A 277,726-nucleotide genomic window follows, 5' to 3' on the forward strand; every position below is an offset into this window, starting at 1 on the left:
AAGCGAACACAAGATTAATCCCATGCAAGCCCCCTAACCCCGGCTGCTTAAATGGTGATTAAAATCCAGTGATAATTCAGGGTCTGAATTATCAGACCTTTCGAAAGGGCACGCAGTCGGTGGGCCACTGCCTTTCAACTTAAACTTGGTCTGGTCCCTCGCTTGTGCTGAATTAAGAGTCATGTTTGGAATACTATAAATATCATCAGGGCTGCCACTCCTGATCACTGTGCAATGATGCCAGTACAGGCGTCCAGTGAGGGCACAATTAGGCTTGACTGGAACACACTCCGTGATCTATTTGTCTGCCACACTCACTAACTAGACTTATACACAACTAGCTAACTGGACATAATACTGGAGCATGAAATCATTCCAACAAGTCAGTGCTTTCAGGAGAGAGGAGAGAAAATTGGAGAGCAGAAACACAAGGTACCTGATTTTTAACAGAGCAGTGTGTGTGTGTGTGTGTGTGTGTGTGAGAGAGAGGGAGGGGGGGTGGGGCAGGTGACAGATACATACCATGACACAAGGCCCAGCTATCCTGAGACTGTTGAGTAGAACTCAAAATATTTTTCAGAATTTGTACTTCTTTGTTACATTTTGGATTTAAGGATGTCAGAGCTGGGAAATGGAGAGCCTTTCCAACATTTCACAATTAATCATCTCATCAAACACTCCCAGCATAGGTACAGCACAGTGTAAGAGACAGAGTAAAGCTCCCTCTACACAGTCCCCATCAAACACTTCCAGGACAGGTACAGGACAGGTACAGCACAGGGTTAGATACAGAGTAAAGCTCCCTCTACACTGTCCCCATCAAACACTCCCAGGACAGGTACAGCACAGGGTTAGATACAGAGTAAAGCTCCCTCTACACTGTCCCCATCAAACACTCCCAGAACAGGCACAGCACAGGGTTAGATACAGAGTAAAGCTCCATCTACACTGTCCCCATCAAACACTCCCAGGACAGGTACAGCACGAGGTTAGATACAGAGTGAAACCCATATTTCAGGACATCACTCCTCACTTTGTGTCCTTGGCCCCTACACATTCTCTTAGTTTTCTCATTCTCAGCGTTTCCCAATTTCTGTCAATTCCTAAAATATTTGCATCCTCATTTGCCCTTTCATCTTCAGGATTCCCACTCAGCCTCTCATTATTTTCAGTCTCTATTTTCCAGATTCTCTTCCTCAATTTTGACTCACCAGTATCACCAGTCACTTTCCCCACAATCACAATCTCTCTCACTCTAACAATCTCCAATCTCTTGTCACTATTCCCAATCACTTCCACAGTATTCCCTGTTAGTTCCCCCCACTCCGATATTTTTATTATCTTCCTTACAATTCCTGGTATCTCCCATCAGCATTCCCAGCTTCTCCATTCACTATTCTGGGTGTCAGGTCTCACACTTCCCATTCTCTCCCCATATCCCATGGATATTCCAATCTCTTTCCCAGTTATTGCTGGTTCCTTCCCCCACTAATGGACGCTTCCTTCCCCCATCCAAGTTTTTGGTGGTTCACTATGTTTCTCCCCTCAATATTCTTTCTCTCCACTAGTGTTGTTCCCACTCTCCTCAGTTTTCCCAGTTTATTGCTTCTTAATATTCTGAGACACTGGTAAGCTTGCTCTGTAACCACTGCTGCACCATCTCTCCCCCTGTATTCCCAGTTGCCTCTCCTGTACTCTCACTATCCAGAAATTACATACATTCCCCTCCTATCCGTCCTCTTTTGTCAACATGCCAGTATTCCTGTACTCCCCCTCATTATAGCAGTATTCCATTATTATCCTAGTATTCCCTAAATCCTGGTGTCTACCAGGATCCTCAGTCTCTTACTAACAGTATTCCTAGCATTTCCTCATTTTCTCCCCCCCCGATATTCCTCCATAATCCTGGTAGCCCCACCCTTTGCTGTATTCCCTATCTCTCCCTTCTTATTTCCTCACTATCCTAGTAATTCCCTTTCCTGATACTCCCTCATCTCTCAGTTTTTCCCACTATTACAGTATTCACACCCTTTCCTGGTATTTCCTCATTATCCCGGTATCTCCCATCCTGAAGTAGCCTCCCTCACCAGGTATTCCCTCATTATCTTATTCCCTCCCTCTCCCAATATTGCCTCACTAACCTGGTCTGTGATTCTCTCTCCTGATGTTCCCTCATTATCCTGGCACTACCTCCCTCTCCTGCTTTTCCTTCATTATACTGCTATCCCCTTGATTTAGCAGTATTCCATCCCTCTCCCTATATACCCATTATCGTGGTATTCCCTCATTATCTCAAAATTCCCTCTCTCCCAGTAATAATTCATTATCCTGGTATTCCCTCTCTCCCTATTCTCGCTCATTATCCCAGTATTCCTCCCTCTCTCTGCATTCCCTCATCATCCCAGTATTCTTCCCTCTCTCCCAGTATTCCCTCCCTCTCCTGGTATTCCTTCATTATTCCAGTATTCCCTCTCTCCCAATAATTATTCATTATCCTGTATTCCCTCATTATCCTGGTATTCCTCACTCCCTATATTCCCTCATTATCCAAGTATTCCCTCATTATCCCGGTAATCCCTCATTATCCTGGTCATCCCTCGCTCCCAGTATCCCCTCATTATCCTGGTATTCCCTCAATACCCCAGTATTCCCTCATTACCCCAGTAATCCCTCACTCTCAGTATTCCCTCATTATCCTGGTATTCCCTCATTATCCCGGTAATCCCTCACTGCCAATATTCCCTCATTATCCGCGTATTCCCTCATTATCCTGGTATTCCCTCATTACCCCGGTAATCCTTCACTCTCAGTATTCCCTCATTATCCTGGTATTCTCTCATTATCTCGGTAATCCCTCACTGCCAATATTCCCTCATTATCCCGGTATTCCCTCATTACCCCGGTAATCCCTCACTCTCAGTATTCCCTCATTAACCTGGTATTCTCTCATTATCCCGGTAATCCCTCACTGCCAATATTCCCTCATTATCCCAGTATTCTCTCACTCCCGGTATTCCCTCATTATCCTGGTATTCCCACACTCCCGGTATTCCCTCAGTATCCTGGTATTCCCTCACTCCCGATCCCGGTATTCCCTCAGTATCCTGGTATTCCCTCACTCCCGGTATTCCCTCAGTATCCTGGTATTCCCTCACTCCCGATCCCGGTATTCCCTCAGTATCCTGGTATTCCCTCACTCCCGATCCCGGTATTCCCTCACTCTCGATCCCGGTATTCCCTCATTATCCCGGTATTCCCTCATTATCCCGGTATTCCCGGCCGCCTTTACCTGCGCCGGTGGCCGTGCTCAGCGCCGCCAGGAACAGTATGAACCGCAATCGGGGCTCCGCCATCCTCCCGGCCTCGGCCCGGGGCCGCTCGCTGCTCCCGCGTCCCGAGTCGCCGCCTCCTCCTCCTCCTCCTCCGCCGCCCGTGCCCGGGGAAAGAGCTGGGAGCGCGGAGCGCGGAGCGGGAGTTGGGATCGGCCGGGACCGACGGACAATACCCAGCATGGAGGGGATCGGCCGCAAAGCCCGGTCCGGAGCCCAGTGTTCTCCACGGGAACGGAGCGGGATCACCGCTGCGAGAACCCGGACTGGGATTCCAACAGGAGCGGAGCGGGATCACCCACCACCCCCCCCCTCTCGCCCCGCCCCCTCAACCCAACCCCCTGCAAAAACCCGGACTGGAGCCAGGACAAACCACTGGACTGGAGCAGCTCATCAGCAGCAAAGCCCAGGCTGGATTCCCAGTCACCACAGCAACAAACCAGACCCGCTGCAGCAAATCCTGGACCGGAGCACTGAAGGCAACAGATAGATTACATTCAGGACAACATGACAGCTCAACCCAGCCCAGCCTCCTGGACGGACACAGGCTCCTGGAAACTGCCTGTGATGAAAAGTTTCCACTGTTCACAGAAGGAAGCCATTCGGCCCATCGTGTCCACACCTGCTCTCCGAACGAGCATTTCACCCAGTGCCATTCCCCCACCTTCTCCCCATAACCCTGCGCATTGTTTCCTTTCAAATAATCATCAAATTCCCTCTTGAATGCCTCGATTGAACCTGCCTCCACCACACTCTCAGATAGTGAGTGCATGGCAGACCCTAACCTCTCACTGAAATATTTTTTCTCATATTGCTTCTGCTTCTTTTACCAGTTACCTTAAATCTGTGCCTTCTGGTTCTCAATCCTTCTGCCCAATGCAACAGTTTCTTCCTATCTATTCTGTCCAGGCCCCTCAAATTTCCCCTCAGCCTTCTTTCCTCCAAGGAAAAGTTCCAACCTCTCCAATCTATTTTCATAACTGAAGTTTCTCATCCCTGGAATCATTCTCGTAAACCTCTTCTGCACTCTCTCCAATGCCTTCACATCTTTCCTAAAATGCAGCACCCAGAACTATATGCAGTACTCCAGCTGATGTCTAACTAGTGTCTTACACAAGCTCAACATAATTTCCTTGCCCTTGTACTCTATACCCATATTAATAAAGCCTAGGATACTGTATACTTTATTAACTGCTCTCTCTCAACCTATCTTGCCACCTTTAAAGACCCATGCGCATAAATACCCAGGTCCCTCTGCTCCTGCTTTAAAGTTGTACCGCTTATTTTATATCCTCTATGTTCTTCCTATCAAAATGAATCACCTCACATTTCTCCACATTGAACTTCATCTGCCACCTATCTGCCCATTCCACCTATGTTACTTGCCTATGTTACTTTGAAGTTCTAAACTGTCCTCCTCACAGGTTACAATGCTTCCAAGTTTGGTATTATCTGCAAATTTTGAAATCATTCCCTGCACGCCAAGGTATAGATCATTCATATATCAGGGAAAGCAAAGGTCCCAATACGCACCCCTGGGGAACTCCACTACAAACCTTCCTCCAGCCCGAAAAATATCCATTAACCATTACTCTCTGTTTCCTGTCAGTCAGCCAATTCTGTATCCATGTTGCTACAATTCCTTTTATTCCATGAGCTATAACTTTTCTCACAAATCTGTTGTGTGGCACAGTATCAAATGCCTTTTAAAGTCCAGGTACAGCATTGTACATCAACAGCATTGCCCTCTCTGTTACCTCTCCAAAAAACTCTAGCAAGTTAGTTAAACATGATTTTCCCTTTAAAAATCCAAACTGGCTCTCCTTAATTAACCCACGTTTGTCCATGTGACTATTAATTCTATCCCAAATTATAGTTCCTACAAGTTTCCCCACCACCAAAGTTAAACTGACTGGTCTGGAGTTGCTCAGCTTATCCTTACTTACCCTCTTTTTTTGAACAATGGCATAATATTTGTAATTTTCCAGTCCTCTGGCACCACCAAGTCTAAGGAAGACTGAAAAATTATGCCTCTGCAATTTCCACTCCCACTTCTCTCTGTATCCTTGGATGCATCTCATCCAGTCCTGATGCCTTATCAACTTCAGGTACAGGCAGCCTATCCAATACTTCCTCCTTTTCAATTTTAAACCCTTCTAGTGACTGGATTTCCTCCTCTGTCACCACAGCCTGGGTAGCATCTTCCTTGGTAAAGACAAATTATTCATTTAATACCTCAGCTATGCCCTCTGCCTCCATGTGTAAATCCCCTTTTTGGTCCCTAATCAGCCCCACTCACCTTTTACCAGCCTTTTACTATTTATATGCCTATAGAAGACTTTGGGATTCCCTTTTATGTATTATTAATGTAGACTTGAACTCTTCACCTCCAAAGAAACAGATTAACTAGATAGCCAAGCTGGGCTCATCCCAGAGCATTTCACAACGCTGAGGATATCTCAAGCACTTTACAGCCAATGAGGTACAGTCACTGTTGTAATGTAGGAAATACAGCAGCAAGTTTGTGCACAGCAAGGTCCCACAAACATCAATGTGATAATGCCTAGCTGATCTATTTTAATGATGTTGGTTGAGTCATAAATATTGGTCAGGACACTGCAGAGGACCACCCCTGCTCCTTGGATAGTGCTGTGGGAATTTTTTTATACCCACAACGTCTCATCTGAAAGCTGGCTGTCCAACAGTACAGCACTCTCTGAGTGTAGCACCAGAACGTATTGCCAGATTGTGCGCTCTAGCTGGGGTAACATGCAGCAGGGGGCTCACGCCCAAAGGGTGTTTAGTAATGATGGCTCAGGGGTGGTATCCCTGGCTTCAGCTCCCATTCAAGGCAGCCCTTCTAAGCAGATCCTGAAGTGCTGACTCAGAATTCTGGATTAGCAACCTGGATCTGATGAGCATAGGGAGCCCACCCCTTCATTGTAAAGGGCAGGTGGGTTGCTTTCATCGATTGCACTGAGAAGGTAACCTGAAGATGAAAACCAGGAGGAAGGCAACAGGCAACCACCTCAGCTATTCCTCCCTCGTAAGTGGCACAAGAACCTCGTGTGAGACTTGAGTTTAGGACCTGCCCTGGGGGCAGAACACAAGACAAACAGACACACTCTGATAAAATCAATGCAATATTGCATACGACTAAAGCATGTTTGCTTTCATTGCCACTGAACAAATAGGACATTTCACAAATAGAAAACAGCTTTCACCTGCTCTGTTTTTTAGAAAAACAATTTATTGCAAATCTTGCTTTAAAAAAAGTAAAATATTCACTAGATCGATACAGTACCACTGAAAATTAACCGAAAAAAAACTCAGATTTTCAAGTAATGTTTGACAACAGCATTTTGCATCAGAGATAGAGGGCAGGAATTCTGCTAACAGAAATGCCCATGAGGCATCTCCAGGCTTCTTTACATAAATGTGATAAATAACATACAGCAACCACAGCGTTAACAAACATGGCTAGAATCAACAGAAACTGTGTCAAACATTGTTCTGCAAAATCTGCAACTTAAATCATAAAAGTTATGTTCATGCTGGTATCTCCAAAGTACATATTATAGAGAAAACTAAAAGTTGGTCCTTGCAAATGAACTGAAGATCAAAAAGCCACATGGTCAAATCCTAGCCTAACAATGAGCCTGCCTCAAGTCTTCTGCACTGCGTGGATAAACTCAGGTTGTCCTCAGCAGAGCCACTAGAGGGGGCAGAAGGACATGAAAATGGCAGCACCAGGACAATACCAGCTCAGATATCTTGTTCAGCTGTCGATGAAGTTGTCTCTGACAGCAAACTCATCATTAAAGGCAGTCCTGGAGTATAAACAATGCAGTGACTGAAAGACCAAGACCAGTTAACTCTGTCCCTCCAAACAACATGGGGGGTCTGCTGTTTTGCTCATGGCCAGGCTATGCTGCAGGGTACACTTCATTGGGCTTTATGAAGCTTCCCACAACTTTGGGGAATATCTACGATAAGAACAACAGGCTTACTGACACAATTTTGTATTACAATGCAGTTCCATAATTATAACCAGCTATTGGACACTTCATTGCAGCACCACGATTAATGTTATAGGAATCCTATCCTTCTCATTTGGATTTACATTAATACTCAGCATTGCACATCACTTCACCATCTGCTACAGTGCACTGAAGCAATTACATTACTGTGCATTAGTGAAAACAGTTTGATAAGCTTGGAAATTCAGCTCATTTAAAAACTTTGTATTAAGCACAGAATTTAATTTGAATTGCATTTCATCACGTACATATTCTATAAGGTGATTTCTCAGTTAGAGACACGTCTCTGGTACTAAGGGCCTGTGAATATCAGAGGTTTTAACACAGCCAACAACACATCCACCACCACCTCCTCCTGTAAGAAACCCCTCTATCTGTAAAATGTAACACCACAGCCAAAACCAAGGTGCTTTTTAATTGGAAAAAGAAATAGGAGAAAGGGAGAGCAAAGAATTTAACCCATTCCTTAAGACAAAAAGCAGAAAACGAATGTAAAATACCCAAATGCACATTTCCAACAAACGTGGAACTGATTTCCTGCGAGAATCCATCACAGAATAAAGAATTATACAGTTTAAACCTCGGTTCATCACAGCCATTGATTCAGCAATATTCCATCAGAAGGCAGAGATAGTGAGGCTACCTGCACATGTCACTTGTTCTGCTGTTTGCCTCTGGTTCAAGCTTTCCCGTCAAAAGGGGTGGCCTGTAATTCGAAGTGAACGGTGGGGGGAAGACAAGCTGATTTTCTGGTTCTCACATTTATTTTTAATGTCTCTTTATGGTGCAGATGTAAACTTATACACCCTGTATTCTACAAACCCAAATGCCCTTTCTTCAAGTGCAGGTCTGCAAAGTGCGTTCAGGAAGCTATTCAACTGTGGAGCATCACAGCCGAGTCTAATTCAGACCCTCAACCAACAATCTGGCTGTGCGCCAGGGATATCTGGATGAGGAGCAGGATCACCAGCTTCTTCTTCCCTCCTGGCCCAAAATCAACTGCAGAACAGAGCTGCTGCCCTAGCGACAACCACCTGAGCCAGCAGAGACTGTAAACCAAACCTGCTCGGTCAGCAGATTCAGCACCACACAAGATGATGTCTCGGACTACCGGGGGGACTTAGGGCTCTGCGTTTTACGTTGTTGCTTGGCAGAATTACATTTTCTCACATTCAGCCAGGTCAGGCATAGCTAAATCAGAATCATGATCAAAATCAGTCTAACACTTTCTAAAGATGGGGAAAAATCAGCAGTGTTTCCCCCACCCCTGCAGGTGCTCTTTATTTCACCAGATCCTCCTGACATAAATGGAAATTCAGGAATCGTGCTTTGAAATGGAATTGCCTTTTCCCTGAATTAATGGTATTAGCCAGTAGCTCTTAAATTAAGCACAAAAATATATTCTGAATAGAAGCTATTAACCCCACTTAATAGAATATAGAAGACATAAAACCCTAGCCATTCAGAAGAACTGTCAGTTAAAAAAGGTCACAGTTGAATTACTGTCACTAGGGATAAGTAAAACGTAACAGAGATTGTGAGGTCACTTAAACTCCTGCACAACTCTACATTCTGATCTTCCAAATCTGGGGTATATCTATGGAGAGAACATTTTGAATCGTGTAACACAAGGAGGAAGTACTGATTGATACCTGTCTCTCACAGCTAATGAATGAAATGAAAGTCAGACAATTAATTGCTACTCCTCTTGTATTCTATCCATACTAAATCTGGACTGGAATGTAGAATGTAAACAAAGTGCTCTTCTCCCAGCTCTGGAAAACTCCCATCACATCATGATCTTTCCCTTTGTTCACACACCTTTATAGGCTTGTTCACGCTGCTCTGATATTGCAGAATAAAGCACTTCCAGATCATCAACAGCAGTGAAGATGCCTCTGCAATGCCCCAATAAGATACGGCAACCCCCAACTCAGCAAAGCACGTCCCACTGCACCACTGAGTCAGATTCACACTTCTCATACTGACTGCCTTGTGATTTCTGAATGAGATTCTTCACTAGCATCAAATTTGGGGAAGTGTCGTGTTGTAAACTTATGCACACTGAATTGAAACCACCAATATAAGACCCACACCACTAGCAGATGGAGAAGACTTCCACCAAAGCAAGCTGGGCTGAATTAGAAATCAGGTCCTCAAGACGAAAGATCAGTACTTAACGCCTGCCTCAAGCACCCCACAACACTAAAAATATCCCATCAAAGCCAGCACTCTACACCTAGATTTCCAAAGTTCATTTTAACATAACAGAAACAAAATAGAACTTGTAGGTTTTTTTTGACGGAAAGGATTTGAAACTTGTATGGAATCCAGTAAACTCCAAGGGGCATTGATTGTTGTAGCAATGGAAACAGCAAAAGGGAGGGGGTGTGACTAGATCATTTATTGGTCAACTTTTATATATTGGGCTGTGGAGCAAAAGCCACAGTTGTACTTGCTGCCCCTTCTTCCTTGCTATAAGCATATCTGACACGCCCCCATTTCTACACACTAAACACAGAGAATTTGCCATAAATACAAACTCAATTTTGTTTCTGTCTTGTTGAACAGTGAAGTTCCAGTCACTTCCGCTCAGAATACAAAAGCCCTTCTGCGGAGATGGTGTCTCCCAATCCCACTGTCCTGACCGGGTTGACACATATCAGAACAGGAGTGATGAAAAATGAGATGTTTTCTCTCTGCCACACACGCACAGGGTTGGTTGGGCTCAACGTCATTTTCTTATTCTTCAGCAATTTGTCTGTTTGTGACAGAACAAATTCCATAGGAGAATTGAGAACAACTTTTGTGGGGTCGATGGTGTCAGTGCCACACGCTTGACTCCCAGCAACTCTCGCTCCAGCTGCAACAGAGGATATTTGGTTGTTCCAGTATCCATCTACAGTTGCTAGTATGTGATAGGCCAGAGTGTGGAAATGAACACGAGTTAAATCCGAATCCTTACGCGAATCAGTTCGTCCATATTCTTTGAGGAGCCAGAAGATGATATCGCTGACCATTCCAATATCAGGAGCACCATCCCAGTGCCCTTGTGAGGAGTGAGGTCCTGAGGCAGCCTGACTGATAAACAACAGTTCTTGCTCATTCAGGCCAATCGAGTTGACAATAGTAAGAACCTGCTAAGAAAAAGAGAAGCTGATCAGCAGAGTGATGAATCAAGAGAATGCCCAAAACACTCAGGGGGTAATTTTGACATTGGAAATGAGGATTAAGATGGATGATGGACCTTGGCAGCAGCTGGAATAAGGAAAGGGCAGAGACAGGCAATGCCAGAGAGGTGGAAGTCAGCATTCTTTGCAATAGAGAAGATATGGTTTGCAAACTTAGCTCAGGTTCAAGCAAGTTGCTGAGGTTGCATAGACTGATTCAACCTAAGTCAGCGCCTAGAGAGGGGGATGGAATTTGCTGAGGGAGCCGAAGACAATGGCTTCCCAAAGTTTAATTGAAGAAAATTGTGATTCTTGCCGTATTGGATGTCAGACATTCAATCTGATCACACGGAGGCAGTGAAGAGATTGAGAAAGGTGGTGGTGAAACAGAGTTGGGTGTGGTCAGTGTATATGTGGAACCTGACACCATGACTGAGGATGATTTTGTCAAGAGGCAGCATGTAAATAAGGAATAGGAGGGAGCCAAGGATAAATCCTTTGGGGGGGGCACAAGAGATACCGGTGCAGTAGCAGGAAGTGGGGCCACTGCTGGAGAAGCTCTAGTTATGGTAGGGTAGGTCAGTCCTGATGAGAACAGTCCCAATCCGCCTGACCATGGGCAGGCTTGGAAAATGGATGGTGTGGTTGACCATGTCAATTGCTTCACACAGATACTCAAAAAGAATGAGGAGTTCACCATGGTTACTTGTGGATGCCATTTATGACTTTAATTAAGGCTGTTTCAATGTTGTGTCAGGAATGGAAATCTGATTAGAGAGGTTCACGTTCAAGGTTTTGAGAGTGAAAGGGGGTTGGAAATAAACCAACAATCCACCACATTTCTAAAATACGCTCTCAGTGAACACCAAGGGGGGAGGGGGGCAGAAATGGAAAGGGTTTGTGTGGCATGGCCAAGAGCAGAGCACGGCAGAAGCCTTAGAAGCAGTAATAGGGGTGGAAAAGTGAAGGGAACCTAGCAGGGAGAACCAATCACCTGTGATGGATCACTGTTAGGGAGCAGAGGGTTGCTGCAGGAATCAAAGGTTACTCAAGGTCACTAGTTAACAAAGTGGGGTTGAGCAATGCAGGCGGGGTTGATAATTCCAATTATTGAGGAATAATGAGTCTGAAACTAGCCTGTACCTTAAAACAGATTTATTTCCAAGACAGCAAAGCAAAGTCACAGAGTCTCCCAGTTCCTCCCCTCAGTGTTCCAGCTGACCCCATTAATATTCTTTGAATACAAATTAACAGAAGATAAAACAAATTAACAAACCAGGGACAAATTAAAAAATTAAAGGTGCAGCCCCTTAAAGGGATACTGCAGGTGTGCCAACACCCATCACCTGTTTAACAATATAATTGCCATTAAAGCTTTACAATGTAATTTAAAGTGATTGCCATTGGACTGTAATGTAATGAATAAAACATTTACAGGGGTTGGGTTGGTGAGGTGGTTGAAACAGATTTAAAAATGTAAAAGTTAACTCGTTAAGACATAGGTACAGTCACTTATCAAAACCCATTTGATGCAGTGTGATGTTATATAAGATGGCTATAACATCTTATATAAGAATTCCACAGATTCACTACCCTCAGAAGAAATTCCTCATTTCTGCAGATGACACAAAGATAAGTGGGAAGGCAAGTGATGAGGATGGCACAGAGTTATAAAGAGAAAAAAGGAGGCTTATGGCAGATACCGAGGACTCAAAACAGTGGAAGCCCTAGAATGTGTAGGGGGAACTTAAACAGGAAATTAGGAGAACAAAAAGAGGGCATGAAAAAACATTGGCAGGTAAAATAAAGGAAAATCCAAAGTTATTTTACAAGTAACATTAAGAATAAGAGGATAACTAGGGAAAGAGTAGGGCCCATCAAGGACCATAGTGGTAATTTGTGTGGAGCCGGAAGACGTAGGTAGGGATCAAAATGAATACTTTGTGTTGGTGTTCACAAGTGAGAGGGACGACGTGGGTATGGGAATCAGGCAGAAGGGCTGTGATATAATTAAAGAAATTAGCATAGAAAGGGAGGAGGTTCTAAGTGGTCTGGCAGGCTTAAAAGTAGATAAATCTCCAGGCCCGGATGAATTGTATCCCAGGCTGTTGAGTGAGGCAAGGGAGGAGATAGCAGGGGCGCTGGCAACAATTTTCAATACCTCTCTGGCCACAGGAGAGATGCCAGAGGACTAGAGGACAGCCAATATGGTATCGTTATTCAAGGAGGGAGGAAGGGGTAAACCATAGAACTACAGGCCAGTCAGTCTAACCTCAGTGGTGGGGAAACTATTGGAAGAAATTCTGATAGGCAGAATTAATCTACACTTGGCAGGGATTAATTAAGGACAGTCAGCATAGTTTTGTTAAGGGGAGGTTATGTCTAACCAATTTGAATTTTTCGAAGAGGTGACCAGGTGTGTAGATGAGGGCAATGTATTTGACACAGTCTACTTGTAGTTCAGATAGGCTTTTGATAAGGTCCCGCATGGGAGACTGATAACGAAGGTAAGAGCCCATGGGGCCCAAGGCAATTTGGCAAATTGGATCCAGAATTGGCTGAATGGCAGGAAGCAGAGGGTGATGGTTGAGGGGTGTTTTTGTGACTGGATGCCTGTGTCCAGTGGGGTTCCACAGGGATCAGTGTTGGGCCCCTTGCTGTTTGTGGTATGTATAAATGATTTAGACTTGAATGTAGGAGGGTTGAACAGTAAGTTTGCAGATGACACAAAAATTGGTGGGGTGGTGAATAGTGAGGAGGATAGCCTTAGATTACAGGAGAATATAGACAGGCTGGTCAGATGGGCTGATCAGTGGCAAATGGAACTTAATCCGGATAAACGTGAAGTGATGCACTTGGGCAGGACAAACAAGTTACGGGAACATGTTGAATGGTAGGACCCCGGGAAGTACCGAGGATCAGAGGGACCTTGGTGTGCATGTCCACCGGTCCCTTAAGTTAGCGGGACAGGTAGGCAAGGTGGTTAAGAAGGTATATGGGATACTTGCCTTTATTAGCTGAGGTATAAAATTTAAGAGCAGGGAGGTTATGCTGGAGGTGTATAAAACACTGGTTAGGCCACAGCTAGAGTACTGCGTGCAGTTATGGAATCCACATTATCGGAAGGATGTGATTGCACTCGAGAGAGTGCAGAGGAGATTTACCAGGATGTTGCCTGGGCTGGAGAGTTTTAGTTATGAGGAGAGATTGGATAGACTGTGTTATTTTCCTTGGAGCAGAGGAGATTGAGGGGGGACATGATTGAGGTGTATAAAATTATGAGGGGCATAGATAGGGTAGGTAGGAAGGAACTTTGCCTGTTGGTGGAGAGATCAATAACTAGGGGGCATGGATTTAAGGTAAGGGGCAGGAGGTTTAGAGGGGATGTGAGGAAGAATTTTTTCACCCAGGGGGTGGCGGGAATGTGGAACTCACTACCTGAAAGGGTGATAGAGGCAGAAACCTCAAAACATTTAAGAAGTATTTGGATGTGCACTTGCAATGCCGTGGCATACAAGGCTATGGGCCTAGTGCTGGAAAATGGGATTAGAATAGTTAGGTATTTGTTTGACTGGCGCAGACTCAATGGGCCGAAAGGCCTTTTTCTGTGCTGTAGACTTCTATGACTTTGAGTCTACAGAGGGATATTGACAGGGTAAGTGAGTGGACAAAAACTTGGCAGATAATGTGGGGAAAATGTGAGATTATGCACTTTGGCAGGAAGAATACAGGAGCTGAATATTTTTTAAATGAAGAAAGACTGCAGAAAGCTGCAGCACAGAAGGATTTGGGGGTCCTCATGCATGAATCACAAAGCTAGCATACAAGCAGTAGGTAATAGAGAAGGCAAAGGGAATGTTGGCCTTTATTTCAAAGGGAATGGAGTATAAAAATTGGGAAGTCTTGCTAAAAATGATACAAGGCACTAGTTAGACCACACCTAGAATACTGTGAACAGTTTTGGTCCCCTTATCTAAGAAAAGATATACTGGCATTGGAGGCAGTCCAGGGAAGGTTCACTAGGTTGATCCTGGGTATGGAGGGATTTTCTTATGAGAGGTTGTGCCTGTGCTTATTGGAGTTTAGAAGAATGAGAGGTGACCTTATTGAAACATACAAGATTCTTAGGGGGCTTGACAGGGTAGATGTTGAGAGGTTGTTTCCCCTTGTTGGAGAGTTTAGGATCAGAGGGCATAATCTCAGTAAGGGGGTGCCCATTTAAAACAGAGATGAGGAATTTCTTCTTTCGGGGGTAGTGAATCTGTGGAATTCTTTACCACAGCAGGCTGTAGATCTCCAGCATCCGCAATATTTATGTCAGCATGGCTGCACTGTCTAGCTGGGTAAAACATGCAACACACTGCAGACAGCAGTTCTTGAACTCCTGACTGGAACAATTTATAGGCAATGGAAGGTGTGTATATGGTTCACTAATGTGCTTCAAGAGAGGAAATTTGTCATCGATACCCAGTCTGACCCACACGACTCTGGAATCACAGCAATGATCTTAACTGGCCTCTGAAATGGTTGGGAAAACCACTTGCATCAAACTTACAGATAGCATCAAGGATAATATCCATGCTGTTTATAAGTAGACAGGGAAAGGATAAGGGCCCTTGCCCTGAGGTTCCCTTCTCTCCGGCACTGTAGCCCTTGCCCCGAGGCTGGTTCGTTAAGTATATTCAAGGCTGAGATAGAATCAAGGGTTATGGGGAACGGGCAGGAAAGTAGAGTTGAGAATTATCAGATCAGCCATGATCTCATTGAATGGTGGAGCAGACTCGATAGGCCAAATGGCCTACTTCTGCTCCTACATCTTATGGTCTAACCCCACAGATTTTGGTTAATTATTTTGCAATAAAACACACTATCACAAAATCACAAGCTTATCGCAAAAATGATTTCTACAACTTACCACATTCAACAAAAACAATATTCTCATTTTTTTTCTGCAATTTTTATCCCTGTTGCTCCCCAAAAACCTGTTCCTCAAACCTCATCGTTCTTCATCTCTCCCTCGATGGTGAGTGCCTGCAGCATATTCATTACACTCAAGTCACACGGAGAAACCTGACCCTCTGTCTAGCCAACATTAACATGGCCAGTTCCGAAGAGGCATAGTGGAGTCAAAACATTAACTCCGTTTCCCTCTCCACAGATGCTGCCAGACCTGCGGAGTTTTTTTCAGCATTTTCTGTTTTTGTTTCAGATCTGCAGCATCCGCAGTATTCATGTCAGCGTGGCTGCACTGTGCAGCTGGGTAAACGCACAGCAAAGAGCAACAAGCATTCCAGCTGATTTAGCCCCGAGGATTTGCGGCCAATTTTTATTTTCCCAACTGCTGAACCAGCCGAGATCAGCCAACTCAGCAGACCAATACCTTCCTGATGTGACCAGCTCAGTGCTACATCAATTCCTCATGCAGAGCCCTGCGCCCACCACCACCAAAAATAATGGTTACCTGTTCCACGATGGTATTCATATATGTCGTGTCTGTCATACTGGCCAGCTCCAGGTGCACTGAAATTTCATTAGGGATCTCCGAGATTAACACACTAACCTATTGTTTTTCAGTATAGGAGAAAACAGAAGTCGTTATGTTAGAACTGAAACAGGCAAGGGTTGGAGTTCATCAGTGGAGTAACATTCTGCTGTAACAAAATCATTGCAAATTCTGTGACAAGTCTGAACGCTAACCCTTCCACAAGCAGCAGTGAAACCTGTGTCCTCGAGTATTGAAACAAGTGTTTATACAATGCTCAGGTTTCCAACATCTCCCCACATGGCCAGTTTTCAATGGGGTACTGCAACCAAGCTCAATTCTGGAACCACCTGATGCCCAAACACAGGCACTTTCCAGCAGCAATTGCTGAATAGCACAGCAGGTATGATCGCTATAGGTAGACTGAAGGAACAGGAAAGCATGCAACATACTGCAGACAGCAGTTCTTGGAACTCCTGACTGGAACAATTTATAGGCAATGTGTATATGGCTCACTAATGTCCTTCAAGAGAGGAAATCTGTCATCCATACCCAATCTGACTCACACAACTCCAGAATCACAGCATTGATCTTAACTGGCCTCTGAAATGGCTGGGAAAACCACTCAGTTGCATCAAACTTACAGATAGTATCAAGGATAATATCCATGCTGTTTATAAGTAAACAGGGAAAGGAAAAAAGGTGTGCTAATTAAAAACATTCTAGTGTGACAAAGGCAGGAGAAAAAGGATACAATCACAGAGAGGGAGGGGAGAGTGGAGATCAGTGAATGAAATTAATGCGAACAGGAAAATTAGAATGGGAAAAATAATGGGGCTGAGTATCTTCTTGTTTTAGGCCCCTTGTACTTTAACACGTACATCCTTTAAGCCAACCCTCTACATTTTGTACATGATGTTAGTTTGTCTCGTTAGTTGCAAATTTCTATTTATTTCAACACTAGATCTTATCTTCAGGACTAGGCTGGGAATTGATTAACCCTCACTGAGCTATAACCTGAGAAAAGGTTTTTCTTAACATTATCATTATTCAACACATTCCCCAACTCTGTAGACTCTTACAGCAACAACAGCTTGAATTTATGTAGTGCCTGTAACACTGTAAAAACATCTCAGTTTATCAAAGAAGGAAGCAATGGGCATACAGCAGTAGAAGAATTAGGAGAGAAAGAACAATAGTAGCTTACACTATAGGAGGAGGATAATCTTTACAATCCAAAATTACTTTGGCTCTTTTGATGACTGAAAAGTCGGAAAGGTTGTGAAGATTGTTAATGACAGAAGTTTCGGGAGGGTTTTCCAGGAACAAAGATTGATGGCTCTACCACAGCACCATCTTGGGGTTTGATGCTGAGAGAGGTAGTCCTTACCCAATAATAGTGTGCTTATTATGTATTTCTGCCTTACCTCCTGGAGTCTCTTGTTTCGTTCTTCTTTACCCTGTCCATCCATCATGTGTAGACCCGAAAGGACAATCAGCTCAGGTTCAAATTCCTCCAGGCTTGCTATGAATGTCTCCATCATGTTCATCTCTCCATTTGACACGTCATGGGAGAAGATGAAGCGGTTGGCATGAGGTGCCTTAATCTCCCCCAACACATCCCCTACACAACATACAACAGCCAGCACTTAGCTTCATTCTTCGCAAAGATAGACTGTGGTGTGTTATATAATCCAGAGCATTCAACATCAGTTTTCACTGTACTCCCGTCACTGGTTGCATGTCAGATATCTGACTGGGGTACAGGCTACATGTAGTAACGCCTTGACTTACAGTGTGAGCTGAAGGCTAAAGCCTTATACTTATACAACAGAAGTGCGCTTCTTCAAACAGAGATGAGGACTTTTTAATATACACTGGAAGAGGCAGATTGCAGACTAGCATATTACCTAGAAAGCAGCACTCCCTTCGATTATGTGCTCAATACACCGGGAGAGGGGCTCAAACACACAGCACCTTCTGGCCCAAAGGGAGGATTGATACAATTGAACACTAAGATAAAAGCAAAAAACTGCAGATGCTGGAAATCTAAAACAAAAATAAAAATACCTGGAAGAATTCAGCAGGTCCGACAGCATCTGCAGAGAGGAACACAGTTAACATTTCGAGTCCGTATGACTCTTGAAGAGTCATACAGACTCGAAACGTTAACTGTGTTCCTCTCCGCAGATGCTGTCAGACCTGCTGAGTTTTTCCGGGTATTTTTATTTTTGATACAATTGAGTCAGGCAGGCACAGTACAATGAAACTGCTCAAACAATGTGGCCATCTCAGATTTCACAGAATCGCAGTGCAAAGGAGGTCCTTCGGCCCATCGAGTCTGCACCAACACGTGAGAAACACCTGACCTACCTACCTAATCCCATTTACCAGCACTTGGCCCATAGCCTTGAACGTTATGACATGCCAAGTGCTCATCCAGGTACTTTTTGAAGGATGTGAGGCAACCCGCCTCCACCACCCTCCCAGGCAGTGCATTCCAGACCGTCACCACCCTCTGGGTGAAAAAGTTTTTTCTCACATCCCCCCTAAACCTCCTGCCCCTCACCATGAACTTGTGTCCCCTTGTGACTGACCCTTCGACTAAGGGGAACAGCAGCTCCCTATCCACCCTGTTCATGCCCCTCATAACCTTGTACACCTCGATCAGGTCGCCCCTCAGTCTTCTCTGCTCCAACGAAAACAACCCAAGACTATCCAACCTCTCTTCATAACTTAAATGTTTCATCCCAGGCAACATCCTGGTGAATCTCCTCTGCACCCCCTCCAGTGCAATCACATCCTTCCTATAATGTGGCAACCAGAACTGCATACAGTACTCCAGCTGTGGCCTCACCAAGGTTCTATACAATTCCAACATGACCTCCCTACTTTTGTAATCTATGCTTCGATTGATAAAGGCAGGTGTCCCACATGCCTTTTTCACCATCCCACTAACATGCCCCTCCGACTTCAGAGACCTATGGACACACACACACCAAGGTCCCTTTGTTCCTCAGAACTTCCTAGTGTCATGCCGTTTATTGAATAATTCCTTGTCAAATTACTTCTCCCAAAGTGTATCACCTCACACTTTTCAGGGTTAAATTCCATCTGCCACTTATCTGCCCGTTTGACCATCCCATCTACATCTTCCTATAGCCCAGTCATTTCAGTCATTTCCTCACAAGTGTCTTTTGCAGAAACTGAAAACTTTGGAACTCATCCCATCCTCTTGATCTTTTCTTTCACCTCTTCAAAACTCTGGCATGACCATCACATCACCAATATTTGATTCACTTTTTCTGTCCTACTCTTTCAATCTTTCAGCATTTCAAAGCAAAATCCATGAAAATGGTATTTACTGGAAAGTAGAAAGATTTCCTATCTCGTTATTGACACATTATAGTTTCTGGGATCTCTCGGTGCAAGATCTGGCTGCAGCATTTTCTACCTTACAACAGTGACTACATTTCACAAGTGCTTGATTGGCTGTAAAATGCTTTGGGACACCTGGGGGTCATTGAGACCAATGGAAGCAAATGGTGGAGTTGCGATTGGCTTTACATTAAAAATGTCCCCTCTCCCTGATGCTACGAACACTGTTCACTCCAAACTCACCAGCCTGATACTCCAGAATGAGATGATACTCATCCACCTCCTGCAACGATTTGGGCGGGACAATAATTTGATCGCCCAAGAGTTCATGAAGTTTCGGACCAACTGGGCCACACAGCAGCACCTGCAGCCAAATCAAGCATTAATACTCATCCCAATAACTGAACATACATGCACAGAACAATAGGCATTACAATGCATTTAGGGGATGTTGCAGAGATCAGCAGACACAGGACTGTGCCAATATAGTCTTACAGATGGTCAACTGTTTGTCACAGCCTCGAGCTGTGGTGAGGTGCTCAGAGGAGGAGTTTGGGAACTATACCTGCTGCGCCATCCAAGTGATACCAGCAGTGTTACTGCTGCTGCCCGCTGCTGGGCCAAACTGATTCATCATCAATAGGCCCTTCCAATAGTGCTGCTGATTAAAGCACAAAGCAGCTCAGTCAAACAGATCCTCCAGGACCAATCCACACCAAGCTGAGTCAACAGGTCTTTGACAGGAGATGATGGGAGTGAGAACAAATGGCCTCACAAATCAGAAAAGATGAAAATCACCTCAGATTCCCACTCCTCACTCCTGCAGGAGAGCATATGTAGACATTGGATGAGGGAAGGATTGGGCTTCACTGTGATGCCTCATGGTCAAAGAGTCCTGACTGTCGAGGTTTATAATTTGAGCAGTCAGCACACACAGAATTGTCCCCCAGTGAGAATCAGCACCTTCAGGAACTGTCCCCCAGTGAGAATCAGCACCTTCAGGAACTGTCCCCTAGGGAGAGTCAGCACCTTCAGGAACTGTCCCCCAGTGAGAGTCAGCACCTTCAGGAACTGTCCCCGCAGTGAGAGTCAACATCTTTAGGAAATGTTCCCCCCAGTGTGAATCAGCACCTTCAGGAAATGTTCCCCCCAGCGTGAGTCACCACCTTCAGGAGCATATGAATTAGGAGGAGTGAGCCACTCGGCCCCTCGAGCCTGCTCTGCCATTCAATAGGATCATGGCTGATCTGATTGTAACCTCAACTTCACATTCCCACCTATCCCATTAACATTTCACCCCCTTACTTAATAAGAATCTATCTAGCTCTGCCATAAAAATATTCAAAGACCGCTTCCACCACCTTCTGAGGAAGTTCCAAAGATCCACGGCCTTCAGAGAAAAAAATTTCTCATCTCCGTCTTACATGGGTAACTCCTTATTTTTAAACAGTGACCCCTAGTTCTAGATTCTTCCACAAAATGAAACATCCTCTCCACATCCACCTTGACAAGACCCCTCAGGATCTTACATGTTTCAATCAAGTCACTCCTTGCTCCTCTAAATTTCAGCAGATACAAACCTAGTCTGTCCAACCTTTCCTCATAAGACAACCCTCTCATTCCAGGTATTAGACTAGTAAACCTCTTCTGAACTGCTTCTAATGCATTTACATACTTCCTTAAATAAGGTGACCAATACTGTACACAGTACTACAGATGCGGTTTCACCAGTGCCCTGTACAACTGAAGCATATAACCTCCCTACTTTTGTATTTAATTCCCCTCACAATAAACGATAACATTCTATTAGCTTTCCTAATTGCTGCTGTACCTACATACTAAGCTTTTGCGACTCATGCACTAAGACACCCAGATCCCTCTGTATTTCAGAGCTCTGCAATCCCTCATCATTTAGATAATATGCTTCTTTTTTATTTTTCCTGCCAAAGTGGACAATTTCACATTTTCCCACATTATACTCCATTTGCCAGATCTTTGCCCACTCACTTAATCTATCTATATCCTTTGTAACCTCCTTATGCCCTCTACACATCTTACTTTCTTACCTAGCTTTGTGTCATCAGCAAATTTAGCAACCATACCTTCGGTCCCTTCATCGAAGTCATTTATATAAATTGTAAAAAGTCAAGGCCTCAGCACTGTGGCACACCACTCATTACATTTCACCAATCAAAAAAAGACTCATTTATGTCTACTCTCTGTTTCCTGTTAGCGAGCCAACCTTCTGTCCATGCAAATATTTTACTCCCTATACCATGAGCTTTTATTTCCATAATAACTTTCAATGTGCAACTTATCAAATGCCTTCTGGAAATTTAAGTACAGTACATCCACCGGTTCCCCTTTATCCACACCACATTTTACTTTTACAAAGAACTCCAATAAATTGGTTAAACATTATTTTCCTTTCACAAAACCGTGTTGACTCTGCCTGATTAGCTTGAATTTTTCCAAGTGCCCTGCTACAACATCTTTAATAATAGCTTCTAACGTTTTCCCTATGAGATGTTAAGCTAACTGGCCTGTAGTCTCCTGCTTTCTGTCTCCCCCCTGACATCCCAGTGAGAGTCAGACTTTCAGCAACCACCCCCAGTGAGAACCAGCACCCCTAGATCTGTACCCACGGGGGAAATCTCTAGGTTAGAGACACAAATACAAAGCTGACAAAAAAAATATAGATCACTCATCCAGAAAAGCAAGAGGGACCAGCTGCAGTTTTTGAGGGCTAGAAATAATGAGAATTCAATTCCCCCCCCCACTGTTCTGAGACCACTCTATTCATGCTCTATAACACAGGGATAACAAGACTAACCGACAGATTTGGATTTGTGCTCAGCTTCTGGCCAATCAGGGCAGCGTTTCCTCCGACAAAGTGCTGAAAGAAAGACCAAAAGGAAAAAGTCAACAACCAGGACTGACGTTAATTTATCAGCTCTATTTCTTCTGCACCATTCCCATTGTGGCTTCCAAAGGTCTTACTGGGATAACTCGATGTATTAGCCCAATGCTATATGAGAACATTTAGTGAAATCAATACACTTTCATGTTGTTTTACTCATAATTCATCCCCTCAACTTATTCCCACCCACAATGCTAGTTAACTCCTGCACTTCGCCTTCGCTAGAGTGATCAGTCTCCACACCTTCAGGAACTGTCCCCCAGAGAGAGTCAGCACCTTCAGGAACTATCCCCCAGTGAGAGTCAGCACCTTCAGGAACTGTCCCCCTCCCCCCAGTGAGAGTCAGCACCTTCAGGAACTGTCCCCCAGTGAGAGTCAGCACCTTCAGGAACTGTCCCCCAGTGGGAGTCAGCACCTTCAGGAACTATCCGCCAGTGAGAGTCAGCACCTTCAGGAACTATCCCCCAGTGAGAGTCAGCACCTTCAGGAACTGTCCCCCCACCAGTGAGAGTCAGCACCTTCAGGAACTGTCCCCCAGTGAGAGTCAGCACCTTCAGGAACTGTCCCCCAGTGAGAGTCAGCACCTTCAGGAACTATCCCCCAGTGAGAGTCAGCACCTTCAGAGGTGCAAGGGGAAAGCAAATAAAAAGCGAAATAAAACAAATCACAAACCAATAATTGGAATAATTTCTGTCAAAATGTTGTAGATAATTTTTCTAAATGCAAGGCTATTATCATTCCAAATTAGAGACAGGGTCTGGATTTAATGACAAAGGCCCTTTGTGAGAAAGTTGGCTTTCAACTATTGAAGGCATTTCACGACATGGTTTCTGGCTGATTTCCAGAATACCATGAGCTGTTTCTGCTTTACGAGTTGAAATAGAGGCTTATTTGACACATCATTTCACTGGATACTAATCAAACGATGCCTGTTTTTCATTGGGAGTTAAGTATATCTTTAGGGACCATCAGAATATAAAACAATAGTTGTCCTTTTTATGATCATGAATGTAGGAAATCATAGCCAGGCTCACATCTGGGTACAGTGGAGTCACAGAACCCTAGTTGCAGAAGCTAACTTCTTTTGCAACTTTACAGGAATAAGCAATAAGACTTTATTCATCAGTAAGCAGTGCATCCCACTCTCACAAACTGTTTTGTTACACTCAGTGTTATGGTGAATAAAATTCGTAAGTTTGTCTAAATATCACAGGGGCATGAGTTCCCGAACCACTCGGTAAAATACTGGTTTCTGAGAGATTGGAATTAGAGAAAATCTCTTGCCCTCCTTTGTCAGTTTTCCTCTGAATTTTTCTCTCGTCTCTCCCAAAGCTTAAAGATGTCATCCTTCAATGAGATGTTAAACAGAGGCCCTGCCTACCTCTTTCATATTCATGTGCTAATCAAATAATCTGGCCATCTATCTCATTCCATTTGCAGGAGCTCTGTCATGTATACCTATGCAATGAAAAGTATTTCATTGGCTGTGAAGCACTTGAGGATATCCTCCGGACATGGATGGCACTGTGTAAATACAAACTCTTATCACATTCCTTCCCACTCTGTGCACCAGTCCGGATAGAATTCATTCTTCCCATAATCTCAAGACTGTGCGACTCCTAACCAGCTCCAACAACTTGCACCTTCAATGCCTACCCTTCCTCTGACCTTCGTGCTGTCATCTAAACAATCCTTCTTGATTTATCTTGTTTTCTCTCCCACTTTGTTCAAGCTGGGCATTGGCCCATACTGTGGATGTTGGCCTGTCAGCTGGGTTGTTGCTCAATAAACAAAAGCTGCACCTTAGCTCCTGGGAACTGGGACGCAGTCTGTGCAATTTTCTGGAAGACTTCTTTGTCAGTGAAGAATCGTTCAGCTGCAACTCCTTTCTCCATGAAGTAGGAGAAGGTTTCCTTCAGGTCTTCTCTTGATTGAAGAGTGTCATGATCCACTTTATTTCCAGGATCCAACGCCAGCGCTTCCAAGAGTCCAATTCCACACACCACCACATCCACACAGGCGTTCACTCTGGCCAAGAGAAGGGAGAAGCAGTCAGGAACATAGAGCACTACCCAGTGACAGTGTAATAAAAGCTAAACATTGCAGATGCTGGAAATCTGAAATAAAAACAGAAAATGCTGGAAATACTCAGGAGGTCGGGAGTGTGTGTGGAGAGGTAAACAGAGTTGACGTTTCAAGTCAAATATAACGTTTCTTCGGGATTGGAGGAATGAGGGGTTTGGTGCCTTTAAAAAAGAGGAACAACAAAAGGATATGGCAGGAGATGGGAGAAGTTAAAATGACAAAGTTGTCATGGAACAAAAGGCAAAGGGGGTGGTAAGGGTTGTAGTAAACAATCAAAGCATTCATCCAGACTGAGTGTGAATGGCAGAATGAGTATTTGCAGCATTTTCTGTTGTGATTAACCCAGCGACAGCCTGGCTGTTCAGGGCGGGCCTGGGCTTCCAGCGCCTGAGGATAAAATCCCAAACCAAACTGGCGAGAGGCTCAACGTCAGTGACTTTCGTGCCAGGCTAGACAATAGCAACAAGCCCCCCCGGTCACAGAGCAACAAAGAGCAGCGGCAGTGACCTCTTGCTCACTCACCCTACGGCCACCCGTGTCCAGCTGCTGCCGGGGGCTCTGATCAGCGAGTCCCAGGCCTCGGCCACCACCTCCTCAGGCGCCCGCATCACCGACAGCCTGAACAGGTAATCGGACAGGAACTGCACGGCGTCCACAGGGGCCTGTATCGGGTAATAGCAGACGAGGAGATGGAGAACGACGGCCACCAGCGCCACCGCGGCAGTGGTTCGCCACATCCTGCAACAGAGGGTGGGGGGGCGCCGAGCGCAGCAACCCAACTGGAAACCGGCGCCCGACCGGAAACTAGGCCGCGTGCCGCGTCCCAACCCCGTCCGGGGCTGTCTGCGCCTGCGCGCTGCCGACCGCCAGTTCCCATGGTGACCGGGCCTAGCCGCTGCAGGAGGCCTGGCTTCCCCCGCTGAACGCTGGCCACTTCCAGCACCCTCAGGACCTGGACTCAGAAGAGAACTCAAGCCGGAAATGAAAGTAGAAAGTGTTGCACCGACCAGGAGCCCTTTGGTCAGAGCCCCTAACCAGTGGTCTTCCAGCATTTTCCCTTCCAGCGGATTGAACTGTCCATGGGTCAGCCTGATTGTTCTGCTGAAAAGAGCTGACTGGCGCCAGAATACAACAAAACTTCAAAGCAAAAACCTGACACAGGCCCTGCAAAAGCTGACAAAACCCCAGAATAACCCTGATTACAAGCTTACCATAAAAACAAACAAGTTAGGTGAGTTAGTGATGTTACCCCCCGGCTGTCAGCTCAACATTCCTACAGGTGTAATTGGTATTATTGACCCAGAGATTGTGGATTTAAATACTGACAGGGTAAATTGGGACGTTAAACGAAATGAATATGATAATTTGACAGACAGCACCAGGGGGAAATGCTTAAAAGTTGCCATGCTGTCATTTTTTTAAAAAAGCAAATACATTAATATGCTTCAGAATTGGGCAGAAACATAGAAAATATATGGCACCTGCCACCCTGAGCCAATTTCACCTACAAATGACACCAGTCCCATTGTATTTATCCAATTCTCTTTTGAACCATGATTTAATCTGCTTCCACCCTTTCAGGCAGTGTGTTCCAGATCACCAGAAGGAAAATCAGTGAAAACTAGGAAATAAGAATGCTGGTCCAAACTGGTCTTATACACTTTAAAACTGAACACCAGTAAAACTGGGAAATAAGAATACTGGTCCAAACTGGTCTTATACACTTTAAAATTGAACACCAGTAAAACTGGGAAATAAGAGTACTGGTCCAAAATGTTTTTTCCTCCTGGGTCACAAGAACTCACAGCGTAATAAAGCTTCTCCTCATCTTCCCCATCAGGTCTGTTGCCAATAAATCTGTGCAGTCAAATAAAGTTTTCTGTAACTGGACTTTGTGATGTTATAGGAACACAGGAGAAGGCCATTCTGCCTCTCAAGCCTGCTCTGTCATTCAACTAGATCATGGCTGATCTTCTATCTCAACACCATTTTTCCACACTATCCCCACATCTCTTGATATCTTAAACATATAGAAATCTATTGAAATAAAAGCAAAAAACTGCGGATGCTGGAAATCAAAAACAAAAATACCTGGAAAAACTCAGCAGGTCTGGCAGCATCTGTGGAAGGGAGCACAGTTAACGATTCGAGTCCGCATGACTCTTCAACAGAACTAAGGAAAAATAGAAAAGGGGTGAAATATAAGTTGGTTTGGGGGGGGGGGTTGGGACAAGAGAGCTGGATAGAGGGCCAGTGATAGGTGGAGATAACTAAAAGATGTCACAGACAAAAGGACAAAGAGGTGTTGAAGGTGGTGATATTATCTAAAGGAATGTGCTAATTAAGGGTAGAAAGCAGGACAAGCAAGGTAGCCCTAGTGGGGTGGGGAGAAGGAATCGAAAAAGGCTAAAAGGTAGAGATAAAACAATGCTTTGCAGGACACCTTCGTTACATTACCCAGACCTCCCTGTCGCTTGCCATTTCAACACTCCACCCTGCTCTCATGCCCACATGTCCGTCCTTGGCTTGCTGCATTGTTCCAGTGAAGCTCAACGCAAACTGGAGGAACAGCACCTCATCTTCCGACTCGGCACTTTACAGCCTTTCGGCCTTAATATTGAGTTCAACAATTTTAGATCATGAACTGTTTCCTCCATCCCCACCCCCTTTCTGATTTTTTCCCCCTCCCTTTTGTTTTTTCCAATAATTTATATAGATTTTTCTTTTCCCACCTATTTCCATTATTTTTAAATGTATTTCCATCCATTGTTTTATCTCTAACTTTTAGCCTTTTTCGATTCCTTCTCCCCACCCTCACCCCCACTAGGGCTATCTTTACCTTGCTTGTCCCGCTTTCTACCCTTAATTAGCACATTCCTTTAGATAATATCACCACCTTCAACACCTCTTTGTCCTTTTGTCTGTGACATCTTTTAGTTATCTCCGCCTATCACTGGCCCTCTATCCAGCTCTCTTGTCCCAACCCCCCCACCTTAAACCAGCTGATATTTCACCCCTTTTCTATTTTTCCTTAGTTCTGTTGAAGAGTCATGCGGACTTGAAACGTTAACTGTGCTCCCTTCCACAGATGCTGCCAGACCTGCTGAGTTTTTCCAGGTATTTTTGTTTTTGTTTTAGAAATCTATTGATCTCTACCTTGAATATACTCAATGACTGAGTCTTCACAGCCCTAACTCTGGGATACAGAATTCATCCTTTGAGTGAAGAAATTCCTCCTCAGCTCAGTCCTAAATGTTCTATCTGTTATTCTGAGACTGTGTCCATGGTTCTAGACTTCTCCACCCCCAACACACCCCAGCCAGGGAAACATCCCTCTGCATCTATCTTGTTGAGCCCTGTACGAATTTTGTATGCTTCAAGGAGATCACCTCTCATTCTTCTAAATTCTAGACAGTATAGGCACAGTCTGCTCAATCTTTCCTCTTAGGACAATAGAATAGAATTGCTTTAGCACAAAGGGAAGCCATTCGGCCCATCGAGTCCATGCCGGCTCTCTGCAAGCTTGGCAATTTAACTAATCCAACTCCTACAGCCTTTCCTCGAATCCCTGTCTTCAGGTGTTATAACATACATAAGAACATATGAATCAGGAGCAGTAGTAGGCAGATTAGAAACGGAAAATGCTAGAAAAACTCGGCAGGTCTGGCAGCATCTGTGGAGAGAGAAACAGAGTTAAAGTTTTGAGACCGTATGATTCTTGTTCATCTCTGTTGAAATGCTTCCTTTTCTATTTTTATTTCAGATTTCCAGCATCTGCAGTATTTTGCTTTTATCTTACCAGGAGTAGGCCATGTGACCCCTCAAGTGTGCTCTGTTTATGCCTAACAGTTCAAGTGCCGTTTTGGCTGTATGGTTGATCTGATTATGGCCTCAACTCCACATTCCGCCTATCCCCGATAATCCCTTGTTAGTCAAGAATCTATCTACCTCTGCCTTAAAAATATTCAATGACCCTGTTTCCACCACTCTCTGAGTTCCAAAAATTTGCAGCCCTCAGAAAGAAAAAAAATTCTCCTCATCTCCATCTTAAATAGGAGACCCCTTATTTTTAAACTGTGTCCCCTAGTTTAGTCTCTCCCGCAAGGGGAAACATCCTCTCGGCATCCACCCTGTCAAGTTCCCTCAGGATCTTGTAGGTTTCAGTAAGATCACCTCTCAACTCTTCTAAACTGCAATGGATACATGCCAAACCTGTCCAACCTTTCCTCATAAGATAAATGACCCAACACCCCACCCCCCTCACCCCTGCTGGAACTCATTGATGATTTGTTGAAAATAGGCAAAAACCTCAGCCTCCTCGATTAACACAGCTCACTTTCTCTTTAAACAGAAGTACATTTAAAAAGATCTTTTCAGGTGCTATGAATGTTGTTTTATAAAATAAATTGGATACATTGGACAGTACCACTCAAAGGATTTGCACTACTGCTGAAAAAGAGTTTAGGCATAGCCAGTAAGTTTTTAAATTGGAGTAGTACAATTTCAAAAGTGATAGCTATCTGAGGCTTAAAATATATATATATAGTTCATGCACAAGTGAACATGCAGACAAATCAAGAGCAAAGCTAAATCAAAAGAGGAACTAAATTGAAAAGGGGGTGATTCTATACAGCCAAAAGAGCACTCGCACTGTTAGTGATTAAACAGTGCAACCCAAATAAAGGGCACCCACGAGGAGTTAAAATGAGGTGAACTATGGTAAAAAGAAAATTGGGCATGTGGGAGCGATGCTGCCTCTCCATTGAGGGTAAGAACCTGGTCATCAGGTGTGAGGCACTCTCAGTGTTGCTGTACATGGCACAGGTCTGGCGCATTCCTCACTCCTGCGCGGTGGCAATCGCCCGAGCCATCTTTCACTTTATCTGGAGGTCAAAAATGGATCGTGTCCGCAGCGACACGATGTACAAACCTCTAGATAAAGGGAGAAAAAATGTGCCCAACGTCACCTTCATCCTGATGGCCACCTTTGTGTGTGGCTGTATCAAGCTGTGCATAGACCCTCAATACCAAGTGTCACTATGTGCTGAGGTTCTACCTGTTCCCAATGTTGCGAAGGATGGGTTTGGCCACGCTGCCGCAGAACACGCCAAGTAGTTGGACCATGCCGTACCACCTGCCTTCGTGGAAACATTTATGAGAGAAACATCTTTGACCACAAGTCCATCAGGCAGTGATCGGCATGTAACATCCTAGAAGCCCTGCAGGAAAAGGATATGGTGGATCCTGTCAGATGGTTCCCCGAGCAGACTGTCAAAGTCATTTGGCAAAATGCCTCATTGCCAGAACTTTCCAACTAGCACCAAGAAGTAGATTGGCTGGTGGTGAGAAAGGCCCTCCCTGTCAGATCCTTCCTACACGCCAGGAGTCTCACCCCCCTCGGCACGTTGCCCTTGAGGTGTCTGTGGTGGGGAAGAGACCATTGTTCACCTCCTTGTGGAATGTGCCTTTGTAAAGAAGGTCTGGAGAGAGATGCAGCGGTTTCTGTCGAGGTTCATTCCGAGCAGTACTGTGACACAGGACTCTGTGCCCTACGGGCTGTTCCCAGGGACACACACTGAGACAAACATCAACTGCAGTTAGAGGATCATCAACTCGGTGAAAGACACTCTTTGGTCTGCCCGAAACTTGTTGGTCTTCCAGTGCAAAGAGTTGTCCCCGACCGAGTATTGCAGACTGGCACATTCCAAGGTCCAGGACTACGTGCTGAGGGACGCACTAAAGCTTGGAGCAACCGCTGCAAAGGCGCAATGGGGAAAGGTCACTGTCTAAGACCTTTAAGCCATACTGCACCGAGGGGCTGGGAACTGTATAGACCCCACGGGCTGTATGACTCATGCAGCGAATACTACCTGTATCATAATTGTATTGAAGCACCTCAGGGTGCAACATGATCTATGCAGACACTGTCTGTCTGTAATGACCATGTTGAAATGTCTATAATGTTCATTGATTGTATTGAAGCACCTCTATGTGGGAAACTGGAATATGATTGCACTTTTTGTGATGGCCATTTTTAAATGTTTTGTAATGTTCTTTCAGGTATTTTGTGAATAAAGTATATTTTTTCCAAAATAGAATGAGGTGAACTGGAGAAGTAAGGTTTGAAAGGTGAACAGAAGTATACATGTTATGAAGTCATAAGATGCATTTCCTGTAAGATATTCATGAAGGAGACAGCTAGGTTTAACAAGTATGAAGTGATGTAATCATCTCCTGATGTATAAACTAAAAAATATGCTATAGCTTCAGAGAGGAGGCTTTAAGGGCAGATACCTGTGAAATGGCCAGGATTGACTCTTAAGGGATTGGAGCTGGGAACCAGCCTGATCAGATTCTGGGTTGGTACACATAAGGCCAGTATTGAGGGGCTAGTGGATGGATTAGGGTTGTTTAGAAACGGTCTGTGAAACTACTCAAGACACCACATTAGCTGTTAGCCAATACAGCAGAAAACAAAGCTTTACAAATTTGATTGCAATTTCACCATCCCAGAGGTTTGTGTACAGGAGTAAAAATATCTTGCTGCAATTGTATAGAGCCTTGATGAGTATAGTTTTGGTCTCCCTGTCTAAGAAAGGATATACTTGCCAGGGAGGGAGTTCAACAGAGGCTCACCAGACTAATCCCTGAGATGGCAGGAATGTCTTATGATGAGAGACTGAGGAAACTGGGCCTGTATTCTCTAGAGTTTTGAAGAATGAGAGGTAATCTCATTGAAACCTACAAAATTCTTACAGGATGTGACAGGGTAGATGAAGATTAGATGTTTCCCCTGACCGGTGAGAATAGAACAAGAGGACAGAGTCTCAGAATAAGGGGCAGGCCATTTAAGACTGAAATGAGGAGGAATTTCTTCACTCAGAGGGTGGTGAATCTTTGGAATTCTCTACCCCAGAGGGCTGTAGAAGCTCAATTATTGAGCATGTTCAAGACAGAAATTGATAGATTTCTGGTACTATATGGGGATAGCATGGGAAAGTGATGGGTAGATGATCAGCCATGATGTAATGGCCTACTCCTGCAACTATATTCCTATGAATCAGTCTGGTGAACCTTCATTGCACTCCCTCTATGGCAAGATCAGACAGCATTGTCATATAAGGCTCCAAATTTCATTCCTTTTACATGAGGGACCTCTGTTGGAAAAGCATTTACATTACACTTTAAGATCAGGAGTTTATCTTCATAAATTATGCAACTTTAATTTAAAGACACTAACACTCAGAATACATTTCCTCCCTCCACTCCTTTTTTCCCACAAATACACTTCATTCATAAAATTTATCAAAGTACATTATGTGACTCTTCAAAATTGAAATTACATAAAGTGCAAAACAAATCCGTTTCTTTCAACACATAATGCAGTATGCTGAGCTGCTTAATAACATTTACAATTAATGCTTATAATATTAATTTTTGTGCCAAACATACAGCCTGAGGTATATTTTATAGTTTCCAGCTTCTCAGTGTACATCAGTGACCCATCCTTCACAACACCTGAGGACCTTACACAGTGGCCTCTCCCCATTGAGCCCTTGCAGCAGCTGATCCAAGCTTCAGTGTGTCCCTCAGCACGTATTTCTGGACCTTGGAAATGTGCCAGTCTGCAATATTTGGTTGACCTTCAAGTTTCAGGCAGACCAAAGAGCGTCTTTCACCGACTTTGACGGTCCCCCAGTAGCAGCTGATGACCATCTCAGTGTCTATCCCGGGGAACAGCCCATTGTACAGTGAATCCCGTGTCATGGAGCTCCTCAGGGTGAACCTCAACAAAAATCACTGCATCTTTATCCAGACCTGCTTCGCAAAGATACATTCCAGAAGAAGGTGGCCAAGTGTCTCTTCCCCACCGCAGCCTCCTCAAGGGCATCATGACAGGATGGGGGGGAGTGACACTCTGGGTGTGCAGGAAGAATCTGACAGGATCTGACATTTCCCACCACCAGCCAAGCTACCTCTTGGTGTTTGTTTGAAAGTTCTGGCAATGAAGCATTCTACAAATGACTTTGACAATCTGCTCAGGGAACTATCCAACAGGACCCACCATCTCCTTTTCCACTGGGTCTTGAGGATGTTACGTGCAGACCACTGCATGATGGACTTGTGGTCAAAGGTGTTTATCTGTATAAACTTTTCCATGAGGGACAGGTGACCCAACTGAATGGAGCATTCCGCGGCAGCATGGCCAGACCCATCCTTCACAACATGGCCAGACCCATCCTTCACAACACCGGGGACAGGTAGAACCTCAGCACATAGTGACACTTGATGTTTGCATACCGAGGATCTACACACAGCTTAATGCAGCCACATACAGAGGTGGCCATCAATAGAGGTTGACAGCAGGTATGTTTTCCCCCACTTTATCTAAAAATTGCTATGTCGTGTCCCTGCAGACATGATCTGTTTTCAATCTCCAGATAAAGTGGAAGATGACTCAGGTGACCACCATAGCGCAAGAGTGAGGGATGGGCCAGACCTGTGCCACGTAGAGCAACACCAAGAGTGCCTCGCACTTGATGACCATGTCTTTATCTGCAATGGAGAGGGAGTGTTGTTCTCACATGCCCAGTTTTTGTTTCGCCATGGCCACACTCTTCTTGCAGGTCTTGGCGCATGCCCCAGACCCGCTGAACCATATCCCCGGCACCTCGTGGTAGTCTGACCCTCCACTCCTTACAGTCCGCACCTGTTGAACAGAACTCTTTTCACAAAGGTGAGATCCACGGTGTACTTCTTTTTCCCACGTTCTTTACCAGCACCTCACAGCGCTCTGCACCACTGGCTTGATGTTTAGATGTTCTTCTCCACTCTTCACCTGCCATTGTCGTTGGGCCACAGTGAAGATTGCATGTCACAAGGGTTTTAGGCCAAAATAAGCATTGAGATCCACCTAACTAACAAAACATCAAGACTCATCATTCAAAATTAAATGATGCTTCACCAAAAGGCCAAGAAATGATGCTTACTGATGAGTTAAAAACAGAGAGAGAGCATGGCAGTGGGGGAGAGGCAACAGATGGCAGTGTCAGGTTGGCTGAGGTCAAAAGCCCTTTGCACACTCGTGTCATGAAAGTATAATAATTTTCATAATGTTTTCCTGGTTTATTGTGAAGTAGGTTGGGTCTGTCTGTGCGTGATTTAATTACATTTGTAGTCAAGCAGACTGCAGGTTCAAATCATCAAAATAAGATAGGCACTTTACATGCTAATGAGTAAACATGGATGCTGGCTTAGCATGTAAGGTGTGAAGGGGATTTGCATTTTTAGATAAATGAAGGGATGTTTGGATTTCAAAGAGATCTTAGTCTGTTTACCAGATAAGCGAGGCTAAGCAATGTGTTTATTTTTCCCAAAGGTTACTGACAATATGTAGTGACAACATGAAAGTTTTATTGTTATGAAGGAGATACAGTTTCAAAGACGTATGGAACAATAGAATTTACATATTAAAAGGGTGAAACATATATAAAAGAAAATGAAAGGCCATGTGTCTGGAGAAGGCCATGCAAGGTCTAACATGGATGTGTGAAAAGCCTTCATGAAGCCTCCAGCATTTGTGCCTAAGTCTGCTGTCTAACGGAACTGAAGCTAGATAAAGCCTTTTGGAATTCCACTGTCCAGGGTATTGTGTAAACTTGCTGAGTCTGTTTTAAATCTAAAATCTATTTTGGACCATTGCCTTAAAGGGATTGTAACTGGGGTCAGGTTAATTGGGAATTTTAGGAGTTATTATAGTAGTAATTGTAGTCTTATGTGTGTGCTTGACATCTTTTATTTTGTTAATAAATATTTTAATTTAATTTTTTAAAATCTCTAAAGGTGGACTTATTACCTCTGAATTCAGTGCACGCATCTCATAATAAATACAAATTGCAAAACTGTTGTGATAGTGCAACCAAGTTTCCCTCGTGCATTTGGTCCACCTGGCACACATCATAACACTAGATAGAAACAATGGTGAAATTAATAGTGCTAATTATTTTGTATATTGGACAGCAACTTCCAGCGACCACAAGAATGCAGTTAGATGCCTAAATCAGGATGTTGCTGTCCAAGACGTCCTGCTCCTCGAAATGCTGCTCAAGAATGGTATCTCTCAGAGACTCGGCATTCAAAAACATCGAAAGGCCTTTTCTTTAGTCAAAATGTTATTGCTACCTGACATATTCTGACCAGAAGAAGTTAGGGCTTATCTATTCCATTCTACATAAATTGTTAATGGTATGATAAGTATTAATTAATGCCAAACAACCTTTATTTATATGCATATATATATAAAATAAAAACAGAAAATGCTGGAAAAACTCAGCAGGTCTGGCAGCATCTGTGGGGAGAGAAACAGAGTCAATGTTTCAAGCACGCGTGCCCCTCCTTCAGGGCTCTGATCTGTTAATGTTGCCAGACCTGCTGAGTTTTTCCAGCATTTTCTGTTTTTATTTCAGATTTCCAGCATCCACAGTATTTCACTTTTACTTTTTTTAAATTCATTCACAGGACGTGGGCATCACTTGCCAGGCCAGCATTTATTGCCCATCCCTAATTGCTCTTGGGAAACTGAGTGTCTTGCTAGGCCATTTCAGAGTCAGCCACACTGCTGTGGATCTGGAGTCACATATAGGCAGATTTCCTTCTTTAAGGGGCATTAGTGACCTAAATGGGTTTTTCTGATAACCAGCAATGGTTCCAAATTCATTAGACTCTTACTGAATTCAAATTTCACCATCTGCTGTGGTTAGATTCAAATCTGGGTTCCCAGAGCACTACCTCCACATCTCTGGATTACTAGTCAAGTGACCAAAACCATGATACCACTGCCTCGCCTCTGGCACTGAAAATTAACTTTAACAGATGTGAAACCTCATTCCTCCAAATTTTAATTACTGTTACAAACAACTTTTGGCTCTCCAATTTGTTTCAACTTTAAGTTGCTTCTTGCACCTAACTATGTAATATTAACTATGTAATATTAAACGTTCTGCTTCATAGACCAGCCTATGTAAATAACATAGGGAACATTAGGGGGAACTTCTTCACACAGAGAATGGTGAGAGTGTGGAACGAGCTACCATCTGACGTGGTAAATGCGGGCTCACTCTTAAATTTTAAGAATAAATTAGATACATGGATGGGCGAGGTCTGGAGGGTTATGGACTAGGTGCAGGTCAATGGGACTAGTGGAATAACATTTCGGCACAAGCTAGAAGGGCCGAATGGCCTGTTTTCTATGCTGCCGTGTTTTATAATTCTAACCAAAAATTCTTTCTATTTTTTAAACATATAAAGCTAACCACTCAGAATGCATTTCCTTCCTCCGCTTCCCTCGCAATAAGGAAAGAGAACGATCATCAATGGTTAAAAGCTTTTGCAAAAAGCAATACTTCTAACCCGCTTCACGCTCAGAAGGAAATGCTATAACTCCTCCTCGTGGTTAGTGAGACCGACCTTTTTAGAACACATTTCTCGAGTGAAAAACTATAGAAATGATTCCTAAAAGTATAGTCTTAACCAAAATTTGTCGCCATTGCGCTCTCCATTCTCAGCAAACCACCTTTAAAAGAGCCTGATCAGAAACCCATTTCTGGCCCATTCTTGTCTCCAGTCTAAAATGGAATCTTAAAACATTTGATCTACTTTTCACCTTTCTAAAAGCTATAATTGTTTGAAAAAGCTATAGATTCTGAGGTTTGCCATTACCCAGCATGCAGATAATTTGCATATATTAGCATTCACTCTCCAGTAATTGATCTGCTCATTGTGATAATCGTTATGCTGAATTTCTAGATCTAATCTAGTTGTGAAAGTTACTGAGACCAACAGGCACATTATTCTATCGATTTCCCTCATTTCAAAGATATTTAAGGAAAATAAAGAGCAGCAGCGTCCAGCTGTATGGTAAAACACTGGTAATTCCGTCTGGAGATCTCTGTTGGTTTGTTGTGGTATTACAGTTAGAGAATTACAAGAGCCTGTCAAAAACCAGTGTGTCTGGGACAGAAGCATGGATTCGTTACAGCACAGAAGAAGGCCATTCGTGCTAGCCCTCCTAAGGAGCAATTCACGTACAACCACTCCCCCACCCTCTCACCATATCTCTGCACATTCTTCCATTTCAGATATTTAGAAAATGTAGAAAAATTTACTGCACAGAAGGAGGCCACTCTGTCCATCGCGCCTCTGCTGGCTGAAAAACGGGATGTTGCAGGAAAATTGCATTGGGGTAGAAGATCAGCTATGGTCTAGTGGAAAGGCAGTGCAGGTTTGAGGGGCCGAATGGCCTACTCCTGCTCCTGCTTCTACTCCCCATGTTCCTATGTCCCACATTAAGTACTTTAGTTGGAACGTAGGCAATGTGGCAGTTAACTTACCCCCAGCAAACTGTCACAAATATCAATGTGACAATGACCAGATAATGGCCCGGATCTTCTGAGCAGCAGCAATGATGGTCAGATTGCCGCTGCACTTGAAGATTCCCCTGCGCATTTCTTCCAAGATCTTCCGATCCCAGCTGTCTGGGAAATGAGCAGTGCCTCATAGGGAACTCCAACAGAGGGGAGTTCTTGGGGAAGACACCCCGTCCTTTACAGCACCAGCTGCCATACGGTAAGTTTAAGGGTCCAGTCTGAACGTTAGTGAATAGGTGAGTGGATGAATGGGTAGGTGGCTGAGGTCGGTAGTTAGGTAGGTGGGTTGGTGGGTGAGGTGGGTGAGGTGGGTAGGTGGGTGAGATGGGTGAGGTGGGTAGGTGGTTGTGGATAGGTAGGTGAGGTGGGGAGGTGGGTGAGGATGGTGAAATGGGTAGGTGGGTGCAGTGGGTGAGGAGGGTGAGTGGGTAGGTGAATGAGGTGGGTAAGTGGGTAGGTGGGTGAGGAGGGTGAGGTGGGCAGGTGGGTGACCAGGGTGAGATAGCTAGGTGGGTGAGGTGGCTAGGTGGGTGAGTTTATTTCATGCTTCAAAATGATATCGTTGAGCCTAGTTGCAGTAATTGGAATTCACCTATTGTACTGGTACCTAAACCAGATGGAACACAAATACTGTGTGTGGACTGCTGAAAGGTGAATGCAGTGACAAAAGTGGATTCATATCCCATACCACGGTTGGGGGATTGCATTGAGAAAGTGGGACAATCGAAATTTATCACAAAGATTGAAAGGATATTGGCATGTACAGTTGTCGGAGAGAGCAAAGGAGATATCAGCTTTTGTATCGTCAAGTGGGCTATATTAGTTTAAAGTCATGCCATTTGGTATGAAGAATGCACCTGCGACATTTCAAAGACTGACAAACAAAGTAATTGCAGGTCTAAGCAATTGTGCCATTTATATTGATGATCTAATCGTTTTCAGTCAGACGTGGGAGGAGCATTTACAGCATCTGGAAGAATTATTTACTCAATACAAGAGGCTAATTTGGTGAAGAACTTGACTAAAGGTGAACTTGCAAAAATGTTAGCTACATATCTAGGCCATACCATTGGACATGGTAAGGTGGCTCTGGGAGATGTGAAAGACAAGGTTATCATGGATTTCCCAGTGCCTACAACAAAATGAGAAGTTTTTAGATTTCTGGGCATGAGTGGGTTTTACTGGAAATTTGTACGAAATTTTAGCCAAGTGGTTGCTCCACTGACTGAACTATTAAAAAAGAACAAGAAGTTTCAATGGACACAGGAGTGTCAGAAGTCATTTGACAGTTTGAAAACTGTATTAACTATGACACCAGTTTTGGCAGTATTCAATTATGCCAAGCAATTCAAGTTGGCCATTGATGCAAGTGATATAAGTATTGGGGCTGCACTGTTACAAGAATATGACACTGGAATTGAAAAACTGATAGGGTATTTTTCACGGAAGCTGAATGTAAAACAGAGAAGATATTCAAATATCAAAGAAGAGACTTTGAGTTTGGTGTTAGCATTGCAGCATTTTGAAATTTATGTTGCAAACCATTCATCAGAAACAATTGTTTATACAGATCATAATCCTTTGAAGTTTTTGGACAAATTTCAAGACACAAGTGCAAGGCTTTTCAGATGGAGTCTATTATTACAACCATTTAATCTATGGATTATACATATTGCTGGAAGAGAAAATCTGTTCGCAGATGCGGTATCAAGAGTTTGAAGCTTAAAGGAAGATGGGACATTTTTTAAAAAACCTAGACACTGAACTGGAGTAATTTCTGTTGATACCAAGGACTTGTGTATATATATTGTTATGTTAACACATGCATCTAGTAATGTAATAGTGTAATCAGTATGGGAGATAGTGTGAGATGGGTTATTAAAATGAAGCCATCTTTTAGAATTACGACGGTTTATTTTATGTTGGGAGGGGGATGTCATGAAGCTATTAATGTATATAATATTATTGGAAAATATTTTTCTTTTAAAATAGAGGTTTAGTCTGTGGGTGTGTCTTAATTGGATTAAAGCCAGCTAGTCTGGGTGCTTTGATGTGTACTAATTTTGAGATGTAACTGCATTTTTTGAATAGAGCATTCAAGGTGAGTGAAATCTGGCACCTAGCTAGCAGAGACCAAGCAATATGTTTATATCACTAATAAAATTGGTACCATGAAAGGGGTTTTATTGTTAGAAGTTGTGGGTTCAAAGAGGGTGGTGATACAATGAGAATTGACATTCATTGAGCTGTGCTAGGTATAACTTCAGCAGTTTTGTGCGTGCAGGGCAGAGGCAATGTAAGTTCAAAGCAGCTGTAAGCCTACACCTGTCTCCACAGGAACTAAAGTGAGAGGAACCTTGTTTTGAATTTGTAAGATGAAAATGCTTTGCCTAGTGTCTGGTTAAGCCTATGGGCTGCTGTTGCCTTAATGGAGATCAGTTTGGGAATTTGTTAAATGTTATGATAGTAGTAATTTGTAGCCATGTGCATATATATTTTAACTTGTATAAATTAATAAAATGTTTCATTTAGTTTAATATAAAACCTCTCGAGGACTGGTGGTCTGATTCTTGAATTTAGAGTTGCATCTCAAACATACCACTTAAAGTATAGGTTATGACAGTTGTTTAAAGTTTCCCTCTGGGATTTTTAAATAACTCAGCTTTACCAACTGCTGTCTTAAAACAATTGACCTACCAGCAACACCTCCAGAACACTGGAGCCAAACAAGACAAGAATGAATCTCATATGGAAGCTAGCAGATACCGCCCAAAGCAGCAGAGCCACTACGCACTGCTTCACTCACCCTGTCTACCTAACAGCAGCGACTGACTGCTGGTCAGTCTGGCTCAGGAGCCACCACAAAAGTGTGGTAGATATCCACCTGCAGGAAATCATGAGGATTATTCCTGGGATATTGAGACCAACACGGCTCGAGTGGCTTCCTGTGCTAGCACACATTGAACCTTCTGATGTCTGCAGGGATAACATCCTCCTCAAAGAACAACACGGGCTGACAGCTAATGAAGCACTCCCACTGACACAGGATCTCAAAGCAAAACCAAGCACTGGTCTGAAATCCTGTTGCCCCGCCTCTCGATTGCGCAGCTCCTGGTTGACTGCAATCATTGCCAGCCACAAACTGCATGGTCAAGTCCCAGATTCCAACTTTCCGTGGAAAATGTGGACAACCTTCAACCACTTGAAGACCGGCCAGGGAAGATGTGGCCACTCACTCCACAATTGGAGCATGAGGAACAGCTCAAATTGTGGCTACAACCATCCAGGTCAGACCATGGCCCACACACTGGGCTTCAGCCCTGAGAGATCCATTGCTGGTGGCATCACATCCATTCGTCCTGTGCCCCACTGAGGCCTGGACATCAAACTGCTTCCCCAGCCATACAATCCCTGGGTGAAAAAGGATTTTTCCTCGTGTCCACTTCGGTTCTTTCACCACCTAAATCAAATTAATTCTCCTGAAACCTAAACTAAAAAAGAGTTAGAGTGAAATTTTAAAATTGGAAAAAAGGAGAAGCTCCCAATGCCGTGTCATTGCCATCCCGCAATGCCGTGACTCGGATTCGAACCGAGGTTGCTGCGGCCACAACGCAGAGTACTAACCACTATACGATCACGGCGAGCTACTCAGGAGCCGACAGCACAAGCTGGAGCTCAGCTACAAGAGGCTAAACGTCACGCGTCACTGTGTGTGTCATCGTTTAGCGTCTTGACGTATGGGTCACGTAAAAACGCTCCGCGGTGCTTCAACTTGCCGGGGGGGCGGGGAGGCGGAATCGGGAATAAAGTTACCGCGCCGGCGGCTCAGACTGAGTGGGATCGTTGTTTTTGGAATTTCGGCCGGTAAACAATCGCAAACTACAAATATCGCCATCCGCATACTCGATGCTTGTGCGCAGTCGCAAAGACCACAGCTCCTGAAGTGCAATTGGGCAAAAGCGCATGCGCATTGTTGTCTCCGCGGGAGGGGGAATATACCTGACAGCTCAGCATGGCCGTTATTACCCCTCCCCCACCCTCCCTTAAACCTCTCCCCCCCACCCTCCACCTTCCCCAAATCCCTCCCCCATCCTCACCCTGCCCCAAACCCCTCCCCCACCCTCCACCTTCCCCAAACCCCTCCCCCATTCTCACCCTGCCCCAAACCCCTCCCCCACCCTCCACCTTCCCCAAATCCCTCCCCCATCCTCACCCTGCCCCAAACCCCTCCCCTACCCTCCACCTTCCCCCAACCCTTACCCACTCTCCATCAAACCCCTCCCCATCCTCACCGTCCCTCAAACCCCTCCTCCACCTTCCCCCAAACCCCTCCCCATCCTCACCCTCCCCCAAACCCCTCCCCACCCCCTCCCAATCCTCACCCTCCCTCAAACCCTTCCCCACCCCCTCCCCAAACCCCTCCCCATCCTCACCCAAACCCCTCCTCCACCTTCCCCAAACCCCTCCCCCACCCTCCACCTACCCCAAACCCCTCCCCCACCCTCCACCTTCCCCAAACCCCTCCCCCATCCTCACCCTGCCCCAAACCCCTCCCCCACCCTCCACCTTCCCCAACCCTTACCCACTCTCCATCAAACCCCTCCCCCACCCTCACCGTCCCTCAAATCCCTCCCCCACCCTCCACCTTCCCCCAAACCCCTCCCCCACCCTCCACCTTCCCCAACCCTTACCCACTCTCCATCAAACCCCTCCCCCATCCTCACCGTCCCTCAAACCCCTCCCCCACCCCCCACCTTCCCCCAAACCCCTCCCCCATCCTCACCCTCCCCCAAACCCCTCCCCATCCTCACCCTCCCTCAAACCCTTCCCCACCCCCTCTGCCAAACCCCTCCCCCAAACCCCTCCCCACCCCCTCCCCCAAACCTCTCCCCCAAACCCCTCCCCCATCCTCACCCTCCCCCAAACCCCTCCCCCATCCTCACCCTCCCTCAAACCCTTCCCCACCCCCTCCCCCAAACCCCTCCCCCAACCTCACCCTCCCCCAAACCCCTCCCCCACCCCCCACCCACCCCCTGGCAGTGGTGTTCCCATCCATCTGCTGCCCTTATCCTTCTGGATGGTAATAGTCGTGGGTTTGGAAGGTGCTGTCGAAGCTTGGTTAATTCCTGCAGTGCAGCTTGTAGATGGTACACACTGCTGTCACAGTGCGTCGGAAGTGGAGGGGGTGAATGTTTGTGGATATGGTGCCAATCAAGCGGGCTGCTTTGTCCAGGACGGTGTCCAGCTTCTTGAGTGTTGTGGGAGCTGTATTCATCCAGGCAAGTGGAGAATATTCCATCACACTCCTGACTTGTGCCTTGTAGATGGCGGACAGGCTTTGTGGAGTCAGGAGGTGAGTTACTCCTAGCCTCTGACCTGCTCTTGTAGCCACAGTATTTATGTGGCTAGTCCACTTCAGTTTCTGGTCAATGGTAATCCCCAGGATGTTGATAGTGGGGGATTCAGTGATGGTAATGCCATTGAACATCAAGGGACAATGGTTAGATTCTGTCTTGTTGGAGATGGTCATTGCCTGGCATTTGTGTGTCATTTGTCAGCCCTGGAATTTGTCCAGATCCTGCTGCATTCGGACATGGACTGCTTCAGTATCTGAGGAGTTGCAAATGGTGCTGAACATTGTGCAATTATCAATGAGCATGCCCACTTCTGACCTTATGATCAAAGGAAGGTCATTGATGAAGCAGCTGAAGATGGTTGGGCCAAGGACACTACTCTGAGGAACTCCTGCAGTGATGTCCTGGAGCTGAGATGACTGACCTCCAACAACCACAACCAACTTCCTTTGTCCCAGGTATGACTCCAACCAGTGGAGAGTTTTCCCCCTGATTGCTATTGACTCCAGTTTTGCCAGGGCTCCTTGATGCCACACTCAGTCAAATGCGGCCTTGATGTCAAGAGCAGTCACCCTCACCTCACCTCACCTCGGGAGTTCAGCTCTTTTGTCCATGTTTGAACCAAGGTTGTAATGAGGTCAGGAGCTGAGTGGCTCTGGCGGAACTCACTGGTGTCAGTGAGCAGGTTATTGCTAAGCAAGTACCACTTGATAACACTGTTCATGACCCCTTCCATTACTTTACTGATGATGGAGAGTAGATTGATGGGCGGTAATTGGCCGGGTTGGATTTGTCCTAATTTTTGTGTACAGGAGGTACCTGGGTAATTTTCTGCATAGCTGGGTAGATGCCAGCTATACGGGAACAGCTTGGCTAGGTGTGCTGCAAGCTCTGGTGTACATCTTCAGTACTATTGACAGAATAACGTCAGGGCCCATAGCCTTTGCAGTATCCAGTGCATTCAGCCATTTCTTGATATCACATGGAATCGAATTGGCTGAAGACTGGCATCTGTGATGCTGGGGACCTCCGGAGGAGGTCGAGATGGATCATCCACTCAGCACTCCTGGCTCAAGATTGTAGCATATGCTTCAGCCTTATCTTTTGCACTGATGTTCTGGGCTCCCCCATCATTGAGGATGGGGATATTTGTGGAGCCACCTCCTCCAGTGAGTTATTTAATTGTCCACCACCATCCACGACTGGATGTGGCAGGACTGCAGAACTTAGATTTGATCCATTGGTTATAAGATCGCTTAGCTCTGTCTATTACTTGCATGCCAAACAGCATAAGCAGCAAATAGCCCTGTGTTATAGCTTCACCAGGTTGCCATCTCAAAGAACAAAGAACAAAGAAAAGTACAGCACAGGAACAGGCCATTCAGACCTCCAAGCCTGCGCCGATCATATTGCCCGTCAACTAAAACATTTTGCACTTCCGGGGTCCGTATCCCTCTATTCCCATCCTATTCATGTATTTGTCAAGCTGCCTCTTAAACACCACTATCGTACCTGCTTCCACCACCTCCTCTGGCAGCAAATTCCAGACACTCACTACCCTCTGCGTAAAAAACTTGCCCCGCACATCACCTTTATAGTTTTCTCCTCTCACCTTAAATCTATGTCCCCTAGTAATTGACTCTTCCACCCTGGGAAAAAGCTTCTGACTATCTACTCTGTACATGCCACTCATAATTTTGTAAACTTCTATCAAGTCGCCCTTCAATCTCCGTCGCTCTAGTGAGAACAATCCAAGTTTCTCCAACCTCTCCTCATAGCTAATAACCTCCAGACCAGGCAGCATCCTGGTAAACCTCCTCTGTACCCTCTCCAACGCCTCCATATCCTTCTGGTAATGTGGTGACCAGAATTGCATGCAATATTCCAAGTATGGCCTAACCAAGGTTCTATACAGCTGCAGCATGACTTCCCAGCTTTTATACTCAATACTCCTGCCAATGAAGGCAAGCATGCCTTATGCCTTCCTGACTACCTTATCCACCTGCGTTGCCATTTTCAGTGACCTGTGGACCTGTACACTCAGATCCCTCTGCCCGTCGATGCACTTAAAGGTTCTGCCATTTACCGTGTAATTCCTGCCTGTATTAGACCTTCCAAAATATATTACCTCGCATTTGTCCGAATTAAACTCCATCTGCCATTTCTCCGCCCATGTCTCCAACCGATCTATATCCCGTTGTATCCTTTGACAATCCTCTTCACTATCTGCAACTCCTCCAACCTTGGTGTCGTCTGCAAACTTATTAATTAGCCCAGTTACATTTTCCTCCAAATCATTTATGTATACCACAAACAGCAAAGGTCCCAGCACTGATCCCTGCAGAACTCCACTAGTCACAGCTCTCCGTTCAGAAAAGCACCCTTCCACTGCTACCCTCTGTCTTCTATGACCAAGCCAATTCTGTATCCATCCTGCCAGCTCACCTCTGATCCCGTGCGACTTTACTTTCTGTACCAGTCTGCCATGAGGGACCTTGTCAAAGGCCTTACTGAAATCCATGTATATAACATCCACTGCCCTTCCATCGTCGATCATCTTTGTCACTTCCTTGAAAAACTCGATCAAGTTAGTGAGACACGACCTCCCCTTCACAAAACCATGCTGCCTCTCACTAACACGCCCATTTGCTTCCAAATGGTAGTAAATCCTGTCACGAAGAATCTTCTCCAATAATTTCCCTACCACTGACGTAAGGCTCACCAGCCTGTAATTTCCTGGATTATCCCTGCTACCCTTCTTAAACAATGGAACAACATTGGCCATTCTCCAGTCCTCTGGGACCTCACCCATAGCCAGTGAGGATACAAAGATCTCTGTCAAGGCCCCAGCAATCTCCTCCCTTGCCTCCCTCAGTACTCTGGGGTAGATCCCATCTGGCCCTGGGAACTTATCCACCTTAATATTCTTCAAGACGCCTAACACCTCTTTTTTGACCTCAACATGATCCAGGCTATCTACACACTCTTCCCTAGACAAATCGACCGCTAAGTCCTTCTCTTTGGTGAATACTGATGAGAAGTATTCATTCAGTATCTCCCCCATTTCTTCTGGCTCCACACACAGATTCCCACCTCTGTCCCTGAGTGGGCCATCCTTTCCCTGGCTACCCTTTTGCCCTTTACATATGTACAAAAGGCCTTGGGATTTTCCATAATCCTGGTTGCCAGTGACTTTTCATGACCCCTTTTAGCCCTCCTGACTCCTTGCTTAAGTTTCTTCCTACTTTCTTTGTATTCTCCACGGGCTTCATCTGTACCCAGCCTTCTAGCCCTTACGAATGCTTCCCTTTTTGACTAAATCTCATTTTTAGGTATGCCTGATTCTGGTCCTGGCATGCCCTCCTGCACTCTTCATTGAACTAGGGTTGACCCCCTGACTTTATGGTAATGGTAGAGTGAGGGATATGCCCACAGCGTCTCATGGATGCCCAGTCTTGAGTTGCTAGATCTGTTCGAAATCTATCCCATTTAGCACGGTGCTGGTGCCACAGAACACGATGGAAGGCATCCTCAATGTGAAGGCAGGACTTCGTCTCCACAATGACTGTGCGGTGGTCATTCCTACCAATACTGTCATGGACAAATGCATCTGCAGCAGGCAGGTTGGTGAGGATGAGGTCAAGTATGTTTTTCCCTCTTGTTGGTTCTCTCACCACCTGCCGCAGACCTAGTCTAGCAGCTATGCCTTTTAGGTCTCGGCCAGCTCGTCGGGAGTGGTGCTACCGAGCCAGGGTGTTAGACATTCTGCACCCTTGCCACTCTCATTGCTACCTCCAAGTGGTGTTCAACATGGGGGAAGCACTGATTCATCAGCCAAGGGAGGGTGGTACGTGGTAATCAGCAAGAAGTTTCCTTATCCATGTTGAACCTGATTCCATGAGACTTCATGGGGTCCAGAGTGGGTGTCGAGGACTCCCAGAGAAACTCCCTCCACTATACCGCCACCTCTGCTGGGCCTGCCCTGCCCGTGGGGTAGGATGGTGATGTCTGGGACATTATCTGTAAGATATGATTCTCTGAGGGTGACTATGTCTGTGAGACAGCTCTCCCAATTTTGGCACTACCCCCCAGAAAGGAGCACTTTGCAGGGTCAACAGGACTGAGTTTGCCATTGTCGTTTCTGGTGCCGAGGTCGATGCCTGTTGGTCCATCCAGTGTCATTCCTTTTTTGAGGCTTTGGAGTGGTTTGATACAACTGAGTGGCTTGCTAGGCCATTTCAGAGAGCATTTAAGAGTCAACCACATTGCTGGGGTCTGGAGTTACATGTAGGTGGTAGATGGGTTTTTTATGACAATTGACAATGGTTTCATAGTCATCAGTAGACTTTTAATTCCAGATTTTTATTGAATTCAAATTCCAACATCTGCTGAATCTGGGACCCCAGAGTATTACCCTAGGTTTCTAGATTACCAACAACAATACCCCTAAGCTATCCCCTAGCACATGACCAATGTGTTAGCACAGTGAATCTCTAGAGAGAGTTCTTCTTTAGTTATAGAGTTTGATGCACACGTGTAGTTGCTGCTGCTGCCTTCTAAATAAAGTCAAATGTGTCCACTAAGAAACGTTGTCCCCTTTCACTCTTCTCAACTCCAGTGAATACAGGCCTAGTTGACCCAATCTCTCCTCATACGACAGTCTTGCCATCCCAGGAATTAATCCATTGAACCTTCGCTGATTCTATGATTCTACTTTATGGTTCTATATAAGACCATAAGACATAGGAGCAGAAATTAGGCCCTTCGGCCCATCGAGTCTGCTCTGCCATTCAATCATGGCTGATAAGTTTCTCAATCCCATTCTCCCGCCTTCTCCCCGTAACCTTTGATCCCCTTACCAGTCAAGAACCTATCTATCTCGGTCCTAAATACACTCAATGACCTGACCTCCACAGCCTTCTGTGGCAATGAATTCCATAGATTCACCACTCTCTGGCTAAAGAAGTTTCTCCTCATCTCTGTTCTAAAAGGTCTTCCCTTTACTCTGAGGCTGTGCCCTCGGGTCCTAGTCTCTCCTACTAATGGAAACATCTTCCCCACGTCCACTCTATCCAGGCCTTTCAGTATTCTGTAAGTTTCAATCAGATCCCCCCTCATCCTTCTAAACTCCATCGAGTATAGACCCAGAGTCCTCAAACGTTCCTCATATGTTAAGCCTTTCATTTCTGGGATCATTCTCGTGAACCTCCTCTGGACCCTCTCCAGGGCCACCACATCCTTCCTGAGATATGGGGCCGAAAATTGCTCACAATATTCTAAATGTGGTCTGACCAGAGCCTTATAAAGCCTCAGCAGCACATCCCTGCTTTTATATTCTAGTCCTCTCGAAATAAATGCCAACATTGCATTTGCCTTCCTAACTACTGACTCAACCTGCAAGTTAACCCTAAGAGAATCCTGAACTAGGACTCCCAACTCCCTTTGCACTCCAGATTTCTGAATTCTCTCCCCATTTAGAAAATAGTCTATGCCTCTGTTCTTCCTACCAAAGTTGTATTCCATCTGCCACTTCTTTGCCCATTCTCCTAACCTGTCTAAATCCTTCTACAGCCTCCCCGCCTCCTCAATACTACCTGTCCCTCCACCTATCTTTGTATCATCAGCAAACTTAGCCATGATGCCCTCAGTTCCTTCATGTGGATCATTAATGTATAAAGTGAAAAGTTGTGGTCCCAACACTGACCCTTGCGGAACTCCACTAGTCACCGGCCGCCATCCTGAGAATGACCCCCTTATCCCCACTCTCTGCCTCCTGCCAGACAGCCAATCTTCTATCCATGCTAGTACCTTGCCTCTAACACTATGGTGGGAGAGCAGATCCTTACTTAACATGTGCAGCGATAACAAGATTTTTAAAAGTTCTTTGTGTTGTGAGTATCCACTTCATATATTTTCATGTATAATTTTTAATTTAGGGATTGAAGTTTAACTGTAGAAAATGGAATAAATGCAATTAAAACAGTTTGGAGCCTATTACACTTAAAAGATTGGGGCCATGTTGCCTGAAGAGGTTAACGGGTAGGAAGGTATGGTAATTAAAATGCTGAGCTTTAGAGGTTGCCAGAACACAAAGAAATGATACTTCAAAAGGTGATCCATGTTTCTCTAATAAAATCAGAATAGAAAAGCTGGAGTTTATAAAGGAAGTCTTGTGGTGCAGTGGATAGTATTCTTACCTCTGGACCAGAAACTTTGGGTTCAAGTCCACTTCAGGATTTAATGGTCACGGAAAGGGTGTTCATAATGTAACCAAACAAATTCATTATCGGCTATGTTTTTCTCACAGAACACAAACTTTATTTTATCGTTATGATCCCAGCTGATGTCACTACTGGATGAGCTAGATTCTATGTGGAACCTGGCTTGATAGGTCCTAACTTTTATTTTTTGTTTAGAAATGTAGAGGGCAGCTACTGAACAGAGTCACAGGAGTCAGCTGATGAACTTTTAACAAAAGAATAAAACATTATTAAACAAGAAACGATTAACTACATTACAATACTCCTTCACCCACAACTATACCTTTACAGATATATGCAGATTCATAAGGCTAACACAAGCTACAAAAGCTATCTCTCAAGTTCACAGTGAGTACACAGTCCATATAAACCAATAGGCAACCTGTAGTCAACCACATCACATTCTGAAACCAAGTGACAGATGCCACCCCAGACAGATGTTATGGATCCCTCATCAACTCCCCCCAGACGTTTGTCACACTGTGAGCCAACCAGTCTCACTGAACTCAGTCTTTCACATGAAGGTTTCCAATCTCCACTCTCAAAGAACCCGTTTTGGAATCTTCTCCCGAATAATGCTTTCTCTCAGATGCCTTCCACAAGGGTCCAGCTCCAAGGTTTTGAACTCTCCTTCCTAAGCTGCTCTCCCTTGGATTGCCACGTGCATTCCAGCTTTCTTCCATGCACTCTGTCTCAGATACTCAGTCATGCCAACAGAACACCACTGCTTCACATGCCGATAGTAAGGAGTCACCAACCTTTGGCTATCTCCTTGAATTTGGTTTCTCACAAGCCTATTTTTGCTTCAAGTCTGCATCCTGCAGCTTTCTCTCTCCAAGCTTGGAGCCTTCCTCTGCTTCTCACTCTTAACTTCACTTAACAGGACATTTCCAGATTCCTATTCTTTCCCTTTAACCAGAAGGTCTTCTTGGGACCTTTCTCCTGCTCCACTCCCTGGTTTTGGCTCCTTCTTTAGCTTGGGACTTGCTATCTGTCCCTCTCCTATGCTGCTTCTCCTGGTAACTCCTTTCAACTGAACTGAAACTACTTTCTGTGGGTCCCTCTCTCTGGACCCCAACAGCACAGCTTTTTTCTACCTTGAGTTTATTTTCCCTTCAAAAGTCATAAAACCTCATTAGAATGCTGTATCTTTTAAAGTGAAACCAAAACTCAAGTTCCCCTCTTTCTTAACACACAAATATAGAAATACAAATTAAACTGAAATATATAGCTTATTCCTAACACACACAAATACACATATAACTTAGTTAAACTATCTCTAGTTCCTAACATTATTTATAACAAATTAAACAAAGCAAATATAAGTAAGTTAACACCTGATAGTAGGCAGTAAGAACAGGAGAGTTCCCTGGTCAGCCATATTGTAGAAGGGAATGGCAAACCACTTGCAGTATTTTGCCAAGCATAATCATGGACCAATCCAATCAAAGTCCATGGTTTCCAATGCCATTTTAGGACAGGTTACCTAAAGGAGAAGGAGGAGAGCTATAAACAGCAGGTGGGCTTACTCAGCTGAAGAACTGGAGATGTAATGTCTGTAATGCTTGCAAGAAGTGCAGTCCAGAGAGAGATTTTTGTTTCAGGAGGTAGAGCTAAATTAGTTTAAAAGCATTTAGTGAAGCCCGAAATGTTGTAAATCCCACTTGCTTTCTCAGACCAAAGAAGAAATTGTAAATGAGGGATAATTAAGTTTGCTTTGAGGACAGCCCCAAGCAGGCTACTTCATTATGGAGTTGGTTGGAGCTCAGGGAAGTTCTCTGGTTTCAACTTCTCTAGGTGTTTGCTGGAAAAGGTAGTTGCAATTTGGACCTTGTGTGGTTTGCAGCTCACTGAGAGAAGATAGCCAAAGTAAACAATAGTCAAATTGACTTGCACCAGAGGCAGAGCAAAAACCTAACTTCATTGACCATCTGGAATGTGGATGAGGCTTCATTTCAGTTTGAATATTGTGAGGAGGAAAGAGAATCTGGAACATTGCCAAGTTTGAAGCTAGTGGGAGAATCTACAGTGGGCCTCAGTGTCTTATCGCAAAATAAATGAATCAGCCAAGTTAGCTTGGAAATATTTTTTTAAAAAACCAGAACCAGGGACTGAGATATCCCTAGTCAAGACGGGGTAAATGAATGTTTTTTTTTTGAAAAATATACTTTATTCATAAAATATCTGGAAGAACATTACAAAACATTTCTAAATCACTATCACAAAAAGTACAATCAGATTCAACTTTTACACATGGATCACGAGGTACATCAATACAATCAATGAATATTATAATCATTTCAATATAGTCCTTACAGACAATCAGACAATGGTATTGGAGTTATCAACATACATCATGTTGCACTCTGAGGTGCTTCAATACAATTATAGTACAACTAGTATTCAATGCATACATTCATTGTGAGCTGCACAGCCCGAGGGGCTCTAAACAATTCCCAGCCCCTCGGTGACAGGGTAAATTAATGTTTTTTTTCCCTTTTTTGAAAAATATACTTAATTCATAAAATATCTGGAAGAACATTCCAAACTCACCATCACAAAAGTACAATTAGGTTCAACTTTTACATATGTATCAAAAGGTGCATCAATACAATCAATGAATATTACAATCATTTCAATATGGTCAATGCAGACAATCAGACAAAGGCATTGAAGTTATCAACGTACATCATGTTGCACTCTGAGGTGCTTCATTACAATTATAATACACTTAGTATTCACTGCATACATTCATTTTGAGCTGATGTTTTAACTCTGGAAATAGCTGGAGCTGCATAGAATTCTCCAGAGGACTGTGGCATACTTATGAGTGGTCCCTCCAGAAGTAAATAACTTTAAGGTTGATGTGTCTTATAATAGAATTCTTGGGGAAAGTAAGAAGTAAACCTGAGTGCATAACATATGTTAAAGTGTTAATTTACTCATATTTGCGTTGTTTAATTTGCTAAGTATACTATAAAGTTTGCGTTTTGTTAAAAAAAGTGAAATCTTGTGGCATAGTTCTATTGATTAAAATGAGGTGTTCGGATTTCTCTTTAAATGTAAATGGTCCCTCACCGCATCATCACTTTTGTAAAACATTTTCAGATATTTTTTAGAAAGAGCTCTGACCTGTTAAGTATGAAATAGGCATAAATGAGGTTTATAAACCAACTCAAAAACAGAATTGCCTGGAAAAACTCAGCAGGTCTGGCAGCATCGGCGGAGAAGAAAAGAGTTGACGTTTCAAGTCCTCATGACCCTTCAACAGAACTGAGTAATGTTAGGAGAGGGATGAAATGAAGCTGGTTTAAGGTGGCGGTGGCGGGGGGGTTGGGGGGAGAGAAGTTGAGGGTGGGGGTAAACCAACTGTCAATCTAAATTGGTTTACGTTTGGGAAAAATAGCAACACATGACTGTTATTCAAAATAATTGATTTTTAGGAATTTGTCTTTTTTTTTCCAAAAATGTACTTTATTCATAACATTTGGAAGAGTGCATTACATAATAGTTCAAATTTGACATTGCAAAAAGTGCAATACAGTTCAATTTCTTTCAGTACAGTATGAAGCCCTCTGTGGTGTCTCCCTACACTTGCAATTACAGGTCATTTTTATAATATATGTTTACATTACATGCCAAACACTCTCAGGTGCATATAGCCTGAGGGGTTTTAAACTGATTCCAGTCTCTCAGTATACCATGGCGGGAGGAACTTAGACAACAGCCTTTCCCCATTGAGGAGGTTGCCCGAAGATTTAATGCATTCCTCAGCACATATTCCTGGACCTTGGAATGTGCCAATATGCAACACTAGGCCATGGAAGGCTCTTCACGCTGGAAGACCAATAAGTTTCAGGCAACCCAAAGAGTATCTTTCACCAAGTCAATGGTCCTCCAGCAGCAGACATTTATTTTGGTGTGCAACCCAGGCAACAGAGCACAGAGTCTTGCATTTCTCGGGATGAACCTCAACAAAAACCGCTATATCTCTTTCCAGACTTTCTTTGCAAAGGCAGATTTCAGAAGGAACTGCACAACAGTCTCTCCTCTACCGCAGCAGAGTATGCGGCGCTTAGACTCAGTGTGCTTGAATGATCTGACAGGGAGACTTTTCTCACAACCAGCCAAGCTACATCTTGGTGCTTGTTTGAAAGTTCTGGCAATGAAGCATTATGCCAAATGACTTTGACAGTTTGCTCTGGGAACCAGAATCCATCTCCTTTTCCCACACAACCTTGAGGATGTTATATGCAGACCATTGCTTGATGGACTTGTGGCCAAAGGTGTTTTCCGGCCAAAGTTTTCCACAAGGGCAGGTGGTACGGCACGGTCCAACTGACTGGATTTTTAAGAGTTTCTCTCTTAATTTGAGATGGTGGCATTGGCATTACTTATTTTTTGAGGTTATTTAAATAGATTTCCACAAGTCATTTGACAAGATTCAATTAAGAGACTGAGAAAAGGGGAGAGCACATGGAATTGGAGGCATCCTGTTCAATTGGATAGGAAATTGGCTAGGTGTTAAGAGACAGACTAGAGGTAATGGGAATGTACTGTGATTAAAGGATATGAAGAGTGGTGTCTCCCAGGATCTGTCCCAGGGCCTCAGCTTTTCAATAGTTTTATAAATAACTTAGATGAAATATTATAGAGCCTTATATCCAAGTTTACTGATGACACTATTTTAGGTGGCAGTTAGTGTAGATAGGAGCAGAAAGTGACAAAGATAAGGTAAGTGGGCAAAACTGTGGAAGATGGAGTTACAGAATGTAAGAGATTTGAAGGAAACCAAGAATGTGTTGTATAACAAGTATATTTTATTAATAGCAGATACAAAAGAACAAACAACAGCTACGGAGTTAGCAAACTGACTCATTCACAAAACATAATCCCTGTGCTCAAGAACTGCCCAGTAACAATTATTGTTTAATACCTGCCACTTATCAGCCCAAGCCTGTTGCATGTGGACACAGACTGCTTCAGTATCTGAGGATTCACTAATGGTTCTGAGCACTGTGCATTCATCAGTGAACATCCCCACTTCTGACCTTATGCTGAGGGGTAGGTCACTGATAAAGCAGCTGAAGATGGTTGTGCCTAGGACACTACCCTGACAACTGACTCCTGTGGTGACGTCCTGATGCTGAGATGATCGACCTTCAATAACCACAACCATCTTCGTTGGAATGGAATATTTCATAAAAATATTCATCTTCTCTCAGAGATTATGTTGATTTGGGTAGCGAGAAGGAAGTTATTCTATGAAAAGATTTTGGAAAAGATCCAGGTTCTGTTGAGTGCTTTGGGGAACTCAGATGTTTTGTTGGGTAGGTGTGGTGCAAATATTTTGTTGGACTGGTTTTCAATTGTATATACACCAGCTTTGCAACAATTGTTCAAAACAAAAAAATAATGATTAGGCAGCAAAAGCTTAATTAAAATCACAAATTTCCTATCTGAGCAGAATGTCTGCTGTATGAATCAAACTTGACAGTGATGCCTACAGTGGGGCTATTGGTGTGGAATGATAACCTACTAGATCTTATCATGGATGTCTTGACAAGTTGAAAAATCATGCTGGGATACCTAGCAAATTTGGGTAAAGATAATCTAGGCTACATCTAATGGATTCAAGACAAATCTTACGGAAGCCAAGACAGATGTGGAATTAAGAAACAGATCTGCCATGAAACAAGGATATGCCAATCAGTCGGTTGAACCTGTTGAAACTATTTAAGATCATCGTTGGGAAAGGATTGGACATTGTACTGACAAAGCCTCGTGACAGGATTATTTCTCAACATGCTCCAGGAAATACCACTCTAATTATTTTTTACACTTTATCCAAGTAAGTCAACAAATTCTTTAGCTGCATTTAAATTTAATCATTCAGCGATTGTAGGCATCACTGTCAAGTTTGACTCATACAGCAGACATTCTGCTCATATAGGAACTTTGTGATTTTAATTAAGCTTTTGCTGCCCAATCATTATTTTTTTGTTTTGAACAATTGTTGCAAAGCTGGTGTATATGCAAGTGAGAACTAGTCCAACAAAATATTTGCACCACACCTACCCAACAAACATCTGAGTCCTCAAAGCACTCAACAGAACCTGGATCTTTTCCAAAATCTTTTCATAGAATATCTTCCTCCTTCCTACACAAAATCCAGGCTCAGTCTTTCATAAGTGTTTATTGATGTCAGACCAGGCAAATATCAGCCTCACTAAATTCTGTGCCTGTTATGATTTTCAGATATTTTCCCTGAGTTCAGCATAACTGGACCTAATTTCCTTACAGACCAGTTTGAGCCTTTATGTGCCCATTATCAAGGTCGTGATACCCAGAGATTGAACAGAGCACGTGTCACTGCATTCCAATTTATGGGAATATACCACAAATTATCTTCATTAGCAGCAAGAATATCAAGAAGTGGTTCAGATAATAAAACATTGAGCTGGTGTATAATAAAACATTGAGCAGGCGGATTGAACATAAAATGAACAGAACTAAATAAACATTGACAGAAAATGCTTGAAATATTCAGAAGATCAAATAGCATTTGTGAAGAAAAGAAGATAGAGAGTTATCCTTGCAGGCTGATTACCCTTTGGGCACTGCACCTCTGGAAGCATAGGTTGACCTCAGAAGTGGTACAGAGCAGTTTCACCAGAATGATATTCATGCTTCAACTGTTAAGTTATAATGATATGTTACATAAACTTTGTTTGCATTCCCTTGAGTATAGACAGTTGAGAAGTGATCTAATTTTTTAAATTATCATTCATGGGATGTGGGCTTCGCTGGCTGGGCCAGCATTTATTGCCCATCCCTAGTTGCCCTTGAGAAGGTGGCGGTGAGTAACCTTCTTGAGCTGCTGCAGTCCATGTGGTGTAGGTACAACACAATCCTGTGAGGAAGGGAGTTCTAGGATTTTAACCCAGCAACAGTGAAGGAAGGGCGATATATTTCCAAGTCAGGATGGTGAGTTACTTGGGGGGAAACCTCCAGGTGGTGGCGTTCCCATCTGTCTGCTGCCATAAGACCATAAGACATAGGAGTAGAAATTAGGCCCTTCGGCCCATCGAGTCTGCTCCACCATTCAATCATGGCTGATAAGTTTCTCAACCCCATTCTCCCGCCTTCTCCCCGTAACCTTTGATCCCCTTACCAATCAAGAACCTATCTATCTCAGTCTTAAATACACACAATGACCTGGCCTCCACAGCCTTCTGTGGCAATGAATTCCATAGATTCACCACTCTCTGGCTAAAGAAGTTTCTCCTCATCTCTGTTCTAAAAGGTCTTCCCTTTACTCTGAGGCTGTGTCCTCGTCTCACCTACTAATGGAAACATCTTCCCCACGTCCACTCTATCCAGGCCTTTCAGTATTCTGTAAGTTTCAATCAGATCCCCCCTCATCCTTCTAAACTCCATCGAGTATAGACCCAGAGTCCTCAAACGTTCCTCATATGTTAAGCCTTTCATTCCTGGGATCATTCTCGTGAACCTCCTCTGGACCCTCTCCAGGGCCAGCACATCCTTCCTGAGATACGGGGCCCAAAATTGCTCACAATATTCTAAATGTGGTCTGCCCTTGTCCTTCGGTCATGGGTTTGGAAAGTGCTGTCGAAGGAACGTTGGTGAATTCTTGCAGTGCATCTTGTAGGTGGTACACACTGCTGCTACTGTGTGTCGGTGGTGGAGGGAGTGAATGTTTGTGGATGTGGTGCCAATCAAGCAGGCTGTTTTGTCCTGGACAGTGTCAAGCTTCTTGAACGTTGTTGGAGCTGCACTCATCCAGGCAAGTGGCGGGTATTCCATCACACTCCTGACTTGTGCCTTGTAGATGGTGGACAGGCTCTGGGGAGTTAGGAGGTGAGTTACTCGTCACAGGATTCCTAGCCTCTGACTTGCTCTTGTAGCCACAGTATTTGTATGGCTAATCTAGTTCAGTTTCTGGTCAATGGTAACTCCCAGGATGTTGATAGCGGGGGATTCAGTGATGGGAATGTCATTGAACGTCAAGGGACAATGGTTCGATTCTCTCTTGTTGGAGATGGTCATTGTGTGGTGCGAATGTTACTTGCCACTTGTCCGCCCAAGCCTGTATAATTGTCCAGGTCTTGCTGCATTTGGACATGGACTGCTTCAGTATCTGAGGAGTTGCGAATGCTGCTGAACATTGTGCAATCATCAGTGAACATCCCCACTTCTGACCTTGTGATGGAAGGAAGGTCATTGATGAAGCAGCTGAAGATGGTTTGACTGAGGACACTACCCTGAGGAACTCCTGCAGTGATGTCCTGGAGCTGAGATGACTGACCTCCAACAACCACAACCATCTTCCTTTGTGCTAGGTATGACTTGAACCAGCAGAGAGTTTTCACTCTGATTGACGTTGACTCCAGTTTTGCTTGGGCTCCTTGATGCCACACTCGGTCAAATGCTGCCTTGATGTCAATGGCAGTTACTCTCACCTCACCTCTGGACTTCAGCTCTTTTGTCCATATTTGAACCAAGGCTGTAATGAGGTCAGGAGCTGAGTGGCCCTGGCAGAACCCAAACTGGGCATCAGTGAACAGGTTATTGCTAAGTATGTGCCGCTTGATAGCACTGTTGATGACCCCTTCCATTACTTTACTGATGATCAAGAGTAGACTGATGGGGTGGTAATTGGCTGGGTTGGATTTATCTTGCTTTCTGTCTACAGGACACACCTGGGCAATTTTCCACATAGCCAGGTAGATGCCAGTATTGTAGCTGTATTGGAACAGCTTGGCTAGGAGTACAGCAAGTTCTGGGGCACAAGTCTTTAGTACTATTGCCGGAATGTTGTCAAGGCCCATTGCCTTTGCAGTGTCCAGTGCCTTCAGTTGTTTCTTGATATCACGTGGAGTGAATCGAATTGGCTGGAGACTGGCATCTGTGATGCTGGGCACCTCTAGATGAGGCCGAGTTGGATCATCCATTCGGCACTTCTGGTAGAAGGTTGTAGCAAATGCTTCAGCTTATCTTTTGCACTGATGTGCTGGGCTCCTCCATCATTGAGGATGGGGATATTTGAGGAGCCTCCTCCTCCAGTGAATTGTTTAATTGTCCATCACCATTCACAACTGGATGCGGCAGGACTGCAGAGCTTAGATCTATTCCATTGGTTGTGAGATTGCTTGGCTCTATCGATCACTTTCTGCTTCTGCTGTTTGACACACAAGTAATCCTGTGTTATAGCTTCACCAGGTTGACACCTCATTTTTAGGTGCTGCACCTGACATGCTTTCTTGCACCATCATTGAACCAGGGTTGTTGCCCTGGCTTGATGGTAATGGTAGAGTGGGGGTATGCTGGGCCATGAGGTTACAGATTGTGTTCGAGTACAATTCTGCTGCTGCTGATGGCCCACAGCGCTTCATGGATGCCCAGTCTTGAGTTTATAGATCTGTTCGAAATCTATCCCGTTTAGAACAGTGGTAACTGTTTGAGGGGCAAATATGTGCACAATTTGTGGAGGTGTGTAAAAACAATAACAATAGGGTAATTCTATTAGGTGATTTCAACTTTCCCAACATTAATTGGGATGGACATAGTGTTAAGGGCTTGGATGGAGTGGATTTCTTGAAATGTGTATAGGAGAACTTTTTAGGTCAATATGTAGAGGGTCCAACAAGGGACGGTGCGTTGCTGGACCTAATTCTGGGGAATGAAGCCGGACAGGTGGCTGAGGTGGTGGTGGGCAAGCATTTTAGTGATAGCAACCACAACATGGTAGAGTTTAAGTTTGTTGTGGACAAAGAAATCGACAAGTTGCGAAAAAAATGTTTTGGATTGGGGGAGAGTGGATTTTAGTAAAATAAGGCAGGATCTGGCCAAGGTAGACTGGGAACAGTTACTTGTGGGGAAATCTACAGAGGAACAATGGGGGATGTTCAAAAAGGAAATGGGGAGGGTACAGGCTTAAAATGTTCCCTTTAGGGTGATAGGAAGGAGTAACAAGCCCAGAGAACCGTGGATGACCAGAGATATTCGGGTTACGATGAGAAGGAAAAGAGAGGCTTTTAGCAGGTACAAGGGAAGCAAATCAGCAGAGGCATTAGTGAGGTACAGACAGTGCAGGGTGGAGCTTAAGAAAGCAATTAGGAGAGCACAGAGGGGATATGAGAAAGCTGTGGCTGGTAAAAGTAGGGAAAATCCCAAGATATTCTATAAGTATATCAATGGGAAGAGGATAACCAGGGAAAGAGTAGGGCCCATAAGGGACCAAGGGGGCAATCTATGGGTGAAGCCAGAGGACATTGCTAGAGTGTTGAATGAATACTTCACGTCCGTCTTCACCCAAGAGAATGAGGATGAAGGTATCGAACTAGGGGAGAGAGACTGTTAGGTTCTTAAGCAAATTGATATAGGGAGTGACAAGGTATTGGAGGTGTTGACAGGCTTAAAAGTGGACAAATCTCCAGGTCTGGATGATTTGTGTCCCAGACTGCTGAGGGAGGCAAGGGAGGAGATCGCAGGGGCTGTGACCCGAATTTTTAATTCCTCTCTAGCCACGGGGGAGGTATCAGAGGACTGGAGAACAGCTAATGTGGTTCCTCTATTTAAGAAGGGTTGTAGAGATAAGCCAGGGAACTACAGGTCAGTGAGTCTCACGTTAGTGGTAGGGAAACTATTGGAGAAATTTCTGAAGGAGAGTATCTATCTCCACTTGGAGAGGCAAGGTTTGATCAGGAATAGTCAGCATGGCTTTGTCAAAGGGAGGTCATGCCTAACAAATTTGACTGAATTTTTTGAGGAGGTGACCAGGTGTGTAGATGAGGGTAGTGTAGTTGATGTAGTTTATATGGATTTCAGCAAAGCCTTTGACAAGGTCCTACATGGGAAACTTATAAAGAAGGCAAAGGCACATGGGATAAAGGGTAATTTGATAAGGAGGATTCAAAATTGGCTTTGTTGTAGGAGGCAGAGGGTGATGACAGAAGGATGCTTTAGTGACTAGAAGCCAGTGTCCAGTGGCGTACCACAGGGATCTGTGCTGGGTCCCCTATTATTTGTCATTTATATAAACGACATAGATGACTATGTGGGGGGTAGGATTAGTAAGTTTGCGGATGACACAAAGATTGGCCGGGTGGTTAACAGTGAGGTTGAGTGTCTTGGGCTACAGGAAGATATAGATGGGATGGTCAAATGGGCAGATAAGTGGCAGATGGAATTTAACCCTGAAAAGTGTGAGGTGATACACTTTGGAAGGAGTAATTTGACAAGGAAGTATTCAATGAACGGCATGGCACTAGGAAGTTCTGAGGAACAAAGGGACCTTGGCGTGTGCGTCCATAGATCTCTGAAGGCGGAGGGGCATGTTAGTGGGGTGGTGAAAAAGGCATATGGGACACTTGTCTTTATCAATCGAGGCGTAGATTACAAAAGTAGGGAGGTCATGTTGGAGTTGTACAGAACCTTGGTGAGGCCACAGCTGGAGTACTGTGTGCAGTTCTGGTCGCCACATTATAGGAAGGATGTGATTGCACTGGAGGGGGTGCAGAGGAGATTCACCAGGATGTTGCCTGGGATGAAACATTTAAGTTATGAAGAGAGGTTGGATAGACTTGGGTTGTTTTCGTTGGAGCAGAGAAGACTGAGGGGCGACCTGATCGAGGTGTACAAGATTATGAGGGGCATGGACAGGGTGGATAGGGAGCAGCTGTTCCCCTTAGTTGAAGGGTCAGTCACAAGGGGGCATAAGTTCAAGGTGAGGGGCAGGAGGTTTAGGGGGGATGTGAGGAAAACCTTTTCTACCCAGAAGGTGGTGACGGTCTGGAATGCACTACCTGGTTGAGGCGGGTTGCTTCACATCCTTTAAAAAGCACCTGGATGAGCACGTCGCACGTCATAACATTCAAGGCTATGGGCCAAGTGCTGGTAAATGGGGTTAAGTAGATAGGTCAGGTGTTTCTCACGTGTCGGTGCAGACTCGATGGGCCGAAGGGCCTCTTCTGCACTGTGATTCTGATAGTGCCACACAACACAATGGAAGGTATCCTCCATTTGAAGGCTGGACTTCGTATCCACAACGACTGTGTGGTGGTCATTCCTACCGATACTGTCATAGACAGATGCATCTTCGACAGGCAGGTTGGTGAGGATGAGGTCAAGTATGTTTTTCACTCTTGTTGGTCCCCTCACCACCTGCCACAGGCCCAGTCTAGCAGCTATGTCATTTAGGACGCGGCCAATTCGGTCAGTAGTGGTGCTACCGAGCTACTTTTGGTGATGGACATTGAAGTCCCCCACCCAGAGTACATACCGCCCCCTTGCCACCCTCAGTGCTTCCTCCAAGTGGTGTTCAACATGAATTAGTACTAATTAATCAGCTGAGGGAGGGCGGTACGTGGTAACCAGCAGGAGGTTTCCTTGTCCATGTTTGACCTGTGACTTTATGGGGTCCGGAGTCTATGTTGGGTCTGCCCTGTCTGTGGGACAGGACATATGCAGGGACGGTGATGGTGGGACATTATCTGTCAGGTAGATTCCGTGAGGATGCCTATGTTTGTGAGACAGATGTTAGCAAGGAGGACTTTGCAGGGTTAACAGGGCTGAGATTGTCGTTGTCATTTCCGGTGCCTAGGCCAATGCCAGGTGGTCCATCCGGTTTCATTCCTTTTTTGTGGCTTGACTCAACCACATTGCTGTGGGCCTGGAGACCGGTGTAGGCCAGACCAGGTAAGGACATTAGTGAACCAGATGGGTTTTTACAACAAAATGGTTCCATGATCAAATTCCACCATCTGCCATGGCAGGATTCAAGCCTGGGTCCCCAGAGCATTACCCTGGGTCTCTGGATGACTAGTCCAACGACAATACCACTACGCCATCACTTCCCCCTGTGAGGTGTTTCTAAAGGTTAATGGATCAGATAGACAGAATCCATTTCGTCTGGTGGAGAAATCCGGAACAAGGGGGAATAACCATAAAATTAGAGCTAGGTTGCTCAGGTATGAAACCTGGAAACACTTTTTCACAAAAAGGGTAGTGAAAATGTGCAGTTGTCTCACCCAAAAGGCTGGGGATGATGGGGAACAATTTAAATTTTCAAGACTCAGATCATTAGGTGCTTGTTGGGTATGTGTGTTAAGGGATATGGATCAAAGGCAGGTGAATGGAATTGAGATACAGATCAACTATGATCTAATTGAATGGTGGTACAGGCTTGAGGGACTGGATGGATGACTCCTGTTCAGTGGTCGTCAAAACCCAGTTTCCGTAAATAACTTGAAAATAGTTTACATTGTCAAAACTTGACATAATACCCAACACGGAAAAGTTAAACCTGGAACATTATTTTACATTGAATTAGGACACGGGTTCAACTATTAAAAGGTAATTTTGGGATTGATATTGAGATTCTCCTTCATGCAGAGAGTGATCAGCACTTGGAATGAGCTCTGAATAAAATAATGAAAGAAAATATTGGAGACTTTAAAGAAACAATGGAATACTGCGATGTTGGAGGGATTGGTGCAGTGCATTGTGTTTTTGGATGGTTGAAATATTTCAGAAGTCGTCATCTGTCAGGCAATGGTATCATTAATCAAAAATTCTTAGATTACTCTCCTGATGGATGAAGGAGGCTAAACGGGATTACACAACTATGTGAACAACAAATAAACATGGAAAAGTTGGGATGGAATAAAATATAGCCTTACATCAAACCTTTTCTATAAATTGCTTTATATCTCAGATGTTCCTCCAAGCACTGAAGGGCTGTGTTATCTACTTCAGAATGAAATTTGTTGGCGAAGAGATGATGTTGTTGCAGGATCCAGTGAAGGTCACCAGAACCATAGATGCACACTGAACGACGATGAGCTCCTGTACACTTGGGATAAGGTGCACCTTTGGTTATGTCTCCTTCCAGGTAGGACCACTTCACCAAGCGAGCAATGGCTGCCATATCTGACATCTGGTACTTGCTATTGGAGGGGTTGGAGCCTGGTACAGTTGGCATTCTCTGCAGAGTAGCCCAAACAAGCTCGTCAGGACTATAGGTATCTTCTGCCCACTTTAGAAATTTCTGAACTTCAGGACTCACAAACAAATGGTTCACAAATTCCCTTGCAGCCACAAAGTATGCATTCCCAGTGAACATAGGTGTACTTATTGGAGGTAAGCTCTTCTTCTCCTCAGTTCTGCTTAATTCGTTTTTAACTTCATGATGAAAAAGCCACCGCTCCTGAGTTTAAGAAAAGTACACTCAACATTGGAATTGCGATTACTATAGAAAGGCCATTAAACGAATAAACAGGGGTAAGGGAATAAAATAATAATCTAAATTTATAAAGCCTAATTAACGGATGAGAAAAAATTTGCGGGGCTACGGGGAACAGGCAAGGCTCTTGCAGAGAGCTGCATGGACATGATGGGCTGATTGGCCTCTTTTTTGCTGTAACTATTTTATGATTCTATGATTATAAAGGCTAAAAAAGGACAACATTTTCCCAAATATAAAATCAGATGAGATGTAAAATGGGCTGCCCACTGCTGTCACCTGTTTTACAAAGTAATACAATGGCAAAATCTAACCCCCTTATCTGGTATCTTGTCTTAGATGAGCAACAATTATCCTCATTTAAACACCGTGTCCCTGTGTCTCATTGGTCCCTGCCACAAACTGCATACTCTTGCCTCCAGTCCCATTCCTCTCCCCAGTCACTGGCTGTGGCTGACCCAAACTGTTTGTAATCTTGCTGTTCTATTTGACCCAGAGCTGAGCTTCTGGCATCACATACCAAAACAAAGACCACCTACTTCTGCCTCTGTATCATGGCCAATCCCCACCCTTCCTTTAACTCATAGGATCATAGAAAGTTTATGGCAGAGAAGGAGGCCACTTGGCCCATTGTGTTTGTGCTGTAGCCCTGCAGGTTATGGCACTTGAGGTGCATATCCAGACACCTTTTAAATGAGTTGAGGGTTTCCGTCTCTACTACCCTTTCAGGTAGTGAGTTCTAGATCCTTACAGCCCTCTGGGTGAAAAAAAATTTCCTCATCTCCCCTCTAATCTTTCTACCTATCACTTTACATTTATGTCCCCTAGACACTGCCCTCTCTACTGAGGTAGATAGGCCCTTCCCATCCACTCTATCCAGGCCCCTCACAATGTTGTACCTCTCATTCAATTCTCCCCTCAGTCTCCTCTGTTCCAAGGAGAACAACCCCAGTCTTCCCAATCTTTCCTCATAGCTGCAATTTTCCAGTCCTGGCAACATCTCGTAAATCTTGTCTGTACCCTCTCTTGTGCAATTACATCTTTTCTGTGATAAGGTGACCAGAACTGCACTCAGTGCTCAGGCTGTGGTCTAACTAATGATATATACAGTTCAAGCTTAACCTCCCTGCTCTTATATTCAATACATCGGCTAATAAAGGAAAGGATTCCGTATGCCTTCTTAACCACCTTATTGACCTGTCCTGCTACCTTCAGGGATCTGTGGACATTCACTCCAAGGTCCCTCACTTCTACACCTCTCAGTATTCTCCCATTTATTGTGTGTTCCATTGCCTTGCTTGACCTCCCCAAATGCTTCTCTGGGTTGAATTCCCTTCGCCATTTTTCTGCCCACCTGAGCAGTCTGTTGATATCTTCCTGCAGTTTACAGCTGGTTACAAAATTGGCTCAGTGGCAGGAAACTCCTCACTATCAACCACACGGCCAATTTTTGTGTCTCTGCAAACTTCTTGAGCATGCCCCTATACTTGCACCCAAATTATTAATATATACCACAAACAGCGGTGGACCTAGCACTGAGCCCTGCAGAACCCCACTGCAAACAGCCTTCCAGTCACAAAAACACCCTTTGTTTTCTGCCACTGAGTCAATTTTGTATCCAGCTTGCTACATTCCCTGGATCCATGGGTTTTTATTTTTTTAACCAATGTGGAACCTTGTCAAAAGCCTTGCTAAGATTCATGCAGACTGCATCAACTACACTATCCTCATCAATCCTCCTTGTTGCTCCCTCAAAAAATTCAATCAAGTTAGTCAGACATGACCTTCCCTTAACAAATACAGGCTGACTGTCCTTGATTAATCTGTGCCTTTCTAAGTGACCACTTGTCTGTTCTCTCAGAATTGATTCCAATAATTTGCCCACTACCAAAGTCAGACTGACTGACCTGTAATTATTTGGTCTATCCCTCACTCCCTTTTTAAACAATGGTACAATATTAGCAGTCCTCCAATCCTCCAGCAGCACACCTGCATCCGGTGAGGATTGGAAAATGATGGTCAGAGCATCAGCTATTTCCTCCCTGGCTTCTTTTAACAGCCTGGACCATCATCTGGACCTGGTGATTTATCCACGTTCAAGGATGCTAATTCCCTTAATACTTACTTTCTCCCTATGTTTGTCACATTGAATACTTGATACTCCTCCTTAACTACAATATCTGCATCGACTCCTCTTTTGTGATGAAAGACTCAAAGTTTGCATTAAGAACCATCCCATCATCCTATGCCTCTACACATAGGTTACCTTTTTGGACTTTACGGGCCCTACTCTTTCCTTACTGTAACGGGGCTAAGAACTCACACGGTATATTTTTATAAAATATGTAGATATCCTCAAATCTTCATGGCTAACTTCTAAAATTTTTAAAACTGGATGAACACTTTAAAATGGCTGGCTGTGACTTTCAAACAAAAGGAACTTTCTGGCAGTATCAGAGAAGTGACACCTTGTTATCTCTGAAGAGATGCTAATGACCCTGTGGGCTGCAGGGACCAAATTCAAAGGAAGTTATACAAAGGCCATCTGCATTTCATAAGCCAGGCCTGGTCAAGGAGACTACCAGTTTGCTAAGACAAAGGACCCCACAACCTCCTTTCAAATTCTTAATGGTTGGAACATTTACAGCCTCTGGAAACCAGATAAAGGAAAGTATACCCTTTGACAAAGCCAAAGTGGGAGCCATGTGACATGACCCCTTCCCCCCCCCAAGCTAGGAGAACCAGTTATACTGTCTTGCTTTACTGCAAAGCTCAGTCTGCCATCTTCCATCTACCAAGAAGCAGCTCAGGAAAAGGGCTCTGTCCAGGTTTGGATGCCTGGCCCCCATTCATACTGTTTCTACTGGAGCTTCTGAACTTCTATACCATCACCTACAAGACTAATTCATCTCTGCATGCCTATCTCATCGTGAAAGTCATCCCTACTGGAAAAGTGAACTATCCAGCATCATTTTCCATCCTGCTGACTTCTGTGAAGGAATACACCATTGGACTTTGATTCTGGGCTCATGTGAAACAAAAATTCTTTACTCTGTGGTCTTTGCCCTGTAAATTTTCCTTTCTCCATCCCCCTCTTTTATTATATGAGTGACAAGGTAGCTACATCACAATCCTGCTTTCGCGTTTGAGTGTGTGCTCACGCTCCTGACTTGTGCCTTGTAGATGGTGGACAGGCTTTAGCTGAGTTACTCGTTGCACGATTCCTAGTCTCTGACCTGCTCTTGCAGCCACAGCATACTCTGCAGCTGCTCAGTGATATCCTTAACCCTGGCACCAGGAAGGCACACACCATCCTTGAATCATATTTGTGGCCTTAGAAAGACCTATCTGCTGCCCCAACTATTGAATCACCTACCACTATGGCTCTTCAGTCTTCCTTGTACCACCCTGTGCAGCTGAGCCACCCTTGGTGCCAGGAATTTGGCTCTGGCTGCACTCTCCAAATGAACCATTACTGTCATCAGTATTCAGAACTGAATATTGGTTGGAGAGCAGAATGCATTTGGGGGACTCTTGTACTACCTGCCTGGTCCTTTTTGACTGCCTGGTTGTCACCCATTCTCTCTTTCCCTGCACACTCTTAATCTGCAGAGTGACCACATATATAAACGTGCTATCCACATGGCTCTCAGCCTCACAGATGCACCACAGTGATGCCAACTGTTGCTGAAGTTCCAAAACCCAGAGCTCAAGTTGATGCAATTTACGACACTTCCTGCACAAGTGATTATCTAGGACACCAGAAGCGTCCTGGAGTTCCCACATTGCACAGGACATGCATTCTCAGGGTTGGAGCAGCATGGCAATTCCTTTATTAGTTGACTTTGCTACTGCTAAAAAAAACCTTACCAATACTAATTCACCTTACTAGTACTAATACACCCTACCAAATTTAATTAGTGAATTAGTTAAAAATTTACACAGGTAAAGTATATAACAGAAACTTGAACTTTCCTAGCTTAGAGCCAAGGAAAGAAAAATTTCACCAACTCCTGGAGACCGATTAAATAAGATATAAGATGGAGCACCTCATTTTCCTCATGCATCGAATTCCCACCTGAACCAAATTCCCAAATCTTTACTCGATCCACGACTCACTCAGGATAGTCTTGTGTCCACTGCCCCTTTCTCATCTGCTGATTCATGTCTTTGTCACCTCTAGACTTGCCTACTCCAATGTTCTGCTGGTCAGTCTCCCATCTTTCACCCTCCATAAGCTTCATTCAACTCACCCAAAACTGTGTTGTTTGTGTTCGGTACCACACCAAGTCCTTCCCACGATCACTGCTGTTTTCACTGAACTACATTTGCTCCCGGTCCCCCAATGCCTCGATGTTAAAATCTTCATGTTTAAATCTCTTCATGATCTGGTTTATCTTTATCTTTGTAATCTCTTCATCTCTATCACTACCCTCCCTTGTCCTCCACCCAACTCTACCCTGTGTTTTTGCATCTCGCTCTCTTCTTTTTTTTTATTGTAAAAATATACTTTATTCATAAAAATCTTCAATCACATTCAAAACCATTTCAAAAACAACATTACAAGGGTACAATCCAGGTTAAACTTTTACAAAATGTATCACCAGGTGCATCAGTACAAACAATATTACAGTCATTTACAGCCTTTCATTTTGATCTGTACAGCCCGAGGGGCTCTAAACAGTTCCCAGTCTCTCGGTGCGCTGTGGTAGAAAGGTCTTAGACAGCGACCCTTCCCCATTGCGCCTTTGCGGCAGCTGCCCCAAGCTTTAGTGCGTCCCTCAGCACGTAGTCCTGGACTTTGGATTGTGCCAGTCCGCAACAATCGGTCGGGGACAACTCTTTGTGCTGGAAGACCAACAAGTTTCGGGCAGACCAAAGCGCCTCTTTCACCGAGTTGATGATCCTCCAGCTGCAGTTGATGTTTGTCTCGGTGTGTGTCCCTGGGAACAGCCCGTAGAGCACAGAGTCCTGTGTCACAGAACTGCTCGGGATGAACCTCGACAGCAACCACTGCATCTCTCTCCAGACTTTCTTTGCAAAGGCACAATCCACAAGGAGGTGAACAACGGTCTCTTCCCCACCACAGCCACCTCGAGGGCATCGTGCAGAGGGGGTGAGACTCCTGGCGTGTAGGAAGGATCTGACGGGGAGGGCCTTTCTCACCACCAGCCAAGCTACGTCTTGGTGCTTGTTGGAAAGTTCTGGCGATGAGGCATTCTGCCAAATGACTTTAACAGTCTGCTCGGGGAACCATCCCACAGGGTCCACCCTCTCCTTATCCCTCAGGGCCTCTAGGACGTTACGTGCTGACCACTGCCTGATGGACTTGTGGTCAAAGGTGTTTTTCTGCATAAATTTTTCCACCAGGGACAGGTGGTACGGCACGGTCCAACTACTTGGAGCGTTCCGCGGCAGCGTGGCCAGACCCATCCTTCGCAACACCGGGGACAGGTAGAACCTCAGCACGTAGTGACACTTGGTGTTTGCGTACTGAGGGTCTACGCACCGCTTGATGCAGCCGCACACAAAGGTGGCCATCAGTATGAGGGCGATGTTGGGCACGTTTTTTCCCCCTTTATCTAGAGGCTTGTACATCGCGTCCCTGCAGACACGATCCATTTTCGACCTCCAGATAAAGCGGAAGATGGCTCGAGTGATCGCCATCGCGCAGGAGTGTGGAATGGGCCAGACCTGCGCCACGTACAGCAACAGCGAGAGTACCTCACACCTGATGACCAGGTTCTTACCCGCAATGGAGAGGGAGCGTCGCTCCCACATGCCCAGTTTCCTTTTCACCATAGCCACTCGCTCCTTCCAGTTTCTAACGCATGCCCCGGTCCCTGAGTAGCTCGCCGTGATCGTATAGTGGTTAGTACTCTGCGTTGTGGCCGCAGCAACCTCGGTTCGAATCCGAGTCACGGCATTGCGGGATGGCAATGACACGGCATCTCGCTCTCTTCGCTCGACCATTGGCCGCTGTGTCTTTAGCCGACCGTCTGGAATTCCCTCATTAACCTCCTTCCATCTATTCCTTTGAGACCCTTCTAAACAAATGTTTAGAGTGAACTCATGTTCCCTCGCTGCCAAATCATGTTGGCATTGTAGCAACTGGCCCCTAACACTTGCTCAAACCTCACACCGACTCTGTACATATATGAGTCCATATCTTTGTAATCCTTTGAGGTTGAACCATGTAACCTTGCACTTTGCTATAAAAGAGGCGACACCGCTGATTGGTGTCGATCCTCAGTATCCAATAGGTTGGGCACCAGCGGTCTAGCTTCGCAGATCCAGGTGGCAATGTAGAAGAAATTGCCAACCTACCTTTTTGGATGGTGAGGGCACCTCGGACTCCATGCTATTTTTGCCATTCAAGACAATCAGATTTCTGACAATCTCAGCATTTGTTTTAATGGGGAAGTCCAACCCGCACAGGTTAATGAAATATTTCCACTGGACCGGGCTCTGCAGCAGGTCCTCCATACAATTCAGATCAGCCTGTACCCGGGACCACGACGCGTAGATCACATTCTCCAACTTGCTGGCAACGAAAACATTGTGGAAACAAGCAACAATGGCCCTGACAGCAAGATGAAAACTGTCCGCAGCTTTCCTATCCACGTGGATACAATAAACATTCTGAGGGACGTAAATGGTCCTCAGGAGCCTTTCAAACATTTCTATGTTGTCATGAATCACGATGGAATAGGAGATGGGAAAATTCCTCTCCTCCTTGCTGAGTGAGAAGGTTAGATATTTACGCTCTTTTATATATGCAGCACAGTCCTTCGTCATATTCAAGTAATGATTTTCTGTCAAAGGGTTTTTTTTACGTGACACGTCAAGAGTGTTTGAAAGAGCTTCTTGAACGGCTGTGTGATCTCCTTTAATAATCCGGGGACAGATTGGCTGTTCAGCAGACAGGTTTAGGGTCCTATAAAACAAATCCGAGCACCTTCTGTTACTTTCATCTTCTGAGTTTTCCCAAATTCCCGGCATATCCTCCACACAGGATTGAAACTTTTCAACAATAGAAACAAATAGAAATACAAGCCCAGTCAGAGCAGTCACAGTGGCCAAGGCACACTTAAAGCGATATTTGACAATTCTCATATTCACCTTTGTACAAGAATTTTCGAAGATCAATCTTTTTAATCCCTGTCCTTCTCCACCAAATAACTATACACTCCTGTACTTTCCTATACACCCAATACTGTAATTGACACATCATCAATCATATTAGCCACACCTTAGTTACAACATTCATTCAACAACAACATTCCATTTGCCTTCCTATTCACTTTTTGTACCTGAATACTAACTTTTTATGATTCATGTACCAGGACAACCAGATCCTCCTGTATCGCAATGTTCTGCAATCTCTCTCCATTTAAATAGTATGCTGCTTTTCTATTCTTCAAGCAAATTTAGCAACAATACATTCAGTCCCTTCATCCAAATCATTGATATAGATTGTAAATATTTGAAGTTCCAGCACTCATCCCTGAGGCACTCACCTGGTCACCTCTTGCCAAGCTGAAAATTACCCATTTCAATTCAATTCAATTCAATTCTCAGTATTATCATCCATAGAGAAATTTGTTTTGGGTACATTGCTCATTTGTTCAGAAAAATTATACATATAAATTAATAATAACAATAAAAGAAAGGAATTACCCTATCACAAAGATCTAACTTTAATTAAATATGTATTAAAAACTATTCCAAAGCATTGAAATAATCAGAGTCCCACCCTAAGTGCATATCCTCATCCATATATCAAACTCTTGTTGAAAGTTCTTACAGAGAAGGGCACAATTGAGTTCAGGAACAGGCTTGTCCTGCATTTGAGGGATTGTTCCCTTTTCCCTGAACACATTCAAAAGTGATACTGAGACAAGGAGTGATTCTCATTGTTCATGATACTCTTTACTTTTGTCAAAATTCTTTGAGAACAAATTTCGCTAAGAGAGATCTGCTCACCAAATACACTTCCTGCCTGGTTCAATAATCTCTGTACCTTTAAAGAGTCTGCTTTCCAAAAACAACAGTGTCAGGCGAGACATCCAAACAGAATAGCACTCTCAACTACAGACGTATAGAAGAGTTTTATGATTGTAGGATCTACACAAAAGGATTTTGATTTTCTGAGCTGGAATAATTGTCAAAATTTATCCCTACTGCTACTTCCTGTTAGCTAACCAATTCTCTATCCATGGTAATATGTTACCCCCTATAACATGAGCTCTTATTTTGTTTAGTAATCTGTGATGTGGACCCTATCAAATGTCTTTTGGAAATCCAAGTTCACCATGTCTAGGTTTCCCTTCATCCATATTGCTTGTTACTTCCTCACATGAACACAAGAAATAGGAGCAGGAGTAAACCATATGGCCCATCAAGCCTGCTCTGCCTTTCAATACCATCATGGCTGATCTTCGACTTCAACTCCACTTCCTTGCCTATTCCCCATATTCCTCGATTCCCTGAGGGACCAAAAATCTGTCAATCCCAGCCTTAAATGTATTAATGATGGAGCATCCACAGCCCTCTGGGGCAGAGAATTCCAAAGATTCACAACCCTCTGAGTGAAATAATTTCCTCTCATCTCAAATGATTGGTCCCTTATCCTGAGACCATGCCTTGGTATTTTTGATTCCCCAACCAATGGAAACAAGCTTTCAGTGTCTACCCTATCAAGCCCCCTCAGACTCTTGTACCTTTCAACGACATTGCCTCTCATTCTTCTAAACTCTAGAGAAAATAGACCCAATTGGCTCAGCTTCTCATCACAGGACAACCTCCTCATCCCAGGGAGCAATTTAGTGAACCTTCACTTTACCACCTCCAATGCAAGTATATCTTCTCTTAAATGTGGAAACTTAAACTGCGCACATTATTCCAGGTCTCACCAAAACCCTGTACAACTGTACTAAGACTTGCTTATTCCTGCACTCCAATCCCCTTGTAATAAAGGCAAAAAATGTTGACATGCAGATACAGCAAGCAATTAGGAAAGCAAATAGCATATTCTAATGCCTTTCTAGTTGCTTGCTGTACCTGCATGTCAACATTTTGTGTGCCTTGTATGAGCACACCCAAGCCTCTTTGAACATCAACACTTACAGTTTCTCACCTTTTAAAAAATATTCAACTCTTCTGTTCTTTTGATCAAAGGTAATAACTTTACACTTCCACACATTATAATCCATCTGCCATCTTGTTGCTTTCTGCTTTGTCTGAACTGGAGTGCTGTGTTCGGCTGCAGTAGAGAGCTTCAGTTGAACATTGGTGACTGAGGGAGTTTAAGAGTTAAATTAAGGGTTAAATTCTATCTAAAGTCTAGTGTTTCTTTAAATTAGCAAATAACTAAAAGTTGCTGTTAGGCTGTGAAGAAGGTGAGTTTTAGACCGGAGAGGAGAGGCGTACCCTCAGGACCTTCAGGTGGTGGAGTTTGAAGTGACGTCACGATTCAAAAAGTGATGAGATGCAGGGGAGGCAGCTGATTGGTAAGTGGGGTCAGGTGAGTACTTATATTTCTACTGTTTCTACTAATTAAACTGCTGCAGTCCATTAGCTTAAACAAAATAAGATGAGGACTTTGGACTGTAGTGGGAGTGTTTGGAGTGGAAATAAGGCCCCTGGCGTAGTTAGTATTCTTTAAAGGGAGTAACTAACAAGCTTAATCTAAAGGGAAATCATGGCAGCAGAGCTTGCACCCGTGATATGCTCCTCATTCACTATGTGGGAAGTCATGGACACTGCCAGTGTCCTTGGCAACCATGTATGCAGGCAGTGTGTCCAGCTGCAGCTACTGGCTAACTGCATTTTGGAGGTAGAGCTACGGGTGGATTCACTGTGGAGCATCCGCAATGCTGAGATTGTCGTGGATAGCATGTTCAGTGGGGTGGTCACACCGCACGTAAAGACTGAACAAGCAGAAAGGGGATGGGTGACCACCAGGCAGAGTAGAGGAAGGCAGGTAGTGCAGGGGTCCCCTGTGGCTGTCCCCCTCTCTAACAGATATACAGTTTTGGATACTGCTGGGGAGATGACTTCTCTGGAAAGCAGCAGGAGCCGAGTCCATGGCACCACAGGTGGCTCTGCTGCACAAGACGGGAGGAAGAAGAGTGGCAGGGCTATAGCGATAGGGGATTCAATAGTAAGGGGAACAGGCAGGCATTTCTGCGGCTGCAAAAGAGACTCCAGGATGGTATGTTGCCTCCTTGGTGCCAGGGTCAAGGATGTCTCGGAGAGGCTGTAGGGCATTCTGAAGGGGGAGGATGAACAGCCAGTGGTCGTGGTACATATTGGTACCAATGACATAGGTAAAAAAAGGATGTCCTACAAGCTGAATATAGGGAGTTAGGATGTAAATTAAAAAGTAGGACCTCAAATGTAGTAATCTCAGGATTACTACCAGTGCCACGTGCTAGCGAGAGTAGAAATAACAGGATATATTGGATGAATACGTGGCTGAAGCTGTTGGGGGGAGGGATTCAGATTCCTGGGACATTGGGACCGGTTCTGGGGAAGGTGGGACCAGTACAAACAGGACTGGTTGCATCTGGGCATGACTGGGACCAATGTCTTTGGGGGGAGTGTTTGCTAATGCGGTTGAGGAGGGTTTAAACTAGAATGGCAGGGGGATGGGAATCTGAGCAGCGAGACAGAGGAGGGAGAAACAAGGATGGAAACTAAAGGCAGAAAAGTAAGAAGCAAAAGTGGAAGGCAGAAAAAACAAGGGCGAAAAACAAATGGGGTCAAAGTGCAAAATAAAGCTAAGATGACTAACAAGGCTAAAAAGACAAGTCTAAGGGCATTGTATCTTAATGCACGGAGCATTTCAAATAAGGTAGATGAATTAACAGCGCAAATAGATATAAACAGTTATGATATAGTTGCAATTATGGAGACATGGCTGCTGGGTGACCAAGGATGGGAACTGAACAATCAGGGGTATTCAATATTTAGGAAGGAGGTGGGGTAGCACTGTTAGTAAAGAAGGAAATCAATACAATAGTGAGGAAGGATATTGGCTCGGAAAATCATGATGTGGAATCTGTTTAGGTGGAGATAAGAAACACCAAGGGGCAGAAAACATTGGTGGGGGTTGTCTATAGGCCCCCAAACAGTAACGGAGATGTAAAGGAAGGCATTAAGCAGGAAATTAGAGATGCATGCAATAAGGGTACAGCTGTATTCATGGGTGACTTTAATCTATGTATAGATTGGACAAACCAAACTAGCAATAATACTGGAGAAGGATTTCCTGGACTGTGTACGTGATGGTTTTTTAGACCAATACGTTGAGGAACCAACTAGAGAACAGGCTATCCTAGACTGGGTATTGTGCAATGAGAAAGGATTAATTAAAAATCTCGTTGTGCGGGGTCCCTTCAGGAAGAGTGACCATAAAATGATAGAATTGTTCATTAAGATGGAGAGTGAAGACGTATTAGGTGTGAGTTGGCAATGATGGATTGGGGACCCTTACTGAATGGGTTGACAGTGGATAGGCAATGGCTAATATTTAAGGAATGTATGCATGAATTACAACAACTATTCATTCCTGTCTGGTGGCTCAACCATGGATTACCAAAGAAATTAGGGATAGTATTAGATTCAAAGAGGAGACATATAAAATTGCCAGAAAAAGCAGCAAGCCTGAGGATTGGGAGCAGTTTAGAATTCAGCAAAAGTGGACAAAAAGATTGATCAAGAAGGGGAAACTGTTGTAAGAGAGTAAAATTGCAGGGAACATAATAACTGACTGTAAAAGCTTCTATAAATATGCAAAGAGAAAAAGATTAGCAAAGATAAATGTAGATCCCTTACAGTCAGAAACAGGGGAAATTATAATGGGGAACAAAGAAATGGCAGAAGATTTTGGTTCTGTTTTCACAAAAGGGGACACAAATAATTTCACAGAAATGTTAGGGAACCAAGGGTCTAGTGAGAAGGGGGAATTGAAGAAATTCAGTATTAGTAAAGAAAATGGTGCTAGAGAAATTAATGGGGTTAAAGGCTGAAAAATCCCCAGGGCCTGATAATCTACATCCCACAGTACTAAAGGAAGTGGCCTTGGAAATATTGAATGTATTGATGGTCATCTTCCAAAATTCTTTAGACTCTGGAGCATTCCCTACAGATTGGAGGGTGGCAAATGTAACCCCACAATTTAAAAAAGGAAGAGAAAAAACAGAGAATTACAGACCAGTTAGCCTAACATCAGTAGTGGGGAAAATGCTAGTGTCTATTATAAAAGATATGAGGTGGAATTTTCTGAGTCTGCTGGTGGCAGGCATGGTAGGTGGCATGCGCAGAAAATATGGCGGCATTCACTTCATGATGCCGTGAAGGCAGGTTGTGATCGTCCGCTCAGCCCTCTGACGATGGGTTGCGTTTCCCACCATCAGTCAGCAGGGAACTAATTGTAATACATTAGCATATAATTAAAAGGCCATTCCGCCAGGCTCTCGGAACCCCACCGTTTCATCTGTCCACGTCAGCGGGAAAGCACACCAACGTGTCTCACAATAGCATGCAGGCGACATGCACTTGGTGGCCTTCCCTTTGGGGGATCTGAGGTGAGTGAGCAGCAGCGTTCTCCACAGCTCGTCCATTATTTACAGGCCTCAGGGGCGGCAGGGGGCGGGGGAAACTGATGCCTCGCCCCGCAGGCGACTGCTGAGGGGTGGGGGGTGTCTGAGGGCAAGTGCTGGCCAACCTCGGAGGCAACTGCTGACAGTGGGGGTGGGTCAAGTGCTGCCCTCGCGCTGCATCCCACTCACAGGCTATTGAGGTGGGCGGCAGGGTAAGCGAGGGAAGTGGCCATGCATTAGGAACACCTGTATAAACTGACCATGCCTCTGCAACTAAGACAGATCAGGCACAGCCACAGTGATATGATTGGGGTCAGGCTCCTAGCTTGCACGCACATGCAAGTATTGCGGAGGCATCAAAGGGCCACCAAGCGCTCCATACCTTACCCTGCCCCCAACACCCCCCACCCCCGGCATAGACTTCAAGTCCGCCACCACTTTATTGGACACCGCAGAGAAGTTGGACTGTACACGTTGCACAATCTCCTCACCAATCTCCTCGCTGGCCATGCAGCAATTATTGCTGGAGGCGCTCACAGCCCCTTGCAATCTCAGCATCCTGGTTTGGACCAGTGTCCCCCATGTCACAGGTTGACAGCGCAGCCATGCAGCGCACTCATCTCTGGCCATCTGAGGGGTGAACAACACTCAGCATTAAGGGGCGGTCACACAGGGCCAGGAAAGGTGCTAAGTACGGCCATGATAACCACATCTCTCTCTCTTTCATGCTGCAGGAGGACCACGTCAGGATCATGGATCCTGGTGACCTAGCTGTATGCCTGATGGCCTACAGAGACCGTAGAAGATGGAGGAGAGAGAGACTGAGGCACCTGGCTGTGCAAAGTCAGGAGCAGCAACCTCAGGAAGAAGGGGCTGCTGGGACTCCTGCACATGCTGCCCAGAAGCGACAGCGAGAAGTAGCTGGTCGGCGCCTAGCGACACCCAAGGTCTATAGACGCTGCCTGCCATTCCTGCAGATGACTGAGAACCAGTGTCGCTGACGACTGCGTATGTCTCAGGACCTGATGGCTCACATCTGCCACTTACTGCAGGACTTGGCGTCAAGGAGACATGGGGGGCATCCACTGCCAGTGGCTGTGAAAGTGGCTGCGGCGCTCAATTTCTATGCCAGTGGCTCCTTTCAGGGCTCCACAGGTGACCTCTGTGAGATTTCACAATCTGCCACCCACAAATGCATCCATGAGGTCACAAATGCCATCTTCGCCATGGCACATAACTTTGCGCATCTCGCCCGGGACCGGGACAGCCAGGATGCAAGGACTATTGGATTCGCCCTGTCTCGGGATTCCCACAGTTGCAGGGTGAGATTGACTGCACTCATGTGGTGCTCAGGTCTCTATCACTACACTCCGTGGACTTCATCAACCGCAAGGGCTTCCACTCACTGATGCAACCACCAGAACCGCATCCTGCATGGTTTCCAGGGAGTGTGCACAACGTCTACATCCTAAGTCGCTCGCAGATACCTGTAGTCTTCCAGGGTCCACAGAGGCTGCAAGGTTGACTCCTTGGGGTCAAGGGCTACCCACAGAGGTCGTGGTGATGACACCCGTGCGGCAACTACCTTGACTACAGCTCCTCACACCCCACTTCCTGTAAGGACTCCATCCCATTCTCTCAGTTCCTTCGCCTCCGTCGAATCTATTCTGATGATGCCACTTTCAAAAACAGTTCCTCTGACATGTCTTCCTTCTTCCTTAACTAAGGTTTTCCACCCACGGTGGTTGACAGGGCCCTCAACCGTGTTCAGCCCATCTCCCGCGCATTCACCCTCACACCTTCCTCTCCCTCCCAGAACCATGATAGGGTCCCCCTTGTCCTCACTTATCACCCCACCAGCCTCTGCATTCGAAGGATCATCCTCCGCCATTTCCGCCAACTCCAGCATGATGCCACCATCAAACACATCTTCCCTTCACCCCCCCCAGCGGCATTTCGCAGGGATCGTTCCCTCCGGGACACCCTGGTCCACTCCTCCATCGCCCCCTACACCTCAATCCCCTCCCACGGCACCTTCCCACGCAACCGCAGAAGGTGCAATACCTGCCCCTTTACTTCCTCCCTCCTCACCATCCAAGGGCCCAAACACTCCTTTCAAGTGAAGCAGCATTTAACTTGCACTTCCCTCAATTTAGTCTACTGCATTTGCTGCTCCCAATGCAGTTTCCTCTACATTGGATAGACCAAATGCAGACTGGGTGACCGCTTTGCGGAACACCTTCGGTCTGTCCGCAAGCATGATCCAGACCTCCCTGTCGCTTGCCATTTCAACACACCACCCTGCTCTCATGCCCACATGTCCGTCCTTGGCCTGCTGCAATGTTCCAGTGAAGCTCAACGCAAACTGGAGGAACAGCACCTCATCTTCCGACTAGGCACTTTACAGCCTTCCGGACTGAATATTGAGTTCAACAACTTTAGATCATGAACTCTCTCCTCCATCCCCACCCCCTTTTTCCAATAATTTAAATATACTTTTCTTTTCCCACCTATTTCCATTATATTTAAAAAATATTTTAAAATGTATTTCCATCCATTGTTTTATCTCTACCTTTCAGCCTATTTCGATCCCCCCACCCCCACCCCACCCCCACTAGGGCTATCTGTCCCTTGCTCGTCCTGCTTTCTACCCTTAATATCCCCATTAGCACATTTCTTAGCTAATATCACCACTGTCAACACCTCTTTGTCCTTTTGTCTATGACAGCTTTTGGCAATCCCCACCTATCACTGGCCCTCTATCCAGCTCTACCTGTCCCATCCCCCCTTAAACCAGCTTATATTTCACCTCTTTTCTATTTTTCCTTAGTTCTGATGAAGAGTCGTTCGGACTCGAAACGTTAACTGTATTCCTCTCCGCAGATGCTGTCAGACCTGCTGAGTTTCTCCAGGTATTTTTGTTCTTTAATTGGACTGTCTGATGGCACCTGTTTTGTGTCTTTGAGATGATCATGTCCCAGTATCTTTACACAGTATCGATTTGGTTTCAGTATTGACATATTTGAAAATTAACCCTTTGCGGTACAGCCTGCCTCTGTGTTGAGGTTTGGCCTGTTTTTGTTTGGCATTGTTTATGTCCATGAAACGAAGTCTTTGGGGTTTTTTAATTTAACAAAGTCCAGTTTGAGGGGATTCTAATCTTACATTCCCCCTTTATACTTCATTCATGGGCGGGATGATGTTTCCAACATCAAATAAAAATAAAATAAAAATTTTAAAATTTCATTTATAACATGTCCCTTCTCATGTGACAGAGTCACATGAGGGGACATGTTTTATAACATTTTTAAAATGTTTATTTGTAATGTTTTAAACGCTTCATCTCCCTGAGGCAGCTCTGTGCCTTAGGGAGCTTTACCAGTGTGCACTTGCACGCATGCGCAAACTTGCGCTCTCGCGCACCCCCCCCCCCCCACCCCCGACTCCCCCTCCCGCCAACACAGGCAGCGCTGCTGCACATGACTCACGCTGGGTGGGCCTTTATTGGCTGGCCAGCATGAAATCACGTTCCGGCCCCGCCGCCTGCCCCCACCGAGCCCGCCTGACGAGGGAACTATCCTCCCCTATGTGATTCATGTACCAGGACACCTAGAATCTTCTGTACCACCGAGTTCTGCATTTAAATAGTATAATGCTTTTCTATTCTTCCTGCCAAAGTGAACAAGTTCACATTTACCCATGTTATACTCCATCTGCCAAATGTTTGCCCACTCAACTTGTCTATATCCCTTTGCAAACTCCCCAGCTCTTTTTGACAACTTACTTTCCTACCTATCTTGGTGTCATCGGAAAATTTAGCTACCATACATTTGGCCCCTTCATCCAAGTCATTGATATAGATATAGATATAGATAATGGCCTCTAACTTCCTCATTACTTACCAGCGCTCTGGTAGCGTAGCCTAGAAATTGTGCATTGGGACCCTGCGGAAGTCCTGACACATGCACATGCACTCTAAAAGCATGCTGCATTCCAACTTCCAACTCAGGATTTTTAACTGCACAGCTGAGTATGTTACGCTGAAAGGTTTCTATTAAGTTGATGTCACAATGCTAAATTCGCCTAGATGCCGCAATGATAGGCAAGTATTTACGTGGATTTCTTTACATACTTTCATTCTTGGTCTAACTACAGCGAAAAGAGGCAGCAAACATTTCGGAGAGATTCTTTAGGTGGGTGAATTTCTTAATATATGTTTAAAAGATATTGAAAGCATGGGTAATGTGCAGAAAGTATAAGAAAGATAGAAATTTTATTCTTTTCACAACCTTTTCATGCAATTCTGCTGTTTATTTCATTAAAAGGCCCTTTCATATTTAACAATGTAGGTTTGACTCATAAAAATGTCTGTAATAAGTTTCAACTAAAGTTATTTTGTAAACTGTGTTTACAATGCATTTTAGTGCAGCATGATATATTCCAGTTTTAAGATCCCTTTAATGCAATGTTGCTCCTTAGAAGCCTCTTAAATAGTTGATATACGTGAAAAGGATTCTGCGCTCACTGTTACAAGTATGTCATTTGGCTATTTCAAATGCTTTATAAAAGTGTAATGCTTAAAAGTTCAAATGCAAGCCTTTTGTAAGCTGATGTGAACTATCTCTCTGACAGGTATTCCAGAATCCATGCAGATTTCAAACTTGATCTGGAGTCATGTTCAACACCTGGTACATCACAATTGTTGCTCTGCTTATTGGAACCACTCTACTTTTGTTAAGAGCTCAACTTGGGGCAGGGACCATGAGAGGTGAGTCAGGCACAATGTCCTGAGCAAGTGGACCAATTACCCACTCCAGAGAGTGTACAGGCAAAGGACGTCATATGAAATGATGTCAGAGGAACTGTGTGTCAGGAGACTATGCTTCAGCAAGGAAGTGAAGGTACACCTCTGTGAAATGTTGAAGGAAGACCTGAAGCCCAAATCGAAATGCCAGACTTCCTCGACAGTGGAGATGAAACTCATGATAGCTCTGAATTTCTTCGTGTCTGGGTCTTTTCAGCATGGAATTCATGACATGTGCAACATATTGCAGAATGCTGCAAGGGCCTGCATTCACCAGGTAACTGAGGTAATTTTTCATTGGACTTCAGAGTTTATTAATTTTGACATATCTCCTGCAAGGATGAGGGAGAGGTCCCTGCATTTCACAGGATTGCTGGTTTCCTGAATGTGATTGGGGCTGTAGATGGAACACATAGATAAAAACAAAAAGCTAAAAGCTACTGCGGATGCTGGAAATCCAAAACAAAATAAAAACAGAATTACCTGGAAAAACTCAGCAAGTCTGGCAGCATCGGCGGAGAAGAAATCAGTCAACGTTTCGAGCCCTCATGGCCCTTCAGCAGAACTGAAGCATAGTTTCAACAAGGGAGAAATATAAATTGGTTTAAGGTGGGTGGGGGGGAAGAGACACATTGAGGGTGTGGTGTGAGCAGATAATCAAAAGATGTCAGAGACAAAAGGGTCAAAGAGGTGTTGAAGGTGGTGGTCTTTGTCTGAGAAAAGTGCTAATTAAGAATGCAAGACAGGATATTCAAAGTACAGCTCTAGTGGGGGTGGGGTGGAAAGACTAAAGGTTTTAGTTTTAGATTTAAAAATAATGGAAATAGGTGGGGAAAGAAGAATCTATATAAATTATTGAAAAAAAAGGCGGGTGGGGGGGGAAAAGAAACGGGGTGGGGATGGGGGGAGGGGGGTTTAAGATCTAAAGTTGTTGAATTCAATATTCAGCCCAGAAGGCTGTAAAGTGCCTAGTCGGAAGATGAGGTGCTGTTCCTCCAGTTTGCGTTGGGCTTCACTGGAACAATGCAGCAAGCCAAGGACAGACATGTGGGCAAGAGAACAGGGTGGAGTGTTAAAATGGCAAGCGACAGGGAGGTTTGGGTCTTTCTTGCGGACAGACCGCAGGTGTTCCGCAAAACGGTCGCCCAGTTTGCGTTTGGTCTCTCCAATGTAGAGGAGACCGCATTGGGAGCAACGAATGCAGTAGACTAAGTTAGGGGAAATGCAAATGAAATGCTGCTTCACTTGAAAGGAGTGTTTGGGCCCTTGGACGGGCCAAGGGCCCAAACACTCCTTTCAAGTGAAGCAGCATTTCACTTGCATTTCCCCTAACTTAGTCTACTGCATTCGTTGCTCCCAATGCGGTCTCCTCTACATTGGAGAGACCAAACGCAAACTGGGCGACCGTTTTGCGGAACACCTGCGGTCTGTCCGCAAGAAAGACCCAAACCTCCCTGTCGCTTGCCATTTTAACACTCCACCCTGTTCTCTTGCCCACATGTCTGTCCTTGGCTTGCTGCATTGTTCCAGTGAAGCCCAACGCAAACTGGAGGAACAGCACCTCATCTTCCGACTAGGCACTTTACAGCCTTCTGGGCTGAATATTGAATTCAACAACTTTAGATCTTAAACCCCCCTCCCCCCATCCCCACCCCGTTTCTTTTCCCCCCCCACCCGCCTTTTTTTTCAATAATTTATATAGATTCTTCTTTCCCCACCTATTTCCATTATTTTTAAATCTAAAACTAAAACCTTTAGTCTTTCCACCCCACCCCCACTAGAGCTGTACTTTGAATATCCTGTCTTGCATTCTTAATTAGCACTTTTCTCAGACAAAGACCACCACCTTCAACACCTCTTTGACCCTTTTGTCTCTGACATCTTTTGATTATCTGCTCACACCACACCCTCAATGTGTCTCTTCCCCCCCCACCCACCTTAAACCAATTTATATTTCTCCCTTGTTGAAACTATGCTTCAGTTCTGCTGAAGGGCCATGAGGGCTCGAAACGTTGACTGATTTCTTCTCCGCCGATGCTGCCAGACTTGCTGAGTTTTTCCAGGTAATTCTGTTTTTATTTTGAGATGGAACACATACTCCATTGAAGGCACCAATAGAAAAAGCTGTTTCATCCATCATCAAGAAGGGGTTCCATTCTTTCAATGTGATGATAGTGTGTGATACCCAAATGAGGATCCTCACCTCAATGTGAATGCAAACAACCAGGGAAGTGCCCATGACTCATTCGTCCTGGCAAACTTAATGTTGCAGCAGGCCATGACAACATCACCAGTAATTACAGGATGGCTACTGGTGATAAAAACATAAGAACATAAGAAATGGGAGCAGGAGTAGCCCATTCAGCTCCTCAAGCCTGCCCTGCCATTCAATAAGATCTTGGCTGATCTGTCCCAGGCCTCAACTCTTTCATGCCAGCTCCTCATATCCCTCAACTCCCTGATATTTCAAAAAGCTATCTACCTCCTCTTTAAATAGTTTCAGTGATCTAACCTCCACAAGTCTCTGGGGTAGAGAATTCCAGACATTCACTACCCTCTGAGAGAAGAAATTCCTTCGCATCTCAGTTTTAAATGAGTGTCCCCTTATTTTGTAACTATGCCCCCTAGTTTGAGATTACCCCACTAGTGGAAACATCTTCTCAACATCTACCCTGTCAAGCCCCCTCAGAATCTTATATGTTTCAATAAGATCACCCCTCATTCTTCTAAACTGTAATGAATAAAGGCCTAACCTGTTTAGCTGTTCTTGATAAGTCAACCCCTTCATCCCAGGAATCAGCCAAGTGAATCTCTTTTGAACTGCCGCCAATGCCATATGGGGACCGATACTATACACAGTACTCCAGGTGCAATCTCACCAACACCCTGTACAGTTGTAACTAGACTTCCTTATTTTTAAACTCCAACCCCCTAACAAACAGGCCAAAATTCCATTTGCCTTCTTAATTACTTGCTACACCTGCATACTAACCTTTTGTGTTTCATGCTCAAGAACACCCAGATCCCTCTGTGCTGTACTTTTTTGGAGTCTCTCTCCATTTAAATAATAGTCTGCCTTTTGGTTCTTCCTACCAAAGTGCATGACCTCATATTTTTCTACATTAAACTCCATCTGCCAAGTTTTTGCCCACTCACTCAACCTATCTATATCCCCATGCAGATTTCTTATGTCCTCATCACAATGCCCTCCAGCCTATTTTTATATCGTCAGCAAATTTGGATACATTACACTCTGCCCCGTCCTCCAAGTCTTTAATATGGATAGTAAATAATTGAGGCCCTAGGACTGATCCTTGTGGTACTCCACTAGTTACATCTTTCCAACCTGAAAAAGACCCATTAATCCCAACTCTCTGTTATGTGTGTTAACCAATCCTCAATCCATGCTAATACATTACCCCCAATACTGTGAGCTCCTATCTTGTGCAATAACCTTTTATGTGGCATCCTATCGAGTGCCTTCTGGAAATCCAAATACACTACATCTACTGGTTCCCCTTTATAAACTCTGCTTGTTATGTAAGGGATACCCACTGAGAATGTGGCTTATGACACCATTTCGGAGGACCACCAATGAAGCACAGGAGTGATACAACCATACAAATGTAGCAACATATCACGTGGTGGAGAAGACAACTGGACTTTTAAAGTCACATTTTTGATGTCTGGACAGGTCAGGTGGCACGTTACAGTACGCACCTGTGATAGTCGCAAAGATTGTTGTAGTATGTTGTGCATTGCACATCTTTGCCCTCCAGGAAGAACTGAACCTTCATCCTGAAAATGATTGCAGCCAGAAATGGAGGAGCTGGAGGAGGCAATATGGATCCTGATGCAGACATCCTTCTGGAGCATGTGAGGAGGCCCAGGCTCCAGCTGCTGCCAGGGAAGCTTGAGATCACCTGGTTGCTTCTGCTTTTGGATATTGAGCTTTGAAATTGACAAGGTGTCCCTCCCACCCTTCCTCCTTCCCTCTGTTCCAAAATAAGACAAGAAAACTGTCATGGTAAAGTTTAAAAAAAGTTTCATTTTATTTGTGAAAATGTAAAAATGTTGAGGTAGTTATTATTCAAATGTCATGGTGCAGCTGCTTAAGTTAAAGTTTACTGTGTTGTCAAAAATTTAAGATTTTGTATCTCTTACGTTATTTTTGTGAATATATGTTTTTCATAAAACTTTACTGACTGCTGCATATGCATTTTAAAAATAACCCAGGGAGCAAGGGAAGTTCATTTTAAAAAGAGTGCGGAGAGCAAATGGAGTTCATTTTTTAAAAAGTGCAGAGAGCGAGGGGAGTTCATTTTAAAAAGAGTGCGGAGAGCAGCCGATTGGTGAGTAGGAATGCAGAGTATTTCTAGTCTTTAAAGTAAAATTAAAGGTGTTTAGTTTTGTGTTTAGTTCTCTAGTCTTTACTTTTTCTTTCCTAAAGATAACGTGTTAAGTATAAGATTGATACTGGTGTAAAAATTAATTACAATAAATTGTAAAGGGTGGGGAATTCTTCAAGTGTAAAGAACAGGGATACGAGAGTAACTAATTAAGAAATTAAATAAAATACAATAGTGATGGCAGGACGGGTGATGTGTTGCTACTGCAACATGTGGAAGCTGCTGGACACCAAGGTGACCCAGAGCAAACACATCTGAAGTGTTTGCAGCTCGAGGAGCTTCAGATCCGAGTTGAGGAGCTGGAGTCCGAGCTGCAGATATTGCGCCACATCAGGGAGGGGGAATGTTACCTGGACACTTTGCTCCAGGAGGTGGTCACACCCCTCAAACTTGGACTGTGATCAGGGACAGGAGGGTGTGGCTGCAGGTGAAGCAGGTATGGGGACCCGGGGGTAGGGTTCGAGGAGCCTTGGCCCCTGCAAATGTCCAACGGTTATGAAGTTCTTGCAAGCCATGTGGACGAGAGAGGGGACTGCAGGGAGGATGAGCGAACTGACCACGGCACTGTGGTGCAGGGAGCCATTCAAGTGGGGGGAGGAAGTAGGAATGTAGCAGTCGTAGGGTACGGTATAATTAGGAGGATAGATATTGTTCTCTGCAGCCATGAACGTGAGTCCCAAAGGAGTGTGGCCTGCCTGGTGAGAGGGTTAAGGACATATCCTCAGGGCTGGAGAGGAACTTGGAGTGGGAGGGGAGGGATCCAGTTGTCATCATCCAAGATGGTACCAACGACATTGATAGGACTAGAAAGGAGGTTCTGCTGAAAGCATTTGAACAGTTAGAAGCTAAGTTAAAAAGCAGAACCTCCAAGGTAATAATCTCCAGTCCAGGCAACATCCTCGTAAATCTCCTCTGTACCATCCCTAGTACAATCATATATTTACTGTATTGAAGTGACCAGAACAGTGTGCTATATTCCAGCTGTGGCCCAACTAGTGCTTTATACATTTCCAGCTCTTATATTCTATGCCTTAGTCTAACAAAGGCAAGTATCCCATGTATCCCTTCTTCTTGAAAACATACAATGTTTTGGCCTCACTACTTTCTATGGTAGCGAATTCCACAGGCTCACCACTCTCTGGGTGAAGAAATTTCTCCTCATCTCAGTCCTAAATGGTCTACCCCGTATCCTCAGACTGTGATCTCTGGTTCTGGACTCCCCCACCATCGGGAACATCCTTCCTTCATCTACCCTGTTTAGTCCTGTTAGAATTGTGTAGGTTTCTATGAGATCCCCCCTCATTCTTCTGAACTTGTGAATATAATCCTAACTGATTCAATCTCTCCTCATATGTCAGTCCTGCCATCCCAGGAATCAGTCTGGTAAACCTTTGCTGCTCTCCCTCTATAGCAAGAATATCCTTCCTCAGATAAGGAAACCAAAACTGCACCCAATATTCCAAGTGTGGTCTCACCAAGCCCCTGCATAATTGCAGCAAGACATCCCTGCTCCTGTACTCGAATCCTCTCACTATGAAGGCCAACATACCATTTGCCTTCTTTACCGCCTGCTGCACCTGTATGCTTACCTTCAATGACTGGTGTATGAGGACACCCAGGTCTCGTTGCACGTTCCCCTCTCTCAATTTACAGCCATTCAGATAATAATCTGCCTTCCTGTTTTTGCTACCAAAGTGGATAACCTCACATTTATCCATATTATACTGCATCTGCCATGCATTTGCCCACTCACTCAGCTTGTCCAAATCACACTGAAGCATCTCTGCATCCTCCTCACAGCTCACCCACCCACCCAGCTTTATGTCATTTGGAGATATTACATTTAGTTCCCTCATCTAAATCATTAATATATATTGTGAATAGCTGGGCCCATTGATATCTTCCTGCAGTTTACACTTTCTTTTTTACTATCAACCACACAGCCAAGTTTTATATCATCTATAAATTCCTTAACCATACCCACTATATTAAAGTCTAAATCATTGATACATGCAACAAAGTGCAAGGAACCTAGTACTGAGTCATGTGGAACCTCAGTGGGAGCCCACTAGAAACAGCTTTCCAATCAAAATAACACCCACCAGCAATTACCCTCTGCTTCCTGCCTCTGAGGCAATTTTTGTTCAACATGCCACTTTGCCTTGGCTCCCATGGGTTGCTGCTTTCATGACCAATCTGCCATGTGGAATCTTCTCAAAAGTCTTACTAAAATCTATATAGACTGCATCAAATGTACTAGCCTTTGTACTTCATCACTCCAACACCCATGACTTGTTCAGCAAGGAGGTTAAGGACTTGGATGGAATTTAGAGGACAAAACTTACCACTAAAGCCAACTGCCACCCTTTGTTGTTCACTTACTTAATCTGTATCGCTTTGCAGTCTCTTTATTTCCTCCTCACAATTTACACTCACGCCTAGCTTTGTGTCATTAACAAACTTAGATATATTACTCTCAGTCTGTTCATTTAAGTAATTAACATAGATTGTAAAAATCTGAGGCCCCAGCATTGATCCTTGTGGCACTCCACTAGTCACAGCCTGCCAACTTGAAAATACCCATTTAACCAGAATCTCTGCTTCCTGTCCATTAACCAATCCTTTAAAACATGCTGTATTGAATGCCTTTTGGAAGTCCACGTACACCACATCAACAGCATTACCCTCATCAACCTTCTCTGTTACCTCTTCAAAAAGCTCCAACAAGTTAGTTAAACACGATTTCCCCCTTATAAATCCATGATGGCTCCTCTTAATCAACCCACATTTTTCCATGTGACTACTAATTCTATCCCAAAGAATTGTTTCTAGAAGCTTTCCCACCACTGAGGTTAATCTGACAGGTCTGTAATTGATGGGCTTATCCTTACAACCTTTTTTAAATAAGGGCATAATTTTTGCAATTTTCCAGTCCTCTGGCACCTCCCCTGAGTCTAGGGAAGACTGAAAGATTATGGCCAGTGCCCCTGCAATTTCTACTCTCACTTCCTTCAATATTGTTGGATGCATCTCATCTGGTCCTGGTGCCTCATCAACTTTAAGTACCGACAGCTAATCCAACACTTCCTCCTTATCAATTTTGAACCCTTCTAGTGACAGAGTTTCCTCCTCTGTCACTGTGGCCTCGGTAGCATCTGCTTCCTTGATAAAAACAGATGCAAAGTATTCATTTAACACCTCAGCCATGCTCTCTGCCTCCCTGTGTAAATCCCCTGTTTGGTCCCTAATCGATCCTACTCCGCCTTTTACCACCCTTTTACTATTTGTGTGCTGATAGAAGACCTTGGGATTCCCCTTTATGTTGGCTGCCAGTCTTTTCTCATACTCCCTCTATGCTTCGCTTATTTGCTTTTTCACCTCTTCTCTGAACCTTCTGTATTCCATTTCTCAATTGTATTTTCTACCTGACACCTGTCATAAACACACCTTTTTTTCTTTATCTTAATTTCTATCTCCTTCTTCATCCATGGAGCTCTGGATTTGTTTGTTCTACTTTTCCCTTTTGAGGGAATATATCTTGACTGTGCCTGAACCATTTCTTGTTTGAAGGTAGCCCATTGTTCAGCTGCAGTTTTCCCACCAACCTTTGGTTCCAGTCTATCTGGTCCAGCTCTGTTCTTGCCCCATTGAAGTTAGCTCTCCCCCATTTAATTATTCTTACTCTGTATTGCACATTGTCCATCATCCTAAACCTTACAATACAATGCTCACTGTCTCCTAAATGTTCCCCCATTGACATTTGATCTGCATGGCCCACCTTATTTCCAAGAACCAGACCCAACAGTGCACAAGTGAACAACAACACATACCCACCGCAATCACCAAGTGAATGCACTGGGGAAGCACTTATTTATGCAGAGAATAGCTGTTATCTACTTTAATTTTTACAGTCCAGCCAGAAACAGCAAGCAACTTCAGGAGTTGTGAACAGATGTGCTATGAGGGGCACAATTTGGCTTAAAATCTCAAATGTATCCATATTGTTGAGACTTTTCTTATTTGAATGCTAATTCAAAGAAGAAAAGCTGTTGGCTAATAACTGGTGTGTTACGAGGAAACCTTGCAGGCAACTTCCTTGACAAATTTTATGAATTTTTTTAGCATGTAAACAAAATAACAATAGTGACATCACATTGTTTTGTCTGAATTTGAAAGAAAAAGCATATAATTCTGCAAAGATGTGGCAGGTCAGAAGATTGGACAGAATATAAAGAATGGCAAAGAATGACTAAAAGATTAATGAGAAGGGAAAAATTAGTGTACGAGAGAAAGTTAGTTGGAAATATAAAAACATGTAGTAAGTGTTTCTACGTGTATTTAAAAAGGAAAAGAGTAAGTGAAGTGAGAATTGGTCCTCTAGGCAGTGAGAATGGGAAATTAATAATGGAAAAGAGAGAAATGATGGATGAATTGAGTAGATATTTTGTATCTTCTATAGTGTAGAGGATACAAATAACATCCCAGAAATAATTGTGGATCAGGAGGTGAAAGAGAGGGAGGAACAGAAAACAATTATAATCACCAGGGAAAGGCTACTGAGAAAATTATTGGAACTAAAAGCTGACAAATCCCCAGGTCCTGATGGACTTCAACCTAGGGTCTTAAAAGAAATGGCTGCTGAGATAGTAGATGCATTAGTTTTAATTTTCCAAAATTCCCTAGATTCTGAAAAGGTCCCATCAGATTGGAAAATAGCAACTGTGACTCCTCTATTTAAGAAAGGAGGGAGATAGAAAGCAGGAAACTACAGGCCAGTTAGCTTAACATCTGTCATAGAGAAAATACTGAAATCTATTATTAAGGAGATTATAGCAGGACATTTAGAACATCTAAATGCATTGTCATGAAAATATAATAATTCTTATAATATTATTGTGATTTATTGTAAAAGTAGGTGAATGGAGGGGTTTGGATAATTTCTGTGTGTGTGTGTGTGTGCGCGTGTGGGATTTAATTGAATTGGGTACAGCTGGTCTGGAGGCTTTGACTCATCAAAAGAAGCTAGGCTTGAAATGCTAAATACATAAACATGTCTGAAGTTTTAGAATGTGAGGGAGGAGAATTTGCAATTTTAGATAAATCAGGGTAGTTTGAATTTCAAAGAGATGGTAAGATGTCACACCTAGTTAGGGAAGCTAGGCCAAGTAGTGCGTTTATTTTTCCCAATACTGATAGTATTAGCACCATGAAAAGATTTATATTATGAGAAAGGTAAAGTTCCAAAGACATATGGGAAAATGGAATTTGCATTAAAAGGGAGAAACATATATAAAGGGAAATGAAGCTGTGTGTCAGGGAATGCATTGTAAGATCTACCAGAAGTGTGAAAAGCCTCCAGTGTTTGTGCATTAAGCTGCTATCTACAGAAACCAAAGCTAGGAAAGCCACTTTGAATTCTACTGTCCAGGGTATTGTGTTAACTGGCTGGAATCTATTTAAAATCTTGTTTTTTTTGTTGTTTACTGTTGCCTCAATGGGGGTGTAATGGGAATCCAGATTAATTAGAAGTTTTAGGAGTTATTATAGTAATAATTTATAGACTTATGTATGTACTTAAAATCTTTTCTTTTGTTAGTAAATGTTTAATTTAGTTTTGTAAAAAATCTTGAGAGTCTTGGTGGACTTATTACTACTGAATTCAGGACACGCATCTCGAAATAAAATACAAATTGCAAAATCGTTGTGACCGTGTGATCAAGTTTCCCTTGAGGATTTGATCCACCTGGCATCTGCCACGTCATAACAGCATCCAGGTGGAGTCAACATGATTTTCTGAAAGGGAAATCATATTTGACTAATTTATTGGAATTCTTTAAGGAAGTAACAAACAAACGCAGATAAATGGCATAAAAGCAAAATACTGCAGATGCTAGAAATTTGAAATAAAAGCAGAAATTGCTGGGAAAACTCAGCAGATCTGGCAGCATCAGTGGGGGGAGAAACAGAGTTAACGTGTCGAGTCCGTATGACTCCTCTTCAGAGCAGGATAAATGGGAACCTATAGATGTGCTGTACCTAGATTCCCAGGAGGCGACATCAAAGGTTACTACACAAAATAAGTGTTCATGGTGTAGGGGGTAACATATTAGCATGGACAGAGGATTGGTTAGCTAACAGGAAACAGAGAGTACTGATAAATGGATCATTTTCGGGTTGGAAAGATGGACAGGTGGAGTGCAACAGGAATCAGCGCTGAGGCTTCAGTTATTTACAATTTATATCAACGATTTGGATGAAGGGGCTGAATGTATGGTTGCTAATTTTGCTGATGATAGAAAAATAGGTCAGAAAGTAAGTTCTGAAGAGGACATATGGAGTCTGCAAAGGGATATAGATAGGTCAAGTGAGTGGGTAAAAATTTGGCAGATGGAATATAATGTGGGGAAATGTGAACTTGTTCACTTTGGCAGGAAGAATAGAAAAGTAGCATATTATTTAAATGTAGAGAGATTGCAGAACTCTGAGGTACAGAGGGATGTGTGTGTCCTGGTACATGAATCAGGAAAAGTTAGTATGCAGGTGCTGGGCATCAACTATTTACAATTTATATCAATGACTTGGATGAAGGGACTGAATGTATGGTTGTGAATTTGGCAATATTCTGGCAATAGCACTGAAGACTTGTGCTCCAGAACCTGCCACACCCCCAGCCAAGCTGTTCCAGTACAGCTACAACACTGGCATCTACCTGGTAATGTGGAAAATTGCCCAGGTATGTGAAAAGCGGGACAAATCTAACCTGGCCAATTACTGCCCCATCAATCTACTCTCGATCATCAGTGAAGTGATGGAAGGGGTCATCATCAGTGCTATCAAGCAGCACTTGCTTAGCAATAACTGCTCACTGACGCTCAGCCAGGGTCACTCAACTTCTGACCTCACTACAGCCTTGGTTCAAACATGGACAAAAGAGCTGAATTCCAGAAGTGAGGTGAGAGTGACTTCCCTTGACACCAAGGCATCATTTGACCGACTATGGCATCAAGGAGCCCTAGCAAAACTGGAGTCAATGGGAATGAGGGGGGAAAAACTCCACTGGTTGGACTCATACCTAGTACAAAGGAAGATGGTTGTGGTTGTTGGAAGTCAGTCATCTCAGTTCCAGGACATCACTGCAGGAGTTCCTCAGGGTAATGTCCTCGGCTCAACCATTTCAGCTGCTTCATCAATGACCTTCCTTCTATCATAAGGTCAGAGGTGGGGATGTTCGCTGATGATTGCACTATGTTCAGCACCATTCACAACTCCTCAGATACTGAAGCAGTCCATGTCCAAATGCAGCAAGGCTAGACAATATCCAGGCTTGGGCTGACAAATGGCAAGTAACATTCACGCCACACAAGTGCCAGGCAATGACCATCTCCAACAAGGGAGAATCTAACCATCACCCCATGACATTCAATGGCATTACCATCACTGAATCCACCACTATCAACATCCTGGGTTACCATTGATCAGAAACTGAACTGGACTAGGCATATAAATGCTGTGACTACAAGAGCAGGTCAGAGGCTAGGAATCCAGCAGTGATTAACTCACACCCTGACTCCCCAGAGCTTGTCCACTATCTTCAAGGCACAAGCCAGGACTGTGATGGAATATTCCCCACTTGCCTGGATGAGTGCAACTCCCACAACACTCAAGAAGCTTGACACCATCCAGGACAAAGTTTGATTGGCGCCCTATTTACAAATATTCACTCCCTCCACCACTGACGCTCAATGGCAGCAGTGTGTACCATCTACAAGATGCACTGCAGGAACTCACCAAAGCTCCTTAGATAGCATCTTGCAAACCTGAAACTGCTACCATCTAGAAGGGCAAGGGCAGTAGGTGCGTGGGAACACCACCACCTGGAAGTTCCCCTCCAAGCCACTCACCATCCTGACTTGGAAATATATCACCGTTCCTTCACTGTCGCTGGGTCAAAATCCTGGAACTCCCTCCCTAACAGCACTGTGGTTGTATCTACACCACATGCACTGCAAAGGTTCAAGAAGGCAGCTCACCACCACCTTCACAAGGGCAATAAATGCTGGCCAAACAGTGATGCTCACATCCCATGAATGAAAAAAAAGTAGAGCAAGTGAATGGAATGTTGTCGTTTATTGCAAGGAGAATGGAATATAAAAGCAGGGATGTTTTGCTACAGTTGTACCGGCTGTTAGTGCGACCACATCTGAAATACTGTGTACAGTTTTGGTCTCCTTATTTAAGAAAGGACATAGATGCATTAGAAGCAGTTCAGAGAAAGCTCACTTGACCGGGGGTTACCTTTTGAGGAAATGTTGGCTAGAGTGGGCCTGTATCCATTTGAGTTTAGAAGAATGAGAGGTGATCATATTGAAATATCTAAGATTCTGAGGGGATTGCCAGGGTGGATGCTGAAAGGATGTTTCCCTTCTGGGAGAGACTAGAACTAGGGGACACAGTTTAAAAATAAGACAGCGATAAGGAGATATTTTCCCTCTCAGAGGGTCATGAGTCTTCGGAACTCTCTTTCCCAGAGAATGGTCGAGGTAGGGGCATTGAATATTTTTAAGGCAGAGGTACATAGATTCCTGATTAACAAGGGGGTTCATGGTTATCGAGGGTAGGCGGAATGTTGACTTGGGGCCACGATCAGATCAGCCATGATCTTATCGAATGGCAGAGCAGGCTTGAGGGGCCGAGTCGCCTACTCCTGCTCCTAATTCGTATGTTTGTATCACTTATATGAAAATATGTTTGCACTTACATAGCTGTCACAATACCAACTGTGTTTGAACAGTTTCTACGTGTTAATCCAAATGGATTATAATCGTAAAAAGCAAAATGCAACAAATGCTTGGGAATCTAAAATATAAAACACAGGAAATATTGGATATACTCAGCATGTCAGGCAGCATGGAGTGAGAAAGAAAGAGACATAGCGTTAGTGGACCAGAATTTTCTGGAGTGGGGCATCTCACAATGCATGCCGTTAAGTCTTTTTCCAGCACCCTTCAGTTCAGAACTTTTGCATTCGAACTTACTGGAAATGTGGATGAATAGCCACAAAGGCAGTGGGGCAACTGTCTACTTCTCTAACTCAAGAGATTTAACTGGCCAACTCCCGAACTAACAAGAAAGTGAAATAAAGAGCAGGAAAGAAAGATTGGATGAAGAGAGAGAGGAAGAAAGAGACAGAGGGGAACAATGAGTCCAATGAGAGTGAGGGGCGAAAATTAATTAATATTGGTAAAGAAAAAGTACTGGATAAATTAGAGACCAAAAGATGACAAATGCCTGGATCTGATGGTCTACATCCTAGAATTTTAAAAGATGTGGCTGCAGAGATAGTGGATGCATTGTCTGTGATCTTCCAGAATTTTTTAGATTCTAAAACAATCATTATGGATTGGAAAGTAGAAAATGTAACCATGCCGTTCAATAAAAGAGGGAGAAAGAAGAGGGAGCCACTTGGAAAATCATAATATGATTAGACAAAGTCTGCATGGTTTTATGAAAGGGAAATCATGTTCGACAAGGCTATGAGAGATTTTTGTTGATGTAACTATCAGAATAGATGGGGGGAAACAGTGGATTTAGTCTAGTTGGGTTTTCAAAAAGCATTTGATAAGGTACCACACATGGGGTTATTGCACAAGATTAAGGCTCATGGGACTGGGGATAATATATTAGCATGGATTGAGGATTGGTTAAAGGACAGAAAAACGACGGGAGGAATAAACGGGTCATTTTCAGGATGGCAGGTGTACCAAAGGAGTACTATAAGGATTATTGCTGGGGCCTCAGCTACTTACAATCTATATGAATGATTTAGATGACAGATCCGAATGTATGACCCAAATTTGCTGATGATATAAAGCTTGGTGGGAATGTAAATTGTGAGAAGAGTGCAAAGAAGCTTCAGTGATTAGACAAGAAGGTGACAGATGAAGTATAATGTGGGAAACTGATGAATTGTCCACTTTGGTAGGAAGAATGGAAAAGCAGAATATTTTTTAAAAGATTAGTAAATGTTGGTATTCAGAAGAATTTGGGTGTCTTTGTTAACATGCAGGAACAGCAAGTAATTGGAAGGGAAAATAGTATGCTAGTCTTCATTACATTTTGAAATGTTTCTTTGAATGTTTCCCCCTATTTATTTATCACCACATCCTTTAGTCTTTGATCACCTTACCTAAGGATATACTTGCCTTAGAGAGAGTACAACAAAGATTCAACAGATTGATTCCTGAGAAGAGGACTGCCCTATTAGGAGGGAGAATTGAATAGGCCTATCTCTGGATTTTAGAAGAAGTATCAAGGAAGGGTTTTAGAGAATTAGTTAAGTTATATGTAACTGATAGTGTAGCTCAGAGTTGTAACCATTGAAGTGTGATCAATCAGACTCACGGTGGGCAGCAGTTGCTTTCATGAAAGGGATGAATCTCCCAATTACTGCTGTATGTTTAACGAAGGACCTGCAGAAACTCTGTGGAAACGGTGTGACTGGCATTCCTGGGATTTTTCCAGATTGCCCAGTGAAGTTTATGATGGGGGAACAGGAGATCTTGGAAATCAACCCCAAAGTGTTTTATTAGATGAATAAAGCTCCTCTTGACTGGAGCAAAATACAATTGACAGCACATAAACAGGCCATTTGGTTAATACCCCCTAGTTCAGGTGTCGTCCTCTCTCCAGAGCTTCCATATCCTTTTTGTAATATGGAAACCAGAACTGTGCCCTGTGAACTGGAAACAGATGATAGAAGAGGTGAGAGTAAGTAGTCTTTGGGATGAATAGGATATGGGGTCAAAAGATTAATGGGTGCAGGTAGGATGCCAAGGTTGTGAACAATCTGGTTCAGCCTGACACAGTGATAAAGGAGGGTGTTGGAATTGGTGGCTAAGAAACAGAGATTATATTGGGGGTTGAAGATAATGGTTTTGATCAGGTAGGTAAGAGTGAAACTAAGGGAAGGCCAACTCAGATGCACAACGGAACAGATGTGTGATGAATCATGTTAAACACTGGAGAGAGGAGGAGGGGCACAAAGCCAGATAATGATCCACAACCATCATCGCAGATGTCATTTATGACTTCGGGTAGGGCCATTTCAGTGCTGTGGTAGCTGTGGAAATCTGATTGGATGAATACAAACAGGGAATTGCTGGAAAGAAGGTAATGGATTTGGGATATGTTTCCTATTTACAATGGGTTAAACAAAACAGTTTAAAAACATGATGTGTAGGTTTTGACACTTTTAGGGCCACTTTATCTATCATACTTGCTCCTTTAGGTGGGGTTACTAGCTATGCCAATTCTGTATTTGGTCAACAGATGGCAGTCAACCTTCCACAAGGCTGCATTGATCAACTAACATGGCCCTCTTGTGGCTGGTCCAAGGATGAATGAAACTTATCTCAAAAGAAAGTACAGGTACAGTAAGTTCAACTGTGAATCAGTAAAGGGATTCAGATATCATTCCATGTCACTGAAGCCACAGGGCTGGAAAATTCGTTAGCCACAGTGAAATCAGTGGCCAGCTGGTGAGGGTGTCAGGCAGTGGGAGGGTCATCAACCATCAAAATATTGAGATTGAACAACAACCTTGTTTCTTTTCCAGGAAGCTCTGTCATCTGCATTCAACCTGCAATCTGATGGAGAGGGTATGGTTTCCGGATTGGTCAATGGGTGAGGTAAGTTGGCATTCCCCAACTCAATCCTCTTCCTGCCATGTCAGCAAAATTGGGTGTACCACCCTTTCCCTTCCTGTCCTCTCAACATCCAATCAGCCGATTCTGACTCCAGTGAGTGAACCACAGATGTTTACTGCAGACATTCTGCTATTCACCTGTGCCCATGCTAATTCTTCACTAGAACAATCTAAAATTAGTCCTACTATCCCTGCTCTCCCCTTAACTCTGGTATGTTCTTCTGCTTCACATGTTGATTTATTTATCTTAACATATTCAATGAACACTGCCTCGACTATTCATGTGATAAAGCATCCCACCTTTCTGCAGAAAGAAAAAGTAGTGACATTTCAAAACTGCAATCTCATGACTGGTGTTAGTCAAGTTTATTTTCAGGTGCCTATTAACATTGCAGTCGTTATGCAGGCCACAATGACTACCAAAATGCACAAAACAAGATCCCACAAACAGCAAAGATATACTTTACCAGATAATATGTTTTAGTGATGTTGGTAGAGGTCCTGACACCATGGAGAACATCACTGCCTGTCTCCAAACATCGTGTGAAATCTTTTATGACCACCTGAGGGAGCAGACAAAATCTGTTTGTCTCATCTGAAAGATGGCATCTATGGATGTTTAGTGCACCCTAAGCACTGCCCTTCTGACAGTACAGCACTCCCTCAGTACTGCCCCTCGGACAGTGCAGCACTCCCTCAGTACTGCCCCTCGGAAAGCGCAGCACTTCCTCAGTACTGACCTCCGACAGAGCTGCACTTTCTCAGTACTGACCTGCTGACAGTACAGCACTCCCTCAGTACTGCCCCTCTGACAGTGTGGCACTCCCTCAGTACTGACCCTCCAACAGTGCAGCTCACCCTCAGTACTGACCTTCGACAACGTAGCACTTCCTCAGTATTGACCCTCCGACAGTGTGATACTCCCTGATTATTGACCCTCCAACAGTGCAGCACTCTCAGTAATGACCCTCTGACAGTGCTGCGCTCCCTCAGTACTGACCCTGTGACAGTGCGGTTCCCCCCTCAGTACTGACCCTCCAGAAGTGTGGCGCTCCCTCAATACTGACCCTCCAACAGTGCGGCACTCCCTCCGACAATGCAGCACTTACTGAGCAATGACACCCCGATAGTGCAGCGCTCCCTCAAAACTGACACTCCAACAGTGCAGTGCTCCCCAAGTACTGACCCTCTGACAGTATGGCACTCCCTGACTATTGACCATCCAATAGTGCAGCACTGCCTCAGTAATGACCCTCCGACAGTGTGGCACTCCCTCAGTACTGAATTGGGAAGTGTTAGTCTGGATCATGGTCCCTCGAGGGGGTCTTGAACCCAGAATAGCGAGTGTTACCCACTGAGCAAGGTTAATACCAGAAATTGGGACAGAGTTTATGTGGGATTCACAGGAGGGGACAGGGTCGGCTCTCCCCCAACCACCCCCTCCAGCCAGGAATTAGCCCGCAATCATTGAGCTCAGTTCACCAAACCCCTTAGTTTTATTCGTTAAATTGATTTTAAGCTAATACAATTATGACAATGGCGATATTTTAAAAGGTTGACCATGCATCCCCATGTTGCTTGGCTGGCGCCCGCTGCCTTCTTGAAACTAGGGAGCGCGCACGGCGGCCGTTGTGCGATTTGAATGTCGGCTGAGGCGCGCGCGCCCTGAGCGGAGTCGACTGCAGGATGGGCGGGGCTAACTGCGAATGGGGGGGCGGGGCCTTACGGTGCGGGGTGGGCGGGGTAACGGCGGCGGGGGACTGGCTGTGCGGAGTGGGCGGTGTTAGCTGCGCGCGGAGTGACAGGCCGAAATGGGCGGCTGAGTCAGAGTGCGCGCGCAGCTAGAGTGCGTCCGTGTGTGGGAGATAGCGGCTGAGGTAAAGTGTGGAAGGAACAGCATTAATCAGTCGCCCCCATTAAACAAACCTATACCTGCAAAGCAATAGATATAGGTAAGACACAAATACCCGAAAAAAATCAGATCATTTAAATCCCAGTCTACGTCACTTTTATTTTTTTGGTTCTGCTCTCATGGTCAGGTGCAGTGAAGTGGAGTCATTTTATTTGATAGTCATGTTTTCCCTGATGATCTCCTGTCTTCATGGAAACAGGTCAGTGATTTTTTTTTGGCTATTTAGTTTTTGTCTCTCGGGAATGTGCAGACTACACCGTCAGGCAATGCTGTAGATTTTATGTTTATACCTTTTCAACTAAATATTTTTGGTATAAATATCACACTTGGATAAAATGGCATCAGAAAGTGGGGTGGGGGTTAATTAAAGGATAGTTAATCATCACTGAAATCTAAAGCTTGGTGTCTTATTGTGTATATTAATTCAGAGGACGAGAGGCTTTTTTATTACTGTTTTTTATTCATGTTCTATTACAGTATTTCACTCATTGTCTTCTCTTGATTGTTAACCATTTAATTACTTAATATAAATGAATTTTACTTAAATTGCCAGTTACCATTGGCAATTAATTTAATTCTGGTACTAAAAGCATTAAAATAACTGAGATTTTTATCTAGGCTTAAGTTAGAGATTTTGCTGCAACACTGACTAAAGACAGTATTCAATGATCTTGGTATTAAACTATTGAATGTTTCCTTGATGTCAACTTTACAATTAATTGCATTTTATGATCTCTTAAGAATTAACGCTGTTGTGAATTTTACGAGATAATAGCCTCTATCTGAAATAAATTCAGAGCAAAACATACACAATTTGGTTTAATCTAAATAAGATGATCATGGTTTTTGTTTCAATCGAGAAATTATGCAACAATGTATGGGAATTAATGTTGGTAGTTTGGTGAAATGCTATGCCCCAGGTCTTCAACAATGAATATAATCTTGTGTGTAAAAATATCACTGTGCCAAATCAGATAGAAGCATTCAACCAGACAAAGTTTACGGCCTTGCTGCTGTAACAGTATGTTATGTATCAGCCACTTGCAGACCACTGTATTTCCTGAATCACAATATCTAATCTCTTTTTAAACTGGTAACATCTTCCATTGGATTATATAATTATGACTACACATATTATTGGTGTGTATTTTCTACACTGGAATATTTTGTAGCTTGTAGTATTGGGAAAATAGCTTCCAGGCGAAGGGTTTGTTCGGACTGCAAGGGCAGCAAAACATTGCCATCTGGGTTGCAGATAAGGTACTGTGATCAAACTAGTTCATACTGTGTGCGTTGCTTATATTTGGCTTGTATTACACTTGCAATTCTAAAATTGTTTGCAGTGTTTAGTCATTTTGTCCCTTTATTTTGTTAAAATAAGCTATTCAGTATAATGGAAGACATATAAAATGGAGGAGATTTTGAGCAGAACAGCTCTCACTGAATAGCTTTAATGGTCTAGTATCGATGATATATACGGAGTTTCGTGGATTCTATTTATTAGAAATAGATGCGTGCATTAGCACATACATGGTATTAATTGTACAGATTAAAATCTGTTTTTACCATTGGTGAATATAACCACTCAATTTGCATCACTCAATTTACAATAACATTATTTTTAAAGGGCAAAAATATCATTTAGCTATGTGGTTAATAGGTTAGTATTGGAGTATATTCTTCTAAGATTCGAATTTGTGTATATATATCAATATAGTGTGTATGTAAAGGTTACATATGTAATAAGATGACATTGAATATCAATAACAGCTAGAAAAACTGGAGGATTTTTTGTGGAGCTCATGCTTGTCTCTGTAGGCCTGTATCTCAGTAACCATTTGGGAAATGATGGTGCTTGGTGGGGGATAACTAATTTTTGAACTAGTTAACTAAATGCAAGGGTGAGGAATGGTTTGTGAAAATGGAGAATTAAATGATTTGATTAATCTTGTTCAAAAAATACTAGAATTGCTTGTGACATGTTTTACAATAATTCTGTCATTAGCAATTAAAATATTTTTTGTAAATGGCAAAAATTAAAAATGGCTACAATTTAATTGATATGAAAGTAAAGAATTATGTAGCAGTAAGATTTTGTGCTGCCTCTTCACCTTTCATTCTTGTGCTTCTATCATATATTTTATGGTTCTGATTTTTATGTCAGACACTTGTGGTTCTATGGGAATTTTAGCCTGTGCAATTTAAAATAGTGATTTTATAACAATACTTTAATTTGAGAATAGAACTTGGAAAAAACAATGCACAATAACATTGGTAAACTGGTGCTGAACAATAATGGGGGAACATTTAAAATGGTGTTCAATAGAGTTCAGGAAAATCTTTATTCTACTTTTTTTTTTAAAAAAGAAGAAAAAAACTACACATTAAAGAGACACCATAGATAAATAAAGACATAAGGAAAAAATGTTGATGGTAGGAAAAGAGGTATACATCATGTACATGGATAGTATGAGAAGGGAGAATATGAAGAAATTAGGAAAGAAGTAAAAAAAAATTAGGAAGGCGAAGTGGAATCATGAAATTAAGTTATCAAGGAGCATAAAGTAGTAAAATACTCTACAGGCACATTACTCTAAGGGATGGATAAGGTAAAATTGCAGGCAGCAATAGCGAAATGGCAGAATTATTAAATCATTTTGCTTTAGTATTTACCAGGGATATAGACCAAGTAGGCGTGACTCAGAAGATGAGAATAGAAACAATATAATGTAATTTAAAATAAAGAGAAATAATAAACTAATCAAACTCAAGGGGATAAAATTATTTGTCCAGATAGATTACATCTGCACATTTTAAAAGAATCTAGGGAAGCAATAAAAGAGGCACTATTACACATAATGAATAACTTGTTAAAAAGGAAAGGGCCGCAGTGGAGAATGAGCAGACGGCTTGCATAATACCATTTCTATATTTAAGGAGGGAGATAGATATGTCCAGAGAACTATAGGCCAGTCAGCTTAATATTGTGTAAGAAAAATAATGCAATTCCTATTGAAAGAGAAAACGGAAAAACAATTTAGAAATTAAAAATATAAGAATGAATAGTTAGCATGGATTTTAAAAGGTCAAGTCTTTCTTGACACCTCTTCATAGAATTCAATGAAGTTAAAGAGAGAGAGAGTAGACCAGGGTAATGAAGTAGACAGAGTTTATCTAGATTTCCAAAAGGCCTTCAGTAAGATGCACACATCAATAAAGTCAGAGTATGTGGGACAAGTAGCAGAAAGCATAGGTTCAAGGTAAAGGGTAGCTATTCAAAGTAGGACAGTGCGGAAGGTGGAGTCCCACAAGGATCAGTGCTGGGAGGACCACTGATTTGCAATATATGTTAATGATATGGATTTTGAAATCAACTAAATTTTTACATTTGTGAATGACACCAACTTGGGGGGATAGTTAATACTGAGGAGGGATGCAACAAGTTACAAGAAGACATTAACAAACTTTCAGAATGTGCATATAATTGGAAAATTAATTTCCACACAAGTGAGGTATTACATTTTGTAAGGAAAATAAGGTTACATAATGCGTGAAAATAAAAGTCTGAATGGGATTGAGGTACAAAGGGACCTGGAGAACAAATACACAAATCACTAAAAGTAGTGACACAGATTAACAAAGCCATAAAAAAGCAAACCAAGCATTAGGGTTTATTTCTAGAGGGAATGAATTGAAAAGAAGAGAAGTTATGCTAAACCTGTGTATAAACTTGAGTAGATCACGGTTGGAGCCCTCTGTCTACTCTGGTTGCCGTATAAAGAGATGGAGACATTGGAGAGAGTGGAAAAAAGATTTATGATGGCACCAGAAATGTGAGGTTATACCTAACAGGAAAGGATGAGCAGGCATTGTATAAGAATCTATCATTGGGCCCTCCCTCTTTCTAATCTACACACTGTATCTGGCAACATGATCGAAAGAAGCTTAATTTCCCTTCCATAATCAATAACCGTTGAAGCCAACTATTGCTACTTGTGATATAAATCTTATGATTAGATTCAAGATAAGTAGAAATGAAGGGTAAAAGCAAAATAGAAATTCAAATAGAAATGAAGGGTATTTAATACATCTTTGGTACTAAAATTCCCCACACTGAAACATCTAATTGGTTTTGAAATGATTTCATGGTTTTTGCATCCACTGTTCTATCTGGGCGACCATCCCATTTATTGATCACTGTTTATGACAAGAATTCTCTCTCTCTCTGTCTTGGCTTATCCAGTGACGTGGAGTTACAATATAGGTTGATCATCCTTCTCCATCTCCGTTCATGTAAACCACCACTTGTTTTTGGGATTTAGCAGGTGGTCTTACAGCCAGATGCCCTTCCTGCCGCTACCCTCACTATTTATTCAGGCTGAGCACTGTCTGCACCAGTGCCTGGGTTCTTCCATGGCTAACAAGCCATTGAATGTCAAAAGGCGATGGTTAGATTCTCTGTTGGTGGAAATGGTCATTGTCTGATGCTTGTGTAGCATGAATGTTACTTTCGATGGTGCAGTAATGCTATAGGTATAGGTTTAAATTGGCAAATTTGAGAATGCGAAGAAAGCACAAGGATAAGCAAATGTTTAAAGTCAAAATGCTTCCTTTCTTGTATCAGGAAATGGTGGAAACACTCTGCTTGCCAGGCAGCATCTGTGGGGAAATCAATCAGTCCCTTGTTCAGTCCTAAGTTCCTGCCTCGACCTGCTGAGTTGTCCTAGATTTTTCTGTTTTACTTCTCAGATTTATAGTATAGCATATGCAGTATTTTCTTTTTGATCCTTCTTGTATTTTTAAAAATTCCCAATATAAATAAGATTTAAACATTTTTTGCCCAGTTTACAAATGTTGATATCTCTTCCCTACAGGAGCTGCCTGTCTAAGCAACTTCTGAAGATAAGTAAGCTCATATAATAGTCATTAAGTGACGTGTACACTGTAAAAATTGAAGAATTTAATTCAATACCATGTATATTTATGCGTAACATGCAGTGATTTCATAGACACATTGTATTCTGAGTGAAGGCACAGAATGGCTTTATATCTCACCAGTGCATGGTTTCATGGACTTTTTTTTGGTTTTTATTTCATTGCCAAGGCACTTGGTCAATTTAAAAGGCAGGAATTTAAGACTTCACTAATTAGTGCTTTCTAGACTGAGAAAATTATTGTGTCAAGTTTGTCAAATGTCTGTTGCTCTCTTTTTGTAAAATGGTGTCTCAGGATCCTTCCTCCACCGGGGAAAATGTATTCTTTCTTACCATATCACTTCTTCAAGTTATCACTATACCTAGTTAACCTTGAGTTTTGTTGCAATATCTGTATTGCACCTAAAAATTTTGACTGCATTGTAAATGCCTTGAAATGTTTTACTACATTGTAAACTATATAGAAGCAAGTTGTAATTGTGCTTACTGTTTTGCAAGTTGATGAACAGTGATCGATAACCGACATTTCTTTAGTTAAGCGCTTAATACAATAAAATCTACAATTTATTAAATTTGCTTTGAATGTCAAGCCTTGATTCTGGGTTTTTGGAGTGAGGTATATTTGAGAGGCTGAGTTTTGTGGATATCTTCTTTCTAGAGGTGGTCACCCCACAGCTTAAGAGTTTGCAAGCAGAGAAGGAATGCTGACTGCCTGACATTTGTGTGTCATCCTTGCGTAGGGGCCATGCTAATCTTCTCCGTACAGTCAAACAGGGCCGGGCAAGTAGTGAAGGATTCTCCTCCTGAGTGCATCTCACTCCCCAAACGCTAGTGGTGAGAGCGATGGTTCACAGCCAGAGTCCAGTTCATGACACCACGGGTGGCTCTGCTCTGCAGGGAGGCAGGAAGAACGAAGGGAAAGCAATGGTGATAAGGGGTTGTATGGGACCAGACGAGTGTTTCTGCGGCCGCAGGTGTGATTCCACGATGGTATGTTGCCTCCCTGGTGCTAGGATCAAGGATGTCACTGAACAGCTGCAGAACACTGAGGAGGAAAGGTGAACAGCCAGATGTCATGGCCCATATTGATACCAATAACATAGGCAGGAATAAGGGTGAGGTCCTGCAAGCAGAGTTTTTGTAAATTAAGAAATAGATTGGCAAACAGGACTTCAAAGGTGATAATCTCTGGATTACTCCTGATGCCACGTACTACTGCGTGGAAAAATAAGATACAGCAGATGAATGCTTGGCTATAGAGTTGGTGGAGGAAAGAGGGATTTAGGTTCCTGTGGAATTGGGATTGCTTCTGGGAGAAGTGGGCCTTATACAGGCTGAATAGATTGATCCCAATGCTGTTTAGGTGCAATGTCCTCACAATGTATGACAATGCTGTTGGGGAGGGTTTAAACTAACTTGACTGGGGGATGGGAACAAGAATGTAGCAGGTTGACTCTAAAGTATAATACACTTCTCATTAAAGCACAGAAACATAAATGTCCATAGCAATGGTAAAATGTATTTGAATTAAATATCTTTATAGTGTAAAAGTTCTGAATGTTTGGCAGAGGATTGGAGACATTTATCTAATCATGAGATTAATCTGATAAGCAAACTATTCAAGTTTCACTCTTGTGGTTTGTGACATCATCTAGAAACATAGGAAACATAGAAATGTAGAAACTCTAGGGCTCAGGAGAAGGAATAATGATTACTACCTTTTGAGATCCTGCTTTTTCAGTTTCTTTACAGTCCCCTAAAATCTGCCTGTAGGACCACCTCCCTCTTTCTACCTTGTTATGATCCCCAGCTGAGGTTACCCTTGGACAATCCTGATCCCAGAGTGGAACCCAGCTTGACAGATCCTAACTTTTATTTGTTTGTTTAGATACGTGGAAACTAGCTACTGAACAGAGTCACAGGAGTCAGTTGATGAACTCTTAACAAATGAATAAGACATTTATTCAACGAGAAAAGATGAACTATATTACAATACTCCTTCACCCACACTATACCTTTACAGATATATACAGATTTGTAAGGATAACACAAGCTACAAAAGTTATCTTATACTCTAATGTCTACAGTAAGTACACAGTCCATGTACCAATAGGCGCCCTGTTGACAGACACCACACTCTGAAACCAAGTGACAGGTGCCACCTCAAGCAGCTGCTGTGGATCTCTCCTCAACTTCCCCCAGATGCTTGTCACACCGTGAGCTAACTGGTCTCACTGCACTCCAATCTTTCACATGAGGGTTTCCGATCTCCACTTTCCAAGACCTCGCCTTGGAATCTTCTCCCAAACTGACGCTTACCCTCAGACGCCTTCTGAAAGGGTTCACCTCCAGGGTTTTGAACTCTCCTTATGATGTTTCTCTTCCCTGGGTCACCACATGCATTCAAGCTGACTTCCACACACTCACTCTCTCAACAACTCAGCCGTCAACAGTACCACTGCTTCACAAGCCCATAGCAGAATTATAGACCTACAGTTGTCTCTTTGGACCTTCTTGCCTCTTGTAAGCTGTTCTCGCTTTAAATCTGCTTTCTGTAGCTTGCAGCTTTAAACTTGAAGCTTGGAGCCTTTCTCTGCCCTTCACTCTTAACTTCACTTAACAGGACCTTTTCCAGGTCCTATCCTTCCTTTGACTGGAAGGTCTGCTTGGGACTTTCTCTTGTACCACTTCCCTGGATTTTTAGGGTCTTTTCCTTAGCCTGGGACAGGCTATCTCCTGGCATTTACTTTTAAAAATCAACTGCACTCAAACAGCTTCCAAAACAATCTGCTGTCTGTCTTCTGCATATGTCTGTGGGAGGGACCTGCCTCTCTGGCCCCCTGTTGCTCGGCAACAGTCCAATTCTTCTACCTTTTTTGTTTATCTTAAGTCGTAAAATTCTCATTAGAAATGCAAGCACCTTTTTAAAGTGAAACTCAAACTCAATTTGACCTTTCTTAACACATAGAAATACAAATCAAACTTAAACTTTAAAGGTAAAACTCATTTCTAACACCCATAAATACCAATATAGCTTACTTAAACTACCTCTGTTTGCTGTGTCATTTGTGCTGATGTGAATCATGACCTCTGGATCGCCCCCCCCTCAGAATGTTTTGTAGCAGGTCAGTGATAACCCTGACACCAGGATGATAACATACAATCCTGGAGTTATGGCTGCGGCCACAGAAACACCTCTTTGTTTCCCTAACCTCTGTTCTCTATCGGTATTGGTTTCCTAATCACCCTTTTTCCACCCTGTACAGATGAGCATTCGATAATGCTGGCTGTAACTGTACTGTTCAGGGAAATCATTGCCCTAAACCGAATACCCGTTTGAGAACAAGATGCAGTCAGGGGACTCTTGCACTATCTGCCTGGTCCTCCTTGTCTGTCTGGCAGTCACCCCTTTTTGCAAAAACATACTTAATTCATAAAGAACCTGAAAGAACATTACAAAGCATTTCAAAATGGCCATCACAATAAGTGCAATAATATTCAAGTTTTCCACATAAATCATGTCGCATCCTGAGGTGCTTCAGTACAATCAAGGAACATGACAGACATTTCAAAATGGTCGTAACAGACAGTCAGAGTGCAATGGTATTTAAGTTGTCTACATAAATCATGTTGCACTCTTTGGTGCTTCAATACAATTGTGATAAATGTAATATTCACTGAAATGTTAAATATAAGTCATACAGCCCGAGGGGTTTACTCAATTCCCAGCCCCTCGGTGCCCTATGGCTGAAAGGTCTTAAACAGCGACCTTTCCCCGTTGTGCCTCTTGAGGCGGCTGCCCCAAACTCTAGTACGTCCCTCAGCACATGGCCCTGGACCTTAGAATGTGCCAGCCTGCAACACCCAATCGGGGACAACTCTTTGCACGAGAAGACCAATAGTTTTGGGCAGACAAAAGAGCGCCTTTCACTGAGTTGTTGATCCTCCAGCTGATGATCCTCCAACTGCAGTTGATGTTTGTCTCGGTTCTCTCTCAAAGCTTCTCTTTCCAGACCTTCTTTGCAAAGGCACACTTCACAAGGAGGTGGACAACAGTCTCTTCCCTACCACAGCCACCTCAAGGGCAACATGCAGAGGGGGTGAGACTCCTGGCATGTGGGAAGGATCTGACTAGGAGGGTCTTTCTCACCACCAGGCAAGCTACGTCTTGGTGCTTGTTGGAAAGTTCTGGTGATGAGGCATTCTGTGAAATGACTTTGACAGTCTACTTGGAGAACTGTCTGACAGGATTCACCATCTCTTTTTCCCGCAGGGCCTCTAGGATGTTATGTGATGACCATTGCTTGATGGACTTGTGGTCAAAGGTGAATCTCTGTATAACTTTTTCCACGAGGCACAGGTGGTACGACACGGACCAGTTACTTAGAGTGTTCTGTAGCAGCGTGGCCAGACCCATCCTTCGCAACACCGGGGACAGGTAGAACCTCAGCACGTAGTGACACTTGGTGTTTGGGTACCGAGGGTTTATGCACGGCTTGATGCAGCCACACAGAAAGATGGCCATCAGGGTGAAGGTGATGTTGGGCACATTTTTCCCCCCCTTTAACTAAAGGTTTGTACATCGTGTCCCTGCAAACACGGTCCATTTTTGTCCTCTAGATAAAGCAGAAGATGGCTCGGGTGATCGCCACAGCGCAGGAGTGAGGAATGGGCCAGACCTGTGCCATGTACAGCAACACCAAGAGTGCCTCACACCTGATGACCAGGTTCTTATCTGTTGCTCCCACATGTCCATTTTTTTTTCACCATGGCTACTCACTCCTTCTAGTTTCTGCCCTGGTTGGTCCAAACCATATCCCCAGCACCTTCAGGCAGTCTGCTCTGATAATCATGGGGACAAAGGATCAGTAACCCAGTTCCCAAAGAACATGGCCTCATTCTTGCCACAGTTTACCTTGGCACCTGAGACCAGTTCGAACTGGTCGCAGATGTTGATCAACCTCAGTGCCGACAAAGGATCCCAGCAGAAGACGGTGATGTCATCCATCTTGAGTGCCTCCACTGCCTGGGATCGTCACTCCTCTTGTGCCTGGATCCTTCCTGATGGACTCAGCAAAGGGTTCAATACAACACATGAATGGGACAGGAGAGGGAAGGCAGCCCTGCCTGACTCTAGATTTGAACAGAAAGCTTTCTGATTCCCACCCATTGATTGAAACTGCGGTTCGTGTAGTAGAGCAGTTGGATCCAATTGCAGATTTCCTCCCCAAACCCGATTTTTGGAGAGCAAATCCACCATGTAGGTGTGTGATACTCTATCAAAGGCTGTCCTCTGGTCCAGTCTGATGAGGCAGGCGTCCACACCCTTGTCCTGTTCATAGGTAATCATATGCCTAAGTAGTGCGAGGCTGTCAGAGACCTTACTGCCAGGTACAGCACAGCTCTGGTCAGGGTGGATCACCAACTCCAGAGCATACTTGACCCGATTAGCGATGACCTTAGACAGAATTTTATGGTCCACATTCAACAGTGAAATGGGTTGCCAATTTCTAACTTCCTCCCTTCCCCCTGACGCTTGTAGATGAGGGTGATGATGCCTTTCGTCGTGGATTCTGACATGCTGCTGGCCAGAAGCATACTCTCGTACACTTCTAGCAGTGGGCTTAGCCCAATCCAGTGCCACAGAGCCAGCAGCACCGCTAGTAAGCCACCTCTGGGAGTTTTACTCTTCTCAAAGGACTCGAGGGCCTAAGTCGGTTCATCCAGAATTAGCAGTATGTCCAGATTCTCCCGTGTACTGTCGCCTAAGACCTTCATGATAGAAGACAGGAAGGACTGGGAGGCCATGCTGTCCGTCGGCTTCACGTCATCCAATCTGGCATAAAAGGATTTGCTGATCCCCAAAATGTTGGACTGCGATGACTTTACTGAGCCGCCGTCTTCCTTCAGGCTGCTGATCACAGAGCTCTCTGTGTGTACCTTTTGGAAGAAGAAAAATGAGCAGTGTCATCCTGCTATACGGTACGACTCTGGACCGGAAGATGATCTTGGAGGCCTCCAAGGCAAAGAGTGAGTCTTGCTGGCTCTTCACCTCTTGAAGGTCCTCCTTCACATCAAACCCCCCACTCCGCGCTGCTGTCGACCGCAGCCGGAGCAGATTCTGCATGTTTTTCTGGAGTCGGGACATTTCCCTCTGTTCCTTTCCAGCCTCCTGAATGCCTTTGAGGATGAAAATCTTATTGATGTTCACCAGTGTAACAGGGACTCAGGGGTTTCACGGTTGTCCAACCTTTGTAATCCCTAACAAAAACAGAATTACCTGCAAAAACTCAGCAGGTCTGGCAGCATCGGCGGAGAAGAAAAGAGTTGACGTTTCGAGTCCTCATGTCCCTTCAACAGAACTAAGTAAAAATAGGAGAGGGGTGAAATATAAGCTGGGTTAAGGTGGGGGTGGGGGTTGTGGGGAGAGAAGTTGGTGGGGGTGGTTGTAGGGACAAGCAAGCAGTGATAGGAGCAGATAATCAAAAGATGTCACAGATAAAGGAACAAAGAGGTGTTGAAGGTGGTGATATTATCTAAGAGAATGTGTTAATTAAGAATGGATGGCAGGACACTCAAGGTACAGCTCTAGTGGGGGTGGAGTGGAAAGACTGACAGGGCATTATAGGTATAGGTTAAAAAATAATGGAAATAGGTGGGAAAAGAAAAATCTAGATAAATTATTGGAAAAAAACAAATGGGAGGGGGAAGAAACGGAAAGGGGGTGGGGATGGACGAGGGAGTTCAAGATCTAAAGTTGTTGAATTCAATATTCAGTCGGGAAGGCTGTAAAGTGCTTAGTCGGAAGATGAGGTGCTGTTCCTCCAGTTTGCGTTGGGCTTCACTGGAACAATGCAGCAAGCCAAGGACAGATATGTGGGCAAGAGAGCAGGGTGGAGTGTTAAAATGGCAAGCGACAGGGAGGTTTGGGTCTTTCTTGCGGACAGACTGCAGGTGTTCTGCAAAGCGGTCGCCCAGTTTACGTTTGGTCTCTCCAATGTAGAGGAGACCGCATTGGGAGCAACGAATGCAGTAGACTAAGTTAGGGGAAATACAAGTGAAATGCTGCTTCACTTGAAAGGAGTGTTTGGGCCCTTGGACGGTGAGGAGAGAGGAAGTGAAGGGGCAGGTGTTGCATCTTCTGCGTGGGCATGGGGAGGTGCCATAGGTGGGGGTTGAGGAGTAGGGGGTGATGGAGGAGTGGACCAGGGTGTCCCAGAGGGAACGATCCCTACGGAATGCCACCGGGGGGGTGAAGGGAAGATGTGTTTGGTGGTGGCATCATGCTGGAGTTGGCGGAAATGGCGGAGGATGATCCTTTGAATGCGGAGGCTGGTGGGGTGATAAGTGAGGACAAGGGGGACCCTATCATGTTTCTGGGAGGGAGGAGAAGGCGTGTGGGTGGATGCGCGGGAGATGGGCCGGACACGGTTGAGGGCCCTGTCAACGACCGTGGGTGGAAAACCTCGGTTAAGGAAGAAGGAGGACATGTCAGAGGAACTGTTTTTGAAGGTAGCATCATCAGAACAGAAGCAACGGAGGCGAAGGAACTGAGAGAATGGGATGGAGTCCTTACAGGAAGCGGGGTGTGAGGAGCTGTAGTTGAGGTAGCTGTGGGAGTCGGTAGGCTTGTAATGGATATTGGTGGACAGTCTATCAACCAGAAATTGAGACAGAGAGGTCAAGGAAGGGAAGGGAAGTGTCAAAGATGGACCATGTGACAATGATGGAAGGGTGGAGATTGGAAGCAAAATTAATAAATTTTTCCAGGTCCCGATGAGAGCATGAAGCAGCACCGAAGTAATCATCGATGTACCGGAGAAAGAGTTGTGGGAGGGGGGCCGGAGTAGGACTGGAACAAGGAATGTTCCACATACCCCATAAAGAGACAGGCGTAGCTGGGGCCCATGCGGGTACCCATAGCCACACCTTTTATTTGGAGGAAGTGAGAGGAGTTAAAGGAGAAATTGTTCAGTGTGAGAACAAGTTCAGCCAGACGGAGGAGAGTAGTGGTAGATGGGGATTGTTCGGGTCTCTGTTCAAGGAAGAAGCTAAGGGCCCTCAGACCATCCTGGTGGGGGATGGAGGTGTAGAGGGATTGGACGTCCATGGTGAAGAGGAAGCGGTTGGGGCCAGGGAACTGGAAATTGTTGATGTGACGTAAGGTGTCAGAGGAATCACGGATGTAGGTGGGAAGGGACTGGACAAGGGGAGAGAGAAGGGAGTCAAGATAACGAGAAATGAGTTCCGTGGGGCAGGAACAGGCTGACACGATCGGTCTGCCGGGACAGTCCTGTTTGTGGATTTTGGGTAGGAGGTAGATGCGGGCCGTCCGAGGTTGGGCGACTATCAGGTTGGAAGCTGTGGGAGGAAGATCTCCAGAGGAGATGAGGTCAGTGACAGTCCTGGAAATAATGGCTTGATGTTCAGTGGTGGGGTCATGGTCCAGGGAGAGGTAGGAGGAAGTGTCTGCGAGTTGACGCTCAGCCTCCGTGAGGTAGAGGTCAGTGCGCCAGACAACAACAGCACCACCCTTGTCAGCGGGTTTGATGACACTGTTGGGGTTGGACCTGAGAGAACGGAGTGCAGTAAGTTCAGAGAGAGACAGATTAGAATGGGTGAGAGGAGCAGAGAAATTGAGACGACTATGATTACTTTGGTGCTGCTTCATGCTCTCGTCGGGACCTGGAAAAATTTATTAATTTTGCTTCCAATCTCCACCCCTCCATCATTTTCACATGATCCATCTCAGATACTTCCCTTCCCTTCCTTGACCTCTCTGTCTCAATTTCTGGTGATAGACTGTCCACCAATATCCATTACAAGCCTACCGACTCCCACAGCTACCTCGACTACAGCTCCTCACACCCAGCTTCCTGTAAGGACTCCATTCCATTCTCTCAGTTCCTTCGCCTCCATTGCTTCTGTTCTGATGATGCTACCTTCAAAAACAGTTCCTCTGACATGTCCTCCTTCTTCCTTAACCGAGGTTTTCCACCCACGGTCGTTGACAGGGCCCTCAACCGTGTCCGGCCCTTCTCCCGCGCATCCACCCACACGCCTTCTCCTCCCTCCCAGAAACATGATAGGGTCCCCCTTGTCCTCACTTATCACCCCACCAGCCTCCGCATTCAAAGGATCATCCTCCGCCATTTCCGCCAACTCCAGCATGATGCCACCACCAAACACATCTTCCCTTCACCCCCCCGGTGGCATTCCGTAGGGATCGTTCCCTCTGGGACACCCTGGTCCACTCCTCCATCACCCCCTACTCCTCAACCCCCACCTATGGCACCTCCCCATGCCCACGCAGAAGATGCAACACCTGCCCCTTCACTTCCTCTCTCCTCACCGTCCAAGGGCCCAAACACTCCTTTCAAGTGAAGCAGCATTTCACTTGTATTTCCCCTAACTTAGTCTACTGCATTCGTTGCTCCCAATGCGGTCTCCTCTACATTGGAGAGACCAAACGTAAACTGGGCGACCGCTTTGCAGAACACCTGCAGTCTGTCCGCAAGAAAGACCCAAACCTCCCTGTCGCTTGCCATTTTAACACTCCACCCTGCTCTCTTGCCCACATATCTGTCCTTGGCTTGCTGCATTGTTCCAGTGAAGCCCAACGCAAACTGGAGGAACAGCACCTCATCTTCCGACTAAGCACTTTACAGCCTTCCCGACTGAATATTGAATTCAACAACTTTAGATCTTGAACTCCCTCGTCCATCCCAACCCCTTTTCCGTTTCTTCCCCCTCCCATTTGTTTTTTTCCAATAATTTATCTAGATTTTTCTTTTCCCACCTATTTCCATTATTTTTTAATCTATACCTGTAATGCCCTGTCAGTCTTTCCACTCCACCCCCACTAGAGCTGTACCTTGAGTGTCCTGCCATCCATTCTTAATTAACACATTCTCTTAGATAATATCACCACCTTCAACACCTCTTTGTTCCTTTATCTGTGACATCTTTTGATTATCTGCTCCTATCACTGCTTGCTTGTCCCTACAACCACCCCCACCCCCCCACCCCAACCAACTTCTCTCACCCCATCTTAACCCAGCTTATATTTCACCCCTCTCCTATTTTTACTTAGTTCTGTTGAAGGGTCATGAAGACTCGAAACGTCAACTCTTTTCTTCTCCGCCGATGCTGCCAGACCTGCTGAGTTTTTGCAGGTAATTCTGTTTTTGTTTTGGATTTCCAGCATCCGCAGTAGTTTTTTGTTTTTATCTTTGTAATCCCTCTTTAGTTCCTCAATGTTCTTTGGGGTCATCTTCCATATCCCTCCTACCAATCCTCTGGCATTCCTGTAAGGGATAGTCAGCCAGTAGGAGGCAATGGTCAGAGAAGAACACCGGCTTGACATCGGTGGATCTGACCATGAACACTCAGGACCAAACAGGAAGTCCATCCTGGAATGGATGGACCCTTCTGGCCAACACCAGGTGTATCTAGGCTGCGCTCCATTTGCAGGGTTGTTGAAGACATTGTGCAGCTTGGCATCTTTCACTGTTTCATCAGGGAGTCTGGATGTGTCAGTCTGCTGTCGGCCCTGCCGGATCGTCCAGCTGCATCGGTGATGCAGTTAAACACACTGCCCAGAATGACTGGCCTGGAAGTTGCCAGCAGCAGTGGGAACTGCTGAAGGACAACCAGCCACTCGCTGTTTTGAGCTGGGGCGTACACATTAAATAACCAGGGTGGAACATTCTTGTACAATACGTCTGCTATGAGGAGGTGCCCACCCATCACCACCTTAACCTCGAAGATGGTGAAGTTGCCTCCCCGCAGCAGAATACCCAGGCAGGAGGAACATGAGTTGTTTCCTTCTGACCAGATCGATGGCCCTTGGGACCACCCTTGTGATCACTGCCTGTAGGAGCTGAGGTATGTTATCGCACACACCTGCAGAAAAAGCAGGTCAGCTTTGACCTTGGCAAGGTAATCCAAGGTTGCAACACATCGCGTAGTAGATTTAACACTACACAGGTTGATGGACGCAATCTTCATCCCCATTTTAAAGCATTTTGTCACTTACCAGACCTGTTGTCTTTGACAGTTCCAGTCCTTTGGTCTGCTCCTGCTTACTCGGTGTTCGCAAATTGCCTCACTTTGGGTAGGCTGAGGAAACCGTCCTGAACCGCCCCATTGGAAATTTTCTGCTCAGGTGACATTGGGTATTTGTGCAAGGAGCAAGGTTTCGATTGTTTTCTGCTGGGGAAGTCTGTCTGATCTATTCCCCTTTGGGGGTGTTGCTCTCTCGGATTCCTGGAGCTGGGATGTGCTGTGCGCTTCACTGCTCCCAGCTTCCTGAGGCTGGGCTGCGCTGGTCTCTTCGTTGTCTCACATGTTCTGGAACTTGGATGTCGTCTCCTCTAGTTCCCTAGAGCTTTGCTGCTGCTTCAGTAGGTGCTACCCTTGCTCTTTTTCATCCAAAGAGCAGCAGCCCTTGTCATCTGTGTCAGATGGGAGTCGCCTCTTGCCACTCGCCTGGGAAGTGGCTTGGTCCCTTCTTCTTTTTGGTCGTCTTCACCAGCTGCCACTGCCCCAGTTGATCGTCTGCTGGTTCCTCCTCAATTGATTTCCTCTGCTGAGGAGTGGGAGGTTCGGAAAACGGTGCTGTTGTTTAGCCGTCTGCTGCCTTAATCTTTTCTCCCCTCTTGTCTCTCTCTGTGTGTCCTCCTTTGTCCCATTGTGATCGCTGGCGGCTTTGGTGGGCGGAGGTTTGCAAGTCTCCGTGGTGTAGTCACACTCGTGGTTTCATCTGCTTGCCCCTCCTTGGTGTTTGCTGCTTGTGCATAAGTGAGGCAGCATTTGGGACAGGTCTTGTAGAGGCAGCTTGCCCCGCCACACAGGTTGCAGCACTTAGTCTGCTTTCAGATCTTTGCCTGGTGCCCTACCTGCCTGCAGTTATTGCAGATGATGGTGCTGCAGTTGGCCGCCACACGACCAGATTTTCTGCAGAAGCGACAAACTTTGGGCTGCCCGGCGTAGATAAGGTTCCCCAATAGCGAAGCTGGAAGGAGGGTGGAGGATTGCTCCCTTACCTTGACCTGCCCAAATCCCAAAGGCGTCCTTTACCTCGGTGCAGTTCCCAATCTTGTCAACGTACCTTGCAAAGAAGGTGAGCACATCAACAACAGGAACATGGGGGTTGTGGAGGTGCATAGACACAAAGCGATCCAGTTGTGATGGCAGAGTAAAGAATGGCTCTGCCGTGAGGATTCTCAGCTATGCTGCTCTCTCTCCTCCTCAAAAACGTTCAAGAACTTCATGCACATAGCAACATTCTTGAAGGTCATGTCAAAGTATCCAGCGCTGGGAAGTCCCACAGATGGTGGATGCTTTGAATCCACAGGATTCCAAAAGGATTCTCTTAATGAAGAAGACACGGTCAATGGGTGTACCTCCTTTCCTGCCTTTCACCACCATCCTAATGGTGTTACGTACCCCCTGGTTTGGGGCTCGACTGGTTGCAGCCATCACCTCTCTAAGTTCGTGATGTTGGGCACTGAAGCCCCTTCAAGGAGAACAAACAACCACAGAAGAACTTCCAATACCAAAGGGCAAAAGGCCCAAGGCTTTGCTGAAACCCCCCTGGTAAAATAAATTAAAGCCACAAAAAACAACACTTCAATGCAGAGGCAACCATGATCATGGTCTCTCCTCTGTCAGGTAAGTCTGTTTGGCAGTCACCCATTCCCTTTCTGCCTGCATACTCTCAAGCTGCAGGGCAACTACCTCCTTGAATGTGTTATGTATCTATCTGCCTCGCAAATGCATTACAGTGATACCAAGTACTGTTCATGCTTAACTTGCAGCAAGCCCTGTCCCCTATCAGCCCTGTGCTGCTGACCTATATTGGCTCCTGATCAAGCAATGCCTAGGCTGTAAAAATGTATAGGCAGAGGCTGCTATTGTATTTGTATATTTGAGTCAGATGATTACCATCTTGCAAAATCAGAATATAAAAGTAAGCAAAATTTGGAAAGGATCCCCTAAGCAGTGTTCCCTCTAAGTTCCCTTTGCAGTGCATGGTAGTTTCTTGCAATACGTGGTCCCTTTAAGATTGCTGCATATGTGTCCTCCTTAAACTGCTGCTTGTTCATGGCCTAATTGTCCCCTGCACGGTGAAATTGCAATTTGTTGCCTATGTCTGGCTTTGTTGAGAGGGGGCATCCAAGATATGGAAAATGGTCCACATTTTCCAGAATCTCACCTTGAATGTTAAATGATGGGGAGAGGTGTTCTGGTGTGGAAGCTGGTTGGAAGAGGATCTTAATTTTCTGGGTGTTAAATGAATAGCCTATTTCCTCATATGCTTTGGAGGAGGAGTCAAGAATGATAGGGAGCTCAGTTTCTGAATGAGCGCACATGCAAACATCATCCGTATACTGAAGCTCAATGGCTGTGGTTGGCGTGATTTTAGTTTTGGATTGAACAATTTCCCATCTGTTCTCTAGCTTATCTCCACGCCTGTGGGTAATTTGCTGGAGGTGAGGTGCAGTATTGCAATGAGGAAAATGGAGAGAAAAGAGTTGGTGTGATGACACAACTTTTGTTTGGCCCCAGTCTTCACTGAGATTTTGTGGTGGTTCTGTTGATGAGGAGCGCTGCATGTATGTCATTGTGGAGTAGGTGGTGGATGGTGACAAATTTCTGAGGACAACCAGATTTGAGGAGGATACTCCACAAGCCTTTGTGGTTGATTGAGTCAAAGGCTTTTGTGAGGTTTATAAAGGCCATGTACAGGGGTTGGTGCTGCTCTTTGGAGGCTGATGAATTTTGTTGAAAAGTGCAGTGTGCCAGCTGAGGAATGAGGAAAAAAGCATTGAGGATCTCAAACCCGAGACTAAGGTCACGGTTTACCAGGCAGCATTGACCCCTGCGCTCCTATATACTTCAGAAACTTGGACAACCCAAGCAGGTATCTCAGAGCACTGGAGAAGTGCCACCAGCGGTGGCTTCGCAAGATCTTTTAAAATCTCGTGGCAAGAAAGGTGTTCCAACAGCAGTCCTCTCCCAGGTCAACATGCCCAGCATGCAGCTACTAATTGCATAAAACCAACTTCGCTGGGTGGAACACGTTGTTTCTGTGCCTGACACCAGACCCCTGAAGCAAATGTTCAACTTGCAAGTTGGTCGTGGCAGGAGACTCTCAGGAGGACAGTGGAAACAGCTTGAGGATGTCCTTAATGCATCCCTGAAGAGATCAAACATTCCCCCACTGACTGAAGGGAGTTCCTGGTTTGTGACTGACCAAAATGGAGAAGGTTCACTTGAGAAGGCACCAAGCACCACCTACTCCACATGTGGCAGAATCTGCAAATCGCATGTTGGGTTCTGAGATGGCTGGTAAGTCCATCGAAACGGAGTGGAAGCAAGTCGGCCTCGATGCTGAGGGATTGTCTAAAGAGTAGTGTTCCCAATTGCTGTGTGCACACCCACACAACTTGGAGAGACCATTGCCCCTAACGAATTCTTGCACCACAGCCCTCAGGGACCTTGCTATACCACCACTGCAGGGAGTGTAACAGTGAAAATCCCTTTATTCTGGACCAGATTTCTGTGCTAAGAAAGTCTAATTCTTTACCCTCTGAAGATGGACTGAGTAGGCATTAGGTGAGGTGATGTTTGGCTCAGTTAGTAATAAATGTATTATTGTTTGGGATGTGTGTGAAACTAAGGCCCTTACAGCATTTATACCATCTCTTGTCTACCTGTTTATAGCCAACCCAGTTTGAGACTGTTTGTCGGCCTGGGTAAACTACTCCCTTTAATGTACAGTGCACAAAATCTGAAAATAAATGGCCTCAAAATCCAAAACTATAGAACCCACTTAACACGTAGGGAAAACCATCACCATGCTGGGTCAAAAACCCTGGAACTCCCTTCCAAAACAGTACTGTGAGTGTACCTTCACCACAGGGGGAGGGACTACAGCAGTTCAAGAAGGCAGCTCAACACTGCCACCTCAAGGGCAACCAGGGATCGACAATAAATGCTGGCCTAACCAGCGACGCCCACATCCCCATGAAAGAATGAAAATAATGCACAATTTTGAGAACTCAACACTACCTTCTTAGAACAGCTAGGGATGGGCAATAAATGCAGCCTTCTTAGTGTTGTCACCCATCCTGAACAAAAGATAAAATCTTAGCAAGATATTTAACTGTCTCTAATACAGTGAAACCTGTACAAAAAAGGCACTTAATTACAGTCCCAGATATCTAGTATTGTAATAGATACAAGGTATGGCTTGAAACAATGAACATTTGCAAATTCTGAGTGATGGATAGCCTTCAGTGTGCCAAGTATGATTACAGCTTAAAACATAGGACACACAGGCAGGTGTGAGGTGGCGGCAGGTGAAAAGGAACTACTTTTGTAAAGTGAAGATCTCTTTGCCCAGCATCCATAGAAACATTGAAATTGCTCTGTCTTTAGGATTGAGTGTTTGCATGGCTCTGTCTGAGGGGTTTCTCTTGCTGCTATGAATGCTGGATTAAAAAACTCTGCATTTTGCCTTCCCTTCAAATTAGATTCAGGTGTCTGTTGCACTAGTCTACACTCTGTAATTTCCCACATGCAATTCTGTGACATCACCCCCACCACACCAGAGAGGCAGGACCGGCCATTCAGAATTATGGGGAATAATGAACTACACAAGCACAGGTGATGGGAATAATTGAGGGTTGGAAACCTGGGGCTTTCAGGAGTCAGCAGTTGAAGGAACCAGGCAGGGGATACAGACTGGGAGAATGCGAGAAGAGGTGAGGGGGTCTGAGGAATTGAGGATAGGAGGACTCAGGAATGGGGGAGGGAGGGGAGAGAAGCAGAGGGGCCTAGGAAATAGGAAGGAGAGAGTGGGGGAGGGGAGAGGAGAGGGAGACTAATGAATGAGGAGGGAAGAGAGAAATGCGGACGAGAATGAGGAAGGGAAGAGGAAGTCTGGAGAATGGGGAGAAAGAAAGGGAGAGTAGGTGATGGAGGAAGATTTGGGAATGAGGGGGTGCTCATGATCAGGTGTCATGTGATAGAATGTCACACATTAAACCTCAGGAATGCCTCCAACTCTAGTTTGGTACTGGTGAGGTGCTAACAGCCCCCTGCCCTCTTCCCAGCACAAGACTTCAAACATTAGCAGGGATAGCACACACAGAGAGGGGCTGCTAGGTGGAGTTCTGCTTATTTCCCTGCTTTTCCCACCCCCTCTTCCCACCATCTATCCCTGACCCCACCTTTCAGTTTGGCCGGAATCTCTTGGGCACTCTGGCCCAAAAGCAGCCACATTTCTCTGCGAAGGCTGTCAACCTAGCAGATATCAGGATCAGGGCATTCTTCAATGGAAAATGAATGTGGGAAGACATTGAACTAGGACATCCAATAAACCAAAAATGAACTGAAATCACATCCCACTAGCAGGCCTCCGCAACTTGGCACATTCTTTGCGAGAGATAAAAAGAAGTAACATTGCAGGTGATGATAACATAAGAAATAGGAGCAGGAGAGGCAACTCGAGCCTGCTCTGCTAATCAATAAGATCGGATCTGATCTTGACTCAACTTCGCTTTCTGCCTGTATCCCATAACTCTTGGCTCCCCGAGAGTTCAAGAATCTGAATATATTCAAGGCTATAATAGATAATGGCATCATCTGAACAGATGCAGTGGAGATGTAAGAACATACGAATTAGGAGCAGGAGTAGACCATTGGCCCTTCGAGCTTGCTGTGCCATTCAATAGGTCATGGCTGATCTGATTGTGGCTTCAACTCCACATTCCACCTACCTCCCTTGTTAGTCAATAACCTGTTTACCTCTACCTTTAAAAACATTCATTTTCCCGGGGAGTGGTAGAGTCAGAGTTCCTCCTAGAGCAAAACTTTCTTCTCATCTCTGTCTTAAATGGGAAACCCCTTATTTTTAAACTCTGTCCCCTAGTCCTAGTCTCTCCCACAAGGGGAAACATTCTTAGCACATCCACCCTGTCAAGACCCCTTGGGATCTTAGATGTTTCAATAAGATAACCTCTCATTCTTATCAACTCCAATGGATTCAGGCCCAGTCTGTCTAATCTCTCCTTGTAAGATAAGCAACCCAGCCCAGCCCAGCCCGCAACCGCCACCCCCCCCCCCGCCCCCATCCCAGGGTATCAGTCGAGTGACCATTCTCTGAATTGCTTGTAACGCATTTATATCCCTTCCTAAATAAGGAGACCAAAACTGTACAAGGTACTGTTGATGTGGTCTCACCAACACCCTGTGCAATTGAAGCAAAACACCTCTACTTTTGTATTCCAATCTCCTTGCAATAAACGACAATATGCCATTTGCCTTCCTTTATCATTTGCTGTACCTGCAAACTAACTTTTCCTTAATCATGTACCAGGACACCCGGATCCTTCTGTTCTTCATTTCTGCAATCTCTTTAAATAGTATGCTGCTTTTCTATTCTTCCTGCCAAAGAGGACAGCCTGGGGGCAAAACATTTCAAATTGAAAAATTACAAGAAGTGCAATAGAATTCAACTTTCCTTCATACATTGATCCTCTCTGACGGACCTCAGTACGATTTCAGTACTCTTGTATTAATATTCAATGTTAGGCATACACCCCTACATCTCAAGCTCAATTAGGGATGGGCTGTCCTAGCTGACGACGCCCACATCGCATGAATGAATTAAAAATAAACACCTACAGGGGGCTCTACAAATTTTCCAGCCCCTTGGTGTACCATGGCTGAAAGACCATAGACAGTTACCTTTCCCATTGCGCCTCTGCGGCTGCTGTCCCAAGCTTTAGAGCTTTAACTCTCATAGGTGGTGGTTACCGCCTCCTTTAGACCACTCTTCAGGTCCCTTCACCGTGTAAGGAAGTCTTTAACAAAAGTTGCCTGGGAATGCATGGTGGTTGTAAGTCAGTCGATGTATGGATGTTAGAAGAAAGTCCATCCTCTAAAATGGAGATTGAAGCCAAGGAAGAGAAGTGAAGTGTCAGATTAGCTTGTAAAGCTAAGGAATGGGTGTGAATTTTAATTCTCTGCCTCACTGTGACCCCTCTGTCCTCGGCCTCCTATGCTGTTCTAATGAAACTTGACTGAAGCAAGAGGGACAATGCTTCATCATTTAGTTAGTCAATCTACAGCCTTCTAGACTCAACATTGAGTTTAATAATTTCAGATCATAACCACTGCTTTTGTTTTTTTTCAGGTAATGATTCTGCTTTTGTCATTTTTAGCTAAACCTGCTGGCAGGGGAGGGTAAATCTAGCCCAGTGTGGCACAGGCTGCCTTTTTAGCCCCTGAATCCCTTGCCTGCCAATTGACTTTATGACGGCTCCCCCGGAGACCCTGGGTCACCATCGAGGCAGTTGCAGAGCAGTACTTTATGCTTTAAGGACACAGGCAGGAAACTTGCATATCAAGTAGCTAAGGTTACCTGATTTAATTTTAATACCCCGGCTTCCTTCTAGCACACTTTTTTCCCTAATTAATTACATCCATGTATCAGCCGTACTCAGCAGCAGAGTGCAAATAAAAGGTCAGTGTACCTACTAGATTGTCATGGAACATAAATGAAAAAAATGAAGCTTAAATGGTGGAACTATACAGCAGGTCAATGAACATTTGTGAAGAGAAAACGAAAGTTCATATTTTGACTGAATGATCTGCTGTGTAGTTCCACTGGTTTTATTTAAATATCTGGCATGTTGCTATTTTGAGCAGCAGTTGATCCTGCTGCCTGTAAGTTGACAGTGACTACATTTTTAAAAAATGAGACCAAATAATCAAATCTTTTGGTATTGCCTTTGGCTGCCATATCTGAAGTACTTAGTCATGGAAATAAGGTTTATAAGTATAACATAAACACAAATTACATTTCTATGCTTAAAATATGTATACATTTTTTTTCTTCTGAGGCCTCTGCCTTTCTGAAAAGCCCAGGCTAGATTTCATGGGACTATTAATCTGATCTGAAACTAACTATGAAGGTATGAGGCATGAGTTGGCTAAGATAGATTGGGGAACTTCATCATTAAAAGGTGTTGGATAGACAATAGCTAATATTTAAGGAACGAATGTATGCATTGCAACGGTTATACATTCATTTCTGGTGCCAAGACACAACAGGAAAAGCAGCCCAACCATGGTTAACAAAGAAATTAAGGATAGTATTAGATCCAAAGAGGAGTCATATGAAGTTGCTAGAAAAAGTAGCAAGCCTGAGGCTTGGGAGCAATTTAGAATTCAGCAAAGGAGAACCAAGAGATTGATTAAGAAGGGAAAAGTAGAGTATGAGAGTAAACTTGCAAGGAACTTAAAAGCTGGCTGTAAAAGCTTCCATAAGTATGTAAAAAGAAAGAAAAGATTAGTGAAGATAAATGTAGGTCCCTTACAGTCTGAAATGGGAGAATTTATGAGGACTAGGAAATAGCAGAGCAGTTAAACAACTACTTTAGTCCTGTCTTCACGGAGGAAGACACAAATAACTTCCCAGAAATCCTAGGGAACCAAGGGTGTAATGAGAAGGAGGAATTGAAGGAAGTTAGTATTACTGAAACAATAATGTTGGCGAAATTAATGGGACTGAAAGCCGATAAATCCCCAGGATCCAATAATCTACATCCCAGGGTACTAAAGGAGGTGTCCGTGGGAAAAGTGATTGTTGTCTTCCAAAATTCTGTAGATTCTGGAACAGCCCTGGCAGACTGGAGGGTGGAAAATGTAAACCCACTATTTGAAAAGGAGGGAGGGAGAAAACAGTGAATTACAGACTAGTTAGCCTAACCTCAGTAGTAGGGAAAATGCTAGAGTCTATGATAAAGAATGTGATAACAGGACACTTAGAAAATATTAACGGGATTAGACAAAGTCAACGTGGATTTATGAAAGGGAAATCATATTTGACAAACCAGTGGAGTTTTTTGAGGACATAACTAGCAGAATAGATAAGGGAGAACTAATGGTTGTGTATTTGGATTTTCTGGAAGCTTTTGATAAAGTCCCACATAATAGGTTGTGTGTGCAAAATTGAAGCACATGGGATTGGGGTAATATATTGGCATGGATTGAGAATTGGTTAGCAGACAGGAAACAGAGAGTAGGAATAAAAGGGTCTTTTTTGGCGAGGCAGGCAGTGACTAGTGGGGTACTTCAGGGGTCAGTGCTTGGGGCCCCAGCTATTCACAATGTATATCGATGATTTGGATGAGGGAACCAAATGTAATATTTCCAAATTTGCTGACAATACAAAACTTGGGGGGAATGTGAGCGATGAGGAGAGTGTTAAAAGGCATCAAGGCGATTTAGACAGGTTGAGTGAGTGGGCAAATACAGGGCAGATGCAGTATAATATGGATAAGTGTGAAGTTATCCACTTCGGTAAGAAAAACAGGATGGCAGAGTATTATTTAAATGGTGATAGATTGGGAAATGTTGATGTGCAAAGGGACCTGGGTGTCCTTGTACACCAATCTCTGAAAGTTAGCATGCAGGTGCAGCAAACAGTTAAGTAGGCAAATGGTATGTTGGCCTTCATTGCAAGAGGACTTGAGTACAGGAGCAAGGATATCTTACTGCAGCTGTACAGGGCCTTGGTGAGACCACACATGGAGTATTGTGTGCAGTTTTGGTCTCCTTACCTAAGAAAGGATATTCTTGCCACAGAGGGAGTGCAGCGAAAGCTCACCAGACTGATTCCTGGGATGGCAGGATTGTCGTATGAGGAGAGATTGGGCCGACAAGGCCTGAGTTCACTGGACTTTAGAAGAATGAGAAGAGATCTCATTGAAACATATAAAATTCTGACAGGGATGGACAGACTGGATACAGGGATGATATTTCCTCTGGCTTGAGGGTCTAGAACAAGGGGTCACAGCCTCAGGATACGGTGTAGTCCATTTAGGACTGAGATGAGGAGAAACTTTTTCATTCAGAGCATGATGAACCTATGGAACTCTCTACCATAGAAGGCTGTGGAGGCTATGTCATTGAATATATTTAAGAAGGAAATAGATTTCTGGACTTCAAAGGCGTCAAGGGACATGGGGTGAGCATGGGACTACGGCCTTGAGATAGAGGATCAGCCATGATCATATTGAATGGCGGAGTTGGCTCGAAGGGCCGAATGACCTACTCTTGCTCCTATTTTCTATGTTTCTATTAGAGTCAACACCACCGCCTGAAAGTTCCATTCCCAAGCAACTCACCATCCTGACAGAAAAATATTGCTGTTTTTTCACAGTCGATGGGTCAAAATCCTGGAACTCTCTCCCTAACAGCACTGCAGTGTACCTAACCACAGGGACTGCAGTAGTTCAAGAAGGCACCACCACCTTCTCAAGGGCAATTAGGGGTGGGCAATAAATGCTGGCCTGGCTAGCAACGCGTACATCTAGTAAATGAATTTAAAAAATCTTTAGGACTTAACAAACACAGCCTTCAGTAAGCACCTATGCCTACAATTCTCAGCATGCCTCAAGCTGAGGCTGGACACAGATGAACAAACTGTCAGCATGCACCTGCACTTGTCTTTTCTAAAACTCTCTGTAGCACTCAATCCCTGAAGAAAAGCTATGAACAATAACTGAATTGTTTTTTCTTGAAATTTTCAACACAAGGTAAAGCTTGAACTTAAGTTTTTTTTAAGCTAAATATCAAAAAGAAATTTCTTTCAAGAGATTGTTTGTTGAAAGACAGAACAAGAGAGACAAAGGGGGATATCAAAATGTAGAGAGAAAGGAAGACATTTTCTATCGTTGTTCCTGAGCAATGCTAGTAGAGGTCACCTACAGTTATGTGAAGAGATTTGACATAAATTGCTACATAGGGGAAATGGCTGAAATCTTAAGCAGCCGGGGAAGAATACTTTTCTTGCAATCAAAATCTGTTTGTTTATCCATCATTGGCACTGTAACTACGAATATTTAAATGTCCATGTTCTTTCTGTCTCAACCCATCTAATGGTTATCCATTGATGGCTGTAATAGCTGGCTATATAGTCAGGAAATGCTCAGTTCACCTCAATACAGTTTAAAATTAGTTTAAATTGTTGGTAAGTGGCGCATGTCCCAATAGTACATGCAGATGCCGGAGTAATACAGTTAGAGTACCTGAACTGCAAACACTAGTGGTGTTGGAAAACTGGATATATCCTTCCTGTGCTCCAAGTGGCTTAGCGAACCTTGAGACCACACCGACCCAGAGAGAAGGGAGATCATATTATGTTCCCTATTCACTTAAATAAGGAGTTTGTATTTTTTTTCCTGAAAATTGGCAAGTTCCACAGCATGGACTGGTCCCGAAGAAGCTGGATTTGAGGTGAAAAACCAGTTTTGAAAAATTTGAAGGACATTGAATTTTGGACATTCTTCCTCCTGAGTTATTTTTAAAAGTTTACAGCATTAATTCGGGGCTGTGGATATGCCATTCTTCAAGAAACTCTGAATCAAGATAGCTGTCCAGCAGGAACACTTACTGAGGGAAGAGGTACTTTGTATATTTAAGTTAACAAAGACCTGCTGTTGCCAGGCTAAAGACTCTTGCTGATTGGTTATAAACACGTGGCCTGAGAAGTATTCTTTGAATATCTTAGTCTTTAAAAACCCTCAGAGAGTGTACGTGTGTGCACCTTAGAAGCAGGCAACAAGAAAAAGACTCTCTCTTTCCCTCTCTCTGCCCCACCTTTGTGTTAACCCATCCTCAAAAACGTCTCATCAGGATAACATTTTTTTTCAAAATCTGCAAAGTTGTGATCAATAAGAGTCATCAAGGAGAGTTTCACCAAAAAATCCATCCAAAAAACAAACTTCTAGACTTATTGTGACCAGAATTCTGTTAGATCGACAGTGTCAAGATCTCTTCGAATTTTATCCTTTTAAAAGAAGCTTTCCAATATTCCAGCCTCTGCAGGGGACTGTGTTTATTTTGTCCTGTTTTGTGTTTGTGTGTGTGTGTGTGTCTCTGGGGGTTCAAGTACCTGTGTTTTTTATAAAAAAAGGGGCAAAGAAAATCATTACACTTCTAAACTATAACTTGTATGTTAACCAGTTTGTTAACTCACTTTTAAAAAGTAGTTTGTTTTATAATTTTTTAAAATCTTTACTGAAAAGTCTGGTTAGAGTCTTTTTATGCTGGGAATAACAGTATCAAAGGTAAACTGGTCAGTTTTGATGGTAAGTTAAACATTTAAACTATTGTTATGACCTGTGGAGAAGTGGGGCTTAAATTAACCGTGCATTCCTCCCGTCACCATCCGTAACACTATACAGAGTAACAAAGCTGAAAACTTGTCTCAGTGTGGGGCAGGCTGAGAGAAACAAAACTGTGGATTTTAAATCATACTACTGATTTTGAAGTGAAAATACTGGTAAGTAGTGAAGCCATCGGGAAGAGGTGTGATCAAGATTTGTCAATGGGTGTTGTGCTGCTGTAAATTACTTGGCCTGGTTATAATAATACATTGTGTATTTTAATAGTATAGCCCTGTCACTAAACAACACAGCTCTGATTTACTATGACTAATGCTATGGTCAGATTCCTGGTATTTATATTTTGCATCTAATGACAAATTATAATTTTAACCAAATTTAAAAACAAAATTAGAGTTGTGTTTAAAAACTGAGTCAATTTCCAAAAAGGCATTGTGTATCACACTAACTGATTAGCTCAAATACCATATTAATAAATCAACAGTGAATCATAATTGAACATATAGTGAACCTGCCAATAAAGAAATAGCATCTTTAGAAAGATGTAATTTCCTTTATTTGTTTGATCCACAAAATGAATTTTCTGGAAATTGAATATTTTATTTAATCTATGAGAATAGCATAATTTACTGGTTGTTTACATCTGTAGTTACTTTGAGAAATAATGAAATTGTTTTATCTATCCAAATAGTCATTTGGTAGTACAGAACTTGAGGATTGCTGAAAAGTGAGAGTTTCTTTTTGTCAAAGCTTTTCATCTTGCACTCATCAGGACAAGTTGCAAGAATAGCAAATGTAAAGGGAACAACGATTTATATTGTAAGGGAAGAGAGTGCTGATTGGTTGGCAAGTGGCCTGTGATTGGTAGAGGCATTGCCACAGAGAATGCACCGGTTGATGGCGACTGACAGTTAACTGTCAAACATTGTTTGAAATTTCAACTAGGCAGCTTGACTCTGATTAGTCAAGTCATTTCCTTAAGGGATGAACCAGCGAATGACTGTCACTTATTTTGTTTAGGTGAAACAGGTGCATTGTATGTACATGTTCTTTCTATCTGCAAAGAACAGGCCCTGTCAACTGTCAGTCACCATCATGCATTCTCCATGGCAATATCAATCAGGGTCCACTTGCCATAAATATACAGTATAAATTGTTGTTCCCATCACAATTATTATTCTTGCAAATTGTCCTGATAAGTGCAAGATGAAAGGCTTCAACACAATAAATGTCTGGTAGATGTTGTATTTGTGGATTATTAAAGGAAGTTTGAAAAGCTGTAAGATTGTTACAGCTAAAAGTAAAGTAAAGCACATGGTATTAAGGGAAATGTGGTAGCATGGATAAGAAATTTCCAAAAGGACATAAAATTGAGTAATCAGGAGGACTAAATATACAAATGATTTGAACTCTGGAATTGTAAGTACAATATCAAAATTTAGATGTCACAGGAAATAGTGATGGGATTAGTTGAAGTGGATTGTACTGACCTCAGGAGAGCAGATTAGCAGGTTGCCTATCAGCATCAGATGGAACTTTATGTGGAGAAATTGAAGGAAGTGGGAAAACTTTAGAAGGAGTCATAGAAGAGCGAAGAAGCACTGGGTTTCGGATATGCAGCATTTAAAAATGGAAGGAAAAATTGACAAAGCTATTAAAAATAAAAGTACATGGGTTCTAGATTCTTTAAGTAGGACACAGAGGACAGAGGCCAATAGGCACTGCTAAACATGTATAAATTATTAGGCTGCAGTTAGAAGATGGTTTTCAAGTTTGGATGCCCCAGTTTAACACGAATGTGAAGATAATGAGTAGGGTATGCAAGAGATTTACTAAAATGATATGAGGAATAAGAGACTTAGTATATGAGGAGAGATTAGAGAAATCAAGGTCCTTTTCACTGGAACAGAAAAAGTGAAGAGATCTGAAGAGTTTTAAAAAAAATTACAAGAGATTTCAGGGAGTGAGGGGGACTATTTTTGCGAATGGTAAGCCAGTAACTAGAAGGCGTAAATTTAAGACTATTAACAAGTGAAATACCAGCAGACTTTTAACGGAGGATTGTTGGAAGATGTAATGCCATAGCAGAAACAGTGATGGAAGCTGAATCTATAATAGCTTTTAAAAAGGGAGTAAACAAATATTTGAAATAGAAAAATTTAAAAGGAAATAGTGTCAGGGCAGGGAAATGGAGTGAAGTGAGTGATGGTACTGGCATGACAGGCTGAACAGTCTCTTGTGTTGTAAAATTCTATTGCATTTTAAATATTAAAAAATTTCCTCATATCACACAAATATTCAAAAATGTGAAAGGGCTCCTATGGGTAAATGATTATTAAATCCGTAACAAAGTTGGTATAAATAGAGCTAATATTAGTAGCTTAAAAGGAAATGTATTAGAAGTGTTAAAAGGATACGGAGCACATTACCACAAGTAGTTATTGAAGCCATGTCTGCCTTAATTCAGTGAACGTGGCTGAGCCAGTGCAGACATCGTTGGCTTAGCCATGAGTTTACTAATGCAATTAACATGCTCCAGGACCTCTGAGTTAGTGACCTTGTTCTGCCAAGAGATGCCGAGGATATGTCTGAGACAGCAAAGGTAGACATTGTTTGGCCTTTTCTCCTTCATCGGATGGATGACGGCCGTATACCCAAAGGCCTTCTGTGCGGTAAACTGGCCACTGGGTCGCGACCTTCTGGGCGCCCATACCTCTGCTACAAGGACACCTGCAAACAAGATATAAAGATGGCAGACACTGATACTGACAAGTGGGAGACAGTCACCAATGGCCATGACCTCTGGAGTCCGACTGTTTCAAAGGGCATTGAAAGAGGCGAGCAGAAACAGAAAGCTCAACTGGCTGAGAAGAGGGCCCAGAGAATTGTGCACCTCCCAACTCATTGTCTTCCTCTTTAGCAAATGCGGCAGAGGCTGCCATGCTAGAGTGGGGTTCCTGAGCCACGCCAGGCGATGTTTAGCACAGAGTTGACCACCACAGCACAAACCATCATCTTATGAGATGCAAGGCTGCCAGTACAATCGTCTATCTTAATGCTGTTTAAAAAGGTATTAGGTTGACATTTGAAGAAAAATACTAAGATATTAAATAAAAGATGTAGAGAGAATAGCGAAATGGGATTCTGGCACATTGAACTGAGGAAAATTAGAACTGGCATAGGCACTATGGGATCACCCCAAAAATTCAGTCAGTTGAAAAGCTGATGTGACTAGTCATTGAACATATTAAGTTATCAGCAAAAATTGTTTGTTTAAATTCAACACTGAAAGCCAGTTATTCTAAGTTAATTGAATAATGAAAAATACGTTGTTTACACTCAGTTCTAAGGGTGGGTCTAATCTATTGATGTCAGTGGACCAAACCTCTGATCTGACAATATTAAGGAGATCTTGATCTCACTTCCACATGAAGTGAGTAACTGACCCTTAGCTAGAATGAAGTTTGAACCAGTCAGGTTTGAAATAGTTTAGCTTGAAAGTTGCCTATATCTGCATGGTCAGTAAGGTTGTGTCTTTGTTATTTTTCATGACAAAGGAACATAGGAAAATAAGTATTCTCACTAATAAACATAACATAAGTAGGAACAGGGATTGACCATATGGCCCTTCAGGTCTGCTTAGCCATTGAGTGTGATCATGGCTGATCTTGAGCTTCAACTCTCTTTTCCCCTCCATTCTCCATATCCTGTTGATTCCCTGAGTGACCAAAAATCTGCTAATCTCATGCTTAAATATATTCAAAGGTGGGACATCCACAACCCCCTAGGGCAGAGAATTCCGAAGTTTCACATCCTTGTGAGTGAAGAAATTTCTCCCCATCTTGGTCCTAAATAATCAACCCCTTATTATGAGACTGTGCCCCTGTGTTCTAGATTCCCAAGCCAAGTATCAATCTCTGTCTATCCTGTCAAGCCACTTCAGAATCTTGTATGTTTCAAGAGATCGCCTCTCATTCTTCCTTCAAAACTCCAAGAGTACAGGCCCAGCTTACTTAGCCTGTCATTATAAGGCAACTCTCTTATTCCAGGCACCAACCTAGTGAACCTTCATTGTACTGTCTCCAAAGAAAATATACCCTTCCTCAAAAATGGAGGCCAAAACTTTTTTTTGTACTCTTTCACAGGATGTGGATGCCACTGGCTAGGCCAACATTTGCTGTCCATCCCTAATTGCCCTTGAGAAGGTGTTGGTCAGCTGCCACCTTGAATGGCTGAAGTCTGTGGTAGGTAAACCCAGAGTGCTGTTAGGAAGGAAGAACTGTTCACAGTATTCAAGGTTTAGTCTCACCAAAGTCTTGTACAATAAAGGCCAACCTGCCATTTGCCTTAATTGCCTGTTGTACCTGAAGCTGTGTCTCTTGTATGAGTACACACAAGACCCTTTAAACATCAACATTCACAAGTTTCACATCTTTTAAAAAAACATTCTGCTTTTCTACTCTAAAACCGACGTGATTAACCACATTGTATTCCAAAATATTTCACTATCTGTGCCATTTTCTCATGCCCCATGTTAATTCTCCTGTCTCTGTCTCTACAAACAAACGAATTAGAAGCAGGAGTAGGCTACTCGGCCCCTTGAGCCTGCTCCGCCATTCAATAATGGCTGATTTGATTGTAACCTCAACTACACATTCCCACCCACCACTGAAAACCTTTCATTCCCTTACTTATCAAGAATCTGTCCACCTCTGCCACAAAAATATTCAAAGACTCTGCTTCCACTGCCTTTTGAGGAAGGGAGTTCCAAAGACATTCAACCCTCTGAGAGAAACAGTTTCTCCTCATCTGTCTTAATGAGCGACCCCTTATTTTAAACAGTGACCCCTAGTTCTAGATTCTCTCACAAAAGAAAACACCCTTTCCACACCCACCCTGTCAAGACCCCTCAGGATCTTATGTTTCCAACAAGTCACCTCTTATTCTTCTAAACTCCAGCAGATACAAACCTAGCCTGTCCAACCTTTCCTTATAAGACAACCTTCCCGTTCCAGGTGTTAGCCAAGTAAACCTTCTCTGAATTGCTTCCAATGCATTTACATCCTTCCTTAAATAAGGAGACCAACACTGTACAAAGAGCCCCAGATGTGGTGTCTCCAATGCCTTGTACAACTGAAGTGTAACCTCTCTACTTTTGTATTCAATTCCTCTCGCAATAAACGATAATATTCTATTAGCCTCCCTAATTACTTACTGTACCTGCCTACTAGCCTTTTGAGATTCATGTAAGAAGACACCCAGATCCCTCAGCATCTTGGAGTTCTGCAATCTCTCATCATTTAGATTATATGCTTTTTTATTTTTCCTGCCAAAATGCACAATTTCACATTTTCCCATATTATACTCTATTTATCAGATCTTAGCTTATTTATATCGCTTATGTCCTCTTCATAACTTACTTTCCTACCTTGCTTTGTATCATCAGCCGGTTTAGCAACCATACATTTGGTCCCTTCATCCAAGTCATTTATATAAATTGTAAAAAGTTGAGGCCCCAGCACTGATCCTTGTGGCACACCACTTGTTACACCTTGCCAACTAGAAAATAACCCATTTGCCTATTGTTTCCTGTTAGCTAGCCAATCTTCTGTCCATGCCAATATGTTACCCTCTACACCATGAGCTTTTAGTTTCCACAATAGCCTTTGATATGTTACCTTATCAAATGCCTTCTGGAAATCCAAGTACATCCACTGGTTCTCCTTTATCCACAACACATGTGACTCCTTCAAAAAAACTCCAATAAGTTGCTTCAGCATGATTTCCCTTTCTCAAAGCCATGTTGAATCTGCCTGATTACCTTGAATTTATCTAAATACCCTGCTATAATGTCTTTAATAATATCATCTGTCACAGGGAGAATGTTAGAAGTTAAGCTAACTGGCCTGTAGTTTCCTGCTTTCTGTCTCCTGCCCTTTTTGAATAAAGGAGTTACATTCTCTATTTTCCAATCTTACGGAACCTTCCCCGAATCTAGGGAATTTTGGAAAATTAAAACCAACGTACCAACTATCTCACTAGCCACTTTTAAGACCCTAGGTTGAAGTCCATCAGGACCCGGGGACTTGTCAGCCGGCAGCTCCAACAATTTGCTCAATACACTTCCCTGGTGGTTGTAATTTTCCTGAGTTCCTCCCTCCCTTCCATTTCCTGGTTTACAGCTATTCCTGGGATGTCACTTGTATACTTTATGGTGAAGACCGATGCAAAATACCTGTTGAATTCGTCTGCCATCTCCTTATTTTCCTTTCTTAAATCCCCAGACTCTCATTATAAAGGACCAACACTCACTTTGTTAACTCTTTTTTTCTTTTTTTAAGTACCTATAGAAACTCTTACTATCTGTATTTATATTCAAAGCTAGCCTTCTAGTGGACTCTAATTTTTCACTCCTTTATTAATCTTTTAGTCATTCTCTGCTGTTTTTTATATTCTGTCCAATCTTCTGATTTACCATGCATCTTTGTGCAATTGTATACTTTTTCTTTAAGTTTGATACTATCTTTAACTTCTTTAGTTAACCACAGAAGGTGGTCCTCCCCTTGGAATTTTTCTTTCCCTTTTGGAATGTATATTTTCTGTGTATTCTGAACTATCCTTTTAAATGTCTGCCACTACATCTCTATTCATCTATCCCTTAACCTCATTTGCCAGTTCACCTTAAGTAGCTCTGCTTTCATGCGCTCATAATTGCCCTTATTTAAGTTTAAAATACTAGTCTTGGACCCACACTTCTCTCCCTTAAATAGCATGTAAAATTCCAATATATAATGATCGCTGCTACCTAAGGGTGCCTTCATTATGAGGTCATGAACTGATCCTATCTCACTGCACAATACCAGGTCTAGTATAGTCTGCTCTCTGGTTGGTAACAGAACATGCTATTCTAAGAAACTATCCATGAACTCCTCATCTAGGCTACGTCTGCCCATCTGATTTTTTTTTTCCAGTCTATATGCAGGTTAAAATCCTCCATGATTTTTGCCATACCTTTCTGACATGCTCCCATTATTTCTTTCTTGATACTCCATTCTGCATTTGGGTACTGTTAGGGGACTGGTCCCACAAATGACTTCTTGCCTTTATCATTCCTCATCTCTATCCTAACAGCTTTTACATCCTGGTTTCCTGAACTTAGGTCATCCCCCTCTAATGTGCTAATACCATTGTTAATTAACAGAGTCACCCCTCCACCTTTTCTTAGCCTCCTGTCCTTCCTAAATGTCATGTACCCTTCAATATTCTGGTCCCAATCTATGTCATCCTGCAGCATCTCTGTAATAGCTATCAGTTATACATATTTATTTCTATTTGCGCTATCAGTTCATCTGTTTTGTTTCAAATGCTACATACATTCAGATACAGAGCCTTAGTTTTATCCTTTTGTTATTTTTGTAACCTCTGTCCTTATCTGCTGATTTCTCTATCCTTTCCTGTCACAGTCTGTTTATCATTTCCCATATTAATGTCTTTCTCTTTTGCCTTGTTTCTACTCTGTGATTTACCACATCTCCCCAAATTTGATCCCTCGCTCCCACTATTTAATTTAAAATCTTGTCTACTTCCCCAGTTATGTGGCTCGTCAGAACACTGGTCCCAGTACGGTTCAGGCATAGACCATCCCAACTCTACAGCCGCCACTTTCTCCAGTACTGCTGACAGTGCCCCACAAACCGGAATCCAATTCTCCCAAACCAGTCTTTGAGCCACGTATTCATTTCTCTAATCTTATTTTCCCTGTGCCAATTTACACATGGCTCGGGTAATAATCCAGAGATTATTACTTTTTAAGGTTCTCCTTAATTTGGTGCCTAGCTCCTCGTACTGACTAAGCAGAAACCCTCTTGTCTTGCCTGTGTCATTTGTACCTACATGAACCATGATGACTGAATTCCCACCCCACCCCCCACTCTTACAGCCCTGAGCAGATGCCCTGAATCCTGGCATCAGGTAGGCAACACAGCCTTTTGGACTCTTGCTCTTTGCTGCATAGAACAGTGTCAGTCCCCCTCAATATACTGCCTCCCTACTACCACTACATTCCTTTTTGGTACAAAGTGACCAGGAAATGTTCCCCCTCCTTGATGCAATGCAGTGTCTGCAGCTTGGCTGCTTGCCAAGTTCAATGACTTTGAGCTGAAGCTCCTTGAGCCACAAACACCACCTTGCCCTGGATCACGCTGGCAGCCAGAAGCTCCCACATGCCACAGCCGTGACACATCACCTGTCCTGCCACCCTTAATATGTTTTAATTAACTACTTAATTATTTTCAATTATTTTCCTTATTTATTTTATTAACCTTGCCACCATATACTATTTTAAACCTTAGGAATAGAATAGATCTTAACCACTTAGTAGATACTCACTAAACAGCTAGCTTCTTCCCCTGTAGCAGAGTAAGAACCAATTCTTACAGGGTGAATAAGTTAGAAAAAGGCAAAGGAATACCTCCTTCACCTAATTCCCTCACCCACCCAACTCCCAGCACTCTATTCAAAGTCACACTCCAGTGCTAAGTTACACTGAGAAGCCTGTAATCATATACTCTGAAACTAAAGACTTGGCTCAGCCCCAGGCACAGGAAAAATAGTTTAAGCTAGTTTCCTTAATTGACTAACTTCAGTTGCTCTCCAGTGGAGAGCTTGTATATCCCTACTTAAGCCTGGATAAAATTTAGAATTTAAACAGTAAATTTCAGTTAATGTTAAATACAAACAAAATTAGATTTTTAGAAGGTGACTAAGATTCCCCCACTCACTCACCCAACTCCCAGGACTCTTATTAAAGTTGCACTCCACTCTAAGGGACCAACGTTTACTTCAGCTACTCTCCACTTGTAAAGGCAATCTGTCTTTATATTCCTGGCTAGTTTACTCTCATTCTATTTTTTTCCTTTCTTATCAACTTTTTGGTTGCCCTTTGCAGGTTTCTAAAACACTCCGAATTCTCGGGTTTACTGCTATTCTTTACAACTTTATAAGCCTCCTCTTTTACTCTAAAACTATCCTTCATTCCCTTAGTAAGCCATGGGTGGATCTTTTTTGCTGAGAGTTTTTGTTTTGGAAGGAATGTACTTTTGTAAAGTGGAGCACTATGTACCTTTAAGAGAATGCAAGTGGACTAACCATGTGACAGTACTGACCAATCAATGTACAACATGGGCTACTGGTTAACTGAAAGTCTAGAGCCGAGGTGGTTGTGGGAGCATGCAAGGATTTAGCGCTCTGCCTCCTGTTGCAATAAACAATCACAGTTTGTTCTTATGTCGATCTCTTACCATTATTGATAGCGAGCATCAACTAACAAGTGTATATGAAAGCGGGTAATTCGAGCTTACTCGATTAGTGAACTCATAGTCCCAAGGCATAAAACATACCTAATGGCAATCAGTCTTAGCTCTCACCTTACTTGAGTAATTGCCTTTGCTTAAGTTTAAGGTTTTTGTTTTGGAACTGGAGTATGTAGCTTTCAAACTTAATATGGAATTCAATTGTATTATCTTCTGTATTCTTTCCATTTTCTGCAAACTAAACCAGTTTGTTCATGAGCACATGTCATTCATCTTGACAGAATGCGTTTAATTTCAACTACAAAGACGGCAATGGACATTGTGAAAAATGTGAAATTTTAGTAGCAGATATATTGAGTGAGGCTATTTATATAACCACACTTCGGTCATTTTATTATTTAACTAGATACTGGGCAGTTCAAGATGTACATTGAATCGTAGTGTATGGAATCTTCATGTACATGAATGGCCAATGATTCTGAACTCAGAATATCTAACGTAAAACCCAAAAGTTACAGCAGGTGCATAAACTTGGGTCAATTCTTTTAGAACTGAGAATTGGCAAAGTGGTTAATTATTTTTTGGTTTTTCTTTATGTTGGACAAAATTGTTCCACTTGGATAAATCATAATGTAAATTTTGCTTGAAACAATGCCACTTGGAACCTCCCACCTAATTATTTCAAACATTGTTTGTATTATTAGCTAAAGATGGCTGCAGTTTGGCAGCTCAGTTTCTGGTATTTTTCCCTACTTGGTGTATATCTTCCTGGTTGTGAAAAGGAAAGAAATGTTGACTATTTTGTTGAATCACCTTCCAATTTTGAATTAAAATAAGCTTGATGTATTGACCTCCCTCCTTTGTGCTTTTAGTAGAGATTATTTGTATACATTTAATATGTTGTATTTGCTTAGGATAGAATGTATTTTATGCTTGCTTTGGGTAAATAACAGGTGCATCAGTCCCTTTATACAGCACAAGAAAGAGTTAGATACAGGCAGTTGGGTAATGGTTGCCATCAACATTTTAAAGGGGACTGACTGCCTGTTGGTTCTTCTAATTGCTAACTCAGATTTAACCAGAATGAGGAAGACATTAGTTAGGCATTTAAGATGTGATCTCTTTGAGGGCATCATAAAATATGAAATGTAGGAAATCTTTGGAAAGTAATTCAAAAATACATTTGAGCTAGACTGATCTTAACCAGACTTTACATACTAGAGTAGTGGTAAATATGATTCATCCACACAAACTCCCACGTGGGGAAAATTACTGTGATGGTATCTGCACAAATGTAATAGTTAAAAATAACTGGGCTTTTCAAAATAACAAGCACACCTAAAAAGGAAAGGAAGTGGTTTTTAGATAGCTGATCAAAATTTACTGTTTAAAATTTCACATGTATGCCAAATTAAAATAATAATGTGCTGTATCTTTATCCTCCTATTGTTCAATAAAATTGTAACACTGCAGTTGGTTGTTTATGTAATTGACCAGTATCATCTTTTTGAGTTGCTGGCATACAAAATGCTGTAATCCATAGAATTGAGGCTATGCTGAAATCATTGCCTAAATAATTGTTAATGTAGCTGGAGTGGGCAATCGTTATTTTGTTATCTTGACTCCACAGAATTGTCTTTGAAAGTAATAGATTCAACATGCATCAGTATAATATTATAAGTGTGAATTTTCAGCTTCCGTGCCCATAAAAAAAAGTAACTGGTTACATTCCTGCTCCAACTCGACTACATCTGGAGCTGTATTGGAAAATTAACTCTTTTGGTCTTGGCACCTCCTGCGAAACTGCTAATTCTGTAGGTTCATTGTATACAGGTAGTATAAAATAGCATATATCTGTGTGTAACTTTGTGCAGGGAAGATGGTGGCATAGTGATAATTTCACTGGACTAGTAATCCAGAGGCTGTAAAGTTGATATTATATCCCTTTTTAAGCCTGTTGCACTGTTTTGCTTCAAACCATTGGATTTTTAGAGAGCTTTCGAAAAATAATTTTATTAAAATACTATGGCGCAGTCTTGGCTACAAGTTACTTCCCACATGCCGGATGCACAGGTGTTTTTGTATCCAGTGCAAATGCAAAATTACTTTTTTTTTTCTCCCCTTCAATCTGCACCCTCTTGGAGTAACTGACACTTGCTGAGATCCAGTTCTGAGTACTGATATTCCCCTGGTATGTTGCTGAAATGTAGCTTTACCAATCCTCCAGGATTAGCATGGAGTCTCCAGGAATTTTAAATTGATCTCCAGGACACTCACTGTGCAGCCCTGGAGAAAAATCATTGGAATATTGAAGAAGATTTTTTTGTTTGTGTGCCCCCCCCCCCCCACAAAGTTACACTCTGATAAATGCTATTTGGCTGACAGTCAAGCATCATCCAATTGGTTAATTAGTCTTTTTGCTTTCCAACTGGCGTAGGAAGGCAGTATGTCCCAAGGATGGACGTGTTGGCTGACTAATGGCTGGAGTATGGGGGATAGTCACGTGTTGAAACCTCCAGGAATATGTTTAATCACAGTTGGCAACCCTACAGAAGTGTGAGCCTTCACAGGAAGTGTTAGGTTATTTAAACAATGAGAGGCGGCACAATAGAGCATGATTATAAATTTGCCAACAGCGGGCACTACATGACAGTACGGAATGGGAATTTTAACCCCTTCATTGCAGCAAGAAAGCTGAAGGCAATCATAACACTGGCTGGGATCAGCTGACTTAACACTGACTGGAAATTAAACCTAAGACTGTCTACGCTATATAGTTTTGTGCTGTACCTTTGCTTACTGGCAGTTGAGGTGGCTCAGGTAGGAAATGTTAGCTTGGCACAGTTAGAACAACTAGCAAAATCCTTAGTTTTGTTGAGAGTGTAACTTGGCAAAATGTGTCTGTCATGCTGCATAAAAATCTGCAAAATTGCCTACTGTTGTGCAGTTGATAAATTTCTACTTGCACACGGCAATGAACTGACTGGAAATTATAAGCTTCAATTTTTTTTTTCAATGAGTATAGTGATAGTTCCATTTGAAATGCATTTGTATGTTTTAATACCTTTTATTCTTTGATGGGATGTAGGTGTCACTATATGATAAGCCCCTTAATAAAAACCAAAAATGCTGAAAAAACTCAAAAGGTCTGGTAGCATCTGTAGAGAGCACGACAGACTTAATGTTATCCACAATATTCTGCTTTTATTAACCAAACAGCTCTTGAGCTGAGTGGCTTATTCAGCCATTTAGGCAGTTAAGATTTAAAAGCCAGAACAGGTAAACTCAGCAGGTTCCCTTCCTTAGGGAACCAGAAGGGCTTTTACAACAATTGTGATTGCGAAACAATCATCAGACTAGCTTTCAATTGCAGATTTTATTGAGTTTAAATTCCATCAGCTGCCATGGTGGTATTTGAACCCATGCCCCTGAGCAATAATGTAGGTCTCTGGATTACTAGTCTGGTGAAATTACCACTATGCCACCATCTCCCCCTGCACAAAGACTGGCAGCTTTGCTGGAGGTGCCAAGACCCATTTCAAGAGTTAATTTTCCGACACTGCTCCAGATGTAGTAGAGTTGGAGGAGGAATGTAACCAGTTTTCTTTTTTTATGGGCATGGAGGCTGAATTGTAAGCCTGCCTGTAAAGGCTGGTAATCTGATTTCCTGTTTGCTGACTTGCTCCAAACATGTGGTGTTGAATCTGGTCCACAGTGTAAATAGTTGATTCCACAGTATTGGCAGCCAAGAATGTCAATACAGTTGCTGCTTCAGGTCGATTCGCCCTATTAAATATGAAAGAAGCCTCTATAATATAAAATGGATACAGTTTTATGTTGTAACCCATCACTGTTTACGTTTCCAAACCAAATAACTGAGGAACCCATACAAGTAGGGTTGCTGCTAGCCCAGCATGGAGTACAGGCTCTCTCTCTATAAAAGTGCATGCCCCAACTATCTAACCCAGATGGTTTGTGCACAATTTGGCAACAATCTAGTCCTAGGGACTTGAGTGGGATCAGGGACATGGTTGAAATTTTATTGAAGAGTCATGCGGACTCGAAACGTTGGCTGTGCTCCTCTCCGCGGATGCTGCCGGACCTGCTGAGTTTTTCCAGGTATTTTTGTGTTGAAATTTTATCAACTGAAATGGCGCAGCTTCCCAGCACAGCACAGCAGCAATAAGTTTTCTGCAGCTTTTTCAGGCTAGTCCTACACATTAGGACACTACCTTGCAGGTTGCTGAAGCTGTAATGAGAATAACCAGTCCAGCAATTGGCCTGCATTCCCAGGAGTCTTAATGAGACAGTTTTCCCCCTGTGGATAGCTACTTGTGTGCTCTGATGACCCCATGAGCGATGCCACCTGGAGCTCCTTACTCCTTGTAGGACACCCATTGCGGCAAGGTCAGGGAAGGTGTCAGACAGAGTGTGATCCAAAAGGTCCTCAATGGCAAAACAGTTGAAGGAAGACTGTGCATCTCACTGCCTGTGGGGGTGGAAGAAGGCTGCAATAGCAAGGTAGTCCCAGTCATTGTAGTTAGATACATCACCATAATCTGACCACCAACCAATCAAGATTGTGTGGACAGTGACGACACCCCTAGGTCCCCATGTTAAACAAAGCCATGTACAGGCTTCCACCAGGGTCCATTTGCCAGTCTTGTGGTGATGGAGAATTGGCGATGGGGACAGGGCTGTGAACCTGGGAGTCCCTCGTCAAGAATCTGCATAGAGTTGACAGATGCTTGAAGGTCACCTGTGTTGGGATAGAGGTGTCTTTGGGCAGCAATATCTGTGACTGAGCCAGAACTCCCCTAATTGTGTAAATGAAAGACACATGGCATTTTGTATAGAGCTCAGCTGTAACCAATATGCCACCGTCATCAGAACTTATGCCCCTGACCCTTGACTTTGATGAAGATGTTAAAGCAAAGTTCTGCTTTGACCTTTTATGAAGTCCTCAATGCCACCAAAAGACAAAAATATCATCCTTCTGGGGGAACTTTAATGCCAGGGTTGACCATGACTCCGATATTTGGAGCTGAACCATTGGGAAAAATGGGGCAGGCAAAGTCAATGCAGATGGTGCCCCTCCCACTGTTAAATTGTGCTCAGCTTGGCCCCATAATAAACCCTCTTCTGCCAGGAGGACAAACGCAGAACCACATCAAGGCGTCCTAGATCAAAGCATTAGCACCTCCTTGGATTGTCATTATTCAGGTCAAAGATCTAAGTAGGGTCTGTGTCACTCAATCCATATCAGGACTGATGCCTGCTGGACAGATCATAGACTAGTTTGATCGATGATAAACATCCACCCAGCACCAAAGCAAGGCCCAAAAGTCCAAGAGGAAGAAGATCCATGTCTCAGCCCTAAAGCAGCCCAACTGAAGAGAGGAATTCCATATGTAGCTCATGGCCAATCTGAAAAATCTTCACACACCCAACTTAATTCCAGAACAGTGAAATCAAATAAAATTAGCTGTATGAAACTCTTGTGCCCAGACCATTGGGTTCGAACATCGTCATCACAAGGACTGATTTGATGAAAACAATACTGAAATATGTGACCTCCAAGAACAAAAAAGAGCAGTCTTCATTGCCTGGCAGAAAACCCAAGGTCACAAGTCAAGAACACAGCATCTCGGGGCTGTGTCCAAAGACAAATCTGAAAGATAAAGGACATGTGGTGGGAAGAGAGAGCTTGAGAGATCCAACAATATGATGCTCATCATGACAGACAGAGCTTTTTTGAAGCCATCAGGGCCATCTATAGACCAAAATCAAATGGACAACATCCCTTTTCACAGGATGATGCTTGTCATCTTGAGGATGACATTGCCACCTGTCAACACTGGAAAAAACATTTTCGGTAACTCTACAACCCTGAATCCACAGTGGATGCTATCTCCCAGTATCCTGTGGTAGAATCCATAGATGTACCACCATCAATGGAAGCAATCAAGAAGCAATCAAACAGATGAAAAATTATGGGGCCTGCTGCTCCAGCTGAGGTCTTGATGTAAGCAAAAGCTCACCAACTTTCAAGTCTCCTCCAAGCACTCATTTGATGGATTTGGGAGGAAAAAGAGCCCCCCCCCCACCCCGCCTCCCACTTCAGGAATATGACAGTGGTAACTGTCTTCAAGAAGGGGGGTCAATCAAGCTATGAAAACTGTATAGTATTTCCCTCTTGTCCAAAGCAGGGAAAATTCTGACATGCATTCTCCTGAATCGCCTATTTTCTGTGGCTGAGGAAGTCCTGCCAGAGACGCAGCGTGGCTTTGCACCTGCTAGAGGGACCTCTGACATGGTTGTTCTTACCAGACAAATCCAAGAAAAATGTCAAGAACAGCACCAGAAACACTTCATTGCGTTCGTCAACCTGACCAAAGCATTTGACTTGGTAAATCGCGAGGCTTTGTGGATTGTCTTCCAAAGATTTGAATGTCCAAGAAACTCCTTCACAATCCTGCAACTGCTTCATGGTGATATACTGCAACTGTTTTGAGTGGGAGATCTGAAACAGAAACCTTCAAAATTCAGGCTGGGGTCAAGCAAGGCTATATGATAGCCCCTATACTATTTACAATCCACCTGACGGTGGCAATTCACCTCATGAAAGATCCACTGCCCTTTGGTGTCAGAATTAAATACCACCTAGATGGAAAACTCTTTAGCCTCAGTCATGTCTGTGCCAAAACTGTACTGACCACTGTTAATATACTTGCTCTACAGTCTGCAGAGGACTGCAGCGTTGTCGTCCACTCTGCACCAGATTTACAAGCCTTTCTTGATCTCTCCAGTTCTGCATACAAAAACCTCTGCATGTCCTTGAATGTTGCCAAAACAACACTCGTGTATATCAACCCACTCTTGGTAAGCTAAATATTCCACCTCCCTTACATGTTGAGGGAGAGACTCTGGAATATGTCAAGCACTTCCCTTGGCAGCCACCTCTCTCAAAGTCACTATTGACGATGAGATCCAACACTGGATCAGTTGCTCGAGGACAGCTTTCTACAAACCTCGTGGCACATCCTGCACCATGATCTCAAAGATCTGCAGGTCAGGAATTGGCCTGTTCAGTCACAAGAAGACCCATGGCAGAAACTCGCAACCTTGAGTAGACATCATCCATGAATCGAGGTATAGCCGATGATGACAAATGAGAAGGCTGGGTGGTCTTTTGGAATAGTACGTCCCCGGCTCAGTTATCGGATTACTAAATCCACGCACATGGTATTTATTGTTGCATCCGTTGTTGGGCATGACACCTGGGGGCTAACTTGATATCTGAGATCCTAATTACTCCTCTCCCTAATAAGGATGGTCACAATAAGGAATTCAGAAAAAACCTATTTACTCAGAGTGGTATGAATGTGGAAGTTGCTACACAGAAAGTGGTTGAAGCAAATAGTATAAATGCATTTAAGAGGAAACTGGACAAGCACGAGGGAAAAGGGGACAGATGGTTTTGATGGTAGATTTAGATGAGAAAAAATGGGAGGAGGCTCAAATGAAGCATAAATGTTGATATGGACTGATTAAATGTTTCTGTACCATATACCTTAAGTAATGCCAAGCAAGTAAGACCACATCTGGAGTACTGTGTGCAGTTTTGGTCTCTTTATCTGAAAAAGGATATTGCGTTAGAAGCAGTTAAGAGAAGGTTCATTCGACTCCATCATGAGATGAAGGGCTTATATTATGATGAGAGTTGAACAGCTTGGGCCTATCCATTGGAGTTTAGAAGAATGAGAGGTGATCTGATTGAAACATAAGATTCTGAGGGGACTTGATAGGGTGGATACCTGGAGGATATTCCCTCTTGGGGAAGACTAGAACTAAGCGACACAGTTTAAGAATAAGGGATTTCCCTTTTTAAGATGACGATGAGGAGAAATTTTTTTGAGGGTTGTTAGTCTGTGGAGTTGAGGTTACAATCAGATCAGCCGTGATCTTTTTGAATCGTGGAGCAGGCGAGATGGGCTGAGTGGCCTACTCAAGCTCCTAATTTGTATGTTTCTATCTGTTTTCTCAGTGCAGATGCTGACTAACCTGCTGTCAGTCTCCAGCACCTTCTGTTTTTTTCTATTTTATAAAAGTTGGAAAAAGATATTGTTGGAAGAAGATTTGAGAAAAGCTGCAACCGTTGGTTGCAGTAGTCACTAGTTTATAAAGGCTAGTTTAAAATCCCAGAGTTTATGCCCTCCAACCCTCCCTTAATCTCTCCCTCCACATAAATTCCCCCACTCATATTCACAGTCACCCCACAGACATTGTCAGCTGCAAGGCCATGTGAGATGGCATTGTGTCAATCACAGATAAGACAATCTCTGATCATTTTCTTGAATTGCTCTGCACTGACTTCCACTTTGTTCTGTTCTGCCCCTGGAAAAGATCCCAAGTCATTCACAACTGCACTTTGCAATTCCCTACTGTCTAATCTTTTGCCCACCATTCACCGTGACAATTCTGCAGAAACTGATCTGCTTAATCACACCCTCACCTCCACCTTTATTGTCCATTAAAACCATTACTGGTATCATTATGAAGTTCAATCTGGAAAAGTGTGAGGTAATGCATTTGGGGAGGGCAAACAAAGCAAGGGAATACTTATTAAATGGGAGGATATTGAGAGGGGTTGAGGAAGTGAGATACCTTGGAGTGCTTGTCCACAGGTCCCTGAAGGAGGCAGGACCAGTGGATAAAGGTGGCAAAGAAGGCATACGGAATGCTTTCCTTTATTGGACGAGGTATTGGATTCAAAAGCAGAGATGTAATGCTGAAACTGTATAAAACGCTGGTTAGGTCACAGCTGGTTTTTAGTGTACAGTTCTGGTTACCACATTACAGGAAGGACATAATTGCTCTGGAGAGAGTACAAAGATTTGCTGCCAGGGCTTGAAAATTACAGCTATGAGGAAAGATTGGATAGGCTAAGGTTGTTTTCCTTAGAACAGAGGCTGAGGAGTGACCTAATTCAGGTGTACAAAATTATGAGGGGTCTGGATAGGGTAGACAGTAAAGACTTGCTTCCCCTAACTGAGAGGTCAATTACTAGGGGACATAGATTTAAGGTGATTGGTACAAGAATTAGAAGGGACATGAGGAAAAACTTTTCCACCCAGAGGGTGGTGGGTGTCTAGAATTCACTGCTTAATTTGGTGGTTGAGGCTGAAATGCTCAACTCATTTAAAAGGTACCTGGATCTGCATCTGAAATGCTGTAACCTGCAAGGCTACAGACCAGGTGCTGGAAAGTGGGATTAAAAGGAGTGGCTAGTTTCTTTTTAATCTTTTTCTGGCTGACACAGACATGATGGGCTGAATGGCCTCTTTCTGCGCCATAACTTTTCTATTGTTCTATGGGTCATCCTGACCATTACCCTGGTACAACCCTCGTCTCCATTCCCTTAGGCCCAAGGATACAGAATGGGTGGGGCTACACTTGCCTGCATCCATTCTTGGTTATGCAGTCGTAAAGAATGCTGCAATGGCTTCTGTTCCTCCTCCTTATACCATTACCTCTGGTGTTCTCCAAGGTTACATCCATAGTTTCCTCCTATTTCTCATCTACCCGTCGATGACATCATCCGAAAACACGTTATCAGTTTCTGCATGTACGAAGACAGCACTCAGTTCTACCTCACCACCTTGAGGGTGCAGAGGAGCTTTACCAGAATGATTCCAGGAATGAAGAATTTTAGCTGCAAGGTTAAGTTGGAGAAGCTGAGGTTGTTCTCTTTGGAGCAAAGGAAATTGAGGGGAAATTTGATAGAGATGTATGAGATTTTGACTGGTTTAGCTAAGTTCAACAAAGAAAGCAGTTCCGTTAGCTGATGGTACAAGGACTAGGGTTTGGGGATTTAAGATTTTGGGCAAGAGATATAAGAGGGTGTGAGGAATAACTTTTTTTACACAGTGAATAGTAATGACCTGGAACTTATTGCCTAAAAGGGCAGTGGAAGCAGAATAATTTCAAAACGAAATTGGATAGGCACTTAAGGGAAATAAACTTGCAGGGCAGTGGGAGAGATTGGATTCTGCAGAGAGCTGGCATTGTTCCATCAAGTCAAATGGCCTCCTCCACAATGACTGTGACTTTAAAGGTGCTATATGAATGCAAGTTGTTAATTGAAACAGTTAACCCAATGGAAGGATTTCTGGCAATATCCAGCTAAGCTTTCACCAGAGGTTATTAGTCAGCAATTTATACCAATCTATAAAATTTCCATCTGTTGGTCAGTATGAAATGGCAGTGACATTGCCTGCATAAAAGAATCCAGGCTGGCCCATCAGATTACAGTCCAACATAAGAAGGGAAAAAATGAGAGAAACAGAGGCTGATCTTTAAATGATTTGTTATTAATCTGTAATGGACCACACAATACAGAGTAGATTGAAACAATGTTTGGCTATTTAAGACTTTTCTTGCTCTCATCATGGTGGTCCTGAGCACCTACCTGCCCCACTAGTGGCTGCTGCAGAATCTGTTGTTAGTGTTCTTTTTAGTTTAGTTTTTAGCCACACCAGGAGGTGGCACATTTTGAGCTCCAAGCTGCTGCCGTGCTGAGTTATAATTCTCTATACAATACTTCCTACTGGCTGAGCCCTGTAATGATACTAGTGTTGGAATGCAAAGGATGCACAGTCACTTGCTTCATAGCAAAAAACATGGTGCAGGAAGGTGAGCAGCTACAGTGAAGGTGGATAACTGGGCCAGAGGAGAATAAAAAGTGCGTATAGAAATATTTCTTGTTTGCATATTCTATTTTTGTGATCCATGCTGAGAATTTATTTCACACCTTCACAAATAACATGATTGCGTTTTGGAAGGGACTGTTAGAATGTGGGTAGGAAATTTTTCTTGAGTTGTCCCACCCCCCCGCCATAAGGAGAACTACATGTGTGAAATGTAGATAGATGACTGTGATGTCTTGTGTCACGCAAATATTAGACTTGACACTTCAAGTCAGCTGTGTGAATGTCGGTGTTCCAGATTAAGCATTCAAGGCTGCCAGATGATTAATCAGCAGTACATAGAGAGGTGTTTTACCACACTGCTTCAAAGACGCTAATGAAGTATCCAATTTACATGTACTTCTGATATCTTTGCATAGATTTGAGATATTGGTAAGCACAGATCCAGCTATCCATGTGTGACCTTAAAAGTTGAATATTGATTAATTCGCAGAATTCCATCTCTATTTTTATTTTACACCTCTTATTTATTTTAGAAGTGATTTAGTTGAGAATCCATTTTGGAATTGACATTGTCATTAATTTTTGTTTCATGAGTACTTGCTAAGGCGCTATACAAGGTTTAATAAAATTCTCATGAATTGTGTCTTATGTAATTCATTTTCAAATTGAATTGCTCAAAGACGAACAATACAAACTGAGGACTGCTGGATATCACTTAGAACTAAAATTTGACTGTTCCTGGGCATAGCTGCTGGGAGTTCTGCATCAAGAGAAAGAGGAAGCTGTCAGCTATTCTATCCCAGCACACTCATTCATCAATCCCAACCAATTCCAACTCGTGGCAAAAAATTTAAATAGGAAGCAGAACGTACTCAGAAAATGCTGGAAAATCTCTGCAGGCCTGACAGCATCTGTGCAGAGAGAAACAGAGTTGATGTTTCGAGTCTGTATGACCCTTCTTCAGAGCTACGGAGAAGTAGAAATGTGATTAAATTTATGCTGTTTAAGGGGGGGGTGGAGCAGGTGAAGCTGGATAGAAGGTCAGCGATAGGTGATGGCAAAGGAGAGATTGAGAAAGATGCCATAAACAAAAGGACAAAGGGAGTGTTAATAGTAGTGGTAAGGACTAAAAAAGGAGCAAATAGTGGCAAATGTAAGAAAGCAGAATGTGATAATAGCAGAACAAGGGTAAGCACTCTGAAAAGAACAACATGAACAAGTAACAGGTGGCCCTTGTGGGGTTGGGGTGGGGGAGGAGGTGGGGAAAAGGATCAAAAATAAGATAAAAAAGGGGATAAAACAATAAATAAAAATGAATGAAAATAAAAATATGGATAAAAAATGAAAATGAGTATTGAAAAAGGGGGATTTAAAAAAAAAGGTGTGAGGATGGAGGAGAGACTTCATGGTCTCAAGTTATTGAATTCAATGTTAAGTCCGGAAGACTGTAAAGTGCCTAACTGGAAGGTGAGGTGCTGTTCCTCCAGTTTGCGTTGGGCTTCACTGGAATGTTGCAGCAGGCCAAGGACGGACATGTGGGCATGAGAGCAGGGTGGTGTATTGAAATGGCAAGCGACAGGAAGGTCCGGGTCATGCTTGCGGACAGGCCGAAGGTGTTCCGCAAAGCGGTCACCCAGTCTGCGTTTGGCCTCTCCAATGTAGAGGAGACTGCATTGGGAGCAGCGAATGCAGTAGATCAAATTGAAGGAGGTGCAAGTAAAGCGTTGCTTCACCTGAAAGGAGTGTTTGGGTCCTTGGACGGTGAGGAGGGAGGAGGTAAAGGGGCAGGTGTGGCACCTTCTGCGATTGCATGAGAAGGTGCTGTGGGAAGGGGATGAGGTGTTGGGGGTGATGGAGGGTGTCTTGGAGGGAATGATCTTTACGGAATGCTGAGGGGAAGGTGTGTTTGGTGGTGGCATCATGCTGGAGTTGGCGGAAATGGCGAAGATGATCCTTTGAATGTGGAGGCTGGTGGGATGAAAAGTGAGGACAAAGGGGACCCTATCATAGTTCTAGGAGGAAGGGGAAGGCAGAGGCGTGGGAGATGGGTTGGACACGGTTGAGGGTCCTGTCAACCACTGGGTGGGAAATCTCAGTTGAGGAAGAAGGAAGACATGTCAGAAGCCAGCTCCAGGATAGAAAGCTGCTGTTCTGACAAATATAGTGTCCAATATAGAATTTCCTGCTGGCTCGGTCCGGGAATAGCACTGGTGAAGCAAGGATAATGTGATGTACACCTCACTTTTTTAAAAAAAATTCATTCACAGGATGTGGGCTTTGCTGACTGGGCCAGCATTTATTGCCCATCCTTAGTTGCCCTTGAGAAAGTGGTGGTGAGCTACTGCCATGAACTGCTGCAGTCCGTGTGGTGTAGGTACACCCACAGTGCTGTTAGGAAGGAAGTTTCAGGATTTTGACCCAGTGACAGTGAAGGAAAGGCGATATATTTCCAAGTCAGAATGATGAGTGATTTGGAGAGGAATTTCCAGGTGGTGGTGTTCCTATCTATCTGCTGCCCTTGCCCTTTTAGGTGGTAGTGGTCCTGGGTTTGGAAGGTGCTGTCTAAGGAGTCTTGGTGAATTCCTGCAGTGCATCTTGTAGATGGTATACACTGCTACTACTGTAATTGCAAAAATACAAAATGTGGCCCTCAGCACACTGGACAAACCAAGTTATCATCAAAATAATTAAAACATTTATTGTTTAATTCTGCATGAAAAGCTGAAGAAACAATTTATATTCCATCCTTAACATTTCCTTGTCACGATATTACAAGAGTGGTACTGACCTCTTGAGAAGTTGATACATCTTTAGTAATTATTTACAGCTAGCGATTTTAATTACTATGTGCAGGTATTTCAAATACAGTCAAAGTTATTCACTTTTCTTTTGCAAGCTTTACTCAGTCATTTTAAGAGTAGAGGCATAGCCACAACTTGTCAGGAGCCTTATTATTTGTATCTTAGTAAGTTGATTTTAAGAACCATGAAGTGTCTATTTGTTGGCGTCTTTGGAAATTTTTATGTATAATAGGACTGCACGTAAAATAAGTTGGGTGGCTAGCCCACCAGCTTCCTGCTCACCCACACAATATCCTGGGTGGGTAGGTGACAAAATCGGCAGCCCGCCTGCCAAATGTAAATAAATAATTAAGAGTCATTTAGACTTGTTGACAAGCCTATTGACCTGAATATTAAACTTCCAAAACATGGTTGGCGTAGGTAGTTGAGTGGGAGTGGGCAAGCTGTTTTTAAAGGCCTGCATGAGAAATGAGGGGAAGGAAGGAAGGAAAGCACAACATTTGGTTGCCCTGTGTGCACCAGGGCACTGCCCCAAAATGTCACTCCCTCCCTTCATTCAGTGCCGCCTGCCTGACAGAACCTGGCCCCCAACCCCCTCTTTTTCCCCCTCCCTGGGCTCTGGGATACCTTTTCGCTCGAAAACTCTGAGACTCGCCCTATCGGGTCATCTGTGATCCTGTTCGGGTCTTTTTCCTGCAGTCCAAGCAGCGCCCACTACTCAACTCTAGCACTACCAGGACTGATGGAACGGCCAGCCATTAGGATTGGCCGCCATCTCCAGAGGGTAGGACTTCCTCCAGAGGGAGGGACAGAAGTCCCATTCTCACCAGTTCAACTAAAAGAATAAAGAAGACGCCAAGTTAATTGCTTGAGGTACTACACTGCTTTGAAGACAGCAAGAATAATGAAACATTGCCTGAGGCATTTGTGCTTCCCTCAGGCTGGCTGAAAGGATCCTCTCATTTCACTCCCCATATGTCTTAAAAGTGGCAATGAATGAGGTGAGCAGCCACCTGCCTCATTTGTTGATGAAGGAACAATGCCTGGAAAATTGGAGAGTGAGGGGGAAGAAACAGTTAGAAATCTGTGGTCTGGTGTAGAAATGTCAAACTAATAGCAAAATGGAATAATGTACCTTATGTATTGTAGATAGTGAATAACAGAATGTTGTGAATGTATTAAAAAGCTGTTGTAATTGTATTTGTTCTTGAATCATTAACGGGTATCAGAACACCAAAATTATGTTGTCCACAATTCTCCGAACCATTTATTTAAAATTTCTTGCTTTAGTGATTAGAGAGTATTTACAAAGATTTGTTAAGCATTTCCCAATCCCTTGCCTTTCTTTGCTGCTTTTCATCATTTTACTTAATATTTAAACCTGGGACATTTCATGTACACTGTTTTATAAAGACTTAGTGTTTGAAGGGGATGCATCACTGGCTATCAAAATTGTGTGGGTAAGGGGGTGGGTAGCCTTTCCATTCTTTGGTTGTATATATTTATTCTCTCTATGATGTATGGATAACTGAGGGTGGGGTTTATTACCCATGGGACAAAGCAAATTGTTGCACCACCATTAATGCAGAAGGTTTTGTGTTCAATCCAGTGCTTCATTCTGTTTATTTTATATTTCTAATTATTGTCTTTATTTCTCAATGCAATTTGTATTTTCCATTTCCTGTGATATTGTACTGACAGGTTTTTTGCTGCATTGTCTTGTATAATAGAACATTTTAATAGAGTGCAGACAGTATGCATGTGGTTTTGAATTTAATGAAAAGGGATGATTTTTCTGAATAATTTTGTTTTGTATGAATAGCCATAATGGATTTAATGACAACTGCAACAATATTCACAAATTTGCAGTGTTTCACATGTTTTTGTATTCCCACATTTTTAACTTTTTATTCTGAAACAATAGATTTTTATGTTGCACTTTTTGTAATTGCACTTTGAAGAGTTTTGCTTTATGTTAAGCTTTTGAACATAAACTAATTACAGAATAATTATATTAGTATCATCATTCAAGACAACTATTTCGTAATATTTCTTTGAAGTTGACAAGTTGTATGAGAGGTTAAATGGAAATTAACATTTTTTTTTGAAATGCACATTTTGGAAAAGATTCCTGAAAATACAAGTTACGGAAAATAAAAACTGCTGACTATTCATTTTCTCCTAGTCTAAAAATAAACACAATTTAGGCACACAAGACGAAACAAAGGCTGGCCGAAATTTTTTTCAAGGACCAGAAATAAAATAAGATTAAAGTTAAAACCACATAGATGAGACTAAAAAATAAAATCACCATTGTTTCTAGGACAAAACCCTCACTGTGAATATAAAAACATTTCACAAAAAATATTCTTTGTATGGACTAGTGCATGCTTTTTTAGGAAGAGAGTTATTATACAGCAGGCAATATAGAGCATGTGTATCCACAGTTCTACCTACAAATCATACTGTTTGAATCGGCATGAAATCAAACCCTTATTTAGGTCCCTTTAAAATTATCATTGTGTATAATGTGCACAATTGATATTATCAAACAGAGGTCAGGTTTCTGCCGACTGAAGTTCTGGTGTGACCTCCAGATGCCAATGTAAAATGGATCCAAGTAGGCCAGCAAAAAAGTACTAAGTGCTTATATCTGCAATGCACTGAATTGGCTGATTCTGTAATTTACACTCTTTTTTACTCTGGTTTACACAGCAGCTGTTAATTCCATTTGGTACTGAATTATGTTGCTGCTTTCAGTGTAACTAAATGATGCAGAATTGTTTACTCTGCAGTTGTGAAGTAAAAATCCCAACCTTGAACCAGATGTTTGATCCACTACTGATTTAAATGCCTGTCTTGATTTCAATCTCTGCAGAATTTGAAAGCTCTGCCTCCCAATAAAGTGCCTGTTTTGTGTAGTATTAGGGTATTCGGGACTGAAGGGTTAATGTGGGACTGGGGAAACAGTTCTGCCCACATGATGATGTAGAATCACATGGGAGTATTGGTGAGTCTGGTAGAAGTCGGCATGAAGATAGCACCTAGTCAGGTCCACATCCTGTATAGTTGTGTTATTAATTCACAGTTCTTGTTCAACCATACAAGCCTCTAGTCGTCTTCATGAGACAACATACAACCTTGCAAAATTTTGAGTGGTAACTTTGATATTGCTCAATATATTTACTGTGCTTGAGGATCATGATACCATTTCAGCCTTGAAATCTGAACTCAAGTTTAGATTCATTGTGTAAATAGGAAATTTATGAACTCCTGATCCTTGGATTTGAAAATGTTATTTTTGAATAATTACCAGATCTAAGTTATAAAAAAGTTATTCTCAATTTGAAAGCCCTAGCCCTGTATAAGGATGATATAGATTTTGACAGATTAAAATGATGGTCTCAATCCATTTCACTTGAATTCAGTTCGGTCTTTGTGCATCTTATTTTCTTCACCAATTAAAAACTGGCATATAGTGCAGCATTCCAGATCCTTTCATTATCCTCACCAAAAATAGTTCCCACTTGCAACAATGTTTTGAAACCTGGCCTTGTCCCCATTAGCATTGTGGCGCTGCATGTGGTCAGACAGTAGGAGCTCCAGAACTCATGGAGGAAATAATTGCTTTGATTAATCCAGTTTGATATAGTTTGTAAGGAAAATGGGGGGAAGGTGATTGTATAGATATTCCACTTTTAACTAAATAATGGTAATTTTCACATGCATGAACATGACTACTATACAAAATATTCCCAAATGCCAGGATAATGCTGCAATAGTAAAAGGTTGAAGCAATTTGCAGCTGTGCATATTTAAAGAAATTAATCCAATTAACACATTGTGGTTGGCACAACTGAGAGTTCTTCATTGCCTGAGGTTTGGAACCAGAACATTGCTGTGTCACCAGTCAATTGTGATATTTAGTTCAGACACCTTCTGATTTTCAAAGGGAGCTTGGCAGGTTTTCAAGTAACAAGTGTTTTAATGATGATCTCCATTCCCTTTAAAGCTGTTACATAAAATTTGTAAAAAATGTTGAGTGGATAGCAAGAAACTGAAACTTAGAAAAAGTTCTAACAGTTTTAAAGCAAGTTTGAAAATAAAAGTGCGTGTTGTTTGATCTGTCACACTATTCAGAATGTTAATGAAGGGTGGTCTGAATGAACCCAATTCCCTGGGTCATTGAAGCTTGTTCCATCTTCCCAGTTTTTCATGCTTCCCATATCTTGCATCAAGAATTCAGGGAGTTAGGCAGTAGACTAAAAAGCAAGACCTCTCGGGTTGTAATCTCTGGATTACTGCCAGTGCCACGTGCTAGCGAGCTCAGAAATTGGAGAATAGCGCAGATAAATACGTGGTTTGAGTTGGTGCAGGAAGGAGGGTTTCAGATTCTTGAATCACTAGGACCGTTTCTGGGGAAGTGGGACCTGTACAAGCGGGACGGTCTACATCTGAACCAGAGCGGGACTAACATCCTTGCGGGCGGGTTTGCTAGTGCTGTTGGGAGGAGTTTAAACTAATTCGGCAGGGGTAGGGGACACAGAATGTTAGCAGAATGGGGACACATCATAATACAGTAAAACAATCAAGTTAGAGGGAGTACAGCTGCAGTAAGCTTCAAGGGAGTAAGGCAAGGCTGGATGGCCTCTACTTTAATGCCAGGAGTATTACAGGTAAAACGGATGAGTTAAGGGTGAGGATTGACATGTGGAATTGTGATATAATAGCCATCACTGAGATGTGGTTGAGGGAAGGGCAGGATTGGCAGCTCAACATTCTGGGATATAGAATCTTCAGGCGAGACAGGGGAGGGGGTAAAAGAGGAGGAGGCGTTGCATTATTGGTTAAGGAGTCAGTTACTGCAGTAAGGAGAGTTGATATCTTGGAGGGGGCATCAAATGAAGCTTTGTGGGTAGAGTTTAAGAATAAAAAAGGGACAACCACATTATTAGGTGTTTATTATAGACCCCCAGATAGTCAGCGGGAAATTGAGGAGCAAATATGTGCATAATTTGTGGAGGCGTGTAAAAACAATAACAATAGGGTAATTCTATTAGGTGATTTCAACTTTCCCAACATTAATTGGGATAGACATAGTGTTAGGGGCTTGGATGGAGTGGATTTCTTGAAATGTGTACGGGAGAACTTTTTAGGTCAATATGTAGAGGGTCCAACAAAGGACGGTGCATTGCTGGACCTAATTCTGGGGAATAAAGCCGGACAGGTGGCTGAGGTGGACGAACATTTTAGCGGTAGCGACCACAACATGGTACAGTTTAAGTTTGTTATGGACAAAGAAATCGACAAGTTGCAAAAAAATATTTTGGATTGGGAGAGTGGATTTTAGTAAAATAAGGCAGGATCTGGCCAAAGTAGATTGGGAACAGCTACTTCTGGGGAAATCTACAGAGGAATAGTGGTGGGGGGTGTTCAAAAAGGAAATGGGGAGGGTACAGGCTCAACATGTTCTCCCTAGGGTGATAGGAAGGAGTAACAAGCCCAGAGAACCATGGATGTCCAGAAATATTCAGGTTACGATGAGAAGGAAAAGAGAGGCTTTTAGCAGGTACAAGGGAAGCAAATCAGCAGAGGCATTAATGGAGTACAGACAGTGCAGGGTGGAGCTTAAGAAAGCAATTAGGAGAGCAAAGAGGGGATATGAGAAAGCTGTGGCTGGTAAAAGCAGGGAAAATCCCAAGATATTCTATAAGTATATCAATGGGAAGAGGATAACCAGGGAAAGAGTAGGGCCCATAAGGGACCAAGGGGGCAATCTATGGGTGGAGCCAGAGGACATTGCAAGAGTGTTGAATGAATACTTCACGTCCATCTTCACCCAAGAGAATGAGGATGAAGGTATCGAACTAGGGGAGAGAGACTGCGAGGTTCTTAAGCAAATTGATATAGGGAGTGACAAGGTATTGGAGGTGTTGGCAGGCTTAAATGTGGACAAATCTCCAGGTCTGGATGATTTGTGTCCCAGACTGCTGAGGGAGGAGATCACAGGGGCCCTGACCCAAATTTTTAATTCCTCTCTGGCCATGGGGGAGGTGCCAGAGGACTGGAGAACAGCTAATGTGGTTCCGCTATTTAAGAAGGGTTGTAGAGATAAGCTAGGGAACTACAGGCCAGTGAGTCTCACGTCAGTGGTAGGGAAACTATTGGAGAAATTTCTGAAGGAAAGTATCTATCTCCACTTGGAGAGGCAAGGTTTGATCAGGAATAGTCAGCATGACTTTGTCAGAGGGAGGTCTACCTAACAAATTTGATTGAATGTTTTGAGGAGGTGACCAGGTGTGTAGATGAGGGTAGTGCAGTTGATGTAGTATATATGGATTTCAGCAAAGCCTTTGACAAGGTCCCGCGTGGGAGATTTATAAAGAAGGCAAAGGCACATGGGATACAGGGTAATTTGATAAGGTGGATTCAAAATTGGCTTTGTTGTAGGAGGCAGAGGGTGATGACAGAAGGATGCATTAGTGACTGGAGGCCAGTGTTCAATGGCGTACCACTGGGTCCCCTATTATTTTTCATTTATATAAATGACATAGATGACTATGTGGGGGATAGGATTAGTAAGTTTGTGGATGACACAAAGATTGATCAGGTGGTTAACAGTGAGGTTGAGTGTCTTGGGCTACAGGAAGATATGAATGGGATGGTCAAATGGGCAGATAAGTGGCAGATGGAATTTAACCCTGAAAAGTGTGAGGTGATACACTTTGGAAGGAGTAATTTGACAAGGAAGTATTCAGTGAACAGCATGGCACTAGGAAGTTCTGAGGAACAAAGGGACCTTGGCCTATGTGTTCATAGATCTCTGAAGGCAGAGGGGTATGTTAGTAGGGCGGTGAAAAAGGCATATGGGACACTTGCCTTTATCAATCGAGGCATAGATTACAAAAGTAGGGAGGTCATGTTGGAGTTGTATAGAACCTTGGTGAGGCCACAGCTGGAGTACCGTGTGCAGCTCTGGTTGCCACATTATAGGAAGGATGTGATTGCACTGGAGTGGGTGCAGAGGAGATTCACCAGGATGATGCCTGGGATGAAGCATTTAAGTTATGAAGAAAGGTTGGATAGATTTGGGTTGTTTTCGTTGGAGCAGAGAAGACTGAGGGGCGACCTCATCGAGTAGTACAAGATTATGAGGGGCATGGACAGGGTGGATAGGGAGCAGCTGTTCCCCTTAGTTGAAGGGTCAGTCACGAGGGGACACAAGTTCAACGTGAGGGGCAGGAGGTTTAGGGGGGATGTGAGGCAAAACCTTTTTACCCAGAGGGTGGTGACGGTCTGGACTGCACTGCCTGGGAGGGTGGTGGAGGTGGGTTGCCTCACAACCTTTAAAAACTACCTGGATGAGCACTTGACACGTCATAACATTCAAGGGTATGGGCCAAGTGCTGGTAAATGGGATTAAGTAGGTAGGCCAGGTGTTTCTCATGTGTCGGTGCAGACTCGATGGGCCGAAGGGCCTCTTCTGCACTGTGATTCTGTGATATCCTTACCTATGCCTTTTATTTGTTTTCATGCTCTGATTTGTAAATGCCTTTTATTTTTTTGATTTCTCACGTTATGCCTCCTGCACATTTAACTATTTCCTGTTCCCCACCTAAGCACTTTACAGGCCATTGTATTTCTGTTCCGGTCGTTGGCCTTTGTGTGTTTCCTCCAAACCCCCTTGTTTTATTGAACCTTGAATAGTTTATTTTCAAGTTGCAACAGTTGTGGAAGACTCACTTTGAGATGGTATCACCACCTTAGCTCTTATTGCAATATACAAGCAGCTTCCAAAGCCAGATTTCAAAGGTGAAAGGATACTAGATTCACCGTCAATGCCATCTGTTGTCATATTGAAGGAGAGAGATTTTTAAATTGAAATTTGGGTAGGATTTGAGTATTAAATAAAACCTCTAGGGTAGTGGTGATGCACCAGCAGCACAGTGAAATACATCAGTTTTATACTGTGATTCTTACATTATGCTCAATATGCATTTGGGTTGAAAGCCATAGCATAAAGTGGCATTTTACTAGTTTTGTTCAAAAAAGCATGACAAGTACTCTGAAAATTCCTTTGATAAACAGGAGGTGCAGAACACACCACATTAGAGTTAGCTGGATGCAAACAGTGCGGAGAGGTTAGAAGTGCATTGTCCAATTCTGTTATTGTCTGATCATACACTGACACACTGCCCATTGGGCATCATTGAATAGAAATCAGAAGTGGGAAAAGCAAGAATACTGGCTGAATCTTTTTTCTTCCTTCACAGAGAAGCAGAGCTCAATCCTGAAGTCAGCTTAATCTGCATAGATCAAGTGTTAAACCTAAAGCCCTTAATAACGTTTCTAACCATAATGTAGTTAACCAAGCCACATTGTTCTAAAAATAGCCGAATTCTCAGACAAACCGTAGTAACTGATGATGACAATCAATTAACTATTTGATATCAATTCCTGTTTAATTAGTTATGGTATCACTTATACAACAAATTAAACTGTGGCTTAATCTCTGACTGGTTTCTTTGTCACGGCAAGTGCACAGTTGTTTCTTTGATAACAATCATTCTTTCTCTGTTGACCTCATCTTTCCACTAATTATTTCTGATATATTAGTTTCCTGGCCTGTTGTACATCAGCGTTATGGAAAGTCTGTTAGTCATTTTGTAGCTAAAACTGAAAGTTTGTGTAGATTTTTTAGTTCCTGTCTGCACTTAAAGCCACTACTGTGTGGACTTGGCAACATCTCCCGCACCAAACATTGTGATCTGGATGTGGAATCTGTGTTAGACATTCACTCAGCAACACATAACCCGAAGTGGAAATCAACAAGGTCTGTGGTTGCTTTTAATAGTATCTCTTCATGAATCATTTGGTACAATTAAGAAGCAAAAACATTTCCAAGTCAACGAAATAACTAATTCGTGATGTTTAATTGGTATGTACTTTTATCAATGCTTAGTCTGTTTTGATTTTTTTTTTATTCTTGAGATGTTTTTGCATTGCAGCCTAGGTCTTGGGAGAGCGAGCTAATAACTGCTGCCCTGTATTTATTTTGTGGCTGGCTGCACAGTGGGGCCCCAACATTGTGCACACAAGGATATTAGCAGAAGTTTCTGCATAACCGCATTACAGTATCATGTTCACTAGCCCCAGTTGGACTGGTGACAGCCAGGAAAATGTAGATGAAAGCGTATCTTCATGATCACTGGTGTGGAAAGTTCTAGCATGTTCACTTTGCTGTGACAGTAGGAGATCAATGCTAAAGTAGCTGGCTTATATGTTTGAAAAGCAACCTAGAAACAGCTTTGAGTCTTCTGCACCACTGCTTAAGTACCTGCTAATGTTATAATGGCTGCTAGAAGGCTCAGATTAGCTTGTCGTGTAGGGTTTATAAAAGACATATTTAGGATATTCTTTTGTCTATTCTCTCCGATGGTCAATATTCAGAATTCATCATTTCTCCCTGTTGAAATATAAAGGAAAATTATATGTGAGCAGAGGAGGTAGTTTACTGCTGCTGTAATGACAATATGTACATGAGAATAGGGATGAAAAAGGCATTGTCTGTACATACCTTAATAATCTACCTCACTAGAATGACTAATTTTTCCTCTATATTTGTTGCTAAGGTTGCAATTATTTACTGCTTTGAAAGTATGACCAGTCATTTTTTGTTCCAATATTAACGTGTAGATGTGTGAACTAATCAGATGTAATCTATCATAAATTGTGTTTCTGTTCATAACTTTCATATAAGTTTAGGATGTATGTATGTCTAATATACATGTTTAAATTTAATCTTCCCAGATTCTGCACAGCTGAATAATCTCAAAGACTGTGCCTTTGAAGCAATTATGATGCTAAAAACATTGCATAGGTTAGTTTGAAGTTTTGATTTTGTGAAACAGAAGTTGTATTTCAGTAGAATATCTTTGGTGCAATGTTTATTAAGGATCTTTTTGAAAGCTAAGCAGTCCTCTAACTATTTCCTTCAGCTTTTAAGGATATGGACCAAATCGAAACTGTCAATGAAAGTGTGTGCAGAAGAACTGGCTTTACAATGTTCATAAGGGCACCTTCCTGTACCTTGCAGTGACCCAGATTTGGAGCACTTTCCAACAGTAAGTGCAGTGTTTTATTCAACTCCACTGAATCATGAGGTTGGGCTGAATATAAGTGCACTGAGTTAATTTGAAATATATCCCTGTAGATGTAGAACAGCAGTCACACTTGGCTATTGAAGCGAATAAACATAAAACACCTCAGTATTCCCTCTTCGCTATGTGGATGTCTGAACATGCAGCAATCTACAATATATCAAGCAGAGAGCAGGCCGTGCCCAATTCTTTTAAGATTTACACATGTGTGGTTGCACAGTGACCTTGAAGGGACCAAGCAGTGCAACAATCTGGCTGTACACTGCAAAGAGAAATTAGAAGGAACATTGGTTGTGTTTCCTGGAATTTCGAATGTTAATGGGTTCCCTGATCAAAGCTTTCAAGATATTAGGTTGAACAGATGGAGAGAATCTATTTGTGCTAGGTGGAGAGCTTAGGATGAAGGGACGTCGTCTAACAATTGGAGCCAGACTTTTCAAGGAGTTAAATTTTTAAAATTTATTCTTTCACAGGATGAGAGAGTTGCTGGCTAGGCCAGCATTTATTGCCCATCCCTAATTGCCCCGAGAAGATGGTGGAGCCACCTTCTTGAACTGCTGCAGTCCATGTGGTGTAGGTACACCCACAGCGCTGTTAGGAAATACTTTTTCATGCAACGGGTAGTAGAAGTTTGGACTTTTTTATAAATAGCAATTGATGCTGGATCAGTTGTTAATTTTAAATGTGAGATTGGTAGGTTTTTATTTAACATAAGATATGACGGGATCTGGGGCAAAAGCATGTATATGGAGGTAGATCACAGATCAGCTATGATATCAGTGAATGGTGGAATAGACTGAAGGGGCTGAAAGACATGCTCCTCTTTCTAGGTTCCTAATTCTTATGTATGGTCGATCATACAGAATCATTTCAGAAGTCCTAACAATTTTCACAGCTAGGATAGTCAGATTATGATGAAGGTTCCTTTCAAACAGAAGCTGCCTGAGTGAGTAATGGAATATTTTCTTGATTGCTGTTATCTGGTAAATATGGCATTTTCCAGCTCGGTCAAACAGAAATGTAACTAAATTGCATCAGGAGCAATGCTCAGTCCATAATTGTGTTGAGGAAGGAGTTAAACCTTGCATCTATTTATGCTTGCAAGGTTGCCCCACTCCCACACTAAGTTTTCCCACTGGTCTTTATTTAAGCTATCTACATTGAAGGGTAGTAAATAGCTCCTGCACTGAATAAACACTTAATTGGTGTGTAGAAGACATTTCTACAGATCAAACCCTGACATTAAACTTATTATATTTCATGTATTTTTGTTATCTATTGAAATTACCTGACAGTAATAATAAAAGCATTGAAGTGAAGACTTGTTTGTTGATACTAGCATTTTCTATAGGTAGAGGGATGATAGAATCAGCCATTGATAAATTAGTATGTGTTCTTGAGAATGCAGTAACGCTATTTGGCTATGGAGCCTTGACATTCCGTATAGATTAGTGGATCTTCTGCGACAACGTTCACCATATTCATAGAATTTTACAGCACTAAAGAGGACCATTTGGCCCATTGTACCTTACAATGGTCCTTTGAAAATGTCCTCCAGTCCGCCAGTTCTTTCCCCATATCCCTGCTAGTTTTTCCTTTTCAAATTATGTCCAAGTCCCTTTTGAAAGTTATTATTGAATCTGCTTTCACCACCCTTTCAGCCTGTGCATTCCAGATCATAATTTGCTGTGAAAAAAATGCTTCTTCTCTCCCCACTCTGGCTTTTTTGCTAAATACCTTAAAACTGTCCTCTGGTTACCACCCCTCCTGCCAGTGAAAACAGTTTCTCCTCATTTACGCTATCAAACCCTTCATCATTTTGAACACCTCCATTAACTTTTTCTGCTCTGCAGAGAACCACCACAGCTTTTCCAATTTCTCCATAACGAAAGTCCCTCATCCCTCATAATATTTGAGTAAATCGCTTTTGTAGTGCCTCCATTTTTAGAGTGAAATAGACTTACGGAACCAATTTTCAGGAGGGTTGGTGGAAGAGGTAGGTTTTAAAAAGACACCAGACGGATTCCTGTTATTAAGTCAAAATCACAGCTAAGATAACTGTTGAGAGGCTTGAAAGAGTAGGTTTGTTTATTGAAGATGTTAACATACTACTATATGGTACCTTATCCAATGTTTTGAAAATCCATATAAGCCACATCTACTGTATTTCCTTTCCTTCAAAGCATTCCATAATATTGACCCCACACACTTTCTTAAGAAGTCATTAATTTAATGTTTCAATGAAAATAAACATTCATGTAAGTTTTAATGTAAGAAAAGTCTTGAGGGTGCTTTACAAGGGGAAAATAATACAAGAAAATAATATAAGAATAAAGGACTGGACACAAGAGGAAAAGCTACTTAAACCTTGGTTTAAAAAAATTTGAAAGTAGCGAAAATAGTGGAAGGGTTTTAGTGAGTGAATTCCAGAGAGTAGGGCTGAGGGTGATTAAGGCTTTGCCATTAATGGTGGGCTGGGAAGGTTGAAAAATGCTTAAAGGACCATAGTTGGAGGATTGAATAGTGACATAAGGAGGTTGCAGAGGTGAGGTTGGGTAAGACTGTGGATCAATTTGAGGACAAAAATGAGGATTTTAAATTCATCGTATTGGGACTTAGTCAGTGTAGGTTAACAAAAATGCGGATGGGTAACTAAAATTCATTGTGGGGCAAGAGATTGGTGGCTAATTTCTGAATAAGTTCAAAGCAGAGGGTGAGATAGAAAGGAGAACATTGGAGAAATCCAGAGGCGACAAAGTGTAGATTACAATTTTGACAGCAATTGATGTAATGTAGGGGTGGAAACACTGGATGTTGCAGAGATGAAAGTAAGTGGTATTGGTGAGGGATAGGATGCGGAGTTCAAAACTCGTTTCTGTGTTGTGTAGGGTGCCAAGGGTTTCAATGGCTTGGTTTAGGCTGAGGAGAGAACAAGAGTGAAGTGCATTGGGGGAATTGAAGATGACAAATTTGGTCTTCCCGTTGCTCAGTTGGAAGAAATTTGGACTAATGCACAACTTGTATCAGACAGGAAGCCTGACAGCACAGTTGTGGTCGAGCATAGAATGAAGCGCTAGAGGCAAAGTTGGGTGTCATCAGCATATAAATGAAACCTGATCCCATGCCTGCGAATGATGTCACTGAGATCCTTACTAACTCAGACAGGTTTTTTTTTGTAAAAATATACTTTATTCATAAAAAATCTTCAATCACATTCAAAACCATTTCAAAAACAACATTACAAGGGTACAATCCAGGTTAAACTTTTACAAAATGTATCACCAGGTGCATCAGTACAAACAATATTACAATCATTTACAGCCTTTCATTTTGATCTGTACAGCCCGAGGGGCTCTAAACAGTTCCCAGTCTCTCGGTGCGCTGTGGTAGAAAGGTCTTAGACAGCGACCCTTCCCCATTGCGCCTTTGCGGCAGCTGCCCCAAGCTTTAGTGCGTCCCTCAGCACGTAGTCCTGGACTTTGGATTGTGCCAGTCCGCAACAATCGGTCGGGGACAACTCTTTGTGCTGGAAGACCAACAAGTTTCGGGCAGACCAAAGCGCGTCTTTCACCGAGTTGATGATCCTCCAGCTGCAGTCGATGTTTGTCTCGGTGTGTGTCCCTGGGAACAGCCCGTAGAGCACAGAGTCCTGTGTCACAGAACTGCTCGGGATGAACCTCGACAGCAACCACTGCGTCTCTCTCCAGACTTTCTTTGCAAAGGCACAATCCACAAGGAGGTGAACAACGGTCTCTTCCCCACCACAGCCACCTCGAGGGCAACGTGCAGAGGGGGTGAGACTCCTGGCGTGTAGGAAGGATCTGACGGGGAGGGCCTTTCTCACCACCAGCCAAGCCACGTCTTGGTGTTTGTTGGAAAGTTCTGGCGATGAGGCATTCTGCCAAATGACTTTGACAGTCTGCTCGGGGAACCATCCCACAGGGTCCACCCTCTCCTTTTCCCTCAGGGCCTCTAGGACGTTACGTGCTGACCACTGCCTGATGGACTTGTGGTCAAAGGTGTTTTTCTGCATAAATTTTTCCACCAGGGACAGGTGGTACGGCACGGTCCAACTACTTGGAGCGTTCCGCGGCAGCGTGGCCAGACCCATCCTTCGCAACACCGGGGACAGGTAGAACCTCAGCACGTAGTGACACTTGGTGTTTGCGTACTGAGGGTCTACGCACCGCTTGATGCAGCCACACAAAGGTGGCCATCAGTATGAGGGCGATGTTGGGCACGTTTTTTCCCCCTTTATCTAGAGGCTTGTACATCGCGTCCCTGCAGACACGATCCATTTTCGACCTCCAGATAAAGCGGAAGATGGCTCGAGTGATCGCCATCGCGCAGGAGTGTGGAATGGGCCAGACCTGCGCCACGTACAGCAACAGCGAGAGTACCTCACACCTGATGACCAGGTTCTTACCCGCAATGGAGAGGGAGCGTCGCTCCCACATGCCCAGTTTCCTTTTCACCATAGCCACTCGCTCCTTCCAGTTTCTAACGCATGCCCCGGTCCCTCCGAACCATATCCCCAGCACCTTCAGGCCGTCAGCCCTGACAGTGAAGGGGACAAAGGATCGGTCAGCCCAGTTCCCAAAGAACATGGCCTCGCTCTTCCCACGATTTACCTTGGCTCCCGAGGCCAGTTCGAACTGGTCGCAGACGTGCATCAGTCTGCGCACCGACAGCGGATCCGAGCAGAAGACGGCGACGTCGTCCATGTACAGGGAGGCTTTTACCTGAGTGCCTCCACTGCCTGGGATCGTCACTCCTCTTATGCCCGGATCCTTCCTGATGGACTCGGCAAAGGGTTCTATGCAGCACACGAAAAGGACAGGCGAGAGAGGACAGCCCTGCCTGACTCCAGATTTAATCGGAAAGCTATCTGTTTCCCACCCATTGATTGAGACTGCGCTACTGATGTTAGTGTAGAGCAGTTGGAACTCAGACAGGTATGTTTTTCATACTTTCTGGAGACACTATCATTTTCCGTAAAATGCTGAAAGCTGTCCTGAAACTGACAATTCTGGCACCCAGCCTCAGTCAGTGTATGTCTAAAGGTCTGGTTGTTGAGAGGAACAGACTGAATACTCAGAGGTTGCATAACTTGGGTCTTTGCTATGATTGTAGTCTGTCACAAGCCTCCACCTTCATTTAAAGTTATATAATTGTAAATGGAAAAGACTTGGACATATGTAAATGGAAAAGACTTGGACATATGTAAATGGAAAAGACTTGGACATATGTAAATGGAAAAGACTTGGACATATGTGTCTAGATCAAGGAAGATCACATATCAAACTTATCAGCTGTTGATCTGAATCTGCTGTTATATCTCCTGTTAAATTGCTGGATACTGTAGAACACTTAGGAATCTTGGAAAATCTATCGTTTTGGTGTTTATATTTCTTACGTTACCTGCCAGGTGAAAGAAATACCTACTATGGTTGCTGAAACTAGGAGTAGTCTGACATGATTATAATTCTTGTCCTTCTCCGCATATGAACTGGTTCTGGTGTGTACATTTCCTCAAATGTGGTTATATCTGTATCCAATAATGCTAATTTAATGGCCAAGTTTGCTTAGTACCATGCTTTTCCTTTAACTGGCTAGTGGCTGCTGTAAACCCTTCCATTCCATTCCATATTGCTTGTTGTCAACCAGAATTCATTCCACCATTGCCTCCTGCCTCAACTTTCCTTTCTCCTCCCCTTCTTTTCATCCAGCTATCCTACCTTTTGTGCCCCTTTCGACATGACCATGACCTCCCTCTTCCCTCATACCCTCATTCATCCTTCGGTACTCCACAGCGATTCTTATTTTCATAACATTGTCTTGGTGTTGGACCCCCCCCTGAATGAGCTCTTCTCTGTACTGTACTTAGCATTTTTCAGAAGGTACATCCCAGGACCGATCAGTGGCTGTTGCAGAGCATCAATTCACGTGGCCCCAACTTATCTCCCAGCAACACGTCACTGTGAATGCTCCTTGGAAACTGACCTCCCTAACTCCTCCTTCGTCTTTCCCAGCTCTTCCCTTTCAACCTATCTTGTCAGAAAACCTAAAATTACCACTGCTTTCCTATATCTCTCCAGAATATACATTTAGCTGTGAGCAAGATGCTTGCCATTCATCAGCTTAATCCACATATTTCCGTTGACACCCTTGCTCTGACGGAGATATGACTGTTGTCCAGCTGCTCTTTCTCCATTCCACCTGGAAATACATTTTACCAAGCTGTCATGGTGGTGACATGACCTTCATCAGCACATCTGAATCTGGCCTCTTGATCTACTTCCACACCACCTTCTTCTCTTTTGAAATATTTTTCTATTCTTCCTATCAAAAGTGCCTCTTAGCTTTTTGCCTGCTTTAGTACTGAGATGTCAGCATACCCCCGCTCTCTCTCTCTTCTCTCAGTCTCTGCACTGTGTGACTCCTCATCCTCAACCCATAATCCAGCTGCATCAGCTTCCTCTGTTTTGACTTCGCCCTCCTCTCTTCCTCCCTCAACCTCGCCCGCTAAACTCCACCACTCATATACTTGGGAACCTCCTTGACTTCATCACTGCCCTGGCTCTCTGTATCCAAGGTTTTAATCACTTGAGACAATCTTTGTCCAACCCTTCATTACTCTTGTGACCATATCCTCCTGCTCTTCCTTCAATCTCTTCTTTTCATTGTCCACCTATGGAAATAATTCCTGATTTCCATCACAAAACTTGTTTAGAAGTTTCCATATCCGTGATGTTGATCTGCCATTTCTCATTGCACCTCTGCTGTAATAGCCTGCTTAATTACCACCTTGTTTTGTCTTTGACGCCATTGCGTCCTTCAATTCAAGCACTGTCTTCCATCCTGGTCCCCATACTGGTACATCTGCTGTTTTTGTTTTTTGCTTCCTGAAGTCAGAGGGGCATTGATTTGAATTTACCAGTAGTAGGACTGGCCTAGTCATGAATCACCCAAACTGGCTTGGCCACGTGAAATGCTACTGTGATTCACTGAAATCATTTGTTACTTAAGGTTTATGGTAAGGATAACACCATGCCTCAATCCCACTCCACTCAACCGCTGTTCTTGGTTTCATATGCTGTCTGACATTGTCAACGTTCCCTTTTTCTCGAGCACTGTATCAATCATCTTAAAAATTCACTTGCATCATCTGCCCTGTCAAGCTACTGTATCAGTTCTAATCTCCCCTTTCTTTCCAAGGCCCTAAGAAATGTTGTTGCACATGAGCTCCATATCCATCTCCGCTAAAATTTCCTGTTTGCGTCTCTGCAGTCTGACTTCCAATCTTTACACAGCACTAAAATAACTCTAGCTAAAGTCATGAATGACATCATTTTGACACTGACTATGGGGCTTTAACTCTTTTTGTGCTGTTGTTATGATTATTATACCATCCACCTCCAATGTTTCTCTTTTTACAGCTCCAGGGGACCACCTTTGCATGGCTGCATTTCTCCAATGTGCATCTCTAGCAATGTTTTCTCTTCCCTCCCCTGCACTGGCAATTCCAGGATCTACCAAGAATCTGTCCTCTGCCCCTTCTCTTCCTAATCTGCATTTTTTTCTTGTATCTGGTCAGCTTTCATTAATAAGTATTTGTCTTGAATTCTGAATATCACATCCACAAAAATTTTGGCCTCTGCAGCATCCCTTCACATTCCCCTGCACAACTGAGTCTCCCAGTAGCCCAACAAAAAGCAACAGGTTTAGAAATGATATAAAACCTTATTACAGACTTGGGAGCAACAACGCCAAACTTCTCTATAGTGAAGTTTGAATGTCCTTCATTAAATATAATAACACGTTTTTGGAGATTAAGTTACCTTGTTTGCATTTTGATTCATTTTTACACAATTTTGATTTAATTTGCAGGGTTCTACCTAAACAAAATCAATTACATTAAGTTATTCTGCTATGACACTGACTCATGTCAAGCACTGGTGGCTTCATTTGCAAATTATGCAGTTGATCCTGCTTTTGAAATACAAGCTCAATCAAATACCTTTATTTAAGCGGATGAGTGTACAAACCATCATTACTGAACATGTGATATAGGCCTAGAAACAGAAAATGCTGGCAAGTGGAGAGAGAAAGAGTTAAATGTTCCAAGTTGATGACCTTGAGCCACGCCATCGCCCTGAAACGTTAACTCTGTTTCTCCCTCCACAGATGCTGCCTGACCTGCTGCATATTTACACCATTTTCTGTTGAGATTTCAGCTCCTGCCTTTGTATGTGTGATACAGGCATGTTTTACTGGCTAAGAAGCTGTGTTGCTTTGGATTTTAATTCTGGTTCTTAATTACTTATTGCAGTGAAATGGAACAGTCATTAACTTTCTGTTGTATGCTGTTTGCAGTTGTGGATTGTTTTCTTTTATTCTTTCGGTTCCTAAGATATGAGTCATTGTCACACACTGGTGGGGTTGTTACTTTCACAGCTACTGGATGGTACAAAACAGTTAGGAGTGAGCTGCTGCATTCATATTACTTTGCAGCAGCAGAAAACAAGCAAGTAATTCTGTGAGGGATGTGATACTTCCCTGACTGACTGCAGCAATTAGTGGGAAGTAGCCATGAACTCTTCCTGGATTGATCATTGATATAAAGTTTGTTTTATATGCCCTGGCAACTATTCTTATTTTCTTATTGTTTTCAACAGATGACCGACTAAAAGCCTGACGACCAAAACCAGTTCAGCTGTGGGTCAAATAGTGCGTCTACATGATCACATGACTCTTGATATGGATGCGGTCCTGTCAGACTTTGTTCGCTCCACGGGGGCAGAACCTGGTCTGGCAAGAGACCTGCTGGAAGGTGAGTTAAATGCTGCAGAACAAATATTGTTAAGTGTTACATGATGTTATGTAATCTTGATTGAAGAAGGGTAGAATATTTTTGTGATGCGCGTTTTTTTTCCAATACCCTTTGCCATATTCAGTATTGTTTCTAAAATTTAGAATTTCTTGACCTAACCAGTATGATTTTCTGGTTGACTAAGGCAAATTTGCTTCACTGCTGCATTAACATGTTACAATGCAGAACACTGCTACTTATACTAATTGTTCATATTTTGCAAAATTGTAAAAGAAATTTATTCTTTGAAGTTGCTTTACTCCATAATGGTCAGAATTTGTGTCTCTGTATATCTAACTTTTCAATTAGATGCTTAATCTTAGTCCCATTCTTGTTTCTCCTTGAATATAAACTTGGGAGGAGTTTTGATAGAGGTATTCAAAATCATGAGGGGTCCGGACAGAGTAGATAGGGAGAAACTATTCCCATTGGTGGAAAAATCAAGAACAAAAGAGAACAGATTTGAGGTAATTGGCATAAGAAGCAATGAGGAAAACCTTTTTCATGTAGCGAGTGGTTAGGATCTGGAATGCCCTGCTTGAGAGTGTGATGGGGGTAGGGTCAATTGAGACATTCAAGAGGAAATTGGATTATTATCTGAAAAGGAAGAATGTGCAAGGTTACAAGGAGAAGGCAAGGGGAGTGGCTATAGGTGAATTGCTCCTTCCAAGAACCGGCACAGACACAACAGGCTAAATGTCCTCCTCCTGTGCTGTAGCCATTCTGTGATATTGATGTTTTCACAGCAGAGATCTGTTTCCAAACATGCAGTTGTATTTTGATGTCAGGGCCCTTCATTAAATTCCTGCCAACCTCTTTGCTCAGTTCCTCAGGGTAGTGTACCAGGCCCAAACATCTTACAGCTGTTTCATCAGTGACCTTCCCTTTATCATAAGGTCAAAAGTGGGAATGTTCACTGATGATTGCACACTGTTCACCTTTCACGATTCCTCAGATGCTGAAGCAGTCAGTGTCCATAAGCAGCAAGACTTGGACAACATTCATGTTTAGGCTGTTAAGTGGCAAGTAACATTTGTGCCCCACAAGTGTCAGGCAATGACAATCTCCAACTGGAGAGAATCCAACCATCTCCCCTTGACATTCAATGGCATTTCCATCGCTGAACCCCCCACTATCAAAATCTTGGGGTTACCATTGACCAGAAACTGAACTGTACCAGCTATATAAATAGTGTAGCTACAAGATCACATCAGAGGCTGGGAATTCTGTGGCAAGTAACTCACTTCCTGACTCTTCAAAGTCTGTCCACCATCTACAAGGAGGTGACAAGTCAGAAGTGTAATGGAATACTCTCCCTTTGCGTGGATTAGTGCAGCTCCAACAACACTCAGAGCTCCAGGACAAAGCCATCTGCTTGATTGCCACCTCATCCACCACCTTAAACATTCACCCCCTCCACCACCAACGTACAGTGGCAGCAATATGTGCAATCTACAAGACTCACTTCAGCAACTCATCAAGGCATCTTCATCAGCACCTTCCAAACCTGTGACCTCTTATCATGTCGAAGGGCAATAGCAGCAGATGCATGGGAACACCACCACCACTCCCAAGTTCCCCTCCAAGCCACATACCATCCTGGCTTGGAACTATATTGTTGTTCATTTACTGTCACTGGGTCAAAATCCTGGAAGTCTCTTCCTAACAGCACTGTGGGTGTACCTACACCACATGGACTGCAGCAGTTCAAGAAGGCAGTTCACTACCGCCACCTCAAGGGCAACTAGGGATGGTCAATAAATGCTGGCCTAGTCAGTGATGCACAGATCCCGTGAAAGAATTTAAAAAATTGGGCTGCTATTGGTCATCATCTAGCAATCTTCAAATTTACCTGCAGCACTCTGCATTCTCCGTCGGCTTGGCAATAGAAGACTTGTTGACATCCTTTTTGTACTAAAGAGAGTATTGCAATGAGCCAATACAACAGCTTGTGCTGCATTCTGGTGAGGTCATGGGTGATAAAGGAGCAAGTGATCCTTTGACTGACCACAGTATGCATGCTGGATTATTATTTTTTATAAACAGGGATTACAGAAAATGAATAATGACTACTATTTCTCTTGGTACTCTTTGTATTATTTTGAAACATACTAAATGAATTTTGTAATTCCTTTGCTTTATAATGCTCCCATCAGCTGAATTCACTTTAAGATTGTAAATAATTGTAGCAGAATTGAACTTTGATCAGGAGTAGTGCTGGGATGGTTCCTACTCCATCTAAATAATAGCTTATACACATGTATGAAATTCCTTGGGTCCCTAATAAAATGTAACTCAGTGGATCAGGATTGTATAACCAGAGTGCTAATAACCTGACACCTTAAAAATGCAGCACTATGAGAAATGTGTTATTTAAAACATTGTGCATTGTTTGTTTTATTTAGCTTTCCCCTCTGCTCTTCTGTCATGAAGGCATCAGCATTTGTATGGTGCGATAAGCACTGGCAGTTTTCTGGTGCCTTGATCCAACAGCCAAACTTCATGTATAATATCCTTCATGTATCAATATTTGGGGGAGTTGACATTGACCAGAAACTGAACTGGACCAGCCATATAAATACTGGCTACAAGATCAGGTCAGAGGCTGGGAATTCTGTGGCGAGTAATTCACTTCCTGACTCCCCAAAGCCTGTCCACCATCTACAAGGCTCAAGTCAGGAGTGTGTTACTCCCCACTTGCCTGGATCAGTGCAGCTCCCACAACACTCAAGAAGCTCAACACCGTCCAGGACAAAGCAGCCTGCTTGATTAGCACCCCATCAACCAGCTTAACCATTAACTCCCTCCACCACTGAAGCACAGTGGCAGCAGTGTGTACCATATACAAGATGCACTGCAGCAATTTGTCAAGCCATCTTTGACAGCATCGTCCTAACCCATGATCTCCACCACCAAGAAGGACAAGGGCAGCAGAACTGCCAGCTGCAAGTTCCCCTCCAAGTCATTCACCATCCTGACTTGAAACTATATCACTATTTCTTCACTGTCGCTGGATCAAATTCCTGGAGCTCCCTTCCTAACAGAACGGTGGGTGTACCTCTGGCACATGGATTGCAGTGGCTCAAGAAGGTGGCTCATCACCACCTTCTCGAGGACAATTAGGGATGGGCAACAAATGCTGGCTTAGCCAGTGACGCCCACATCCTGAGAGAAAATAAGAAAAGGCAGGGTTTTAAGTGCTGGCTTTCTATTGATTCTGTGTTGATGAAAACTGATTTTTTCCAACATCCACGTTTATGGGCCTTTCAGCACGAGTCAGTGGGACTACTGAAGATGGATTCCTGAACGTTTTCAGCACTCACCCGTCCCGCTGCCCCTAACTCGGTGTTGCTCAGGCCAGTTTTCATGTCCTCAGTTGCCTTGGCTGAGATCAGCCAACTTGGCATGGTGTGGGGTTCAAAACTGACACCTTATTTCTCTGCTTCGCTGCTCACTCTAAAATTGCAGAGGCATCAGCATATTGATGTGAAATATTGAGCATCATGTTCTGCATATCCTTTAAGTAGTGCTCAGCAATATAAATTAATACCATTTCTTGAATGTTCATGTAACTTAAAAGATAAAAGAGAGTTTTTAAAAATTCATTCATGAGATGTGGATGTCGCTGGCTAGGCCAGTATTTATTGCCCATTCCTACTTGCTCTTGAGAAGGTGGTCCTGAACTGCCGCCTTGAACTGCTGCAGTCTTTGGTGTAGGTACACCCACACTGCTGCTCCAGAGGGTATTCCAGGATTTTGACCCAGCAACAGTGAAGGAACGGCGATACATTTTCAAGTCAGGATGCTGAATGGCCTGGAGAGGAACTTCCAGGTGGTGGTGTTACCATGTGTCTGCTGCCCTTGTCCTTTTAGATGATAGTGGTTGTGGGTTCCCAGATGGTAGTGGTCTGCCATGGTGGGATTCGAACTTGTGTCCCCATAACATTACCTTGGGTCTCTATTATTAGTCCTGTGACGATACCACTATGCCAGCGCCTCCCCTTAAATTTGGTCATAATTTCAAAATACTTGTTGCTTTCCCCCACCCAGTAATAAGTTAACTTGTGGAGCCCCCACTCTCTGCATCATGTAAGGTTGGATAAGGGAAGCTTCGTTGCGTTTTAAATTTTTTTATATGGAATCTGGAGAACAATGGTAAAGCCACATTATTGACCAAATTTGTTGGCCTGAAAAGAGAGTGGTGCATCTTCTTGAACCACTCCAATTCTTACGTAGAATTACATAGGTTATACAGCATAGAAACAAGCCATTTACTTCAACCAGCCCAAGCTGCATTTATTCCCCACTCGAGTCTCCTTCATCCTTCCTCACTTAACTCTGTGAGCAACTCGGTTCCCTTTCCTCTCATATGCTAATCTAGCTTCCCCTTAAATGCATCTATTCCTGTGATAGTGAGTTCCAAATTCTCATCACTCTCTGGTTAAAGAAGTTTCTCCTGAATATGCCATTTCACTTCTTGGTGATTACCTTACTTTGATCTCCAGTTTTAATTTTCCCCCACAAGTAGAAAAACACTCTGGATAGAATTTTCTGTGCCCGCTGGCAGGGGGCATGACAGGTGGCATGCGCGGACAATATAGCGTGATCGGCTTCATGACAGCAGGAAGGCAGGTTGCAATTCTCTGCTCAGCCTGCCAACAGCAGGCCGTGCTTCCCACCAATGGTCGCCGAAGAGATTTTTGTAGTACATTAGCATATCATTAAAAGGCCATCCCGCCAGGCTCTTGGACCCCCCTCTGGATCGTCCGTCCACGTCGGCGGGAAAGCACGTCAGCCTGTTTCACAACAGCACACTGGTGACGTGCACTTGGCAGCCTTTACTTTGGGGGAACTGGAGGGTGAGTAGATAGCATCGTTCTGCAGAGGTCGCCTGTTGCTTTGCAGGCTTCGGGGCGCAGGGTGGGGGTTGCTGGGATGAAGTGCCGCTCTGCCACGGAGGTGACTGTTGTTGGGGGCGGGGGGGGGGTGTGTCCAGGGGGGCAACTGCTGCCCTGGTGTTGGATCCCGTGCGCAAGAAATCGAGTTGGGGGCAGGCACGGAGGCACCAAAGTGCCACCAAGCACTCCAGATCTCGAGGAATGAGGAGTCATAACTATGAAATATTTACATTGTTTCAAAAGTGTTTGGTTTTATGTTTTTTACATCTTGAAGTGAAGTTAAAGGGTGCTCAAGTTATTTTAAACTTACAGATTAAGCTTTTTTTTTCCTTATGGCGAGTTACAAGTCCGACTGAGTGAAGAAATTCCCTTCCCTGAGGCACTTTACTGAATCAACTAGGATTTTACAATAACTTTCATTGTTTCTTTTCTGATACCAGCCTACAGTACAGTCAATTAATTGAATTCATTCTCCCTACTTTTATGGTATGATCAAACTGAGAACCACTGGGTTTGCAGTGTAGTTCCATAAACAGCTGACTGCTATATCCTTAAACAGGCTTCATGGGAGAAATTTAGAACTTAATTTTTTCCCTTGTAAAATTTTCAATTGATATTTCCCTGTTTTATTAAGATCCTGAAGGGGCCTGATAGGGTAGACGCTGAGAGATTATTCCACTGGTTGGGGAATCTAAAACATGGGGGCACAGTCGCAGGATAAGGGTCCGATCATTTAGGACTGAATTGATGAGAAGTTACTTCACTCAAAGGGGTGTGAATCTTTGGACTTCTCTACTCCAGAGGGTTGTGGATGTTCCATTGTTGAATACATTTAAATCTGGAATAGACAGATTTTTGGGGTCTCAGGGAATCAAGGGATGTGGGGAGCTGGTGAGAAAGTGGAGTTGAAGACAAAGGTTAGCCATGAAGGTATTGAGTGGCGGAGCAGGCTTGAGGAGCCACATGGTCTACTTCTCCTAATTCTTGTGTTCTTGTGTTTTTATCATGAATTGTAACTTAGTTAAGATTGTGTGCTGATGTGCTTAAAGGTTAGAATTTAATCACGGTATTAAATTTTTAAGAAAGTATTAACTGATATTTTACAGCAAGGTCAGTTTTATGATTTAGAAATTATATGGAAGTACTGATAACATAACTGTAGCTGTTTATTTTAAAATGGAATTTTTCCCTACTTATAAATGTGGTAAAGGCTTACAGCCAAAGGGAATGCAAGGTTCACCACCCCCACCGCCCACAATCTGAATTGCAACCCAGCCCATTGTCTCTATCTTCAGAAACAACTTTGCTTGATGCCTTAAAACTTAAACTTGCCTTAACTACCAAAAGCCATGATTATACGTATTACATAAACTGAAGGATATTGCCAATGCTAGTCAGAACAAGATAACACATAATTTCAAATGCATAAGAGGATGTAGTTTCAAGTTTGTGAACAGTAAGTTTAAGGCAGGTGCCAGAAAGTATTTCTTTACATAGGTGGTGATGAACAGTTGACCATGTTTCCACAAGAGTTGCTTGATGCCAGGAAAGTGGACCTGATGCAAGAAACAGCAAACTGTAATAGGGAAATTGTAGAATTGATATTTTGGAAGAATGAGATCAAATGGACTGAAGAACTACCTTCTGAATCAATAAGAAAAAAAGTTATGTAATGTCTTTCATGACCTTGGGCTATCTCACAACCAATTAATCCTTATGAAGTGTAGTCATTGTTCTAATTTTATGCACAGCAAGGTTCCAACAAACAGCAATGCGATTAATGACCCAGATAATGTGCTATTATTTCAGGAATGAATATTGGCCAGGACAATGGGAAAACTCTTGCTCTCCTTTGAACAGCCCCATGAAATCTTTAAAATCCATCTGAGAGAACAGAAAGAGCTTTGGTTTCAACTATCATTCCAAAGACAACACATTTAAGTTAATTGGCAAAAGCACTCAAGGGGAAATGGAGAAATTATTCTGCACTGTGAGCTGTTGCGACCTGGAATGTGGTGCCTGAAAGGATGGTGGAAGCAGATTCAGTAATAACTTCCAAAGGGAAATTGAATATATACTTGAAAAGGAAATTCTTGCAGGGTTATTGGGAAAGAGCAGGGGAATGGCATGAAATGGATAGCTTTCAAAGAGCTGTTACTCCACATTAGACCAATTGGCCACCTCCTTTGCAATATGATTCTATTCCTGCAACAGAATGCAGAGCTTCCTCAGTACTGTACTGAAATGTCAGCCCAGATTATGTGCCCAAATCTCTGGAGTGGGCTTGAACCCACAGCATTCTCTCTCTGAGGCGAGAGTGCTACCACTGAGCCAAGGCTACATGTGGAAAATGTTCTGTGCAGAACTGACACTGAGCTCAGTGAATCATTGCCTGATAGTGATATTGATGCTGTTAATTTGCTTTGATGAGTAGCTGTAATCATCACTTCTTTTTAAAAATAAGTTGTACACTTTTTAGAATTCTTTTGATTAATGTTTATATATAACGGGTGTGTATCCAACTATTTATTATATATAGATTGCTTAGAAACCTAATGAACAAACATTTCTGCAGTGATTGATTCTGAATTTATCTTTTCTGAATTTATCTTAACAAAGTGGCGAGGAATGCTAATATAGTCCCCAAAATGTTTGCATCCTAAATAAAGGAGCATAGAGGAAAATTAACTGTTATCTTTCCCTCTGGATACCATATCAATTACATTTGGAGAATAAGGAACAATATACAATTTTATGTTTGTAGGTAAAAACTGGGATCTGAGTGCAGCGCTGAATGACTTTGAACAACTTAGGCAAGTTCACACTGGGAACTTGCCTCATGTGTTCAATGAAGGAAGCTTCTACAAGCAGCAAGAAAAAGAACTGTCCAATCAAATGAACAAGTCTGAGCAGAGGCAGGATGAGATTACTCAAGGTAATGTGGTTTAACTGTAGGTACCTATCATTCCTGCAGGTATTTTGAATCATTTTAAAGATCTTGCATTATTTACAGTATAGTGTCTTACATCTGCAATTACAAAATAGAACAGAAGATTCTGTAAATACACAGGGCTATTAATATCAAAAAGATCATTACTCAAAACAGTCTGTCTTTGCTATGTCACATTGGTAATTGTTTATTTCACATTGTGGCAGAAAGGTGTCTGTGTGCTAGTCGCCTAACTGGGGCTCTGAGTGACTGAGCAACTTTGGCAAGAACCTGACACATGTATTCAATGCAGGAAACTTAACTAACAGCAAGAAAAAGGACTGTCCAACCAGATGAACAAGCTTGAGTAAACATTTTTGGAAAGGCAGGGTAACATTGTTCAAGGTAATATGGTTAAAGGACTTGTTTTTCACAATACTAACTGGATATCTTGTGCACAGATGCATCTTAAATATATGACAAGTTCTCAATTTTTAAATCAAAAACACAGTAATATAAACTAAAAAACCAAAAACTGCACCTGCTGGAAATGTAAAACAAAATCAAAAAAATGTGGGAAACTTTCAGCAGATCCACAGCATCTGTGGAGAGACAAATTAGTTAACATTTAAGGTTTGGACCCTTTGCCCTTTGTCAAAATATCCTCCAATTTTGGACAAGTTGATACCAGGAAAGACTTTGGCCTGGAACTTCCAAGCTCCGGGGCAGTGTATCTGAGGATGGTGGCGCTTTGGAAATTCCCAGGTAAGGATTGCATGGCAATTGCCTGAGAAGTTCCAACTTCCCTTTGGGCAATTGCTCTGCACCAAATTCTAGCTTCAGGATAAATATAGCACTGCCCTCCATTCCCCCTACCCCTACCCCATGGGTCTCACCCACCACCAAACTCCCATGGGGTTCCCACTACCCCCACCACTCCCAAATCGTACCCACTTGTTTTATACACTTATCTTCTCTCTGGATGTCAAAGTGGCTGAACCTTTAAACTTGCCTGGTTTACAGCAGCTAGTTCCATTTTAAAAAAAGGGGGTGTGACTTACCTTTGACTGTCCTGGACTTGACTGTAGGTCTTGGGAACCTGTTATGCTGGAGTGATCTCACCCGCCGGAGTCTGGCTCAGTTCGACTTAATTGCCATTCCTCCAGAAGTTATGGGCCGTTAAATCCTGTTCTCGCCAAAGATCCTGCTGACTTGCTGAGTCTTTCCAGCATATCCTATTTTAGTTTATGATGTGCATTGCTGTTTCTAAACATTTGTATATCGTTGTTTGAACACCCTGGGAGCGGTAGCCCAGATGAGAGCGATGACCTACTTGTGTCACTTCACCCTTTGTTTTATTTCGGAAGTGTGCTGCTGGTTTCCATCTGATCCATTGGAGGGCCATACTTCTAATGCCTCCTATAGCCACTATGAGAAAGGGAAATAAAACTCTGACCCTGGATGTCACTGGAGCTGTGAACTTCCATTGATATCCTAGGCATCAGCAAGTGCACTGCATGCTAGTCTCCAACTGCATATCATTGATGCAGAAGCATTGCCCAAGAATGTGTGAAATTTAAAATCAAAGTCTCATTTATTAATAATGGCTAAAATGAATATCCATGTATATTTAAATCTGGAGCACATTACCTTGACCCTTAGAGCTGGAGAGGAACTTGGAGTGGGAGGGGAAGAATCCACTTGTCATGGTCCATCTGGGTACCAATGACATTGATGAACCTAAGAAAGAGGTTCTGCTAAGGACGTATAAGACCATATGACGTAGGAGCAGAAGTAGGCCATTCAGCCCATCGAGTCTGCTCCGCCATTCAAAGAGATCAAGGCTGATCTGATAATCCTCAATTCCACTTTCCTGCCTTTTCCCCATAACGGATTAAAAATCTGGCTATCTCAGCCTTGAATATACTTAACGACCCAGTCTCCACAGCCCTCTGTGGTAAAGAATTCCACAGATTCACTACCCTCTGAGAGAAGAAATTCCTCCTTATCTCTGTCTTAAATGGGTGACCCCTTACTTTGAGATTATGCCCTCTGGTCCTAGACTCTCCCACAAGGGGAAAGAATGACTCAGCATCTACCTTGTCAAGACCCCTGAGAATCTTTTATGTTTCAATAAGGTTGCCTCTCACTCTTCTAAACTCTAATGAGTACAGGCCCAACCTACTTGGCCTCTCATCAGAAGAAAATCCCTCCATGGTTAACACACACAAGACAGAGGGACAGGATTAATGGGCCTTTTCCAGGTTGGAAAGACGTAACTAGTGGAGTACCACAAGGATCAGTCCTAGGGCCTCAATTATTTACTATCTATATCAATGACATGGAGGAGGGGGCAGAGCGTAATGTATCCAAATTTGCTGACAACACAAAAATAAGTAAGAGGGCATGTTGTGATGAGGACACAAGGAATCTGCAAGGTGATATAGACAGGTTGAGTGAGTGGGCAAAAACTTAGCAGATGGAGTTTAATGTAGAAAAGTGTGAGGTCATGCACTTTGGTAGGAAGAATCAAAAGGCAGACCATTATTTAAATGGAGAGACACTCCAAAAAAAGTGCAGCACAGAGGGACCTGGGTGTTCTTGTGCATGAAATACAAAAAGCCAGCATGCAGGTGCAGCAAGTAATTAAGAAGGCAAATGGAATTTTGTCCTATATTGCTAGAGGGTTGGAGTTTAAAAATAAGGAAGTCTTGTTACAACTGTACAGGATGTTGGTGAGGTTGCACTTGGAGTACTGTGTATTTTGGTCCCTGTATTTAAGAAAGGATATACTGGCATTGGAGGTAGTTCAGAAGGGATTCACTCGGCTGATTCCCGGGATGAAGGGGTTAACTTATCAAGAACGGCTAAACAGGTTAGGCCTTTGTTTGTTAGAGTTTAGAAGAATGAGGGGTGATCTTATTGAAACGTACAAGATTCTGAGGGGGCTTGACAGGGCAGTTGTTGAGAAGATGCCTCCGCTAGTGGAGGAATCTTGATCTAGAGGACATAGTTACAGAATAAGGGGGCTCTCATTTAAAACTGAATTGCGAAGGAATTTCTTCCCTGAGGGTAAGAGTAGTGAATGTGTGGAATTCTGTACCCCAGAGAGTTGTGGAGGCTATATCACTGAAAGTATTTAAAGAGGAGGTAGAAAGATTTTTGAAATATCGGGGAGTTGAGGGCTATGAGGAGCTGGCCCAAAAGAGGAGGCGAGGCCTGGGGTAGATAAGCCATGATCTTATTGAATGGCTGGGCAGGCTTGAGGGGCCGAACAGCCTACTCCTGCTCCTATTTCATATGCCCTTATACCCAGGATCAACCTAGTGAACCTTTTCTGGACTGTCTCCAATGCCAGTATACCTTTCCTTAGATAAGGAGACCAGAACCGTTCACAGTATTCTAGGTGTGGTCTGACTAGTGCCTTGTAAAGTTTTAGAAAGACTTTCCTATTTTTATACTCCATTCCCTTTTGAAATAAAGGCCAACATTCCATTTGCCTTAAGATAAAAACAAAATACTGCGGATGCTGGAAATCTGAAACAAAAACAGAAAATGCTGGAAAAACTCAGCAGGTCTAGCAGCATCTGTGAAGAGTCTGTATGACCCTTCAACGTGAAGGATGAGGGGTGATCTTATTGAAATGTACAAGGTTCTGAGGGGGCTTAACAAGGTAGATGTTGAGAAGATGTTTACACTAGTGGAGGAACCTCGAACTGGGGTACATAGTTGCCTGAAAAAGGGTCATATGGACTCGAAAAGTTAACTCTATTTCTCTCTCCACACATGCTGCTAGACCTGCTGAGTTTTTCTAGCATTTTCTGTTTTTGATTCTATTTGCTTTCCCTATCCTGAGTATGAGCCCCTAGGGACTAAATTAGAAAGCAGAACTACAAAGGTGGTAATATCTGGATTACTACCTGAGGCATGAGCAAATTGGTATAAGGTATATACGATCAGAGAGTTGAATGGATGGCTCAAAGATTGGCGTGGGAGGAATGGGTTTTGATTCATGGGGGACTGGCACCAGTACTGGGTAAAGAGGGAGCTGTACCATTGAGAGGGACTTCAACTGAACCAGGCTTAGACTAATTTACTGGAGAATCATCTAACTAGGGAGGGCTTTAACCTAAATAGTGAGGGGGATGATTCACATGAGGGGAGACTTGGAAAGTCAAAGAGAAGCAATAGTGCAGAATAGTGATACAGGGAATGGCAACTAGAGTGTGACAGGAAGGGTCACAGAAGAGTACATTAGTAAATAAGGTCAGAGTACAGAAAAATGGTAAAAAGACAGAATTAAAGGCTTCTTTATCTGAATGCATACAGCATTTGTAACAAGATGGATGAATTGATGGTGCAAATCCAGTAGGGACCAGTGTTGGGGCCTCAACTATTTATGATCTATATTAATGAGATGGATGAAGGGTCCGCCTGTATTGTAGCCACATTTGCTGCTGATACAAAGATAGGTTGGAAAGCAAGTTGTGAGGAGGATACAAAGAGTCTGCAAAGGGATATAGGTAGGTTAAGTGAGCGGGAAAAAAATTAGATGGCGTATAATATAGGAAAATGTGAGGTTGTCCAGTTTGGCAGGAAAAATAGTAAAGCAGAATATTATTTAAATTGAAAGACTACAGAATGCTGCAGTACAGAGAGATTGGGTGTCATTTTTTGTGAATCACAAAAAAATAGCATGCAGACACAGCAAGTCATTTGGAAGGCAGATGGAATGTTGGCCTTTATTGCAAGGAGGATAGAGTATATAAGTAGGGAAATTTTGTTACAGCTCCTCAGGGTATTGCTGAGACCACACCTAAAGTGCAGTTTTGGTCACCTTACTTAAGGTTGCATTGGAGGCAGTTCAGAGGAGATTTCCCTCATTTTTGTCTTATGGGGAAAGGTTGATCGGGTTAGGCCTGTACTCATCGGAGTTTAGAAGAATGAGAGGTGATCTTATTGAAACATGTGAGATTCTCAGAGGGCTTGACAGGGTAGATGCTGAGAGGATGTTGCCCCTCGTGGGGGAATCTAGAACTAGGGAGCGCAGTTTAAAAATAAGGTGTTTTCCATTTAAGACAGAGTTGAAGAGGAATTTCTCGCCTCAGAGGGTTGTTAATCTTTGGAATCCTCTTTCACAGAGCAGTGTGGACCAAACTGCTGAACGGGCTAACTCTTCCTTGGTTCCTTCTGCCATTCTTCTTTTTTTTTTAATGTATATTTTAACTTCATAGAAAAATGGAAGCAGGAATAGGTCATTCGGTCCTTCAAGCCTGCTTCTCCATTCAGTATGATCATGACTGATCCTCTATCTTAACACCATACTCCCACTCTCTCCCCATACCGCTTGATGCCTTTAGAGTCTAGAAAACTATCTATTTCCTTCATAAATATATTCATTGACTTGGCCCCACAGCCCTCTGTGGTTGAGAATTCCATAGGTTCGCCACCCTCTGAGTGAAGGAGTTTCTCTTCATCTCAGTTCTAAATGGCCTACCCTGTATCCTGAGATTGTGACCCCTTGTTCTAGACCCCCAGCCAGAGGAAACATAATCCCTGTATCCAGTCTGCCCAGCCCTGTCAGAATTTTAAACGTTTAAATAAGATTCCCTCATTCTTCTAAACTCCTGTGAACACAGGCCTAGTTGGCCGAATCTGTCCTCAGACGACAATCCTGCCATCCCAGGAATCAGTTTGGTGAACCTTTGCTGCACTCCCTCTATGGCAAGTATATCCTTTCTTAGGTAAGACCAAAACTGCACACACTACTGTAGGTGTGGTCTTGGCCCTGTATAGCTGCAGTAAGACATCCTTGTTCCTGTACTCAAGTCCTCTTGCAATGAAGGCCAACACACCATTACCTTTGTTAACTGTTTGCTGCACCTGCATGCTTACTTTCAGTGATTGGTGTACAAGGACACCCAGGTCCCTTTTGTACATCAACATTTCCCAATCTATCACCATTTAAATAATACTCTGCCATTCTCTTTTTCCTACTGAAGTGGCTAACTTCACACTTATCCATGTTATACTGCATCTGCCATGTATTTGCCCACTCACTCAACTTGTCTAAATCGCCTTGATGCCTCTTAACATCCTCTTCACCCTCACATTCCCACCTAGTTTGGTGTCATCAGCAAACTTGGAAATATTACATTTGGTTCCCTCATCCAAATCATATATACATTGTGAATAGCTGGGGTCCAAGCACTGATTCCTGCCATACCCCACTAGTTACCACCTGCCATTCCAAAAAAGACCCGTTTATTCCTACTCTCTGTTTCCTGTCTGCTAACCAATTCTCAATCCATGCCAATATATTACCCCAATCCCATGTGCTTTAATTTTGCACACTAACGTCTTATATGGGACTTTATCAAAAGCTTTCTGAAAATCCAAATATACCATGTCCACTGATTCTCCCTTACCTATTCTGCTAGTTATGTCCTCAAAAAAACTCCAGTAGGTTTGTCAAACATGATTTCCCTTTTATAAACTCATGTTTACTTTGTCTAATCCCGTTGATATTTTCTAAGTGTCCTGTTACCACGCCCTTTATAATAGACTTTAGCATTTTCCCTACCACTGATATTAGGCTAACCAGTCTGTAATTCGCTTTTTTTTCCTTCCCTCCTTTTTTTAAATAATGGGGTTATATTTGCCACCCTCCAATCTGCTGGGGCTATTCCAGAATCTACAGAATTTTGGAAGATGACAACCAACACATCCACTATTTCCATGGCCACCTCCTTTGGCACCCTGGGATATAGATTATCGTGCCCTGGGGATTTATTGGCTTTCAGTCCCATTAATTTCTCTAGCACTGATTTTTTAGTAATATTAATTCACTTCAATTCCTCCTCACAAAACCTTTGGTTCCCTAGTATTTCTGGAAAGTTATTTGTTTCTTCCTCCGTGAAGACAGAACTAAAGTAGTTGTTTAATTGCTCTTCTGTATCCTTGTTCTCCGTTATAAATTCTCCTGTTTTTGACTGTAAGGGACCTACATTTGTCTTCACTTTTTTTTCTTTTTACATACATATAGAAGCTTTTACAGTCTGCTTTTATGTTCCTTGCAAGTTTACTCTCATACTCTATTTTTTCCCTCTTAATCAATATCTTGGTCCTCCCTTTGCTGAATTCTAAACTGCTCCCAATCCTCAGGCTTGCTACTTTTTCTAGCAACTTCATATGACTCCTCTCTTGATCTAATACTATCCTTAATTTATTTTGTTAGCCTTGGTTGCGCCACTTTTCCTGTTGTGTTTTTGCGCCAGAAAGGAATATATAACTGTTGCAATGCATACATTCATTCCTTTAAATATTAGCCATTGCCTCTCCACCGTCATATGAAGTTTCACAATCTATCTTAGCCAACTCACGCCTCATACCTTCATAGTTCCCTTTGTTTAGATTTAGGACCCTAGTTTCAGATTGGACTACTTCACTTTCCATCCTAATGAAGAATTATATCATGTTATGGTCACTGTTCCCTAAAGGACCCCATACAACAAGATTATTAATTAACCCCTTCTCATTCCACGAGACCAAATCTAGGATAGCCTGTTCTCTCGTTGGTTCCTCAATGTAGTGGTCTAAAAAACCGTCTCATGCACACTCCAGGAATTCACCTGCCACGTATTATTGCTAATTTGGTTTGCCCAGTCTATATGTAGATTAAAGTCACCTGTGATTAATGTAGCACCCTTTTTACATGTCTAATTTCCTGTTTAATACCTTACCACTACGGCTTGGAGGCCTATATACAACCCCCATTAATGTTTTCCGCTCCTTCTTGCTTCTTAGCTCCACCCAGACTGATTCCACATCTAGATTTTCTGAACCAATATTCCCTCTCACTATTGCTTTGATTTCATCCTTGACTAACAATGCCACACCACCTCTTTTTCCTTTATGCCTGTCCTTCCTAGATATCAAATAACCTTGGATATTCAGTTCCCAGCCTTGGTCACCCTGCAGCCATGTCTCTGTAACCGCAATCATATCGTACCCGTTAATATCTATTTGCGCTGTTAATTCGTCTACCTTATTGCAAATGCTCTGTGCATTCAGATACAGTGCCTTTAGATTTGTCTTTTTACACATTTTTTTTGAACTATGGCCCTATTTGCTGCTAGCCCCCGTTTCCTCTGTCTTCCACTTTTGCTTTTTACTTTTCTGTCTTTCATTTCTATCTTTGTTTCCCTCTCTTGTGTCTCCCCTCTCAGGTTCCCACCCCCCTGCCACTCTAGTTTAAACCCGCCCCCACAGTACTAGCGAATACCCCTGCGAGGATATTGGTCCCGGTCCTGCTGGGGTGCAACCCATCCAGCTTGTACAGGTCCCATCTTCCTCAGAATTGGTGCCAGTGCCTCAGGAATCTAAATCCATCTTTCCAGCCACACATTCATCCTATTCCTGATCTCACTAACATGTGGCACTGAGAGTAATCCTGAGATTGCTACCTTTGAGGCCCTGCTTTTTAATTTATTTCCTACCTCCCTATATTCTGCTTGCAAGACCTCATCTCTCTTTTTAACTATGTCGTTGGTACCAATATGGACCACGACCTTTGGCTGTTCACCCCCTCCCTTCAGAATGTTCTGCAGCCGCTCAGCAACATACTTGACCCTGGCACCAGGGAGGTAACGTACCATCCTGGTGTCATGTTTATGGCTGTAGAAACGTCTATCTGTTCCCCTAATGATAGAATCCCCTATCATTATTGCTCTCCCACTTTTTTTTCCTCCCTCACTGTGCAGCTGAACTACTCGTGGTGCCGCGGACTTCCTTTCTCAGGGGAATGTAGCGAGAGCCATCTGCCCCAGCAGTATCCAAAATGGAAAATCTGTTAGTGAGGGAGATGGACACAGGGGACTCCTGCACTACCTGCCTAGTGCCTTTACTCTGTCTGGCAGTCACCCATTCCCTTTCTGCCTGTGCACTCTTTACCTGTGGTGTGACCACTTCACAGTATGGGCTATCCACAAAGATCTTAGGCCTGTGGATGCTCTACAGTGACTCTAGCCACCGCTGCAGATCCAAAACGCGGATTACCTGCAGCTGGGGACACTTCCTGCACATGTGGTCACCCTGGACACTGGAAGTGTCCCTGACTTCCCATATCGCACGGGAGGAGCATTCCATGTGACCAAGCTGTCCTGTCATGACCTACCCTTAAATTACTCCCTTTACTTTTACTTCCTCTAGTTTAGAGAATATTAAGAAGAGTAGAAATACTCACCAAGTCCTACTTACCAAGGCTGCTGCTCTTTCTGAGGAAAGATAGAAAATGAAAGGATTACCTCATTCTCTCTTCAGTGAATTCCCTCACTCACCAAGCTCCAACTGAAGCACTCAAATGCAGCCTGAAGCAGCGCTCCAGTGCAGACAAAAGCAGCAATGTAAGCTGGTTTGCTTTTATGCTATCTGAATTTAGCTTCTGAAAACCTATTTAAGCCAGTAAACTAATTAACTAGTTGCAAGCAGAGCCTGAATGGATCCTGTTTAAAGCTGGACTAAAACTCACCACCTCCCAACCCAAAGAGCAACTTTTAGTTAATTACTTAATTAAAGAGAGACTAGACTGTAGATCGAAATTAACCCTTAAATTAAATTAACCCTTAAAACTCCCTCACTCCCCAAACTCCAACTGAAGCACTCAAATGCAGCCCAAAGCAGCATTCCTGTGCAGACCTTTCGCCTGTGTTTTCAAGCTTTAGCTACTTTAGCTATGCTTTGTTATTCTCATCCCGTCCGTCCTTGTCGTCCTCCACACCCACCTGCCCCCTGACCTGTCGCCAACCCCTCTTTACCGACCCGTCCTCTCCCTGACCCCTCTTCCTCTTCCCCCGACCCATCACCCTCCTCCCCCTCCCCACTCACTAACCCATCTTCCACCACCCCCCCCCCCCCCCAAAAAAAAACCTCCAACAACCCCTTCAGTGCCGCCATTTTCGTACTTGTGAATGTGGGCTGGGGTCTGCAACATTACCAAGAATTTACACTGCCCATCACAGTGGTTTAACTAACATTTTAACACACATTCTGGTTTCAGATGATGGATTGCTTTGTCGCTCTGACTTTAGGTGCAGGGGGCTAATGAGAATTGTGAACGCATTAACATTTTTCATTAAAAACAGAAAATTGCAACTCGAAGTCCCAGGAAAATTTCATATCAATTCAAAATTTATATAAGTTTCATACATGAATTCTCGTTTGAGTGCTGTAAAGATTCATTTAACTTCTAATGTGTAAGAACAGTGTTATAATCATTTTTCTCTCAATTGCCTAGGTACATAAAGAAATATTTGAATATACCTGTGTTATTTTGTGAACAAGATACATTCTGTTCCCTTGATAACAGATTTAAAATGTTCATGGACTGAGGTTTTTTCTGAGACTTGTTTGATTCCTCTCCTAGGGTTGTGGAAAAGTTTGTAGCACACTAGTGAATCATCATCTATCTAAGTAGAGTATTTTTGATTAGATTGCAAAGCATTTGTGGTGAAGGAAAGTCCTGCTCACATTGCAACAATTATTCTTGCACAGTGGAATATAATGTGGTTCTCAATTAGCTGGTACTGAAAGTATAAATTTCTAAATGTTGGTGATGAAAACATTGATGAAATGTATTTTAATACCAGCATTTAAATTGAATCTTGGTATAACAGCTCTTGTTGCAACATACTGAATGGTATGCTATAATGGTTTCCTCTGATTCTGACTAGGTCATTTCCAAATGGGATCTAAACAAGAAAGCTGTGATTTGTGTTTTTTTCATATTCTTTACATATTTATATTTTTATTTTTTATATTCACACATTGTAGCAGTTTGTCAGCTCTGTTAAAGTAAGTTACCTACCTTTCCCATTTTGAAGAAGCATCATATTGGACTCGAAACATTAACTCTGTTTCTCTACAGATACCACCAGACCACCTGAGTTTTCGAGCACTTTGTTTTTATTTCATATCTCCAGCATCCGCAGCGTTTTGCCTTGATTTTAAATTACCTACTGAGCAGTCTCATTTTGACAAAACATAATAGTCATCTATATCAAAATTGCATCATTGGATGATAGTGGTTGTTTTTTGTTAGAAGTAAAGGAAAACATTTGCATTTTTAATTGTCCTGTTTTATATGCTAATTCTTTGCAGAAGTTGTTTGAATCCTTTGTGCAGTTGAGATTGCATTTTCTGTTTTCTATACCTTTCCACTGTAATCAAGTTGTTGATTCTAGCAATTTTTTAGCCAATCAGAATTTGCACTTCTTAGTATTTCATAATTGATTTTTTTTTCATTCAATATAGAAAAACGCCTTTCGAGAGGAATTTCTCATGCAAGTTCAGCTATTGTGTCCCTCGCTCGATCACAGGTGGCAAATGAATGCAGTAGTGAGCAGTTTCCTTTAGAGATGCCCATTTATACATTCCAGCTGCCTGATTTAAATGTGTACAGTGAAGATTTCCGAAGCTTTATTGAACGGGATTTGATTGAACAGTCGACAATGGTAGCCTTGGAGCAGGCAGGTGAGAAAGTGCCTTAAAAGGTCTTGTGTTCCAACACTATTTACCAGTTGGCAAGATGTACTGGTGATTTTTGGAGTATGATGGGACATAACTTGGTGCTGGGACCACTGCCACTTAACATATACATAAACGATTTGGACTCAAATTAGCAGTATAGGTGTCAAAATGACAGATGATACCAAATTAGAGGATATAGCTAATAATGCCTAGGACTACACCAAATTACAGGAAGACATAAACATACTTGCAAAGTGGGTGGACAAAGGGCAAATGAATTTCAATATAGCAAATTGTAAAGTGGATCATTTGGATAAGAGGAATAAGGAGGCAACTTATTCCTTTAAAGATAAGAAATTAAATGTAGACAAGGAAAAGAGATATAAAAATACAGATACAGACGTCAGTACAAGCAGCAGTGCAAGTTGATGAGGCAAATAAAAGAGCGACAGGTTCACTTCTAGAGGAATAAAATACTAATACAAGAATGTAATGCTAAATTCATATAGCACTTTAGCTAGACCACACATGGAACACTGTACAGTTCTGGTCTCCATCTGGCAAATTGGATATTGAATCACGAGATTAGGATGTTATCATAATTGAGAGGATTTAACTATCAAGAAAGTTTGGGCAGACTGAGGCGCATTTTTCATAATAAGAGAAGACCTGAATAATGAAGGGGTTCCAGAGGGGGAAATGGAGAAACTTGCCACTTGTGGGCAAGCCTAGAACAAGGGTCATAAATATAAGCGAGTCACAATTGGATCACATAAAGAATTTGTTGGAATGTTGAGAATGTATAACTTGTTGCCACATGGAGTGTTTGAAGCAGAGAACATTGGTACATTTAAGGCAAGGATTGATGCATAGATGATGGAGAAGGCAGTAGTGCAGGCTTGTCCAACCTTTTCAAGTAGGCCACATTTCAAAGTTTTTTAAAGGGGCCAACGAGAAAATTTCAGAAAGATAAAGTTTGGTGCAACATTAAACATGAATTTCAAAAAAAAACTGAGGTATGAAAAGAAACAACTTGTTGAGCAAAAAAAAAATCAAAGCAATGAATTGATAAAAAATAAGTAATAAATAAAGGTAAGTATCAGAGTGAATGTGTGTGCCTAGATTCTTCCCACTATCAGCGTGCTCACTCAGTCACCTACTCCCAGTGTGAGAGTGCATGTTGGTGTGTGGGGATAAGGGTGAATGAGAACCCTGAGACTGGAAGTGAGCTAGACTTAGGTACACATTCTTATTCCCTCACACACGCATGCGCTATCCCCCATGCGCACACGGGTTCTCCCCCTCACGCGCCTCTGCCACCCCCCTCGCTCCACCTCTCCCTCTTGCCCCGCCTCCGCCTCCCTCTCTCGCCAATGCAGCGAGGAACCAGTTTGTGATTGGTTTCGCAGCTTTACAGCACTTCTCAACTGTAAATCAATTGAACGTCCAACAAGTTCTGCAGACTGACTCTGGAGGCCTCGGGGCCACAATACGACCTGCAGGCTGAGAGTTAGACAGGCTGCAATAAAGGATATTGAACAGGATGTCAAATGGTAACTAGCGTGTATAACACGGGTATGGACCAGTTGGGTGAAATGCCCTGTTTATATGCTGTAAATTCCAAGGAGAGCCAGGATCATTGGCACAGGTAGAAGAATGTGGAAGGTGTGACTGTCCCTCGGGAACATGTCTGCCTCCAATCTCTGGCTCAAAGACATTGAACTGGAACACAAGTTGGAGACACCCTAACACAAGACTGGGAGAAGTATGTAGACAGTTTGCTCCAGACCTCTGTCACATCTGTAGAGGGGCAGAGGTTCAGAATGGGCTTGGTTTGACTAATATTGTACAGAAAGGGGAACCCAGGTAAGATGGAGAATGAAAATCTTCAGAAACTAATTCTATCCAATGTACAGAATTACTGGTCACCTTTGACGGTAAAGGATAAAGACTATCAGAAGGTTGACCAGAACGCAGGCCACAGCACCTTGGGACAGGAGACTGTCCAATGGAGAAGGGAATCGTGATAGTTGTCGGGTATTTAATAATTAAACTTCCTTTTTAAGCAGATTAAAGAATCCCAAATGTTGTTTTTTCTTTAGCGAAAATATACTTTATTCACAAAATATCTGAAAGGACATTACAAAACATTTCAAATTGACCATCACAGAACTGCAATAATATTCGAGTTTTCTACATTGATCATGTTGCACCCTGAGATGCTTCTATACAATCAGAGGAATATTACAGGCATTTCAAAATGGTCATAACAGTGCAATGTATTTAAGTTGTCTACGTAGATCATTTTGCACTCTTTGGTGCTTAAATGCAATTGTGATACATGTAATATTCACTGCAGACATTCAGTGTGAGTCATACTGCCCAAGGGGTCTATACAGTTCCCTGCCCCTCAGTGCACTATGGCTGAAAGGCCTTAGACAGTGACCTTTTCCCATTGCGCCTCTGTGGTGGCTGCCCCAAGCTTTAATGCGTCCCTCAGCACGTAGTCCTGGACATTGGAATGTGCCAGTCTGCAACACTCAGTTGGGGACAACTGGAAGGCCAACAAGTTTCGAGCAGACCAAAGAGTGTCTTTCATAGAGCTGATGATCCTCCATCTGCAGTTGATGTTTGTCTTGGTGTGTGTTCCTGGAAAAAGCCCATAGAGCACAGAGTCTGCTCGGAATGAACCTAGACAAAAACCACTGCATCTCTCTCCAGACCTTCTTTGCAAAGGCACGTTCCACAAGGAGGTGGACAATGGTCTCGTCCGCACCACAGCCGCTTCGAGGGCAACGTGCGGAGGGGTGAGACTCCTGGCGTGTAGGAAGGATCAGATGGGAAGGGCCTTTCTCACCACCAGCCAAGCTACGTCTTGGTGCTTGTTGGAAGCAATGAGGCATTCTACCAAATGATTTGACAGTCAGGTGGTATGGCATGGTCCAACTATTTGGAGTGTTCTGCGGCAGCATGGCCAGACCCATCCTTCACAACACTGGGGACAGGTAGAACCACAGCACGTAGTGACACTCGGTGTTTGAGTCCCTAGGGTCTACGCACAGTTTGATGCAGCTGCACACAAAGGTGGCCATCAGGATGAAGGCGATGTTGGGCATGTTTTTCCTCCCTTTATCTAGAGGTTTGTACATCATGTTCCTGCGAACACTGTCCATTTTCGACCTCCAGATAAAGTGGAAGATGGCTTGGGTGACCGCCACAGCACAGGAATGAGGAATGGGCTAGACCTGCGCCACATACAGAAACACCGAGAATGACTCTCACTTGATGACAAAGCTCTTACCTGCAATGGGGAGGGAGCATTGCTCCTACATACCCAGTTTTTTTTTAACCATGTCTACTTACTCCTTCCAGTTTCTTACACGTGTCCTGGACCCTCCAAACCCTATCCCCAGCACCTTCAGGCAGTCTGATCTGACATTGAAGGGAACAAAGGATCGGTCAGCCCAGTTCCTAAAGAACATGGCCTCACTCTTGCCATGATTTACCTTGGCTCCCAAGGCTGGTTTGAACTGGTCGCAGATGTTGATCAGCCTGCACAACGACAGAGGAACCATGCATAAGAGCAGAAGGTGATGTTTTCCATGTAGAGGGAGGCTTTGACCTAAGTGCCTCCACTGCCTGGGATCGTCATTCCTCGTATGACTGAAACCTGACTGATGGACTCAGCAAAGGGTTAAATGCAGCACACAAACGAACAGGGGAGAGAGGGAAGCCCTGCCTGACTCCAGATTTAATTGGAAAGCTTTCTGATTCCTACCCATTGATTGAAACTGCGCTACAGATGTTTGTGTAGAGCAGTTGGATTCAATTGCGGATTCCCTCCCCAAACCCCATTTTGGAGAGCACATCCACCATGTAGGTGTGCGATATTCTGTCCAAGGCCGCCTTCTGGTCCAGGCTGATGGCAGGTGTCCATACCCCATCTCGTACATAGGTAATCGTATCCCTGAGTAGCGCAAGGCTGTCAGAGATTTTCCTGCTGGGTGCAGTGCATGTCTGGTCAGGGTGGAGCACCAACTCAGAGCTGATTGGCAATGACCTTAGAATTTTATGGTCTACATTCAACAGTGAAATGGGTTTCCAATTTCTAATTTCCTCCCTTTCCTCTTTCTGATTGTAGATGAGGGTGATGATGCCTTTCCTCATGGACTCTGACATGTTGCCGGCCAGAAGCATACTCTCATATACTTTTAGCAAGTCTGGGCCGATCCAGTCCCACAGAGCTGAATACAACTCAGCCGATAAGCAGTTGCTTCTGGGAGTTTTACTCTTCCCGAAGGACTCAAGGGCCTTAGTCAGTTCATCCAGAGTTAACGGTTTGTCCAGACTCTCCAGCGTACTGTCATCTGAGACCTCTGTGATAGAAGGCAGGAAGGACTGGGAGCCAGTGCTGTCTGTGGGCTTCACCTCATCCAATCCGGCATAAAAGGATTAGCTAATCCTCAAATTGTCGGACTACGATGACTTGAAAGCCATCGTCTTCCTTCAGGCTGCTGAAGCTCTCTCTCTGCACCTTTTGGAAGAAAAAAACATGAGCACGTCTCATCCTGCTCCACGGAGCAGACTCTGGACCAGAAGATGATCTTGGAGGCCTCCGAGGCAAAGAGCAAGGCTTGCTGGCTCTTTACTTCTTGGAGGTCCTCCTGGACATCAACCCCCATCAACTGCAGTTGGAGCAGATTTTGCATGTTTTTCTGGAGTCGGGACGTTTCCCTCTGTTCCTTTCTAGCCTTCTGAACGCCCTTGAGGATGAAAAACCTCTTGATCGTTTCCCATCAGGGACTCAGGGGTTTCACGATTGTCCAACCTTTGTAATCCCTCTTGGGTTCCTCAATGTCCTCTGAGGTCACCAGTTTCAAGTTCAGCTTCCATATCCCCCTGCCAATCCTCTGGTCTTCCTGTAAGTGACAGTCGGCCAGGAGGCAGTGACTTGTATGGTGCCAGGGTGAGTAACGTCTCTTGTTGAGAGCTGACACCAGCTTGAAAGGATATTGGAGAGGGAGGAGGAAGATTCAGCTGTTATGGTCCATGTTGGTACCAACAACATGGGAAAAAGTAGGTAATAGATCCTTTTTGGAGAGTATCAGGAGCTAGGAACTGAATGAAAGAACAGGACCTCAAGATTTATAATCTCTGGATTATTACCTGAGGCACATGCAAATTGATGTAGGGATGAGCAAATGAGGGAGCTGACTAATGTTGCGGTCGAGGGAATCTCTATGGATGTTATTTATCTGGACTTCCAGAAAGCATTTGAGATGCATAATGGACAGTTAACTAAAGTTAGAGCTGAGCTGAAATCAAATTATTGATCTAGTTAGGAAATTAGCTGAACGGCAGAAAACTGAGTGTGGGGATAATGGGCAGGTACTCTAATTGGCAGGATGTGACTAGTGGTCTCCTGAAAGGATCTATGTTGTAGTCTCAATTATTCACCATATTTATTAATGGCTTAGATGAAGGGCTAGAAAGTCACAAATCCAAATTTGCTGATGATACAAAGAGTGTTGGAAGTGTAAAATTACAAAGATATTAATACATTAAATGAATGGATAAAACTGTGGTAAATGGATTTCAATGTAGATCATCAACTTAGGTGCTCGCTAAGATAGAACAGAAGAGTACTTTGTAAATGGTCAGAAGTTAGCAACATTGGAGGTCCAAACAGACTGGGGCGGGGGATGGGGGCTGATGTATGGTGGCCCATTTACAGAGACGTGGCTGCAGGAGGACATGGATTGGGACCTGAATATTGAAGGGTACAGGATATTTAGGAAGGACAAGAAGTGAGGAAAGGTGGAATGGTGGCTCTGTTAGTGAATGATGGTATTAGCACAATAGAGAGGGATGACCTAAATTCAGGAACCCAGGATGTAGAAACAGTTTTGGGTAGAGATGAGAATTGGTAGAGGCAAGAAGTCACTTGTGGGAGTTGTGTACAGGCCCCCTAACAGTAACCACATGGTAGGGTTGAATGTAAAGGAAGAAATAATTGGAGCTTATCAGAAAGGCATGACGATAATCATGGGAGATTTCAATTTACGTATAGACTGGAAAAGTCAGATGGGCAAAGATAGCCTAGATGAGCAGTACATTGAACGTTTTCGGGATAGTTTCTTAGAACAGCATGTGCTGGACCCAGCCAGAGATTAGGTTATACTAGACCTGGTATTGTGCAATGAGATGGGAGTAATTAATGATCTCATAGTGAATGCGCTCCTAGGTAGCAGTGACCATAATATGATTGAATTTTACATTCAGTTTGAGGGAGAGAGGAGTGGGTCTGAGACTAAGTTTTTAAACTTAAATAAGGGCAATTATGAGAGCTTGAAAACTGAGCTGGCTAAAGTTTATTGGCAAATCAGATTAAGGGATTGGTCAATCGAGATGCAGTGGCTAATGTTTAAGGGGATATTTCAGAATGCACAGAATAGAGTAAGTCCAAGGGACAGGGACACCTTTTGTGTGTGAAAAGTTAAAGATATTATCAAAGTTAAAGAAAAAGCATATAATTGTGCAAAGATAGGTAGAAGGCCAGAAGATTGGACAGAATATAAGGAACATAAAAGAATGACTAAAAGAGTAATAAGGAGGGAAAAATTAGAGTATGAGAGAAAGCTAGCCGGAAATATAAAGACAGATGGTAAGAGCTTTTATAAATATTTAAAAAAGAAAAGAGTTAACAAAGTGAGTGTTAGACCCATAGAAAGTGAGTCTGGAGAATTGATAGTGGAAAACAAGGAGATGGCAGATGAATTGAACAGATATTTTGCATCAGTTTTCACTATAGAGGATACAAGTAACATCCTAGAAGTAATTTTAAACCTGGAAATGGAATTGGGGAAGGAAGTCAGGAAAATAACAGTCACCAGAGAAGTGGTACTGAGTAAATTGTTGGAGCTGCGAGCTGAAAGAGCTCAGGTCCTGATGGACTTCATCCTAGGGTCTTAAAAGAAGTGTCTAGTGAGATAGTTGATGCATTGGTTTTAATTTTCCAAAACTCCCTGGATTCAGGGAAGGTGCCATTAGATTGGAAGGTAGCAAATGTAGCTCCATTACTCAAAAAGGGAGGGAGACGGAAAGTGGGAAACTACAGGTTAGTTAGGTTAACATCTGTCATAGGGAAAATGTTAGAAGCTATTATTTAAGAGGTTAGCAGGGCACTTGGATAAGTTCAAGGCCATCAGGAAGAGTCAACATGGTTTTGTGAAGGGGAAATCGTGTTTAACCAACTTATTGGAGCTCTTTGAGGAAGTAACATGTGTTGTGGATAAAGGGAAACTGGTGGATGTACAATACTTAGATTTCTAGAAGGCATTTGATTAAGTGCTAATTCAAAGGTTATTGTGGAAAATAAAAGCTCATGATATAGGGGGTAACATATTGGCATGGATAGAAGATTGGCTGGCTAACAGGAAGCAGATATTAGGCATAAATGGGTCTTTTTCAGGTTGGCAAGATGTAACAAGTGGCGTGCCACAGGGACCTCAACGGCTTACAATTTATATAAATGACCTGATTGAAGGGATGATTGCCAAATTTGCCTATGACACAAAGATAGGTAAGAAAGTAAGTTGTGAAGAGGACATAAGGAGGCTACAAACAGATATAGATAGGTTAAGTGAGTGGGCAAAGATCTGGCAGATGGAATATAATGTGGGAAAATGTGAAATTGTCCATTTTGACAGGAAGAATAAAAGAGAAGCAAATAATCAAAATGGTGAGAGATTGCAGAGCACTGAGATGCAGAGGGATCTGGGTGTCCTAGTGCATAAATCACAAAAGGCTCGTATGCAGGTACAGCAAGTTATTAGGAAAGCGAATAGAATGTTATCATTTATTGCGAGGGGAATTGAATACAAAAGTAGGGAGGCTATGCTTCAGTTATACAGGGCACTAGTGAGATCACATTTGGAGTACTGTGTACAGTATTGGTCACCTTATTTAAGGAAGGATGTAAATGTGTTGGAAGCAGTTCAGAGAAGATTTACCAGACTAATACCTGGAATGGGCGGTTGTCTTATGAGGAAAGGTTGGACAGACTAGGCTTGTATCTGCTGGAGTTTAGAAGAGTAAGAGGCGACTTGATTGAAATCTTTAAGATCCTGAGGGGTCTTGACAGGGTGGATGTGGAGAGAATGTTTCCTCTTATGGATGAATCTAGAACTCGGAGTCACTATTTAAAAATAAGGCGTCGCCCATTTAAAAGAGAGATGAGACGAGTTTTTTTCACTGAGAGCCATGAGTCTTTGGAACTCTCTTCTTGAAAAGGTGGTGGAAGCAGAGTCTTTGAACATTTTTAAGGCAGAGGTGAATAGATTCTTGGTAAACAAGGGGATGATAGGTTATCGGCAGTAGGCGGGTTGCAGATTTCAGCTTACTATCAGATCAGCCATGATCTTATTAAATGGCGGAGCAGGCTCGAGGGGCTGAATGGACTACTCCTCCTTGTTCATATGTCTTGAAGAGGTGTGGAAAATAGTCAAAAAGGTTAATGGATGTTGGCTTTTTATATCTAGATGACTAGAAAACCAAGAGGTAGAGGTTATGCTACAACTATACAGAGCCCTGGTTAGATTACACTTGGAGCACTGTCAGCAGTTCTGGACACCACACTTTGGGAAGGATATATTGGCCTTAGAGGCACTGTAGATTTGTGTGTGCAGGTATTTCACCAGAATGATAACTGGTCTCTAAGGGTTAAATTATGAGGCGATTGCACAAAACTAGGTTCGTTTCCTGAGGAAATGAGGGGTGATTGATCAAAGTTTTTAAGATATGAAGGGGAATGGATGGGGTAGACAGGAATAGGAAGAAATATGGTGAAATATTTATTGCAGTTTGTATAATGCATCTACTGACTTGACTGTCAGTTAGATACATAGATTGAGATTTGTTGATGCACTATAAAATTAATGTAATGTTGACATGAGCTTGTGAGGAATAGTTCAAAAAGGAAATTTATCTCCTAGCTTGATTGCTGATATGGATCACAGTATGACCTTGCAATGATATTTGCAACATGTCATGGAAATAATAAAACTGGAAATGTACAGCTAGAATGCATTTCAAGAGTGTCTGTACTAAATATCATTAATGCTTCAGTTATGGCAATACTACTACATAACCACATTTGGAGGCACCATGATACTGTGCCAAAATTTAAAATCATGTGAAACAATAGCATTTTGATTCAAGTAATGTGATTTGATTAGATAGCTTTCCTGATGGCCTGCTTCGTAACAGCACCAAATATCTAAGCCATATAGACTATGCACCCCCAAGGTTAATACCCATGCGGTGCGTTTATTTAGCTCATCTCTGCTGGAATGGCAGTGAGATTATAAGGTTTACATCAGCTGCCTGGACAAGGCCATGGTTGAAATCAGTCAGTGTTCCTGCTCTCCACTGTGATTTCTGCTATCCACAGACCCTTGCTGGAAGATGTCTGTGTGGATGTTAGGTAAAGGCAGGATTAGCCTCTGCTATGATGTCTTTGCAGTCAAAATAGCCAGCTCATGTTCATCGTGTAGACTTATAAATGATGGATAGCTACTATCTCACTATGCTGCTGGTCCATATTCCAATAAAAATTGGTGTTTTCAGGGGAGAATAGAATAAAATTGCAGAAATTTATATTTTTAGTACAAACCTCTGTTGAGGATTGTGGCCATTTCAAGGATATAACCTGTTCTTATGACATTGACACTGATCAAACCTCTAGTATAGTTTATATCTCTTGACTTTTTGATCTTAATGCTTTTAATTCTCCAACTTGTTATATTTATGATCACATTAAGTTGACAATTGAATAAGGCATATATTTTCTGTCACTCCCAATTGATCTTGCTACCACAAAGGTATGATGGTAAACAACTGAAGTGAAGAGGCTAATATTAATTTATGCCACCAAGTAAAATTAATTTTGTCCAACATTGTGAGGCCTCAAACTGTGTAAACTCCTAACAGATAACAATGCTACCATACTACTTAAGAACTGACTTTTTATTTTTACAGGTCGACTAAATTGGTGGTCTGTTGTTTGTTCAAGTTGCAAACGTCTTCTCCCATTAGCAACAACAGGGGATGGGAACTGTCTCTTACATGCAGCGTCTTTAGGTAATATACAAATAAAGTATATATCTTTTATTTTGTGGCAATTTCTTCAAAGATTTGACTTAAATAACGTGATGATCCCCATGGAGACTGATAACTTTTGAAAATAAATTCAAATTCCCTGTGGCCAACTTTAAAGGAATTGCATGACAAGATTTCAAATTTCAAGACTTTTACAGTAATAAACAAACTAAAAACAACTGTGACTAAACACTATTTCGTAGGCAACTTGTACTTTAAACAACAGAAAAATTCCATTGTCAATGCTTTAACATGATTGAAAATCTCCCACCACAGTTGCACTTTACTCTGTCCCTTAAATACATACTCTATTCTCCCGGAACCCGAACAAAGCGATTCTTAGCTCCCGAGGGCTTGCCTCCCTTTATTTCCTATTCCAGCTGGATAAATTCTAATCCCCAAATTGGCTTTTATGGTTAGGATTACCCTGGAGATTCATCCATCTAGCCAGAGCTAGGCGAATCTTCCAGTCTCTGTTAAACCCTCACAAGCTCGGTTTCTTTAATCCCTATCACAAGCTCCCGCCTGCATTCTTGCATAGCGAACCATAGAGGTTGCCTCTCTCTGTCTCTGTCTCTGTCTGTCTCTCTCTGTCTCTGTCTCTCTCTCTCTCTCTCTCTCTGTCTCTCTCTCTCTCTGTCTCTCTCTCTCTCTCTCTCTGTCTGTCTCTCTCTCTTTGTCTCTGTCTCCAATGGTTTCCCATGGACTATTTCCCCCTCAAAAGCTCATCTCCATGGCAAAATGAATCACATACTTATAGATGAATTAGGAGCAGGAGGAGGCCACTCAGCCCCTTGAGCCTGCTCTGTCATTCAATAAGACCGTGACTGATCTGATTGTAACCAAGGTCTTGTATCCAGGTAATGCTAATTAGCTATCCTTTAGGACCCCGCCCAAACTCTATTCTATCTTGCAACTAAATGAACAGTTAAAAGTACAACCGTTTATAACCTGACATTCTTAACACTTTCCTGGGATTTTGGAGACTATGTCTATTTACTGTCATCACACCTGCTTTTGCCATTGTCTACAGGCAGCTTCATCCCAGTAAATCAACTTGGACTTCCTTTATTCTTTAACAATCAAGCCACCCAGGCTAGTTGTCGGACAGAATTCAGAGTAGGACGCATGACCACCTTATTCTTACATTTTACCCTAAATTAAAGACACAGTCCTGAAGCATCACATTCTTATAAAACCTCAAGTTTGTAACAATAAGCTGTTATTTGTGTTTAAGGCATGTGGGGTTTCCATGATAGAGACCTGATGCTTCGAAAAGCTCTTTATACTATGATGAAAAATGGTACAGAAAGAGATGCGTTGAAGAGAAGATGGAGGTGGCAACAGACACAACAAAATAAGGAGGTTGGTGTGCAAAATGGACCGGAATTGACTTTCTTGGCTTTGTAATTTTAAGTGACAGTGCAACTATTTCTTACAAAGTAAAACGGGGCATTTGTAAATAACTTGAAGTTGAATGAGTCTTGTTATGATAAAGGAATAACACAGTCTACTTTCTTCTCTGCACTTTAATATTTTTCATCTCAAGTGTGATTTGAATTTTTATGCAGAATATTTTTACATTACAAACTAAAAAATGACGTTCATGGTTGTTACATTCTCAGGTCTTTGGTATTGTTGTGACTTGAATGTTTAAGCTAGTAGGTAGCTGAAATAAACTATATTTGGATATTGATGTGCAGTCTTTTTTGAAAATGGAGATTAAAGTCTGATTTGCTTTTTATTTGTTCATGGAATGTGAGCCTTGCTAGCAAGGACAACACTTATTGCCCTTGAGAAGATGGTAGTGAGCTGCCTTCTTGAACCACTGCAGTCCTTGTGGTGTAGAGGGAGGGAGTTCCAGGATTTTGATCAGTGACAGTGAAGGAACAGAGATCTAGCTCCAAGCCTGGATGGTGAGTGGCTTGGAGGGGAATTTGCAATTGGTGATGTTCCCATATATCTGCTGCCCTTGTCCTTCTAGATGGTAGTAGTCATGGGTTTGGAAGGTGCTACCTCAAGAGCCTTGGTGAATTTCTGCAGTGCACCTTGTAGATGGTACACACTGTTGCCACTGTGAGTTGGTGGTGGAAGGAGTGAATGTTTGTGGAAGGGATGCCAATCAAGCAGGCTGCTTTGTCCTGGATGGTGTCAAGCTCCTTGAGCATTGTCGGAGCTGCACTCATCCATGCAAGTGAAGAGTATTACATCATACCCCTGACTTGTGCCTTGTAGATGGTGGACAGGCTTTGGGGAGATGGGATAGAATTAGTAGTCACATGGAAAAATATGGGTTGATAAGGAAGAGCTGGCATGGATTTCTAAAGGGGAAATCGTGTTTAACTAACTTGCTGGAGTTTTTTGAAAAGGTAACAAAAGATCAATGAGGGTAATGCTTTTGATGTGGTGGTACAAAAGGCATTTGATACAGTACCACACAACAGACTTGTGCTTGACTTGTGTTTTTTTAAATGACCTTGTTAACCTGCATCGCTATTTTTAGTGATTTGTGTATTTGTACTCTCAGATCCCTTACTCTTCTACCCACCTCCTTATTTATCTTACCAAATTGTTGTACCACGCATTTATCTGTTGAAATTCATATTCATATTCTCCTAGTAAGGCCAGCAATTGCAAAATACTTTGACACATCCACAGCACTCCTCACTGATCTTGTTCAAGACCATATCCAAGTGATGAGGCTGCTGTGAAGGCTGGAATTGACTTTGGAAGGGCTTCAGGAACTAACTAAACTCAAACTTTTTCATTTGTAAACTTAAGTACATTTTTTTTCACAGACAAATTTATCATTAATTTTTAAATGTATAGCAAGTTGAATGGACGTTGTGTTAGCTGTGTCTTGATTGGTAGCCATCCTCTGAGACAAAAAGCTGTGGGTTCAAGTCTAAATCAAAAACTGACACTTCTGTGTAATATGGAGGGATTGCTGCAATATTGCAATATCTCTGATGAGATTTAAACTGTGGTCCTGACTGCCCTCTTATGTGGATGTAAAAGATTCCATGGCACTATTTTGAAGAGCAGGGGAGTTCTTCCTGGTGTCCTTTCCAATATTTGTCACTCAATCAGCATCACAAAAACAGATGATCTGATCATTATCAATTTGCCATTTGGAGAATCTTGCTGTGTGCAAATTGGCTACCATGTTTCCAACATTACAACAGTAACTACACTTCAGAAGTAATTCATTGGTTGTAAAACACTTTGGGACATCGTGGTCATATAAATCACTTTATAAATGCAAGTTTTTTTTCCTCTTTTGAACAAGAAGAGGTTAATTGGCTTGATGATGCTATATTAGGCCCAACCATCTTCAGCTGCTTCATTAGTGATCTTCCTTCCATCATAAGGTCAGAAGTGGGGATGCTCGCTGATGATTGCACAATGTTCAGCACCAACCATGACTCCTCGGATACTAAAGCAGTCCATGTCCAAATGCAGCAAGACTTGGACAATATCCAGGCTTGGGCTGACCAGTGGCAAGTAACATTCGTGCCACACAACTGCTAGGCGATGACCATCTCCAACAAGACAGAATCTAACCATCGCCCTTTCACATTCAGTGGCATTACCATCACTGAATCCCTCACTATCAACATCCTGGGGGTTACCATTGACCAGAAACTAAACTGGATTATGAATACTGTGGCTACAAGAGCAGGTCAGAGGCTTGGAATCCTGTGGGGAGTAACTAACCCTCTAACTCCCCAAAGCCTGTCCACCACCTACAAGGCACAAGTCAGGAGTATGATGGAATACTCTCTACTTGACTGGATGAGTGCAGCTCCAACAACACTCAAGAAGCTTGACACCATCCAAGACAAAGCAGCCTGCTTGATTGGCACCTCTTCCACAAACAGTCACTCCCTCCACCACCGACGCACAGTAACAGCAGCGTGTACCATCTACGAGGTGCACTGCAGGAACTCACTAAGGCTCCTTAGGCAGCACCTTCCAAACCAACGACCGCTGCCTTCTAGAAGGACAAGGGCAGCAGATACATGGGAACACCGCCACCTGCAAGCTCCCCTCCAAGCCATTCACCATCCTGACTTGGAAATGTATTGCCATTCCTTCACTGTCGCTGGGTCAAAATCCTGGAATTCCGTCCCTAACAGCACTGTGGTGTACCTACACCATGTGGACTGCAGCAGTTCAAGAAGGCAGCTCACCACCACCTTCTCATGGGCAATTAAGGATGGGCAATAAATGCTGGCCTAGCCTGCAATGCCGACATCCCATGAATGAATTTTAAAAATTATTTACGAATTTACTTTTCCACGCAAACTCTTCTTTGACTTACCATAATATGAAGGATGAGAGAGAATTTGCCTTTCAAAATCACCTTGTTTTAACTGAGTAATTTTATTGAATATCTAGCAGGAATGGAAATAGATAACCAATTTTTTTATATTGTGTGAACTTTTATAGACTTGATGCTTCTATTCACATGAAGTTGATGCTTATTTATATGCTACTTTGAGCCTAGTTTTAAACTTGCCTTTTTGTACATAGTCAAGACTTGTTGATACATGAACAGACTCACTTGAAATGTTGTCAATAATGTGTTTTTGAAGGTATAAATCCTCTCGACCTGTGTTTGCAAGGAACAAAGTGCGGCTAGTTTCCATGACTTGTTAACACCGCCTAAACACAAGTAGCCATTTCCTGTCATAGCCCTAAGTCACTTTTTTTTATCAAGTAAAACTCATATTTTCTGATCTTGATAGTTAAATAGCTTTCATATGATGGACTTGTCACTAAAGCTAGACAAGTTTGTTGTGCTGTCATTTTCTTTAAATAGGGTTGGGGGTAATGCCAGCTCTGCTTGGGTTGTTTCCATCACACAGTTTTACTCAACAATGTTAAAAATATTTGTGGATTTGCAATCCTGGGCCTAAAAATACATATGTAGTATAACTTTGCTAATGTTCACTAATACATTGATTGTATTGCAGTCATATCACCAAGGCAGCATTGCAGTATAAACAAGGTCATGCCAAAGACTCATTGCAAGACATTATGTCCCAATGTTCTGGAGACAAAGCAATGACAACAGCAAACACAAATTTCTGCCACTAACAGTGCTAGACATTGTGGGGCTTTGGGTGGGAAGGTGGGGTTTGACTGTAGATGAGCTGTTGGCCTGGTTGCACAGGATAGCATCAGAATTGTCAGCTTTTATGGACCACCCCCCCCCCCCCCCCCCCCCCCACCCCCAAAATGCTGTGGCAGGTCTGTCATCAGCAAAGTAAAGCATTGGGTTTGGAAGCAGCTGCATGTGCTGTACAGGAACAACCTTGTACCTGTCACTTCTAAATTACTCCTTTCCTGTGTAAATTGGGTAAATTCAGAGTACGTGAACGAGATATCACGTAGCTATTAAATCATTGTTTTCCTAACAGCTTAATCATTCAATTATGTAAACATATTTGAAATGTGGCATGAAACTTAAATGCTGTGTCTATTTCTCATTTGGTGAACTAGTCCGGTTTGGTTTACACTGAAGAGGAGTGGGAGCGAGAGTGGAATGAGCTGCTTAAACTTGCTTCCAGTGAGCCTCGCACACACTACAGTAAGAATACAGGCACATGTGGTGGGTAAGTTGGTTGCTTTGGTAACTTAGACTGGTCACACTAACTTCATGTCTACAGTTGGAACAAGTTCCAATTATTTATGTTCAATTTGCTTCCAATCTCTGATCTTTTTACCCATTACTCAGTTTAAATACAAGAAGGCAGTAATTTTATAACATAATTTAAATCATTCTTTTCAAATCACAATTTATGTTGTTCAGATGGTAACCAACTTATAACTAGTTACATAAACAGAATAAAATTAATGACCAAATATATAAACCCAAACTGCAAGTTAGAATAGAACATCAAACTTAAGCACTTGTTTCTGTATCAGATTTGGCACTCTTGGTGCTGTTTGGAGCCCAAGTCAGAGCAGGCTTAAGTGGTAGCGCTCTTCCTCTGAGTCAAACATTCATGGCTTCAAGACCGTCTCCAGAGACTTGAGCATACAACCTAGACTGACATCTCACCTCTGTTGGTAGTACAATCTTTTGAATGGGACATTAAGCCATCTGCCCTCGAAATGTAACGGTATTATTTTAAAGAAGAATAAAGGAGTTCTCCCTGATGCTCTTGCTGATTGTCCCTCAGGCGACATCACAAAAAACATATTCTCTGGTCATTTATTTCATTACCGTTTTTGGGAGCTTGCTATGTGTAAATTGGCTGCTGCATTTCCCTACTTCACAACAGTGACTATATTTCAACAGTACTTAATTGACTGTAAAGCATTTTGGGATGTCCTGAGGACTTGAAAGGTCTATATTAAATCTATAATTCTATACAAAGGTTATTTTTTGTAGAATTCTTTATCTCCGCTCTTTCCAAGGTGGAGTTCACAAAAAATAGTTCCGTTCTGTTCAAAGGGACACTTGAACATATAATACCATGCTTTTGACTATAGCTTTCATTCCAAAGAATCAGGAAAATAGACTAATACATTGGGTACAGATTATGCCACTTAAATAAAATGGTTATATATCACATAATTAATGTCATAGTTTACCATAAAAAATGCATAACTTGTTTCAGTTTATTAAAGGAACAGCATTTTCCCTCCTCAGCTAGTCTACCACAAAAATTGAATTAAAGTTATTATAAAAGATGATTCACAAAGGTTTTAAATTGTGAATGTAATTGTATAATATTCGAGGGTTAGGTTCTGAAAGAGCCAATGAAAGGTCATTGGAACACTGCAACTAGATTTAATTGCATAGTTTTATGCTCCCCTTCTCTCAATACTTGATCTTTATTGACCTATTGTAATTGTGGTAATAAATCTTTTCCATCAGTGTTTGCTAGATGTGAGATGTTAGAATGCAGTGCGGTAGCATTGTGTTTCCAGATTCCTGACACTACAGCTGATGTCGTACATTAATCAGGTGCGACTGTTGAAAGGCTAACAGTCATCAATAATATCAGCCAATAAATTAGAACTACAGACTGGGATTGAATAAGTGACATTTCATTCCATGACATTGCATTCTGACTAGGTTGCCATAGATGAGAGCATTTTTACTTATTTGCTAATGTTTTCCTCACTGATTCCTGTTGGATTATTATTACACAGGAGTCAGTCATGGCCCTAATGACCTTTCTACACATGTAAGCCTAGATGGTGAGAGTCAGGCTATTCAACTAAAGAAAGTGTTTCTATCAGCTCTGAATGTATGGTGCTCTGTCTTTGAGCAAACAGGAACAGATACAAAATGAACAGGAAAAGCAAATGATGTGCTTTGTTAGCTGTGGTTAGTACATTCTGAGTTGTATTGTATGCATCATTACAGGGTTTGGACAATAGTGGCAGACCACAGTGGAGAAACTTGGATTAAGCTTTATTTGCAACACCCACTTTTATTTTGCTTTTATTCTGCTGCAAGACTCGCCACATTTAATTCTACACTTAACCACCTCAACTCTCTTTTTAGGGCGTCAGAGTAATAAATATCAGTTTTTTCATAAGCAGGCTGAAGAGTTAACAATACATTACTGTTACTTAAAGTACTTATAAGTATAAGTTACTTAATGCGTTTTGTTTTCTTTATCCAATTGTCTCTGTTCTTCTCCTCTGTATTCCTCCTCACCCGAGGCTGCTGACTCACTTTGGCCTACAGTTCCACAGGTGCCAGTGGTCGTCCAGTATCTTACCTTCGTACCCATTCTTAATGTTTCAGTCCAAGCAGGATATTTGGCCATCGAGGACCAATCTGAGTCATCTCCTGACTTGCCATACTGACTGAAACATTTTCCACAGGGTAGGGGAGCTTTCACTGATTTCCCCCTGTGATTCAGAATTACTTTGTGCCTTTCCCACAAGCCCAGCTGAGAACAGCTAGATCAGCACAAGTTTGGAAGTAGAATTTTGGACCTGCTTGGTCTATCTCAGTGTAATATTTTCTAAAACATGGAAAAAGAATGTCCCATATGTTCTCATCTCTTTGGCATTACTATTATTTTTTGACTGCGAATTGATGATTTCTTTGTTTTATCAAAAAGTTTGTTTTAATTCAAGAAATACTACATGGTTTATTTCATGGAAAACAAACATTGAACCATAAACTCAGATTAATAATATCCTTAGCTGAGTACGATCAATAAGGATAGGTCTTCTGCTGTTGTAAAGGCTAAAAATTAAGTCACTTTTAGTTTTTCACAATTAGGGTTTAAATACGAACATTTAAATTCGGAGCAGGAGTGAACCACTCAGCTCCTTGGGCCTGCTCCATCATTCAATAAGATCTTGGCTGATCTGATTGTTACCTCCCCGATAACTTTTTGCCCCCTTGCTTATCAAGAATCTATCTACCTCTGCCTTGAAAATATTCAAAGACTCTCTTCCTCAAAAGGCAATGGAAACAGAGTTCCAAAGACTCATGACCACCTGAGAGAAAAATTTTCTCCTCATCTCTGGCTTAAATGAGCGACTCCTTATTTTTAAACAGTAACACCCCTAGTTTTAGATTCTCCAACGAGAGGAAACACCCTCTCCACATCCACCCTTCAAGACCCCTCAGGATGTTATATGTCAAGTCACCTCTTACTCTTCTAAACTCCAGTGGATACAAGACTAGCCTTTCCAACCTTTCCTCAGAAGACAACCCACCCATTCCAGGCATTAGCCTAGTAAACCTTCTCTGAACTGCTTCCAATGGATTTACATGCTTCCTTAAATAAGGAGACCGATGCTGTACAAAGTACTCCAGATGTGGTCTCATCAATGCTCTGTACAATTGAAGCATAACCCCTCTGTGTTTGTATTCAATTCCCCTTGCAATAAACGATAATGTTCTATTCAAATGCATAAATCCCTCTGAATCACATAGCTGTGTGATTTTTCACCACTTAGATAATATGCTTTTTTATTCTACCTGCCAAAATGGACAATTTCACATTTGCCCACTTGTACTCCATTTGCCAGATCTTTGCCCTCTCACAACCTTTGTCCCATTGTAGCCTCCTTATGTCCTCTTCACAACTTACTTTCCTACCTATCTTTGTCATCAGCAAATTTAGCCACCATACCTTCGGTCCCTTCATCCAAGTCAAAAGTTGAGGCCCTAGCGCTGTTCCTTGTGGCACACCACTCATCATATCTTGCCAACCAGGAAAACACCCATTTATGCCAACTTTTTGCTTCATGTTAGCTAGCCGATCTTCTATCCCCGACAGCATGAGCTTTTATTTTCCACAATAACCTTGGATGTGGCACCTTATCAAATGCCTTCTGGAAATCTAAGTACAGGACATCCATCCCTTTATCCACAACACAATGTGATTCCTTCAAAGAACTCCAATAAATTGGTTAAATGTGATTTCCCTTTCACAAAACCATGTTGACTTTGCCTGATTGCTTTGAATTTTTCTAAGAGCCTTGCCATAACATCTTCAATAATAGCTTCTAACATTTTCCTTATGACAAATGTTAGGCTAACTGGCCTGTCGTTTCCTGCTTTCTGCCTCCCTTTTTGAATAAAGGAGTTACATTCCCTATTTTCCAATCTAATCGAACCTTCCCCAAATCTAGGGAATTTTGGAAAATTGAAACCAGCGCATCAACTATCTCACTAGTCAATTCTTTTAAGACTGTAATATGAAGTCCTTCAGGATCTGGGGATTTGTCAGCCCGCAGCTCCAACAATTTGCTCAATACCACTTCCCTGGTGGTTGTCCTGAGATCCTCCCTCCCTTCCATTTCTTCTTGTTTGAAGGAAAAAGAAAAAAACTTGCATTCATCTAGCACTTTTCCCAACTTGAGGGCACCCCAAAGCACTTTGTGACAAATGAGATACTTTTGAAATATAGTCACTTTTCTAATTTGGAAAACACAACAGCAACTAACAGGGAGATAAATGACCACGTCATTTTAGTTTAGTGATGTTGGCTGAAGAAGAGATGTTGGACAGCAAGAACTTCCAATAATGGCATGAGATCTTTTATGTCTACCTAAGAGAGAAAACAAGGCCTCAGTTTAACATTTCATCTGAAAGGTGGCACTTCGAACAGTGCAGCACTGGAGTGTTAGCCTGGATTATGTGCTCAAGCCTCTGGACTGGGACTTGAACCCAAAACTTTTTTAGGCAAGAGTGATATCACTGAACCATGGCTGATACCTTTGAGTATTGATTAAATGATTTGTTTAATGGGAGCGATCTTTGACTTTTGCTTGTGTCCTCGTGCATAAGGCCTGGGCCTCATTAGCATCCTGCCAGCAATTTGTGGACAAGTGGGTGCATGGCTGCTGCTCACTGGTTGTGGTAGGAAATCAGTCAGCTGCCATGCTAAGGCGGCAGGCAGGTTGGGTGATGGAAGGGGTCAGGAGGGGGCATTTCTGGGGGACAGGCCCTGGATGCACTTGCAGTGGGCAGGAGTTTTATTTTTGTGGACCTACCAGAAACACTTCCTGAGCTGTTTCTTTGAGAAACCTCCAATATTACCTTTAGGACCATTGGTTAGGCTGCTCACTTAACGTTCGCTTCATCCACTTGCACCAAAGAATTATAATCGGTGTTCTTGGGCCCAGGTTTGCATCTCTCTCCTAATGATTTCAGCCAGGTGAGCTGCTCGTTAGTTTAATAGACCTGCAGGAAAATGTTCTTGGTTGGGTCTTGGCCATCAGTGGGACAGTTCCCCTACCAACTTGATCTTCAATTACTGGTGACCTGTTTCTCAGTGAGAAACAAGGAGTCGATAATTCAACATTGCCTCCAGTTAATATTTCTATCTGACGTTGTAAATTAAAACAGTGAGGAGCACCACTGGGCTTCACAACCTAGCCTTGTAAATTACGCAACAGCTCAAAGATACATCATGTTATTTTTATGGTGTGTGCATAATCAAATTATCCGAAGCAAAAATTTGTATGAGTGACACTCAGAATATTTGTATTCTGCAGGAGTACAGGCATAGAGGTGATATTCTCCAAGATATGGTGCGAATACTCCAAACTTTGCACTAGTTAAATGTTTCTTCTGGCTAGACAGTCCAGGGAACTACAGACCAGCGAGTCTCACGTCAGTGGTAGGGAAACTATTGGAGAAAATTCTGAAGCAGAGAATCTATCTCCACTTGGAGAGGCAAGGTTTGATCAGGAATAGTCAGCATGGCTTTGTCAAAGGGAGGTCATGCCTAACAAATTTGATTGAATTTTTTGAGGAGGTGACCAGGTGTGTAGATGAGGGTAGTGTAGTTGATGTAGTTTATATGGATTTCAGCAAAGCCTTTGACAAGGTCCCACATGGGAAACTTATAAAGAAGACAAATGCACATGACAAGACAAATGCATGCAAATGCACATGCACTGACAGGGCAATTTGATAAGATGGATTCAAAATTGGCTTAGTTGTAGGAGACAGAGGGTGATGACAGAAGGATGCTTTAGTGACTGGAAGCCAGTGTCCAGTGGCGTACCACAGGGATCTGTGCTGGGTCCCCTATTATTTGTCATTTATATAAACGACATAGATGACTATGTGGGGGTAGGATTAGTAAGTTTGCGGATGACACAAAGATTGGCCGGGTGGTTAATAGTGAGGCTGAGTGTCTTGGGTTACAGGAAGATATAGACAGGATGGTCAGATGGGCAGATAAGTGGCAGATGGAATTTAACCCTGAAAAGTGTGAGGTGATACACTTTGGAAGGAGTAATTTGACAAGGAAGTATTCAATGAGCGGCATGACACTAGGACGTTATGAGGAACAAAGGGACCTTGGCGTGTGTGTCCATAGATCTCTGAAGGCGGAGGGGCATGTTAGTGGGGTGGTGAAAAAGGCAAATGGGACACTTGTCTTTATCAATCGAGGCATAGATTACAAAAGTAGGGAGGTCATGTTGGAGTTGTATAGAACCTTGGTGAGGCCACAGCTGGAGTACTGTGTGCAGTTCTGGTCGCCACATTATAGGAAGGATGTGATTGCACTGGAGGGGGTGCAGAGGAGATTCACCAGGATGTTGCCTGGGATGAAACATTTAAGTTATGAAGAGAGGTTGGATAGACTTGGGTTGTTTTCGTTGGAGCAGAGAAGACTGAGGGGCGACCTGATCGAGGTGTACAAGATTATGAGGGGTATGGACAGGGTGGATAGAGAGCAGCTGTTCGCCTTAGCTGAAGGGTCAGTCACGAGGGGACACAAGTTCAAGGTGAGGGGCAGGAGGTTCAGGGGGGATGTGAGGAAAAACCTTTTTACCCAGAGGGTGGTGACGGTCTGGAATGCGCTGCCTGGGAGGGTGGTGGTGGCGGGTTCCCTCACATCCTTTAAAAAGTACCTGGATGAGCACTTGGCACATCATAACATTCAAGGCTATGGGCCAAGTGCTGGTAAATGGGATTAGGTAGGCCAGGTGTTTCTCACGTGTCGGTGCAGACTCGATGGGCCGAAGGGCCTCTTCTGCACTATGAGATTCTGTGATACATTACACAGCATTCTGTGATCGTGCTTTTCAGCACTATATTTTTTAAAATTTTGTTGAGAAATGTTACTGAAGGTTGTGTCCCCAGCTATTTCTGTATTGCGAGGGTGCAGCATGCAGTTAATCAATAGCTGCTGTTGAGCACCTCCTTAGGAAAGAACATTCATAATTTCTGATCTGAGCCTTGTGATTATTGGATTTAATTTCCTTTGGTAATGAACTGTTATGAAACTAGATTAATGATGACGTTGAAGTAGAGAACAAAGGAATTTTTTCCATCCTCTCTAACCAATTCCTAAGAAAGGAAATTAAACTATTGTGTTTCCAGGTAAGAATAGAATTGACTTGGGTCAATCAGAATGCAGGGTTCATCGGGTGGATGGTGAGCTGGCAAGTAAGTAAAATAGTGCAAAATTCTAATTTGAAGTCTACAAAGGCAAGAGTTTAACATTTTTGTTGTATGGATTCCTTGTGTCAGTTCACCTCCTCCCCTACTGCCATTTGGTGTTTTGTTGAGAAAGAAGGTTTGTTTCTGGCTTTACCTTATTCCTTAATAAAATGTACACTCTGGTCATTTTTACTAATTAATTCAAAATATTCTCCAGGAACCACAGTTTATAAACAAAACTAATTTATGATATTGAGTACTATTTAGTAAAATCTTTACTAAAACAACATTGGTATGGCTCAAAACAAAAACAGAATTACCTGGAAAAACTCAGCAGGTCTGGCAGCATCGGTGGAGAAGAAAAGAGTCGACATTTCGAGTCCTCACGACCCTTCAAAAAATTGATATGGCTCCTTTAAGTTAAAGAATGAGCTAAAGCAATTCCTGGACGTTAACAGCACACCAAGCCAGAAAGGTAGAAATTAGGAAGTGGACCAATGGTTTGATTGAAGGTTGGATTTGGAAAAAGATGTAAAGGAAGATCCAAAATTATGGTGAAAGGGCAGGCAATGGTATTAATTTTGGATTGCTCTTGCAAAGATCTGGCTGTATGTCAAATCCCCAGGATTGGATGATAAGCATCCAAGGATACTGAAAGAGGCAAGGGTGGAAATTGCAGAGGCACTAACCATAATCTTCCAATGCATTTGGATACAGGGGTTGTGCCAGAGAAGTGGAGAATTGCAAATGTTACATCCTTGTTCAAAAAAGGGATAAGGCCAGCAACTAATGCCAGTCAGCTTACCCTCAGCGGAAAAGCTTTTAGAAATGATAATTTGGGAAGAAAATCAGTCGCATGGACAAATATAGATTAATTAAGGAAAGCCAGCATGTATTTGTTAAGGGCAAATTGTGTTTAACTAACTTACTTTGAATTTTTTGATGAAGTAACAGAAAGACTTAATGAGGGTAATGTGGTGTAAATAGACTTCCCAAAAGCATTGGATAAAGTGGCTTGTCAGAAAAATTAGAGCAGGATACGAAATTGGCTGAGTGACAGGAAATGGAGAGTAGTAATGAATGGTTGTTTTTGGGACTGCGGGAATGTTTATAGTGGGATTCCCCAGGGCCCTCTGTCAGGACCCCTACTTTTGATTTAATGGCCTAGACTTGAGCGTACAGGGCACAATTCAGCATTTGTGATGACATAAAACTTGGAAGTATTATGAACTGTGAGGAGGATAGCGATAAATTTCAAGAGGACAGAGACAGGCCGGCGGGACGGACGGACAATTGGCAGATGAAATTTAATGCAGAAAGGTATGAAGTGATTCACTTTGGTAGGAGGAACGAGGAGAGGCAATGTAAAATCAAGATTTCTATTCTCAAGGGGGGCACAGAGCAGAGGGACTTATGGGTATATGTGCACAAATCATTGAAGGTGGCAAAGCAGGTTAAGAAAGAGAAGGCATACAGGAGCCCGGGCTTTATAGAGTATAAAGTTAGAAAGTGATAAAACTGTATAAAACACTGTTTTTTGAAGGCATTTGAGAGGTTGCCAAAGGTTCACAAGAGTGATTCAAGGAATAAGGAACTCCAGTTACATGGATGGATTAGAGAAGCAGGAGCTGTTCGCCTTGGAGAAGAGCAGTTTAAGAGGAGATTTGATGAAGGTGCTCAAATTTATGAGGGGTCTTGAAGGAGTAGAGGGGGAGCAACTGTTGCATTAGTGAAAGGATTGAGAACCAGAGGCCCAAGATCTAAGGTGATTGGCAAAAGAAGCAATGGTGACATGCTTTTTTAATGCAGTGAGTGGTTAGGTTCTGGAATGCACTGCCTAAGAGTGTGGTTGAGACAGATTCAATCGAAGCCTTCAAAAGAGAATTAGATAATTATCTGGAGAGAAAAGAATTGCAGGCCTTTGGGGAAAAGGCAGGTGAGAGGGACCTAGGTGAGTTGCTCTTCAGAGAACAGGCACATACATGACAGGTTGAATGGCCTGCTATGCTGTAACCATTCTAAGATCCTATGACGCAGTTGGTCGAATATCCTCCTATGTATAAACCTCTGTTAACTCTTAGTTTGCACAATCATTTTGTAGGCTTGCATATGACAGAGGGCTGTTAGCACTAATGGACTTGTACTGCACCAATAGTCATTGGCTTTGTATAGACTACAGTCAGGTAGCATTACAGAGCACTGTTGCTTTGTAGAATCCAGGGTTAACCCAGGAAGGCACTGAGCAGAGCCTGCGCGCTTCCCCCACAGCAAAGCTGAAAGTACAATCACCTTGGATTGTGACCCAACTCTTCCAAACAACTGTTAAGGGTCTGGTAAGATCTGGTAACGTGTACTCATTTGGTTTGATAGCAAAGGACTTAATCCATCTCAGCAAATATAGCCAATGGAATGTCAAAGTGCAAAACGTTTCTCCCAACACCAGAAAATAAACTAATTTATGCAATCTGACCATAGGCACGGTGCTTTTTGTTCTGGCCTCAGAACTTTACCAATCTGCTCAGGGGCATCATATTTTGCCAATTTGCCTCACCTGCATTATGAACATTGTCATTACCCAAGAGGAAACAAAGCCAGATTCTGTTAAAAAAATGGAGTTTAAATTATATTCGGAGCAATGGAATCTGACACACCTGTACATACTATCAAGTCATTGGATTCCCTGTATCTTTAGTTCTCACTCGATACACAGCCAGCAAAATTGGACCACTATTTAAACCAATGGGCAAATAGGGTAATTATCTCTCTGTATTTTATAGGTCAAATTTCTTGTAGCTGAGCTCAGAGATCTAAGACAAACTATAGCAAAATTGATCTGATTCCAGTTACTACTGAAAGAAGAACCAGAATATTTTTTGTCTATTTGATTATTGTCTTGGGTGATTCAGAGTAACTAGCAGAGTATATTATGTTTAACTGCAATTGATAGTGACTTGAACAGAATATGCCACCTGAGTAGAATTGTGCACATAATCTCATTCGATCTTGCAGTTCTGTTCTGCACAGTAAGAATGTGGCCTGCTTAAGAGGCTCTCTATCCTCCTGGTGGCTTAATGCTGCTTTTCAGCAGTGTATTTGGTAGAGTAAAATCCCTGTAGCATCTGCTAAAATGTCCACCTGCTGACATAAACAGGCAACAGAATAAATTCTACAGCTGTTTTCATTTAAGGATCATTAGCTAGGGATAGTGCACATAAATGCATCCTAAGAGTAGTGAAATATTGGTTTACTCCTAAACTTCCACACCGTTCATTTCTAATTGTGCCTAAGCAATCATGGTGAAAGTGTGTGCGTGTGAGTGGAGTCCACAGTGAACCCTTGGGGAAAGGAGTTGAGCTGTCCTGAACAACACTTTCTCATCTCATTACAGCTGGAAACTGAGTAATATTAACGCTTGGGATCAGGTTGCCTTTCACCTTTACATCTGTAAATGATGCAGAATGCTGAGAGAGGGCAACCTAAAATGGCAGAAGAAATAAAATAAAATTACATCTCATGACATGCAATATCCCGCCCTCAGGACGGAAAGCATTTCAGCTGGCTACAAGAGCGTGTACCAATACTTCAAACATAAATCAACCTAAAACACACTCCCTGTACTCAAGGATACACATGGCTTTGAAACTCACAACTCAGGGAGGTGTACAGGTTTGTTTTATTAGGCATACTTCATGTAGAAATTTAGTGCTACTAGATGTGGTGTCCGTTTTGAGATTTGGGCTTAGAGGTAACTAATAAAATGCATTTTCTAATAGCATTAGAAGTTGAGTACTGTTAGTTCAGAGTGCTCATAGAAAACTAGCACCTATAAGTTGTTAATAGAAAATGCTTGTTTGAGAATTGGGTGGTGCAGTGGGTTAAACACTGACTGTTCACCTCTGGACTCTGGTACAAATCCTGCCCAGACTGATGAGATGAAAAGTCTCTTCTGTATTCTAGCTACAAGTGTTTGAAATGAGTTGGAGCAGCCTCAACCTATTTCCTGGTAAATATGGGCTCATAGCATAAAACTGTCTCTAATGTAGCACAAAATTGGTTGGTGTGGAAATTGAAAAAATGTCTCCTGAAGTTGGAACTAGGAGACTTTGGGACATGTTAGAACAAATTTTACTTCGCACCTGGTTCTTCAGTACCTGACTTGGGTGTGCTTGATGCTGACACTGGTTCCTGAAATGGAAAATCTTCTCTTCGGCAGTAACATCTCCAGCTTGATTGGGACAAAACGGGTACAATATAATTTAAAGAAAAGGCTTGTCTTGTGAATTTATAAGAGTTGTGAATTTGTGGAGAGTTATATAAAGTTGTTGGGTAATCTTTTTATTCACAGTGTGGATAACTCAGAGGATCCAGTTTATGAAAGTTTAGAGGAATTCCACGTCTTTGTTTTGGCTCACGTATTACGAAGACCAATTGTTGTTGTTGCAGACACAATGCTAAGGGATTCGGGAGGTGAAGGTTAGTTTGCGTTTTCTTTTCTCACGACAATGGTGGGGTTCTGTTTCTGTTTATTCTTTCAAAGTAATTTCTTCAGATGACACAGTATTACACTAGACAGCACCATCGAATGAAGCAGGTTAGATCGGCCTGTTGTTTGAGTTCCTGTGGAGCCTTAGCCCTGTCACATGGGAAGGCACCAAGTAAAGGTTAGGCACTTCATGTGAAATTAAGCAGGGTGAAAGTGGAAAATCTCCCCTTTCTCATTCTTTTTCTAATTCAAAGTTGTGCAGCAGCTGGTGGAAGAGCTGAGGGATCAAATCCTGAGCGGCAGTATGTTGGAATAGAGGAGTACAGGTTCAGCCTCCCACTTCCTGTACTGTAATCTCAACCACACTGCATATGGAGGTGGAGTTGGAGGCCAGACATCATCATGCGGCAGGAGTAAAATCAGAGGTGGTGTTGCTTGCAGTGTTGTTAACCCCACACGTTTCCTACCAGTTGTAAGATGGCATTGGAGGCCACCTACACTCTTGACCGCACTTGATATCTGTGAGGGGAGGGGGACAATAAGTTTTAAACATTATGGAATACATACCAAGACTTCCAGGAGAATGAAGAAGAGCTAGTCCATCTCAATAATAATATTCGGTGTAAACAATCAGTTGTAGATTGTCAGAATTAAAGCTGTTAAACTTGCCCAGCATTATAGTCCTCTTTCAGAACTCAGTTTGAGCAGTTGAATCCATTTCTTGTAAAAGAAAAGGATATCGGTCAGTTTAGGCATGTTGTCAGTCATTGAACAGGCTCCATTTGTTAAATTAATGAAAACATGCATTTAAATCAAATGGATTCCAATTGGTTATTATAGGCGTGTCCATTTTTGATCATATTTCTTCTCCTTGTACCTCCATCCCTCACATAATTACATGCGTCATAACAGATTTGCTCTTCTCACCATTACATTACTATTTTACATAGATTTTAAATATTGATATATTAATTGCATTGGAACTGAGTAAAAACCATTAAAATAAATACTATTGATGTTATTCAAGCTAATTACATAAAGCACAGAAAATTCAAAACTATTATAGGCACAGTTAGACTGGAGCAGCGAGTTAGACAGGAAGTTCTTCAACAAAATAGATATCATTATTTGATTTTAGAACTTTGGGCTGTTTATCAAGTCTGCAAATGGCTTTTAAATCTGAAATGCAGAATACTACAAATGCTGTGGTCAATGCACCAGTCAATAAACTATCTGAAATCACAGAAAATGCTGTAAATACATAAGAAAAGTTAGGTTAAGGTTCGAGGTAGGATCCTTCATCAGACTGCTGTGAAGAAGAGCCCACTGAAACATTAACTGGGCTTTCTATTTCAGATGTTCTTGCTCTATATTTCTGACAGTTTCTATTATATTGCATTTTACTGTTATGATTGCTGAAGAAATATTTGTGCCTTTTTTTTTTGCTGCAGCATTTGCACCAATACCTTTTGGAGGCATTTACTTACCTCTGGAAGTACCCCCTAACAGATGTCACTGCTCACCTTTAGTCTTAGCCTATGATCAGGCCCATTTCTCTGCACTGGTATCTATGGAACAGAATGATCAACAAAGGGAACAAGGTATCGTATGTTCTTGTCTATTGCTAATATATGGTACCAAAGACTCAGTTGACCAACTACAAGATTGTAGGGTTGTTTCACTGATGTGGAACGCAGACAAGTTAAATGACGATCATTCAGGCTTTCCACTTTGTAACCTTGAAATTTGGAGAGGTAGATCCAAGGAGGCTCTTAGTTCAACACTAAGGGCGGAATCATCCAGAACTGTTGGCGGCAGGCGTCATGGTGTGTGGATAATATTGCATGCAGGCCAAAAATTGGTTTTATGCCGTTGTAAAAGCATCCGCTCCACCCATCAATGGCAGGCCACATTCCCAGCCGCCAGACGCCGGGAACCTAATTTCAGTACTTTAGCATCTCGTTATAAGCCTTGCTGACTGGAATCATCCCCCCATGCTAGATCAGCCAGCATCACGCCAACATGTTTAACAACTGTATATAAGCGATGTGCATCTGGCGGGCTGCACTTCACCCAGGACTTCGAGGTTGGTTTGCCTACCTTGCTTCGGGCGGCACTCGTGGTCATTAGCACCAGGCTTCACAGGCACATCCCTTTTTTTTTTGCAGCACGTCATTCTTAGGGGGGCTCATGAGGCAGTTCTCTACCCACCAGACCAGCCATAAGGCAGGGGTGGCTTTTCAGCAGCTGCAGGGCTAGGGCTTGCTTGGGGAAGGGGGTGCAGAAGTGGCCTTGGGCAAGGGAAGAGGCTGCAAGACGAGGGCTCTACTGGGGAACGGGATTACCCAAGGGTGTGTGGAGGCACATGTTGATCTGTGCAAGTGGCCTCAAGATGGTGAGGGCTGAGGAGGCAGTCTCCAGAGCAGATGAGGCCAGATGGAGGGTGGGGGTTCTGTGTCTGTCTCTCTCTCTCTCTGTCTGTGTCTGTCTCTCTCTCTCTGTCTGTGTCTGTCGCTCTCTCTCTGTCTGTGTCTGTCGCTCTCTCTCTGTCTGTGTCTGTCTCTCTCTCTCTGTCTGTGTCTGTCTCTCTCTCTCTGTCTGTGTCTGTCTCTCTCTCTCTGTCTGTGTCTGTCTCTCTCTCTCTGTCTGTGTCTGTCTCTCTCTCTCTCTGTCTGTGTCTGTCTCTCTCTCCCTCTGTCTGTGTCTGTCTCTCTCTCCCTCTGTCTGTGTCTGTCTCTCTCTCTCTCTCTGTCTGTGTCTGTCTCTCTCTCTCTCTCTGTCTGTGTCTGTCTCTCTCTCTCTCTCTGTCTGTGTCTGTCTCTCTCTCTCTCTCTGTCTGTGTCTGTCTCTCTCTCTCTGTCTGTGTCTGTCTCTCTCTCGCTGTCTGTGCCTGTCTCTCGCTCTCTCTCTTGCTGTCTGTCTCTGTGTCTCTCTCTCTCGCAGTCTGTCTGTCTCTCTCTCGCTGTCTGTCCCTGTCTGTCTCTGTCTCTCTCTCTCTCTGTCTGTCTCTGTCTCTCTCTCTCTGTCTGTCTCTGTCTCTCTCTCTCTCTCGCTGTTTGTCTCTGTCTCTCTCTCTCTGTCTCTCTCTCTCTCGCTGTCTGTCTCTGTCTCTCGCTGTCTGTCTCTCTCTCTCTCGCTGTCTGTCTGTTTCTCTCTCTCTCGCTGTCTGTCTCTCTCTCTCTCTCTCTCGCTGTCTCTCTCTCTCTCTCTCTCTCGCTGTCTGTCTCTCTCTCTCTGATGGGCTTGTGAGTGTGTTAGTTTAGAGTGATGGTGGCCATACCTTGGCGGCACAGATGACATCATTCATCCGTTTTCTGCATTATATGGCCGACCTTTTGTGCAGCATTGGCACTGACCACTTCTGCCACCGTCTCCCAAGCCAGAATGGTGAGATTGATGGGCTTCCTGCAGTCAGAGGGGGGGCAGAGGACATTGCAGTGGGCCTCCGAGGCATCACAGGGATACATCACTTAATCAGGAGGCAGCACTCTTCTTGGCTTTTGGGGCCATGTCTTCACCAGAGCAGGTCTGGACTGCAAGCATTGAGAACTGTGCGCGCGACTGCAGTTTAAATAAGGCGCCTGGCATGATGAAGCGGGGCGGTAAGGGTTGGCAGATAAATTTGAGGATGCCTGCCAGCCAGATGACGTATTTCCTGTGGCTGCATAATTAGTGAGGCGGGAAGGGGACGGCGCAGCACAAAAACCCGCCATTGTGGCCGGTGAGCAAATCGTCTTTTTTCATGCCCACTACCACACTCAATACAAATCTGGGACAATTCCACCCTAGATCTTAAATATTAATTCAACTTGAACAAAGCCAGGTAAGACTCAATGTTATAAATTAATTTTCTTGTCGAAATAGGGAGGAAAAAAATTTCCAACTTTAGTTTGCTTTCCTATTGTTGCAACTTCACTCAGCTGAGTGGTAGCACCGTCACATCTGAGACACCCAAACCACAGCAAGTGTGTTGCATTTAGAAGAAGAGATGAAAAGTGGTCTTGTGTTTGTGGAAAATGTGCTGCACGTACAGGAAACATTTTATGATATAAGGACACTGTAGTTTTGTACTGGGTACTAAACTATTTCAATTGATATAGTTTAACAAGTGATATAAACAAAAAGAACTAAACACTTAACAACTACTAAACAACAGTGGTGCTTTGTGCGGTAGTCTCAGTACATGGTTTTATATTTAATTATAAAAACAGGAAAATATTCGAAATACCAGTATCTGATTGAGAAGAGACAGATTAGTCTGCCTGTTTTCTCCGTTCAGAAGCTGCTAGAACTGTTGCACGTTTCTAGTGTCAGGTACTCCTAATTTTTTTCTTGACTGTAGTTTCCTGTTACCTGGAACAGCTCAGGCTCGCTCTCCCTCTCCTTCCCTCACAAAATCATTGAACCCAAGCTATTCAACTGGATTAGCATTTCCTAAAGGTTGAGGAAGAGTTCAGGCAGTTTGTCTCACATTGGGTGCTCCATATTGGTGCAAACTCGTAGAAAAGCTTGCAGTGCGTGCTACTGCCAGATTGAGGTTTGGAGTCTGTTGATAACTGGGCTTAGTGTTGACAGGTGGTTTTATTTACAGCAGAAAAGGGATTAAATAAAAGCCAAATTAAATTTGGTGCAGAGCAGAGGCACGAGCAAGATATGGATGGAATCTTCGAGTAAAATGTGGGTGGAATTACCAAGACAGCATTGTGTCCCTGGCAGTGGAGTATGGGGGGGGTCTGGGTGGAAGGCCCAGACATGAGGAATGCAGGTACAGAGTGCAGCAGAAACTCTTTTTAAATCATGTCCAAGCACCCAGAAGTCTGTCCCCTCCATTCCAAGGAATATATGATTCACTCACCTCAGAGTTGCAATATTTAGAGCAATTCTACATCTTCCTCTGGCTTTGAACCTGGATAGAGGACAGCCATGGCAAATGTATTTCAGGAGAAAAAAGTTGTTACGTTGTAACTGGACAATCTCTTTTTTGCCACAGGGTGATTACATACAAATTAGGAGCAGGAGTAGGCCACTCTGCCCCTCGAGTCTGCTCTGCCATTCAGTTAGATCATGGTTGATTTCAATGTAACCCACATTCCTTTCATCCCCTTGTTAATCAAGAATCTAACCAGCTCTGTCTTAAAAATATTCAAAGACTGCTTTCACTGCCTTTGGAGGAAGAGTGTTCCAAAGACACTGATCCCTCAGAAAAATTTCTCCTCATTTGTCTTAAATGAGCGACCCCTTATTTTTAAACAGTGTGTTATGATCCCAGCTGAGGTTACCCCTGGACAAGCCTGATGTGGAACCCAATTTGATAGATCCTAACTTTTATTTGGTCGTTTAGATTCGTGAAGAGTAGCTACTGCACAGAGTCACAGGAGTCAGCTGATGAATTCTTAACAAAATAATAAAACATTTATTCAACAAGAAAAGATGAACTATTAAAATACTCCATCCACAACTATCCCTTTTACATATATATACAGATTTATAAGGATAACACAAGTCTCAAAGCTATCTTATACTCTAATGTTACAGTCAGTACACAGTCCATGTACCAAATGGCACCCAGTGGTCAGACACACCACACTCTGAAACCAAGTGACAGATGCCGCCTCAGCCAGATACTATGGATCTTTTCTCAACCCCCCCCCCTCGCCAGCCCCAGTGCTTGTTATGCCGTGAGCCAAAAGGTCTCTCCGCACTCCGTCTTTCACACAAGGGTTTCCAATCTCCACTCTCCAAGAACTCGCCTTGGAATCTTCTCCCAAACCGATGATTTATTTCAGATTTCAAGGGTTCATCTCCAGGGTTTTGAACTCCTTCTGATGTTCCTCTCCCTGGGTCAGCATTCAAGCTATCTTCCATGAATGTTCCCTCACTGACTCAGCTGTCAACAGTACCACTACTTCATATGCCCATAACAAAGAGTTACAGACCTTCAGTTGTCTCTTTGGACCCTCTTTCAAGCTGTTCTCATTTTAAATCTGCTTTCTGCAGCTTTTGTCTCTTTAAATCTGAAGCTTTTTAAAAATTCATTAATGAGATGTGGGCATCACTGACTGGGCCACCATTTATTGCCCATCCCTAATTGCCCTTTTTTTTTTAAAAAGAGTCAACTGCATTGCTGTGGGTCTGGAGTCACATGTAGGCCAGACCAGGTAAGGACAGCAGATTTCCTTCCCTAAAGGACATTGGTGAACCAGATGGGTTTTTCAACAATCAGCAATGGTTTCATGGTCATTATTCTATCTATCATCTATGTTGGAACGTTTCTCTCTGCTCCTCACTCTTAACTTCACTAACAGGATCTTTTCCTGGTTCCTGTCTTTCCCTTTGATTGGAAGGTCTGCTTGGGACTTTCCCCCATTTCCGTCTCACTCCTTTGGCCTTGGAACCTTTGGGTTCTTTTGGGAAATCTGCAGCTCTCTCTCCCAGTGTTCAGTCTCTCTAGGATCTTGGCTTAAACTGAACTTTTAAAACTGCCATTTCTTTAGTTTTTCTGTATGTGTCTGTAGGAGGGACCTGCCTCTCTGGACCCCTGTTGCTCGGCAACAGCCCAATTCTGCTACTCTTGTTTGTTTAACCTAGCTGTAACAGTCGTAAAAAGCCTCATTAGAAATGCAGGCACCTGTTAACGTGAAACTAAAGCTCAATTTGACCTTTTCTTAACACACATACAGAAGTACAAATCAAACTTGAACTTTAAAGCTAAAACTCATTCAGAACCTACAAATACTAATATAACTTACTTAAGCTATCCCTATTTCCTAACAAGTGACCCCTAGTTCTGGATTGCCCCACAAGAGGAAACATTGTCTCCACATCTCTTATGACCGATGTAGTTGGTAAAGTGGAGTTATTTATAACTCCCAGAGGGAAACTTTAAGCAACTGTCATAACCTGTAATTTTAAGTGTTATGTTTGAGATGCGACTCTAAATTCAGGTATCAGACCACTAGTTTTCGAGACTTTACATTAAACTAAATGAAACATTTTATTAATTTACATAGGTTAAAATATATATACACATGGCTTTAAATTACTACTAACATCACTTGTAACAAATTCCCAAACTCATTTCCATTAAGGCAACAGCAACCCATAGACATAACCAAACACCAACAAAACATTTTCACCTTACGAATTCAAAATGAGGTTCCTTTCACTTTGGTTCCTGTGGAGCCAGTTGGAGGCTTGCAGCTGCCTTTTGATCTCACATTGCCTCTGCTCTGCACACCCAAAACGGTTGTCTTGTTATACCTACTACTGCCCTTTGAATGTTAATTTTCATTGTATCAACAACCTCTGAACTAAACCTCTCTAACAATAAAACCCCTTTCATAGTACCAATTTTATTAGTAATATCAACATATTGCTTGGTAGCTGCTAGATAGGTGTCCGTTTTGACCCGACTTCTTGAATGCTATATTCAAAAAAATGCAAATGCACGCTATCTCTCTTAATATCAAAACTAGTACACATCAAAGCACCCAGACTAGCTGGCTTTAATTCAATCAAGACACACCCACAGACTAAACCTCTATTTTAAAGGAAAAATATTTTCCAAAATATATACATAAATAGCTTCATGACAACCTGTCCATGATCCACCCTGCCATGACCCCGCAGGATCATAAATGTTTCAATTAAGTCGCCTCTTACTCTTCTCAATTCCAGTGGATACAAGCATAACCTGTTCAGCCATTCCTGATAAGACAACCTGTTCATTCCTGGTATTAGTCGAGTAAAGCTTCTCTGAACTGCTTCCAATACATTTACACCTTTCTTTAAATAAGGAGACCAGTACTGTACACAGTACACTAGATCAAGATGTGGTCTCACCAATGCCCTCTACAACTGAAGCAAAACCTCCCTACTTTTGTAATCAATTCCCCTCACAATAAATGATAACACTCTATTAGCTTCCCTAATTACCTGCTGTACCTGCATACTAACCTTCTGTGATTCATGCACTAGGGCACCCAGATCCCTCTGAATCTCAAGAGCTGTGCAATCTCTCACCATTTAGATAATAAGCTTTTTTTACTCTTCCTGCCAAAATGAACGATTTCAGATTTGCCCACGTTATACTCCATTTGCTAAATCTTTTCCCACTCACGTAACCTATCTATATCACTTTGTAGCTTCCTTCGCCCTCTTCACAATTTGCTTTCTTTGTGTCATCAGCAAACTTAGCAACCATTCCTTTGGACCCTTCATTCAAGTTATTTATATAAGTTGTAAAAAGTTGAGATCCCAGCACTGATGCCTGTGGCACACCACTCGTCACATCCTGCCAACCAGAAAAAGACCTATTTATGCAACTCTCTGCTTCCTGTTAGCTAGCCAACCTTCTATCCATGCCAATATGTTATCCCCTACACCATGAGCTTTTATTTTCCGCAATAACCTTTGATGTGGCACTTCTGGAAATCTAAGTACAGTACATCCACTGGTTCCCCTTGATCTACAACACATGTGACTCCTTCAAAGAACTCCAATAAATTGGTTAAACATGATTTCCTTTTCACAAAGCCATGTTGACTCTGCCCGATTGTCTTGAATTTTTCTAAGTTCCTTGCTATAACATCTTTAATAATAGCTTCTAACATTTTCCCTATGACAGATGTTAGGCTAACCTGCCTATAGTTTCCTGCTTTGTGTCTCCCTCCCTTTTTGAATAAAGGAGTTATATTTGCTATTTTCCAATCTAATGGAACTTTCATCAAATCTAGGGAATTTTGGAAAATTAAACCAATGCGTCAACTATCTCACTAGCCACTTCTTTCAAAACCTAGGGTGAAGTCTATCCGGACCTGGAGATTTGTCAGCGCGCAACTCCAACGATTTGCTCAATACCACTTCCCTGTTGATTCTAATTTTCCTGAGTCCCTCTTTCCCTGCCATTTCCTGATTTACAGCTATTTCCCGATGTTACTTGTGTCTTCTCTAGTGAAGACCGAAGCAAAATACCTGTTTAATTCATCCACCATCTCCCTACTTTCCATTATCAATTCCCCAGATGCATGCTATAGGACCAATGCTCACTTTGTTAACTCTTTTCTTTATTTAAATATTGTTAGAAACTCTTACTTATTCATCTTTATATTATGAGCTAGCTTTCTCTCATACTCTAATTTTCCATCCTTATTAATCTTTTTGTCATTCGTTGCTGTTCTTTATATTCTTTCCAGCCTTCTTCTGATCTGCCACCATCTTTGCATAATTATATGCTTTTTCTTTTAAGTTTGACACTGTCTTTAACTATTTTAGTTAAGTATGGATGTTGGGCTCTCCCCTTGGAATTTTTCTTTCTCATTGGAATGTATATATTCCATGTATTCTGAAATAACCCTTTAAATGTCTGCCACTGAACTCCTGTTGACATATCCCTTAACCTAGTTTGCCAGTTCACTTTAGCTAGCTCTGCTTTCATGCCCTCATAGTTGCCCCTATTTAAGTTTAAAATACTAGTCTTGGACGCACTCGTTTCTCCCTCAAAGTGAATGTAAAATTCAACCGTATTATGATTGCTGCTACCTAGGGGTGCCTTCACTAGGGGGTTATCAATGAATCCTATCTTGTTGCTCAATACAGGTATAGTATAGCCTTCTCTCTGGTTGGCTCCAGAATGTGCTGTTCTAAGAAACTATCCCAAAAACATTCTATGAACTCCTAATCTACGCTACCTTTGCCCATCTGATTTTTCCAGTCTATATGTAGATTAAAATCCCCCATGATTATTGCTGTACCTTTCTGGCAAGCCCCTACTCTCTTTTGTACTCTGTCCTCCTATGTAGTTAGAATTAGGGGGCCTGTACACCACTCCCACAAGTGACTTCTTGCCTTTACCATTCTTCATCTCAACCCAAACTGCTGCTACATGCTGGGTTCTTGAACTTGGGTCATCCCTCTCTAATGTGCTAATACCGCCATTAATTAACAGAGCCACCCCTCCATCTTTTCCTAACTTCCTGTCCTTTGTAAGTGTCACATACCCTTCAATATTCAGGTCCCAATCTGTCATCCTGTAGCCATGTCTCTATAATGGTTATCAGATCGTACTTATTTATTTCTATTTGCACAATCGGTTCATCTGTTTTGTTTTGAATGCTATGTGTGTTTAGATACAGAGCCTTTAGTTTTGTCCTTTTGTTATTTTTGTAGCTTCTGGCCTTATCTGCTGATTTACTCTTAGATTTGTACTGTCTGTCCCTTCCTGTCACAGTCTGTTTATCATTTCCCATATTGGTACCTTTCTGTTTTGCCTCGTCTCCTCTTTGGTTTACCACATCTTCCCAAATTTGATTCCTTTCCCCCGCTGTTCAGTTTAAAACCCTCTCTACTTACCTAGTTATGCAGCTCGCGAGGACACCAGCCCCAGCACAGTTCAGGTGCAGACCGTCCCAACAGTACAGATCCCACTTTCACCAATACTGGTGCCGGTGCCCCACAAACTGGAACCCACACCAGTCTTTGAGCCATGCATTCGTTTCTCTAATCTTATTTGCCCTAATGCCAATTTGCACGTGGCTCAGGTAGTAATCCAGAAATTATTACCTTTGAGGTTCTGCTTAATTTGGTGCCTAGCTTGTCATAAACTCTATGCAGAGCCTCCTTCCTCATCCTGCCTAGGTTTTTGGTACTTACATGGACCATGACCATTGGATCCTCCCCATCTTACTGCACGTTCCTCGTCAGCCCTGAGGAGCTGTCCCAAACCCCGGAACCGGGCAGGCAACAAAGCCACCTGGACACTCACGCCTTTGCTACAGAGAACAGGGTCAATCCCACTTACTATACTGTCCCCTACTACCACTACATTCCTTTTTTGCTCCCCCCACTTGGATGGCTTCCTATACCATGGTGCCATGGTCAGTTTGCTCATCCACCCTTCAGCCCCCAATCTCATCCAAACAAGCTGAGAGAACCTCAAACCTGTTGGATGATTGCAGAGGCTCACACTCCTGTGCTGCTGCCCTCTGAGTCCCCTTACCTGCCTCACTCGCAGTCACGCTCTCCTGTCCTTGGCCACTGACCAAATCAGAAGACCCTATCCTAAGCAGTGTGACTTCCTCTTGGTATAAAACACCCAGGTAACTTTCCCCCTCCCTGATGTGTCGCAGAGTGTGCAGCTCAGCCTCCAGCTCAATGACTCTGAGCTGAAGTTTTTCAAGCCTCAAATACTTACTGCAGATGTGTTTGCCATGGATCACAATGTTATCCAGGAGCTCCCACGTGCTGAAGCCTTGGCAGAGCACCTGTCCTGCCATCCTTAATGTGTTTTAAATAATTACTTAGTTATATTAATCACTTATTTATGTTGCTTTCTTATATGTTTTATTACCTTTACCACCAAATTGTGTATGATTTTAAACCTTCTGGATAGAATAGAACTTGCCCACTTACCAGATACCCACCAAACAACTAGCTCCTTTCCCTATAGTAGAGTAAGAACCAAGTTCTATGGGGTGAGAAAGCTAGAAAGAGGAAACAAACTCCCCTCTCACCAAACTCCAAGTCTTCACTCAGTTAGTCAGCTGCTTTCCATTTGCTGAGACTGCACTAAACCCCTGAATTTATAGTAAACTGAACTGGGACTACAGTAACCAGATTCAACCAGTTAGATAAACTACTCAGCTCCTACCCTGTCTCAGCTGCAAGAAAGAAATAACTTGGCCTGCTTACACAGTACTTTCCAGTTACTGCTAATTACAGACTAGATTAGATTTTAAGAGCAAAATTTAAAAACGAAATTAACACTTCCCTCTCACCAAACTCCAAGTTCTTCACTCAGTCAGCTGCACTCCGTTTTTTTCATGGAGTGTAATTGGGATAAAAAGTTCGACACATAATTAGTAATAATGAAAGTAAAAACTAGCCCATTACAAAAGAAAAAGCAGAGACCTAACCGGTGACAAAGAAGGAAATTGATAAACAGACTTCATGATCATGGCTTTCGATGTGGAGCACATGTATCAGATTAGAGTGTTTGTGTAAAATTAAAATATTTCATTTACTCTCCAGCCTAGTATCTTATTTAAAAATTTGGAAAATCTAACATGGTTTAATGGAAATTTCAATCATTCTCCAGTTTTAGTCCTAAAAAGATAAAATGCTGGAAATCCTCATTAGGGCAGGATTCAACATCCAGGTTTAGTTCATTCATCGATTTGGAATGATTTAGTGTCTGCTGCCATCTGATGGTGAAGTTTATAAAACATTTGAAATTTCTTGCATTCTGCTGGCAAATTTACCATTTCGTTGAACAGTTTGTCTTAGTTTGAAGAACAAAAGCAGTAAATTTATCATCTATGGTCAAATTTCTCATTTATTTATATCAGTGGGTAACGGAGTTTAGTTGCAAATTTCACAGCATGGCTGCAATTTGCTGCTAATAGGGAATTGGAGGCAGTAATATTATGTCTTGAGGAACATTTCAGCCGATGCACATGCTGTTATCACCATGGGGCACTGAACTCCTTCCCCTCAGTATAGTAAGAGTCATGAAAGGCACACAATTACTTTAAAACATAACTTGCATTATCGCAGGCCTTAATACCATTCAGTTTTTTTTATTCCAATGCCTTAATGTGGATATTCCAGCGCAAAATGTTAATCAGGAACTTATTCAAAATAATGTTTGTGTATTTATTCAACATTACAAAATGGTGCTTTGCACTAATGTGTTAGCTGTCGCTCAGTGGGTAGCACTCTTGCCACTAGTCAGAAGGTCATGGGTTCAAGCCCCACTCCAGAGAGTTGAGCACATATTCCAGGCTGATTGAGGGGGTGCTGCATTGTTAAAGGTGTTAATTGGGTGAGACATTAGACCAAGGCCCCATCTGCCTTCTCAGGTAGACTTAAATGATTACACGGGCGTTCTTTCCAGTGACCTGACCAACATTTATTCCTCAACCAACATCAGTTTAAAACAGATTATCAGGTATTGTGTTTGTGGGAGCTTGTTTACAAATTGGCTGCCATAGTTCTTGCATTACAACAGTGACCACATTTCCAAAATACCTCGTTGGCTGTAAAGTACTGGGAAATTGGGGATTTCTGAAAAGTCCTGCGAAAGTGAAATTTGTTCTTATTGCGTACTTTTGCACAATGACATTGATAAACTTACATACAGAGTGCAGGAATCTGCTCCAAGAGGCTTAACATGGACAACTGCAGTTCACTTAGATTTGAAACAAATGACTAAGTTCGTCATAGGTAATGAAGTGTTTTGTCACTTAAGAATTAAGAATACACACACACACATACATACAGCTTCTGAATCCCAGTTTCCTGTGTAAAAAAACAGAAGGTTTCTTTATTCCTTATTCCATACTAGAGGGCAATACGTCCGGGACTTAGCACACCCTACTGTCAGGTTTTTTATTAACACTTTTTAACTAAAATGTCCTTTTACAAAAAAGCAGAAACGTTAAACACAGACATCATATCTCCTCCCCCTTTAGCCAGGAACAAATTGGTCAGGCGGTTTGCAGATTCACTTTGGTCTAGGGAGGAGTGTTGGCTTAGGTATCTGAGTTTGTTTGCTTAGGAATGGAAGGTTCTGCTGTTCCACTTGTTTTTGTTCAGGTTCAACAGTTATAGCTACAGGTGCTGCAGGTTTGTCAGTTGAATCAAGTCGGGTTTTACCAACTGGAACAGATGTTTCCCAGAAAGCTTCCGCTATGACAGGAGATCCCTGGAAATTTGGTTCCTTGGATTTGGCTTCTCTAACCTGGTCAGTGTGTTTCTTCCGGATTCCACAGGAAGGTTCAACATCATAGGTCAGTGGTCCTCGATGCTTGATAATTCTTCCCAAGAACCACTTTGGTGTTCCACATTAATTCCGGACCCAAACAAACTGATCCAGGTTAAACTCACGAGCTGGTTTACTTGTGTCATGTGACCTTCTCTGATCAAGTTGCCTTGAACCAATCTTTCCTTTCAAATCTGGACACAGCAAATCCATTCTGGTACACAGTTGCCTTCCAAACATCAGCTCAGCAGGAGATATGCCTGTTGTTGAATGTGGAGTGTTACGATATGTCATCAAAAAGTTCTTCAGCTTCAACCTCTCGATCTGTTTGCGTCCTCCCCTTCAATATGGCTGTTTTGAATGTCTGGATAAAGCACTCCGTTTCACCATTTGAGGATGGGTGGTAAGGCGAGATGAGAATCTGCTTGATCCCATTGTTTTTCAGGAATGTTTGAAAATCACATGACGTGAACTGTGTACCATTGTCAGACACAATCTGCTCCGGCAATCCAAAAGTAGTGAACACATTCCGGAGAGCATCAATGGTCTTTGCTGAAGTAGTCGAATTCATGGGAATAACGAGGCCACTTTGTGCGGGCATCCACCACACTCAAGAACATATTTCCGAGAAGTGGTCCACATGAAGTCTTTTCCGTGGGTGGTCAGGCCAAACCCACCGATGTAATGGGGCAGGTGCAGGAGAAGACTTCATTTCTTGGCATGGATGGCAATCAATGACCATGCCTTCGATGTCTTTATCCAGGTGTGGCCACCATACATGTAGATGAGCTAATGCATTCGTTTTGACAATTCCCATGTGACTGAGGTGAAGTTCTTCTAACACTCGTGTTTGGAATTTTGGAAGAATGACAACTCTGATTCCCCGTAACAAACAACCGTCTTGCAGAGTCAGCTCAAATTTACGCATGTAGTAAGTTATAAGCTCAGTAGTCACTTCTTGAGATACACACCAACCTTTCTGTGTGTACAGGTAAACTTTGGAGAGCACAGTGTCCTTCTGCATTTCAAGTCGAATTTGATCCACTTTAATAGGCAACATGTCTATCTGGTTCACATTGAAAGCAGTGACTTCACTTCGGGTTGTGGAGCTGTGATGTAACGGAAGTCTGGAAAGTGCGTCCGCATTTTCATGATTCTCAGTAGACCGAAATGTAATTTCATACTGGTAAGCAGGTAAGATCAGTGCCCACCTTTGTAGGCATGCAGCAGCAAGTGTCGAGGTTTGTGACTTCAGGCTAAGCAACCAGGTCAAAGGCTTGTGGTCTGTAATTAACGTGAATTTACGCCCTTACAAATATTGGTGGAACTTATTGACTCCATAGATTAGTCCAAGAGCTTCCTTCTCAATTTGGGCATCATTTTGTTCTGCCTTGGACAATGTGCATGAGGTGTATGCAATGGGCCTTTCAGTGCCATCAGGACATGTGTGGGAGATGACAGCACCAACGCCATATCCAGATGCATCACAAGCCAGGTTGATGGGCAACTTTTCATTGAAATGTGGCAGGACTTTAGCAGAAGTGAGCTCTTGCCTGAAACTTTCCTAACAGATTTGTGACCAATCCCATTTTACACTCCTTCAGCAGATTATTCAGTGGTGCTGCCTTGGTAGCCAAGTTGAAAATGAACTTGCCGTAGTAATTGACAAGTCCCAAAAACGAACAAAGCTCCTTAACATTTTTGGGCTGTGGTGCACTCACCACTGCATTCACCTTCCTGGGTGAGGTTGAGAGGCCAGTTTTGTCAATCATATGTCCCAGATACTCCACTAAGGGCTTCAGGAACGAACATTTGGATTTCTTAGTGGATGCCATATTTTTCCAGTTTACGCAGGACCCAGCCTAGGTTCACTAAATGAGTTGCAAGGTTTTTTCCGGTGATGAGCAAGTCATCTTGGAAGCAGATTACTCCAGGGGAGGCCCTGCTGGAATAAGGCTGATGCTGAGGTGATTCCAAATGGTAGTTGTTTGTATTGATATAGACCTCTCTGTGTGTTGATGGTTGTATACTTCCTGGAATCTTCACTCAGCTGCATTTGCAAAAATACCTGTGATAGGTAAAGCTTTGTGAATAATTCACCTCCATTAAGAGCAGTGAACAGATCCTCAATTTTCGGTAGCAGGCACGGATGCACTTCTAGGAAATGATTAATGGTGATTTTATAGTCACCACATATTCTGATAGACCCGTCACCCTTCACGACTGGAACTATTGGAGTTGCTCACTCTCTATAATCAACATTCTCAATTATCTGAATGTTTTCAAGTTGTTCTAGTTTCTGCTCGATTTTCTGTCGCATTGAGTAGGGAACTGAACGTGGTTTGAAGAACCTTGGAGAAGCTTCGGCCTTCACAGCAAGTTTGGCTTCAATGTCTTTAATAACTCCAAAACCTTCCTTAAAGACATCAGTATGCTTGTCTAACAAGGACTGCAATATGGGGTTGCAATGCACTTTATTTTATTCCAGTCCAGCTGAATTTCTTTTAGCCAGTTCCTGCCCATAAGCAATGGATGATCCCCATTCACAATGATAAGTGGCAACCTTGCTATTTGATCTCCATATTTTGCTTGACATTTTTCCAAGCATATTCACAGGCTCACCAGTGTAGATGCTAAGCTGGAGGAGGGTTTTCTCCAAAGGGCATTTCTTGAAAATTTTCTCCCATGTCTTCTCTGAAGCAAGAGGAACAGATGCTCCAGTGTCAACCTCCATTTCAACCATTTTAGGCAATGCCGATTTTTAGTCCTTCACCTAGTTTCAGATCAGACTGAATGCAATACAATTGCTCTTCTGCATTGTCGCTATTAGTTTCACTTTCTCTCTCATCTGGACTCGCATTACTTTTGTATTTTGTTTCCAAGTAATACATCCTTTTAAACTGCCTGTTTATTTTCAAGCGTGACTTGTCTATATGCTCCTCGTGATGCCCTTTTCTTGACGGTACTGCTTTACTGTGACCAGCCTTTGATCCACATATACGCTGTGTGTGTCCTTTTTATCCACAGTCGCGACAATCAGCAGTTTTCCACTTATAGGCTTCTGCATTATGCCCTATTCCATTACAGCAGTAACATGTTTGAAAATGAGTATACCCTGACTTCACTATTTTAACTTCGGCATTGTTAGAATGTGCTTTCAAGTCTCCAGCTTGTTTCTCTGCCATTTCTATTCTATTTCTCTGCCATTGCTTTGTGCAATCTTGAATGTTTTCTTTAGTGTCAGCTCTTGCTCCACTAACAATCTACACTGAATTCTTTAATTTCTTAGTCCACAAACCAAGCGATCACGCAACGCTTCTTCCAGGTAACCTTTAAAGTCACAATGTTCCGCTAATATTCTCAACTCAACCAGGAACTGGGAAACTGACTCACTCTCATGATGTTCTCTTTGGTGAAACTTGAATCTCTTGGCAATAATTGCTGGTCTGGGATCGAAGTGCTTTTTCAAAACGTCCACAAGCTCTTTACAGCTTTTATCTGCTGGCTTGTCAGGAGCAATGAGATTTCTCAGTAAAGTGAATTTTTTCATTCTGATGACTGTAAGAAACACTAAGGCCTGCTTTTCCTCTTCAATCTCATTCGCAATGAAAAACTGTTCCATTTGCTCAACATAAACTACAAGGTCCATAGTAGCTGGATCAAAAGCCCCTAATAATGGTGGTCCCACTCTTGTCGCCCCCCCCCCCCCCATGCGCAAGCGCACACACACACACACACACATATCTGCATCTGAACCCCAGCTTCCTGTGTAAAGAACAGAAGGTTCCTTTATTCCTTATTCGACACCAGAGGGCAAAACATCCGGGACTTAGAACACCCTACTTTCAGGTTTTTTATATAACACTACTTTTTAACTAAAATGTCCTTTTACAAAAAAGCATAAACGTTAAACACAAACACCACAGGTAAATAATCTAGAAAGGATAGAACTGAAAATACAGATATAAGATGCTGGAAATACACACCTGACCAGTCAGTATCTATAGTGAGAAAAAGCCAGGTCATTTTAGTGATAGCGACCACAACATGGTACAGCTTAAGCTTGTCATGGACAAAGAAATAGACAAGTTGCAAAAAATTGTTTTGGATTGGGGGAGAGTGGATTTTAGTAAAATAAGGCAGGATCTGGCCAAGGTAGACTGGGAACAGCTACTTGTGGGGAAATCTACAGAGGAGCAGTGGGGGGCGTTCAAAAAGGAAATGGGGAGGGTACAGGCTCAACATGTCATAGGGTGATAGGAAGGAGTAATAAGCCCAGAGAACCATGGATGACCAGAGATATTCAGGTTACGATGAGAAGGAAAAGAAAGGCTTTTAGCAGGTATAAGGGAAGCAAATCAGCGGGGCCATTAGTGGAGTACAGAAAGTGTACGGTGGAGCTTAAGAAAGCAATTAGGAGAGCAAAGAGGGGTTATGAGAAAGCTCTGGCTGGTAAAAGTAGGGAAAATCCCAAGATATTCTATAAGCATATCAATGGGGAGAGGATAACCAGGGAAAGAGTAGGGCCCGTAAGGGACCAAGGGGGCAATCTATGAGCCAGAGGACATTGCTAGAGTGTTGAATGAATACTTCACATTCATCTTCACCCAAGAGAATGAGGATGAAGGTATTGATCTCAGGGAGAGAGACAGTGAGGTTCTTGAGCAAATTGATATAGGGAGTGACAAGGTATTGGAGGTGTTGGCAGGCTTAAATGTGGACAAATCTCCAGGTCCAGATGATTTGTGTCTCAGACTGCTGAGAGAGGCAAGGGAGGAGCTCGCAGGGGCTCTGACCCAAATTTTTAATTCCTCTCTGGCCACAGGAGAGGTTCCAGAGGACTGGAGAACAGCTAATGTGGTTCCGCTATTTAAGAAGGGTTGTAGCCGTAAGCCAGGGAACTACAGGCCAATGAGTGTCACGTCAGTGGTTGGGAAACTATTGGAGAAAATTCTGAAGGAGAGAATCTATCTCCACTTGGGGAGGCAAAGTTTGATCAGGGATAGTCAGCATGGCTTTGTCAGAGGGAGGTCACACCTAACAAATTTGATTGAATTTTTTGAGGAGGTGGCCAGATGTGTAGATGAGGGTAGTGTAGTTGATGTAGTTTATATGGATTTCAGCAAAGCCTTTGACAAGGTCCCGCATGGGAGACTTATAAAGAAGGCAAATGCACATGGGATACAGGGTAATTTGATAAGGTGGATTCAAAATTGGCTTAGTTGTAGGAGACAGAGTGTGATGACACAAGGATGCTTTAGTTACTGGAAGCCAGTGTCCAGTGACGTACCACAGGGATCTGTGCTGGGTCCCCTATTATTTGTCATTTATATAAACGACATAGATGACTATGTGGGGGGTAGGATTAGTAAGTTTGCGGATGACACAAAGATTGGCCGGGTGGTTAACAGTGAGGTTGAATGTCTTGGGCTACAGGAAGATATAGACGAGATGGTCAAATGGGCAGATAAGTGGCAGATGGAATTAAACCCTGAAAAGTGTGAGGTGATATACTTTGGAAGGAGTAATTTGACAAGGAAGTATTCAATGAACGGCATGACACTAGGACGTTCTGAGGAACAAAGGGACCTTGGTGTGTGTGTCCATAGATCTCTGAAGGCAGAGGGGCATATTAGTAGGGCGGTGAAAAAGGCATACGGGACACTTGCCTTTATCAATCGAGGCATAGATTACAAAAGTAGGGAGGTCATGTTGGAGTTGTATAGAACCTTGGTGAGGCCATAGCTGGAGTACTGTGTGCAGTTCTGGTTGCCACATTATAGGAAGGATATGATTGCACTGGAGGGTGTGCAGAGGAGATTCACCAGGATGTTGCCTGGGATGAAGCATTTAAGTTATGAAGAGAGGTTGGATAGATTTGGGTTGTTTTTGTTGGAGCAGAGAAGAATAAGGGGTGACCTGATCGAGGTGTACAAGATTGAGGGGCATGGACAGGGTGGATAGGGAGCAGCTGTTCCCCTTAGTTGAAGGGTCAGTCACAAGGGGGCATAAGTTCAAGGTGAGGGGCAGGAGGTTTAGCGTAGATGTGAGAAAAACCTTCTTTACCCAGAGGATGGTGACATTCTGGAATGCGCTGCCTGGGAGGGTGTTGGAGGTGGTTTGCCTCACAACCTTTAAAAAGCACCTGGATGAGCACTTGGCACGTCATAACATTCAAGGCTATGGGCCAAGTGCTGGTAAATGGGATTAGGTAGGTAGGTCAGCTGTTTCTCACGTGTCAGTGCAGACTTGATGGGCCGAAGGGCCTCTTCTGCACTGTGTGATTCTGTGTGAATATTTTATATGATTCCTTCCTCAGCCTAGTCTTTTTCTCTCTACAGAAGTTGACCAACTTACTGCACGTTTGTAGAATTTGCACTATTTTGTTTTCTATTTGTTACTGTGCTTCTATTTTTGTATGGCTTAATCTAATTTGTAATTAATGCTGAGCCTCCTATTTGCACAGATACTTGATTTGGTTGGCAGTCTGGGGAAGGAAATAAATTTTTCTCAACTTAATTTTGTATCTATCTGTTGAAGCCAATGCATTGATCTGAGCGTGACATTAATAGATGACAGTTTATTTTGGTGTTACTGAGTGATTGGGTCTGAACTCCCACAGATGATTCTGAACATGGAACTTTCAGATCTTGTCCATGTGGTGATTCCAATTCCCACCTGTGAAGGAAACCGCTTAGCTTCTGCTCCATTTGTTCACATTCGAAGAAGAAATTGATGTACAGCTTAATACAGTTCACACTATCCTGAAGCTATTTGCATTTGACTTGGGTGCAGACTTGGAAGCAAGTTATATGCCTGCACTGTCAAGTGGTGGCCATTCAGAGACACAGATAAAATGCATTCAAAAACATTACAGCTTCAAAATTGTAACATTAACGGTCCTTGGTAAGATTGCAAAGGAAAATATATTGCTGCATTCAGATAACTGACTTTAGATTTGATGAGAAATGACTAATCTTTAAAATTGGCAGTTTTATTCTATATGTTGTGCTGATGTTTTCTGTCATTTAGCTGCAATTCCCTTGACTGACTCAGAACACAAACTGCTACCTTTGCATTTTGCAATGGATCCCAAGAAAGATTGGGAATGGGGAAAGGATGACAACGACAACACCAAATTGGCCAAGTGAGTGGATTTGATTTCATGTAATTTTAATTTCAAAACATGAAATTTTAGCCCTTTGCGAAAAACAAATAACATATACACGTGTACACAATGTATAGAATTGAACCCTGCAATCCAATAGTGTGTACAGTAGTAACTTCATAAAGAGTATTTTTTCAATTGCAAGTTGTGAACACTGGCATTCAGTTACCTGATGAATTATGCAAATTTGCGGGTGTAAGATATTGAATAGTTCTGTTTCATGTCGTTTCACAATTGAGATTGTTCCCACTGACAGTGGCTTTTTTTTTTCAAGCTTAGTTCATTTGTTTTCTGTGTGGATGTTTTGTCACTCTGCATTCTTTTCTTCCAGTTTAATCCTTTCCCTGGAAGCTAAGCTTCATCTATTGCACAGCTATATGAATGTATCTTGGATTTGTATTCCTGCTGAAACAAGGGTAAAGTATTTGTGACTTTTAAGGTAGAAGGGACAGAGGCTTTTACTTTGATCTATGTGGCTCATAGAACATTTTTCCAGTGATGCTATGCAACAGAGATTTCATCAATCCACATGAAAAATGTTTGCAAATTACTTTGAACAATATCATGGTGAAAACTTTTAATGCATTCATTGCATACTTCAGTCTCTGCTATTTTTATGGCAGTGTTACCCTGTTTATTTTCAGTGAGTTAATGCCTCCCTAGAGTGAACAAAAGAGCTTGCTATAATTAGATTTAGTATTTGTATCATCTTAAGCAGTGAGATTTCCAGCCTGTTAGTTTTTAATACTACTTAAATGATTTTACTGCTGTTAGTGATTTGCTGAGTGAACATTCTAGATATAAACTTTCACTTCCCATCCTATCGTTACAAAGCCAATTTTGCTAAAGTAAATCTTAATCTGGCCGCAGCAGTTATCTGCTAATGTAAAAGAAATTCTGCAGTCTTATCTTTTCTGGTGGCTCAGTGGCTAATGACCTTCTTCCACAGTGCAGAACTGAGGCATAGAAAACCGGAAAACCTGTCTGTGCTGAGTTAGTTTATTCAGCTACAGCAGTGGTTGGGGTTCTACAATTAGCTTCAAAATCCTTGGGCTAAGGAAAGTTATCTGTAGCTATTAACTGGTGGCTTCTACCAGACACTGCATGTGCAGGTGCCAGCTCATCACAGTTGTGGAGTCTTCCTGTGGTCAAACATCCTGCTGGCACTTATTGTCTAAGCTCATGCACCCAGTGGCAACTTGGTGGTGATACTGGATGGTACCAAATATTGTGTAAACTGTGGGACAAAACTGTTAAAGCAGTCAGGTAGTAAGATAAAGATCTTGGAGTTATTTTTCTGGATAGTTTTTTATAGTGTAGATTTTATTGAGCTTATTTATAAATTGTTTGTACTCGCAGGCACCTTTGGCCCAGCCGGAATCACCAACCGCTTCAGTAGGGGAAGATGTCCATTCGCTGTCTGACTCGGAGTCAGACAGAGACAGCGTCTGCAGCAACTCTAACCTGAATGGGAACAAAAACCAGAAAGAAAAAGATAAAGGAGATAAACAAAAGAAGGACAAGGAAAAGAATAGGACAGATTCTGTCGCAAACAAACTCGGGAGCCTTAGCAAAACCCTGGGGATTAAAATAAAGAAGAACATGGGAGGACTTGGAGGACTGGTACATGGAAAGATCAATAGAGGAAACTCCAGCAATGGACGGAATGGGGAGAATGTGGAGAAAGTCAAGAAAAAAGAATCCAACAAATCTAATAAAGGAAGTAAAGAGGAGTCATCGCAATCTGCAAGTTCATCTCCTACTGACAAGTCAAATATGTCTGCTAAAACCCCCGTAGAGAAACAGACTGACCAGTGGAAGTACAGCACTGATGTCAAACTCAGCCTCAACATTCTGAGAGCTGCTATGCAAGGAGAGAGAAAGTTCATTTTTGCCGGTCTTCTCTTGACTAGCCATAGGCACCAGTTTCACGAGGAGATGATTAATTATTACTTGACCACTGCTCAGGAGCGCTTCAGTGCAGAACAGGAGCAAAAACGTAAAGAGGCAGAAAAAAAAGCTTCCAGTAACTCAACATGTAAAAAGGTGGAACAAGAACCATCTCAGAGAAGCAAGGTAGAATCAAATTCTCAGGAGGACACTCTTCAGGGCTCTCCTCAAAGCCATACAGGTCAGCTGGGCTCAAAATTAGAGGAAAAGAGTGACCAGACAAAAGAGACCAATTCACCACGCACCAGTGAAATTCCTAAAACTGGCACTCTCACCTCGGCCCACTTCACCCACACGCCTGCTTTGTTGCGGCATGTCATCCACGTGGCTGAGGTCAAATCTCAGCCGTTGAGCTACCAAGTTGACAATCAGCCACCCATCATCAGCTCCTTGAAAACATGCGCAACATACCCGCAGCATAATCGCTCGCTGTCTTATCAAAGTTACTGTCCTGTGGGCCTTTCAGGGTTCCCCACTGTGGAAAACATGGAGCCTCTGAAGTGTTTGCTGCCTCCCGAACACAAAAGTCACACATATACCAATGGGTTTGGTACAGGTGATGTTAGTGACTACTTGGAATATGCAGATGATGACGTTTCCTCAGTATGGCAGAGTGGAGAGAAAGCCAAAGGGCGAAGCATGGCAGCTCCTCCCTATTCCCTACAACAAAACCGATGCAAACAGCACAACTGCCCCTTCTACGGCCGTCCAGAGACAGAATTTTACTGCTCCTACTGCTACAAAGAGGAGCTCAAACGCAGGGAAAGAGGAAACAAGTCTATTTGACTGTGAAGATTGTATGGAAGATTTTGTTCCAGTTTTTCCATATTAACCAAGTCCATAATTACAAATATTTTGAAGGAGCAATTTAATAAGTAGAGCATCTATTTATAAGTCTTTAAACTATAAAGGAAAGTCTGTTCATTAGATTTTGAGAGTGTTGCAATCGTATCTATTAGGACGATTTCCAACCTCTATTCCGAATTGATGTTCCGGCCCCTAATTCCTGCTCAGTATCCTGGGGCAATGTGAGACCTTTTCATGTTGCTACTCCATGGACTGTTAGCAAATAGTTGATTATATTCCTACATGTATTTTTTTTTTAAATTACACTACAGCAAAATAAATACCAGGAGATGATTTGCACATTAGTTACCAATGTAAAAGTGATATGGTGACATAGAGCAGAAAATAACCATTTATTTATGTGTTTGTGAACTAGAAGATGCATTATGACCGGAATTTACAAGCAAAAGTTAAAAAATTGTAATATAGAAATTATTTTTATATTATTTTCACAAATGTGCTGCAAAGCAATATTTTGCGCTTTTTATTAAAAAAAAACACAGTTGCCACTTTAATAGATGATTTAATTGCAGAAACTGTTAACTAGAGGCATACGATAGAGCTCTGTAATGTGTGTTTATAAGCTCCAGTGGACTTGGAGTGGCTCGCGCGTTCATACATTTTGATACTTTGTAAACATGCAATTTTATTTGAGAAATGGGTTTTTCTGAAACTTGCTTCCAATGTTTCGACATGGCCTCGATCCTTTGTTGTGCTGTTAAACATCTGTTGCACCACTTTGCGGTGACTGCGGTCATTTGCTTTGCTATTTCAGCCAAGAATTTCTCAAGCGGACTGCATTCTAATCTATCTATCTGTGTATCTCTAGTGTGCATTCATCACACTGCAGACTTCACACTTTGTCACAAATGCAAAGCAATTGTAGAAAAGAGGAAGAAAGCCAGTTTGCTGGGTTCTTCTGACCTGGACCCAGAACTTTACAAACAGTTACACATGGCCTGTGATTGACATCAAAAATTCACAAGCAGTTGCAACTGCCTGAATTTGTCTTTACGTACCATCTACCAACAGGGAATATTAGAGCAGTGGCCTTACAGGGACAGATTAGGTTCATAGCTAAAATTGCAACAGGGCTCCAGATGCAGACTTCCTGTGAACATGCCATGGGATGCCATAGTGTCTACTAGCCTTCTTTTAATAACGTAAGACAGACTATTTCTGTGCAGTTTTTATTTTCAATGACTTTGTGTTTTCTGTTTTAATATGAAAATAAAACTCATGGGAATATTTCCTTCTGTAATAATCTTAGCACTATGCACACAATGACAAAGCAAAAATGGAGGGATGGGGTTCTTGAGTAGGTCAGGCAGCATCTCTGGAGCAAGAAACAGAGTTAATGTTTCAGTTCAATCGCCTTTCATCGGGTTGTTTCTCTCTCCAGTGATATTGCCTGACCTGAGTATCTCCAGCATTTTCTGGTTTTATTTCAGGTCTCCAGCGTCCATAGTATTTTAATTTTGTATAGATGGGGTTTCCTCTTGGCTCTCTCCCATGTACATTTCCCATTTGGCAGTGCTAGGGTCAAGGGTCGACTTCACTGCCCGTTTAATTGACTAAAAAGTGCAGTGGAGAATATAAATGCCAGTGAACTCGCATGAATGCCTTTGTGGGAATTCTTTATTAACCTTGCTGTTTATATTACTTAATGGCTTGGCTTTCCCAATTTGCATTCATACAGGAAATCAGGCCCCAGTAGAACGTGCACATTTCTGTTCCATTATGGGGTAAGGTGATTTGTCTTGTTTTTCCAGGAGTGTTGGGGAATACTTTTGGGAAAGGTAAAAGTGAGTAATAACTAACCTCCTGACTTTTTAAACTTCATGTAGAATTTCCTGCTCACCTAGGAGAGGGGTGGGGAGGGAATAGAAGCTCCCATGGAAATTTAAGCAGAGAATTTTGGGTTAACTTTTTAACATTTACTGATTATTTTGCACTTTCAGGGTTGAGAAAAGAATTTCACCGAAACTTTAAAGTACAAAACCAGAAAGGATAAGAGAATTCAGCATTACTTTTACCTGTCTGTTTTCAGAACAAGAAACTAGTTTGCGAATGGCTGACATTTCAATAAATGATAAATCACTTGACTTGTGGAGAACACCAGTTGAGCTCAGGAAACTCGATAAAATCCTTTGAAACCTTGAACAATGTAATAGGTTTTGTTTAATTGTGTTTGATTGTTCCTGGATTTTTTCTTTATCTGATCACAAGATTATCCAAATGGTGAGAAGTCGAATAAGCTCATTTTCAAGTTTACCAAGAAACTGCTGAAAGTTAATACAAAGACCTGATCTCTGGCATACGTCATGTGTTAAAATAAATTATGGATTGAGGCTAATGTGATAGGTGCTGTTATCAGATAGGATTTTCAATGGGAGACACACTATCTTCCTTGTTTGATCATGGTATTCTGCATTGTTTTAAATGTTTATCACCCAACTTGCACTGAAAAATTAAAACCCAAGTTATTCTGACTTTCTGCATCGAACTGTTTGTTTTCTGTATCTTTCTAGAATTGAGAAAGCATCATTTTTTTCAAGTGAAGTTTGTCTGATCAACTTATATATTCTGTTGAGAATTGCTAAGGCATTCTGCTACCTCAGTGAGATCAGCACCAACTGGGCCTACTATTGGCCCTAATGCCCTAGGGCTAGAGAGGACTAATCATTTGGGGTTCCTACGCCTCATCATCCACTGACCTTTGTTGTAAAGTACAGGTGAAAGTCAGGTAAGAACAGGATCAGGCTCTGCTATGACATGATTCAGGAACCTGCTGACACTTAGCATCTAGACAAACATAGAATGTACTGAAGCCTATGGAGAAACCACACTCCAGCAACAGCCAATGCATTGAGAGGAGGAGAAAACACTAACTAGTTTTACAGTCAGAATATTTTGTTATTTCTAACTACTTTCAGCTCTGAGCACTTAAACATTTTGTAACAAACCCATAATGTTTTGAATTCTATTTGCTGCTCATTTATTATTGTGAACTCTACCCATCATGCTTGATATTTAGCTTTCTATCTGGTAGTTGTCTGAATGAGTTAAGGTTAACCAAAAAAAAAAGCAGTAGATGCATCACTTCAATCTTGAATAACTGCCAAATTTCTAAACAAAACTTTCACTGTAAAATTTAGATTTGATCTTTGTTACTTTACTCATTCATTTATCCCATTTTAAGGTGAGTGTCAGTACTGGGAATTGGAACACTTCCCTCTTTCTAAACCCAGAATCTGCACCAAGCAGTCCCAGGTCAGGTAGGGCCCATTTATACTGCACAATTGCATTGTGCACTCAATTTTTCCGTTGTTATATTGCTGTGGAATTTTCCTCCACTCTAATATAAATGTGGCAGTTGGTACAGCATCAATATTATAGGAATATGGGCAAGATTTTAACTTTCTCTAAGCTTGCAAAGAATTAAAATCGGGCCTTGGGTCTGCAATATAAATTTTCAAAGATGGACCTTTGTTAGAGAAAAAAATTGGACAACATTTAATTCTTCTACAATAGTCATTCTTTAAAGTGGAAAGGAGCTGGTGGTGATTTTCACATTTGTAAAATGACTTTATTGGCTCAACTCCACTTTTCACCATCTGTTAAAATCTAAAACAGCCAGACCTCTTGTTTTCTGGATTTGGAAACTTACAAAGAGAAAGATTTTGTTAACTTGGTTTGTAAGAAAATAGCTATCAGTCATTTTTAATGAATGATTTAGTATTATGGTGTAACTTTCTGCTTCCCCTTTATAATCTAAGGGATCCATTCAAGAGTGTCCATCTTGGGTGATCTCTTTAAGATTCAGGATCTATTCTTGTCCTGTCCAAAATAAAATCGGATTGGTATGATGAAATCTGATGTCATAATGCTAACTTTTTTTGCAAGTTCATTTGCTGATTAATGCTTATTTCAGGGGTTCGAAACAGAATTTCTAAGAATGTGCAAGGTTATGGCGAGAAGGTGGGAGAATGGCATGAAGTGAATTGCTCATTCGGAGAGCCAGTGTAAACACAATGGGCTAAATGGCTATAACAATTCTGTGACATACTTCCAAGGCATTGCATTTTGTGTTCGATTTGTTCTTCATTTCCATTCTTCTGCAGAGCCCAAGAGAACAGCTTGACTTGATAGAATCTGGGGAAATTGCACTGAGTGCACATGCAGGGACCACATTGATACTACAACCTTCAGGTGCCTGGGTCTGAAGCTCTGGAATTCTCCACCCTCCACCCCCCCCGCCCCCCCACACCACCACCAACAACAAAGCTCTTAAGACAATCTTTAAAACTGATCGTTTTGACCAAGTTTATGGTCACCTGCCCTAATATATCCTTAAGTATCTCAGCGTCAATCTATTAATTTTATGTTTGATAATGCTCCTATGAAGAGCTTTGGGAAATGTTAACATATGAATTAGGAGCAGCTTAACTATGTTAAAGCACACTACATGAGTGCAAGTTATTGCTTTAAGAATGCCGAGTGCTGCTGATTTCAAACAAAATTAATGAAAAATGGTGCCTTAATTGAAATGAAATGAAATTTAGTTGCTACATGGTAAAAGTTTGAAACACCCAAAGTGAACTCAGTTGAGCTCTGTTAAAGCTTGTTGACTGCTTATAATTTAAGCAGTTTCTTTCGTGCAGCTCAGTGGTGCTATCTATTGATGTATAAGTGGTACTGCATCAGAGAGGTGGCATTGAAACCTACAGAGGGTCACAATCAGGTAAGGAGAGATCGAATGGCTCCCTTTCCCCTCTCCAAGTTTGATTGCAACAGGTTTTTTTTTAAATGAATTTAGTGAGTGTTTAACTGTTCATGTGCTGTGACCATAAAAGACATGATCAGACAAGTTTTTTGAGTTTTGAAAAAGAAGATAGTTTTTATTGTACTTAACCTGGTCTAAGTAAAATAATCAAAATAAATCTCCAACTTTCTCTCTCTCACACACACATTGAAGTTCATACACACAAATAGATTACAGAGTTGGGTGGATAGATTAAGTAATTTAGTGTGCAGTAAACTTAATGGGGGAAACGACTCTTGAAGGTTGGTGCCTTGGCTGGCTTCAGGCTAAATTCAGTGGTCCTGCTGCTTTCACTTAGTGATACTGCTGCTTTTGGCATCAAAGCAGTTTAAAGTTGTAGACAGACAATTTATCTGTTCTTCTGGAGACAACAGCACTGGGTTGAGTTCTTTTTGAAATGTCTGTCTGCAGGACCTGGCTAGTCAAAAATCAGCAGACAGGGCTCAAAGACTTGTAAGTTGGATGGAGGGGGTGAGAGAGAGAAAAAAAAAGAACCCACTTAGGGTCTTGTTCCTTTAGTATCTCAGTTGCTTGTCCTGTTCTGTAGAGAAACCAGGTGCTTAAATGACACCAAGGGTTGTCTTGTCTCATGACTGTCTCTCTCCCAACTACCCAGTGATCCAAATAAGGTCATGGCTAGTGTATTCTAATTGTGACTTGATTAGGTCATTGCTGGAAATTCCTCTGTCAGCCAGGGTTCCATTGTCCAAGTGATTATGTCTAATGGTTTGCCTGCATCCAGTTCAGAACTCGGGTGATTGTCTGGATGCCTCGCTAATAGGATAGGAGATGGCCCCCATTCAATCTCTTTCAATACCATTGTTCCTGGTGCAGCTTTGCAGACAGGTTGTCTCCATTTCAATGGCTTTTGGAATATAGAAGATAGTGATGCAAATGTGTAGCCATCTTTGATTGTGATTCCAACTCACTAGAGTGTGATTTTAGTCTTATTAAAGCATTCAATGAGAGGATTCCAGTCAGTAAATTCAAAAATCATTTTTTTGATCGAAAGCAAGGTTTCACAATGCCTGTTCCAGTTCTTGACACCTAGCCATAAAAATATTGCCTTAGAGAGGATAGAGGATAAATAAAAATGATTCTGGGTAACAGCAATTTAAAAATTAGAAAATTTGTGTTTACTTTGGAGGTGTTTGAAGGAGATTCTAAAACAATTTTAGGTGATCTAATTAAAATTTTTAAAAATGAAGAGAATTAGAAAACTCAATTTTTTTATTATGGTAAATGGTTTAATTAGCAGCAACTGGATGCATTTCTACAAAGGGAAGGATTGAGGGAATTGGTGTATAAATGGGGTTGCTATATAGTGAAGGAACAAACTTGTTTGGGCCTAAAGGCCATTTCCTGAATTTAAAAATTATTTTATTGTGATAGGAGGTTGAGTAAGTGCACAATGCAATGTGTGCACACAAGGTAATTTCAACAGGACCATTAACAAGTATAGTCACAGGCATTACAATGCAAATATTGGGTTACTATGTCTGCGGGTATCTGACATTTCCACTCAGTTTGAGCATGCTAATTTATCGTGAAGTATTGGGGCTGAATATACATGGCCAGTGACTTTTCACATTTCACAGGGGTTGTCTTTAATCATCCTCAATTGACCGTGATGTTCTGGATGTAATATGATGGGGCTGAAGAACTCAAAGGAGGTGTTCAGTTTAATACCCCAGTGGAGGCTTTTCAGCCTAATGCCCAGCTGTTCAGTCTGATATTCAGTGTTCAGAAACCTCCAGACTGACTTAACCTGCATCAGACACAAGTGTTGCTATGTGACTCAAATGCATGGCTAATCAGTTAATGCTAACTATTGCATAAGGCAGAGGGAAAGTGCAGTGGTTAAGACCTTGTGTCTACACCAATTTAGCTCTGATGAGTCTTGCTGACTATTTCACAACTGAACAATCCCAAATATTCCATGCGTTTTAAATTTACTGTTAAATAGACATTATGAAAAAGAAATAGAATGATTATTTTTTGGTGTTTAATAAATGTGTAGTTAGAATCTGTCTTAGACTGCTTAAAGATCTGCTTACTTTGTTGCCAAATCACGGAGAAAACTTTGTGATGGTTGGAGTGAGAACAACTCAATGGAAAGTTCCTTTTCCTCCACGACAGGCAAAACTAAAGGGGCCTTCTTAGGACTTCAGTGGAAGATCAGCTGGAGTCCCAGAAAAATGGTGTAAACGGTGGGAGATTGTGGAAACCCTCTGGAAATTCTATCTGACTGCCTACTGCCCTATCCCTCTTCCAGCCACTGCTTAATATCACATCAAACAATTCCTATGTCTCTCTCCAAATTAATATGAATTCACCTTCCTTAGACTTTGCCAAATTATTTGTAGCAATTGCATTGCATTCAAATATCAGAATAGTTTCAACGTACTGTACAACAACTTGAATTTTGCGGTAATAATTATTGTGAACATAAGGACCTACACAGAAGGTTGAGGAGAAAGTGAGTAAAGGCCAAGCTACGTATACTCTTAAGATAAAGCAAAATACTGCGGATGCTAGAAATCTGAAATAAAAACAGAAAATGCTGGAAAAACTCAGCTGGTCTGGCAGCATCTGCGGAGAGAGAAACAGAGTTAATGTTTCGAGTCAGTGTGACTCTTCTGAGAAGAGTTGTCAAATGGACTCGAAATGTTAACTCTTTTTCTCTCCCCACAGATGCTGCCAGACCTGCTGAGTTTTTCCAGCATTTTCTGTTTTCATTACTGCGTATATTTTTGTTCCTAGACAGGCATCAAATCCAGCACAGTTTAAAAACCTGACTAAGGATCCAGCACTGAAATATAATCTGCCTCTACTGCAATCCTTTCAAAATACTAATCCAGGCATTTATCAGCTCAAGGTTTAGCTTTTGCAATGTTCTCGCTGCCAGCCTGCTCACTGCTCTCAAATATTCAGAAGACAGCTCACATCCTCTTCTGCATCACCTTGTGTTTGCCGAGCTCCACTGGGTCCCTATACCCTGCCAAATAAATTTTAAGTCCTCATCATCGTTTAACTATCCATGGCTTCACCCCACCCTAGCTCCCAATAACCTCCAGCTATATCTGGCTCCATGTACCTTTTGCCTTTCTGACTGTTTTACTTCTCATCGCTTGCTCATTATCAGTGCAACTCTTGGAGCATCCCTGCACATTTTCACCACCTCTGCTGCTTTCAAAAACCTCCCAAAACCTATCTCCTTATCTCCCTGACTTTTTGTTTCCCTTCCTCCCTTGCTTAGTATTCTATTTTAAAGCTGCCCTATAAACATTCTCTGCATGTGTTCAGGATTATAACATCAAGTTGTTGGCCATCCCTGTAGCCGATAATTAGACACAGCTTGCTGCTTTTAACCATCTTTGTCTTCGGTGAAACCCAATACACCAGATACCTTGTCTGAAGATCTCACCCAGCTTTTGTTTAATGTTGATCATGGTCACATGAAATAATTGAATACGCCTCAGCGTGACAGACAATGCATCACAGCTAAAGAATGGCAACAGCAGGGAGAAATTGGCTATAATTGCACAGTGATTATGGTACTTAATTAATAGCAACTCAGATTGAGTTTTCAAATCTCAGTATGGCAAGCAGTCAAATGTAATTTAATAATCTGCTAATTAATGAGCTGGCACAAGTGCAAATGGCCAAATTAACAGATTAGTGAACCAATTTGAATTTACAACAGTTCTTCAGAGTAGTGGACCTGCCACCCCTACCAAATCTGACCTATGTGTGACTCCATTCCACATTCCTGTTAATGTCTATTAATGTCTAATGCTCTTGAGGCAATTAAGGATGAATAAATAAATGCTGGCTTTGCCACAGGCCATGGTTTTTTTTTAAAACAGTGCTGGATTTGATACCTGTCTAGGAAACAAGAGTATATACAGCTCGGATAAAAGCAAAATACTGCAGATGCTGGAAATCTGAAACAAAAACAAAAATAGCTGGAAAAACTCAGCAGGTCCGACAGCATCTGCAGAGAGGAAGACAGTCAACGCTTCGAGTCTGCACTGGAGTCGTGAGGACTCAAAGCCTTGACTGTCTTCCTCTCCGCAGATGCTGTCGGACCTGCTGAGTTTTTCCAGCTATTTTTGTTTTAGTATACACAGCTTGGCCTTTACTCAATTTCTCCTTAACTTCCTGTGCAGGTCCTTATATTCACAATAATTATTTCTTCAAAATTCAACTTATCGTACAGTACGTTGAAACTATTCTGATATTTAAGTTGCTATGGAATTGCTACAAGTAATTTGTCTGCTTGCAGAGGTTTGCCTAGAACATATATTAGCTCTGTTGTAAAATGGAAACTTTCCAATGTCCACACGTAGTGAAATCACAAAGACAGCTTAATACATCAAGTGTGGCCTTTCCTCGAACGTGTGTTTGTAACTGCAGCCCAGCTGCTGAGATTTTTCTGGTGAAGGGCCATGGCCCAGACAACAACAGAGAAGATGAAGTATAATGCAAAGCAGTGATAAAGTGACAAATCAGCAAAGCAAACCCTCAGAGATCACAATCTTGTAGATTGCAGAAGAGACTGCGAGAGGTAATGAATTCCACAAGGTGGGAAAAAAGGAATTGATAGGATTTCCATCCACCTACTGATAGCGCAGGCACCTAATCACATACTTATGGATTTATCAGGAACTGGTTCCTTGCCACTGAGAGTAACAAAAAGAAGAATCTGGTCTAATTACAGTGGTACACTGGCTGCTGCAGTTTAAGGGGCCATGACGTTTCAACTAGGCATTTGAAGTGAAGTGGTTCAGGTGGCCATTGCCTTCTTAACAACCCCCGCAAACAACTATTCAATAAACCCACCAGATTCAGAGGTAAGTAAAAATATGAACTACCATTGAGTTACTGAAATACTACCGGAAGCTTAACTTAGTCGACACCATCCAGGACCAGAATGGAAGAAGAGATGAAATGAGTGAGTGCAATTATTAAGCGCAGGGTACCTTCATTAATCACTTACCATACAGGCACACATCCCTCTCCCATTATCCCACATCCTTTATCATATTTTAGTGTTGAAGAGATTGCTGCATTGCATGTGCTTGAAAGAATGATGACATGATTTCTGAAAGGAAAAGCATGCACACTATCCAAGGTCAAGCTGAATAGCGAGCATCAGGCAATTAGTAGATGTGAAGAGGAAGCTTTACAACTCCTTGTTGGACAGACCAGGAATGCATTTGGAAATGGGGAAATTGAAGTAGAGGTTGAGAATGGATGGTTTACAATTGATTACTTGAAAAGTCTCCCATTGCTCAGTCATATTGTCTGGTTTGCAAATTAGAGTTCACCATCCTACATTGAAGGTTCTTTTTGTCCTTCACAGGTGCTAAACATTTAAAGAAACATCTTTCTGATGAGCAATCTGGCAGCTCCAAGCGCCTAATCCAGCACCTGAATCTCACACACTGTCATGGCACCTTATACCTATTTGGAATGAGGTCAGTCACAGAGTGAAATACAGAGCACCATTGAACAGGGGGAGACATGAAAAATGTTCCAATTTCCCAGCTTATATCAGTAGAATTTTATTTGTGCAAATGCCAGGCTATGTCTCTTCATTGTGTAAAAGGATTGCTCATCAATTTTTGTTTTTCTGAATGATTTTTCAACAAACAGAATAAATTATCACCCCTTTTTCCCAAATAATTTCACAATTAAATATTTTGAACTTGTTTTATTTTGTAGTAAAACCTAGTGGAATGGCTGATGAACGTATGTTACTTATACCTGGGAATGAGTAATAGTTTGTTTATAGAATATCTATGCCAAAGCTGTAATGGTGTTTGATTTATGAAATCAAAGAACACCCCTCCAGTATTCTTAACCCCAACAACTCTTTCCCACTATGGCTAAATGCCAGGTTTCCACCTTCAGCCTGTCTACCACCTTGCTCTGTATATTGGGCTTCAAAGAATGCAAGAGATGAAATTAAGTAAAGCAATACAGAATAATGATCAAAGCTACTGATGTACAGTTTTTACATAGGCTGTAGAAGGTTATCGCATGGGTGGGTAGAGTCCATAGATTGCACATGCGCTGAGGAAGAAGGTGTCTAATGAGCATTCCAAACTTTTTAGGACTTTGTGATTTCAGGAAGAATTGTCAGTGTACCTGGTAGCATTATGTCAACATTTTATAATGGTTTATTTCTATCCTGATATAAACTAACATGTTATATCGTCAGACATAAGTCAGTGAAACATCATGAATGGAATATTCTAAAAATGTGATTGAGTTCAGTGATCTATCACTTTGAGCAGGAGAATGCAGAGATGTTCAACTCCAGTATCATTCTTGTAATTGATTACACAAGGATAGAGAAATCAAATCTGCAAGGTGGAGTTTGAGAGAGAGAGAGAGTGTGTGAAATAGTTTCAAACCAGCATAAATCCTTTTGTTTTCTCATTATCATTTGATGCTGGATTATTATGAATGTAAACACACAGTTTAGAAAATGAATGGGACAGCAAGAGGAAATGGGATGTCATGGGATGGGTTGTTAAAACAGCGAAGAGAGCCGGGAGTTCAGCACATGGAGAGCAGACCTGCGTGAGAAGGGCAGCAGCGGTGGGAGATAAAAACCGGAAGCAGAGAGCCCCTTCAACCTGTTTCTACCTGTCAGAGCTGAAGTGCCACGTCAAAGGAAAAAGGTAGGTGATTGGTGTCTCTTTTGATTGGTCAAGTGGTTCAAATCAGGAGTCGTTATTACAGCTGAAGAGTACAGTTAAGAAATTCACTTTTAAAGTATTTAACATCCAAATTAATTAATTAAATAGAATAGAGATAGCTGGGCAGGCAACGTGTTGCAGCTGTAATATGTGGGGGCAGGTGCAGGCTACAGGGAACCATGGTGACCACATCAGCAGCAAGTGTTGGCTGCTCGAGGAACCTCGGCTCAGGGTTGATGAGCTGGAGTCTGAGCTGCAGTCACTACGACACATCAGGGAGGGGGAGAGTTACCTGGATACCGTATTTCAGGAGACAGTCACACCCCTTAGATTAATTACATCATATTTTGACCATGGTCAGAGACAGGAGGGTGTGACTGAGAGTGAGGCAGGTATGAGGATCCAGAACTCAGCCAGTGCTCTTGTCCAATAGGTAGTAGGTTCTTGCTCCCGGTGTGGACAAAGGCACAGGGAGGATGAGCGAATTGACCACAGCACCGTGGTACAGAGTGCCATTCAAATTGGGGGAGAAAAGGGAAATGTAGTAATAGGGGATAGCATGGCTATGGGAATAGATACTGTTCTCTGCAGCAAAGACAGAGTCCCGCAGGCTGTGTTGCCTACCTGGTGCCAAGGACATCTGGTGCCAGAGAATTGGGAATTTTTTTTAAGAAACAGCAGCTGATGACTGAAAAGCTAAGGACATCTCTTCTGGGCTGGAGAGGAACTTGGAGTGGGAGGGGAAGGATCCAGTTGTGGTCCACATAGGTACAAACAACATAGGTAGGACTAGGAAAGAGGTTCTGCTGAGGGACTACAAGCAGTTCAGGGCTAAATTAAAAAGCAGAACTACAAAGGTAATAATCTCCAGATTACTACCTGAGCCACGTGCAAATTGGCGTAGGGTAAATAAGATTAGAGAGGTAAATGCGTAGCTCAAAGATTGGTGTGGGAGAAATGGGTTCCAATTCATGGGGCACCAGCACTAATATTAGGGAAGGAGAAAGCTGTTCATTTGAACCATGCAGGGACCAGTGACCTGGCGAATTGTATAACTAGTGTTGTAGGTAGAATTTTAAACTAATTAACCGGGGAAGGGTCCAATTGAAGGGAAGTTTAAAAAATCAAAAAGAAATGAGAGAGCAGAGGTGCAGGGTAGTGAAAGGTGAATGATAATCAAAGTGTGACAGGAAGGGGCAGAAAATATAAGCAGAAGAGTGCAGCAGAAATTAGAACCAGAATGAGTAATAATGGTAAAAAGTCAAAGCTTAAAGCTCTTTATCTGAATGCAGGCAGCATTTCTAACAAGATAGATGAGGGCAATTAGAAATAAATGAATATAACTTGATAGTTACCACAGAGTCATGGTTGCAGGGTGACCAAGACTGGGAACTCAATATTCAAGGGTATTCAACATTCCGGAAAAATGGGCTAAAAGGAAAAAGAGGTGGGATAGCTTTGTTAATAAAGGAAAGTATCAGTGTGGTGGTGAGTAGTGATAATAGGTGCAATAGATCATGATGTGGAATCAGTTTGGTTGGAAATAAAGAATAGCAAGGGGGAAGAAGTCATGGGTGGGAGTCGTCTATAGGCCCCCGAAGAGTTGCCTCACTGTAGGACAAAGTGTAAATCAGAAAATAATTGAGGCGTGTAAGAAGGGTGCTACAATTGTCATGGGTGATTTTAATCTACATATTGACTGGACAATTCAGTTTGGCAGGGGTAACATGAAAGACGAATTTGTAGAGTGCATCAGGGATTGTTTATTAGGGTAATACATTGCAGAGCCTACCCAGGAACAGATTATTTTAGATCTAGTAATGTGTAATGAGATAGGATTAATAAGAGAGATCGTAGTTAAGGATCCTCTAGGAGGTAGCGATCACAACATGGTAGAATTTCAAATTCAGTTTGAGGGTGAGCAACTCTGGTCTCAAACCTGTATCCTCAACTTAAATAAGGGAAATTATAGAGGTATGAAGAAAGAGTTGTCTAAAGCGGGCTGTGAAATTAGACTAAGGGTAAGGTCAGTGGATGAGCAGTGGCAGACATTTAAGCAGACATTTCATCATGCTCAGCAAAAATTTATCCCAGTCAAAAAGAAGGACTCGATGAGAAGGATGAACTACCTGTTGTTAACAAGGTGGTCAAGGAAAGTATCTCATCAAAAACTAAGGCATACAAAGCAGCGAAAACTAGTGGCAGGCCAGAGAATTGGGAATTTTTTTTAAGAAACAGCAGCGGATGACTGAAAAGTTAATAAAGAGGGAGAAAATTGATTATGAAAGTAGATTGCCAAGAAATATAAAAACAAACAGCAAGAGCTTCTGTGGGTAGAAAAAAAGAAAGTGGCTGAAGTGAGCGTGGGACCCTTGGAGGATGCGACTGGAGAATTGATAACAGGGAACAGGGAAATGGCAGGTAATTTAAACCAATATTTTGCATCAGTCTTCATGGTGGAGGACACTATAAACAGCCCAAAGATATCGGATAAGCAAGGAACTAATGAGAGGAAAGATCTTATAACAGCCTCTATCATGAGGGACAAAGTATTTGACAAACTAATGCCACTAAAGGCAGAGTCACCAGGGCTTGATGGCCTGCATCCAAGGGTTTTAAAGGAAGTGGCTGCAGAGATAATTGGTCAAAATATTCCAGGACCTATTTAATTTCGGGAGGGTCCCAGCGGATTGGAAAACCGCTAATGTGACATCCCTGTTCAAGAAGGGAGGGAGACAAAAAAACAGGCTGACTGGCCTATAGTTTCCTAACATCTGTAATTGGGAAAATGCTAGAGTCCATTATTAAGGAAGAAATAGGACATTTAGAAAAGCTTAATGCAATCAAACAGAATCAACATGGTTTTGTGAATCGGAAATCCTGTTTGACAAATTTGCCAGAGTTCTTTGAGGATATAACAAGCAGAGTTGATTAAGGGGAACTGGTGGATGTAGTGAATTTGGATTTCCAGAAGGCATTCGATAAGGTCAAGAGGGGGGAGCAAAAAGACAAGTGGTAGTTGTAGGGAATTGATAGCATCCTTTGTAAGCAGGATCAAGAGTCCCGCATGGTATGTTGCCTGCCCAGTGCCAGGGTGAGGGACATCTCTGACCGGCTTGAAAGGATATTGGAAAGGGAGGGGGAGGATCCAGTTGTTGTGGTCCACGTCGGGACAATTAACATAGGTAAGACTAGGAAAGAGGACCTGTTTAGGGATTATCAGGAACTAGGAACCAAATTAAAGAACAGGTCCTCAAGGGTTATAATCTCCGGATTACTACCTGAGCCACATGCAAATTGGCATAGGGACGCGAGTATAAGGGAAGTAAACATGTGGCTAAAGGAGTGGTGCGGGAAAGAGGGGTTCTATTTTGTGGGTCACTGGCATCAGTATTGGAACAGGAGGGGTCTGTACCGTTGGGACGGCCTCCACCTGAACCGATCTGGGACCAATGTTCTAGCAAAAAGGGTAAATAGGGTGGTCAACAGGACTTTAAACTAGAAAGTGGGGGGGGGAGGGAAGGGTAAAACTCCAAGAAGTATGACTAATGGGAAACAAAGCAGCAGGTTAGCGTGTGGGGGGGATGGATTCAACTTCAAGGAAAATTATGAAAAAACTGAAAAGAAAGGAGAGCCCAGGAGAGGCTATTAAAGTCCCCAGAACACCAAATAGGACAGCGTGTTTGGAAAGGGCTAGGAATCTAACTTCAAGCGCATCAGATAAAGGGACAACAATGAGAAAGGGGACGGGAAATACAGGACTGAAGGTGTTGTATCTGAATGCACGCAGTATACGAAATAAGGTAAATGAGCTTGTGGCGCAGATTGAAATTGGCAGGTATGATGGGGTGGGACATCACAGAGACATGGCTGCAAGGAGATCAGGACTGGGAGTTAAATATCCAAGGATATACATCCTATCAAAAAGATAGACAGGTTGGCAGAGGGGCTGGGGTTGCTTTGTTAGTAAGAAATGAAATTAAATCGATAGCGAGAAATGACGTAGGGTCAGATGATGTAGAATCTGTGTGGGTAGAGTTGAGGAACTGCAAAGGTAAAAAAACCATAATGGGAGTTACGTACAGGTCTCCGAACAGTAGTCAGGATGTGGGGCACAAGATACACCAGGAGATAGAAAAGGTGTGTAAGAAAGGCAAGGTTACAGTGATCATGGGGGATTTCAATATGCAGGTAGACTGGGAATATCAGGTTGGTAGTGGATCCCAAGAAAAGGAATTTGTGGAATGTCTATGAGATGGCTTTTTGGAGCAGCTTGTGGTGGAGCCCACTAGGGAACAGGCAATTCTAGATTTAGTGATGTATAATGAGGCAGATTTGATAAGGGAGCTTAAGGTGAAGGAAACCTTAGGAGGAAGTGACCATAATATGATAGAATTTACCCTGCAATTTGAGAGGAGAAAGCTGGAATCAGATGTAACGGTTTTACAGTTGAATAAAGGCAACTACAGAGGCATGAGGGAGGAGCTGGCCAGAATTGACTGGGAGATGAGCCTAGCAGGAAAGACAGTGGAACAGCAATGGCAGGAGTTTCTGGGAGTAATTTGGGAGTCACAGCAAAAATTCATCCCTAGGAAGAAGAAGCATACTAAAGGGAGGACGAGGCAACCATGGCTGACAAGGGAAGTCAGGGACAGCATAAAAGCTAACGAGAAAGCATACAATGCGGCGAAGAGCAGTGGGAAACCAGGGGATTGGGAAGCCTACAAAGACCAACAGAGGACAACTAAAAAAGAAATAAGGAGGGAGAAGATTAAATATGAGGGTAAACTAGCCAGAAATATAAAAGAAGATTGCAAGAGTTTTTTTAGATATATAAAGGGTAAGAGAGAGGCAAAAGTGGTCAAAGGGCCGCTGGAAAATGACGCTGGAGAAGCAGTAGTGGGGAACAAAGAAATGGCGGAGGAACTGAATAGGTTCTTTGCGTCAATCTTCACAGTGGAAGACACGAGTAACATCCCCAAAGTTCAAGAGAGTCAGGGGGCAGAGGTGAGTATGGTGGCCATTACCAAGGAGCAGGAAAACTGAAAGGTCTGAAGGTGGATAAATCACCTGGACCAGATGGAATACACCCCAGAGTTCTGAAGGAGATAGCTGAAGAGATAGTGGAGGCGTTAATGGTGATCTTTCAGGAATCACTGGAATCAGGGAGGGTCCCAGAGGACTGGAAAATCGCTAATGTAACCCCCCTGTTTAAGAAGGGAGGCAAAAGACGGGAAATTACTGGCCGATTAGCCTGACCTCGGTCGTTGGTAAGATTTTAGAGTCCATTATTAAGGATGAGATTTCAGAATACATGGAAGTGCATGGTAAAATAGGGCAAAGTCAGCATGGTTTCATCAAGGAGAGGTCATGCCTGACAAATCTGTTAGAATTCTTTGAGGAGGTAACGAGTAGGTTAGACAAAGGAGAGCCAATGGATGTTATCTACTTGGACTTCCAGAAGGCCTTTGACAAGGTGCTGCACAGGAGGCTGCTCAGTAAGATAAGAGCCCATGGTGTTAGAGGCAAGGTACTAGCAGGGATAGAAGATTGGCTGTCTGGCAGGAGGCAGAGAGTGGGGATGAGGGGGTCCTTCTCAGGATGGCGGTCGGTGACTAGTGGAATTCCGCAGGGGTCAGTGTTGGGACCACAACTTTTCACTTTATACATTAATGATCTAGATGAAGGAACTGAGGGCATCCTGGCTAAGTTTGCAGGTGATACAAAGATAGGTGGAGGGACAGGTAGTATTGAGGAGGTGGGGAGGCTGCAGAAGGAATTGGACAGGTTAGGAGAATGGGCAAAGAAGTGGCAGATGGAATACAACGTGGGGAAGTGTGAGGTCATGCACTTTGGTAGGAAGAATAGAGGCATAGACTATTTTCTAAAGGGGGAGAGAATTCAGAAATCTGGAGTGCAAAGGGACTTGGGAGTCCTAGTCCAGGATTCTCTTAAGGTTAACTTGTAGGTTGATTCGGTAGTTAGGAAGGCAAATGCAATGTTGGCATTTATTTCGAGGACTAGAATATAAAAGCAGGGATGTGCTGCTGAGGCTTTATAAGGCTCTCGTCAGACCACATTTAGAATATTGTGAGCAATTTTGGGCCCCATATCTCAGGAAGGATGTTCTGGCCCTGGAGAGGGTGCAGAGGAAGTTCACAAGAACGATCCCAGGAATGAAAGGCTTAACATATGAGGAACGTTTGAGGACTCTGGGTCTATACTCAATGGAGTTTAGAAGGATGAGGGGGGGATCTGATTGAAACTTACAGAATACTGAAAGGCCTGGATAGAGTGGACGTGGGGGAGTGCCACAATGATCAATCAGAGGGCCTCAATTATTTATTATCTATATTGATGGCTTGGAGGCGGGGTTGAGTGTAATGTATCCAAATTTGCTGACGATACAAAAATAGGCGGGAGGGCATGCTGTGATGTGGGCATAAGGAATCTGCAAGGGGATATTGATAGGTTGAGTGAGTGGGCAAAAACTTGCCAGATGGCGTTTAATGTAGGAAAGTGTGAGGTCATGCACTTTGGTAGGAAGAATCAAAAGGTAGACTATTATTTAAATGGAGATACACTCCAAAAAAGTGCAGCACAGAGGGATCTGGGTGTTCTTGTGCATGAAATACAAAAAGTTAGCATGCAGGTGCAGCAAGTAATTAAGGCAAATGGAATTTTGTCCTATATTGCTAGGGGGTTGGAGTTTAAAAATAAGGAAGTCTTGTTACAATTGTACATGGTGTTGGTGAGGCTGCACCTGCAGTACTGTGTACAGTTTTGGTCCCCGTATTTAAGAAAAGCTATACTGGCATTAGAGGCAGTTCAAAAGAGATTCACGGCCGATTCCTGGGATGAAGGGGTTGACTTATCAAGAACAGCTAAATATATTAGGCCTTTATTTATTAGTTTAGAAGAATGAGGGGTGATCTTATTGAAATGTACAAGATTGAGGGAGCTTGACAGGGTAAATGTTGAGATGTTGTTTCCACTAGTGGGGGAATCTCAAACTAGGGACATAGTTATAGAATAAGGGGACACTCATTTTAAACTGAGATGTGAAGGAATTTCTTCTGAGGGTAGTGAATGTGTGGAATTCTCTACCCCAGAGAGTTGTGGAGGCTATATCACTGAAAATATTTAAAGAGGAGGTAGATAGATTTTTGAAATATCAGAGTTGAGGGCTATGCAGAGCTGGCATGAAAGAGGAGTTGAGGCCTGGGGTAGATCAACCATGATCTTATTGAATGGCGGAGCAGGCTTGAGGGGCCGAATGGCCTACTCCTGCTCCTATTTCTTATGCTCTTACGTAATTGGGCACTGACATCTTGAATATCTATGAATTCACCCTGTCCAATTCCTATTTTGTGAAATTCTATTTGTAAATGATGCTTTGTATTTGAGCCTTTGTTCCTCTTTCTGCTCTCAGTTCCCTCTTTCTAATCTGTTTGTCACTCTTGTACTTTCTATCTTTATTTTCATCTGTTCTTCATTGTTATCTTCCTGCCCAGTGTCTGAGCACCACATTTGGCTGATTTTTATATCCAAGCGATTGCCCTTGCAATAGTGAGATGTGATGGACACCATGGTTTAATAGCTTTTAGACATTCACTGTCTGGTTCATAAAAAAATGGTCACTTGGGTGAGATACCAGATAATGCTGAGTACTTGTGGAATGTGAAGCCTGATCAGAGTTGGCGCTTTTGGGACTTTTCCCCACAGTCTGATGGCGCTGTAACCATTCTATGATTTGCTGTTGCTCTCATTCAAAGATGTAATTCTTAATAATAAATGGGTCTGACAGAACTCTTATTTAAAAATTTATTCAAATGAAGCCCTCACTAATCATGCATATAATGTATTAAGAAATTGTAGTTTTACTCTTGTTAAAGTTTGCATAGGACAATAATCACAAAGTGGATGTACAAAGTAAAATTACAAAACGCGTACAAAGCAGAGCGACAGAGCAGTGGGCACCAGCATCGTGAAGTACGATCCCCTGTGTAATGATTGGGTGTGTGGTGAGTCACTGCATGGTTCTCTTATAGTTGGATATGGTTTATTTAATGAAAATAGAAATTAATTATTTACATGTGTACACGAGGTACTGAAGAAAAATTGAACAGTCAGATTGGAGAAGGAGAATCTCACTCAATCCCAGCCTAGAGATCCCCAAAATATAAATATACAGTAAAAGCACCAAAGGATCACACTTGCTAAAATACACAGCTCAGCTCGTAATGTTTGTGCAGCTATCATTGGTGGATGCTTTCGCTCACTCTTATATATGAAACCAGAGAATTTGGACTCTCCAGAAACCTGTGATCATTCCTTTTTTGAGCAGTGGACAGCGCGATGACCTTTTTGTTTTAAAGCCAAGAAGTGTTCATAGTGGGGAATGAAACACTTAATTTGGGTATCATCACACAATTCCTTGAGTAGGCACACTAAATCAAAGCAGAGTAATGTTCCCTCAACACTATCCCATCAAACACTCCCAGGTCAGGTACAGCATGGGTTAGATACAAAGTAAAGCTAACTCTAGATCTCTGCACTGTGATTTTCCCCCCCCCCCCACCATTTTGGAGTGAGATTGTCTGCTATAGTAACAAAAATGAGTTTGGAAATCTCAATCCACAGAACCAAAAAACTAGACTAAGATTTCCAAACTCATTCCATGCAAAACACTTCAGTTCCAATCTGAACTACATTTGAACCAAACCTCTGAGGTGAAAGGACAATGTCCATCCTGGTGCTCCAGCTAGTGTAACCTAATTAAAGAACACTTTCGTTCTACTCCTGTTGTAGCCATTCCTCATCATGAATCCCCTCCTAAATGAGTATTGGATGTGTCTGGGACCTATTAAACCTGCTCCCAGTTTAATGTGTTCTCATGCCATGGGCCACCTTGGGGGCTTTCAGTCTCGCCAAAGCCCATTTTTATCAGGAAACAAGTCTACAATACTCTAGACTGAAAACTGACACTCATCTAAACTGAGGCATGAGTATGCCTGTTCAGTGGCCTTAGGATTTACCTCACTGCCATGTGACAGAGCAAATGGCCTGCTTCGAGTTACAATCCACAGGTGTATAATGTGTTATTTCATATCCAAAGTCATTAGATTTCTCAGCAAGTTTTAATGGAGTAGCCAGTGTAATACTAAGCCATTAAGGTCCAACATTTAATCCCCTACTGCGTTAGCTGATGCCGCCCTAGTGGAGTTTACACTATTTATTCCTGTTCCTCAGTTGTGACCCCTGCTGCAAAAAGTATGGCTGCAGGCATTTGCTAAGAACAGGACAGGCTTTGGCTATGCTGCCCTTCACGACTGAAGAATTGTCAATGTTCACAGTGTAGGTTCATAAGTGAAGAATAGTAACTTGAGTGAGGTTATTGGAGGGCTGCCAGTGCCTTTGACACCATGCAGTAATGTAGCCAGAGTCGCAATTTCGGGGGTGCAGAGAGAAGAAAGTTACCTAAATAATGTGTAGATGTACAATTCAGAGAATTCACAGATATTTTGACAAGTGTGCACACAGAATCTTCAATAGAAAGGGACAGATCTCGAAACAAACTGTAAATTTCAACAAAATTAAAAAGTAATTCTTGCACGTACCAGTTTAACTTACAAGCCAGTGACATTAATTCAACTTCTATGATACACACACAATAAATGTTTAACCACTCAACTTGACCATACATTCTCCTTTTTTAATAATTAAAGGACCAGCCTGTTGCATTTTACAGTTAAATAGAAACCCAAAAATAAATACAGCAGATTACCTCAGAGTATCTGTGTGTCGTTGTGTTTCAGACACATTTACTACTGGAGTGTGTGAGAGGTACAGGATTGAAATTATCTGATCTCAGAATCAAGTACCTATAGTGCTACACAGAGCCTATCAACACAACAAACACAAGAGATCGGAGGCAACAGCTTCCATGCAAAGCAAGTACGTACAGAGGTCCACATGGCTTCCTTTGGAATCTATATAATTCAAATCACTCCACAAAGTAACCAATAACCTAGAGTATACAATGCGCTACATCTGACGGCACTTAAAACTATTTTCTAAAATATTTAAAAAACTTTTTGGAATGGCTTCTATGTTTTTGTTAGTCCATAATATTAAATCTCCAAGTTTTTGTACAATTTTACGGATTAATTACTTTTTTGGAGGGGGGCGTGGGGGTCATTAGCAAGAAAAACAACATTCACTGGCAGCTTGTAACTTCATAACCCAAGAGGAGGAAAGTTCTGATCCCTCCACCCCATGCACTGTTGTGCAATTACCAACTGAAAATGATGTTATGTTCTGAGCGGGGGGGAGGGGGGGTGCGCAGGGTAGTAACAGGTCACCAGGCAGGGGTTTAACACCTCTGCAATCCCTGTTCTCTGTTCATGGTGAAATATGTGCTGCAACTTGGAAGAGCATTTACGTTAAAACAATCCACGATAAACACATCAGCTGCAAACATTAAAACTTAAAGAAGATTCCAGGAGAGGAGTCCAACTATGTCCACTCATGCCACACCACCGCACCCCACCCCCCCAAATATCAATTTGAAAATGATGCAATCAGACAGTGCAAATATTTAAGGTAAGGCGATGGTACAGGAGAAATGTGTAATCATCCCTGAGGGAAAAAACTGAATCAGGTTAAATCCGAGCCACATTTTGCTTTCTCTATTGTGCAGTTTAAAAAAAACATTTTACAGTGACATATCCTGAGGTGAATGTGTAGTTTTGTGTTTTCTTTTAAAGCTGTTTCTCTTTTTGAAAGATACGGTAGGAGTGACGCTGTTCCTTCAATATCAGCCAACTTCATTTCCCTTTTGTTTTTCACTGTCACAGCGAAGTTCAACTGTTGGGAGATTAGGTGAGTCCGAAGTGCTGCCATTGGGCACAGGTGTGTTCAGGGTGAGCTGGCAGGGCTCAGGGCTGGGCTGGAAGCGTCCGATCGGCTGTAATCACTGACTGAGCCGGGTCGGGAGCTGTGCGCTCTCTTCAGCATGCTGGGCTGGAAATTGGCATGGCGTCGAGCATGTTTCATCAGGTGATCACTGCGCATGAAGCGTTTCTCGCAGATGGGGCAGCTAAAACGCTTCTCGCCCGTGTGGGTGCGGTAGTGTCGAGCCAGTTCGTCAGAGCGAGCAAACTTCTTGTTGCAATCTGGCCAAGTGCATGCAAACGGCCTCTCACCTAAAATTTAAATAAACAATATAATAAGCGATTTTTAAAAAAAGGACTTGCATTTATATAGCGCTTTTCACAACAACCAGACATCTCAAAGTGCTTTACAGCCAATGGAGTACTTTTTAAGTGTCGCTGTTGTAATGCAGGAGCAAATTTATGCTTAGCAAACTCCCATAAACAACAATGTGATAATGACCAGATAATCTGTTCTTTGAAATGTTGATTGAGGGATAAATATTGGGCAGGATACCTTGCTCTTCTTTGAAATAGCGCCATGGGATCTTTTACAACCACCTGAGCAGGCAGATGGGGGCCTCGGTTTAACATCTCATCTGAAAGATGGCACCTCCGACAGTGCAATGCTCCCCACATACTGCACTGGAATGTCAGCCTTGATTTTTGTGCTCCAGTCCTGTAGTGGGACTTGAACCTGGAATCCTGTGATTCAGAGGCAAGTGTGTATCATCTGAGCCACAGTTTAATAAGCTGAATTTGGACGCCTCTCCCTTTCCCTGAGGTACTATAATCCCCCCCAACCACTGACCACTGCTCACCCTCCCCCCACCTCTCCCACAGCCCAGGTGCTGACACTCCCTGACATTGATTCTCGTTAGGCTAAAAGGTTTAGAGGTGCCAGTCACCCAAGCATTAAATTTCCAGCTTTGAATCTGGTCAGGCTATTTCATCATTGGGATCACAGCCAAGCTAGATGCTTATCTGACATTTTCACATGGGGCCACTTTCCTTCAGAACAGGCACTTGGCCTATTAAAACCTACCCCTTTGAGCAACAGTTTGGTCACCTGCCCTTACATCTCCTTTGCTGGATCTTGTCACATTTTGCCTGATTACTCTCCTTTGAAGTGCTTCGGGATGTCTTCCTGCATAGGAAGCAAGTCGCTGTTGATCCTACTCATCCTGAACCCAGGGATGTTGAAACTATTTATAGGCTCCATCACTCTGCGAGCTGACATCACCAAACTTGGCACAGACCACAGATGGAACATGGGACACTATGGTCAATGTATACAAGTACCACACAAGGTATTGTACGGATCCCGTAAGCCATTAGGGGAATTTAACTTTGAACTACCAGAGTACATTGTCATGAAACCATCTGACAGCCAGTGGATACTCAGAATAACCTCATACACCAGCCATGGGAATGGGATCATGTCTACTTCCGAAAGGGTAAATTAGGGGAAGAGTCCTTTTCGCTGATCACAAGGGATGTTGGCGATGGAGAATGGAACACTTTCTGCTTAGACAGGTATTAGTACTAATCAGTCCCAATGCAGGTACAACATGGATTAGATAAAGAGCAACAATCCCTCTACATCGTCCCCAACAAACATTCCCAGGGCAGGTGCAACATGGGTTAGATGGATCAAATATAGTATAAAATATCGTTATGTGGTTCTGGTAAATAAAATGACATACTCTATGGTCCTACCCACTGGTGTTCCAATATGTATTTCTTCAACTTGTTTGTGACATCTCAGAGCTTTGTGGCTATAGTCAGTCAGATTCCTAATCCCATGTTTTATTTTAAATTCCTTCATGGGATGTGAGTGTTGCTGGCTAGACCAGCATTTATTGCCCATCTGTAATCGCCCTTGAGAAGGTGGTGCTGAGCTGGTTTGAACCTTCTTGAATGTAGTGTAGGAACACCCACAGTGCTTTTAGGGAGAGTTCCAGGATTTTGACTCAGCGACAGTGAAGGAACGGTGATATATTTTCAATCAGGATGGTAAGTGGCTTGGAGGGGAACTTTCAGGTGGTGGTGTTCCCATCTGTCTGCTGTCCTTGTCCTTCCAGATAGTAGCGGTCATGGATTTGGAAGGTGCTGTCTATGGAGTCTAACTGAGTTCCAGCAGTGCATCTTGTAGATGGTACGCACTGTTATCACTGTGCATTGGTGTAGGAGGGAGTGAATGTTTGTGGATGGGGTGGTAATCAAGCTCTGTCCTGGATGGAGTGAAGCTTCTTGAGTGTTGTTGCAGCTGCATCCATCCAGGCAAGTGGTGAATATTCCATCATACTCCTGACTTGTGCCTTGTAGATGGTGGACAGGCTTTGGGGAGTCAGGTGGTGACTCAGGATTCCTAGCCTTTGACCTGCTCTTGTAGCCACAGTATTTATATGGCTGGTCCAGTTCAGTTTCTGGTCAAAGGTAAATCCTGGGATGTGATAGTGGGGTATTCAGTGATGCTAATGCCATTGAATGTCAAGGTGCAATGGTTAGATTCTCTCTTGTTGGAGATAGTCATTACCTGGCACTTATGTGGTGTGAATATTACTTGCTACTTGGCAGCCCAAGCCTGGATATTGTCCTGGTCTTGCTGCATTTGGACTGCTTCAGTATCTGAGGAGTCACGAATGGTGCCGAACATTATGCAATCATCAGCGAACATTCCCACTTCTGAACTTATGATGAAGGAAGTCATTGATGGAAGCAGCTGAAGGTGGTTGGACCTAGGACACTACCCTGGGGAACTCCTGTAGTTATGTCCAAACTGAGATGATTTGACCTCCAACAACCACAACCATCTTCCTTTGTGCTAGGTATGACTTCAATCAGCAGAGAGTTTCCCCCCGATTCCCATTGACTCCAGTTTTGCCAGGGCTCCTTGATGCCACATTCAGTCAACTGCTGCCTTGATGTCAAGGGCAGTCACTCTCTCCTCACCTCATGGGGAGGCAGTGGTGTAGTGGTATTGTCACTGGACTAGTATTCTGCTCTGGGGATCCAGGTTGGAATCCCACCACAGCAGATGGTGGAATTTGAATTAAATAAAAATCTGGAATTAAAAATCGAATGATAACCATGAAACCACTGTTTCTCTGGTTCACTGATGGCCATTAGGGGAGGAAATCTGCTGTCCTTATCTGGTCTGGTCTATGTGTGACTCCAGATCCACAGCAATGTGGTTGACAATATAGGCGTAGAATGCACTCTGGGTGAGGGACTTCAATGTCCATCACCAAGAATGGCTTGGTAGCACCAGTACAGAGCGAGCTGGCCAAGTCCAAAAGGACATAGGTGCTAGACTAGGTCTGCGGCAGGTGGTGAGGGAAAAACATACTTGACCTCATCCTCACCAACCTGCCTGCCACAGATGCATTGGTCCATGACAGTATAGGCAGGAGTGACCACTGCAGAGTCCTTGTGGACATGAAGTCCCATCTTCATGTTGAAGATACTCTCCATCGTGTTGTATGGAGAGTGTTGCACTACCACCGTGCTAAATGGGGTAGATTTCAAACAGGTCTAGCAACTGAAGACTGAGCACCCATGAGGCATTGTGGCCATCAGCAGCAGCAGAATTGTACTCAACCACAATCTGTAACCTCATGGCCCAGCAAAGCCCCACTCTACCATTACCACCAAGCCAGGGGATCGATCCTGATTCAATGAAGAGTGCAGGAGGAGCACCAGGCATACCTAAAAATGAGGTATCAACCTGCTGAAGCTACAACACAGGACTACATGTGTGTCAAACAGCATAAGCAGTAAGTGATAGACAGAGCCAAGCGATTCCACAACCAACAGATCAGATCTAAGCTCTGCAGTCCTGCCACATCCAGTCGTGAATGCTGGTGGACAATTAAACAACTCACTGGAGGAGGAGGCTCCACAAATACCCCCATTCTCAATGATGGGGTAGTCCAGCACATCAGTGCAAAATATTTGTAATAATCTTCACCCAGCAGTGCCAAATGGATGATCCATCTCAGCCTCCTCCAGAGGACCTTAGCATCACCTTAGCATCACAGATGCCAGTCTTCAGCCAGTTCAATTCATCCATGTGATATCAAGAAACGGCTGAAGGCACTGGATACTGCAAAGGCTATGGTCCCTGACAATGTTTTTTTTTAATTCATGGGATGTGGACATAGCTGGCTAGGACAGCATTTATTGCTCGCCCCAAATTGCCCTTGAGAAGGTGGTGGTGAGCTACCTTCTTGAACCACAGCAATTCATATGGTGTAGGTACACACACAATGCTGTTACAGAGGGAGTTCCAGGATTTTGACCCAGCTACAGTAAAGGAACAGCAATATATTTCCAAGTCAGGATGGTATGTGGCTTGGAGGGGAACTTGCAGATTGCAGTATTCCCATGTATCTGCTGCTCTTGTCCTTCTAGATGGTTGTGCTTGTGGGTTTGGAAGGTGCTGTCTAAGGACCCTTGGTGAGTTCCTGCAGTGCACCTTGTAGATGGTACACACTGCTGCTACTGTACACCGGTAGTGGAGGGAGTGAATGCTTGTGGATGGGGTGCCAAATAAGTGGGCTGCTTTGTCCTGGACAGTGTCAAGCTTCTTGAGTGTTATTGGAGCAGCACTCATCTAGACAAGTGGAGAGTATTCCATCACACTCCTGACTTGTGCCTTGTGGATTGTGGACAGGCTTTGGGGAGTCAGGAGGTGAGTTACTCACAGCAGGATCCTGATCTGCTCCTGTAGCCACAGTATTTATATGGCTAGTCCAGTTCAGTTTCTGGTCAATGGTAACCCTCACAATGTTGATAGTCAGGGATTGAATGATGGTAATGACATTGAATGTCAAGGGGTGATGGTTAGATTCTCCCTTGTTGGAGATGATCATTACTTGGCACTTGTGTGGCATGACTGTCACTTGCCAATTGTCAGCTCAAGCCTAGATATTGTCCAGGTCTTGTTGCATTTGGACACGGATTGCATCAGTATCTGAGGAGTCACAAATGCTGCTGAACATTGTGCAATCATCAGCGAACATCCCCACTTCTGACCTTATGATGGAAGGATGGTCACTCATGAAGCAGCTGAAGATGGTTGGGCCTAGGACACTACCCTGAAGAACTCCTACAGTGATGTCCTGGAACTGAGCTTATTGACCTCCAACAACCACAACCATCTTCCTTTGTGCTAGGTATGACTCCAACTAGCGGAGAGTTTTCCCCTGATTCCCATTGACTCCAGTTTTGCTCCTTGATGCCACACTTGGTCAAATGCTGCGTGATGTCAAGGGCGGTCACTCTCACCTCAGTTCAGCTATTTGTCCCTGTTTGAACCAAGGCTGTAATGAGGTCAGGAGCTGAGTGGCCCTGGCAGAACCCAAACTGAGCACTGAGTAGGTTATTGCTCAGCAAGTGTGGCTTGATTGCACTGTTGATGACTTCTTCCATCACTTTACTGATGACGGAGAGTGGACTTATGGGGTGGTAATTGGCTAGGTAGGATTTGTCCTGCTTTCTGTGTACAGGTCATACATATTTTCCACATAGTTGGCTAGATGCCAGTGTTGTAGCTGTACTGGAACAGCTTGGCTAGGGGCGCAACAAGTTCTGGAGCACAAGTCTTGCGGCAATATTCCGGCAATAGTACTGAAGACTTGTGCTCCAGAACTAGCAGTGCCCCGTGCCAAGCTATTCCAGTACAGCTACAACACTGGCATCTACCCGGCAATGTGGAAAATTGCCCAGCTATGTCCTATCTACAAAAAAGCAAGACAATGCAACACAGCCAATTACCACCCCGTCAATCTACTCTCAATCATCAGTAAAGTGATGGAAGAGGTCATCTATATCGCTATCAAGTTGCACTTGTTTAGTAATAACCTGCTCACTGACACTCAGTTTGGGTTCTGCCTAACTGGGCGTCAGTAAGCAGGTTATTGTTAAGCAAGTGCCGCTTGACAGCACTGTTGATGTATTGAACTGACTCAAGTGAGTAAGTCACTCCCTGCCCTGCAGGACAAAATGCCACTGACATTTAATCCTAATTACAGCAAAAGTCATCCACAAGGTTATGGGAGGTGCCAACTCCTTTTTCACCCCCAAAACTACTTCACAATCAGAAAAAATACAAACGGTATAAAAACCAAACTGAGACTGCACTACTTCAAAGTAACTCAGTGTAAGAAAAGTTTTCTGAGATTAAACATTGTAAATGCAAGCCATTTTAAATTAGGATAAACTGGGTCTGATAACATTCATCAGGGTTTAACAGGCATATTGTGGAATATTGACCCTTTTTATCTCAGCAAATAGTTTACTTCAGCCAGAGGATGAGGTATCAAAACAGTAGCTCACGTCTAATAACTGACACCAAGCGTCTCACGTATAAAACGTCAGAGGTATTTCAGCTGACTTGACAGTGTTGGGTTTCATGAAATGCTGGAATATATACAGTAGGATATTACCCAATGATTCTGTTTGTGCTGCAGGCAGAATGACGGGCAGTAATTCCAGTATCGTTCTGACTCTCAGCTACTGGCTGTGGTGTTTTTATATGTTTTGATGTTTCAGGAAGGGGGACTGTGTTACCATACACCTACCAACTTCCATTTATATAGCAACTTTAACATCATAAGTACCAAGCAGGGATAGCAAGCAACATTTCACATTGAGCACAGAAATATTAGGACTGGTGAGCACAAGTTTGGTTAGAGCTAAATTTTAAGGAGCATTTTAAAGGAGGAAGGGAGAGGTGGAAAGGCACCAATAGTGGAGCAATTAAAATCAGAGAAGTGAAAAAGCCAGAAGGGGAGGAATGCAAGGACTTCAGAGAGTTGCTGACAGAGATGGGGAGGTGGCGAGGCTGGTGGGAAGGGGAGGGTGGTGGGAATTTGAAAGCAAGGATGAGAACGCTAAATTTGAAGCATTGCCAGACCAGGAGCCAATGTAGGTCAACGAGCACAGGGGTGATAGATGAATGGGACTTGATGTGAGTTAGGATATGAGCAGCAAAGTTTTAGATGAGCTTAAGTTTATGAAGGGTGGGAGGTTGGCTAGGAGCATAGTATGGGTTTGGGTGCAGAAGACCCTTAAGGCCTTTGGATCTCATTCTTCCAAACCTCACTTATCCCAGTGTTAAAGAACAGCACCAATTTTTACTGACACTTGCTGTATTGTTACAGACTGTCCTGAGCCAATGCTCTCATTGGTTTTTTTTAAAGGGGCAGCATCGTCAGGCAAATTTATTAATTACAAATGTCATTGCAGAAGAAGCGAAATCACATGAAGACACAAAAGGCCATCGGCTAGCTTCCTAGTACCTCAGCACAGAAACAGTTCAATTTTGCCTCAATGAACCAGGCAGGTGGATCACTGATAATTTGACAATTTACTTGTTTAAAAAAAAGTGTGAATTGTTCACTTTTGTCTATTTTTATGTCTTTCAGTTGGCAGAGTTCAAGAAATGCAAGAGCAATGGACATATTAAAAATGATTAAACTTCACAGAATGCCCTCACCCACCCCTTCTCCTGCAACTCGGTATGGCACAAACTGAGGAAGGTCTAGGTTCGATCCCTGACTCTATGCTGAGTCAATTGGTCTCAGCAGCTGAATGTGAGCATTGTCCTCAGTGGCACTAAAGAGGTGGAAAACAGCTAGGGTTCTTGTTCCTGACCACTTGCTGGAAAGTGTGTTTTGTGTGTGTGTGTGTGTAAACATGAGCAACGGCAGTGTACGTGACGGCCTGCATGGTTGAATAACTGCCAATTGTCTCCTCTTCTTCATTCTCAGGATATGGGTATTGATCGCTAGCAAGGCCAGTGTTTAACGTCCATCCCTAGATGCCTTTGAGAAGGTGGTGGTGGGCCACTGCCTTGAACTGCTGTTAGGTAGGTAGTTCCTACTGATGAAAGTGATACATATTTGCTCAGGATGGTTTGTGGAGGCGATATTCCCCCATGCACCTGCTGCCTTTGTTTTTCTGAGTGATAGAGGTCAGGGATTGATGGTACACACTGCTTGCCACTCTGCACCTGTGGTGGAGGAAGTTGACGTTTAAGGTGATGAATGGTTTGCCTTCAAGCGGCTGCTTTGATCTTTTTAAGGAATGGCTTGAACGAGACGGCACTCAATGCCTGTTGAACTATACTCCGAGAGTAGAAGAGGCAATGGGAGAGGAAATGAAAACTTCACAAGGCCTGGGACTTTATACGGAGTCATCTTAAATTTTGCAAATTTTGACCAGTTTGACATCACTGGTTCTTTCGAATCAGAATAAACTATGAGACCCCAGCACCTGCATGTGATGTCACAGCGATGTCAATAGCTCATTAGCTCACACCCTCTAAAAGAAAAAAGCATTGCCATGTTTTTTTCTCATAAAAACAGCAGAAAATGAGTTCAGTGTGTGCTCATGGTAATCTGTCAGTTTATTTTGTTTTGCTGAATTGTTTTCCTTTTGGAGACAAAAAAAAAACCTTCCCAAAAGGATTTAACACAATCTTGGGTAGTATGAAGGGTTGAGAATGCACTGAGAGCAGAGTGCTCTGGTTAGTTCACTCCTATAAAATTCCTGGACCTTGCTACTTTTTCTAAACCGTTAACCTAAGGGTTGACTACGAGCTTAACCAGTGCTTCAAAGAAACACTGATAAGTCTGAGTTTCTGGTGCGCTCCCTGTCTGATCTACAAACTGTAAGACCAACACAGAACTTGAAGCAGCTCCTGAGTTTATTTATATTTCTCAAATGTATTTGCTGTTAACTAAAGTCATTACTTGTTTTTTATTTAATTGGTATAAATTTAGAGAATGTTTGTATTTACTCCAATAACCACTGGGCCTGCAAGAATATGGCAGAAGGGGAAGAGGGTGGAGAGGGAGGGGGACAAAGGGTGGAGAGGGAGGGAGTGGGGAGGAGAGGGAGGGAGTGGGGAGAAGAGGGTGGAGGGAACGGAGTGAGGAGGAGGCGAGAGAAGCAGGGTTGCAAGTTGAGGAGGAAGGGTAAGAAAGGGAAGGAGGCTGAACAGGGAGGAGCAGGAGAAGGGGAGGTGAAGTGAGAGAGAGAGGAGGTGGAGAGTAAGGCACTCGGGGCAAAGAGAGACTGGGAGGAGGAGAGTGGCCGACATTTGGGCGGTGGGGGAGAAAGCAATGATTTGGACAATGCGGAGAGGGTGGGTGAAAGGGAGGGAGGGAATCAGGGGTTTAACTGGTGCCTTCCAACAAACATTTACAGAATGACACAGGATTGTTGCAGTGGTTCCTGGTATTTTTGCCTTAAAGTTTTATCAAATACTCAATGGTATTTTTAGATTGTTTATACTTTAAACTGGGTTTGTGATTTATAAACTGAAAAACTGATCAATCAAAGCCCATTTAGTGAAAGAATCAACCTGTGTTTTTATTACATATGATTCTGGCTTTTCTAGAATCACTTTTTTTTGCAATTCTGACCCATATTTCTGTTAAATAATGGACAGTCAGCTGTGCTCTGTGAACGTGGCCAGTGTCTTGGGCTGGGAGAATTGGAGATCAGTGTCTCAGGCTGGAGAAATTGGGGGTCAGTGTCCCGGGCCAGGTTGGAAATTGGGGGTCAGTGTCCGAAGCTGGGGATTGGGGTTCAGTGTCCCGGGCCGCGCTGGGGATTGGGGGTCAGTGTCCCAGGCTGGGGAATCGAGGGTCAGTGTCTCAAGCTGGGGATTGGGGGTCAGTGTTCCGGGCCGGGGAATCGAGGGTCAGTGTCCCGGGCCAGGCCAGGCTGGGGAATCGAGGGTCAGTGTCCCGGGCCAGGCCAGGCTGGGGAATCAAGGGTCAGTGTCCCGGGCTGGGGAATCGAGGGTCAGTGTTCAGGGCCGGGCCGGGGAATCGAGGGTCAGTGTTCAGGGCCGGGCCGGGGAATCGAGGGTCAGTGGGCCGGGCCGGGCCGGGGATTCGGGGGTCAGTGGGCCGGGCCGGGGATTCGAGGGTCAGTGTCCCGGGCCGGGGAATCGAGGGTCAGTGTCCCGGGCCGGGGAATCGAGGGTCAGTGTCCCGGGCCGGGGATCGAGGGTCAGTGTCCCGGGCCGGGGAATCGAGGGTCAGTGTCCCGGGCCGGGGAATCGAGGGTCAGTGTCCCGGGCCGGGGAATCGAGGGTCAGTGTCCCGGGCCGGGGAATCGAGGGTCAGTGTCCCGGGCCGGGGAATCGAGGGTCAGTGTCCCGGGCCGGGGAATCGAGGGTCAGTGTCCCGGGCCGGGGAATCGAGGGTCAGTGTCCCGGGCCGGGGAATCGAGGGTCAGTGTCCCGGGCCGGGGAATCGAGGTCAGTGTCCCGGGCCGGGGAATCGAGGGTCAGAGCCCCGGGCCGGGGAATCGAGGGTCAGAGCCCCGGGCCGGGGAATCGAGGGTCAGAGCCCCGGGCCGGGGAATCGAGGGTCAGTGTCCCGGGCCGGGGAATCGAGGGTCAGTGTCCGGGCCGGGGAATCGAGGGTCAGTGTCCCGGGCCGGGGAATCGAGGGTCAGAGCCCCGGGCCGGGGAATCGAGGGTCAGAGCCCCGGGCCGGGGAATCGAGGGTCAGAGCCCCGGGCCGGGGAATCGAGGGTCAGAGCCCCGGGCCGGGGAATCGAGGGTCAGAGCCCCGGGCCGGGGAATCGAGGGTCAGAGCCCCGGGCCGGGGAATCGAGGGTCAGTGTCCCGGGCGGGGAATCGAGGGTCAGTGTCCCGGGCCGGGGAATCGAGGGTCAGAGCCCCGGGCCGGGGAATCGAGGGTCAGAGCCCCGGGCCGGGGAATCGAGGGTCAGAGCCCCGGGCCGGGAATCGAGGGTCAGAGCCCCGGGCCGGGGAATCGAGGGTCAGAGCCCCGGGCCGGGGAATCGAGGGTCAGAGCCCCGGGCCGGGGAATCGAGGGTCAGTGTCCCGGGCCGGGGAATCGAGGGTCAGTGTCCCGGGCCGGGGAATCGAGGGTCAGTGTCCCGGGCCGGGGAATCGAGGGTCAGTGTCCCGGGCCGGGGAATCGAGGGTCAGTGTCCCGGGCCGGGGAATCGAGGGTCAGTGTCCCGGGCCGGGGAATCGAGGGTCAGTGTCCCGGGCCGGGGAATCGAGGGTCAGTGTCCCGGGCCGGGGAATCGAGGGTCAGTGTCCCGGGCCGGGGAATCGAGGGTCAGTGTCCCGGGCCGGGGAATCGAGGGTCAGTGTCCCGGGCCGGGGAATCGAGGGTCAGTGTCCCGGGCCGGGGAATCGAGGGTCAGTGTCCCGGGCCGGGGAATCGAGGGTCAGTGTCCCGGGCCGGGGAATCGAGGGTCAGTGTCCCGGGCCGGGGAATCGAGGGTCAGTGTCCCGGGCCGGGGAATCGAGGGTCAGTGTCCCGGGCCGGGGAATCGAGGGTCAGTGTCCCGGGCCGGGGAATCGAGGGTCAGTGTCCCGGGCCGGGGAATCGAGGGTCAGTGTCCCGGGCCGGGGAATCGAGGGTCAGTGTCCCGGGCCGGGGAATCGAGGGTCAGTGTCCCGGGCCGGGGAATCGAGGGTCAGTGTCCCGGGCCGGGGAATCGAGGGTCAGTGTCCCGGGCCGGGGAATCGAGGGTCAGTGTCCGGGCCGGCCAGGCCGGGGAATCGAGGGTCAGTGTCCCGGGCCGGGCCAGGCCGGGGAATCGAGGGTCAGTGTCCCGGGCCGGGGAATCGAGGGTCAGTGTCCCGAGCCAGGATTGGTGGTGGGGGTCAGTGTCCCTGACCTGGCTGGTGATTGGGAGGGGTCTGGGGGGTCAGAGCCTCGGGCTGGGGATTGCAGATCAGTGTCCTGGGCCAGGATGGGGATCGGGGGTCAGTGTCCCGGGCTGGGCTGGGGGAATCGAGGGTCAGTGTCCCGGGCCGAGAAATTGTGCATCAGTGTCCCGAGCCAGGGATGGGGATGGGGGGTCAGTGTCCAGACCTGGGGATTGGGAGGTCAGAGCCCCGAGCCGGCCTGGGAATTGCGGGGGTCAGGGCCCTGAGCTGGCCTGGGGATTGGGGGGTCAGTGTCCTGGGCTGGGCTGGGCCGGGCATTGAGGGGGGGGGGTCAATGTCCCGGGCCGGGCATTGAGGGGGGGGTCAGTGTCCCGAGCCAGGGATGGGGCCTCAGTGTCCCAGGCCGGGCTGGTGATTGCGGGGGTCAGAGCCTCGGGCTGGAAATTGGGTTTCCGTGTCTCGGGCTGGGGATTGCGGGTCAGTGTCCTGGGCCAGGATGGGGATCGGGGGTCAGTGTCCTGGGCCAGGATGGGGATCGGGGGTCAGTGTTCTGGGCCAGGGTCAGTGTCCTGGGCCAGGATGGGATCGGGGGTCAGTGTCCTGAGCTGGGTTAATCGAGGGTCAGTGTCTCGCGCTGGGGATTGGGGGTCAGTGTCCAGGGCTGGGGAATCGAGGGTCAGTGTCCCGAGCCGGGGATTGGGGGATCAGTGTCCCGGACCGGGCTGAGGTATGTGGGTCAGTATCCCAGGCTGGGCTGGGGATTGGGGGTCAGTGTCCCGGGCTGGGGATGAAGGCGGGGCAGTGTCCTGGGCCGAGCTGGTGACTGGGGGGGTCAGTGTCTTTGGCTGGGGATTGGGGATCAGTGTCTTTGGCTGGGGATTGGGGATCAGTGTCTTTGGCTGGGGATTGGGGGTCAGTGTCCTGGGCTGGGGATTGGGGGTCAGTGTCCAGGCTGGGCTGGGGATTCTGGGTCAATGTCCCGGGCTGGTGGTGAGGAGGGTCAGTGTCCCGGGCTGGGGTTTGAGGAGGGTCAGTGTCCCAGGCCGGGGTGAGGTGCGTCAGTGTCCCGGGCTGGGGGTGAGGAGGGTCAGTGTCCCAGGCCAGGCTGCGGTTCAGTGTCCTGGGCCAGTCTGGGGATTGCGGGTCAGTGGCCTGAGGCGCGGTGAGGAAGGAGAGTGTCCCAGTCTGGGAATTGGGCGTCAGTGCCCCGGGCTGGGCATGGGGGGGGGGGGGGGGGGGGGTCAGTGCCCTGGGCTGGGCATTGGGGGTGGGGGGCGGTCAGTGCCCCGGGCCGGGGATTGAAGGGGGGAGGGGTCAGTGCCCCGGGCTGGGGATTGAGGGGGGGGAGAGGGGTCAGTGCCCCGGGCCGGGGATTGAGGAGGGGGGGGGGGGGGGAGGGGTCAGTACCCCGGGCTGGGGATTGAGGGAGGGGAGGGGTCAGTGCCCCGGGCCAGGGATTAAAGGGGGGAGGGGTCAGTGGCCCCGGGCCGGGGATTGAGGAGGGGGGGGGGGGAGGGGTCAGTACCCCGGGCTGGGGATTGAGGGAGGGGAGGGGTCAGTGCCCCGGGCCAGGGATTAAAGGGGGGAGGGGTCAGTGCCCCGGGCCGGGGATTGAGGAGGGGGGGGGGGGGGGTCAGTACCCCGGGCTGGGGATTGAGGGAGGGGGAGGGGTCAGTGCCCCGGGCTGGGGATTGAGGGGGGAGGGGTCAGTGCCCCGGGCCGGGGGTGAGGAGGGGGGGGGGGAGGGGTCAGTGCCCCGGGCTGGGGATTGGGGGGGGTCAGTGCCCGGGCTGGGCATTGGGGGTGGGGGGGGGGGGGTCAGTGCCCTGGGCTGGGCATTGGGGGTGGGGGTGGGGGGGGGGGTCAGTGCCCCGGGCCGGGGATTGAAGGGGGGAGGGGTCAGTGCCCGGGCCGGGGATTGAGGAGGAGGGGGGGGGGGGGGGAGGGGTCAGTGCCCCGGGCTGGGGATTGAGGGAGGGGAGGGGTCAGTGCCCCGGGCCAGAGATTAAAGGGGGGAGGGGTCAGTGCCCCGGGCCGGGGATCGAGGAGGGGGGGGGGAGGGGTCAGTGCCCCGGGCCGGGGATTGAGGGGGGGGGAGGAGGGGTCAGTGCCCCGGGCCGGGATTGAGGGGGGGGGGGGAGGAGGGGTCAGTGCCCCGGGCCGGGGATTGAGGGGGGGGAGGGAGGTCAGTGCCCCGGGCCGGGATTGGGGGGGGGTCAGTGCCCCGGGCCGGGGATTGAGGGGGGGGGGGAGGAGGGGTCAGTGCCCCGGCCGGGGATTGAGGGGGGGGAGGGAGGTCAGTGCCCCGGGCCGGGGATTGGGGGGGGGGTCAGTGCCCGGCCGGGGATTGAGGGGAGGAGGGGTCAGTGCCCCGGGCCGGGGATTGAGGGGGGGAGGGGTCAGTGCCCCGGGCCGGGGATTGGGGGGGGGGGGGGTCAGTGCCCTGGGCCGGGATTGGGGGGGGGGGGGGTGTCAGTGCCCTGGGCCGGGGATTGGGGGGGGGGGGGGGTCAGTGCCCCGGGCCGGGGATTGGGGGGGGGGGGTCAGTGCCCTGGGCCGGGGATTGGGGGGGGGGGGGGGTCAGTGCCCCGGGCCGGGGATTGGGGGGGGGGGGGGGGGGGGTCAGTGCCCCGGGCCGGGGAGTCAGGTTTGCGGGAATCTCTTCCCCCCCCACCCCCCGGTGCTGATAATCGCTCCACCCCCTCCCACCCCCTCCCCGTTTTGGGGACCGGGGCGCCCCGGCCGCTGTGGGACCCCAGGGCCCTTGAGGGGTCACTTGAACCTCCCCAGGCGGGGAACACACACTCCGGGATCTCACCGCACCCCAAAGATCGGGAGAGGCCGGATCGCCGTTAGTGTGGCCGGGGGGGGGGGGGGGGGGGCTCGGTGGCTGGGGGGGGGGGGGGGGGGCTCGGTGGCTGGGGGGGGGGGGAACGGGTGGCTCTGGGGGGGGGGGGACGGGGGGGGGGTGGCTCTGGGGGGGGACGGGTGGCTCTGGGGGGGGGGGACGGGTGGCTCTGGGGGGGGGGGGACGGGTGGCTCTGGGGGGGGGGGGTGGCTCTGGGTGGGGGGGGGACGTGGCTCTGGGGGGGGGGGGACGGGTGGCTCTGGGGGGGGGACGGGTGGCTCTGGGTGGGGGGGGGACGGGGGACGGGTGGCTCTGGGTGGGGGGGGGGGAACGGGTGGCTCTGGGGGGGGGACGGGTGGCTCTGGGGGGGACGGGTGGCTCTGGGGGGGAGCCCGGTGGCTGTTCCTCACTGACCTGTGTGAGTCCGGAGATGAGCCTTCAGGTGCGAGGATTTGCCGTAGACCTTCTGGCAGCCCGGGTAGTGACACTGGTGCTTCTTCAGCCGCCGCTCCTGGCCGCTCCTGCCCTTACCTCGCCGGCCTCTCGCTCTGCCTCTGGCCGGGCTCCTCGTCCCCTCGGGCGGGCTGGCGTTCGCCGGGGGCTCGGCCTGTCCCGGGACCCCGGCCGCCAGCAGCAGCAGCAGCCGCTGCCCCCGCCCGGAGCCGGGGCTCCCTGGGTCCTGAGAGTCCCCCACCCCCGGCGGCAGGGGCGGGGGGTTGATGCTGGTGGTGGTGGTGGTGGCTGCCCGAGCCGGGCTGTGAACCACTGCCGTCCGGGACATGGAGACCAGGCACTCGGCGGCGAAACGGTCGAAAGCTGCGCTCGCCATTCCTCATGCGAGAGCGAAATGCAGCCACAGCCAACTTTTTAAACCCCCCCCCCAGCGGCACCGAACCCCCTTTGTCTGGTGCCGAGAGCGGATCGAGTGAACACGCCCAGTCTCCAGGAAATATTGCAATGCAGAAAATAAAAGTATCTGCACGACTCCCCCCACCTCCCCTGCAGTCACTTTTATCCGATTTAAATCCCCTTCCCTCCCAGCAAATTTAGAAGCCAAGCTTCATATAAAATATCATTTATATATATATATTAAAAAAAACCCAACAAACTCAATCTGTCAGCCTTTGTCCTATTGTTGCCTTAAAAAAAATGGGATCTGCCTTATTACAGTTTGAGTCTCAGGTTAGGGGCGGGATGTGACCGTCACTCCCACAGGCTCCACTTCCATTGGTTCTGTTGCCCTGTTAAAAAAAAAGAAAGGGGGGTGGTTTACATGTCACAGAGTAGGTGTGAGGGGCATGTCCCCCCCCATATCGTTTAACTGCATCAGCATTGGGGGGGGTGGGGCAGGGCAAGTTTAATAATCCTGTCACACGCACGCCAGCTCTCTCGTGACAAGTTGTTCCCTGTTCAAATTCTCACCCACTTTGCTAGCTCTCGATTTGTTTACCTGATGTTGAGAGAATGCAGAGATAGAGGAGCCTGGTTTTTATCCCTTAACCCTTTCCTATCCAGTGAGTCGAACATACATTCCATATTTCAGCCAATATGCAAAACCTACATTTGCAGGGCCTCAGGTAGTTTTAACAAAATGTTCAAGGACGCGTATATCAGCTCATTTCCTCCCCCCCATTTCAGTATCCAGTTCCAAACGTGGAGCTCTGGGGAGTGTGAGGGCTGAACTCTAAATCGCTGCCCAACTTGTCACGTTCGGTTCCAGTTTGGTACTTGGCAAATTAGACCCATGCTTGCTTTTATCCCTAGCTCAGAGATCTCTTGACTCTCCGGTAACATTCTTCAGTCATGAGATGAGCAGGAGCAGGCAGCACAAGCCAAGGTGCTGCAGGCTGAAGAAGAAGAGGATTGATAGTGGGGACAATGCTGCTGTCTCTATGGAGACAGGAGATGAGGGGCCGAGGCGTTTCACACCCTGAATTAGGGGTACAGGACAGATCAGGGTTCCAGGATCAG

General features: G+C 43.5%; 5 protein-coding genes, 3 non-coding genes and 1 pseudogene across 13 annotated transcripts in view; 2 read left to right on the forward strand and 7 right to left on the reverse strand.

Moving 5' to 3' along the window:
- Positions 1-3,585, reverse strand: part of LOC144670059 (neogenin-like) — a 179,589-nt gene extending 176,004 nt beyond the window's left edge. Inside the window, exon 1 of the mRNA XM_078532436.1 lies at positions 3,290-3,585. Coding sequence (XP_078388562.1) covers positions 3,290-3,512 — 223 coding nt within the window. The 5' untranslated portion in view covers positions 3,513-3,585. The remainder of the gene's footprint in view (positions 1-3,289) is intronic.
- A 2,974-nt stretch (positions 3,586-6,559) lies between these two features.
- adpgk (ADP-dependent glucokinase) lies at positions 6,560-25,228 on the reverse strand. 3 transcript variants are annotated; one of them, XM_078532448.1, is made up of 7 exons: positions 24,927-25,228; positions 24,122-24,347; positions 22,233-22,295; positions 19,643-19,763; positions 17,449-17,645; positions 16,001-16,099; positions 6,560-10,506 (listed from the first exon to the last, which is right to left on the reverse strand). In XM_078532448.1, the coding sequence occupies exons 1-7, from the start codon at positions 25,139-25,141 to the stop codon at positions 9,952-9,954; spliced, it is 1,476 nt and encodes a 491-aa protein (XP_078388574.1). In that variant the 5' UTR covers positions 25,142-25,228; the 3' UTR covers positions 6,560-9,951. The 3 variants fall into 3 exon arrangements, with proteins under 3 accessions (XP_078388574.1, XP_078388573.1, XP_078388576.1); XM_078532447.1 differs by having other exon boundaries at positions 6,560-10,509; XM_078532450.1 differs by lacking the exon at positions 24,122-24,347 and having other exon boundaries at positions 6,560-10,509; positions 24,927-25,064.
- A 10,486-nt stretch (positions 25,229-35,714) lies between these two features.
- On the reverse strand, positions 35,715-35,931 carry LOC144670157 (small nucleolar RNA U3). Its single transcript, XR_013573829.1, has one exon. It is a non-coding gene; the product is annotated as a small nucleolar RNA U3 (small nucleolar RNA).
- Positions 35,932-40,398: 4,467 nt separating this feature from the next.
- On the reverse strand, positions 40,399-40,470 carry trnah-gug (transfer RNA histidin (anticodon GUG)). Its single transcript has one exon. It is a non-coding gene; the product is annotated as a tRNA-His (tRNA).
- Positions 40,471-61,687: 21,217 nt separating this feature from the next.
- On the reverse strand, positions 61,688-69,909 carry LOC144670065 (beta-1,3-galactosyl-O-glycosyl-glycoprotein beta-1,6-N-acetylglucosaminyltransferase 3-like). Its single transcript, XM_078532451.1, has 2 exons — positions 69,037-69,909; positions 61,688-62,673 (listed from the first exon to the last, which is right to left on the reverse strand). Exons 1-2 carry the CDS (start codon positions 69,823-69,825, stop codon positions 62,143-62,145), a joined length of 1,320 nt encoding a protein of 439 aa, XP_078388577.1. The 5' UTR covers positions 69,826-69,909; the 3' UTR covers positions 61,688-62,142.
- On the forward strand, positions 68,564-68,635 carry trnah-gug (transfer RNA histidin (anticodon GUG)). Its single transcript has one exon. It is a non-coding gene; the product is annotated as a tRNA-His (tRNA).
- Positions 69,910-98,072: 28,163 nt separating the features above from the next.
- On the forward strand, positions 98,073-241,247 carry otud7a (OTU deubiquitinase 7A). 4 transcript variants are annotated; one of them, XM_078532437.1, is made up of 16 exons: positions 98,073-98,186; positions 98,274-98,345; positions 158,922-158,991; positions 159,110-159,235; positions 162,299-162,436; positions 167,950-168,104; positions 175,806-175,976; positions 187,281-187,499; positions 197,535-197,636; positions 198,892-199,019; positions 203,163-203,275; positions 214,895-215,022; positions 216,484-216,633; positions 235,824-235,938; positions 236,291-236,375; positions 237,319-241,247. In XM_078532437.1, exons 6-16 carry the CDS (start codon positions 168,020-168,022, stop codon positions 238,693-238,695), a joined length of 2,673 nt encoding a protein of 890 aa, XP_078388563.1. In that variant the 5' UTR covers positions 98,073-98,186; positions 98,274-98,345; positions 158,922-158,991; positions 159,110-159,235; positions 162,299-162,436; positions 167,950-168,019; the 3' UTR covers positions 238,696-241,247. The 4 variants fall into 4 exon arrangements, with proteins under 4 accessions (XP_078388563.1, XP_078388567.1, XP_078388564.1 ...); XM_078532439.1 differs by lacking the exons at positions 98,073-98,186; positions 98,274-98,345 and adding an exon at positions 158,286-158,378; XM_078532438.1 differs by lacking the exon at positions 162,299-162,436 and having other exon boundaries at positions 98,096-98,345.
- LOC144670162 (U6 spliceosomal RNA) lies at positions 103,776-103,851 on the reverse strand (annotated as a pseudogene).
- Positions 241,248-258,103: 16,856 nt separating the features above from the next.
- Positions 258,104-276,743, reverse strand: LOC144670049 (Krueppel-like factor 13). Its single transcript, XM_078532406.1, has 2 exons — positions 276,170-276,743; positions 258,104-261,500 (listed from the first exon to the last, which is right to left on the reverse strand). Exons 1-2 carry the CDS (start codon positions 276,582-276,584, stop codon positions 261,214-261,216), a joined length of 702 nt encoding a protein of 233 aa, XP_078388532.1. The 5' UTR covers positions 276,585-276,743; the 3' UTR covers positions 258,104-261,213.
- Between the last annotated feature and the right edge of the window lie 983 nt (positions 276,744-277,726).

Source organism: Cetorhinus maximus, chromosome 30 (genome assembly GCF_964194155.1).
Source record: "Cetorhinus maximus chromosome 30, sCetMax3.hap1.1, whole genome shotgun sequence".
In the NCBI taxonomy this organism is placed as follows: Eukaryota; Metazoa; Chordata; class Chondrichthyes; order Lamniformes; family Cetorhinidae; genus Cetorhinus; species Cetorhinus maximus.

What these genes read in the sequence shown, in the direction of transcription:
- LOC144670049 (XM_078532406.1), bottom strand. Translation starts at nt 276,584, where the DNA reads ATGGCGAGCGCAGCTTTCGACCGTTTCGCCGCCGAGTGCCTGGTCTCC. An exon ending in TCATCTCCGGACTCACACAG is followed by an intron (nt 261,501 to 276,169) that starts GTCAGTGAGGAA and finishes TTTAAATTTTAG; the next exon opens with GTGAGAGGCCGTTTGCATGC.
- otud7a (XM_078532437.1), top strand. Translation starts at nt 168,020, where the DNA reads ATGACTCTTGATATGGATGCGGTCCTGTCAGACTTTGTTCGCTCCACG. An exon ending in AGACACAACAAAATAAGGAG is followed by an intron (nt 199,020 to 203,162) that starts GTTGGTGTGCAA and finishes TTGGTGAACTAG; the next exon opens with TCCGGTTTGGTTTACACTGA. An exon ending in GTATTCCTGCTGAAACAAGG is followed by an intron (nt 236,376 to 237,318) that starts GTAAAGTATTTG and finishes TTGTACTCGCAG; the next exon opens with GCACCTTTGGCCCAGCCGGA.
- adpgk (XM_078532447.1), bottom strand. Translation starts at nt 25,141, where the DNA reads ATGTGGCGAACCACTGCCGCGGTGGCGCTGGTGGCCGTCGTTCTCCAT. An exon ending in TGGACACGGGTGGCCGTAGG is followed by an intron (nt 24,348 to 24,926) that starts GTGAGTGAGCAA and finishes TCTCTTGGCCAG; the next exon opens with AGTGAACGCCTGTGTGGATG. An exon ending in CCCAGTTCCCAGGAGCTAAG is followed by an intron (nt 22,296 to 24,121) that starts GTGCAGCTTTTG and finishes TCTTTCTTTCAG; the next exon opens with CACTTTGTCGGAGGAAACGC.
- LOC144670065 (XM_078532451.1), bottom strand. Translation starts at nt 69,825, where the DNA reads ATGAGAATTGTCAAATATCGCTTTAAGTGTGCCTTGGCCACTGTGACT. An exon ending in TGCCCTCACCATCCAAAAAG is followed by an intron (nt 62,674 to 69,036) that starts GTAGGTTGGCAA and finishes TCTTAAACTCAG; the next exon opens with GAGCGGTGGCTTTTTCATCA.